Source organism: Hemitrygon akajei, chromosome 18 (assembly GCF_048418815.1).
Source record: "Hemitrygon akajei chromosome 18, sHemAka1.3, whole genome shotgun sequence".
Lineage (NCBI taxonomy): Eukaryota > Metazoa > Chordata > Chondrichthyes > Myliobatiformes > Dasyatidae > Hemitrygon > Hemitrygon akajei.
The window spans coordinates 50,459,099-50,747,456 of NC_133141.1; the positions used below are offsets into that span (position 1 = coordinate 50,459,099).

The window sequence follows — 288,358 nt, forward strand, 5'->3', positions numbered from 1 at the left end:
ATATACCTATCTGGACACGCCCCTCTGCTGACTGCTGCTGTGGCTTCTTCCACAGACCCCTGTATAAAGGCAGTTGGAGGCGCTGCTCCCCCCTCAGTCTCCAGGATGTTGTGTGGTCGCTTCTTGCAGCTAATAAAAGTCTGTCATTTGCCTCTCGTCTCCGAGAGTTATTCATGGTGCATCATCAGTACAGCTAGATAAGGTACACAACACTTCAGAACCCTTGAGCTTCTAATTACTTTTGTTTAATCGAGGTAACTCTCCTTTTGCACACTCTCACTCAATGTCACCAAGACCAAGGAGCTGATTGACTTCAGGAGGAGGAAATCAGAGGTCCATGAGCCAGTCCTCATCGGGGGATCAGAGGTGGAATGAGTCAGCAACTTTAAAGTCCTTAGTGTTATCATTTCAGAGGATCTGCCCTGGGTCCAGCACATAAGTGCCATTACAAAGAAAGCACACCAGGACCTCTACATTCTTCGGAGTTTGTGAAGATTTGGCATTTCATCTAAAACTTTGATAAACTTCTATAGATACAGTATGTGGTGTTGAGTATATTGACTGGTTGCATCATGGCCTGGTATAGAAACACCAATACCATTGAATGGAAAAGCCTAGAAAAAGTAATGAATACAGCCTAGATCATCATGGGTAAACTACTCCCGACGACTGAGCAAGTCTACAGGGAGTGCTAGATAGCAGTGATAGGATTGGGCCGAGCCAGCATGGATTTACCAAGGGTAAATCATGCTTGACTAATCTGTTGGAGTTTTTCGAGGATGTAACCAGGAAGTTAGACGGGGGGAGATCCAGTGGATGTAGCGTACCTTGATTTTCAGAAGGCATTTGATAAGGTCCCACATAGAAGATTGGTGGGTAAAATCAAAGCTCAGGGCATCGGGGGGAAGGCATTAACATGGATAGAAAACTGGTTGGCAGATAGAAAGCAAAGGGTAGCGGTGAATGGGTGTTTCTCGGAATGGCAGGTGGTGACTAGTGGGGTGCCACAGGGCTCGGTATTGGGACCACAGCTGTTTACCATTTACGTTAACGATTTGGATGAAGGCATAGAAAATAACAGCAGCAAATTTGCTGATGATACTAAGCTGGGTGGCAGTGTGACATGTGATGAGGATGTTAGGAGAATTCAGGGTGACTTGGATAGGCTGGGTGAGTGGGCAGATACTTGGCAGATGGCGTTTAATGTGAATAAGTGTGAGGTTATCCACTTTGGGAGTAAGAACAGGAAGGCAGATTATTATCTGAACGGTATAGAGTTGGGTAAGGGAGTAATACAAAGAGATCTCGGAGTCCTTGTTCATCAGTCACTGAAGGTGAATGAGCAAGTGCAGCAGGCAGTGAAGAAGGCTAATGGAATGTTGGCCTTTATTACAAAGGGAATTGAGTACAAGAGCAAGGAAACCCTCTTGCATTTGTACAGAGCTCTGGTGAGACCACACCTGGAGTATTGTATACAGTTTTGGTCTCCAGGATTAAGGAAGGACATCCTGGCTGTAGAGGAAGTGCAGCGTAGATTCACGAGGTTAATTCCTGGGATGTCTGGACTGTCTTATGCAGAGAGGTTAGACAGACTGGGCTTGTACACGCTGGAATTAAGGAGATTGAGAGGGGATCTGATTGAAACATATAAGATTATTAAGGGATTGGACAAGATAGAGGCAGGAAATATGTTCCAGATGCTGGGAGAGTCCAGTACCAGAGGGCATGGTTTGAGAATAAGGGGTAGGTCATTTAGGACAGAGTTAAGGAAAAACTTCTTCTCCCAGAGAGTTGTGGGGGTCTGGAATGCACTGCCTCGGAAGGTAGTGGAGGCCAGTTCTCTGGATGCTTTCAAGAAGGAGCTAGATAGGTACCTTATGGATAGGGGAATCAAGGGATATGGGGACAAGGCAGGAACCAGGTATTGATAGGAATTGATCAGCCATGATCTCAAAATGGCAGTGCAGGCTCGAAGGGCCGAATGGTCTACTTCTGCACCTATTGTCTATTGTCTATTGTCTGTTGCAGGAAAGTAGCATCCAACATCAAGAACCCCTATGACCCAGGCATACTCTCTTCTCGTAGCTGCCATCAGAAAGGAGATACAGGAGCCTCAGGGCCCACACCACCAGGGTCCAGGTTAGCCCTCAACCATCAGGCTCTTGAACCAGAGGAGATAACTTCAATCACTCCATCACTAATCTGTTCCCACAACTTATAGACATGAATCATATAATGTTCTTATGATGGTGCAGAACAACTTATAGGCCAGTTTCTTTTAAACATTTGCACTGGAAATAATAATGTGAATGAATCTCTTATCCAAACATTGCTGTTCTTGGCAGATCCCCCACATAGTATGCTGTGCAACACTTGGACAAAGATACATTGGTGTTTGAATTGCTATTAAGTTTTCATTTACTATTCAAATCCACACAGATATGTGCAAGGAATTAATACCTTGCAAACTTGGCAGCAATACACAGATTTCTCAGTGTACAAGGAGCCAACAGCCCAGATAACAGAGAACCTACTTCAACATTATCTCAGAATGATGTACTTCATTGGTAATTGATTAGTTTCAGCTTTATTGTCATTGTGCCAAGTACAGATACAAAGCCAATGAAATGCAGTTAGCATCTAACCAGAAATGCAAAGAATAGTGTTATTTACAAAATAACTGCAAATATAAAGTAAGTGCCACAGCACACAAATATAAAAGTACTGAGCCAGTACAATATGGGTGCAATACTGCTTAGCGCTGTGATGTGAGGTTCAGCAGGGTCACAGCCTCAGGGAAGAAGCTCTTCCTGTGCCTGCTGGTGCGGGAGCGGAGGCTCCTGTAGCGCCTACTGAATGGAAGAACGGTGAAAATCCATGGTTAGGGTGAGATGCATCTTTGATGATGCTTTTCAACCTGCCCAGGCAGCGTTTATGGTAGATGTTCTCAATGGTGGGCAATTGGGTACTGATAATCCGCTGGGCAGTTTTCACCACACGTTGGGAGTGCTTTGTGGTCCGATACGGGACGATTGCCATACCACTCTGAGATGCAGTTGGTGAGTATGCTCTCAATGGTACAGTGGTAAAAGTCCGTCAGTATCCTGGAACAGAGGTGAGCTTTCTTGATGCTCCGCAGGAAATAAAGGTGCTGTTGCACCTTTTTGATCAGGATGGAAGAGTTCAGGGACCAGTTGAGATTCTTAGGAAATGTGGACACCAAGGAATTTGAAGCTTGATACACGCTCCACTACAGCTCCATTGATGTAGATGGGGATTGTTGTAGATTGATGTAGATTGTTCCTCTATACTCACTATTCAGACTTAATACATTATCAAACATTGGGGCAAGGTACTTGAGGCTTCATCTGTAGAAATTTGGCCTGTATAAGTAAATAACTGAAGAGGAAGAACACCTAAAAATGAAAGGTGATAAAATTAAAAATAAGTAAATGAAATACACACCAGGGTGTGCAATCCATTGAGTCAGAATTGTATAATTTGGTTCCTTTACTGCTTAGTCATTACTCCTGATAACTAATTTCTTTCTACCTATGTTTTTTAAAGTAGAAAATTCAAATCATAAAATAATACATTTTGGTATATTATTTGCTTTTCCTATTCTGCTTTATCATGGAATGATCTTCAATTCTGTCTTCCTAGTTAGCATTAGGTCTTTTTTTCAATCCTTTACTCCATCAGCCTCAAAAAGAAAAAGCAAAACTGGCTTCATATCATTGCAATTCTACCACTGTAGTGGCACTGAAAGATTCAGCTACCAAACTGCAGCATGCATGTTTTACATTTTGAAAGAAAAACTTACTTTTTAAATCAAGATAATAAAATTAGCATATTAATTTTAATTAATTAATTAATTAATTTCACCTACCACCCCACCAGCCTCTGGATTCAGTATATTATCCTCCGCAACTTCCGCCACCTTCAACAGGACCCTACCACCAAGCACATCTTTCCCTCCCTACCCCTTTCAGCTTTTTGCAGGGATCGTTCCCTCCGCGACTACCTGGTCCACACGTCCCTCCCCACAGAACTCCCACCTGGCACTTATCCCTGCAGTCGCAAATGCTACACTTGTCCCCACACCTCCCCCCTTACCACCATTCTGGGCCCCAGACAGTCCTTCCAGGTGAGGCAACACTTCACCTGCGAGTCTGCTGGAGTCGTCTATTGCATCTGGTGCTGCAGGTGCGGCCTCCTCTACATCGGCGAGACCCTACACAGATTGGGGGACTACTTCATCTAGCACCTACCTATGGACACCTACTATTGTCCGTCACAATAGACAGGACCTCCCGGTTGCCACCCACTTCAACTCTGCCTCTCATTCCCATCTAGATATGTCCATACATGGCCTCCTCTACTGCCATGATGAGGCCAAACTCAGGTTGGAGGAGCAACACCTCATCTACTGTCTGGGTAGCCTCCAGCCTGGTGGTATGAACATTGAATTCTCCAATTTCTGGTAATTCCCTCCCCCTCCCCCTTCCCCTATCCCAGGTCCCTCTCTGCCTCTCTCCCCTTTCAACTTTCTGCTCCTTTATCTCTACAGTTCTTTCAGGCTTATCCCCTCCCCCTCCCCCCTTTATCTTTCCTCTGATTGGTTTTCCACCTGGCGCCTCTAGGCCCTACCCCCTCCCCTATCTCTATTACTGGGCTTTGGTCCTCTCTTCCCCCCCCCCCCCCCATTCCTGATGAAGGGTCTCGGCCCAAAACGTTGGCTACTCTTTTCTCACGGATGCTGCCTGACCTGCTGAGTTCTTCCAGCGTTCTGTACATATTCAATAAAATTAGCTTGAATTTTCAATGCATCTATTACTTTTGCAAGTCAAGGTAAAGCATCCCTGAAAGACTTACTTTGGTTTCTCTCTCCATATGCTGCCTTTTCCAGATACTTTCAGAATTGTATTTCTATTCTGGCATCCACAGTTCTTTGTTTTCAGGCTGTTTGAAACATCGTATCATTTGATTGTTATGCTTTGTATTTGGTATTCATTGCTGCACCAGTGTGACTGGTTCATTTGAGAAGTTTGTATGAACTTGGAGTGTATTGTCTGGAGTTCAGAATGTCAAACAGTGATCAACATGAGGAAACTCATTGGGGTAGATAGAGAAATTATTTTTGAGCATATACTATAAACTAGTTCTAGGCTAAGTATTAAATTACTTTTTTTTAAAAAAATCCAATGTGTAGTGAACTTCTGCACCTTCTTGTAAGATTGTGTAAGGTTAGTAAGCATTTGATCAAAATCCATAAGCCATAGGTAAACAAAAAGGCTTGAAGGGCTACCTTTACCCTTTTCACTTGTTAAGTTTACAGTATATTCTTTGATCATACTTTCTGATAAACTCTGGGTTTACCTTTATAACATTTTATCTTCTGATCCCTTTTAACCAATAGTTGGCACAGCAAGTGTTCTAGCCAATCTCTTCTCTGGACTTGCATTTATGTTAGTCATAGAAACTACAGGTTCTGTTCGTTCTTGCTCATTTATTTTGTGGTACGGTTTCAAAAACTGAATAAAGTACTCCAAAAACCATACTGAACAAGACTTTGCAATAATCCATTACAAGCACTAGAAGTGTTTATTCTATTGCTATTACCAATGTTTTTCAATTTAATTTCTATATTTCTGAGCAGATGTTTATAGTCATGAGTTTAACACCATTCCCCATCTGTTACAGTCAACTCACCCCACTTCTTTATACAATTATGCAATTTGTTTTAAATTACAAATTAAGTTTTAACCATGATAAATGTATTAACAAATTAAACCCTACTACAGTCCTCATCTTATTGCATCCCAATTGTAGTTCCTATTTTATTATCAATGGCAAATTTTATGACTTTGAGAGGTCATGCATGTGGATTAAAGATGTGGATTGCAGTTGAAATAGACAAGAAATCATTCCACAATTAATTACTTCTGAAACAGAACTTCTATTTTAAATAAAGGCAAATGCAACAGCCAACTTAACACACCAAGACTTTGTGTATGATAAATGACTGTATAACCTGTTTTGTTAATACTGGTTGAAAGATAAACAATTGCTAGAAAACAGCTCATTCATTAATTCTAATGGTGTCAAATTCTTGCAGGAACCTTGATCTAATGACTCATCAAGAAAAATTTAGATCTGAATATCTTAATGTATTCATTTTGAGTTACAAGCATCACCAGCAAGGCTAGATTTTATTGGCTGTATCAAATTTCCCTTTGAGGAGATGGCAGCCACCTACATTTAGAGTGGCTTATTAGGCCTTAACAGTGTTGAGCATTTGGGATAGGTTCAGTCATGTACAAGCTTGAACAAGGATGGATGGAGATTTTTACCCTTGATGGCATTGGTAAACTGAATGTCTTTTTTTATGACAATCTGGTGTTTTCGATGTCACTATCAGCAAAATTAGTTGTCCTTGTAAAATCAAGGTATGGATTACATCCTAAAATAAAAACTTAAGATCTTGTCTCAGAGGTTGACAGCAGAAAACAACATATTATAAAGCATTAGACCAAAACCACACCCAATACAACTACTTTACCATGAGAGGAAATTTTCATTTTTGGGTGGTGATTTTGAATTCTCGAAGGGCAGATTCCAGTTACCCAAAAAAGCCATAACAGGTGGAGTATCTTATGCAATTCCACACAGGAAATATGATTCAATGTTAGCTTGTTTGCTATTTTGAACTTGCATTGCATTTCTTATTGCCCGACACTAAGCAGTAAGGATTGCCAATTGTGATAGATAATACAATGAAAAGAATGGATTGGTGAGCAAAATACCTGATTCTATTTCATACACTTAGCATTTTATGATTTGCTGCAATTCATGCCTGTTTTGTAGAGTAACTGCATACAAGTGATGGCCGTCATCTGCTGAAGTGTTCTGCGGCACTTGCTGTGCATTGTCAATTTCTGGTGAGAGCTTCTCAACACTGGATCAGTTTTTGATACTTTGTTTGGTTCCCAATTTGCTTAGTTATAAATCAAATACATAAAAGGACTAATCTAAGAGGTGTGATGGGAGATTCAGGAAAAGAGGATGGGAAGGAATGAAATTGAAGTGCCTTTAGCAAAAGATATTTAGTATTTGATAGTAACTGGAAATCTGTGTCTTTTTGTTGAATACCTCAGGATTATGTGAACTACTGCTGCTCATTTACCTTGTGAAAAGTAGCTTGAACCATAGAACATTACAGCACAGAAAAAGGCCTTGTGGCCCTTCTTGGCTGTGCCAAACCATTTTTCTGCCCAGTCCCACTGACCTGCACCTGGCCCATATCCCTCCATACACCTCTCATCCATGTACCCTATCTACTTGTGACGCCACTTTTAGGGAATTTTGTATCTGTGTTCCCAGATCCCTCTGTTCTACTGCACTCCTCAGTGCCCTACCATTTACCTTTTATGTCCTACCTTGGTTTTTCCTTCCAAAGTGCAACACCTCACACTTGTCTGTATTAAACTCCATCTGAATATTCAACATCCGTCCCATTCAGATGGTAAGTGGAAATCCAATTTGAGTTATTTGACATTTGAATTATTTCCATCATAATCACTCTAAGGCATATACAAACTAAATTCAAACTTCACAAACAATTTTGCTGCATGCAACCTAGAGTGAATGAAAGGGTAAATGCAAAATGAAATACAATTAAAATTATCCATTTTATTTAAAAATGATTTTAATAGTGCATTTTGAACCACATTTCAACAACTTTTAAGATTTAACAGAAATTAAAACAATGCTCTTTTCACTTTTTTTGTCATGTTGAACATGTTTCTACTTTCAAGTCTATATGCAATGGTCAATGTACACAGATACACAAAAGTACTGTGAATACAGAACCAAAACTAATCACATTAGTGTTCACATATTACAAAACTGAAGAAAGAAACAAGCAAACCAAATTAACAGATAGATTAACAAAACCCTATTAGTAAATGCTTCAGAATTTGAAAAACCAATTTTACTTTTCATACCAATGCAATCTTTGGCACATTCTATATAAAGCACATGCACAGATGCATTCAGAATTAATATACAAATAAAAATAAACGTGGAACATTTTACTAATATATTAAAATAAATCTGAATATTGAATAGGGAAGTTTGGAACATATACCATGTTGAGAAAGAGAGCTATTTCCAGGCAGCAGGTAATAGACAAATATAACATTGCCATGTTTAATACAGTTGTGTTAAGTGATCTTTCTAGCAGATGAATAACGCTAATCATAAATCCCTGCCCAGCATGTGGAAATAGGGAGTGATCGGAGCAGTGAGGTAGGGAAGAGGAAGCTTCTTCATAAAAAGACTGAGAATATAAAAGCAGACAGTCACTAATTATATAGTATTGCTCTGAATGTTCTTTTTGGCCTTCCCATGTTAAGGTTAACAGATATTGAGAAAAACCATTATATTTAGCATATTGATGGGGAGAAGTGGAAGCAGAATTTAAGCAGAATAAATACGGGTAGTACTTCCAGAAAAGGCAGCTGAGACCATTCAGCTGCTGTCACTAAAAATTACAAAGGAAATTGATAAGGAAGATGGTTTTCTTGCTAGAGAATGCACAGCATGGAAATACAATATTGTAAATGTAATAATGTAATGTAAAGCAAAGTCGATCCAGTCCCCCCCCCCCACAAATGAAATTGGAAGTCAGGAAATAATGTGCCAAAGTGCCATTGCTTCATAATGAGTATATGCAGAGTAAAAAACATGAAATAAAGAAATTAGAATGAATATATTAGTATGGTTAACAGAAACAATAGTGTGATGGTCTGAATGTTATATACATGTTCCTATACTTCAAAATATATTTCTAACTCATCCCAATGTCGACCAAGAGCCTTTGAAGATCATATGACTTCAGACTCAACGAACTGTACAACACAAAACATCTAACAAAAATGTTGACTTTAATAATACAATCATACATACCTCAATATTTTAATGTATCTTTACTGGATTGTGAAATGTCATTTAGACTAATAGCACACAGAACATTTGTAACATAAAACATGACAAGTGAAATACGATCTTTCTTCATAGGAAAACAATCTGAAATTCACCTGTGGTGTTTATAGGTAGGAAAAAAGTCTAGTCTCCTGCAATCTGGCTAACCTGGCCACATTCCTTATTTATCAATCTACTTTTAGTGACACCCGAAGTGCTTGCAATTGGGCTTGATAATCTTGGAATGCATTCATATTTATAATGCCACCTTTTCCCCTTCTTCCTACATATGTGATGTGTCTCAACACTGGATAGTGATATTCTATCAAAAAAGGTACAGGATCAACTCAAGGTTGATCACTTAGGAGACAGCATACTTCTATAATCCCCTCTATTCTACTAAAAGAACCATGCTGCATCTAAGAATCATATTCTGCGGCTTCCTGTTATTTCAAATGGTCATAGAGCTACATTTATTATTTTCCCTATCACTGAAGTGGCGGCTTTGCGCATCAGTGGTGGATCTTGTGTACAGCCAAGTTCTTTGGATCACTACTAGGTATACACCAATCGTCAGCCTCATGATTATGTTGATAATGACGCCAGGCAGACTTGTTATAAACTGGTAGCCTTTCTACAGAATCTTTTGTTAGAGCCTGAAAAACAAATACTGAGAGTGAGCATGCAAATATAATAAACATTTTAATAACAAGTCTGAAATGAAAAAAGAAATTAAGCATTTTCCTTGTTAACAAATGTCCAATAACCCCTATTTTGATAACAAAACAGAAATCATAATGTCTTACCTTGGTGATTTCCCTTTGGTTAGAATCATGATTTTAATAAGCATTGTCTGTTTTTCTTGAGCTTTAAAGTAGTAAATGCTGGATGATACCGACGAGTTAAGTCTCTTCCTCATCAGTATCAGGAATGGAATGCATTCATTCCATTCTAGGAATGGAAGGCACAAATGGACATTGTGGAGTGATTAATCATAAACACAAGAAATTCTGCAGATGCTGGAAATCCAAAGCAGGTCAGGCAGCATCCATTGAAATGAACAAACAGTCAAACGCTTTGGGCCAAGAACCCTTCTTCAAGACTACAAAGGAAAGGGAAGATGCCAGAACAAAAAGGTGGGGAAGGAGGCTAGCAAGGTGATAGGTGAAGTCAGTCTGGTGGGAAAGGTAAAGTGCTGAAGGGGAAAGAATATGATAAGCAAGGAGAGTCGACCATAGGAGAAAGGGGGAGGAGACAGGCAGCTGAGAAGAAGCAAGAAGCTAGTGTGGGGAATAGAAGAAGGGGAGAGGGAGGAAATTTTTTTTAAAACTGTAAAGGGAAATCTATATTCATGCCATCAGGTTGGAGGTTACCCAGACAGAATACAAAATGTTTCTCCTCCACCCTGATGGTGGCCTTATTGTGGCCATGATCTGCAATTTTGGAATGGGAGTGAGAATTGGAATTACAGGCAGTCCCCCAGTTACGAATGTCCGACTTACGGACAACTTGTACTTATGAACGGAGGGAGGAGAACGCTGTCCACCATTTAAAGTTGGATCACAACGCCGTCCGCCATTTTAAGTCGTTGCCGTTAACACTGTGTTGAGTATGTAACTTTGTATTTGGCTTAAATATTTCTTAGCAAGATTCACCCTGATTCCCCCTTTTCCAGTCAGCACCACCCCCACTTGTCCCATTTAACCTGTCTCAGTGCAGGTGGACTTTAGCACCAGGAGCGACCCGCCGCCCACGGCTGCTGCTGTATTTTTTTTAAGTGCGATCGTGAACAACAGCCAGATCAGAAATGCTGATCAAGTCAACTAGTTCCTAAAGAGAACTCTGATAAGCCAGTCAGACGGTTCACTGTTGCTCAGCGATAGAAGATAAAATCTGCAGTTTTCTGTTCCATTGCCAGAAAACGATCACGACTGAAAATTAAGTGCAAATAATAAAGCGATTGGAAAGAGGTGAAATGCCATCGGTCATTGGAAATGCTTTAGGCTACAGTCGGTCAACGATCAGAACAACTTTAAAGGATACAGGTAAAGGATAAAGATAAAGATAATGGAGCATGTGAAAGGCCCTGCCCCGATGAAAGCTACAATTATTACATTTTTTAAGTGTTTTATATGCATAGAAAGGTAAAATATATACTATATACTAAGACGTTTGACTAACTGACGCTAAATAATACCAGATGTACCTGTTCCAACTTACGTACAAATCCGACTTAAAGATGGACTCAGGAACGGAACTTGTTCGTAACCCGGGGACTGCCTGTAAATTATTCGGCCTCCAGGAAGTTCCATTTTTGGCAGGTGGAGTGGAGGTGCTTGACAAGTGGTCCCTCAATTTACGATGGGTCTCACCAATGTAGGAGGCCACATCGGGAGCACCAGATACAATAGATAACCCAACAGGTTTGCAGGTGAAATGTTGCCTCACCTGGAAGGACTGTTTAGGGCCCTGAACAGAGGTGAGAGAAGTTGCAAAATCTACTCCACCCGAGGGACTATAATCCCCATGGGAACCGGCACAAGAAATGGCATGACACAAGGCCAAGAATGAACAAAAGGAGGTTTCCATGAAAATGAACCTTAAGATTGAAGCCCTAAGGACCTAAATTTGGTGCAGAAGTTTAAAGACTATAAGGTGTGTGAAGGATCTTCATTCCTCTTCTCTGCAAATAATTACCGACCTTAAATGTGCCAATGCAAAACTATCACAAAATTACTAACAATCTTTATCTAACAGAATGCGACCTTAACTTTCATCTTTCCTCTATCAATCCCTTCTGCCACTCCAAACAAGCTTCCACTAACAACCTCTTTTAACATAGCAAGAACATCAGCCTAACACGGCCTGAGACCATCAATCTGCCACAGCGCCTATTACAGTAACCTCCTGCTGGGATCGAAATTGCCATGAATAAATTTAACTGACGATTAATTGAAATAACAAGCCACTCAGTTCAAAGGCAATTTAATGAAGGCAATAAAAACTGACCTTACTGACTCTGCAGAACCAGTAAAGGAAAACAAAAACATAAGGACACAATAGCCACAAATAAGTCTGGCCATGACCCAAAATACCTATTGTTCATCTGGCACAACCAACTGCTTCAGGATGCAAAGTCATGACTGACCCACAAATAAATTTATCAACAAGATATTCATTTTATCATTGCAGATGAGTTGAATGTCTGATGCAACTTCAGGTTAATGCAGATTGTGCTGCACCAAATGGAAGTCTACAATTCTTCCAAGTTTCCTTGATACTCTGACTTGAGAAAAACTCAAATATACTGTAACTTATGGAGTGGAGTAAAGAGGTCACTGACCTCTCGTGCAACAGCATGAACAGATGCTGTTTAAATTTCACCTCCAAGGGGCAAGGCAAAGAAATTAATGATAGACAATAACTCAATTTCTACCTGTAAAGTGGTTCTAGTTTCAAGTCTGTGTCAGCAACATACAGACGATCTGTCACCAACTCGTAGGCAAATCAATTTTTATTTGAAAAGACTTTGTGTCTCCTTTTACTAGAGATAGAACTACTCTCTAAACCTAGGCCTCCTGTCAACAGCCAACCTTTCTGCAAATTGGCAGACTTTGCAGGGCTCTTCTCATTTTCTTATACTTATTTCCAGCTAGTTTAAACAAATCATCTTTATTGCCCACAGAATCTCATGTTAGACTTTGGTCAATTCTATCAAATACTGACCAGCTACAACATATCCAAGCTAAATATCACTCTAATTAATAATCTAAAGGAATGATACTCAGAAGTTGGAGGTCTGAAATGAAGAGCAGAAAATGCTAAAAACAATCAGGTTAGGCAGCGTCGATAGAGAGAAATGAGAATTAACAGTTCAGGTCAATTACCTTTGAACAAAATATCTTATTTCAATGGCCATGGAACCCATACAGAAAATCTGTTTTCTCCAAGGATGCACCCAGTCTGCTGAGTATAGATGTTTTAAAATGAAACTAGTCTTTTAATTTATTGCTCAAAGATCAGTGTGCAGATGTTGGCCACCTATTAATCTGAAAATTATATGCCCCCTGTTATGTCATTAATGAGACTAACTGGAATGACAATTACTTCCCTTCAATATATAGTATGAGTAGAATTAACAGAAATAATATGCAGTTTTAATCAGAAAGGTTTAAATTTTCAATATTCTTCTGAAATGGGTTCTCAATGTATAACAGACAATTTCCTCCATAGAATACATACAGTATCTTAACTACACTAGATTGCTACAGTTTTTGTAAAGAGTATTAGTTCTCTATTATGGTTGAATATGATCCAACCAAAAACATTTTATTGGAAAAGAAACATTTTTTAGTCTGCTTGGGGAATGAGTTGGAATCATCTGACCTGGCAAGATTAGCTCCTTATAGAGAACATACCAGAGTAAAAAACATTACAAAAGCAAATCCCCATAACATTTTGGATCTTGTTTATTGGACTGCAAGGAGACAATGCTAATCATTTCGAAAAGAAGACCCAGCAAGCAACAAGAATGTATTACAGATTAGTCAAAATGCTTCAAACAATACCATGCCAATTCAGTACTCAGCCTAACTGCCACGGAAATACAGTAATCAGTGCAGACTTTTCATAGTTTGGTGACCATACTTTTGTTATAAGTATAACAAATGGACCACAAGGAATTCAATACAATTCCCTTGGTCTGTAGAAAGGATGCAGAGGAGCTTTGAAGAATACTGACAGTTAAGTAAATGGGTAAGGGCACACAGATGAATAAAATGTGAAGAGATACGTCATCCACTTTGCTGGGAAAATGGAAAAGCAGAGCATTATTAAATGGTGATGGGAATGAAAGGCATTGCTGTGCAGAGGGACATGGACGTTCTTGGACAAGAATCATTAAATATACAGGTTCAGCAAAAATTGGACTTTATTACACATAAATTTTATAATAATTAAAACATTTTTCACCATACCCTGTTAAGACAACATATACAGCATTATTCCCTTATGGAGCCCATCTACCAAAGAGTTTTCCTGAAAGTGTGCAGGTAGTGCAGGTGTTTGTAATATACATAAATGATCTGGATGATGGGGTGGTAAATTGGATTAGTAAGTATGCTGATGATACTAAGGTAGGAGGTGTTGTGGATAATGAGGTGGGTTTTCAAAGCTTGCAGGGAGATTTATGCCGGTTAGAAGAATGGGCTGAACGTTGGCAGATGGAGTTTAATGCTGAGAAGTGTGAGGTTCTACATTTTGGCAGGAATAATCCAAATAGAACATACAGGGTAAATGGTAGGGCATTGAGGAATGCAGTGGAACAGAGAGATCTAGGAATAACAGTGCATAGCTCCCTGAAGGTGGAGTCTCATGTAGATAGGGTGGTGAAGAAGGCTTTTGGAACGCTGGCCTTTATAAATCAGAGCATTGAGTACAGAAGTTGGGATGTAATGTTAAAATTGTACAAGGCATTGGTAAGGCCAAATTTGGAATATTGTGTACAGTTCTGGTCACCGAATTATAGGAAAGATATCAATAAATTAGAGAGAGTGCAGAGACGATTTACTAGGATGTTACCTGGGTTTCAGCACTTAAGTTACAGAGAAAGGTTGAACAAATTAGGTCTCTATTCATTGGAGCGTAGGAGGTTGAGGGGGGATTTGATCGAGGTATTTAAAATTTTGAGAGGGATAGATAGAGTTGACGTGAATAGGCTGTTTCCATTGAGAGTAGGGGAGATTCAAACGAGAGGACATGATTTGAGCGTTAGGGGGCAAAAGTTTAAGGGAAACACGAGGGGATATTTCTTTACTCAGAGAGTGATAGCTGTGTGGAATGAGCTTCCTGTAGAAGTAGTAGAGGCCAGTTCAGTTGTGTCATTTAAGGTAAAATTGGATAGGTATATGGACAGGAAAGGAGTGGAGGGTTATGGGCTGAGTGCGGGTAGGTGGGACTAGGTGAGATTAAGAGTTCGGCACAGACTAGGAGGGCTGGAATGGCCTGTTTCCGTGCTGTGATTGTTATATGGTAGTGTTCACCTAATTGATTCATGGGATGTAGGTCTTTTGAATGGAGAGAGACTGACCAAGCAGGGCTCATATTCTGAGTTTAAAAGAATGAGAGATTATCTCATTAAAAAGTACAAATTCTTACAGGGCATTTCTGATCCACAGAGTTCATGCATTTCTTAACTGTGATCTATACTATCAAGGATCATTGTCTTTAGTTAATTGGTCAAACATTCAAAGACATTGAAATTTCTTCACCCAGAGGATTATAAATCTTTGGAATTCACAATCAAAGAGGTCAATGGAAGCTCAGTTGCCAAGCATATTCAAGACAGAGAGGGACAGATTTCTGCTGACAGCATGAACCTTCATTGATAAAAGTCAGGTAAGGAAATGCAGGCATTATCAAATGAATTGGAAGAAATTCACTGTGAGGAGGAAAATACATTTAAAAAAACTATCTGATTTTAATTATATTTTAAGTGAACCTGTTTCTATTAACTTTTAAATTTTAATATTGTGGTGTCACACATTTATCAGATATACTCATAAACATTCACTTTCAATTCAAAGGTTCACAGCTATTGCACAGGGGCCTCACTCCTGCTCTTCATTTTGAGCCAGCCACTGTGACAGAAGGAATCTTATACTTGCCAGTATCATGAGAGCTCTCCTTCTTGAAGGCCCTACAACAATGGAAGAAAATCGGGGCCCAGGGCATACACAACAGAATGAGATCTGCCCCAAGAAATACTCTCATACAAACTTCTAATTAAATTAAGAAAGTGTACAAATTACTTTCTAGGCAATAATTGCATAGAATTATAAATATATAATCATTAATTAATGAAAACCAAACTGGGTAACTCTCTGTTGAGATCTAGACAATGAGTTTAGTAATGAAAACTAATTAAGTAAACTTTTTCTTGATGGGCACCCTCAAGAATGCTACATAGGGTAAAAGACAGAAGCGAGATTCATGGGTGTTCAAGTTACTTTAGTAAAATTAAACTCTGTACAGAAAGTTGTCAATTACGAATGAAACATATCCCATAGAACTGCTCAGATTAAGGGCATATTAACATTTCCATGGACTCCAGTAGCCCATATCTAAATCATATTAACTTGCAGAGAGCAACACCATCTTGGCTTGGTCAATATCCAGACAGCAACAAATGGGAAAGACTCATTTACAAACATCATGTCTGTTAAGAGACATTTTCATTTTCCAGAGAACTATAGGATAGCCTGCATGTTGAACACAAAAGCCTTATGAAGAGTCACAAACACAGCACATTCTTAAATTGAATACCATCCTTAACTACTGCACAAAGATTTCTCAATTTCTGTAATTAACTTGATTATCTTTGCATACTATTTTCCTGTTCAGCTCTCTAGGTGATGTTCATTTGAACTCTGACTTGAATCAGTATTACATCCCAGTTTACATGTGACCACCCCCCCCCCCCCCCCACTCTTGATTTGATGATTGCTTCTTCCTTTCACCTTCTTAACATTCTTTAAATGCATGGCAACTGCTGTCTATCATCTGAAATTTCTTGTTTGGCCTGCTACTTCTCTCCAACACTTTAAAATAGTTGCCCTCCATTTTTCTGATTTTATATTTCTGCCATCCTTTTTAGTTTCAAAAAGCTGGTTTTGGTCCCACCCCCCAAAAAAAGTTTGTTCTTTCATCACTACAGAAGGTGTTACTACAGTTCTGGAAGTGACCCATGTCCCCTGAAAATACTTCTCATTTTTCCTCCTGTCAAAAATATGCAATTAACAAATTAGCATTTTGCAGGTTTATCATCATGATCACAGCCCTATTGATAAAAAATTTAGTTTTACATATTTAAGATATAATTATATGGTATTTCTATGAAGTATTTGAATGCTTAATACATAGCAGTTTATTATACATCCTTCAAGTCAGTCCCATTTTAATTTAGATATAGCACTTGCATCAAAAGCCAGAAGCTGCAGTTTGAAACCCCACTTCAGAGGGGCAAAAAACATAACCCAGCCTAACAGCTCAGTATAATATTTATGAACTACTGGACTCTCTTACCTAGATGCAAAACATCCCATAGAACCACATGTAAAGGAAAAAAAGATAGCTGCTAGATAGTAATCAATGGTAGTAATTACCAGCATTATGAAAATAGATAATAGATAATTTGAGCATTCTATTACTTTTTGTGGAATAATGTGATATACATCTAATAAATTACTTTGGAGAACCCAGAGCCTTACAAATATGTTATATTAATCAAAGTCTTTTCTGACCCTATCTGGTTTTAACCACAATAATTGACTGTCAACCCCAATTTTACAATGTCTTGCTATGCTTTGTTCAGAAGTAGTGGATGAAATGCTAATATGTTATTCAATTACTCAGTGAAAAGCAGAAGCTTACCTTTAGGTAAATGACCGCATCTGTCCCAAAACCCTCCATTGAACAGAGCTGAAGGTCCCCTTGAAAGTACTTGGCATAAAGTCTTGAAATAGGCAGCCCATACCCAAAACCAGCCTAAATACATTAAAAAAATATTGCTTAAGGAGACCATACTTCTAAGTGAGAGGATTCAGTCAGTGGTGAAATAATTCTGTACGTACAGTAGTTTACCTCCTTATCTAAGTAAGGCAATGTATAAATAGATGCATACCAGTGGTGCACCTCCAGAACTTCCCAAGTGTGGTTTTGGAGCTGTGCTATACATGTAACTGAACAACCGGTCTATCTTGCTTAAGGGGACGCCTCCACCTTTATCACTCATCTATATACAAAAAGAATGATAAAAAGAACATTAATTATTCTGTTTAATATTGCAGAACCCTAATATATGATCAAAATTCCTTAACCATGAAAACAATAAAGTTTCAGAAGTGGAAGAGTGCAGCTTTGATTTTTTTTAAAGAAACATGTAGCATGTGGTTTAGAAGTAGAAGGTTAAATAACAAATTTGAATACTTTGTCTCATAAAACAAATCAAGTTTAAAAAAAAACACTAAATACTTTCACCTTAATTGTAACATCTTCTCCACCCAATGCAATTCTTACGTTAATGGGTGGAAGATGAGGACTGGATTCATGATTTTCCACAGTAGCTCTCATGGCGTTCTTGAATAGAAACAAAAACATTACTGAATTTATTTGCTAAATAGGTGTAGCAGTCACCAAGGCAATGCCAATCAATTAATATTAAAAACCTATTGACCAATACAAGATGAACCATAGGTGAACTAAGAATAACTTTTAAAATCCATTTCATAAATTTACTAAATGTAAAATACAATTTATATTAACAATATTGCACAGGTAGAAAATTGTTTCTTAAAGAGAACTAATGGATTATTTACTATCGTACATGAAGGATTAATATTAGTATAAAATATTTGATGAGCAATTCAACTCCACTGCAGAAATAATGATGTAATTGTAACTCAAATCCAGTTATGTTGACTTGCAAGTAAAAGTTGCATCATAATAGAGTGCAGTATTTAATTGCCACTTATTAATCATTTGATTCAAAATCAATGAAAGTTTGTTAGCAATCTAGTACTTGGCTTCTGCTGCTGCTTAGTCAGTTTCACATTACTGAGCTGTTGCTTACCTATTGCTGTTCAAATTTCACTGAAAGGGACTTAATTAAGTTTCTAAGCTTCCAAGCTATTATACCACAAACTGCTTTGCACACTCTAGAATGGAGTATTTTGCAATAGGAATGAAGACTAGGGAGAGCAAACCACTTTGCGAGGTGCCATGTGTTATCACAGAGTTTCAGCAATGAAAGTTAGTTATTTAATGTCAAATTATCATTGTTCCTTATGAGTGAACCAGAGTGGATGAGACAAGTTGGATGAAATTGGCAACAAAGTTGCAATCTCAACTTAAGATACCTGATAAAGAAAACAAATATATTTTGCACTCAGTGAATAATGTTCACTATCTGAGGCCTCCGAAAGTCAGAGTTGACCATGGATATTGCATCCTAGCTGTCTAGATACGCAAGCCTGGGCAGTATGATATGGAGAGCAAACTCCCCCTCTACACACAACTGATGAACCCAAAGGAATGGCAGAAACCAAATAGTTTGGTACCAGCAGCATTGCAGGAGTTGCCAGTCAGCGTTGAACTCATTGTAGGACTACCTTAGTGACTCCGGCTCCAGATTTTTCCCCTCGGGGTTTACTCCCAAAGCCTTCCCCATGAGGAGGTTTGGAGGGAGGCAAGGCAGCGGAGGTTTGAGGTCAAAGTTTTCCTTTTCCTAGATGAGCTGCCAACCACAGCTGACGAGTTCCATTGGCCCGAAGCGACTGGTTAAGTCACCCGCCTTTGCCCCTTCTCCTGTCAGTAGAAACTGTTCCGCCAGGCTTAGAGGCTAAGCCACAAGTGAAGGCCTGGAGTTGGACTTGGTTGTCGGAGGCCATCTGAGGTGCACCCCATCTGTTCACTACTTCCACTGAAATTTAGTGCTCAGCTTTTTTCCGCACAAAAAAAACTAAAACTACACAGAGATTATCAGACATAAAATCTTGGTAATAATAACAACAACTGCAATTATTTATGCAATAGCTTGTTTCTTACCTTGAAAAGTTCAAACAGCATATGGTAGAGATGTGATGGCACATAAACAATGTGGACTGGTCCTGAACTACTCACAGCTGGAATAATACATACCATTTATAAATTTTCTTTCTAAGAAAGTTAATCATGCATCACAAACATAAACAATTGCTTTGCATCAACTAGACAGGGATGACAAAAAATGGTTAAGTATAAATTGGATAACTCTGTATCTATACAAAGTTGAGATATGGCATCAGATTTCAAAGTTTTAAGCAAATATTTTCTTTTAAACAAACAGCTATGTTAAAAAAAATGCCACAACATCAATAAATGGTGTCAAATAACTCAAGGTGCCTTACCATTGTATTGGTCCACTTCCAGGGTTGGGGAGTCCATATAATATTGGTCACAAAGCAGTTTGGCAGTTTCATAGGCATCTATGAATAGACAAGCCAACATGAACCAGCTTCAATGTCATGACAATTATTTTACACAAACATTCACTGGATGCAGAGTTTCTACAGTTCAGTTATATGGACATGGATTATATTTGGTGGCAAATCACAAAATGGAACTTCATCACAGATTAATAACATTAGAATGCTCTTTTGACTCCATGCCTAGAGACAAGAGAACAAGCAGCATCAAGAAGAAATGCATACTAGCTGAAAGCACGCCGATTGAATCAATAAAATCCATATCTATGTGGCTTTTACTGACTGATAATATTAGCACAGGTGAAGGATCAGATATTAATAAATGTACAATGGAACAGAAAGAAAATAATTTTTAAATATTTAAATCATTGCTGTGATCACTTTTGTTATACTAAATGAAGAATTTGTTTTAGAAAGACTTGGTACTAACTGCAATACAAATTTCTGAAAAATATTAATTACACTAGCCTGGATTTTGCATGGTAACTGTAAAATTATTTTTGTCCAAATCTGGATGTTGCTATTATATACCTAATTTATTTGATAACAACATCCACACAGTGTTTAAACACAAATCTGAAAGCTGTTGTTAGTGATTTGCTGCTAGGCTGTGTGCAATGAAAGTCTCTTGCCATTGTTTAGCTTAAATTTAGAAACTTGTGGTAATTACTAAGATGCAAAAAACACCATGACAGATTTGAAATACAAAGGATATTCTCCTTTAGATTTAAATATAAAAGAACATCTACAAAAGCTTCACGGGAAAAAATAAGGAAAAGCCTAAAATGTCATCAAAGTTTATTAAATCATTTTGAATTTTTAAGAAGCCACACCTCAGAAACATCCAAAAGGCTTCAAACTATGAAACACTTCCACCACTCCAAGTCCAGAAGCATGAATTAGCTGATTGGCAAACACGAGGAAATCTGCAGATGCTGGAAATTCAGGCAACACACACAAAATGCTGGTGGAACACAGCAGGCCAGGCAGCATCTATAGGGAGAAGCGTCGACGTTTCGGGCCAAGATCCTTCATCAGGACTAACCGAAAGATAGTAAGATATTTGAGAGTAGGAAGGGGAAGGGAAAATGCGAAATGCTAGGAGAAGACCGGAGGGGGTGGGGTGAAGCTGAAAGCCAAACAGGTGATTGGCAAAAGGGATACAAAGCTAGAGAAGGGAAAGGATCATGGGACAGGAGGCCTAGGGAGAAAGAAAGGGGGAGGGGAGCACCAGAGGGAGATGGAGAACAGGCAGAGTGATGGGCAGAGAGAGAGAAAAAAAACTAAATATATCAGGGATAGGGTAAGAAGGGGAGGGCATTAACTGAAGTTAGAGAAGTCAATGTTCATGCCATCAGGTTGGAGGCTACCCAGCCAGTATATAAGGTGTTGTTCCTCCAACCAGAGTGTGGCTTCATCTTGACAGTAGAGGAGGCCATGGATAGATGTATCAGAATGGGAATGGGATGTGGAATTAAAATGTGTGGCCACTGGGAGATCCTGCTTTCTCTAGCGGACAGAGCGTAGGTGTTCAGCGAAACGGTCTCCCAGTCTACGTCAGGTCTCACCAATATATAAAAGGCCACACCAGGAGCACCGGAAGCAGTATACCACACCAGCTGACTCACAGGTGAAGTGTTGCCTCACCTGGAAGGACTGAATGGTGGTGAGGGAGGAAGTGTAAGGGCAGGTGTAGCACTTGTTCCGTTTACAAGGATAAGTGCCAGGAGGGAGATCGGTGGGAAGGGATTGGGGGAACGAGTGGACAAGGGAGTCGCGTAGGGAGCGATCCCTGCGAAAAGCAGAACGGGGGGGGGGGGGGGGAGGGAAAGATGTGCTTGGTAGTGGGATCCCGTTGGGAGGTGGCGGAAGTTACGGAGAATTATACATTGGATCCGGAGGCTGGTGGGGTGGTAGGTGAGGACAAGGGGAACCCTATCCCGAGTGGGGTGGTGGGTAGATGTGCGGGAAATGGGAGAGATGCGTTTGAGAGCAGAGTTGATGGTGGAAGAAGGGAAGCCCCTTTGTTTAAAAAAGGAAGACATCTCCTTCGTCCTGGAATGAAAAGCCTCATCCTGAGAACAGATTTGGCGGAGACAGAGGAATTGTGAGAAGGGGATAGCATTTTTGCAAGAGACAGGGTGGGAAGAGGAATAGTCCAGGTAGCTGTGAGAGTCTGTAGGCTTATAGTAGATATCAGTAGATAGGCCGTCTCCAGAGATGGAGACAGAAAGATTAAGAAAGGGGAGGGAGGTGTCAGAAATAGACCAGATAAATTTGAGGGCAGGGTGAAAGTTGGAAGCAAAGTTAATGAAGTCAACAAGCTCAGCATGCGTGCAGGAGGCAGTGCCAATGCAGGCGTCGATGTAGCGAAGGAAAAGAGGGGGACGGATACCCGTATAGGCTTGGAACATGGACTGTTCCAAGCATGAAAGCTTCACGGGAAAAAATAAACAAAAAGGCAGGCGTAACTGGGACCCATGCGGGTGCCCATGGCAACACCTTTGGTTTGGAGGAAGTGGGAGGAGCCAAAGGAGAAATTATTGAGAGTAAGAACTAATTCGGCTAGACGGAGGAGAGTGGTGGTAGAGGGGAATTGGTTAGGTCTGGAATCCAAAAAGAAGCGGAGAGCTTTGAGATCCATTACTATCTTTCCTTTCAGTTAGTCCTGACGAAGGGTCTCGGCCCGAAACATTGACAGCACTTTTCCCTGCAGATGCTGCTTGGCCTGCTGCGTTCCACCAGCATTTGTGTGTGTTGCTTAGCTGATTGCCAAAGTTTCTTCACAGTTTATGAGAGGGGTTGCCGGTGGCCAAAATGATGAAGAATCCTTTGACATTGTCCAGAGAATCAGCTCAAAGAATCCCTCCAGTTGTTTTTAAAAAGTTTCCACTAGAAGGATTGCCATTTTAGGTACTGACCAATTTAGCGCGCAATAAAAAAAGACACTTCTGATTAATTAAATCATATCTGTTAGTCAAGTTGGGGAAAGGTTGGAGATTTAACTCAATGTTAACCAAGTTATTATTATTACTAAGTTATTATTTGACTTCGTAACAATTATTTACAAATTATATGCTTTGTACTCTAAACACATAACATGGTGATGTATCTAGCATAAAAAACATGTTTATACACTAAATACAGTATGACTGTATTTTGAATGTTTGCACATTTACAAACATACTTTGTTTATTTTAAAGGATAGTTTAGTATGGACAGCCAAATTTATGCTAAGAACATAAAAATTGTAAGAGCAAGTTCTGTGGCTTCACAAGCCACAGAATCATGGCAGATCTGATCTTCGCCCCAGGTCCACTTTCCTACTTGTTTCTCATAACTCCTAACTTACCCACAGACTCAAAGTTGATCTATCCTCAATGAGCTAGCCCTTCATGGACTCTAGGAATTCAAGGATTTGTAACAGATGGAGAGAAGTTCCTCCTTAACTTAAATAAGCAACCTCTTACTCTGAAGCTATGCCTACAAGATCAAGCTTCTGCATGATTACAAACATCCTCTTCACACTTAGTCTGTCAAGGTCCCTCAGAATTGTTTCAATTAGATCATCTTTCAGTTTTCTGAATTATAATGCCTACAGATTTAGCTTGCTGAAGGACAAATATTAACAGAAGTACTATTATCTAAAATTCTAATGCTGAGTTGCAGATTCCAAAATAATGAATTTAGTTACATATCAATGTAAGAGAAGACTTCATTGACCACATTACTAATCACCATCATAGCTGATCCACCGCAATTGGAAAGGAAGAAAATTACCAAGGGTGGGATTCCAACATATTCTTTAAAAGTGAGGTGCAATGAAAGTTGCACCACAGCAACAATCTTATCACCAATACTACAGAATCTGTATCTGGGCTAGATAGACCTTCTGTATAATACTGTCAGCCTTGAAGTAGATACAAACCAGATAGTAAATGCGTTAGCACCTTTAACCAATGGAAGCCCAAGTCAAACTCTAGTATGCAAATACAGCCACAAATATCAATAACTAGGATACATAATCAAGGATTGCAACCACTGACCTACTGAAAGATACATGGCCTACATTCACTTTTCCTTATCAGCTGCCATAACCTGACACCAAAGTCTGGTCATCAAGATACTAGTTGATATCATCAACATATAATACGAAACCATTTTGATGTTGACTAGGAAAATAATCACTGATTTTTTTTAATGTTTCTCTTCATTGGCTATTTTGAAAAGAGATAATCCCTAAGTTAATGTCACTGTCTGTCCATGGAAGCTTACGTGAGCAAGTTACCACATTTCCGATATTACACTCTAAAAAAGATTTCATTACCTGCAAAGAGCTTAGTAATATTATGAAAGGGACATAAAAGAATCCATTGAAATCTACAGAAATTTAAATATACAGAAAAATAGGAATTCCTTTTGTGGACTTTCATTCAACTTTAAAAAACTTTAACTTTAAAAAAAGTGAAATTCCCTAATTAAGGAAAAACAAAATCACTTACCTCTAACAACACCACCAACTTCACAGTCAGGATCAATACTACCTATATGCTTTGGGTGTGCTGGATTTGTTGTGCCACCAAAAATTAATGCTGAAGGAAAGGAAGTACATATTTATCTGACACAAATAGGTTCAGTTAAAACACATGAATATGTCAAAACAAGATAAATTTACATGTCCAACACAGTTCACTGTTCAGTACTATTACAAATCTATGAAGTAGCTCTATAAAGCATGGGCCTCTTGAAATTGATAACACTTACTATGTTGATTGATGAGCATTCGAATAGAAATCCGGCTCATGTAAAATCGATCTAGAAAGTACTGTATATTCTGACTGGTGACACTGTCTTCATAAAATGATTCTTTGTATTCAATCACACCTTGGGCCATAGTTGGAACAACTTCATTGTGCCTATTCCTGATTGTAATTAGTGTATCTGTGAAACTAAGAATACACATATAATGTAAAAACCACACCCTCAAACACTGTTCTTTTACATCAAATCAGACCTTATTACAGTATATGCAGGAATTCTTTGGAAGCCACCTTAGTTACTATAATGTACCTAGATACTTGCCCAAAATTTTGGCAGTATTTTATTTCCAAATCACATATGCAATAATTTGATGCTGAAATTCAGAAAGAATGAATAGGTGGCAATATACTGCAGTAGATTATCCTAGTAATGAAGATGGTCAAAATTGGATTCCTACAATTAACAACTCACATCCATGTTGGGGAATTTTGAATTTTAATACATTATGTTTCAATACGATTCAATAAAATTAGTACAAACTTAACCTGTTATTCACATTTTTACATACAATATTTAAGAATGTTATCTCCAGCCAAAGAGCAAAATTAACAATTACAGCTTTTAATTTCACAATCCAAGTCCACACATATCCAAAAGCTTTAAAAAAAAAACAAAGCCCCAATAAACCTCATACCTAGTAAAGGGTGAATAGCTGAATATTTTGATGAAAAACAATAAGCAATGACTATAAACACAACTTAAAGTATTATTTAAATAAAAACCCACCTTGATAAAACACTATGATCATCAGGGTTCTGATTATAAAACTCAAGAATATCCGAGAGACTTTGAACATACCTATATGAAAAAAAGGCATGATTAGAATAATTTGCAACATAAAATAGACTTTTCTATTGGATTCCAACACAAAACATGTTGACCAGGTGAATATACATACACAAAAGTTCAAATTGATATGTGATCTTCTGGTTGTTAAATTCTGGGGAGATGGTGTAAGGGAGAAATTACACATGACTGGAGGTTGACTTTTAATGGAGTAGCAAAATTAAATCTATCCATACTATTTCTGTAGCACAAATACATAGTTGATGTTAAAATTAAACAGCTCCAAATTATTGGAGGTTGGCCAAGCATCGACAACAGTGAGTTTTTACTTCAAACATTCACAGGTAATTTGTTGAAAATATTACAAACTCTTTAAATGTCAATGGAAGCAACTTCAGCAATAGTGCTAGATTGTAATTGAATGATGGGTTAAATCCAGTCTTTTTCCAAATTTGACAATTGCTTCATAAACTCTCATCATATGTGCTTTGATAGAAAAAGACAAAGGTCTTCTAAATTCTAAAGTTTATAATCACATTTTTTTTTTAAATAGGACAGCACGCCAGCCATACTTAAATAAATGCTTTTAAGGTGCCTGGCAATAAATCACCATTATTGCCAACTTCACAGGGCCCAAAGGGCTCAAAATGAAGAGGTTCAATGTCAAATGGAAACTTGCAGTGCCTGGCAGAATTAATTTTCTCCAATACAAACAAATCAGTGTTGAAAAATTCAGGTGGAGTAACTGCAAGAGCACAAGAATAGGATAGACTGTACTGATAGGCGAGGTACTACTTTTCTTTTTATCTTTACCTCAGTGAATAAAATCCCCATTTAATCACTTCTGCAGTAACGATAATGATCTCCAATTCCAACATTTGACTATTGGAACATGAATATAGTTACTTTGAAAAAAAAAACAATCTTGGTTGAATTCAGATTCTGTTTCCACAATAAAGATGCTCAGCTCCTGAACCAAAACAACTCTCATTGAATGGTTAAAATCACCCATAACAAATATGCACCAGTTATTCCCCATAAATAATAATCCTCAGTGTTGTCTGAAGGTATATAGAAACTGACTGGCTTTGGAAACTAAGACTAATTGCTAGGCTATAAAGGGAGTAGAGTGTTATTACTTGATTGCCTGGACACTAACCCCAAACAGGATCAATGCCTACAACAAGTGTACAATGCACAGTACAAACAGCATGCACTTTTGGTTCACCTAATTAAGACAACTTTTCAGCAAATAATCTGCCAGGTCAGCATGCATGAGACACTGAAACTGGAAACAATTGCATAGCAAAAGGACATGCTAATCAATGCCTTTGCAAGTACCATGTACCACATTTCCCAAGTGGAAAAATGTCAAATTTAATGGAGAACATTTTTGAGATTATATTTCCATGCAAGGACTGAGATCTTTTGGTCTTTAGTAAAAAGTGCCTTTTTTGCGCAAGCAATTCTGTAACACAGTGGCTGCAAACAATCCAAAAGAAATCCTTATCAATAATTTTAAAGATCACAAATGATAGTTTTAGGTACCCTTAACACTGCAAATGAGTAAATTTTTATATTATGTTTGACAAGATCTAGAATGACTCAACATCCCACCCAAGATATGGAAATAATATACACATGCAGATATAACATACAAAGACAGATATAATAATGGATGCTCAAAGATACACATCTCATTAAAAAGACAGGTAGGTGAACAGTGTGTTAGGTGGTAAATAATCAAATCAAACCCCTAGCAAGAAGTGATGTAAGATCAGCAGACTACAAGGGTAAAAAGTCTCTGATGGGAGCTATACAGACCTCTAAATGTGGGGTACAAATCACACCAGAAGACAGAAAAAGCATGCAAGAAAGGCAATCCAATGGAAATCATTGGGACTTCATTATGCAGGTAGACTGGGAAAAAATCAGGTTCGCATTTGATGCCGAAAGAATTTGTAGAAGGCTTTTCAGAGGAGTTTGTGGAACAAGGGAAAAGGGATTTTGGATTTGGTGTTGCACAATGAACTGGATTTGATTAGGGAGCTTAAGGATAAGGAATCCTTAAGAGATAGTGAATATAACATGATAGGATTCACCTTGCAGTTTGCGAGGAAGAGGCTGAAATTACAAGGATCGATCTTACAGTTGAGTAATGGTAACAATAGAGGCTTGAGAGAAGAGCTGGCCAAGCAGGGAGCAGCAAAGGCAGGTGTGTCTGGGAATAATTTAAAAGATGCATGATAATTTGTAAAGGGGGTTCTTCTTTTTCTTTGTTACTGCGTATGTTAATCAAAATGGCTTCTTTGTTTTGTTAAAAGTAGGACTGCTTCTTCGATGCAAGAGAGTGCTGGAAGCTTGTTTGAGTTAAAATTTACTGATAACGAGAATTGTATTCCTTTGTTAACCAATTGGGATTAACGTTGTTCTTTCTTCTGAGTCTGTAAGCTATTGTTGGAGGGCTTTTGGGGAGATCGGCGCGAGGGGGTGAGAGAGAGAGGAAGCGATGCTGTAAACTGGGTGAGGAACGAACCCCAAGCGGGCGTCCAAGGTCAGGAGGTACCCCGAAGAGAGGAGACGAAGATAGATGTGCTTGGTTGACCACTTTGGGTGGTCCTGAGCTGCGAGTCGAGGAGTTCAGAGGGGATCGACTGGTGGCCAGAAGACTTCAGTAATTGAGCTCCAACGGTTGTGCACGAAGTGGTTTGGACTTCGATAAGTTTGGGACCTTTTCTTTATTTTCTTTTCCTTCATATATACTGTATGATTATTAATCATTTAGTTATAGTAATCTTTATAAATTGTCATCATTTAATCGCATATGGTGTAACTGTCTCTCTCCCCTACCAAATAAAAGTCATGTCCTCATGACTATTAAATAACTCGCCACCCTTCCTGCCAACACACCCTAACCCAAGCACAAACAGTGACATTTGCTCCCCACACAGTAAACCTCACACCCTGTTCCTCAGGCGCTACATAGGCCGATTTATCTGGGAGTTCCCTAACCCGCTGAGCCCTCCGTACCCCCTCACCTAACCCCTTCAGGCTCGGACACAACTGGGGATACCTCGGGCCCGCTACCAACTCCTCTCTCAACCTCTCACTCATGCCCCCGACTGCACACAGCTAACCCTCCCCACTACACCTGACTCAGTGGGAGAAGGGCCAAAGGTCTCTTCCTCAATCGAGGGAAAGTCTGCAAAAGGCAGCATGTACCACACATCCAGCACATCATCCTTCGAATCCGTATTCTTCCTCATTTCTGCGATCGGTAGCTGCTGTTTGATCTTCTCCAAACGGAAACACGTGGCCTGCACTGCTCTTGCAGTCTCTTCAGCCTCCTGCAATTGAGATATCAGCTTCTTCTCTGGCCCCTGTAACTCTCGCCACAGGCTCAGCAGTTCTGACTCATGCGTCCCGGCCATCTCAATCTGGGACGCAGTTACTCCAACAGCTTCTTCCACCCTGACCTGAAAAGCAGCAGTTAAAGATTGGTCAGCCTCCAGTTCAGTATTCACTGCAGTTATCTCCAGATTTTTCTTCCTCATGACTTCTTCCAGATCAACTTTCAGGCTTTGCACTTCATTTGAACTGTCGATGGTCATTTTCAGGTTCCCTTCAAGCTTCCGCTTCCCTCTTCCGAGATTTGTCCGCAATTTCTTCACCTCCGCAAACTCCCCTCTCCAGGCTCTCAGTTTGCTGTTGCCCTCAGTCAGACAACTTCCTTCGTTTTCTCCAACTTGTAAGTTTTCCCACTGGTTCCAGATCACTCTCTCCAGTCTCTCCATCTTCATTTCAAACTTGATTCCGTAGAAACAGTCACTCACGAGCTGCGACCTTCGTCAGCCCTGGCACGTGTCCAGAAAACACTTTAACCCTGTAGTTCTCAGCCGCTCCTGCAACAACCTCACTTCATATTCTCCCAAGGCAAAGCCAAATACCAGGAGATCATCCACATACACCAAAACTCCAAACACCTCCACATCCCCCATGGTCTTCCACATGCCCCACGGGAAGTCTGCAAGGGCTCCGGATATGCCCTGTGGCATCTTTTCGGACCAATAGAATCCTAGGGAACTTATAACGGCCATCTTCTCCTTGTCAGCCCCACTCATTGGGATCTGGCAACATCCACTCCTCAGATCCAGCACCTTAAACCACTTCGCACCACTCAGACAGGCCATTGCCTCTTCGGCCCTCAGGGCCATATTCTGGTCACTGATGGTGCGCCTCTTCAGCGCAATATAATCTACACACACGCTGCCTATGTCTCCCACGGCTGTAGGGGCCAGTCGACGCAATCTCTCTCTCACTGAGGTGTCTTTATCATAAAGAAGGATGAGGCAACAGTGGTTGATAAGGGAAGCCAAAAACAGCATAGAAGCAAAAGGAAGGGCATACAATATTGCAAAAATTAGCATGAAGCTAGAGGATTGGGAAGCTTTTATAAAGCAAGAGAATGCAACTATAAATGCAATTGGGGAAAAAAGATAAAATATGGAGGTAAGCTAACTAATAATGTAAAAGAGGGTACCATTTTTTCCCAAAATATATTGTAAATGAGAGGCAAGGGTTGACATTAAACCACTGGAAAAGAACACGAGAGAAGTAGTGATAGGGAACAAAGAAACAGCAGATAAACTGAATTAAGTATTTTGCATCAGTCTTCACTGTGGAAAACACCATCAACATGCCAGAAATTGAGGGTAGGGGGCAAAGATGAGTGTAGTCTTTATTAATGAGGTGGTGGTGCTTGAGAAGCTGAAAGGTCTGAAGTCACCTGACCAGATGGACTATAACCTCGGGTATTGGAAGAAGTAGCTGAAGAGATTGTCAGGACGTTTGTAGTGATCGCCCAAGAATCACTAGAGTCAGGAATGTTTCCAGAGGACTGGAAAAATTGCAAAATGTCACTCTTTTTTATTTAAAGAAAAGAGTGAAGCAAAAATTAGAAAATTATAGACTGGTTAGCTTGACTTCAGTGGCTGGTAAGATTTTAAGAGTTCATTATTAAGGATGAGGTCTTAGGTACTTGGAAACACATGATAAAATAGTCCAAAGTCACCATGATTTCCTAAAGGACATCTTGTCTGACAAATCTTTTGGAATTATCTGGAAGAAGGCAGATGGAATATAGTGTAAGGAAGTGTATGGCCATGCACTTTGGTAGAAGGAATAAAGGTGTAGACTACTTTCTAAATGGGGAGCTAAATCAGAAACTGGAAGTGCAAAATGACTAAGAAGTCCTGGTGCAGGGTTCCCTGAAGGTCAACTTGCAGGTTGTCAGTAGTAAAGACGGTAAATGCAATTTTAGCATTCATTTTGAGGACTAGAATATAAAAGCAAGGATGTAATGTGAGGTTTTATAAGGCATTAGTGAGACTACGTTTGGGGTATTGTGAGCAGTTTTTGAAGGCAGGAGAATGGAGTTGAGCAGGATAATAAATCAGCCATGACAGAATAGTGAAACAGACTCAATAGGCTAAATGGCCAAATTCTACTCCTATGGCTTATAGTTTTCTGGAAAAGAAAGGACAAAAGGGCGCTTTTTCTGGTTGGCTGCTGGTGCTCAGGGGTTCAGTGTTAAATCTGCTACTTTTCACATTATATATTAATGATCTGGAGGATAGAACTGATAGCACTGTGGCCAAACTTGCTGATAATACAAATGAGTAGATGGGCAGGTCGTGCTGAGGAAGCAGGGAGTCTGCATAAAGACTTGGATAGAATGGAAGAATGGACAAAGAAACAGCAGATGCGAGTACAGCATAGGGAAGTGTATAGTCATGCACTTCGGTAAACAAAATAAAGGCATAGACTGTTTTGTAAATAGGGAGATAATTCAGAAATTGGAGGTGCACAGGAACTTGGGAGTCCTATTACAGGACTTCTAAAGGTTAACTTACAGGTCGAGTCAGTAGTAAGGAAGACAATGTTGGCATTCATTTCAAGACTAGATTATAATGGGGAGGCTTTTTAAAGCATTGGTCAGACCATATTTTCAGTATTATGAGTGGTTTTGAGCTCCTCATCTACAAAAGGATGTGGTGATATTGGACAGTATCTAGAGATGTTTTATGAGGATGATCCCAGAGATAATGGAGTTAATATATGAACAGCATTTGATGGCTCTGAGCAATACTCATTGGAGTTTCAAAAGACTGGGGGGGCAGGTGGGGAGATCTCATCGAAACCTACCAAATATTGAAAGGCCTGGATAGAGAGGAAGTGGAGAGGATATTTCCAGTAGTGGGAGTGTCCAGGACCAGAGAGCGCAACCTTAGAATAAAAAGATGTTCCTTCACAACAGAGATGAAGAAGAATTTCTTTAGCCGCATGGTGGTGAATCTGTGGAATTCATTGCAATAGACAGCTGTGGAGAACAAACCATTGAACATACTTCAAGTGAAAGGTTCTTGATTAGCAAGGGCATCAAAAGTAATGGGGAAGAGGCAGGAGAGTGGTGTTGAGAAGGAAAATAAATCAACCACGATTGAATGACCTAGTTCTGCTCCTATGCTTTATTGTGTTATGATCCAAGTAGAATTTAAAATTCTTCCTTGTGCAGTGCATGCCATTAGAATACTTGATGCAAATATTGAACATCCAAGAGAAAAAAAGCACAAAAAGAGAAATATATAGATGTTCAGACAGAACAGCTCCATTTATTCAAAGCACTTTAATGTAGTTTCAAGCTACATAACCTAGCCTCCTATAAAGAACAAATGCCAAAAACATTCTAAAGAGTCTCATGGTTCTACACAAGTATTTTCAAACTACCACCACAAGGTAATTTCAGAAAATAAAGATCAGAGACGAGAAATAACTTTCACTGCTGTAGTGAGTTCCCTATGAACACACTTCTTGCTTGGTCTTGCTTTATTTAAAATGGAAGTAGCACTTCCTAGTGCTACTTCGATACTAAAACAAAATTTTATCATTCACAATGGGTGCCACGGTAGCGTAGCAGTTAGTGTGACGCTATTACAGCTTGAGGTATTGGAGTTCAATCCTGGTGCTGTTCCGTAAGAAGTCTGTACGTCCTCCCGGTGGAATGCATGGGTTTTCCCCGGGTGCACTACTTTCCTCCCACAGTCCAAAGACGTACCGATTGGTAGGTTAATTACCCATTGCAAAATTGTCCCATGATTAGGCCAGGGTTAAACCAGGGGATGCTGGGCAGCACGGCTTGAAGGGCCAGAAGGGCCTACTCCGTGCTGTATCACTAAATAAATAAATCAACTAAGATATATACTGGTGGGAAGATGTTAAACATAATCTATTGAAATTTGGTAATAAAAGATGTTTGTTTTATGCACTGTATTAGAAAATAAAAGTTGTTTTAAACTGGATTTTACAATCAAAGGAATACGATATACGCAAAAAAGACGTGCACACTGACTTGTGTGGGGGGGGGGGGGAGGGGCGGAGCACCAAAGTAGGATAAAGTTCACGCAAGAACTTACACAACTCCAGCTGTGTAATTTAAGCATTAGCAACAAATAACCAGATGGCTAGTATAACCAGTCATATTCTCATGCACAGAAAGTAAGCATTTTTTAAAAATTTGGATAGAAAACACAGCAGTAACATACAGTAATTTTATCATACCCCATTCAAATTGTGCTACTTTTAAGAAGCCACACACGAGACGCATTCTTGTTCAGAAGTGGGCCATTCCTTGTTGTGCATGAACTCCTGTGTGGCTACTCACCAGCTTTGAACTAACTGAACGGAAGGTGTGCCAAGTAGCCGATCTGGGAGAAGGTTGATTTCCTTCATAATATTAGACAGTCTCACAGGCAGCTCTTGCCTCAGAAACATAAAGGATGTCTTCTCACAGGCATTTGTTGAGCCTAAATAAATAAGAATGCAACACTGAACTTAAATGCTAGGTATCAATATCTTCTACTCAATTGCCTCTCCTTAAAGTATGAGAATTAAACTGCATAATTCCATGTTGCTGGAAGACTTTTAGTGACATTTTACGCATGTGAATCTAAGCAGGACAAAAAAATTACCACTATCCTCAAAATATGTTCAATCACAGACTTGAGACAGTGTTATATAATACCATGGAATTGCATAGCATTTGCTGTTTTTACTTCATGAAGATAATTTTGATTCCAGCATTAGTTCTTTAATAGAACCCATTTTGTGTCATCACACGCAGAAATACCAGTAAGTGGTTTGAATTTTGTAATTATGCACATTAAATTCTAGCCATGATTTCTAAAAGTAAGGCATGTGCCCCATATGGGTATTTCTTTATCTTTATTCAGTCTGTTCTGAGTTTACCTTGTTGAAAACTATCAACATAGAGTATTGGAAATCAGAACTACACGGGATTTTGCCAAGATGTTCTCAATTCCCAGGATGGAATCTGAAAAGGTCACTGGTGGATAGAACTGAAAAAGACTTCAAGTAATGCATAAGCATGCATACTTCATTTTATATACAACCATATTTTGCTTCCTGGCAAAAGATATACAACGAGATAAAATTAGAAACATTCACAAGATCATACGTCTTTAGTGACTGTGGCTACTGTAACAACATGAAAAGTTACATTGATTCTTGGCTAATCTGATAAACTAAGGGTCACTTAACTTGACAACTGAACTTTCAATCTGAACAAATACGATCACATGGAATAGTTTCTGCAGGCGAGTGACAAATACTGTGAACTGATAACACTGGGTTTAATTCCAGACATTTTGCATAGACAGATAAATCAAGTATAGCTTGAGCAATTCAACTAGAGGTCCAGAAGCTCCAAACCACAAGGGTGAATTGATTAATATTAAAAGGCCCACCTAATGCTCCTAGTTTTCATGACAATCAATGGCATGGGTTTACATATATTTTACACACAAAAAAAACAGTAAGTATTTTGTAGTGTCCTAGAGAAAAAGATAATGTCCACTAGAACAAAAGGAAAGTAAATTGAGGCAAATAATTCCAATTAAACCTAGATCTAATTTGGTGATAAAATAGGCTCCTGTTTCATGCATTGTATTACATACATTATATACAAAGTGTTTGAACAGGATTTTACAGGCAAGTCAAGATTTAGTAACTTATTATTACTGATTAAGTCATATTCTGAGGAAATAACAATCATTTCATCACTAGAGGATTACCCAGACTAAGTGATGTATATTCATATCATAATTTATTATGAAAATTTTGTCTACTAAACTATTTCTGTCTACATCTTAATCCCCTTTCTATCAGCCACATTTTCAAGCTATATATAGAGAGCACCCTATCATTTGGAAACCACTGATTTTTAAAAGGTGATTTATTTGCAGCTCCATGGCTAGAACATATATTGTCCATCTTAAAATGTCTTCAAATGCAATTTGGTGACCCACAATGATGGCCTGGAGTCACATACAAGTCAAAACAGGTAAAGGTAAGCAGATTTTCTTCCCTAAAGGCCATAATTGAATTAGATGTATGTTTATAACAATCCAATGGTTTATTAAATATCATACTAATACTGGCCTTTCACTTCTAGATTTATTTAGCAACCAAATTTAAACTCCTCAATTACTATAGTGTGATTCAAATTTGTATCAAAAGGCAAATCTCCAGATACAACTCCAGTTATTTGCTAGCTAGACCAGAATTACACCAATGTCACAGCTGCAGTTTCTACTTTGCCTAACAAGAGGGTCCATATATTTATTTATTTTTTTTTACCTTTGAGTCAAATTAACTACTCCCATCACTATAAGCAATACTATAGGATGAAGATAGTGTCAATGCACAGAAAATCAAGAACACCTCATGTAACATGACAATCTACACAATCAGATCTTTTCATCATATAAATGAAGCCTAACTGAATGGTTAAATTGCAAACTGGAGAAATAACTATTTAACATTTCAAAAGGAAAATGGATAAATGATCAAAGAGGAAAAACATTAAGAATTATGTTGAGATGAGGGCAGGGTGAATTGGATAGCCTCTTCAAGGAGCCAACACAGGCACGATAGGCTGAATAGACTCCTTTCCCAACTGAATCATTCATTGTAAGCTTACCACACCAATTCAGAAATGTGATCAAATTTCTCCAGTTTTGCATCAAATGGTTTCCTCTCATTACTATTTGCCTTGTTCATGTTAAGTGTGATTGTTGTCCCAACAAGAATACATAGCGCCTTGAAAGTAGTAAAACCTCTTCAAGCATTCGAGAGAAGTGTGGCCAAACAAAAATTAAAGCTGAACCACAAAGGAAAGAGATTCTTAAGAAAGGCAAAAGAAGGGCAGCAGCAGAGAGATGAATAGACAGATGGGACAACCCAAGGCCCCGGAAGCAACACTGACAATGCTGAGATAATCACATTTGAAGATCCTCATATAGCTGGAGAAACTCAATTTCAAAAGGAAATTACAAAATTGGAGCCACAGAGGATTTAGAAAAGCTGGTGAACATTAAAACTGAACTGTGGCTTTACCAGGTGACAATGAGCCCAAGTATGATTGCAGAATAAGATTTGTTGCAAGTTAGGGCAGGAGACAGAGTTTTGGACACCCAAGTTTATATAGAAAAGGAATTCAACCAATACTGTGTTGCAGTGATCAAGAGTAAAGATAACAAAGACATGGTTGAAGACTTTAATAGATCCAAACTGATTATTCCTAGAAGGCGTGAGCAGGCAAAATGATTAACGGTGAAAGGGAAATGAGTTCTATAAGTATTGCAATGAAAGATCTGGTAGATTTTATGCAGACAAGTCTGAAGTGTTGCGCTATAGGAGGACAAACCAGGGTAAGACTTACATAGTGAATGTTAGGGCACAAGGGAGTGTGGTAGAAGAAAGGGATCTGGGAATACAGATCCAAAATTCCCTGAAAGTGACATCACAGGTAGATAGGATCATAAAGAAACCTTTTAGCACGTTAGCCTTCATAAATCAGGGCACTGAGTACAAGAGTTGGAATGTTATATTGGTACAACACATTGATGATGAGAAATCTGGAGGATAGCATGTAGTTCTGGTCACCTACCTACAGGAAAGATGTCAATAAGCTTGAAAGAGTACAGACAAAATTTACAAGGACATTGCTGGGACTTTAGGACTTGAGCTTATAGGGAAAGGTTTAATAGACTTGATTCCCTACAATGCAGGAGAATGAGGGAAGATCTTGTCGAAGTATACAAAATTATGAGGGGGTATAAAGAGGGTAAATGCAAACAGGCTTTTTCCACTAAGGTTGGTGAGACTAGATCTAGAGCTCATGAGCTCAGATCTAGTATCTGAGGGGAAACTTTGTCACTCATATGGTGGTGCGAGTCTGGATTGAGCTGCCAGCAGAGGTAGTAGATGCAGGTTCAATTATATTGGTTAAGTTTGGATAACTACGTGGGTTTGGAGGTATGTGGTCTAGGTGCAGGTTGATGGGACTAGGCAGAAGATCAGGTCAGCATGGACTAGATGGGCTAAAGGGTCTGTTTCTATGCTGTAGTACTCAATATAGGTTAGTGTATTGTCTCTTAGTTCCAGAGAATCAGATTTGATAGTAATCTTTGATACTATTGTGTGAAGTTTGCATGCTCTCCCTGTGACAGTGCAAGATTTCTCCAGAGTACTCTGGAGAAATTCCTCCTACACCTCAAACATCAATAGGTCACTGTAAACTGCCCTCAGTATAAATGAGCAGTAGGCGAATCCTCGATTGTATGAAAGAATAGGTTATAGAAAGTGAGGGGTTGCTCCAACAGCAAGCCTGGACTCAATGGAATAAATGCTCTCCATGTATGCAATAAGAAAATGTAGAAATATTCTGAAAATGTTACTTACGTACATTGCCTATTGACAAACACTAGCATAAAATAAGCAAAATTCGTGAGCTTTTTGCGCCAAAGTGCGCTACTTTTCAGCAAATTCCAGGCTAAGCGAGACTGTTAAGGAACTCTTACTGCAGCTCAATTCCTACAGTCTAATGTAGTGACGGCATTTCTTACAAGATACCTGTTGTTAAAAAACTGACAGCTGTGCATTGCTAGCACACAACCGATACAAAACGAATCGAATGTTGTTTGCAAGGCCTCAGATCACGAATATCACTGTTTCAGTAGGCACGGTGCGAAGAGCCGAAATATCCCTTTCTTGACTAAGGTTCTAAAATTCTACAAAAATCATTCGAAATAAAGACCATTCTTACATGTCAGGCTATCAACCGACGAGTTAATAAAGAGACGGTCCGAAGTGAAGAACAATAAGTGAATATACCAAAACTTACAGATTTTGGAAATATGAAATAAAAATAAAATGCTCGAAATATTCAACAGATTTGGCAGCAGGTGTGTAAGAGAGAAACTAAGCTAACGTCGAAGTGCCATCGGCATTTTGAACTACTGAGCGTTTGTAGCATTTTCTGTTTCTATCATTGGGATCAAATTTGGAAAGAAACGCAAAAACAAACTCGACAAGAAACTGAGTACTGAGAGAGAGAGAGTAAGCACACTTCCTTAATTATACACTGTCTACCACTTGATCAAATAAACAAGTTCATTACAATAACACAGGATGTGGTTTTAATAAAGGGACAAGGACATCGCTTCACTGTGGCCCTGACAAAGGTCACATTGCCTGCAAACTTCCCACTCCTCTCTACAGGTCGAGTTGATTTTACCTGCACTTCAATGCGACGGTGCAAACCATGGTGCATGGACATAATTCCACTTACCCTCACCACCCAGTAGGGCCTCCCTTGCAGCGCCCAAAGAACGGAAGGGGTGCTGTCACCCCCACCCCGCCCCCCGAGCCGCCTGGGGGCCCCGACTGCAAGCACCAACACTTCACTCGCTCGCTCACTCACCGAAATCCAAGAACTGTTTAATGGACAGCGGTGAGGGAGAAAACTTAGAGAAATGGTCGATCTGCTTAGGCACGTTTGACAAGGCCGCGTTCTTCATGAGGAACCGAACGAACTTCATCCCGCTACCAGCTGCACCGAACGCCGCCTATTTGAAATGAAAACACTACAACCGCTGCCGCCCGAACCCGCAGTCTGCACAGCAACCTGGCCGCATGTCAGCCAATCGCCAATCTCCCTGCACCGCGAGTCTGCAGCGTCACGGCGCCGAGCCGTCAATGTCTCACGAATTGTTCTAGTGCTGTTGTTGACATTGTGGGCCATTGAAAAATACCCACCAGCTGAACTCTGAGAACTTGGCAGCAAAGGCTGTTTGTGCACACGGAACATAAGCTAGTTATTTTTTTAAGGAGTCCTTGTAAAATAGGAGTTTGCATTAATGGAATGTGGAAATCGGAAACAGAGGTGCAGCAAATTTAACCGACGTCTTAAATAATATAATTATTCCCATGTGTAAATATTAGAACAAAGCTGAGCTAAAATGATTGAAATGAATTGTCTATTGGCAACATATTATCAGCAGAGCTCTCCATGGTTATTGACACCTGAGCCTTCCCTGTTTATGTCATGTAGTTTGAGGCTACTGGTTAAATTTCGACTATTTTTAGGATGATATGGGTCCTCATGGTTGGATGTTAGGGCAACGATTGGAGGCATCATTGATGAGGGTGATCTGAGGGCACACAAAATGTAAATTGATGTCTGCCATCTTGGCCATTCCTTTTCCTCTGTTTTACCTTCTGGGAGAAGATGCAGGAACTTGAAATCCCAGACCTCCAGACTAGAACAACGAATTTCACAACATATGTCAATGAGATTAAACCTGATTCTGTTTCTAACGAGGAGCTTCTTTCACGTCCCACCATACTACCTTGTTTTTGTACTCTTCCAGTTGTCTCAATGATTCTGCTACTTCACTTTAGCATTTTTAGAATCTTTGCATCATTCTGCTGTGCTGTGCTTGTCGCTAGACTTATATTTATATTTATTATTACTCTGTATAGTGTTAACTCTGAACTTCGTGTACAAGATGGCACCGCGCTAGTGGTAGCTTGTTGCAGTAGTTTCTGTGTTTATACCATTTTCATATTATTTTATGCTATTTTTATGTTTTCTTGTGTGCCATTCTGGATTATTGTGTGCCTGGACTGTTAGTGTTGGCGACCTTGCGTTTGGAGCAAAGGTTGTGTTTGTTCCAGAGACCAATTCATTGAGCTATGCAAACCAACACTACTGCCCGGAGTGTGGGCCAAGATCCCGCAGGAGGCGATGCCGAGGCTGCAGGGCGGGAGCAAAGGAAAGGTTAAGAGGAAAAACTATAAACGTTATATCCCCGCAATCATAATGGGAGATCTGAGGTCCTTGGGAATTAAGATGGATGAGCCTGGTACTCTCATTAAGGCCCAGAGGAAATACCAGGAGTGCAGTGTTTTGTGCTTAACTGGCTACACGGGCATTTTCTGGACCATTATGCTTCCATACCTGGCTTCAAGACTTCCTGAGCGGAAAGGGAGGAGGGATTGCAGTGTTTGTGAATGAAAGGTGGTGTAATCACAGACATGTCACTGTAAAGGAATGTTTATGTAGCCTGGACATCGAGTTCTTAGCCATTGGGACACAACCATATTATTTGGCTTGGAAATTCTCTTCTGCCGTTTTAGTTGTTGCATACATTCAACTATCGGCTGATGTGAATGTAGTGTGTGATGCTATTCATTCGACCATCACTAGAATACAAACTCAATATCCCGATGCTTTTGTGGCTATTACTGGGGATTTTAAACATGTTTCTCTCGAGGTAACAATACCAACTTTTTATCAATATGTCAGCTGCCCTATGTTAGAACACTGGGCCTTCTGTATGCAAATGTAAAGGAAGCAAACTGTGTCGCTGCTCTTCCCCACTTGGCAGGATCTGATCACAGCCCGTCCTGCTAACACCCAGGTACAGTATGTGCCTCTTGTCCAGCGGCAGCCTGTGTTAACGTGGACTGTGAGGAGGTGGACTCAGAGATTAATGAGGCTCTGCAGGATCTGATCACAGCCCGTCCTGCTAACACACAGGTACAGTACATGCCTCTTGTCCAGCGGCAGCCTGTGTTAACATGGACTGTGAGGAGGTGGACTCAGAGATTAATGAGGCTCTGCAGGATCTGATCACAGCCCGTCCTGCTAACACACAGGTACAGTACATGCCTCTTGTCCAGCGGCAGCCTGTGTTAACATGGACTGTGAGGAGGTGGACTCAGAGATTAATGAGGCTCTGCAGGATCTGATCACAGCCCGTCCTGCTAACACCCAGGTACAGTACATGCCTCTTGTCCAGCGGCAGCCTGTGTTAACATGGACTGTGAGGAGGTGGACTCAGAGATTAATGAGGCTCTGCAGGATCTGATCACAGCCCGTCCTGCTAACACCCAGGTACAGTACATGCCTCTTGTCCAGCGGCAGCCTGTGTTAACATGGACTGTGAGGAGGTGGACTCAGAGATTAATGAGGCTCTGCAGGAATGCTTTGAGAGGTTGGACTGGGATGTGTTAGGTGAACCACACAGGGAGGACATTAACAAACTGACTGATTGTATCACCAACTATATCATATTCTGTGAGAACATCATCTTGCCAGCCAGGACTGTATGCTGTTTCCCCAACAACAAGCCCTGGATCACCAGTGACATGGAAGAACTTCTGAATATGGAGAAGAAAGCCTTCAGGTCTGGAGTAAGGCAAGTACTGAGGTGAGTACAGAGTGAACTGAGGGTAAGGCTGAGGGAGTGCAAAGAACCCTACAAGACGAAACTCCAGCAGAATAGCATAAGGGATGTGTGTTTGGGCATGAAGCAGATCACTGGCTTCAAGGTTAGGAAAGGAAAATCGAGGGCTGCCTGGATAGGGCCAATGAATTGAACTTGTTTTAAACAAGCAACACACACAAAATGCTGGTGGAACGCAGCAGGCCAGGCAGCATCTATAGGAAGAAGTACTGTCGGCATTTCGGGTCGAGACCCTTCGTCAGGATAGATGCTGCCTGGCCTGCTGTGTTCCACCAGCATTTTGTGTGTGTTGTTTGAGTTTCCAGCATCTGCAGATTTCCTTGCGTTTTTGTTTTTAGCAAGTCTTGCTGAAGGGTCTCAGCCCAAAACGTTGACTGTACTTTTTCTCCCATAGGTGCTGCCTGGCCTGCTGAGTTCCTCCAGCATTTTGTGTGTGTTGTTTGGATTTCCAGCATCTGCAGATTTCCTCGTGTTTGTTTTTCAACGGGTTCAGCACTAGACCTCCTGCTGTTCCCTCCCCCACTTGCCAAAACCACACACCCTCCTTGCCCTGAAGCCCTCTCCCTCCACCCCTCCCTCCCCTCTGGTTAGTGTTTGTGTTCCAACCCCCCCCCCCCCCCCGACTTTGGAGTATCCGGCCTCCATGGGGATGACCACCCTCCCCCACCTGACTGTGACTGAAGATCAGGTTAGGAGACAGCTGGAGAGACTACATCAAGGCAAGGCTGCTGGACCGGGTGGTATCAGCCCCAGGGTACTGAAGGCCTGTGCGAGCCAGCTGTCTGGTATTTTGCAGCACCTTTACAATCTGAGTCTGAGTCAGGAAAAGATTCCGGTGCTGGGGAAGACTTCCTGCTTGGTTCCTGTACCCAAGAAGGCGACTCCATCTGAACTTAATGACTACAGACCAATTGCCCTCACATCTCATGTGATGAAGGTGTGGGAGAGGCTGGTCCTGACTTAACTTGGACCACAGGTGAGATCTTCATTGGACCCTCTACAGTTTGCTACTGACCTCATGCGGGAGTGGATGATGCCATCGTCTACCCGTTGCAGAGAGCCATTGTGAGAATCACATTTTTTGATTTCTATAGTGTCTTCAATACAATCCAGCCACTTCTGAGTGAGAAGCTGCAAAGGATGGGTGTAGACAAATCCACTATCTCCTGGATCACTGACTACCTGACAGACAGACCCCAGTTTGTACAGCTGGGTAGTTCTCCGTCTGAGATGGTGGAGAGTGTCACTGGAGTGCCACGAGGGACTGTCCTGTCTCCGTTTCTGTTCACACTGTACACCTCAGCCTTTCAGTACAAATCTGAGTCTGGTGGACAAGTTTGTGAAGTGGTGCAGGAGACATCACCTGCTCCTGAGTGTGGCCAAAACCAGGGAGGTGGTGATTGATTTTAGGAGGAAGAGGACTGTGACGAGTCCCGTATACATTCCGGGAGAAGAAGTTGTGGCGGAGGAGGAGTACAAATACTTGGGTGTTCACCTCGACAACAGACTTGACTGGAAAACCCACACCAAGGCTGTTTACAAGAAGGGGATGAGCAGACTCTGTTTTCCAAAGAAGCTGAGATCCTTCAATGTGTGCAACAGGATGTTGGAGATCTTTTACCGGTCTGTCGTAGCGAGTGCAGTCTTCTTTGCTGCTCTATGTTGGGGGAGCAGCACCGGTGCTGGTGATGCAAAAAGTCTAAATAAACTCATCAAAAAGGCTGGACCTGTCCTTGGCTACAACCTGGACTCATTTGATTTAGTGGTGGAGAGGAGGTCACTAAACAAACTGTTATCCATTATGGACAATCTGGCATATCCTCTCCATGACTGACTGAATAAGCAGCAGAGCCCCCACCCCCCACCCCTTTCAAACAGACTCATTCAGCTCCGCTGTCACAAGGACTGTTACAGAAAATCTTTCCTACCAAATGCAATAAGCGTATACAACAGTTCATCTCTATGTGACACCTTGTCGTAAATGGGAGCCAATCTTTAGTTCTTAATGTAAAAGACAAGCAATTTCATCTGAAGTTAAAACAATAGCTTTGAAAACAAACAGCACTGTCTATAAGCAAGAGGTTAAAGATTTTGGTGAACACATCAGCCAGTTGATCAGCACAGGTGCACGCCAAGGCTGTGTGCTTGCCCCTTGCTTTACTCGCTTTATACTTATGACTGTGTGGCTAAGCACAGCTCCAATGCCATTTTCAAATTTGCTGATGACACCACTGTCATAGGTCAAATCAGTGATGAACCAGCATACTGGAGGGAGATTGGAAGTTTGACTGAGTGATGTCATAACAACAATGTCTGCAAGACCAAGGAGATGATTATTGACTTAAGGAGAAGGAAACTAGAGGTCCATGAGCCAGTTCTCATCGGAAGATTGGAGTTGGACAGGGCTAGCAACTTTAAATTTCTATGTGTTATTATTTCAGAGGATCTGTTGTGAACACAGCGTGTAAGTGCAATTACGAAGAAAGCCCAACAGTACCTCTACTTCCTTAGGAGTTTGCAGAGATTCGTCATGACATCTAAAACGTTGACAAACTTCTATAGAGAGTATATTGACTGGCTGCTCCACAGCCTAGTATGGAAACACCAACACCCTTGAATGGAAAATCCTACAAAAAGTAGTGGAAATGGTCCAGTCCATCACAGGTAAATCCCTCCCCACCATTGAGCACATCTACATGGAGAACTGTCACAGGAAAGCACCATCCATCATCAGGGACCCCCACCACCCACGACATGTTCTCTTCTGACTGCTGCCATCAGGAAGAAGGGAAAGGAGCCTCAGGATTTGCACCACTCAGTTCAGGAACAGTTCCTACCCCTCAGTCATCAGGCTCTTGGACCAAATGGGTTAACTTCACTCGCCCCATCATTGAAATGTTCCCACAACAAATGGACTCACTATCAAGGACTCTTCATCTCATGTTCTTGATATTTATTGCTTAGATTTTTTTATTATAGTTGTTTTTTTCTTTTGGCATTTGCACAGTTTGTTGTCTTCTGTACTTTGGTTCAACTCCCTAGATGGGTGGTCTTTCATTTATTCTGTTATATTTATTATTCTATAGATTTGTTTAGTAAGCCCACAAGAAAATGAATCGCAGGGTCTCAGGGTAGTATATGATGTCATACACATATATACTTGGATCTTTGAACTTCTGAACTTGTTAGGAATGGTCAAGCTACATCAAGAAGAATGACAGAGTGAATTAGAATCCATTCCCATGCCTTCAATTTCTGTGGCGGATGATTTGTTCATCTGCAACTTGTTGGTATGTCTTTTTAGCTTATAGGAATGTTGCACGGAGCGACTGAGGAGAACCCAAGTGCAGGACAAAGGCACAGAGGTAGAGTTGGGGATGCTTGCGCAGACGTGAACGTTGAACAGTAAACAGGAGGAATCTTGACATGGAGCTCTGATATGGAGTCTTGACATGGAGACGGGGTTTTCATGGAATATCTTGAAAGTGGAGCTGAACTTAGAACCAACGGTTCTAAGCTGTTGGGAAACAAAGTTATCACACGGGAATAGACCAACAAACTGATGACCAGTGGTTGTGATGTAGGGGTTCTTATACAGAGTCTTTGATGGAAGCCAGGTGTGCCATCATCAAAGAGAATTAGAAGCAATTTGAGAAATTAAACATCGGGACCATTGCAAAATCAAAGAAAATTAGGAGCAAGATTAGGAATTAATGATTGGGACCATGACAATACTCCAGGCAATCCACCAGTCTTGTCTGGATGGTCCCGATGGAAATCACAGATGAGGGAAGGGTCCAAGATGAAGGAGCAGGGAATCCAGGAACATTCCTCTGGGCCATATCCCTCCAAATCAACCAGGTATTGGAGACCCCTGCCTCGGCGCCGCACATCTAGTAATCGCTGGCCGGCATTTGCTGGGTGGTCGTCAATGATCTGGGCTGGTGGAGGGGGGTTCGGCAGGAGGGCACAAAGGACTGACAGATACCAGGAGACGTGGAATGTAGGATGCATGTGCATAGATTTGAGTAGTTTGAGTCGGACCACCGAGGGGTTGATAATACTCTCAATCTTGAATGGTCCCAGGAAGCGAGGGGCGAGTTTCTTGGGTTCGTTCTTAAGGGGGATGTCTTTAGCAGAGAACCAAACCTTCTGCCCAGGCCGATAATCAGGTGTAGGAATCCGATGGCGATCGGCAATCCTCCGGTTGTGGTCAGCTGAACGGAGCAGGGCCGTGCGGGTCTTTCCAGATCTTGCGGCATTGGTGGAGATGGGCCTGAACAGAAGGCACAGCAATATAACCTTCTAGAGCGGATAACGGGGTCGGGAGGTTGGGAAGGGCTATGAAGTGCACAGCTTTGGAGAAGCGGTCAACCATGGTGAGTACGGCCATGTTTCCATGTGAAAGGGGGTAGTTCAGTGACAAGATCCAGTGCAATGTGAAACCAAGGGCAGCTAGGAACAGGTAGGGGATGAAGCAATCCAGCAGGTGGTTGGTGGGAGGCTTTTCCATGGGCCCAAACAGAACAGGCAGAGACAAAGGAATGGGTGTCAGCGTCCATGGAGGGCCACCAGAAATGTCTCTTCAGGAGGGACAGAGTCCGATGGATTCTGGGATGGCAGGCGAAACGAGACGTGTGCCCCCACTGGAGAACCTGAGATCGAACGAAATTGAGCACAAAGAGGCGATTGGAGAGTCCGCTGCCTGGGTCAGGTTGAGTCCATTGGGCCTCTTTGACTATGGCCTTGATCTCCCAGGTGAGAGCAACTGTGACAAGTTAAAGGATAAGACACTAAAGATCTGTTAAGTTCAAAAATTGGTTAAAAACAGTGAAAACACATGTTAAAAAGGGCTAAAATACTAACAGGTATTTAATTCATTTCATTGTTTCTTTCATTCTTTATTGTATAAAGTTAAGCTCTGATAGTATTATCAGTGATTTTCAGAGTAGCCTTGATCTGCTAGCCAGAGGTCGAGTACTTCTGTCTCCACCCACATACCCAGGGGACATTGCAGTACTTTCTTCACTTGAGTAAATTCTCAATGAGGAAACCACATCACGTCTTTGCCGTGATTATTTCTCCCCGTTTTTCAGGTATGTTGTCGGTAATTTACGCTGTTGAAGGGGTCATGATAACTTCCTAATATGTGTAAAGTGCCAAGAGAGTGTTTATGTAACGTTCGACTAAGTAAGAGTGATGTTTGCCGAGTGTATTAAAGCGCGTGTGTGAGCGGAGCCGCCGCCATTCTGTGTACCGATACCGCGTGTTTTGCTGCTTTGTGAGTTTACATGTGCACCTATGTAAATGCATTTTGCACAGTTGTTTGTGTATTATTTATTAAGTAACTTTAAGTTGTGAGAGTTTAGTGAGCTAATGCTACATATTATGCACCAGTAACAGTAGAGAAAATGTGAATGATGTCTCAGGGAAATACTATGTATTGCTGTAATTTACAGAGGGTATGTATTCTGTTGTGACCAATTTGTTGTGAAGATATGTTTTTTTGTAATTTGTGTATATTTTGTTGACTTGAGTAAATTCTCAATGAGGAAACCACATCATGTCTTTGTCGTGATTATTTCTCCCTGTTTTTCAGGGGCGTAACACAACCACGACACAGGATGGTGGAAGGATGGCAACGGGGTTGGGAAGGCCCTCCTCGGAAATGTATTGACAGGAGAGAGCACCGGGCTTCCCGTTCTTGGACCCCGGACGATAGGTGAGTATAAATCTGAACTAGCCAAAAAATAATGCCCAATGGGCTTGGCGGGAATTCAGGTGTTTAGCGGTTTGGATGTATGTGAGGTTCTTCTGATCGGTCCAGACGATAAACTGATGTTCTGCTCCCTCCAGCCAGTGCCTCCACTCCTCCAAACCAAGCTTGACCGCCAATAGCTCCCGGTTCCCTACGTTGTAATTTCATTCAGCGGGGGACAGCCGGCGAGAAAAGAAGGCACAGGGATGAAGTTTTTGGTCAGGGCCTGAGCATTGGGAGAGGACCGCTCCCACCCCAGAGTCAGAGGCGTTGACCTCCACAATGAATTGACAAGAGGGGTCTGATTGGACCAGGATCGGAGTGGAGGTGAAACGCCTCTTCAGCTCCGAGAAGGCAGCGTCCGCTTCCAGCGTCCCAGTGAAAAGGGGTCTTAGGAGAGGTGAGACGAGTGAGGGATGCTGCCACCCAGCTGTAATCCTTGATGAAATGGTGATAAAAGTTTGCGAACCCCAGAAACCGTTGGAGTTGCTTGAGTGCTATGGGTGTTGGCCATAACAGAGACAAATATCACAGATTGGGGTCCTTAAACACCAAATATTTAAAAAACTCATTTAATCTAGTTTTTCTTTTTACAATATTTTTATTCAGAAGAAAAAAACAAGATTTACAGAGTGCAACACATAGATACATCTCAACATAACTTGTGTACATTCATATATTGTAATAAAATTGATCAAAATGATATAGCATAATACATAAAGGTATACCACTCTGTAATCAAAAATTTGAAGGTAAGTCATACATCATAAAATAAATTTTTTATATGAAAAAAAGTCAACCCCCTACCAACTACCAAAGAAAAAAGCTGATGGATGACAATGGATAATTAGGGGGGAAAAAAAGAGATATTCACTTAAGAAGAGAAGATAAAAATAGACATAAAAGTCTGTGCACTGTTAAACTTTGTAAATTGGAAAAGTAATTTAGGAAAGGTCCCCAAATATCATAAAAAGATTGTTTCGAATTTAAGACTGAGCAGCGGATCTTTTCTAAATTTAAATAAGACATAATATCACGTAGCCATTGAAGATGTGTAGGAGGGGTAGACTCCTTCCATTTAAGCAAGATTGCTCTTCTTGCTAAAAGAGAGGTTAAAAACTAAAACCTGTAGGTTAGGAGTATTTAAAGTTATATCTTCATTTGCAATAATACCAAACAAGGCAGTAAAGGGATTTGGGTCAAATTGGACCCTAAAAAGTTGAGAGAAGGTATGAAATACTTCCTGCCAAAACTTTTCAATTGTAGGGCAAAACCAAAACATATGAATTAAAGAGGCATCAGCAGAGCTGCATTTATTACAAAGTGGAGAAACATTTGGGTAAAAACTGGACAGCTTCTGTTTAGAAATGTAAGCTCTATGAACCACTTTAAATTGTAGAAGAGAATGACGAGCACAGAAAGATGATTTATTAACCCATTTAAGAATTTTATTCCATCTATCATCAGAAATCTGACAATTTAGGTCATCCTCCCAAGCTTTTTTTATTTTATCTAAAAAGTCTTGTCCAGAATCAATCAACAAGTTATAGATACCAGTAGTAGAACCATTAACAAAAGGTTTTAAATTTAAAAGATCATCCAGTAAATTTTTATCAGGACCTATAGGAAAAGTAGCTAATTGGAAACGTAGAAAATCTCTAATTTGAAGGTATCTGTAAAAATGTGTTTTTGGGAGTGCAAATTTATTTGACAATTGGTCAAATGAAGCAAGAGATCCTGAGATAAACAGGTCCCAAAAACACTTAATACCTAGTTTATCCCAATCCTTAAAGACTTTATTAGTCATGGAAGGGATAAAAAAATAATTAAGGAGAATGGGAGATGATAATGAAAAATTCACTAAACCAAAAAATTTTCTAAATTGAGACCAGATCCTTAAAGTTTGCTTAACAATTATGTTATCTGTTGTTTTATTTGCTGAAAAAGAAGAGTATGATCCAAGAAGAGAGACAATAGAGGAATTTTTTACAGAATTAACTTCTAAGGAGACCCATGATGGGCAATCTTTATGATAAATATAATAGGACCAGAAAGTAATATTCCTTATATTGGCAGCCCAATAGTAAAACCTAAAATTGGGTAGGGCTAGTCCACCCATCTCTTTATTTCTTTGTAAGTAAACTTTACTTAAACAAGCTTGTTTATTATTCCAAATATAAGAGGTTAAAACTGAATCTAAAGAATCAAAGTAGGTTTTAGGAATAAAAATAGGTAAGGCCTGAAAAAGATATAAAAATTTAGGAAGAATCTTCATTTTAATTGAATTAATTCGGCCAATTAGGGATAAAGAAAGAGGGGACCATTTAGAAAGTGTCTTTTTCACATAATTCAATACGGGGTTTAAGTTTTCTTTAGATAAATTCTTGAAATTTTTAGTAATTGTTACACCTAGATATGTAAATTGACTTGTAACAACTTTGAATGGAAATTTGGCATTTGATGACATTAGGTCATTTAAAGGAAATAGCTCACTTTTATGTAGGTTCAGCTTATATCCTGAAAAAGAACGAAACTGGGAAATTAAAGAAAGAACCAAAGGTAAAGAAGTTTCAGTGTTAGAGATAAAAAGTAAAATATCATCAACGTATAATGAAATTTTATGAGACATACCTTCCCTTAGTATACCAGAAATGTCCTTAGATTCTCGAAGTGCTATTGCTAAGGGTTCTATAGCTAAAGCAAAAAGTAAAGGACTAAGAGGACAACCTTGTCTAGTTCCCCGTTGTAATTTAAAGGGCTTAGAAATTTGGGAGTTAGTAATAACCTGAGCGGTAGGAGACAAGTAGATTAATTTAACCCAACAAATAAAATTAGGCCCAAAATTAAACTTTTCTAAGGTCTTAAAAAGATAATTCCACTCAATCCTATCAAAGGCTTTTTCTGCATCTAAGGATAATATACACTCTGATATTTTTTTGGATGGTGAATATATCACATTCAATAACCAATGTATATTAAAATGTGAGTAACGATTTTAAATAATCCTGTCTGGTCATGTGATATAATAGATGGTAGAATATTTTCAAGTCTTCGAGCTAAGATTTTGGATAAAATTTTTGCATCAACATTTAATAAAGAAATCGGTCTGTATGTAGAACATTCAGCTGGATTTTTATTTTTTGTAAGAATAAGAGAAATAAAAGCTTCATAAAAAGATTGAGGGAGTTTACCTGATTTAAAGGACTCTGATAAAACAGAGGATAAATAAGGTGTAAGTAACGTATTGAAAGTTTTATAAAACTCCCCAGGAAAGCCATCAGGTCCTGGGGTCTTACCAGAATGTAAAGCACGTATAGCCTCATCCACTTCTTCATTGGAAATGGGCTGATCTAACTGTGTTAGACTATCAGCAGACAATGTAGGAATGTTGATATTACTGAAAAAAGCATTCATATAGGTATCATCTGAAGAAGAGTCAGACTGATACAACTTAAGGTAAAAGTCTTTAAATACGTTGTTAATTTCAGAATGGTCGGATGTCTTAGTTCCATTATCTTTAAAAATTTCTCTGATTTGACGATTAACCATAAAAGATTTTAAGCGATTGGCTAATAAACTACCAGTTCTATCCCCGTGAATGTAAAATTGAGTTTTATCTCTCAACAGCTGTCGTTCAATTGGGTAAGTCAGCAGAAGATTATACTTGGATTGGATTTTAATACGCTTATTATATATACTTGGATCTGGACATAGAGCATACTTTCAATCAAGATCTATTAATATCGCTGCTAGGTCAGACCTTTCTTTGTCAGCTTTTTTCATTATGTAGGTAGAATAAGAGATCATTTCTCCATGAATATATGCTTTAAAAGTATCCCAGACTATATTACCAGCAGTATCTCCTTTAAAATTTTCTTTAAAGAAAAAAGTAATATGGTTTTCCAAAAACTTTAGAAAATTTTTATCAGATAACAATGATAAGTTAAAACACCAACTTCTATTTGGTACAGAGTAAACAGGTAGTCTTAAAGCCAGAAGCACAGGTGCATGATCACACAAAGCAATCTCCTTATAATCACAGGATCGTACCAGTGGAAGCAAGTTTCTATCTATAAAAAAATAATCAATCCGAGAGTACATATGATGAACCTGAAAGAAATATGAATATTCCTTTTCTTGGGGGTGTAAAAAACACCACACGTCAAGAATACCACATTGAGATAAAGAAGATTTAAAAAGTAAGAGTGATTTATTAGTGACAGGGCTTTTACTTGAAGAGCAGTCTAATATAGGGTCAAGCCAAAAATTAAAATCTCCACCCATCACTAAGGAATACCGATTCAAATCAGGCAGAAAAGGGAAAAGACGTTCAAAGAACAAGGAGTCATCTGTATTTGGAGCATATACATTCGCAAATATGATTAGTTTATTCTCAAGACTACCTGAAACAATAACAAAGCACCCATTTGTGTCAGAAATTACATTATGTTGAATAAAGGATACATTCTGATCAAATAGGATAGAGACGCCTCTTGATCTAGATTGAGAGGGTGAATGAAAATGTATATCCTTCCATCCTTTGAAAGAACGTGAAATATCATCTTTACGAATATAGGTTTCTTGGAGAAAGATTATATGAGTTTTAAGTTTCTTTCGTTTAACAGGGTTATTTAGACCTTTCATATTAAAACTGAGTATATTAATAAAAGAATCCATCAAGTATCCTTTAGTAATGTATAAAAGGTAATCACAGACATGTAGATTGTGAATAAATAAAACAGTAAAAACATCCAATCAGCTTTATGGAAGAACCCATTTCCCCCCTCCCTCCCCCCCAAAGAGAGAAATCAGCCAAGGGAGGCTGAAGACTAATTCTAACGTTCCCAACCCAAAACTCCGGTGGCTCCAGAAAATATATATGTATAGTTGTGCTGAATAAACGATTGTAAATATATACACAAAAACAAAATATCAAAGTAAATAAGTTTGCTAATTACGAAAAAAAAACATGGGAAAATATAAGTATTAGTCTCGGTAAAAAAGGAAAGACAGATAAGGAAAATCAAATAAGGAAAATCAATAAGTAAAACAATATATACTCGCGGGTGCAAAAAAAGAGTAAAGAAACAAATAGTAGATAATTAAAAAGGGAAGCAGTTTAGATAGCTTCCTACATGACTACCGGTAATTTAAGGCTTTCAAGGGAGAGAAAAAAAAGGATAAAATGGCAAAATAATGAAAAAACCAAAAAACCAGCAATAAGAAATATAGAATATTGTATACTATTGAAAAACAGTAAAAGACCGAAAGGTATATAAATAATCAAAAGATAGGAAAAATCTGAGTGAATTTAAGGTAAAGCAAAACACCCTATAGTTTCATTCCTCAGTAATTACTACATGTACACCCTGCATAATTACTTTCAGTCAAATTACTAAAAGGAAGGTAAAAATCAACATAACACTGAGAGAATATAACGTATTGTTTAAAAAGAGCTTCGAGAAAGTAACATTAGAGGACCCATATAAAGGCAGAAAACAGCAAAAGAGAAAATGGATGCAGTCTGCCTGCATGTTTTGCATAGTTTGAAAGATAACAAGGCGCCAGTTACTTAAACAAATGACTAAGACTTCGTATAACCAAGAAACCTTGTTATCAACAAAGCGCCAATTACTTGATTGTCCCTCCCTTATCCTGACCATATGATAGGCACTTCGTAGGTCCAACTTGGAGAAGATGGTGGCTCCGTGAAGTGGTTCAAAAGCAGAGTTGAGAAGGGGCAGTGGATATTTGTTCTTTATGGTTATTCTACTTAGGCCTCGGTAGTCAATGCAGGGGTGCAGTGAGCCGTCCTTCTTCCCCACAAAGATGAACCCTGCACCAACAGGGGAGGATGAGGATCGGATAATGACCGCTGCGAGAGATTCATTTAAGTACGCCTCCGTTTCTGGCCGGGACAAGTTATCAGCTGACTGGTGGGTAGAGGAGCCCCGGGGAGAAGGTCGATTGCACAATCATAAGGGCAGTGTGGAGGAAAGAAAAGGACCCGTTGTTCGCTGAACACCTCCCCAGATCATGGTACTCTGCTGAAACGTTGGATAGGTTGGGGTCCCAGAAGCAGACGAGGTCGTGGTGAATTTCACAGCAGAAAGGGCCAATTGAAGACAAGTGGAGTGATAGAACGGGCTCCAGCTGGCTATCTTCCCAATGGAAGAGTCGATGTGAGGGATACCCAAGAACTATAGGAGCTTGAGGGGAGGAAATTGAGTTAAATTGTACCTGCTCCTGATGGTTCCCAGAGAGAATTAGAGACAGAAGTGGTGTGCAGTATGTGAACTGGGCCAGAAGTATGCCGGCTAGTGCCTGGGCTTCCAGAGGGGTACTCAATGGCTCCTGAGGAGGCTATGTCTTCATCCAGAAGATTGCCCTCGGCACCGGAGTCCAGTAGAGCTGTATGAGACGGGGATCGTTTGCTGTAACATAAAGTTGCTGGGATCTGCATTCGGGTCCTGGGAATGGAAGGGAATGTTGTCGGGCTCACCAGGGTCCCCCTTTCTACTGTTGAGCCTTCCTTCTTTGGCCGAAGGGGACAGGTAGCTCAGAAGTGGGCGGACGGGCTGCAAAATAGACACTCACCCTCTCTCAATCTCCAGAGTCGCTCAGTGGGAGAGAGGCGGTTCCATCCCAGCTGCATAAGTTCCTCTCCCGGGCGGTGGAAATGGCCGGGCCGGGAGCTACTCTAGGAGGGGGAGGAGGAGAGAGGCTAGGGCTGGGAGAAGATGGTAAGGCATGCCATGGGGTGATCAAAGGTGTAGGACGACCGGTCCTCTCTCTCTGACGTTCTCGGAATTGGTTGTCCAGCCTGGTGGCTAGGGATATCAATGAATCCAGGCCGTTAGTGTCATCCCTTGCCACCATGTCACAGAGGCCTTGTCGAAACAACTCCTCATCATTCCAGCCCAAGTCGGCCGCAAGCGTACGGAACTCCACGGAGTATTCGGCAACACTGCGTGAGCCTTGACAGAGGGTGAGTAGATGCTTAGCGGCATCTGTACCGGGGAGGAGATGGTCAAATATCTTCCTCATTTCTGAGATGAAGGTGGGGAATGAAGAGGTCGTCTCTGGCTGATTATCCCAAATCGCAGTGGCCCATGCTGAGGCATTTCCTCGCTACAACCCCATAATGTAAGCTATCTTTGATCTGTCCGTGGAGTACATGGATGACTGGTGCTCGAACACCAAGGAGCATTGCAGCAGAAACCCCGGCACTTCCCCAGATCCCCAGCATAGGGTTCTGATTCAAGTACGTGCAGCTCTCTTAGCAGTCATGTTGTCGACACATAGGGTGTTGCCACTACAGGCCGTCCGAGCTGGTCGGACAGAGTTCCCAGAGTGGATGGGGTAAGATGAGCGGATACTCGGTCAACCTGTTCACTGACCTTTCTTACGTTCACTGACAGGGAACGGAGGTTCTCCATGACATCCTGGAGCAGCTGATCGTGCAGGCCCAGTAGGGAGCCCTGGCGGGCAAGGGCTTGTCGCAGGGGGCTCATGTCCACTGGGTTCATTATGGCCAGTTTGTTCTGTTGCACGGAGCGACTGAGGAGAACCCAAGTGCAGGACACAGGCAAGAAGATTGAGTTGGGGATGCTGGCGCAGATGTGAACGTTGAACAGAAAACAGGAGGAATCTTGACACAGAGCTCTGATATGGAGTCTTGACACAGAGATGGGGCTTTCATGGAATGTCTTGAAACTGGAGCTGAACTTAGAACTAACAGTTCTAAGTGGTCAGGAAACAAAGTTATCACACAGGAATAGACCAACGAGCTGGCAATTAGTGCTTGTGACATAACGGTTCTTATGCAGAGTCTTTGGTGGAAACCAGGTGTGACATCATCAAAGGGAATTGGAAGCAATTTGGGAAATTAACAATCGGGACCATTGCAAAATCAAAGAAAATTAGGAGCAAGATAGGGAAATAATGATCAGGACCATGACAAGGTACCTGTGTTTTGGAAATCCTTTGTGTTTTAGAATCATTTGTAATTTGGAAATCTTTTATAAGATAGAAATCCTCTGTTTGTTTTAAAAATATTATCTAAATTTAAATGTATATCACTAAAATTAACTGAACTATGTTTAAACTACTGCATTAGCTGGAAGTATCTCCTCCTTGGTAGGGAGGGGGGAACCCACTGCTCAAATTGTGGGTATTGGCAGCTAAACTCTCTGTGGAAGATAAACAGACAAGTGAACTCACCTTTGAAGAGTAGGTAGCTACAATATAGCCTCCCTTGTAGTGAGGGTACCTGTAGCTATCTAGGTCGGATAGCTATATATATCTTCATTTGAGTTTAGAACTTTGCTATCCACAAGCCCAATATCACCGCAAGAGATGATGATGTATCATGTCCCTTTGAACAAACATCATTTCCCAGCCATTCAATTTTTTAAAACTCTTCTGTTTTATACACTTTAAAAATTTCCACATTAATTCTATCTGCCATGTTTCCTTCACTTACTCATTTAAGTCATCTGTCTCTCCTCAAAGACTGTATCTACCTTTCCATTTAATTCCAATACATTTTGTAATCTTCACCCAAGAGATTTGAGTGACTGGAGATTAAGTACCAATCCCTTGTATACTCTGAAGAACCACAGTCTGACAGCCTGAGAAAGATCCAACTCCGTGCTTTCTATCTGTCAACCAATTCTTAATTCATGTATTATGTTGTTCACAATTCTATGTTATCTAATCTTTTGTTGGAGCATATTAAAAGACTCTAGTATCTAGATACACTGCACTGGCCTTCTCCTTTCCATTCTACTAATCACAATTTGTTGACAATGGCACTGTTGTTTACTGAATCAAAGGTGGTGATAGTTTGGCATATAGGAAGGAGATTGAAAATCTGGTTGAGTCATGCCATGATAACAACCTCTCACTCAACGTCAGCAAAACTAAAAAGCTAATTATCGATTACAGGAGAAAGAAGCCAGAGGTCCATGAGCTGGTCCTCATTAGGTGGATGTGGAGAGGGTCAGTAAGTTTAAATTCTTTGGTGTCAACATATAAGAGGATCTCTCCTGGACCCAGTAAACAAGTGTCATCACAATGAAGGCATGATAGCGCCTCCCCTTTTTTAGTTTGTGTAGATTCCACATGTCACCAAAATCTTTGACAAACTCCAATAGATGTACACTGGAGAGTATCCTAACTGGTTGTATCACAGCCTGATATGCCCACACTAATGCCCAGGAACAGAAAAGGCTGTAGAAAATGGTGAATACAGACTAGTCCATCATAGGCAAAGGCCTCGCCACCATTGAGTAAATTTACATGGTGCACTGCCATAAAAAAGCAGCGTCCATCTTGAAAGACCCCCACCATGGGCCATATGCTCTTCTCACCACTACCATCGGGCAGGAGAAACAGAAACCTTAATTCCCACACCAGGTTCAGGAAGAGCCAATCCCAACCATCAGGCTCATGAACCAGCATTGAAAACTTCAATCTCCACTACTCTGAACTGATTCTATGACCTACAGACTCATTTTAAAGGACTCTTTACAACTCATGTTCTCAGTATTATTTTTATTTGCACAGTTTGTCTTCTTTTGCACATTGGTCATTTGTCAGTCTTTGTTTACCCCAGAGTAATCACATTCTCAAGTTCACCACAACAGTTGTGCGACTCATCACCAACAATGATGAGATCTACAGAGAGGAGGTGGAAGAGCTCAAAGCTTGGTGCCAGGAAAAAACCTCTTCCTCAATGTCAACAAGACAAAGGAGATGGCTATCAACTTCAGGAGAACTCGTACCACTCACTCCACCCTTTACAATTACATCGACAGCATAACAGTGGAAACTATGAACAGCTTCAGACTCCCGGGAGAGCACATCTCACACAATCTCTCACATCCTACACAATCAGAAAAACTCAGCAACACTTCTTGATGCACCATCAATAACTCTCTGAGACGTGAGGCGAGATATCGGCTTTTATTGACTGGAAGAAAGAACAAGCAGTAGTTGACCACCATACTACATCCTGGAGACTGAGGGCCGGGCTCAGGCCTCAATCGCCTTTATACCGGGGTCTGTGGGAGGAGCCACGGTCAGTGGGAGGGGCCACAGGAGCAGTCAGCGGGGGGGCATGTCCAGACAGGTATATGTAGTTCACCACACTTCTACTTTCTGAGGAAGCTGAGGAGAGCTATGTATATCCATACTCTCATCCTTCTACAGATGCCCAGTAGAGAGCATCCTAACAAGCTGTATCACTGCATGGCAAAGAAGCTACACTGCGGCAGACAAGATAACTCCATGAAGGGTAGTCAAAACTGCCCAACGCATCACTGGAAACAGCTTACCTGCTATCAAGGACATATATACAGAAAGGTTCCAGAAAAGGGTCAGTAACCCATCCATCCTGCTCATGTACTGTTTGCCCACTCCCATCAGGTAGGAAGCTTATCCATACTATTAGAGTGATTTTTGGGTTTAGCACATGTAACAATTAACTGACTTTGGTTACTAGATTTCAAATTCAAATATGCATTGAAGATTACATTTAAAATGTAGACCAGACAGACCAGGAAAAAGGCATGTAAGTGACTGTCTACAAATGCATGAATCAAATCAACATCTCACTGCATGGATACAACAGAAATTAACACTTAATTTGGGAGTGATGGTCAAGACATTTAGATAGATGGATAGATAGATAGATAGATAGATACTTTATTCATCCCCATGGGGAAATTCAACTTTTTTTTCCAATGACCCATACACTTGTTGTAGCAAACTAACTACATACAATACTTAACTCAGTAAAAAATATGATATGCATCTAAATCACTATCTCAAAAAGCATTAATAATAGCTTTTAAAAAGTTCTTAAGTCCTGGCGGTTGAATTGTAAAGCCTAATGGCATTGGGGAGTATTGACCTCTTCATCCTGTCTGAGGAGCATTGCATCGATAGTAACCTGTCGCTGAAACTGCTTCTCTGTCTCTGTATTTAAACTGTTACATGTGTAGTTCAAGAGGGCATTATAAATATGGATTTGTTTGAATTATTCTGAATTTTCTTTGATCTTTTAGCACATAAAATGTTGGTTAGCATTGTGCCAGGCAGACCTCCCCACCCCCCGCCGAAAGGGTCTCCATATGATGCCTGCTATATCTTGTTTTGTCGATTAAAGAGGCTGCTTCATAAAAAGGCTTCTACCAATACTTCACGCAACAATATTTGGTGTCAGAAGTGGGATGCCTTCTTGTGACCCATCGTGTGGCCAGTGATCTTAGCAGTCTAAGTGGGAGAGTATGTGTATGTAGTATATGAGTATATGTATAGTGTATGTGCGTGTGCATGTGTACTAGATGAAAATTTGTGTGTTAGTTTGGTGAGACGGAGTCACCAGTTGTGAAGGAAATTATTCAAGGTTTGGGACGCCAGTGGGGGTGTGTATACTCGTTGCAGGAGGGGGGGGAGGAGGAGGGAGGGAGGGAGAGGGGGAGGGGAGGGGGAGGGGGAGGGAGCGGGAGAGAGAAAAGACCGCAACAACTGTGATTGGTCCACTTGGTAGCATCGCATTTCCTCCTATGCATTTCGGGTTGCTCCTTCTCCGTGATGACTGTACACCGATGCAAAACAGATGAACCAAATCGTCAAATCTACCTGCCGACATGTGAAAATGTTTGAAATGCATTTCCTTGTCCATGTCTCTCATGAAGAAACTCAACACAGTGGCATAGAAACCCCACCGCCAACTAGCGTTTTGGCACACACCAACGCATGCTTGCTACAGCGTAGAGCCTACGCATAAGTAAAAATCAGGGCTACGACGTAGCCCGTACACACAAGTATAAATCAGCCTTAACAGTTAGATGCAAGGGAATATCATTAGTTTAGACTCACCTAAGTGGCAGATGCCGAGTACATACTCTGTGGTTTTAGGTGCGTACTGTTTAACTGGTACCCATCATTTATATTTTGCGTAGTGTGGGAATTGGCGTGGAGATATTTCAGGGGAAGGTTTTACCCAGATGTGTCTATCAGGCTGGCACCTATTGTGGTCAGGCAAGGTCAGGTTAAGAACTCTGATGTCAGAGTCAGCCCTTGACCCTAATTACTACCATTCATAAGCCCTTCACCTCCAGGGAGAAACAGAGCATTTTGTCAGAGTTGTCCTCACTTAATGTCGCATGTGGGAATTTGGAATTTTGGCGCAAGCTTGACGAAATGTTTGAAATTCACCAGATGCACCCTAAAGATACACATGTGTTGGTAAAAGTGAAGTGCCTGAGGAAAATATGGGACAGTATGGCCCAGGGGGTGTGGGATGGTACCTGGGCAACTATCGGGAATGCCAGCAATGAAGAAAGATATCGCGCTTTTAAAGGGGAACTGAGGCAGTGACAGGGGGTGGGGTGGTGGTGGGGAGTTGAGAGTAATTGGAACAATAATGTCAGTGGTTCAGAGAACTGATGAGCCAGCCATGGGTTATGCTGAACATAAATATCGAGTGTATGAGGAGTATTCCAGGTTGGATAATCTGGAGTCTTCCTGAAAATGATGAAGGATAGCCTGAGTTCAGTCCACCAGGAAGTTTTAGATTTAGGAATGTTAGTGGGGTCAACCTACTCTGCGATAGTTTCCTGGGCCAGTGAGATAGACTAAAGAAAGTGCAAGAGAAATCGTGAAGTGGCTGTAGCATATGCAGCTGCTGTGACGTCACTGAAGGTTTGCTTTGTGTGCCGGCAATCAGGGTACCGAGCAAAGGACAGCTGGACCCAGCATAAAACAGTGAAGGAGTTGATACGCTACAGCTGTGGCCTATCAAGACATGGTTGGAGGCAGTGTCCAAAAAAGAAGGAAAGAAAAATAGGTAAAAGTCACGGCAGACACACAATCTCTTACACCATCAGCACCCTTGTCTGAACACACTGACTGCCAATCAGATCATAGAGATGGTGAAGACGGCTTCTCGGTCAGAAAAAGATGTGGCCACCCCCATCCACTGCCAGTGCTGGTGACCCGCAGATGTACACAACAGCATTGTCGGGGGGCTGGCAATGCAATGGACACAGGGGTATCGGTATCGGTAACTGACCTCCCCTTGCCAACAACCAGACAGGCTCTTTATATTACAGGTAGGTGTAGGAGGAAAAACAGTGAAAACAGAAAGAAGCGAGCCACAAATATTCAAAATCGGCGGGGTACAGCTTCCAGTGTATTTCTGGGTCTGTCTAAGTAGTGAGGGTACTATCCTTGGACTAGACATCCTAAGGAAAGTAGGGGCCATTATAGATTCAGGTAAGGGAGAAACAACATGAGCAACCCAGAGGCAGCGAACACATACAACAAACAGCTACGCAAAGTAGCTGCAGCTGCTCCAATAATCAGAGACTGGAGTCCATGGGTCACTTCGTCAGTAGTTCCCAGCAGTGTGGGCTAGACACAAGCAAGATTATGGTCAAGGAAAGATAAACCCAGTTACAATAGAGGGAGGCCTGCATAAAACCCCAAAAGCATTATCCTATAAAAACTGATGCACTGACAGCTGTTCACAAGACAGTTTACAAATGCAGGAATCAAATCAACAGCCCATTGAATGGACACAACAGTAATTGACACTTATGTTGGGTGTGAGGTGGGAAGATCCAGACATTTTAAACTGTTACATGTGTAGTTCAAGAAGGTCTTGTAAATATGGATTTGCTTGAATTGTTCTGAATTTTATTTCATCTTTAGCACATAAAATGTTGGGTAGCATTGGGACAGGCAGACCTTTCCCCACACCCCAAAAATGTCTCTGCATGAGGCCTGCAGCATCTTGTTTTGAATAAAGAGGCTGCTTCGTGACTACCAGTACTCTTCTCCAGTGACTTCATTCTTGCAAGAACACACGCCAGGACCACTCGCCTCAAAAAGTTACTTTCCACAAATAGTAAGGCTGATCACCACCTCCACCCAATAATAAAACCACCACTACTTTATCATTTCCTGTCAGTCACCTTCGTACAGACACTTCTATGCCTGGCATCACGTTATAGACATATGATCTATATATATATATATATAAGCTAACATATGCATTTATATTTATTGTGTTTATTATTATTATTATTGTTGTGATCTTTATCTTATAGTATTTTTTGTGTTTCACTGGATCCTGAGTAATAATTATTTCATTCTCCTTTACACTTGTGTACTGGAAATGAAGTTAAACAATCCTGAATCTTATGTACAGTTTTTTGTAAAATTCTTTTCTATTTCTTGTTTTGCAAGAAAATGAATCTCAAGGTAGTATATGGTAACTTTGATAATAAACTTCCTCTGAACTTTGAATCTTCAAAGAACTCCAAAATATGTCAATCATAATTTTCCTTTCATAATAGCAATTGGAACTAATTCCAAGGAGTAACTATGCAGGAATTTACAATGCAATGCCATGCTTGTATTTGGGAGGACATTGATCAAATCTTTCTATCTGCAACAACATGCCACATCCAAGATCTAAATTGGAATCTATGATGTTGGCAGAAATTGATTGATTGTTCAGCACCAATTTTTCAGAATTTAAGTAGCTTCCTCACTCACCACGTAATGTGGCTGTGAGGAAGTTCATGCTGATTGTAAGTGTGCGACCTAACAAGAAAAATTAGCATACAGTGCTAAAGTCTTAAATTTTTGCATGTGTAAGCATGTCTTCCTGCAGTTGGCAGCTGTCTGATGCTCTGTCGGCGGCTTTGATTGTCCCAATAAAATTATGTGCAATAAACTAGACTTACAGTCAACAAGATAAATTTAAAGAATAAACATAACTGAAGTGGAACTAGGGGATGCAGTGATATGGTTATCATTATCTTTAAATTAAATATTGCACAAATGGTAAATTAAGTCTGGAAAACTTTGTATAAAATCTAAAGTACAAATTCAACAATAACTGAACTGAAACATCACAATTCAAAGTTCAAGATTGTAATATGGTGAGTTTAAGAGCAAAGTCTGTATTTAATATCTCGCTGGATTCAGAATATTTTTTGCTGATGCAAAAGTCAAAGTTAAGTTTATTGTCATTTGCACAAGTGTATGTATGCACAGGTGCAATTAAAAACTTACTTCCAGCAGCGTCACAGGCATATAGTATCCCTAAGTAGCATTCACAAAAAAATCAAAATAGGTGATCAAGCAGGAGGCAAAAGGGCGCATCTGTTAGCGAGCCTGGAGTCTGGGATTCCATCATCAGCATGTTCGGGGCTTGAGACTGCCATATCCTTGGTTGTTAACACAAATGATACATTTCACTGTATGTCTCCATGTACATGTGATAAACATCTGAATCTGAAGAATTATGGAATTGTGTAAATATAGCAGACATTAATTCACACAAGAACTTGGAACCATAGAACATTACAGCACAGAAACAGGCCTTTTGGCCCTTCTTGGCCGCGCCAAACCATTTTTCTGCCTAGTCCCACTGACCTGTACCTGGACCATATCCCCCCATACACCTCTCATCCATGTACCTGTCCATGTTTTTCTTAAATGTTAAAAGTGAGCCCGTATTTATCACTTCAACTGGCAGTTCATTCCACACTCCCACCACTCTCTGTGTGAAGAAGCCCCCCCCCCAATGTTCCCTTTAAACTTTTCCCCCTTCACCCTTAACCCATGTCCTCTGGCTTTTTTCTCCCCTGGCCTCAGTGGAAAAAGCCTGCTTGCATTCACTCTATCTATACCCATCATAATTTTATATACCTCTATCAAATCTCCCCTCATTCTCCTACGCTCCAGGGAATAAAGTCCTATCCTATTCAACTTTTCTCTGTAACTCAGTTACTCAAGTCCCAGCAACATCCTTGTAAACCTTCTCTGCACTCTTTCAACCTTATTAATATCCTTTCTGTAATTTGGTGACCAAAACTGCACACAATACCCTTAATGATTTTGTGTGTTGCTGCGTGGCCAAGTGGTTAAGGTGTTGGTCTAGTGATCTGAAGGTCGCTAGTTCACACCTCAGCTAACTTAACCTAAGCTAACCCTAACCCTAAATGTTTGACATAAGCATTTCAGACTGTCATAATGATTTCAAAAGTTGTTATTGTTAGCCCATAAAATCACACCAAATTAATAGTCACAGTAAAATAATTACTTTTTGCACATTATCTTTAATGTTTTGGGGATGTTCCAAAATCAACATTTAATGAACTTCAGAATTTTTGATTATCTGGTAAATACAAGTGTTGTGCACAGGTTCAGATGAGTCAATTTTACCATTGCAAAGTCAGCGGCTTTATCAGTGACGATTTTATTTATGACTAAAGGTCATTTCTAAAGATCTAACTTGAAGAGAAATGACAAAATGGACTTTTGCGTGTATTATTAATCCTGTTTCTTTTTCCATAAATGCTGCCTGACCTGAGTATTTTTGGCATTTTCTGTTTTTGTTTCCAGTTTCCATTATCTGCATTTTTTAAATCATACTTCTTTGTTTTGTTGATCTCACTTGTAATGAACAAGTGATGAATTCCCATTTTTGACTCCTTGACAAAATAGTTATATAGTTCAATCTTTTGTCAGTATAAGATGAAACTCATTGGAATTCAGGAGAATGGGAAGTTGCCTTCCTTTCCTTGCAAGGGGAATCGAAAACTGGGAGCATAGTTTCAGAATAAGGAATGGAGTGAGAAGGGATTCCTTCTTTGTGAGGACTGTGAATCTTTGAAATACTATATTCTTGAAAGCTAGATAATTGAATAGATGTATTTTTGAACTATTGAGGAGTCACAGATTGTGGTAATTGACCTTTCAGGTTGTTTCAAAATCGATTTCTCATCCTGTATGGATCAATTCTAATGACCACAATCTGCAACTCTCAATTCTTCGAGTCAAATTCCAATTACTCTTTAACAGTAGAATCCTGATCTGTGAGAAAGGGGGCTCCTTTCCACACTAGTGCATCTCTCTTTCCAATGCTTCAAGATGTTTTACCTACTGTTACTCTGATTCCTTAAGGCTGTTACAGCCAGGGGTGGTAATGGGGACAAGTTCCCACTACCTATTAGATGCTCCCAATGGTGTGCACCTCAAATAGCCTCTGACAACCACCTCCAGCTCCTGGCCTTCACGTGTGGGTTAGTTACTAAGCCCAACAGAACCACTTCCACTGACAGGAGAAGAGGCAAAGGCAGGTTACTGGTGCCTTAAAACCAGTTGCTTCGGGCAGATGGGGCTCATCAGCTGTGGTTGGCAGCTCAACAAGGAGAAGGAAAACTCTGATCTCAAACCTCCACTGCCTTGTGGCTATACCCACTCATGGGGAAGGCTTCAAGAGTAAACCCTGAGGGAAAAATCCAGAGCTGGAGTCCTTAAGGCAGTCCTACATTGAGTTTAATGCTGACTGGCAACTCCTGCAACGCTGCTGGTACCGATCTGTATTGGTCTCTGCTGTTTCTTTGGATTCAGCAGAGGTGTGGAGAAGGGAAGCTTGCTACGTGGGCAAAAGCTTGCACTCCATATCGCACTGCCCAGTCTTGGGTATCTAGACAACTAGGACACAATATCCATGGTCATCTCTGACTGACAGAGGCCTCAGACTCAGACTCTGTTACTGATCCTCACAAATATGAAGACCCAAGGCTCAGTTGGTTTCTGACATAATAACAACAAAAAGCTACTTGAGTCTTGATAACTGGATCAAATCCATGTTGAGAAACTATATTGTTAAAGTCTTTCACTATGTCAGTTTACCGAATGCAGAAGCTTGAGTTATTTATGAGTAAGTCTCATAGTTTCAAAAAAAATAGCATCAGTTTCATGCTTCAAGTATTCAGTAATGGCCATCTGCACTTCATTGCTTAATGTTAAAGGTATCTCATAGACTAATTTTATTCAATTGATGACTTTAGTAGACAACCTATTTTTAGGATTACTAATTGTCTTCGTATTATTTTCATTCAAACTGAAAATTGATAGGGTGAAGCTAATTAGGGCAAAGTATAAATTGATTGTTTTAATATTTTACCAGCTTTGTTTGGTATTTATTAAATGAATTACCACATCGTATCAATAATTCATGCTAGGCTGCTGATATATGATCAAAGGTTATTATCAAATTTTACAAGTGTCCCATAGAGCACATTAGATAATATAAAGCTTAGGCTTGCAACCATATTTCTGCAAATGATTAATGAATTAATGATCATCCCATCAACAAGAGTGCTGAGTAGATGCATTTTCCTATAAAGTGGGATAGTTTAATGTGTTCTATCAAATTGGATTATTTTTGCTCTAACCTGTGAGATCACTGGAATAATTCCACCAATGGATGGAGTCAAACAGACAATAAAATCCTTCCATTTTCACTGTCAGAAACACTCAAAATTACATGTCCTGTAAGATGAATTGGCAAATTGGCAAAGTATCCTGCAATGTGTGATCACATACATGAGCGTAAATATTAATTTTGTTCCAGGATCAGAAGCAGTTAATAACGACATTTTTCAGTAAAGAAAACCTGGCAGATGCTTTCAATTCAAAATATATTCACAAATCACTTTGTGGACTTGTTACATTTGCCGTATTGTTAATTCATCCTGATAGTTCATCCATTGAATGCGGTAGCCTTTCATAAGTTTTTTATCAAAACTTTTATTCAGATATTCCAGTAGCACAAACTATTAAAAAGACATTACCCAGTTCAGTAACTTCAGAAACAGTAATTACTATTTTATACAGTATTAATACAATTGATACAACAAAGACTACAGTAGCAAAACAGAATCCCTACATCCATATAATAGAATGCCATATATTTACAAATCTTAGTAAAAGAATTTCTTAGTTCTGTGACATATTTATATATTTGTTAAATGTTCAGCAGTTAAGAATATAAAACACAGCAGTAACCAACCAAATCTGCTTCCACCACCCAATAGAATTCAGAGTATGCATTCTTGATCACACCAACTTGCTGCATAAACTTGTTCTCACCACTACTTCTTTCACTAATTACCTTAAATCTGTGTTTCCTGATTTTGCCTGCCAATGGAAGTATCTTTTCTCATTAGTCTATAATCTTCCTCCTTGGTGTTGAACACCTCTATTAAATCCCTTTAACCTTCTCTGGTTAGTGGAGAATAACACCATTTCCCTCACTTTCTCCACTAAGCTGACTTTTTTTTCAGACTTGGTACCACTCTGGTAAAACTTTATTTTACATCCCTGTCAAAGTTTTGGCATTCTTTTTTAAGTATGCTGTCAAGAATTGAACACAGTAGTAAGCAGTAATTTATATTTTAATCTTAAATAACTTTTATTCTGATTGAACCAAGCTGCAGCTATTAACCAAGCCAGATATTAGAAAGGTTGCAAGTTGTCAAATAATTTAAATGGATAAACTAAGATAAAGAAAAAAAACAATCTTCGTCTTAGAGTCAACTTATTTGCATTTACTGGAGATTTTAGCTACTCCAGGAACCAAATCATGAACTATCTTCTATACACAGACATACGCATAATTACTACAATAGTAGCTATATGTCCTGTATTTTAAAAGAGATGCTATCCTCTATTTATATTTTAAAATATAATATGGAGGACTTACATTAACAGCTAAATGATTAACATAAATGTCAGGAACAGGGCATATCAACTCAAATTTAAATTTAAATCTAAAGTTCTCAAGGTATATATTATTTTAAAAAAATAATGGTATCACTTTACTTTCTTACAAATTTTTGCAATGTTCTATGGATGTGTAAATACAAATACACATTCTGATTGTTTAAGTAAGTAAGTAAAGAAAGGTTTCAGTTTGATGTCTGTGCATCAACTTCCATCCTGTCCGAATAGCTTTTCCATTAAAACTAAAGATCTTCTATAAGCAATAATATGTAAATTTATATGGTAAGCTGCAGAGAGTGAATACCTGGCTGAAATTTCTTTTCTCACATTAAATCGCATTTCAAAGCAGCAAACTGATTGGCAAATAATGGATCCACAGTTCCAATTAGTACCCCAATCTGAAGTGATAAAAGAATATCACGTTTCCCACCAATGCCCTGTCGACATGAAAACACATTGGTGTAAGTACTCTTAATACTACTGTATGGATTAGAACTTTTAAAAAAGTACCATATTTCAAAGATAATAGAGAAATCAAAAGATTAACATTGCAAGTACAGAAAAATATTGGTTAACAATCTTTACCTTTCACTTTTTCTAATAGCTGTGTATCAATGTCATAGAATGATACACTTTCTGTAAATGTTATTCAGTAGACACTGCACAAATGGAAAGGTCACATCAACTCCGAACATCTATAACATTATCTTGGAAGTAGTTCTAAAATAGGGTTCAGCGTAGGACAAAGGAAATAATATGCAACACCAATAGCACATGCATAGGCTGACCAGAATGCAATTTGTGTTGCTCCCATTAGCCTCTAAACTGAATTCATGCTCTTGGGGATTGGGGTGAGGAATGTCTGACCATTCCAAGAATTCTTCAGCTGGTTTTCAATCAAAATACCCCTACTACAAACTAGATTTTAAGTGGATCTATTTTCCCTCTTAACACAAAAAAATTGAACATTAACCCAATTTGTTCTAGAGTTGATATTATCAAAGAACAACATATTCAGCACAATGAAATTTTCTCATAAAGTGGAAGCAACTGTCCTCTTCCTTGTGTAAATTAATACATTTACTCCAACCCACCTCCCTCCCATCAGCTCCTTCCCTGTCTATTTCAGTGCATTGAAGTCTTAATCTAATCTACTAGGGAAACTATGCTCCTGCACCGTTCAGTAGCTTATGAGCTACGAAAAGCATTGAGGATTCCAAGTTGTTCCCACTGTGCTTTACAAACTTTATCCCATTTTTTCTTGAATTTGGCTGAAACATAAGTTATCATAAATAGAACTCAAATGTTTGTACACAGTTTGAGTTTCCTGTAATATTTGCTAAAAAAGTATTTGGACACAGCATGGTGGCCTTTTATAAACTCAGAAAGAAGCAATCATTAGTGCTTGTCCTTTTCTTTCCAGTTTGTTACCCATTGCTTCTTCTGGGTCTTCTTTGTAAAGCCTTCTGTGATAAAGTAACGTTCTTCCTTGCGGATCTTCACAGCATGATACTTAGGCATACTCCTGTAGTATCTTGTTCTCTTGAAGAAGCCACACTGCTCAAGAAAGAACGGTTACAAAAGAAAGTTATTATGCACATCTTAAGAGTAATTTTTTCTTTTGATGAAGTACTGACTAATACTCCTATCATTTTTGGTTATGTATAGCCCACATCATTTTTAGATTAAAAAGTAATGAACCCAGGCTCCTTGACCTTCATTCAGTAGAAATAGTGTAACAGAAATATCTAGTCCAGATTTGATTCTCAGACTTTATGTAGCGACTTAGCTGATCTCAACTGGGGCACATCAGGAATAATTTATCTTTTATCTTCAGTGTTGATTTGGGAGGAGGTGCCAACCTGTCACTGGATGAGAGTGGGTGGGGCACAAAGGAGGGTAGATGATATGGATATGAAATAAGGTTTTGAGGAGGGATGGCTGCAGAGGGAGATTTACGGGAGGGTTTTAAAGATGGAAATAGTTATAGTTGGTTTGAAGGTATTAGAAAGGGAATTCCACTGTGAAAAGACCTAATCATTGAAGATTTAGCTAGGAGCATTGAATGAAAGTTGAATATTGATTCAGAGAAAAATAGGGCAATGAGCTGCGACATAAGGATAGGGAAGATTCCAGAGAAATAATGGAAAAAATTACACATACAATAAAGAAGATCATTTTAAAACCATTGTGGTGAAAAACAGAGATGCAAAGAAGCATTTGTGAATCCTGGTTTAATTGGTAACCAGGCTTAATAATATAGAACAGAACTGTTGATTCCTGGTTGTTCTTTCATCCAGCAACATTTGTGGGAAAGTATAAAAGAAAATGAGAGATTAGTAAACTAACATACAGTACAATGATTAAAAAAAAGTCTTTCCAAGGAAGGTCACTGTAATCAAAACAGGAAATTAAGCAATATGTAGACAACGAAGAGATTATCTGTCAGCAAGAGTAAAAAATGCAATTAGTAAAATAGGGAGGAAAATCAGAAAAACCAGGCATCTGTTAAAGAAAGGAACTTAGAGAATTAGTCTGTTCCAGGTGGAGGAAATGGCAAGAAGAACAAGAGTTGGACATGAAACAGGATAAAGTAGTCCTTTTTCCTGCAGTTTCTTTGGGCATAGGAAAAATTCAGTACATAGAATTGGTTAGAATTTTGATACCTATCAAAACATAATGCAAATATAGCTGAGAAAGGAAATAATCTGAGCAATTCCAGTTTTAAAAGTGAGCATCAACATCACAATTTATTTTTTCTAAGTCAATTTTATGGAATTCCCAAGACCAATAATGACATTTTCTTCATTAAACTGTCTAAGCATTAAAAGGTTTTAAAAAAACCACCCTAATCATTTCTGAAACTGAAAATTTCAAACTCAGCAAAATTGACAGAACATTAACCAGAAGATTCTCTCTCAGCTACTAATGACCATATTATAAATAAGGAAATGTATAGATAATGGCAAGGTCAAGATTGGGCACAATGAATCCCTTCACTGTCAAAACAGACATGATATTTAGCATTGAATTTTTTCCAAACTCATCACTAAACTTTGAAGGAAAACAACAGGAAAAGTGATAAAATTTGATGGCATTGTCTTCTGTGATGTGTTTGGTTCTGGTGACATAGCTGTTTGTAGGGCAGGGTTGAATGACTAGCTGTTGTCCTCCCCACCAAAGTCATATGTTTTGACTCAGCCAGACATCATAATATATAAAGCACATTTAATTTGGCAACATGTTTGATTATCTGTAAAGAATCCTCACAGATAAACAAAATTTGACAGTGACCCCCATAAAGTTGCGAAATGGGATGAACGTCAAATGCTTCTTTAGCCAGTTTGGACATGCTGGGTGAATGTACCATAGGTCTTTATGTTTCCAAGGAATTATAAGAGCAGATGACCAAATACATGGCCAGTAAGGTAGGTTTTAAGGTTACTTCAACAGAGTGAGGCACAGAGGCTTAGGAAGGAAACTCCAGAATGTGGGTCTTGGCAGCTGAAAATGTGGCAATTAAACCCTGAAATGAACTTTGGGGAATTATGCAAGGATGGTTCATTCCTCAAAATCACTTTATTTTCAGAGTGTGAAGATGAGGAATATATATAGGAAAAGTTGTACTGTGATTTGTTTTGCAAAATAAAAGAAGATGTGAAGAAATATAGAAAGTAAAAATTACCTTATTTTTGCAACAACTTGAGATTTAGAAAGAAAACATAGCAACAGTCATTCCTGGAGTAAATGAAATTGTTATAAAGAATAACAGGCAGCTACACAATATTGGATTACAATATAATAAATCCCAAGCACTTCCCTACCCAACCTTATTCTGCCACTGCATGCTCTATTACCAAAAACAGCAGGAGGTGAGGTTGACCAGCACTAGTCATTATCAGTAAGACGCTTAGTTTCTGAGGGCTGCGTCTTGATTTCAGCCTTTTGCTCTTTGGCTTCATACATAGCTCGTGTGTTCGCTCTCTTGAAGAAACCACACTATAAAGAAGCAAGTTATTCAATTAAAATTATCAACAAAACATGTATTTTACAAAAACACACATACTCAGTACTTTCTGTTCTCAAACTAATTATGGATGAGGATATCCTGCAAATTTATCATGAAGCAAGGTCTATAAGCTGGTTACTGCATGTGACATCAGCTGTCAAATTAGCTTTTACTTTTTAAAATGTGATGAGGCTTTCTGCCTCCAACATCAAATCATCAGGAAGTTCCAAATCTTCCAGGTGAAAATATTTTTCCTTTTCACCCTTTTAATCCTTCTAGCAATGATTTTAAATGTATGCCTTTTGGATTTTGACATCCTGCTAAAGGAAATACAGTACACTGTTTACTCTATTTTTATACACCTCACCTCCCCTCACTTTCCTCCTTTCCAATCGAAACAATAGACAATAGGTGCAGAAGTAGACCATTCGGCCCTTCAAGCCTGCACCGCCATTTTGAGATCATGGCTGATCAACTACTATCAATACCCGGTTCCTGCCTTGTCCCCATATCCCTTGATTCCCCTATCCATAAGATACCTATCTAGCTCCTTCTTGAAAGCATCCAGAGAATTGGCCTCCACTACCTTCTGAGGCAGTGCATTCCAGACCCCCACAGCTCTCTGGGAGAAGAAGTTTTTCCTTAACTCTGTCCTAAATGACCTACCCCTTATTCTCAAACCATGCCCTCTGGTACTGGACTCTCCCAGCATCTGGAACATATTTCCTGCCTCTATCTTGTCCAATCCCTTAATAATTTTATATGTTTCAATCAGATCCCCTCTCAATCTCCTTAATTCCAGCGTGTACAAGCCCAGTCTGTCTAACCTCTCTGCGTAAGACAGTCCAGACATCCCAGGAATTAACCTCGTGAATCTACGCTGCACTTCCTCTACAGCCAGGATGTCCTTCCTTAACCCTGGAGACCAAAACTGTACACAATACTCCAGGTGTGGTCTCACCAGGGCTCTGTACAAATGCAAGAGGATTTCCTTGCTCTTGTACTCAATTCCCTTTGTAATAAAGGCCAACATTCCATTAGCCTTCTTCACTGCCTGCTGCACTTGCTCATTCACCTTCAGCGACTGATGAACAAGGACTCCGAGATCTCTTTGTATTTCTCCCTTACCTAACTCTACACCGTTCAGATAATAATCTGCCTTCCTGTTCTTACTCCCAAAATGGATAACCTCACACTTAATCACATTAAACGTCATCTGCCAAGTATCTGCCCACTCACCCAGCCTATCCAAGTCACCCTGAATTCTCCTAACCTCCTCATCACATGTCACACTGCCACCCAGCTTAGTATCATCAGCAAACTTGCTGATGTTATTTTCTATGCCTTCATCCAAATCGTTAACGTAAATGGGAAACAGCTGTGGTCCCAATACCGAGCCCTGTGGCATCCCACTAGTCACCACCTGCCATTCCGAGATACACCCATTCACCGCTACCCTTTGCTTTCTATCTGCCAACCAGTTTTCTATCCATGTCAATGTCTTCCCCCCGATGCCCTGAGCTTTGATTTTACCCACCAATCTCCTATGTGGGACCTTATCAAATGCTTTCTGAAAATCGAGGTACACTACATCCACTGGATCTCCCCCGTCTAACTTCCTGGTTACAACCCCAGCCTATCCAGTATTTATTAATATCTAAAAGTTTCCATTCCTTTGTAGCATCCTTGTAAACCTTCTCTGCACCCTTTCACATTTACCATGTCATGTGGTGACCAGAACCGAAATTATGAACAACTGTGGTCTTCTAGCAAAACAATCTTAAGTTTTATGCCTTGGCAAAATAGAGCATCCCATATGCCTTTTTGACCATCTTTTTGACTTGTCGATTCCCTTTAAGGATATATGAACTTACAGTCCAAGGATATTCTGCTCCTCTAAAGCCTTCTATCCTTCTATTTATTGTGTATTGCTGGTCTTGTTACACTTCTCCCAATGCATTGTGTCATATTTCACAAGATTAAGTCCCTTTACCACTCAACTGACCAGACCAACTTTATCTTCCTGCAGCTGAACATTTCTCCCTTGCTGTCAACCACACAATCAAATTTAAAAAAATAAATATTTGGTCATTGTATGCAGAACAATACCGCCATATTAATTATGGATTGGAAAATCCGGAAACCTAGTGTTCAAAACTCATTTTACTCTTTGTTACATGAATGTAAACTGTAGCTTTAGTAATTCCTTTAATTGCAAAGTTGATCACTAAATCCAAATCACTTCTTCTTTATCAAAATGAAACTAATGAAACAGTTTTAACTACTCAAATAGAAACATAGGCAATGTTAAGCAATGGGTTTTCAGTTCTTTACATTCTAATGTAAAATGAATCAAACATCACTTTGCATTTTCACTGTATGGGTTGAAACTAACACAAGGTAAAGCAGAAGCTACATTAGACTCTTCATCCAGAAATGTTAGAACATATAAACAAGTATTGGTCACCATGTTACCTTAGGCAATATAGCAACACTTCAGGTAAACCAGCTGAAATAAATGGGGGACTATATATAGTACATATTTGTGCTTGTTCATACTATTATTCAATTATGTCAATAAAATCCCTCTTGCATTTATGAGTTACCACACAAGTTTGTGCAATACTTTGCTCTCATTTCTATATTATAAACTTTATACAGAATTCAGCTCATAGCAATCACAACAAACATGTAATATTCAAATTCGATCAGTAATTAGTTATAAATAATTTCATTAAACTAAATAATAGTCACACAGTGATTTGCATTTATGTTTCACTCTACACATCTCGCTTGAGCAGAAAGTCCAGTCTTTCTGAGTAACAGAAAGCACAAATGCACTGTGGTTAGCATTGGAGCAGGTGAGCATTGCGTTTGAATGATAAAATTCTATAGTTAATTGATAAATAATTAAGTGCTGTGAGGTTTGTAAAGCAATGGTATGATCACTTTTTCAAACAATATATCTGTTTGTCTGATATGGGACCATGGTCTAAATACCTAATTCTTTCTCACCCTCCAGATTTTTTCTAAATATTACCCTTGAGGGAACATTCCGCAAATAGACCAAACATCATTATACTGTATACAGTACATTATCAATACCATCAATTCTTGTGCTTGTAGATTAAGTTGATTAATTTGATTGTTTATGTAGCACAGTTATCACAAAGTTAGGATAATAAATGATTCATCAATCAGATATTCTACGTAATTTTCTATGCACAGAGGTAATATGAACAAAATATTTTTCTTGCTCTTTGCCTGCAAGACACCCATAATGATATTGTCACTTATTTCCTCCAGTCTAGTGCTGAAGCGATTGGAAATAATTACCAGAGCTCAATCCTAAAAATGACCACATCTTCAAGAGGATGATTAATAAGGCAAAAATAACCTTTCTTTCTTTTTAAATTTTGGCAATAGTAGAAACCAGGGAGAATTTCACAGCCATTTTTTCTAATAGGTTTCCCTTGATATAGCTTCCATCAATTTGCTTATATTACATCATGAAGATGATCAATATTTTACAGTGTTTAAAGAAGCAATGCAGATCTGTAGTAACGGGGGAGTGTACATTAATATAGGGTAACTACAGAAATTGTTTACCAGATTAATATTGTGTACGTATTTCTTTCCAAGAATCATCTATTTGTAAAAAGAAGCTGATAAATATCTAGATTGTATCAATGTCAAGTTATCTTTCCTTTATTTGGTAAGTTTTTTTTCAGCTCCAGATACTCATGGCTTTTCAAGCTAATTTAAATTCCACATTTACAGGCTCATGGAAATAAAGTACGACATACCTTCCATAGTAAGAGTATTATAATACTCAGCAGTGCAATTCCTGCCAGCACAGCCACTGCAATGACCCATTCAGAGATCACGTAAGGTGGTTCTTCATCAACTTGGGATTCAATATTGATAATCACCTGCATTAAAGAAAGCAGCAGACAAAATTGATTCATGAGAACTTTTAAATAGAGAGGTGACAGCCATCCTTCCAGTTTTGTACGGTGAAATTTTCTGTCTTCTCTTTTGTGAAGCGGCAAATCACATTTTAACAACATTTATAAGAAATCATATTATGAAACTCAAGTTCTGCTTCATTCATCAGAAATGGGCAGTAGATCTGCTGATTTATTTCTTCATGATTATGCATAGCTGCCATTGATTTGTTTTGCAGGCTTCTTTTTTGCGAATGGATGTATTGGTTCAGAGTTAAACATACCGTGTTTTAATAACTAAACTTGGGTACCAATTACTCTGCATCCACTTTGATATGCTTCTGGATATTCGTCCTGTCAATCCAACGTGAGAATGGACTTACTTTGGAACTGGCTTAAAATATAGACAGTGCATACAATCATAGATTATGGTACAAACATAAAAAAAGGCTCTAAAAGTACCGTAATCCAGGAAATTATAGGCCGGTAAGTTTGATGTCAGTAGTAGGTAAATTATTGGAAGAAGTACTAAGAGATAGGATCTACAAGTATTTGGATAGACAGGGACTTATTAGGGAGAGTCAACACGACTTTGTGCGTGGTAGGTCATGTTTAACACATCTATTAGAGTTTTTCAAGGAGGTTACAAGGAAAGTGGATGAAGGGAAGGCAGTGGATGTTGTCTACATGGACTTCAGTAAGGCCTTTGACAAGGTCCCGCATGGGAGGTTAGTTAGGAAGATTCAGTCACTAGGTATACATGAAAAGGTAGTAAACTGGATTAGACATTGGCTCAATGGGAGAAGTCAGAGAGTGGTAGTGGAGGATTGCTTCTCTGAGTGGAGGCCTGTGACTAGTGGTGTGTACTGGGTCCATTGTTATTTGTCATCTGTATCAATGATCTGGATAATAATGTGGCAAATTGGATCAGCAAATTTGCTGATGATACACAGATTGGAGATGTAGTGTTTTCAAAGCTTGCAGAGGGATTTGGACCAGCTGGAAAAATGGGCTGAAAAATGTCAGATGGAGTTTAATACAGACAAGTGTGAGGTATTGCACTTTGGAAGGAAAAAACAAGGTAGAACATACAAGGTAAATGGTAGAGCACTCAGGAGTGCAGTAGAACAGAGGGATCTGGGATTAAAGATACAAAATTCCCTAAAGGTGGCATCACAGGTAGATAGGTAGTAAAGAGAGCTTTTGGTACATTGACCTTTATCAAAGTATTGTGTACGAGATGGTGAGGTTATATAAGGCATTGGTGAGGCCGAATTTGGAGTATTGTGTGCAGTTTTGGTCACCAAATTACAGGAAGGATATTAATAAGGTCGAAAGAGTGCAGAGAAGGTTTACAAGGATGTTGCCAGGACTTGAGAAACTGAGTTACAGAGAAAGGTTGAATAGGTTAGGACTTTATTCCCTGGAGAGTAGAAGAATGAGGGGAGATTTGATAGAGGTATATAAAATTATGATGGGTATAGATAGAGTGAATGCAAGCAGGCTTTTTCCACTGAGGCCAAGGGAGAAAAAAACCAGAGGACATGGGTTAAGGGTGAAGGGGGAAAAGTTTAAAGGGAACATTGGGGGGGGGGCTTCTTCACACAGAGAGTGGTGAGAGTGTGGAATGAGCTGCCAGATGAAGTGGTAAATGCGGGCTCACTCTTAACATTTACGAAAAGCTTGGACAGGTACATGGATGAGAGGTGTTTGGAGGGATATGGTCCAGGTTCAGGTCAGTGGGACTATGCAGAAAAATGGTTCGGCACAACCAAGGAGGGCCAATAGGCCTGATTCTGTGCTGCAATGTTCTATGGTTCTATGTTAGCAATAAATGTTTGAAGTTTTGATTGCAGGGGCTTATAATGTAATTTTTTTTGTGATATATTTTCAAAACTTAAATGCATTACATTCAGTTTGGATATTTCAGCATTCAGCCAGAACTCGCTCAAGTAACCAGGAAAGAAGTGTCATTTCCTCAGAATCAGGAGACAGGTTGCACCAACCCATAATTCAGTAGAGCACAGAGTCTTGTAATGCAGCTGCTACAAGTAAACTTAAACAAGAAGCTATTACAACTCTTCTGGAGCTTTTTGTCCTCAAAGAGGTGGATGATCAGCTCATCCAAGCTGCGGTTATCTCAAGTGCAGCACATGGCAGCTATGCAAACTTCACCTGTGCTTGGTACTTGTTTGTGAGTTCTGGTGATGAGGTATTTTGCCAATTTACTGACAGTCTGCTGGGAAAACCATCCAACATAATCTACCATGTCCTTCTTCTACAGGATATTCCATACGGAGCACTGCCCAATGGACTTGTGATAAATTACATTTTCTCCATAAAAAAACTTTTCTATGAAGGACAGGTAGGCAGCAGGGCCCAATGAAATAAAGCATTGTTCAGTAGTGAGTCTTGCTTTCAACCTCATTATCATTTCTACTACCAAAACATTAACATGAAAGAATATTGTCATGTCACCCGACACTAAAATGTTCATCCACCCTTTTTTACCTCATCATGACTCTTTTAATGACCTCACTGCCAGCCTTCTACCTTGTACACTCTATGAATTTAAAATTCAGGAGTCTCATTCATCCATCACCTATGCTTACTGAAGTAGATTGGATACCAGCATAAAGTACATATCTTGTGAAAGAATTTATCTGTCACCACGTGCATTGAACTTGCAATGTGGTTCAATGCATGTGGCCACAGATAAATTCATTTTCTTTTTAACTCCTCTTCCCAAAATCCATTCAATAAGAAGAAATAAAAAGCAAATTTCAAGAGGCTGAGTACCACTTTTTAGAAAAAAAACTCAATGCTAGAGCTAGCTGTAAACTTTTTACCTTGGCATGTTTAAGTTTTGTTTATTAAGCCCCTCATTACCTGCCCCTCTCTCCAATGCTAACTTCTGCAGCCAATGACCCTCTAAAATTCTGGCATTCTTCCAGTTCTGGCCACTTGCACATCACTGATTTTCTTTCATGCACTGAAGGTTTAGGGGTTCAAATTATTATATTGTCCACCTGATTGTCTCTTATTTCCATCCTTTAAAAATACCTGCTTTAAAATCTGCTCTTTGACCAAACTTCCGATCACCTATCTCCGTGGCTCTTTATGTGACTCATGTTATTTGATGCTGCTCCTGTGAAGCATCATGGGAAATTTTATTCCCTTAAACATGCTATGTAAAAGTAAACTGTTGTACTTGATTCGGTCAGATGGCTATAATTAATCAGTTGCTTTGATGTTTAATGGGCTCAGTAAAACACACATTGTGATTCATAACCATTTTAAATTTTGTTGATGAAGGAAGATCTAAAAGGACTTACTTTTGCATTTGATTTTTTCATTTTGATTGTGGTTAGATGTGTTCTTAGGTGCAAGGAAGCGTCCAGGTACACAGAAATCCGGCTGTAGTCCCTGAATTCCTAGAATAAGAAAATACATTTTAAAATACTATTACTGAGAATTTTGTCAGCACCTGCAGAAGCCTGATACACAGTGTCAGTAAAATTGGGCCCAAATATATTTTGTTTCAGTGGTCAGTGCTAGGTAATTTAGTAAAACTCAGAGGTCAATACCTCTTGCATCACTTTGTAGGCCTTAATATGGCATAAAGATATGATCTGAATGTCAGATAAGCTTGGGGTCAGACAAGTGTAGAGATTGATTTGGAAGAATAGAAGAGTACAATCAGTAGTAGGGTCGTGGGATTTACTCAGGTCAATTTCTACTTAGGAGTTGCTCAGGAAAGACCCATTCAAATCATGAAAACATAAAAAAATTCTGAATGTTTTCATTAAACCTATATACTTCTATCTAGAGTTTACCATATATCAGATGCCAGATGTACAGAGAACCCTGGAACAATACTTTGTAACCCACATAGCAAGTTTTATTTAAGTATGTGAGTAAGTAAGTACTTAAAGGTTATTTACAGTTGAAGTCAGAAGTTTACATACACCTTAGCCAAATACATTTAAACACAGTTTTTCACAATTTCTGACATTTAATCCTAGAAAACATTCCCTGTCTTAGGTCAGTTAGGATCACTACTTTATTTTAAGAATGTGAAATGTTAGAATAATATTAGAGAGAATGATTTATTTCAGCTTTTATTTCTTTCATCACTTACTCAGTGAGTCAGAAGTTCACATACACTTTGTTAGTATTTGGTAGTATTGCCTTTAAATTGTTTAACTTGGGTCAAACATTTTGGGTAGCCTTCCACAAGCTTCTCACAATAAGTTGCTGGAATTTTGTCCCATTCCTCCAGACAGAACTGGTGTAACTGAGTCAGGTTTGTAGGCCTCCTTGCTCGCACACGCTTTTGCAGTTCCGCCCACAAATTTTCTATCGGATTGAGATCAGGGCTTTGTGATGGCCACTCCAATACCTTGACTTTGTTGTCCTTAAGCAATTTTGCCACAACTTTGGAGGTATGCTTGGGGTCATTGTCTATTTGGAAGACCCATTTGCGACCGAGCTTTAACTTTCTGTCTGATGTCTTGAGATGTTGCTTCAATATATCCACATAATTTTCCTTCCTCATGATGCCATCTATTTTGTGAAGTGCACCAGTCCCTCCTGCAGCAAAGCCCCATAACATGATGCTGCCACCCCCATGCTTCACAGTTGGGATGGTGTTCTTCGGCTTGCAAGCCTCACCCTTTATCCTCCAAACATAACGATGGTCATTATGGTCAAACAGGTCAATTTTTATTTCATCAGACCAGAGGATATTTCTCCAAAAAGTAAGATCGTTGTCCCCATGTGCACTTGCAAACTGTAGTCTGGCTTTTTTATGGTGGTTTTGGAGCAGTGGCTTCTTCCTTGCTGAGCGGCCTTTTAGGTTATGTCGACATAGGACTCGTTTTACTGTGGATATAGATACTTGTCTACCTTATTTCCTCCAGCATCTTCACAAGGGCCTTTGCTGTTGTTCTGGGATTGATTTACACTTTTTGCACCAAAGTACGTTAATCTCTAGGAGACAGAACGCATCTCCTTCCTGAGCGGTATGACAGCTGCATGGTCCCATGGTGTTTATACTTGTGTACTATTGTTTCTACAGATGAATGTGGTACCTTCAGGCATTTGGAAATTGCTCCCAAGGATGAACCAGACTTGTGGAGGTCAACAACATTTTTTTCTGAGGTTTTGGCTGATTTCTTTTGATTTTGTTTGTAAACCTCTGACCCACTGGAATTGTGATATAGTCAATTAAAAGTGAAATAATCTGTCTGTAAACAATTGTTGGAAAAATTACTTGTGTCATGTACAAAATAGATGTCCTCAACATCTTGCCAAAACTATAGTTTGCTAATATGAAATCTGTGGATTGGTTAAACAATGAGTTTTAATGACTTCAACCTAAATGTGTGTAAACTTCTGACTTCATCTGTAAGTATTGAGGCAACCAAGCAAGCTTGGCCACTGGGTGTGGCAGGATAAAAAACAAACAGATGCTTTGCTGTCAGAGGGCAGAAGGTGGGATTACTGAAATATTCAGTCAAAGCTTTTACGCATTGTATGATTACAGATCAACGTTAGAAACAGCTCTGAATTGGGCATGGTCAACCTAGGAAGGGAAGACAAAAATAATTGCAAAAGAATCCCCATTCATTTTGCAGGATTCAATCTGTACCTCAAGAAACGTGCTATTCCATAGTCGTGCTCGGAACGTAACTGTAGCCAGTTTAGTCATATTGCGTAGCAGACAACTGAATTGCTTGCATCGGGCTGTGCGTTTGTCTTTGCATTCCTGTCAAAAGCAGAATGTGAAATCGCATATTACAGAGATGTATACCTGTGTTTGGAATTTAAACTGTAGCAGAGCTGTGGTCATAAAAATGCAACCAGTTAATAAATACTGTTTCATATACCTCACAATAGTTTTTTTGTGATTTAATTGTTACTTGGATGAGGGCAGCTCAATAACCCTCAAGAAGCTAGGTGCTATGTGGATAATTACTTGCTAACCACCACAGTAAGCAATCATTCCCTCCTTCAACAGAGCACACTGGCTGCAATATGTACCAATTACAAAATGCACAGTGTTCCTCACCCACTCAACACTAAAATAGCACCTCCCAAAGCTATGATCTCTACCACTAAGAAATGTAAGGATAGCAATCCCATGGGAACACTGCTACTTTTAAGTTCCCCTCTAGGTCACATAACATTCTTACTAGAAGAGAGATCAAGTCAACCAGCAGGGCTGTAGCTGAGGCAGCAGAGACAGGATCATCACGGGTGTGGACTAAGTACGTCCAGAGGAGCAGATAGTCAGACAGTGTAGCCATCTTTTGTAAACCCTTCAGTAGCTGCATAGACACCTGAAGAGTAGACTATCTGTTGGATGTAAGCGACCAACAACTCTGATAGAGGCAGATGCCAAGTTGTTAAGCTCATCAGTGGGAGGTGGTGCTTAAGCACTGCTGGCCCACCACCTCGAGGGAGTCTTGATCATAGGCGGGCCGAATCTCCTGAAGACAGGTGGCAGATCAACTGATGATCCCATTGGTGATAGCACATCTCAGTCCACGTGTATTTTCAATTCTTTTGTTCTGGACACCAGTGACTACCAGGAATAGTCTGGTTGGCAACCGGGAATAGCCCGGTGGCAGCGCGGAGAGACAGCGGACAGCCAGGAAAGACTGGCACCAGGGGTGTCGGGATTGGCAGTCCAGGCACCAGCTCAGAAGAGCACCCATTTCTTGAAGCTTCTAGTTTACATGGAGAAACATACCCTCGGGGTCCTCGGAGAGAGAGGGAGAATGATGGACCCAACTGGACGGATACAGTTAATTACAGGGAACGACTACGACCAAGAGCTAGGATAAGAGGCTCTGAGTGTCCAATGTGTTGGTGTGGGAGAGCGTTTTCCAGCATTAAAGGTTTACGAGTCCACCAAGCAAAGTTGAAGTGCTATTCCTTCCCAGTGGATGAAGATGAAATTACTTCACCAAGCACAGAAGATGTGGTCTTTTCAACCACTGATACACAAGCCATAGCGATTCGCTCTGGAGAGAATCATTATACTCCAGGTCAGACGAGAGATAACCCAGGTCAGGTTGCAGACCACAGTACCCAGGTAGATCTTTCACATGATGGCGGTGGTGAGGTGGTAGAGAAGAAGAGGAAGGTCAAGTGGCCAGCAATGGCAGATGAGAAGGCTTGGCGTGTGTTTGATGAGGAAATCAGTGTGATGTTGGAGAACACTCTCAGGGGAACATCAAAGAGAAAGTTGGAAGTGATGGGCGATATGATTTATAATGTTGTAAAGTACAGGTTTGGTTTGGTTTAGTTGAGTTGAAGAAAGCAAAGCCTACACAGCAACCAAGCAGGCCCCAGAAGGAGATTAGTAGGTTGAGGAGAGAGCTTCGATCATTGAGACAGAGGTGGAAGGTAGCAAGTGAGGGTGACAAGCCAGGGCTTGCTGATCTCCAAAAGCAGCTTCGAATAAAGTTAGCATCACTCCGTCATGCATAGTCATAGCGTAAAAAGAGAAAGAAGAGAGAGAAGGCAAGAAAGGCATTCTTTGAGAACCCTCATCAGTTCACAAAGAGATTGTTTGAACAAAATAAGAGTGGGCAGCTTAACATCTCTCAACAAGAACTTGAGGATCACCTGACAAGCACTTACTCTAACGAACAGCGGGAGGCTCCTTTGCTTGACATTTCTGGGCTTGTGAAGCCTACCGAGCCAGGAGTGAAGTTCGATCTGTCAGAACCCAAACTGGCAGAAGTCGAGCAGTTCATCAAAAAGGCAAGGTCAGGTTCAGTGCCAGGACCTAATGGAGTGCCGTATAAGGTGTTCAAGAAGTGTGAAGAGCTGAGGAAATACTTGTGGAGATTGTTAAAGGTGGTGTGGAGACAAGGTGTTGTTCCTTTGTCATGGACTGACAAAAGCAGTTTACAACTAGGTGGCAGAGCTTGGACATTAGTATCCCGATGGGATGTGCGATTTCACCCATCCTTTTTGTGTTAGCCATGGAGGTCATTGTGGGGGCTGCAGAATCAGTGGGACCAGGTGTCGTACTTGATGGCGGAGGGGAGTTGTCACCAATATGAGCATTCATGGGCGATCTCACCCTTTTGGGTCCTAGCATTGAGGCAGTGGAAAGTGTACTATCTAGACTTGAGGAGCTAATGGATTGGGGAAGAATGAAGTTCAAGACCACAAAGTTAAGGAGCCTTGTTCTTAGGAGAGGAAAGCTGGTTGACTTTCATTTCACCCTTTGTGGAGAGGAGATTCCATCCATTCAGGACCAACCAGTTAAGAGCCTTGGGCGATCGTACACAGAGGAGCTGAGAGACAACAAGAGGGTTCAAGAGACAGGAGAACAGATCAGCAGAGGTCTGATGTCTGTCGACAAGTGTGGCTTGCCTGGCAAGTTGAAGTTGTGGTGCTTGCAGTACGGACTGATGCCATGGATAATGTGGCCACTAACTGTCTATGAAGTGGCAATGTCCCATGTTGAGGCAATGGAATGGAAGATCAACAAGTATGTGAAGAAGTGGCTTGGAGTACCGAGCAGCCTCACCAATGTTGCGATCCACAGTAGCCAAACAAAGCTTACCATCCCAGTGCAATCCCTGGTTGAAGAGGTCAAGGTAGCCAAGGTAGGATTATTCTTGATGCTTCGAGACTCAAAAGACCCTGTCATCAAGAACATCCAGCCGGATGTGAGATCAGGCAGGAAGTGGTCAGCCCAGGCAGCAGTTGATGAGGCAGAGTCTAGATTGAAGCACAAGGAGACTGTTGGGGCTACCCAGCTAGGCCGCCAGGGACTTGGATGGACAACCCACAAGTGGTGGTCATCTTCTACAGGTAAGGAGCGTCATGAGCTTGTAACGCATGAAATATGAGAGGTAGAAGAGGAGAAGAGGTTAGCTAAAGCAGCTGGCCTGACCAAACAAGGGGCTTGGACCTGGTGGGAAAGTGTTGAACAAAGACATCTATCTTGGAATGTCCTGTGGCAGATGGAACCACACCACATTTCTTTTCTATACAGAGCAGTGTATGACCTGCTCCCAACACCTGCCAACCTCAGCACCTGGTATGAAGATAAGACAGACAGGTGTGCTGCTTGTGGCGAGAAGGGAACACTTCAGCATATTTTGGGTGCATGCAGAGTCAACCTTCCCAGCGGCATGTACACTTGGAGACATAACAATGTTCGCAAAGTTGTAACAGAAGCGGTTGAGTAGAGAGTACTGCAGCACAACTTATCTCATGCCCCATGCTACAAAGAACATCACATATCATTTGTGAAAGAAGGCGCCAAGTCAAGGGTGTACAGCACAGGCCCACGATCAAGCATACTTTCTTCAGCCAATGATTGGCGTGTCAAGGCCGACCTGGATGGGATAGGCAGTTTCCCGGAGCAAATAGTTTTCACCACATTGCGTCCAGATATAATTGTCTGGTCTGACACCAGTAGAGAAGTGCTTATTGGTGAACTCACAGTCCCCTGGGAAGACAACATCGATGAAGCTCATGAGCGCAAGTTAACCAACTATGCAGAATTAAGATCAGAGTGCAGAGACAGAGGGTGGAAGGTCTCATTCTATCCATTTGAAGTAGGATGCCGTGGCTTTATTGCGTTCACTTTCCAGAAATGGCTGCGTGACCTTGGGTTTACTAGAAGAGAGATCAAGTCAACCAGCAGGGCTGTAGCTGAGGCAGCAGAGACAGGATCATCATGGGTGTGGACCAAGTACGTCCAAAGGGGCAGATAGTCGGACAGAGTATCCATCTTTTGTAAACCCTTCAGTAGCTGCATAGACACCTGAAGAATAGACTATCTGTTGGATGGAAGTGACCAACAACTCTGATAGAGGCAGATGCCAAGTTGTTAAGCTCATCAGTGGGAGGTGGTGCTTTAGCACTGCTGGTCCACCACCTTGAGGGAGTCTTGACCATAAGCGGGCTGAAACTCTTGAAGGCAGGTGGCAGATCAACTGGATAGCACATCTTAGTCCACGTGTATTTTCAATTCTTTATTCTTGGAAATATATCTCTTACCCTTCATGGATGCTTATTTTAAATCCTGGAGCTCCCTGACCACGAGCATTGTAGGATTATCTTCACTAGAGGGACTGTAGCAGTGCATCATCAGTTCCCAAGGACAATCAGAAATGGGGAATAAATACTGCCTTGCCAGAAATGACCAGATTCCAAACATAAATACTTTTAGTAGAACATAGAGCAATACAGCAAAGTACAGGCCCTTTAGTCCAATATGTTGAGGTGACCTTTTAATCCACTCTAAGATCAATCTCACCCTTCACTCCCACATGGCCCTCCATTTTCCTTTCATCCATGTGCCTATCTGAGAGTCTCTTAAATGTCCCTAGTGTATCTGGCTCTAGCACCACCCTTGACTGTATGCTCTATGTGCTACCACTCCAAATAAAAAAAGAGCTATCTTGATTGGATATCCATATTCCATTACCAGAAATTATGCTATAATTATGTGAATAACCAGATATATTTTTCCAGAAAATCAGAAGAAAATGCAAATACATTGCTTTCACATTCATAGTCTGGAGGATTCCTTCAGTTCCCTCGTTATATACTTACTAGCTGTAAGTCGCCTTTTCCTTTAGTCAGTGTGGTCAGTTTTCTGAGCTCATTGGCAGCTGGAAGTGCTACATCCCGTTTTGTTCTTACTGGCTGCGCCGTTTGATTGTTCTTCTGAAGAAAAGAAAAAGTCAAAGTTAATACAAATCTAACAGCATAAAGGTCATTTTGTGCATGCATATCTTGCTCTCCAGCAACTAGTGAATCTGTCAGGTTTATTATTGCTCGACCGATCTCATCTATCCCCTCCCAGCTGTTATCTCATCTCTCGTCTAACAGACCTCTTGCCGACTCAGCTTGCCATTTTCTGCATGCAATGTTTATGGAATTTTAATAGTGAAAAAGTTTGGCAAGTTGTTGACAAACATTACTTCCTTTGTGGCTATGCACATTAATGACTTACAATTTTAAGCTTATCAGTGATAATCATTACAGCTAAATCATTGGAAAATGACAATAAATGGATCAATAAATGTAGCATAATCTGAACAGTACTTCTTTTCTCTTTCATGTAGTATGATAGACTGAGAATGGCACTAGCTGCCTGACCACCACTGCTGCATTTGCTATCTGTTTCTAGTCTTCTCCTCTGTTCCTCTCCTCGATTCCCCTCTCAGCATCTAATTTTGCATCCTATCATTCCATTTCCCAAATCTACAACATCACCTGCTCTCCTCTCCATGGCAGTTTGAGGCTACTCTGGAGAGACCTTTAAAAGTACTGAGATATTTCCAATGAGCAATTATATGAATGTCATTGCTGCTATTAGCCCCGTACGCAGCTGTGAAAACCTTAAGTTATGTTTTACAACCCCTTAAAGAAATAAATGGTGATATGATTTCTTATCACCATAACCTCAAGAATTTGCTTATGACTTTGATTTGCTATGAACTCTATACTCAGTAAACAGAGAACCAAAAATGCCCAAAGTCCACTTTCTAGGCACTGAGCTCACTCCAACTTACGAAGATTATGGTTGTAAATTAATTTCCTCCAACTGACCCAACAGACAGCTGTAGCTCTTTATAATTATAGTCCATATCAAAGGTGTGCATTTGCTTGTGCTTAAGGCATTTTTGTCTTTTTGTGGAATATGTGAAACAGAACTTTATTTCAGTCCTGCTCAGGCCCACTCACTCAACTTTTTCGAGAGCATATCAACAACTGCATTGAAGCTACTTTCTGCTCTCATACAGAAAATGAAAATGTCATCACTTTTGTTGCCAATTTCCCTCTGTTTCCATCTTCACGTGGCACACCTCTGACTTTTTCCTTTCCTTTCCGGATCTTCCCATCTTTATTTGAAGGAATAGACTGATTCCCACAGCTTTTGTGACCACATGTCCTCTTATGCTCATGTTACCCTCTCACCCCAGAAGCCTCAACATTCAACCAATTATCCTTTGCAATTTCCATTCCGTTCCCCTCGGTATTTCAAAGAGATCACTCTCTTTATGACTTCCTGGTTTGATTTTTCATCCCCAGTACTATATCCCAACTTATTGCACTTCTGCATGCAGGCACAGGAGATGAAATACTTTCCACTTCATCTCTTCATTTCCCACCATCCAGACACCAAATATCTTTCCAGGTGAAGTAATGATTCACTTGCAAATCTTCCTATCTAGAGTATTGCATTCGTGTGCTTTCCTCTACAATGGAAAATCTACGGTAAATGCATATTGAGTGATTGTTTTATGGAAAACCTTGTTCAATCTGCAGGAGTAACTCTGAGTTTTCAGTCACCTGCACTTTAATTTGCCATCCTACTCTGACCTTATTGTCCGTAGCTTCTAGATTTGTTGTGAAGCCCAAAGCAAGCTTGAAGAACAACTTAACTTCTTATGGACATGTTGCAACTATCAGTCTCAGTATCAAATTCTCCAGTTGTAGGTAACTCTCTTTCTTTCTGTCTGTATCAGAAACTGGCCATACCTGTGTGTCATCATTTTGAAAATGCCCAGTAAACATGACTATGCAGACAGAAAAAGACTTCTATGGAAACAATGACTCATTTGGGCTCATCCTCCCAGCGATATTCCTTTCATGCAAACCATCCCTCTCCCATTTTTTAGTAGTGAACTAATTGTTTCTAGTCTTTCCTAATTCTGATGGAATGCTCTGGACTGGAAATGCTAACTGCGTCTCTTTTCACAGTTCCTGTCTGACTAAGTGTTTCCAGCTTTTTTTTGTGTTTATATTTCATATTTCAGCTATGTACATTTTTTGAGTTTCATTATAGTGCTTCTCTCCACTTTGGAATCACATTGTTCAAACCTGAGACTCACCAGAGCAGCACCCTCTACTTGAAACAGGCTCTGTGGCCTACTGATTCTGTTTGTACTAATTTACACGAATCCTGTATTAAACCATTTTTAAATTCACCGCATATTCCAATCAACTCCCACAAAATTTTACTATTCAGACACTAGGGGCAATTTAACCTACCAAGCCACACCTCTGGGATGTGAGAGGAAATCAGGGCACCTGCCGGAAATCCACAGTCATAGGAAGAATGTGCAAACTCCACTTAGGCAGCAACTAGTTCCAGTAGCTGTCCCACTGTGCTGCCCAACTCTTAATGTTTTCTATTCAAGGTGTGGGTGCCTGGAATTTTTGTTTGTTAAGTAGTGTTAGAGAAAACCTGCATCTTTCTAGTGTAGCAAATATATAGAGCCAATTTCCAGTGGAGGGTATCTAAATTTTGCGAATACATAGAAAAGCTTGGTTGAAGGTAGTTTTGTGAACACCATGGTGAATTGACAGTGATGGTTGAGCCTAGATGGATCACAATGGTTCCTATGTTGTGAGAGATCTACCTTTTGTGGAAAAGGTAGTTGTCCATGTTTCAATCTCTGGATTTTTGTGGAAGGACACACTTGCTAGTGTTTTACTTGATTCCATTTTTCAGTAGTCTAGGGAAAATTATACAGAGCTTTCCTAAATGTGATTTATTAAGAAGGGTGGAGTTTACACTAGACAATGGTTACAGCTTGGCTTGAGAACGAAACCATCTTGAGTGGTGGATGTCAATCCATAAATGCTTCCTTTGACCTTTTCTGACTTGTCATAAATGGTATCTGGATCACTGTGCCCTTGTCACACATTCTACTTTCCAGGAATATTCCAAGCAAAATAATTTGCAGTATCCATACTTAAATGGTGCTTGAAAATGATGTAGATACCTTTTATAAGAGTCAAGCTTGGTTTAAATAAAGAAATCCTCTTTTAGAGGAAGATGGTCATAATAGCAAAGCTAGTGGAGTAACTGCCTCTCAACACTGAGCACTTAGGTTTGATTGTAACCTTGGGTGACATCCATGTGGAGATTGCACATTCTTCCCATGACAACATGGTTTTTCCCCAGGTGCTCAGGTTTCCTTCCACATTCCAAAGATGCCCAAATTGGTAAGTGAACTGGTCATTGTAAATTGCTGATAGTGTGGCAATGGGTGATATAATCTGGGGGGTGGGGGAGGCTGAGAAGAATGACCAAAAAAGGAATCGAAGGAGGATTAATGCAAATGGGTGGTTGGTGTTTGGCACAGACTCATTGTTTCTGTGTTGTATCTTTGCCTAGATTAAACTAGGGCTTCATTTTGCAAGGAAATAAACTTCAATCTCTCAGCAAGTTATTATACACTAGTTACAGTAGTTATTTGCCAACTTTGAATATTTATACTGAAACCTAAATCAAATTTCTATTGTGTTTGGAGTTTCAAATAGCCAGGTTGCTCTGGAAATATCAATAGAGTCAGTAAGATATATAATTACAATAATAAATATGGAGAAAATATGCAAATACCTTTAAATTCAGTTCATTCACGATATACTCATCTGGTGTACAGTATCGGTCTTCTGTTCCATTCATTTCAATTTCAGTGAGGTACAGCAACCACTTTCCATTACTGATTTCATATGGCCAATTAATAGTGAGGTAAAGCACTCCTAGGTCACCCAAAGGCTCTCCTTGATTGTCCACCTATAGGAGTTTAGAACAGGATTAATAGCATGGCACACTTTACTACATCTAAGCTGTGACCTACTGACTGCATTTGCCATTAGAAAAGCATATTAGCTCTTACTTCTCAAACAGTTAAAGCCCAATGGCTGGAGCCTGAATCTGCAAATCTTTGTGAGCCCGCTGGGGAAGTGTCTGTAAATCCATGAGTGTGCAAACCGCTAGAGGCTGGAGGCGGCCCATCCTGAGGTTAGAGGACTGTATGTGACTGCATGTATGTGGGTGGGAGGATGGGAGGGAGGGAGGAATGAGGCTTGTTTTTCAGTTTTTGTCATGGTCCTAACTGAACAGTAGCAGGTATCCAAGTTTTGGCACTCCAATTCCCTGGAGTATGGTTAGGTGCCACTGTCCCTTTAAGACTCAGGCTGCCAATTATTGCCTGCCACTTTTCTTCATGGAAAGTCTGTACTTAAAGCTCTCGTGCTGAGCACTCAGTGCTCAACTGTAGGAGTTTAATTTCTGTACTGCTGTGATTCTGAGCCTGAACCTGGGTCCACTGCCATCCATAGCTCTCTTGTCACAGTTGTTTGTTGTGTTCTGTCTTCTGCTGAGCATTGTGGGCATACTGCCAATTATGGTGGCACTTGTGGGGAGTCCCAGTACATCCTTGGGGTGCGTTGATTGCTAACACAAATGACACATTTAACTAACACACACAAAATGCTGGTGGAACGCAGCAGGCCAGGCAGCATCTATAAGGAGAAGTGCTGTCGACGTTTCGGGCCGAGACCCTTCGTCAGGTCTAGGTCTCGGCCCGAAACGTCAACAGTGCTTCTCCTTATAGATGCTGCCTGGCCTGCTGCGTTCCACCAGCATTTTGTGTGTGTTGTTTGAATTTCCAGCATCTGCAGATTTCCTCGTGTTGACACATTTAACTATATGTTACAATGTAGTTGTGATAAATACATCTGAATCTGGACATTATTTTTTGCACTACCTTGATGTACTTCTGTATGTACTTCTACCTAGATGGCATTCAAACAAAAGCTTTTCACTGTGCCTCAGTACATGTGACACTAATAAACCAATCAATAGGGTAGAAGGCAAGTGATTTGACAAAGAGGATGATGTAATGTGAAAGAGGGTGCACTGAGTATAAATGTCAGGACAGTATGATGCGGTTGTACAAGATGCTTGTGAGGCTGCACTTGAAGTGTTATTTTCAGTTTTGGTCATTCTGCTACATGAAGGATACCATTAAGCTAGAAAGAGAGTGGGGAGAAAATTACATGCCAGGACTCTAGGAGTTAAGATTATTCACATGGAATTTAGGCGACTGAGGTGGTCTTGTAGAAATGTATAAAATCAATGTTGTACAACTCGATGAGACTGCTCTGAGTAACCTCATCTCTATAACAATGCATGTTTGTGAAAACACTTTCCAACAAAGGTGATGTTTTCTAAAGGATTGAATTTGTGGATAAGTAATTTCCAGATTCTAAAACTCACCAACATGGTGAAATATTTTTTTACCTATAAACAATAGCAATGTTCATATTATTACCATATTTCAATGATTTTACTATGAACAGGAAGGAGTATAATCTTCCCCACAGGTGTCTTACAAGGTGGTTCATATTTCATTTTTGCACTAATTTATAAACATCACAATATCAACTCTGCTCTTACCTGAAAAGTGAAGTTCACAGGACTTCCCACATCATCAAATGTTTTCATTCCACTCTCACCCATCACTGTGCCACTGAAATACGTCTTTGGGTTGTTACTTAACCTGATGAAAGAACAGAAAGAAAAAAAATAAAAGACTGTTACTGCACTGGAATTCAAATGACTGCTTGGGTTCATCCAGTGAGAGTGATTTGTCAATTGAAGGACAAATAACTAATGATAACTAGCAAAAAACTGTCTTGGATAATAGAGGAAATATAAAGTAGCCAACCATGAAGGGGTTACTGTGATAGTTAAAATATGAAATCTGAATTGTATGGAAATCTGCTCCTCACCCAACAAACAGATCTCTACATTTAATTTTGCCTCCAAATAGGAAGGATTACAAACATGCCAAGAGTTGCAGAAATTGTTGCATTCCTTTATTAAATGGCTGATGGAAGGTGTTGAAATGCAGAAATGCAAACTTGGAAGCACCTTCCTGACTAACAAGATATTTTTCTGTGTTCAAGCTTTCTGTGGGTTTAAAGCAGAGTTCCCAAGCTTTTTCATGCCAAGTAACAATACCATTAAGCAAAGGGTCTGTGGACCCCAGGTTGGGAACTCTGGTAGTTACAGAAGTACCCCAGGCTTCTCAGCTCCAGCAATCTGGGTTCAATCCTGATCTCCAGTGCTGTGTTTGTGACCACGTGGTTTTCTGCTAAATGCTCCAGTCTCCTCCCACATCCAAAATATGTGGATTGGTGGGTAAGTTAGTCATTGAAAGTTGTTGCAAGTGCAAGATGTATGGTAGAACCTAGGGCTGAGTTGGTGGTAATGTGGAGAAAACAAAAAGGACTGGGATTTGTGTAAAAATGGTGTTTGATGGTTGCGACTGACTTGGTGGGTTGACGGGCTGTGTCTGCACTCTATCTCTCTATGAAGACTTATCATAAACAGCAATGGCATTATTGGATACTGTGGATTTACATGCAGACTACTTCCTATTTGATGTGTATATAACCCAAGCATAAATATATAATGTAAATGAACAAAATATACTAGCTTTAAAATCTAAAACTTAGTTCAGAAGATTGTTTTGCAATATGCAGCTGAACAAGCTGCAAACAATTCATAATCTTGCAATTTATTCCTGGAATTGTGCCATTGGGTAACTCCACCCTCACTTTAATATATTAAACAATGTTCTGCCTGCCAGAAGAGGGCATCTCTGCCACCTGGTTAAAATGGTGGTAAAGGAGCATGTACCTGGAATACAGCAATAAATGTTCTCCCATTACTTGACACAATTCACACCTTATTTGTGGCTTTCATGTCATTATTTGTTGAAATGCACGAAATGAGCAATCAGAGCTTGTTCTGATTCATGATCATTTCTTTATAAGAACTTAAAAAGTAGGAGTAAAATATACAAATCTTAGCTGTAATTATCAGAACTGTGGTAGGAATAGAAATAATGAAGTATGGATATAATTCTGCTTAGATTGGCTCAGCTATATAATAAACATTATTATAACAATTTCAGTCAATTGATCCTAAATTCATCATAATAAATTTAGATTTACCTCTGCTTTTATATGTAAAAATCAAAAGTTTAGAAATAGAACAATTAATCTATCTCGCGCACCTACAGTCTAACAGAACAGCAATTAGTTTGTTGAATAATATAAAAACTTTCAGGGAGTGATACAAATGATACTTCACTCAAAAAATCCATATAGTATCTCATCAGATCTGTAGCATCTAATCAGCGAAACATACATTTAACAGATTGATTAGTTTCTTACCGAACTAGGTTAACTGGTAGTTGAATTTCTATGGGTATCGATGCCTCAACTAAATGTAAATCATTCTGCACACTTTCCCTGTTGGTAAAATAATAAATTAATGTTTGAATAAAATTCCACAAAAAAGTTACATTCTTGATTTGATGGTCACACAAGGTAACAGTGATGTACAAACATCTTGCTTGGGACATAAACTTTATGCTGGCGATTTTCCTTCTTAGCTCCTTCCTAAGAGATGTGGTGTGACCTGATGGGCACTTCCATCATTTTAAGTTTTTATCTCAGATTTCCAATATCTGCAGTGTCTTTTCACTTTCAAGATAATCAGTTATTAAGATGAGAAAAGCTGTGGCAGAAATATTGAGGATGGCAGTTTTGCACCCAACTTGTCAGTCAATGTACTGGCTCCTTACAGACTATTGGGAAGTTCAAAAAATACACCTATCTTTACTTTTCGAGGGCATTGGAAATGGGCATTAAGTGCAGGCCTTGCTAATAATGCCCACATCCCATGAGAATAAAAAGTATTCTTGTATAAGATTTCCTAATTTCTTCCTTTACAGTTTTGTTGACCTTTGTCTCTTAATTACCAGATTTATTCTTTTTACATAAGACTAAAACAACACTGCTGCTCCAAAGAGCGCTATATGAGGTCATTCTTACCCTCGGCCATTAGGCTCTATAATGAGTCCACCTATAGCCGGGGAAGTGATGACCCCCTCCTGTTAGACTGTTTGAGGTAACTTATTTTTTATGCTTTTTTACTTCTCTTCTAATATTTGTATATCTGTGCACTTGTAATGTGACTGTGACACTGTAATTTCCTTTGAGATCAATAAAGTATCTATCTAATCAAACCTGTTCAAACAAGTAATTGTAAAAGTTCCCTCAGAAACCCTCCTCTTTATTCGAGGAAAGAGACACAATTTTTGTTCCTCTCTTTCATTGAATCTTTTAATTCCTGTTGCTACCCCTGTCATATTTCTTCTGATAAGTGATTTGATGTGCTCTATAGTTGATGAAGGATATGCAGACAGGTAACAGGAAAGCTGACACTGAGATCCAGAGTTATTTCAAAACGACAACATTAGAAGAACCCTCTAGTGTTAGTGCCACAGGTTTCCATAAGGTTATTTTAACTTTACTAAAGAAGTTAGGTTATAATTATGAAAGTAACAATGACGAAGAGATATGTTTTGGTTTAGTTTAAATGAAACTGCAAATAAACAAAACATATGCTTACGTTGCAAGTTTGAGTCCCACAGTGATTTCACTCATATGAAGGGTTATTCCTGTTGTTTCGAAGATTAAAAGGATTTCAACCTACAAAAGAAAAATGTCACATCCCTGATATATCTCATTTTGTTACCTTTAGAATATTTCTGACCTTACTGTCCCTTACACAATTCTAAGGTAAATAAAGTTTAAATTTGATGTGAATTTCCAAAGTAACTCTCCATTTCTGATTTAGCAATCAACTGCAGATGTTCATATATGAAACAGAAATAAGCCTGGAATTTCCACATTTGTACTGTCCACATTGAAACCCTAAATTTACAAACAGACTTAGGATACTGAGATTCCATTAAATGGGTTATAGACTTATGGATTGAAAGACAGGTTCATTAAAAATGTTTTAGTTTTGTGACATAATGATTTAATTATTTACTTCAACTAATTTTCTTAATTTCTGAATATCAGAGACATTTAAGCAACATTGACAGGTTTTACAGCTGACCAAGCAGTGAGGCCTTTTTAACTCTATAATCTATTCATGGCAGTTTTGGGGGAGGGGGAGTTTGGAACTACAGTACCAGATGATTAATTGCCAATGTTTCTGTTTACTACAGGATTTTCTACATCTCAAAGAAAACTTCTCTCCCATATGGTATTAATATGACACTCCAACTTTTCCATTAAATCAGTGGGGATCGGGTCAGGATTCCTCCTTGATGAGCACGTCTTACAATGTGCTAATGGTGACATTGTCACCTACATTTACTTTGGAAAAATATTGAGAATCCTGCCACTGAAAACTCAAGGCATCAGCCTCCACCACCTCACCAATCATCTGCTTGAGATCATCCATGACAATTCTCAGTCTTTGAGGCCCAACTGATTCAGGCTTGTGTTTGTGGGTTCTACATTATGCATAGAATAGGCCTGGGCACAATAGACCAACCTTGGTAGCAGCATCCAGCTAGGGGTAGGGAACAGAGACCAACTTAGGTCTAAGTAGGAGGGACAGCAGAGATCTGCCTTGCCACAAAGGGCTAACCTGAACATGGTCACCAGTGACCAGCCTAGGATTGGCTAAATCTTTCATTGGCAGCAAATGTAATTTTAAAGTGTTCTTTTAAAGAGCTGTTGCAAGCACAATATGCTGTAATAATCTTCAATCTACCATCCCTGAAATTGCTTCCTTCTCATAATTTACTGTTGTTAGATACAGGCACTTAAATGGAACTTAAAGGATTCCCAGATAAAGATAATGTTTTGAAGGACAGTAATTTAGGAAATGTGTCCAGTTTCACAACAAAAGGAGTGGGATATAGTTCCCTTAGAGATTACAGCTAGAACTAAACAGTCAGCTCTTATGCATTCTTGCTGAATGGAAAGCAGTGGTTCTTTTTTGAAATTAATGGCAGGTTTCATACCAAGTTATCAGAGGCAATTTGACTTATAGAGCCTATATTCATCCAGGGAACTTCTATTATATAAAGGGCTTGGTGTGGCCCTACCCAAAACAAGCCCCTCCTGCATCTGTCTTTGATTTTTGGAGATAAAAAGTTGGCAACAGTTTGTTCTTTCAGGAAGATGAATCCTGCACATCTAATGGGCAAATATACTCATGGGATGGAATTCTAGGTTGCAGACCTGGGTTTGCTGTATCTAGCCCTTTATTTAGAATACCTGTAATATATAGGCATGAATTAATGTCTTAATTAGTTTAGCATAAATGCCAGCAGTTAGTTTGATAGTGGAGCATCGGAGATTAAAACATCTGGTTAACTACTGCAAAAACCAACAGAAAGGAGCTGAAAAAAACATAAAGAGAGAAATGATGAAATATGAAGGTAAGCTAGCCAATCGTATCAACGAGGATACCAAAGTTTTTTCAGATATATAAAGGATAACAGAGCAAAGTGGATATTGGACCACTGGAAAATGACGCTGGAGGGGCGGTAATGGGGACAACAAAATGGTGGACGAACTGAATAAGTATTTTGTGCCAGTCTTCACTGTGGAAGACACAAACAGTATGCCAAAAATTCGAAAGTGTCAGGGGTCAGAAGTGAGTTTTACTGATGAGAAAATGTTTGGGAAGCTGAAAAGTCTGAAGGTAGCTAAGTCACCTGGACCAGATGGACTACACCCTAAGGTTCTGAAAGAGGTATCTGAAGAGACTGTAGGCATTAATAATGATCTGTCAAGAGTCACTAGATTCTGGAATGGTTCCAAAGGACTGGAAATAGCAAATATCACTCCACTCGTCAAAAAGGGGGGAAAGCAAAAGACAGCAAATCATAGGCCAGTTAGATCTCATTGAAATCTATTCTATATTGAAAGGCTAGATAGTGAATGTGGAGAGGATGTTTCCTATCGTGGGGGAGTCTAGGACCAGAGGGCACAGATAGAGTGGATGTGGAGAGGATGTTTCCTATAGTGGGGGAGTCTAGGACAAGAGGACACAGATAGAGTGGGTGTGGAGAGGATGTTCCCTATAGTGGGGGAGTCTAGGACCAGAGGACACAGATAGAGTGAATGTGGAGAGGATGTTTCCTATAGTAGGGGAGTCTAGGACCAGAGGACACAGATAGAGTGGATGTGGAGAGGATGTTTCCTTTAGTGGGGGAGTCTGGGACCAGAGGACACAGATAGAATGAATGTGGAGAGGATGTTTCCTATAGTGGGGGAGTCTAGGACCAGAGGACACAGATAGAGTGAATGTGGAGAGGATGTTTCCTATAGTGGGTGAGTCTAGGACCAGAGGGTGCAGATGGTTGTAAAGGCCAGGTTGTTGTGTACTTAATATTTTAGTGATATTGTAAACGTATTGTTTGATTAAGCATTCTTTGTTGGTTACATAATTCATTATGGGTTATATGTAAAAGCATGTGAATGGCATACATCATCACGCCATCATGTCATGAGCACACTTTGCTTAAAGTAAAAATGAAACTAAGACATGCATCTCCTGGCTCGATGTTTTCCTTTCAATTAGTTTTATGTTTTGGAATTACAAAATATAACACAAGTCATTGGGAATATTTAAAGTGGAGGTTGATAGATTTTTGGTTAGTCAGGGCATCAAAGGTTACAGGGAGAAGACAGGAGAACGGGGTTAAGAGGGATAATAAATCAACCATGTTGGAATGGTGGAGCAGACTCGAAGGGCCTGTTACAAGTGATGAATAGACCTGATGGACAATGGGGTACAGAGTTAACCATTCCCCTCCTAAGAAACACAAACTATTACTGTTGCTATGCTGACCATGAGAAAGAGAGACGGAAAAACAAGCAAGAACATCGGCGACAGATCAGAGAGAGGGGGAAATTGCTGATTAACCGTATTGTGACTCCTTTTTAAATTATTTACTGTTTCGCTGCAAGGACAATAGTTTGCTCATAAACATTCCTCAGTGGACTGAAGGAGTGGCCTTATTTGATGGACACAGTCATTCAGGAGTGATGGATAGCTGAGTCCCCGTGAGTAGGGATAAAAGACAGGTCTGGAGAGACACCCTCCAGACACGCCAGTGGACACTGATTGAGTGTTGGAACCCACAAGAAAGGTGGGGGCTTTGAAGACCGAACCAGGAGGTTGGACATTAAGGCAATCAGTGTTAACGCAGGGCTGGTGGGGACTTGTGTGTGTGGGTCCACTCATGCCAGAGTGATGAATCCACAACAGAAGAACGGTCTAGCAGAAGGACGGAGAGGTCATAACTGAACGACCACACCGATATAACGGATTAAGAAAGCAAAGGAAGGTTTGCCTGACTGTAGCTGTTACATCTCGCTCGCTCTCTCTCTCTCTCTCTCTCCAATGATTAGAATACAACAACTATATCTACAGCAACACTCATGAACTGAACTGAACTTTATACTTTTCTATGACAATTTATTTACCCCTAGACATCGATAGAGCTTGTTTATTATTGATTATTATTATTCCTACACTTTTAGGTTTATTACTGCTAACTGGTTTTATATGTATATTTGCATTATTGATATGGTTTTGCTTATTTTTTATTAATAAACACCTTTAGTATAGTACCACCAGACTCCAATGAATTCTTCTTCCTCTGCTGGTTAGACACCCAGTTACGGGGTACGTAACAGGCCAAATGGCCTAATTTTTCTCCTATGTCTTATGGTCCGAAGCAGTAACTATAAGATCATAAGACATAGTCTACACCTTTATTCTTTCTAGCAAAGTGCATGACCATACACCTCCCTAAACTGTATTACATCTGTGACATCTTTGTCCCTTCTCCCAATCTGTCTTAAGTCCTTCTGCAGACTCCCTTCTTACTTACCACTACCTGTCCTTACATCAATCTTTGTATCATCCACAAACCTGGCCACAAATCCATCAATTCTGTCATCCAAATCACTGACATATAATGTTGAAAAGAAGTGATCCCAACACCGACCCATGCGGAACCAGAAAAGGCCTCTTTTATTCCCACTCTCTGCCTCCTGTCAGTCAGCCAATTTTCTATCTAAGCTAGTATATTTCCTATAATATCATGAGCTCATATCTTGTTAAGCAGAACCTTGTCAAATGTTTCCTGAATATCCAAGCAATCAACATCCTCTGACTCTCCTTTGTCTATTCTGCAAAGTATTCCAACAGATTTGTCAGGCAAGATTTCCCCTTAAGGAACCTTGCTGACTTTGGCCTATTTTATCATGTGCCTCTGAATGGCCTGGAACTTCATCAATAATGGATTCTAACATCTTGCCAACTACTGATGTCAGGGTAACTGGCCTATAATTTCCTATCTTTTGCATTCCTCAATTCTTAAATAGTGGAGTGACATTTGCAATGTTCTAGTCCTTCAAAACCATTCCAGAATCTAGTGATTCTTGAAAGATGATTGATTACTAATGCCTCCACAACCTCTTCAGCTATCTTTTTCAAAACTCAGGAGTATAGTCCATTTGGCACAGGTGACTTATGGTTCTTATAACTCTTTTGATTCTCAAAAAATGTTATTATATAATCCACTGGTGTTATGATAGATATTCATTCCTTGTGTCTTTGCTAACTTTGCTTTCTAAACACAGCTACCAGGTGTGAGCCCAAAAACAGATGTAATTAAGCATCCAACTAACAGTTTGTTTAGTTTCTGGTTGTAAAAGGAAGTCAGTCTTCAGTTGTTAAATGTAAATGGAAAGCAATCATCAGCTTGAAGTTAAAAAGCACTGTTTTTGCAAACAAGCTCTGTAGATAGAAGATGCCCTGACTGTGTAGAAGCAGCTGCTAGTCACTGCACTTGCTTTATTATTGCTCAAGGTAGAGCAGAATACAATGAGTTGTTTAATTTCTGTTGTTTCAAGCAGATTGGCTGACTCTGCAGTTGCTTAGTTGAAGGAAGCTTGCAAAACAGATGGATAATATCATTTAAGTCCATAAGACCATAAGATATAGGAGCAGAATTAGGGCATTTAGCCCATTGACTCTGCTCCGCCATTTCATCATGGCTGAATCCATTTTTCCCCTCAGCCCCAATCTCCTGCCCTTTCCCCATATCCCTTCTTGCCCTGACCAATCAAGAATTGATTAAACTCTGCTTGAAATATACATAAAGAATTGGACTCCACAGCTGCCTGTGGCAACGAATTCCACAGATTCACCACTCACTGGTTAAAGAAATTGCTCCTCATCTCAGTTCTAAAAGGACCGCCTCACCGATGCTTTATAAAGTCTCAACATTACATCCTTGCTTTTATATTCTAGTTTCTAGAAAATGCTAACATTGCATTTACCTTCCTTACGACAGACTCAACCTCCAAGTTAACCTTTAGGGAATCCTGCACAAGGACTCCCAAGTTGCTTTGCACCTCAGCTTTTTTTTTGTATTTTCTCTTCATTTAGAATTATTGATATTTAACATATCAATAACAAATGTGTTTGTAGTTGGGAGTTTTATGTGAGCTTCATAGCATTAATGGTGAACTGTGAACATTAAGCTGAAATCTGTGTTTCCAAAAAATACTTTTAGACCGTTCGTGTTAAAAGGATCTCTGAGGAAATATCACATGCTGTGAAGTCACCCAAGTGTGAGAAAAGGGGTATAAACGTAGAGAGCAGTTCAGGCTGATTAGAAATGGGGTAATGAACATCAAGAAGGCATTGAAGAAACAAGGGGTGAACTAGAATCATTCCTCCAGTTTCAGCTTCTGCAACTAATGATTTATTTCTCTGCAAATTGTGGGTATGTCTTTTTAGTTTATAGGAATTGTATTTTTGTGTTTTGGAAATCCTCTGGCAATTTGGAAATGCTTAAGATAGAAATCCTCTGTGAGTTTTAAATGTGCTTTAAAAGTGTTGTTTGGATTTAAATGTATATCACTGAAAATAAATGAGATGTGTTTAAACTACTTTGTTAGCTGGATGTATCTTCTCTGCAGGGGTGCTCGAATAGTGAATATTGGCAGCTAAGCTCATCATAGAGAACAAACAGGGAAAAAAAACTAGTTTTCATATTTGAGTAGTTACAGTACAATCTCCCTTCAGTGAGAATACTCATGGCTATTCACATCTGATAGAGCTTAAGGTCTTTGTTTGAGTTTAGAACTTTGCGGTCAGCAAACCCAATACCGTCACAGCATTGCAAATCATGCTGCTACATATGCTAGGGTAACTTGTTTACCAGCTGTTATAATAAAGTGTACTGTATCTTCACTAACTAGTGGTTAAGAATGGTCAATGCTTGCTAAAGTGAAACAAGATGTCCAAATTATACTATTAGAAATCTAGGCTGGGGAGATGGCCTGCATCCTTAATGCTACTCTGTTTTTTCCCGATTCATCTGCGTCTTTTTGCCACGACCTGAATCTCCTTGGGCCAAATGGCCAAATTCAGCTCCTATATATCTTATGGTCTTATGGTCCTTCTTGAATTCCACCAGTAGATTGTTTGTTTACTTTAACCGAATCCGAAGATCAAAGTCCGAAGGCCAATTGGAAGTCGAGGCCTGACGGCTGGAGCGATGAGTCAACGATTTTGTGAGTTCACAGGAGGCTGGAGGTCGGAGATGGCCTGTTCTAGGGCTGGAGGAGTGAGTGTGTGTGTGTGTGTGTGTGTGTGTGTGTGTGTGTGTGTGTGTGTGTGTGTGTGTGTGTGTGTGTGTGTGTGTGTGTGTGTGTGTGTGTGTGTGTGTGTGTGTGTGTGTGTGTGTGTGTGTGTGTGTGTTTTCTCCACAAACCTTCTTTAAGTTAAATGGATATTTCAATAGAGATTTTTAGAAAGATTTACAAACCTTGAAGAAGTTGCAAAGGGAATGTGACTGGTTAGTCCCTTTCATATAATCTATATCTTCCTGATTTAGAGATGACAATCTAACCAACTGAGCTACAGGTTAGTCCATAAAGTGCATGAGATATTATCATCTTGTACACCTCTATCGAGTTACCTTTCATCCTCCTTCACTCGAAAGAGAAAAGCAATAGCTTGCTCAAAAAAAAACAAACAAAAAAAACCTATCCTCATAAGACATGCTCTCCAATTCAGGCAGTATCTTGGTAAATCTCCTCTGCAGTTGTGTCTCAGTGATAACACAACTGTTATCAGAAGAATCTCAGATGTGACAAGGAGGCATACAGGAGTGTGATAGATTGGCGGGTTGCACTCAACGTCAGCAAGACCAAGGAATTGACTGTAGACTTCAGGAAGGAGAAGTCGAGGGAACACACACCAGTCCTCATTGAGGGATCAGCACTGGAAAGGGTGAGCAGTTTCAAGTTCCTGGGTGTCATCATCTCTGAAGGTCTATCCAGGGCTCAACATATTGATGGAAGTACAAAGAAGGCATTCCGGCAGCTATATTTAATTAGGAGATTGAGGAGATTTTGTATGTCACCAAGGACTTGTAAATTTATACAGATATATTGTGGAAAGCATTCTGTTTGCATCACCATCTGGTATGGAACTGTCTACGCACAGGATTGAAAAATGCTGCATAGAGTTTAAACTCAGCCAGCTTTGTCATGGGCATTAGCTTCCCCATCATCGAGGACATCTTCAAAAATCTGATGCCTCAAAAAGGCACTATCCATCATTAAAGACTACCACCACCCAGGATATGCCCTCTTCTCATTGCAACCATCAGAGAGAAGGTACAGGACCCTGAAGACACACACTCAATATTTTAGGAACTGCTTCTTCCCTTCCACCATCAGATTTCTGAACAGAGAATGAACCCATGGACACTACCTCACTATTTTTGCTTTCTTTCTATTTGACTTATTTAATTTAATTTTAAAAAATACATATCTATTTCTTATGGTAATTTAGTTTTTAAAAAAAATATATTGAACTGTAGTACTGCAGCAAAACAACAAATTTCACGACATATGTCAGTGATAATAAACCTGATTTTGATTCTGATTCACCCTCTCAATAGCTTCTGCGTCCTTCCTATAATGAGACAACCAGAACTGAACAGAACATTCCAAGGTGGTCAAACCAGAGTTTTATAGAGCTGGATGGATCAAATGGTCCCTTGAGCCTGATTTTCTGTTCAGTAAGATTGTGACTGATTTTTACAACCTGTGGTTTCCTACTGACATGAAAAAAACTCAGCCTTGAATGTGTCCAATAACTCTGCCTTCATTATTCTTTGGGGTTAAGCAATCCAAAGGTTCACAAACTTTTGTTAAAAAGAAAGAGACTACAGAGGATATAGACTCAGCTAGCTCCATCATGGGTATACCTCCCATATTCAAGGATATATTCAATAGATAGTGCCTCAAGAAGGCAGCAACATCCATAACTAAGGGCCCTTACCATCTGATATATTCCCTCTTCTCATTATTACCATCAGCAAAGAGGTACAGGAGCAAGAAGACCCACACTCAATGATTAAGGAACAGCTTCTTTCCCTCCACGATCAGATTTCTGAATGGTCCATGAACCTCATTATTCCATTTTTTGCATTATATATTTATTCTTATAATTTATAGATTTTATGCTTTGCACTGTACTGCTGCCACAAAACAACAAATTCCATATTACTCTATGTCAGTGATAATAAATCTGGTCTTGATTCTGATAGATTCTCTGTGAGCTTCATGCAAGCAAGGAATTTCATTGCTCCCTGGTGTATGTAATAATTAATTAATTTGAATCTGAACCTCTGAAGGAGACCTTCCTTCTCATTTCAGTTTTAAATGGGCCCTCCCTTTTTCCTGAAAAAGTTCCATAGACCCACACTATCTACAAAATCTCCACTGTCAAGCCTATGTTTCAATCAGATCACCTCTCCTGTTTTAAATTCTGTTGACTATTAGGTTCAACCTATTCTTTGGTTCGTCAAAAGGCAAATCCTTTATTCCACGAATCAACTGGGTCAAACCATCCTTCAATCTACAGACTAAAATTTACAAAGTATTCCAATGTGCCTTCATCCAAGTACTGTATAAATGTAGGAAGACATCCCCAATTTGCATTAATTATTGCAAAATAGGCCATCATAATTATTCATTAATCTGCATGTAATTTTCTTGTGTTTCAGGTATGTGGACATCCAGACCTCTCTCTACTATAGATTCCTGTAGTTTCTCTTAACTTGAAACGTTAGTTCCATGTTGATCACCATAGATACTATCTGATCTGCTGAGTATTTCCTGCACTTTGCTTTATTTTTCCTATCAAAATGATTACTTTAGATTTCTCCACACTATATTTCATTTGTCATATTTCTCCTCACTTATTTATCCTATCCACATCCCTTTGCAGTATCCTTGTGTCCTCCTCTTGATTTGTTTGTCAATTTACATATGGTAGGTATTCAGACAATGAACACAAATTTGCACTTTTGAAAATGAATGTAGATGTTGGAACTGAAACAAAAACAAAAATGCTGCAAAAACTCAGTCAGTCAGGCAGCACCTGTGGAATGAGAAACCAGTCAATGTTATGGGTCAGTAACTGTCCCTCAGAACCTTCTCTTTCCTCAGATGTTTCATGACCAGCTGAGTTCCTTCAGCATTTACAGAGTCATACAGTATGGAAACAGGTCCTTCAGCCCAATTGCTCCATGATTACCAAGATGCCCATCTGAGGTAGTCCCATTTGCCTATGTTTGCCCCACATCCCTCTAAACCTTTCCTATCCACGTAACTGTCCAAATATATCTTTTAAATTTTGCTAAATTTAAAACTCAGCCATTTCCTTTGGTGACTCATATGGGCCATCCTCCAGGTGAAAATTTGCCCCTCAGGTTCTTCCCTCTAGCTCTTTATTCCCCACCCTTGGAACACTTTTTGTTTTTGTTTCTTCTTTTGGAACAGCTAGAATATTATGCATGTTTATGAACCATATGTCTTACTCATTAAATGACAACCATCTATTGTTTACATGAAGATTATCTTCTAAGATGCCTTGCAGCACCACAATGGACTTCATAAAATTTATCATTACTAAATGGGAGCATGGTGGCACAATGGTTAGCTCTGCTACCCAGTGGTTTGTGACCAGGTCATTCCTGATTTTGGATGTTGTCAGGCTGGACATACTCCATGTGATTTATGTGATTTCACACCAAAGACATGCTAGTTGGTAGGCTAATTGGCGAGTGTATGTTATCCCTGGTGTAGGTGGTAGCCAGAATATTGGGGATTGTTGATAGGGCTGAAAGGAGAAGAATGGGATTAATGCAGTTGGGTGCTTGATGGTCAATGTGAACACAATAGGGCAACAGTCTGGTTTCTGTGCTGTATGACTCTAACACAAAAAAGCAATAGCCTTTGCAGAATACCAGGAGCAAACCCTATAAATGTGTAGGACTGGAGGCATAAAGATGAAGAACATACACGCTGATCTTTTTTGAAAGGGTTTCCAAGATCACAGATCAAAGTGTAACTCTCCTTTTGTTCACAGGTCATTTTATCCTAAAAGAAAGACACAACAGAAAAGTTATACTTTCATGCAGCTCTTCAAAACAAATCCAGCTAATCCTGGAGTATACATTGAACTGTATTGATTCAATTGCGAGAAAGTGCCAAATGCGCATGCGGCTGGTTGATTGCGCGGTGAAATGATCGGGCCTCCTGTGTGTGGTAGGCCCTCTTTTTCTGCGCGGGTTTGGGAGCGCGCATGGTTTTTGCCTCGGCAGGCCCGGTTTGTAGCGCCCTCACTGTAAGTTGCGCAGCATGAAGTGTGGCTAACACGACTCAGTAAACACGTTTCATATTATTACTCTGCTTTCGTTCTTGTTCTGTGCATACATGACAGTTGGTGACTGGGATCAAAACAAGAATGGCTTCTCTATTCCATCCACTCAATCCATTTTGGGCTGCAGCTAAGGCAAAACCAAACCCTGAAAGCTGGTTGCAATGGAAAACCTTCCTGGACTACTTCAAACTCCTACCAATTTTAACACCAGCAACAAAGCTGGAGGAAGCAGTGAAACTCAAGCTGTTCTACATGCACTTGGGAGAACTTGGGCAGAAAACCTTCAATGCTCTATATGTACTGAACAAATCTGAACTAACAGACAACCTTGAGGATTTGGACAACATTTGGAGAAAGCAGGACAATGTCTTCATGGTACATTTCAGTTTCTTACAGCTACGGCAAGCACTGGACAAGAACATAGATGATTTCATCATAAGACTGACCCTGAAGGCACAGGAATCCAAGTAGTACAAAGAGCAAGTTCAAAGAAGCGATGCTATCCAAGATTTGATTGGTGAAGTCCATGATGGGAGGACACAGGAGAGCCTCCTGTCCAAAGAGCGCAATTTGTGCTGGGGCAAAGCATGTTCCACAGCTCATCACTGGCAGGCAGTCAAGAGAGGTCTTACACAGTTTCAGCCACCCCATCACCACAGATTCAGGCAGTACCAGAGCAACAGCCCCTTCCTGAAAACATCACTGTTTGCTAGCAGATTCAAATCAGCAGCCCACAGTCAATATCATGTAAGCCTCCACAGAGATGCCATCACTGTGGGGAAAGTCATGCCTAATGGTCTCATTTCAAGCATCAAAAAACAGTCTGCTGGTTCTGTCAGAAGGTAGGGTAACTTGAGAGGACGCCACAGGAAAATGGAACAACTTGACCAGCAACTCCATGCCAGGAGTCGGCTGGAGTGAAGAAATGGATTTGAGCTGGATATCGGGTCGATCATCATCTTGGTAAGGGAATTATCCTTACAAAAGATTCCAAAATTACAACTGCTGAACTCGGTGTTCCGCAGCTACACTGGAGAACGAATGGGTGTGCATGATGCCTTCATCGGGGGACATGCTTTACATGCTGGTGCATATGGTCAGACAGGCCAACAGCCTAATTTTCTGGGCAGAAATTGGGTTAAAAAGATGCCATCAGCACAGTCTTGCAACAACCATACTGGGGGGAGCCCTGCATTGAGTTTTGTATTACAAAAGCATCAGCGGGTTTTCCAAGCCAAATACTTTGGTCTGGCAGCTATGTTCAAATTTAAGGAGAACTGCCAGCCAACGTTTTACGACACCCGCCCAGTGCTGTATGTGGTGGGCCCAAAGTTGGAAGAAGAACTTGACTGACGACAGATGGCGGATGGGATGGAGCCAGCACAGTACTCAGAGTGGACGTACCCACCCTCAAGCCTGATTGGTCAGTTTTCATCTGTGCTGACTACAGGTTGACTGCAAACCCTGTGACAAAACTGAATAAATATCTAATTCCATGGATCATATATCCAATACCACAGGTCATACCACCTGTATGCAACTCCGGCTGGAAGACAACAGTTCTTAACACTAGACCTGAAGTATGCCTACAATCAGGTCACTTTGGATGAAGACTCCCAGTTGGTTATGATAATCAACATGCACAGAGGCCTGGTTTGATACAAATGGCTAACATTCAGGGTGAGTTCGGCCCCAGGTACATTCCAATACCTTATTGATAACTTGGTTAAAGATATCCTCATGTCTGTGTCTACCTTCATGAGTGAGGTCCTGAATGAGTATTTTACTTCAGTACTTCCCAAGGAAAAGGATATGAAGGACCAGGAGAACAGTGCTGAGTGTATAAATATGTTAGGGCGTTTAGAGATCAAGGAGAAGTGTTGGGTCTCCTGATGAGTTTAAGGTGGACAAGACCCCAGGGCCTGATGAGATTTACCCCAGATTATTGAGAGAGGCAAGCGATGAGATTGCTGGGGCCTCGACTAATATCTTTGTGATTTCTCTAGGCACAGGCATGGTCATGAAGGACAGGCGAGTGGCTAAAGTAAATCTATTTAAGAAGGGAACAAGGACAAATCCTGGGAACTATAGTATAGACCGGCGAGTCTCTTGTCAGTTGTAGGAAAATTGCTGGAGAAAATCCTTTAGGATAGGATATATCCCGTATGAGCATTTGGAAACCCATGGCCTAATTAGGAAGAGCCAGCATGGCTTTGTGCAAGGCAAGTCATGGCTTACCAACTTGATTGAGATTTTTGAAAAGATGATGGAAGAAATTGATGAAGGTCGCACAGTCAATGGTTACATGGATTTTAGTAAGGCATTTGACGAAGTCCCTCTTGGGAGGGTAACCAAGAAGATTAAGATGCATGGGATCCGCAACAAATTGGCTGTTTGGATTCAGAACTGGCTTGCACATGGAAAACAGAGGGTAGTGGCCAAAAGGACTTATTTGAGCTGGAGGACTGTAATTACTGGAGTTCCGCAGGGATCTGTGGTGGGACCTCTGCTGTTTGTGATGTATATAAATGACCTGGATGAAAATATAGATGGGCAAGTTAGTAAATTCGTGTATAATACCAAGGTTGGCAGAGTTGTGGAAACTGTAGCAGACTGGCAAAGAATACAGCACGATATAGATCAGTTGCAGATATGGGCAGAGAAATGGCAGATGGAGTTTAACCCAGATACCCAGATAAATGTGAGGCGTTCCAACTTGGTAAGGCAAATGCACGGAGACAGTACACTGTTCAGGGCAAGACCATTAACAGTGTCGCTGAGCAGAGAGATTTTGGGGTCCAAGTTCATAGCCCCATGAAACTGGCTACACAGATCAATAACATGGTTAAGAAGGCTTATGGAATACTTGCTTTTATTAGTTGAGACGTTGAGTTCGAAAGTCAAGAGGTTATGTTGTAACTTTATAGAACTCTGGTTAGGCCACACCTGGGGTATTGCATACAGTTCTGGTCACCCCATTATAGGAAGGATGTTGAGGCTTTGGAGAGGATGCAGAAGAGGTTTACCAGAATATTGCCTGGTTTATAGGGCATGTGCTATCATGAGAGGCTGGACGCACTTGGGTTGTTTTTTCTGGAGCAGCAGAATCTGAGGGGGGATCTGATAGAAGTTTATAAGATTACGAGGGGCATAGGTAGAGTGGACAGAGAGTATCTGTTTCCCAGGGTTGAAATGTTTCTGCCTTCTGATTCCTAAATGGACATTGAACCCATGAACATTACCTCACTTTTATTATTTTTGTATTTGCACTGCTTTTAATTTAACTATTTAATATACATATATATATTTACTGTAATTGATTTACTTATTTTTTTCTATATTATCATGTATTGCATTGTACTGCTGTTGCTAAGTTAACAAATTTCATGACATATGCCGGTGATATTAAATCTGATCCTGATTCTGAAATGTCTAATACCAGAGGGCATGCATTGAATGTGAGAAAGGGTAGGTTCAAAGGGGATGTAAGGGGTTAGTTTTTTACTCAGAGTTGTGGATGTATGGAATACGCTGTCTGGTGTGGTGGTAGAGGTAAATATATTAGAGGCTTTTAAAGAGACATTTAGATAGGTACATGAATATGAGGAAGATGGAGGGATATGGACATTATGTAGGTAGGAGGGATTTGGGTGCTTTTTGATTTACTTTTTATCTGGTTTGGCACAATGTTTTTGGCTGAAGGGTCTGTTCCTGAGCTGTACTATTCTATGTTCTATGTTTAGTGACTGGGACATCAGAAGCCCATCGCATTTCAGCAGGTAAAAACTGATCTCAGTTCTTCATCTGTATTCATGCATTATGGTTTGGGAAAACCTATGATGATGAAATGTGATGCCTCACCATATGGAGTCGAGCCTATACTATTACACTGAATGTCTTGTGGAACAGAAATGCCTATTACTTTTGCTTCATGGACAATGTCTCTGGCTGAGATGAATCTGTTTGGCATCAAGAACTTCTATTAGTTACTATATGGGCGCTTCTTTGATCATCAGTCGCTGCTAGGCTGAATGGGCGAAGACACAAGTTATCCAACAGATACCATCACCTAGAATGCAACAATAGGTATTGACCTTATCAGCCTGGTCTTATACAATGACGTATAGCCCTGGGAAAGGAAATGTAGTAGCAGGCTCCTTAAGTAGATTACCAATAGTCGAGGACATCACATTCGACACACCACCATTTGAAGTTGGTTACTTGTTACAAAATGTAGAGAAAGCATCCATCAAAAGTCACCTCATTAGGCAGTGAAAAGAGCACTACAGGTCTGCTGGCCCACCAGCCCTCCACACGAATTTCAACCAATCACAAATTGCCAACATGAACTGAGCCTACAGGATGGCTACATATCATGCGGCGATCACATAGTGGCTCCCATCCACCTCCCCCACCCAAGGCCACAAGTGCGTACTCAGTGATCTACATGATACCCAGCCAAGTGTGGAAAGAAGGAAGTTACTAGCAAGAAGCTTTGTGTGGTGCCCTAACATGGACACTGATATTGAAAACATGGTGTGCATCTGCAATATTTATCAGCAGGTGCAAAAAAGATTGCCAAAGGCCTCCCCTTAAACAATGGGGCTGGCCTAATTCCTGTGGAAATGGATCCACATCGATTAGTTTGGACTTTGCTGGGGACACATGTTCCTGGTGATCATGGATGCCCATTCGATGTGGATAGAGGCACTATCCACTAATTTGTCATGTTCCTCCAGAACTACTATCATTAAGCCACAGTCGGTCTTCAACACTTTTAGTATTTTGAAAATGATTCAACAATGGCCTTGTGATCTTCTCAAGTGCAGAATTTAAAGAGTTTGTTGAGATTAGTGTCATTAGGCACTTGACAACAGCTCCGTATCACACAGCATCATTGGCCTGGTGGAGTGAGCACTGCAAACTGTGAAACAAGGCCTTTCCAAACAAGTACAGGGTGACTTTATGATGAAATTAAGCTGTTTCCCTCTCATTACTGTGTTACACCCAAATGAATTTGCAGGCTCATCGCCCACTACATTAATGTTTAAGAACATTTTACACACCAGATTAGATCCCCCACTGCTGGCCATACAGTAGCAAATTTGCAAGAGGCCACGAAATAAAAATATGATAGGACACCAGGCCATGAATGGTTGGTACCTGAGACAAAGTCTACACACACATCTTGCAAGTAAACTGACTACCAGCTCTCATCTGGCATTGTCATGGCCAAGTAGTAGAACTTGAGAGAAAACATTTGGATCATGTATGCCTGCGAACTGATGAGGGACCCAGAGAAGCTGCAAAAGCACATCTTGCTGCTGGAGCTAGCATCCAAGCAGGTGAACCATTGGTTGTTTCATCAAGAGAAGAGGAGATTCACAGTCCACTGCCCTCGACATTAGCTAACCAAGAAGGCACAGAGAGAGAAGCTGCTCTCCTGCGGCGGTCCATGGGGATGTGCTGGTCAGTTGACCGTTATCAAGCAGAATAGATATTTCATCACTTTTCTCAGTTTACCTCACTTATTCCTTTCCTCCATGGTTCCCATCTACAAAGGTGGGGGGGGGGGGGGGGGAATGAACCATGTTGGACTCATTGCGAGCATGTGGCAAGTGCGCGTGCAGCTGATTGAAAGGCCCTCTCTTTTTGCACAGATTTTTGAGTGCGTACATTTTTCATCATACACTTTTATATTTTATCCTCTAAGCATAAATCACTCATACTGTTCTTCTGAGGAAGTGTAGCTTTGGAACAGATAATAATGTACTACAGCCTATATCATTAACATTAAACTTTGCTTATTTCTGATAACATAGAAGGAGGCCATTTGGCCTATCAACTCTATGCTGGCTCTCAGAGCATGCCCATTCTTCCATTTAACCTGTTCTCTCTCACATGCCCAAAAACTCCACCCCAATTCTCCTCCGGCTCACCTATCTACAGCAGTGCAATTTACAGTAGCCTCCTTACCATGCGAAAACCAGCGAATGACAATGTGTCTGGCAGTGTAACATTCAGCCTGGCCTGATGTGCGTCCTCACCAATGAGATCTGTTGATTCATTTGTTACATTTACTTGCAACACAAGCTTAACTCGCGGGCTGCTTTGTGGATTGTACTTCAAGATTTGCTTGCCTTTCACTCTGGTATTGAAACATCAACAGAAAGAATCATTTCCAACTTTGACTGCAATAAAGTTTGAATATACAGGTATCAGTATTACATGACTAAGATGTGGTGGGAATTGGATAATTCTCATTCTCCCTATAGCATCAACATTTTATTATTATAATAATTTTCTTATCTCATTTTCAAGTGTACATTATTCATGTGAAATTGTGAAGAAGATTGATTTGAAGGTATTACCAAACAGTATTATGGCCTTGTACCAAGATGGCACTTGTCACCTTGGCAACCCTGCTCTTCATCCCAAGGAATGATAATTTCAAACCTGGGAAAAACAATTTATTGGGAGAAAAATAACATTTGAATACAATGACAAGAAAAGAGCTTCAGTTTTTCCACTGTAGCCTTGTTTAGTTTAACTTTTTCTCTTTTTTCTCAACAGATTTTCAGCATTTGCAGTAACTTACTCTAAGCTGCAAATGATGTTTTACCCTTTCCATATAAAACAAGGAGTTGTGTTTGGTAGTCTCTTCCATCATCTCACTTGCATTAAGGATTGTTCTCTTAGCTGTCAGAGTCATAAGAGTAAGACTTTATCATCAGACTAGAGTCTTGGCAATGCCCCATTCAGAATTCATGAATAAAGAGATTTTTCCCACTACCTTTCAAATGGAGAAAAACTTCTGTCCTTCATTTGAGTGCCGTACTGGTACTTCATTTGGAGATTGCTTTTGCAGATCCGATCCTCCCCACATTCTTTCTGAATATGTATCTGTAGAACAATATTTTTGTTTATACAAAAATGAATATAAAGCCAAAAAATGGAGCACTAAAAATTCAAAAATTTTTCAACAAAAATCATCTTATAGGTATTTCATCCAATGTAGAGGTAGAATTATGGATTTTCCTGTTGAGCCAGATCACACTCAATCCAACCTAGACCATGTTCTTCACCCCTCACGTTAATCCTGCAGCTGCACAAAGCTCTTTTGGCTACAAAGCTGCCAATATCCTTAAGGCCTCTGCTCTGTAGTTTTCCTGCAAACCATATCAGACCTGTGGACATCAAATCTTAAAGCCCCCATATCCCAACCCCCTTACACAATAGAGCACCATGGTATTGCTTTTGACAGTTTGAGCTATCAAATAATTGATTTTTTTGTTGTTGAACCTGATACTCTGGAAGATTTTGAAATACTGTATATTTAATTATTTTAACAAATTAGTACCATTAACCAGAAAGGCACTTGGAAACTAATTATAATACTGATGATTAAGAAAACACAGAGCAAGAAAAATAACCATAAACATGAAGCAAACTGGTCACTGAACAGTCAGTTACAGAATGTAAGTACAAGACTGCAAATGCTAGAATCTGGAGCAACACACAAAATCTAATCCAAATCATTTGTTAACTGGTTCTTGTCTCATTTCCAGATTCTCTTAATCCCCAGCACACTCTCCTGCATGATTTTTTTGCTTTCTGTTTACAACTCTTTTAGAATGATTAGGTGGAATAACTGTCCAAGTTACCTCTTCTGTGTGAATGTACTGACGCAGTACATTCAAAATGGGATAATCATTCATATCGACCATTCTACTGGTTGGTTCGGTTTTATTGGCAATGTTGTAACTCAAAGTGATATAGATGGGTTGAAGTTTATCTTGGACATTGTCCTGGAAAACACAGAAATTATCAGTTTAGTATAAACATACACTGTACAGCATATCAGAAATTCGTAATTACCACACACAGAAACAGATACCGCTAAACTACTGATACTCAGAATTCAAACTGCATTGGTATCTAGGCTCAGATGAGCTGAATCTAATACCAACGGAACTGACCTTACCAAAGAATGGAAAAAAACAGCTTGTATTTTGTTGGGCCAAAATGTGTTACGATTTAAAAATAATTAGTATTACTTTTGAAAATAAATAATGTCTAAAAATGTAGGAATGGCTGCAAGATAAAAAAAACATTAATAATCAAAATGTCTATGCTGATTAAAAGCAAAACACTATAGGTGACACAAGCAGTGGTAGTAAAAAGAACCTGAAGACAAGTGCAGAGCAACAGGAATAAAAAAATACTAACAATGAGACTTTGGTATAGTCTGGAGGAAAAGGGAAATATTAAGAAATATGCTGTAGATGAATTGAACAATTAAATACAATGAACTATAGAAGACAAGGAATTTAAATGATTGCTTGATGCTCCAGGTTATAATTAACAATGATTTCTTTCTATTATTGTTATCTCATCAAGGATCAGGGAGAATTCAAAGTAACAATCTGGGAAGGGGAAGCAATGGCATGGAGAGTCATTAAAACAAAGCAGGATTTTAGGGCAATCTTGAGCTTTCAGAGCAATGAGGGATGGATGAATGATTTGCAAATTCCAGTGCACAGGAATGCAAAATGCAACAGAAAGTGGTGGACTCAGCGAATTCCATCAGTGGTACAGCTCTCCCCACCATCTACAGCCTCTATAAGAGGTGATGTCTCAGGAAGAAGGATCCATTACCAGGGACTCCAGCATCTGGGCCATGCCTTTTTCTCATTGCTGCCGTTAGGCAAGAAGTACAGGACACTGAAGACACACAACTTAAGGTTCAACAACAGCTTTTTCCACACTGTTTCCCATCATGAACTGACCTAGTAAACCTTAATACTACCTTGGATTCTATTTTTTTATTTCTCTCTCAAACTTGCACGAGTATCGCTTATTTTGCACCTGTGAGTTATGTATTATTTATGCTAATTTAAGCTTACGTTAACTATTTTTTCCTTGTCTTATGACGTACTGTGCTGCTGCTGCTAAAAGTTAACTTTCTTGGCATTTATACCCTGTGTATGCATGCCTATGACAACAATAAACTTGAACTGGATAGGATATGGAATAATTGACAGAACACAGGGTCCTAGAAGTGAGTGAATGAGTAAGTGAATGACCATCTGCATGCAAGTGTGTTTGGAACGTACTGCACTCGGCAGTATTTTAAAAAATAGCCTACCTTCCATTATTCCACATGCTGATCACAGAGTTGGGCGGCCAATAATATGTAGTGAGTGGGCAATGGTGTGTGTGTGTGTGTGTGTGTGTGTGTGTGTGTGTGTGTGTGTGTGTGTGTGTGTGTGTGTGTGTGTGTGTGTGTGTGTGTGTGTGTGTGTGTGTGTGTGTGTGTGTCTCTCTCTCTACCCTTTTCATTTTCTCCCAAAAACCCTGCTTAAAACTCATCCTTAATATTTTATGTACGTTTCCTTCCTTGACTCAGTGCCAATTTCTAACCGATTCCTTCGGGCAAATTATTTATAACTTTTCACTATATTAAGTTCTCTACGTTATTACCATGATCACATTTCAAAAGAATTCATTTGGCTGTGAAGTCCTTCAGTAGATTCTGAATTATAACAGAAGGAATGCAAGAAATGGAGGATGGTTAAACCTGATCGTTTAGCATAGACTTACTGAAAATTCCAATATTGAGCACAGAACCTGGAATTATGCTTATATAGTTAACCCATTTATGCGGTGTCTGCCATGACGCGTATTTTATTGACAAAGCAGCAATATTAGAGAAAGGGGAGAACAGTATTTAAGGACTAGAGCTGGAATTCAAACGTTATCTTAATAGAGAAATACAAATCAGAAGCAAATCAATATCCCTCTCTGCAATTCATTTGATATGAACTTGCATTAGGGTCTAGTTTTCTTTATTTGATAACTTGTAGTCTGCACCATAACAAATGTCACTCTTGAGGATTTCAGATCAAGACATAAAAGACAACTCAGAGATCATTGAGCAGAAAATGTCTTCAAGGCAGATTTACTTTACCATTAATCGCAGCGGGATAGAATGGCACTTTTTATCTGGCATTGAGAAAATCCGGACATAAGTGATACTACTGCTTGTGTTCACAAAGCTAACCCGTGGATGAGAGCGTCTTTCTTTTTCAACCTCCAGTCTGTACATAAGATCTGTGTAGAAAGGAAACATCAGCCAATGACTTGCAGCAACTATTCTGAGCTGTTCAAATGCAGAAATGCATCTTAAAGAACTTAATCTTGCAGCAAAACAATGGAAAAGACAAGACAGGAGAACAATTAGGCAAGGACACAAGCCAACAGAAAAGCAGTGAATAAGCACCTCAACAAAGCACTAAAAGCCCAACCTGTCTGTATGTTTATAGTAAACAGAAATCTTGACAATGGATGTATTTATGCCGACATTCATGTCATGGGAACAGGTCCACTGAGATCGCAATGATCATCAAACAACCACTTTGACACATTTTATTCTCCCCACATTCCCTTCATCTTCCTCTATCCTGATTCTGTGTACTCATCTACATGCTAGGAGCAATTTACAGTTACCAATTAACCAAGCAACCTGCACATTTTCGGGATGTGAGAGGAAACTGGAGCACCTAAAGGAAACCGAGTCCAGTTATATTTTGCTCATTTGCTCATCAGGAATTTATCTAGCCCTCATTAAATATATTCAAAAATCCTGGTTTCACCACACTTTGAATAATAGAGTTTCAAAGACCACCTGAAGAGAAAATAAGTTATCTCATCTCTTCTTAAATGAATGACCTCTCATTTTTAAGTAGCAATTCCTAGTTCTAGATTATCTAACAGTAAGAAGCACTATCTTCATATCGAGGGCTAATCAGGATACTCAGAAAGATAATGAATGAAAATATTGTAAAATATCACACAGTCTCTTGTAAAGGTTGCTACTGAAAGCAGATGACTGCTTGCTCATATTCTTCATATTAGACTATATAGCTTGGTGTATAAACAAATCGTATGCATATTATATATGCACAATGTCTAAACAGCCAAGATTTCTTCCTTCAAAGACTTTTATTCATTCTTTTAAAAAAATTGTCATTGGGATCTACATTGACCTTCCAAAACTGGCATTTATTAATTGACCGTTTCAGGTTAACCCAATTCTGCAAGGGAACCCATCATCCTACAAGCTTATATTAACTTCATTATGAAAAGGAAACAGGGCATACTTACCAATCTTACGATTGTAGTTTTTATCTCCGGTACTCACAGTGTATGAGAAACAAACTTTCACCTTGATGCTAAATGAAAAAGAGAACAACAAAATATTTCACTCACACTATGTAATAGAAAATAAACTTTTCCAAAATACTAATTTCTCACTTTTTCATGTTCCTTGTAGTATAGAAGGGTACCAATCAATCTAAGTCGGAAATCAGAATCAGGTTTAACATCACTGACATATTTTGTGTAAGTTGTTTTGTGGCAGCATTATAGTGCAATACATAAAAATACTTTAAATTACCATAAGAAATATACTTGTATATAAAGAAAAATATTAAATTAAATAAGTAGTGCAAAAGAGAGTAAAGGATCTGCTGAACAGATCCTGACCTGGATCTGGGCCGTACCTTCCAAATATCTAGACCTGGCTTGCACTACCTTACTTTCCCTTTTCTATTTTCTAATTATGATTTATAATTTAAATTTTTATTATATTTACTTCAATTTGTACTTCAGGGAGCGCGAAGCACAGAAACAAATATCACTGTGATGATTGTACGCTCTAGTATCAATTGTTTCGTGACAATAAAGTAAAGTAGTGAGGTAGTGTTCATGACTTGGTTCATTGTCCTTTCAGAGATCTAATGGTGGAAGGATAGAAGTTGTTCCTAAAATGTTTAGTGTGTGTCTTCAGGCTCTTGTATCTCCTCCCTGATGGTAGTAATAAGAAGAGAGCATGTCCTGGGTGATGGGGGACATTAATGATGGATGTCGCCTTTTTGAAGATGCCAGTCTATGCCAGCTCTCCCACAAATCCCATTCCTTGCAACATAGTCTCACCCACATCCCCCTTAACACCAGCTTGATTTGCCTACCACCCAATTACATCAGAATCAGAATCAGCTTTAATATCACTGGCGTATGTCCATGATGGGGCTGACTAATTCTGCAACTCTCTGCAGCTGATTTCTATCCTGTGCAGTAGTGCCCCCCCCCCCCATACCAGACAGTGATGCAGCCAGTTAGAATGCTCTCCACAGTACATCTGTACAAATTTGCAAGTGTTTTTGCTGACAAACCATATCTCCTCAAACTCCTAATGAAATATAACCACTTTCTTCCCTTCTTTATAACTGCATCGATACACTGGGTCCCGGTTAGGTCCTTAGAGAGAGATATTGACGCCCAGCAATTTGAAATTGCTCACTCTTTCCACTTCTGATCCCTTTCTCAGGACTAGTGTATTTTCCCTCATCTTACCCTTTCTGAGAAGTCCACAGTCAGTTCTTTGGTCTTACTGATGTTGAGTGCAAGGTTGTTGCTGCGACACCACTCAACCAGCTGATCTATCTCACTCCTGTATGCCCTCTCATTACCATCTACCAACTTTGGTTGTATCATCAGCAAATTTATAGATGGCATTTGAGCTACACCTAGACATGATGCCATGGATGTAGAGAGAGTAGAACAGTGGGCTAAGCACACATCCCTGAAGTGCACCAATGTTGATTGCCAGGGAGGTGGAGATGTTATTCCCAATCCGCATAGATTGTGGTCTTCCAGTCAGGATGTCGAGGATCCAGTTGCAGAGAGAGGTACCGAGGCCCAGGTTCTGGAGTTTTTCAATCAGAGCTGTAGGAACGATTGTGTTAAATGCTGAGCTGTAGTCAATAAATAGCATGCTAGCATGCTGACATAGGTATTTGTATTGTCCAGGTTATCCAAAGCCGTGTGGAGAGCCAGTGAGATTGTGTCTGCCATAGATCTATTGCGGTGATAGGCAAATTGCAGTGGGTCCAGGTCCTTGCTGAGGCAGGATTTGATTCTAGCCATAATCAACCTCTCAAAGCATTTCACCATCGTAGATGTGAGTACTACTGGACGATAGTCATAAGGCAGCTCATGCTGCTCTTCTTGGGCACTGGTATAATTGTTGCCCTTTTGAAGCAGGTGGGAACTTCTGAGTGTAGCAATGAGGGATTGAAAAAGCCTTTGACACCCACACCAGCTGGTTGGCACAGGTTTTCAGAGCCTTACCAGGTACTCCATTGAAGCCTATTGCCTTACAAGGGTTCACTCTCTTGACGTTGACCTTCATGACAGAGATCACAGGTCACCAGGTCCTCCAGTAGTTTTATTCTCCCTTTCAAAGTGAGCATACAAGGCACTGAGCTCATCTGGGAGTGAAGCATCACAGCCATTCATGATGTTGGGTTTTTCTCTGTAGGAAGTAATGGCCTGTAAACCCTGCCAGAGTTGACTTGCATCTGATGTTGCCTCTAACCTTGCTCGGAATTGTTCCTTAGCTCTTGAAATAGCCCTCCGCAAGCCATACCAGGTTTTCTTGTACAGACCTGGGTCACCAGACTTGAATGCCACAGCTCTAGCCCTCATCAGACTATGAACCTTTTGATTTGGGTATGTACAGCAAGTTCTCGTAGGCACGCTCTCCTTCACACAGGTTTTAATGAAGTCAGCGACTACTGTGGTATATTCATTCAGACTCAAAGATGAATCCCTGAATACAGTCCAGTCCTCTAAGCACTACTGCACCTCCCTTGTCTGGACCTTCTTGGTCCTCACCACTGGAGCTGCAGTCTTCAGCCAGGTGATCAGACTTCCTGAAGTGAGGGTGTGGAACAGCACGGTAGGCATTCTTGATGGTAGTGTAACAGTGGTCCAGTGTGTTGTTTCCTCTGGTACTACAAGTGATTTGTTGGTAATAGTTATTTAAAGATTTTTTTCAAGTGGACCTGGTTAAAATCTCCCAAAGTGATGGGGAAGGCATAAGGATGTGCTGTTTCATGACTGTTGATGCCTGTTGTTCAATGGAAAACTTCTCCAGCAAGTCTTTGGGATGTGGAAGGAAACTGGAGTGCTTGCAGAACCTCATTGATCACAGGAAGAATGTGTAAACTCCACATAGAGACACCAGAAGACAGAATCAAAACCAAGCTGTTGGACTTTGAGGCATTTAATGATGCACTACTCAGAATGCACACACTCCATTGCTGCAGGTTACTATAACAGCGGACTCTTTGCATTCTTCGAATTACATAAATCTTAAGCCCTTGGTTTAAAAATATTGTCCAGCTTCTCTTCTGCTCCTCCCACAACATTAAATAGATTTTATTCTGAAACAAAGATGCAGCAATCCTTCCTCTATTGTTGCTCTAGTGTGATGCTTTATCATGTGTTGGAAATACCTCAGAATTTTAGAAAAAAGAATCAAAAAAGTTAAATACTTACCAGGGATTGTTTTTACAATTGTTAGGATCAATGATTTTTGGCCGCACGCTGAAAGTTTCATTTATATTAATAACTGGCCGAGATCTGGAAAGAAGATATATGTCATTAACTTTGGCAATTACACCACTGTTGCTCAAATAATATTTTATCCTCTTTTTGAGGACTGATGATTTGTGAGATGTTGGCTAATTTCCAATATCTTGAAGCCACAATAAAAATGTAACGTCAAAAAGGAACAGGCTTAATTGTGTTGCAAATGTCTTAGATCCACCAGGATTTCTTTCAAAAATTGCTTTGCTCTTTATCATATTTAATAGTATTTTTCTTGATGAATTCTCCTCTCCCCATATAGAATGGAAATTTCCTATGTAAACTGGCACATTGTAACAACAGAGTTTAGCTGTCAGTGCCACTATAGAGCCACAACTCTTTGTACCATTGATCTTTTATGTTTTGATCAAATCTTTTGATTCTGCTCAAACATCTCCAAGTTTTGTAACCTGATCATGAGTAAAACTACTCAAAGTCAAAGTACTTTGGAAAATAACTTGCATGAGTTAAAATAGGGACTCAACAATGTATGCCTGTGCTGGTTCAATGTTCCCTCACTCTCTAACTCACTCATTTATTTCATGTACCATTTTCATTGTCACATCTTGATAATATACCTCAGTAAAACAGCCCTGTCAGATAACGTTCCAATTAGAAGGTCAGGATATCCATTGCTATCGACATCAAGCCCTCCACTGATTGAGTATCCAAATGTCTCGACACTCTTAGTACCACTCAGGTTTTCTCCACTAATGATCTGGAAAATTAAACATAAACACAGAATTTACTGTTACAATGCATCAGTGTTTATTTTAAGGGTTGGATATGCTACAGATCTACCTCACAATCAAAAACTGTTTTGGCAAATCAAATAGCCTTTAACTTATAGAAAGTCATGGCACATTGGGAGACATAGCACATAAACAAGTCCTTTGTCTCATTGAGTCTGTACCAACCACCAATCATCCTTTTACACTAATCCTACATTAACACTGTTTCCCAGAATTCTCCCACTCACTTAATTGGTAGTAATAATTTACAGGAGCCAAGCAAGCTACTGAACAGGAACAATTTGAAAATGTGAGGAAAAGTGGGAAGAAAATGGAAACCCACTCAGTAATAGGGAGAATGAGCAGAGAGCAGGCACTCTGAGGTAACAACTCCACTAGCTCTATCCACTGCCGTGCCACCCATCCATTTTAGTGTTTGCATTGGACTTCAACAATCAATAGGACAAAAGAACAGGCAGAAATGCAAATTTAAATTGCCCTGCGTGTGTAGATGGATAGCAGAATCTGGACAAAGTTCAGCAAATATTAATTTTCTAGCAAAACCACCCACTTTCTAATTTTTTTTCTTGTAAAATTGTTCTTCTTAATTTAGCTTTAGGGATCAGGTCATCACTCTAATAAATTTATGCTACATTTTCTATGACCAGTGAGTCTTAGAAACATAGAAAACCTACAGCACAATACAGACCCTTTGGCCCACAAAGCTGTGCCGAACATGTCCTTACCTTGGAAATTACCTAGTGTTACCCATAGCCTTCTATTTTTCTAAGCTCCATGTACCTATCCAGGAGTCTCTTAAAAGACCCTATCGTATCCACCTCCACTACTGTCACTGGCAGACCATTCCACACACTCACCACTCTCTGCATAAAAAAACTTACCCCGACATCTCCTCTGTACCTGCTTCCAAGCACCTTAAAACTGTGCCCTTTCATGTTAGCCATTTCAGCCCTGGGAAAAAGCCTCTGACTATCCACACGATCAATGCCTCTCATTATCTTGTACACCTCTATCAGGTCACCTCTCATCCTCCGTCGCTCCAAGGAGAAAAGGCCGAGTTCACTCAACCTGTTCTCATAAGGCATGTTCCCCAGTCAAGGCAATTCCCTAAGGTATGATGCCAAGAAGTACTCACGGTACTCCAAATGAGATCTAATTAGGGCTTTACTCTTGTTCTATCCTCCTGCATTCAAGTATTTTAGATAAAAAGACTAATGTTCCATTGGTCTTCCTGCTTATTTTCTGAACTCATCCATGACATTTAAGTGACATTAACATGGTTCTGAATCTCTTTGGACAACCACTGTTCTGTTGCCTATTTGACCTCACATTTGTTTATATTGGAATGTATCTAGCAGTTTTGCCTGTTGGCTTACTCTACTAATATGTCTTTGAAATTTAGTGCCTCTTTCTGCACAGCTTACGACACTAGGTGTCTTTGTGATACTGTCAAAACTTAAATAATTGGTATCGCATTGCATCACCTATGCTGCTTCCTTCCAAGACACCTCTGTGGCTTGTTTCAGAACCAGCCCATTATCTTCAATCTTCAATCCCATTATCTTGACTCTTACCACTCAGCCAATTTCCTGACCAAGGCATTATTTTTTTATTCCGTTCCAGGAGGCCAGAGATGCAAAGAGATGGAAAGAAATGCAGAGTAAATGTTTCAGGTGAAACACCTGTCGAATGAAGGGGGTTGAACCTGAAACATTGGCTTAGTCTATTAACATGACTTTGTAATTTAATGATACTGCCTGTCTTGTTTAGCTTTCTCCAGCATTTTCTGTTTTTATTTCAGATTTCTCAAATCCTTGGGTTTTAGCATTTACTTTAACTAACTGACTTGTAGCAGGAATTTTATCTAATTACTTCTCAAAGTCTATATAAACAACATCTGTAGACAATTCCCTTCCTGGTGATTTAGCCAACACTTCAAAATATATTATCATAAGGCATGGCTTTCCCAGATGCAAGCATCTACATTTAGGATTTTTTTCCTGCAGCCAGCAGATGGTGGTATTGTCCTGTACATATTCCTCAGGAGCTACAATTTAATTACAGTGGATTCTGGTTAATTCAGTCCTTGATTAATCAGGACATGTGGGTGGCAAAGGTCAAGGGGTGGAGAAGAAGGAATCTGAAAGGAGAGGAGAATGGCCCATAGGAGAAAGGGATGGAGGAGGGGACCCAGGGGGAAATAATAGGCAGATGAGAAGAGGTAAAAGGTCAGAGTGGGGGACAGAGTAAGGGGAGGGGAATTTTTTTTACAGGAAGGAGAAATCAATATTCATGCCATCAGGTTGGAGTCTACCCGGATGGAATATAAAGTGTTGCTCCTTCACCCTGAAAGCCGCCTCATCTTGGTACAAGAGGAGGTCATGTACAGACACGTCGGAACGGGAATGGAAGTCAAATCAGAATTAAAATGTTTGCCATCGGGAAGTCCCACTTGTGGCAGATGGAATTGAGGTACTCAGCGAAGTAGTCTGCCAACTTACAACTGGTCTCACCAATATAGAGGAGGTTACATCAGGAGCACCGACAACCCCAGCAGATTCACAGGTGGAAGGACTGTTTGGGGCTCTGAATGGAGGTGTATGGGCAGGTGTAGCACTTAGGTCTCTTGTGCCAGGAGGGAGATTAGTAGGGAGAGACGAATGGATCAGGGAATTGTGAGGGAGCAATCCCATCAGAAAGCGGGGAGGGTTGAAGGTAAGGATAGGTTTAGTGGTAGAGTACATAATTTGATGCGAGCTGCAGGACAATTTGTACATAAGGTGACTCTGACAGAAAATTATAAAGTGACAAAGTGACTCTTGGCAAGAGGAACTCTTCTAAGTAGTAGGAGGGCTTATGAAAATCCAGTAGGACAGTGACAGTGTAGAGTGTAAGTGCACGGGGGAATGAAGTGTGCTGTGAGCTGTGGAGGAGTGGCTGATGTCGATGTAGTGGTGGTGGGGTGGGTTAATGCATGACAGGGGTAGGGCTAACTGAATGGATTAAGTAGCTAGTAGGCATCTCAAATATTATGCACTCCTTAAATTACATTGCACTGCAAACCAACCAGAAAGATACTGAAAATAGACAGTACCAGTTTCCTGAGCATTGACAATGATCTAAACCTTCTTTTCCAACCTCCCATCCTTCCAAAACAATTTGTCGTGAACTCCTGAAGCTAGGGCAACAACAATAGCCTACTCATCTATTAATGAGCTGCAGAAATAGTAAAAGTGGTTGATGTCATCACAAGTTGTTTAAGTTAAGGAGAGAGTTGATACCAACATTTCTATACCTGTATGAAAATTGACTGTCACACTTTCTGGATTACCTCATCTTGCTCTCAATTTTTAGCCTTTGAAAATTTGCTCACTGTGAGAAGAATGATTCACATTTATATTCTATTTTCCTACATTTCAAACATCCTGAAGTGTTTCGCTTAAAATGTTTTGCTTCTGTTGAGGACACCACTATCAATGTAATAATTCCGGGCAGAAACTATTTTATAAGCAGTAATATTTGACAAGCAATGATGAAAATTATTAAACCAGGTAATCAATGAATTAGGTAATCTGTTCACATGGAAAGATATTACTTAAGGCACCAAGATTGTATTCAAGTTCCAAGTTCAGGTTTATTTATCATTCAACCATACATGAATACATCCAAACAAAGCAGCAGCCAAGATGCAAACAGCACAAAGCACATACAGTATTATCTAGCAAGTACATATGATAGCAGTCACACAAAAAAATATAGTCCAAGTCCCTAACTCCATGAATGTTGCAGCAGTCTACAGTTGAACTCAATATAATTTGTGTTCTGCCGAGTGAACACTGAGGAACAGCTTGGACACCTCGGGCACCTAGCCACACCGCCTCCAGCACTCTGATGGAACACTCAACTCCAACGTCTCCCCCTGGATGGGGCAGCCAGGTGACACCTCAGCTTGAGGCCTGGTCCTCGCTATGACTGAGGCCACACAGCTCCCCCGCTGTCCGCTCCCCCATTCACCAATAAACCAATGAATCGGACTTGTAGCATTCCACACCACTAATGTCCAACAGGGTCTTGTGATCACAAAAAGGCGACAAAGGCAATCACTTGCTGTTAGATTGCACACCTTCTTCACGCACCGACACATCTCTGAGGTAGGCCGCATCATGATCCACACCAAGTCCTTCAGTTTCTCTGCCAATGAGCAACCCGCTGATGGGGTAGACCTGCAGTACTTTAAGTTCTTAATGTCTAGCAGGATCTTACAATTAAAACACAAGTTTAAAATAAGACAATAACACCTTTGGTTGACCCCGTAGAAATCACTGCATCCAAGCACATTGCCATTTTACTGGAAGATGGTAAGATTCTTCATATTCTTCTTAGGAGCTTCCTGAGGTCTTTAACGCTCATCAGAAAAGTCAGATCAGGTCACCAAGGCTCTGATGTAACGTCGCAAAGAAAACTTGGAGAATGCTGTATGTCTTGTAAATGCCAGCCTAGATCATGCTCTGAAGCCATCATAGACTGCTTGAACCCAAAGTCTGACAAGGAAGGTCTTCACTTATCAGGTAAGTTGCTCTAACAAGTTAATCAACAAAAGAACTGGAGTTTGGAAATCATAAAATTCTTTTCAGCATTTCAAACAGTACCTCTACTTCACAAACTAAGTTTCAGGTTATTTACGTATGACAGTGGCACTCACTAGAAGGACACAGAAATCAAGGGCAGAATCCCAGTCAATCCCCCCTCTCTCTGCCCAGGATAGACTTAGCTGACTTAGCTGCCCAGCTGACTGAGCTACATCACTGATTTAGGATTAAATCTGAAAAATATCTCAAAGCTAAACCACATGGAATTCCTCATTAAGAAATAAAGAAATTTTATTTTGCTGTTTTTGTAACTTTGTCTGCCCCCACTTTCTTGCAACTCAGATATTCTAAGCTTAAACACAGTTGCATTATCAAAAGGAAATTCTCCACTCAAAGATTGTGGAATTTACCACCAGAGAGATGAATAGCACAGATCCATTTAAGGGAGATCTGGATATCTATGAGGCAGAAGGGCATAGATAATCTGTAGAGAGAAATAGATGAGCAAAAATGGAGGAGTGTCAAATGGAGCATAAACATTGGCAAAATGCTAGTTTGACAAATAGCTCTCTTCATTGCTGTGTGCAGTAAACTTCAGAGCATACCTGACTAGGTTCAGGAGCCAGTCCGTTTTTCCCGCCATTGTAGATAAAAAGTTTACCATAATCATCATAAGGAGCTCCAATGCCAATATCTGTGGAAAGGAAACAAGCATTTTTGACTAATCCTTTACCATGATGCATGCAGAGAATCACGCTGTGAAGTGGGAAAATCCACACAAATGTGTGACCAATAAAGACTGCAGGAATTTGCAGATGTTCCTTCTCTGCCATTAACCTAGATATTATCAGGCAATTACATTTTTCAAACATCTCTCTGAGAAGGACGAATCAGACCAAATAGTTAACCGTGACTGATCAAGTCAAATTAAATTTTTATTACATTGGATTGCAAAATTTTATTATTATATTAGGGATTATATTCAATACTTCCATGATCTTTGTTAAATTATCACACATTTTCAGCAACGGTGATTAAAATATTTTGAAAAGAGAATGAGAGCTCTCAATGTGAATTATTTCCTGATATAAACAAACAATGGTGCAGCTATAAATGACCCTGAAGGGTCTCGGCCCAAAACGTCAACTGTACTTTTTCCCATAGATGCTACTTGGCCTGCTGAATTCCTCCAGCGTTTTGGGCGTGTTGCTTTTGATTTCCAGCATCTGCAGGTTTTCTCTTATTTGAGAGGTTATTTATTTATTTATTTATTGATTGATTGATTCGGATACAGCACAGAACAGGCCCTTCCGGCCCTTCGAACCACGCTACCCAGCAACCCACCGATTTAATCTGAGCCTAATCATAGGACAGTTTACAATCACCAATTAATCTACCAACCAGTATGTCTTTGGGCTACAGGAGGAAACCGGAGCACCCAGAGGAAACCCACATGGTTCACGGAGAGAGCGTACACATTTCTGACAGACAGCGGTGCAAAGTACACGATAGCAGAACACATAAACCATATGCTTTGAGTTGAGTCCCTGTCCTGTATTGAGTGAATTGATAACAGCAAGAGCAACACTACACCATAATTGCTTTTGATGGTCTGGAATGGTGTCCTGGAATCCCATTGCCCATCATTATCCCAAACCTCTGATAGAACTGAAAATGTATAGAAATTCAGTGAAGGATGAGAACAGAATTGGGCTTCGCTGTGACACTGTCACAGATATATATATAGAAATAAAAGAGTAGTGAGGTAATGTTCATGGGTTCAATGTTAATTCATAAGTTGGATGGCAGAGGGGAAGAAGCTGTTCCTGAATCATTGAGGTGTGCCTTCAGGATTCTGTACTTCCTTCCTGATAGAAGCAATGAGAAGAGAGCATGTCCTGGGTGATGGGGGTCCCTAATGATGGATGCCACCTTTTTGAAGATGTTCTGGATACTATGGAGGCTAGTGCCCACGATGGAGCTAACTATTTTACAACTCTCTGCAGCTGATTTCGATCCTGTGCAGTAGCCCCTCCCCCCACCCCCATAGCAGACAGTAATGCAGCCAGTTAGAATGCTCTCCATGGTACATCTGTACAAATTTGCAAGTGCTTTTGGTGATATACCAAATCTCCTCAAACTTGTAATGAAATACAGCTGCTGTCTGACCTTCTTTATAGCTTCATCAATATGTTAGGTCCAGGTAAGGTCCTCAGAGATGTTGACAACCAGAAATTTGAAATTGCTCACTCTTTCTACTTCTGATCCCTCTCTGAGGACTGGTTCAAGTTCCCTCATTTTACTTTTTCTGAAGTCCACAATCAGTTCTTTGGTCTTACTGACGTTGAGTGCAAGGTTGGTGTTGTGACACCACTCACCTGGCTGTTATATCTCGCTCCTGTATGCCCGCTCGTCACCATCTGAGATTCTGCCAACAATGGCAGACCCACCAAACTGGTCCTAGCTGGTCTTCAGAGCTTTTGCCTTATGAGGAGTGACTCATTAATTTAAAGTATTTCTTAATGATTCAGAATATGATTTGAAGTAATCAGGAATTAAAATACAAATGTAAACCACAATTAGCATAATTAATTTACCTAGAGGTCAGCATCATGGTGTAGCAGTTGGTATTGCTTTACAGCCCCAGCGATCAGCAATTGGGGTTCAATTCCTGTGCTGTCTGCAAGAAGATTGTACATTCTCCCCATGACTGTGTAGGTTTCCTCCAGGTGCTCCAATTTCCACCCACATTCCAAAGACATATAGGTTAGAGTTAGTACGTTTTGGGCATACTATATTGGTGCTGGAAGTGCAGTGACACTTGTAGTCTGCCGCCAACAGAATCCTTGGACTGTGTTGACCGTGATTCAAATGATGTAATTTGCTGTATGTCTTGACGTTTTGATGTACATGTGACAAATAAAGTGAATATAATCTTGATTCAGAACATGATTTGAAGCAAATAGGAATTAAAATATGATTGCAAAATACAATAACACATGCCAACAACCTCGAGAAATATCTTCAGGTTTCAAAAGAGAAGGCATGTATAATCAGCCAAGTGACCCTGATGGAAATCTCTGGCATATTTCAATTGCTGTGAGAATTAATTTATCAGATTCAGATTTATTTATCATATGTACATGTTTGCAGACAATGAAATGTGCTATTTTTGGCTTTGAAACAAATCCCAAGTTCACCAATGCTTTGCTGCAGCAAAACTCTCCCAGAGAGGAATTGCTTTGACCTCCAGCATTCCAGTCAAGGACTTCCTTCCTACTGCTGTTCCATGGAAATTTGACATGAAACATGAGCTGAACAGAGCTGAAGGGGAAACACATATTCAGGCTACCTGCAGATATCTACCAAGTGCAACGGGGGGGGGGGGGGGGGGGTAAATGATGCAGATTCTGGCCTGAGAACAGGATTCATGAGTCCTCAACCATCATAAGGGCAACCAGGAGGAATATTGCATCACTGCAGGAAGCAATGAAGTGAGGACCTGTGAAAGAATGTTTTGAGCTGAGCTCCTAAACTGAGCAGTGTCCATTTTTGGGAATAATTGGTTACAAGTGCTTCTGGAGTGGGGGAGTGGGATGTGAGGCTCTGGTGGTACAACCAATCACAGGAAAAATTACACCATCTCACCAGCTTGATATTATAGACAGCTCTTTCCAAAAAGACTGGGTTTGCCTGTCAATTTGATCCCAAAGCTGCTGGAATACCTGGTTCTGAAAATTGGATTGTTAATTGTGGAAAACCTCAGATTTCTTCTTGTTTTTTAATACAGTAAAAGAGGAAAGTAATTTCATGGGATGTGAAGACAAACAGAAACCCCGCAAAGTATTGAAAGACATCATTTGAGAACTTGTCACTTCAGAGAAGCTGCAGGAGAAGCCACAGCAAACAATATAGCACCTGAATGCTTTGAAACTGGTTGAAAAATTAAATGCATGTTGGCACCTTGGAACGTTTAAAGTTGCAACGTTTTGAACAGCCCCTTTAATCCTTCAATGGACAATGGGTGTATTCAGCTATGTGTTCTCTAGTTGAAAGATCAGCAGTTCCTGCAGCACTGCAATCAACATTCAAAGGAACATTCAGACATCAAAATTGTTGTAACAGAGTGAGAGATTATAGCTGTGGCTTTCAGGCTTTTTCGCTGCAGTAACAGAGTCTGTGTATAGAGCACACAAGAGAAGGTTCTGAATGCACTGTCTTTTTTTGATCATTACCAAACATTAACATTAGGATGTTATGGTACCGTAGTGGTTAGCACAATTACTGCTTGGGACATAGGAGTTCAGAGTTCAATTCCAATGCCATCTGTAAAGAGCTTGTACATCCTCCCTGTGAACGCATGGGTTTCTTCCAGATGTTCCAATTTCCTCCCAAAGACGTATCGGTTAGAAGGTTAACTAGTCATTGTAAAGTGTCCTGTGATTAGGCTAGGGTTATATAGGTGGGCAGTGCGGCTCATTGAGTTGGAAGGGCCTGTTCCGCAATGTATCTCTAAAAAAATCAATCTAACTGGACTTTGGGTTCGTGGGTTCTGATCTTTCCCCACAGAACCCTGACAGTGGGCAAACTAAGCTTCAATGCACCCCTTACCCCATACGCCTGTATCTTGGAGTGTGCCAGTTGGCAGCATTCAGTTGCAGGCATCTCCTTATGCTGAAAGAGCAATGTTTCAAGCAGAGAAGAGCAAGCCTTTCACCAGCTGGATGAGCACCCAGCAACAGTCGATGTTTGTCTCAGTATACATCCTTTGAAACAGCACAGGGAGCAGAGAGTTCTGCGCTATGGTTTTGATTGGGATGAGCCTTGGCACTTGGCGATAAGCAGTGTGCACGCTAAGCCATTTCAGAAAGCAGTTCAACTCAACCCATTGCTGTTGGACTGAAGCCACATCTAGCCCACACTGAATAAATTTGGCAATTGCCTTACATGACAGACAATCATAAACCAAATAGGATTTAATGACAACACAGCAGTTTCATGGAAGCCAATTTTAATGCTAGCTCTTCAATGATCCAATGATGCTGGCATTGGATATACTCTGCAAAGCCTGATGATGTGATATCTTCGTGCAAGAATTCCAAACAAATGGCACCTACAGTTTATAGATGTGGTTGCACTTAATAGTTTATTCGCTTCAAGTTACTTGTGATCTTGGGACATCATTTGTGGGAGGATAAGTTCTGAGAATTGCAAGGTCTGCCACGGAGAGGCTGGGAAAGTGCATGGGTTCAAGCCACACATATGAAGCTCTGCGTTCCTGGTACTAGCTTGTTTATGTATGTTTGGCTCAAACTCCAGCATTTGGAGAAATCAATTCAATAGAAATTAAACGAACCATAGAAAGTTAATTAAACTCATCAGGAACAGCACAGTTCCACACATTTTCCCAACACCTCCACATCTTATTGCTTTTAAGGCTCATGTGCAATTCCTGATGTTGGGGAAGCAAAGGAAACCCTTGCTGTCCTTTTGTTCACTAAGGCATTAGTGAATGCAGATGAGAAAATAACAAAGAGGATCCTCTTTAACCAGGGTTGAAGAGCACACACACATGCACTCAAGTAAGATGTTGAAAGTTAATGTCATGAAATAATACAGAGGCAGTCCAAGAATGGGCAAGGCAACTCTGTTGAACTGAGAGAAAACTCCACATCATTAGAAGTTGAAAGGGGAGTTTCTTGATTGCCATCTTGCTCAAAGAAATGTTATGGGAGTGTGCCTCATTTCTAAGAGACTCCAAGTCAATCCAAGAGGAATAAAACACCTTACATTTAGAAGTATCTTATGCATAGAGAATGTCTGCAGCCATTATTATTGGATACAAGTGACTCTACCTAAGTACAAAGTACTTTTATTGCTTCATGGTAAGAGGTTTAATGACTTAATAATGACATTGTTGTCATTAGCAACCCTACAAAGTGCTCCAAAGATCTGTAATGTTTTGTATTGTATCCACCTGAAACATGAAGTTACTCCTAATGATATACAAATATGGGAGTCGTTTAAAAATAACGCTAGAGTGATGTTTTACTGGAAAAAGTCATGATGAATTACATGTATGACACATGGTAGATTATTCTTCTCTATTGTCTATTGTCCCTCACGTTGTTTCTTCAGTCCACTAACCCTCTGCAACCCCAGTGTCTTGCATTGTTGCACTCCCACTCATTCCCCAAGGTGGACAAATCAGCCACAGGTCACAGGAACTAAAGCCCCATCCACAGACTTCCTGCGGCTTCCTGAAGTGCATGATGTCGGGGGTCTTTTCACTGTTTCTTACTATAGCAGGGTTTGAGGTAGGAACAGGGGTAAAGTTGGAGGATGGTGCCTCAGGAAAGGGGCTTTGATGCCATCACAGAAATCTCTGAGCACACCAATGTACAATAATCGATACAATAAGGAATCATAAGAAAATGGGTAAAGTTGGTAATATTGTCAACTTAAGTGCCATATGTTCTGTGAGAGGATTATGGAAAATTAAGCCAGTCTAGTGTGTGTAGGTTGAAGGCCACGTTAGAAGAGCCAATTGCAGAAGAGTGGAGAAGCAAACTACAAGGCATTAATAATTAGAAAAAAGGTAGTCATGCAGTGGAGTTAGAATGTAGTTGGATAAGTGGAGACCAGAAAAACTGGTCCTTCTTTACATACAGATGCTGTGGGTATCCAGAATGAGGATTGGAAACAGCAAGGCCAACAGAAATCTATAACCATGATCACAATCCACGGAGAAAACAGGTTTAGATGAATTATTGTGGATCTGTAAAACCTGCAACTATTGTGATGCAAGTATTATAAAATACTGGAAGTTTTGATTGAGTGAAGCACTTGAGCTCTCATTTGAAGTGTTTCCTGGTGTATGATGGAATTTAGAATAGACTAAACTGACTTGTCTGAGAGACTCACTGCAGCTACACAAATTTATTTGTGTGCTGTCTCAGTCTGAGCTGTAACTAAGTGGGTGACTGGTTCCCAGGTTAAAGCCAGGCCTTGAGTGTGGGTAAACACACAAAATCCTGCCAACAATAACAAATGGGAAAACTTCCATGTTAAGGGTCTAGGGACAAACGGTGATATTAATTCAGACTTTTTCTATTCACAATGGTTTTCTTTAGAGTGTTTATAATTTTGACAAGTACCTGCGCGATGGGCAATGGGCAGAGGTTCTCATGCTCCCTTTACTTATCCAAAAGAAACAAGTATTCATTCATTGCTAGCTAAGTGTGAAATGTCTGAATGAAATGTGTCAAAGGTTCTGACAGACAAGGTTGAAAACAGGTGTGTTTAGTGCATTATCCGCTTTGATTAGGATGGGAAATTTCAGTCAGAACTCATCCCTGTAAATAATATCCATTCCAGGACAAATTCTCTGAAAAGGCTCTATCAACACAGTTGAACGGCATGTAATGGAGGTTTGAGTTCTGACAGAGTAGTGTTTATCATGATTTTCCATAATGCAAAGTTGCATTATCAGTGCGTGCATCAAGAAACATGAATTTTGTGTTTATTACTCTTTTCCCACATAAATTCTATAAGAGTGAAATCTATTCTGTATCCTAATTTTTTGTGCAGTGAATTGTCAACTCTATAAGGGCAAATTTCTCTTACCTGAAAGGCATAACACAGCAGACAACTGCATTGCAAAATTAAGAGAGCAGTCTTCTCATGACACAGAGCAGAATGAAAGCTAAAGGATAATTGCAAGCTCATCATTTATAAATAGCTTTCCAGTTTCAATGGATAACTGTTGCAAAAGAGATTAGAGATTGCAACATTTTCTTGGAACACTTTTGTTTCCTGGCCTAATTTTGGTACTGAATGTACTTCAACTTGCTTTACTGAAATAGCATCACCTGACCAGTAGATGGCAATAACCCCACTTTGCCAGGCAACCACACAGCCAGGACAGAAAGACAGAGTTCTGCTCAAATCAACTTGACAGCCTTCATCAACTGTGAAGTCATTACCACCAACGGCAATAAATGTTGGCTTTGTGTTCCAAGCCTACACTGTACAAATGAATGACTAAAAATAATTAAGTTTTAGGAGTTGGTACATTAGGCTCTGCTGCAGAAATAATATCTGGGGATCAATGGTCAAATTTACAAGCAGGCAATTCCCTCCCGAACTAACTTTAAAAGAATATATGATGAGTAAGCAGTTCAAAGGCCCTTGGTTATATAGGGCTGTTGTGAGCACAATACAGTTCTCAAAAAGAACTTCCTCTTCAATTGCAGCAAGCTCAGAGAAATTTCACAACCAAGATGTGAAGGGGTTGTCCTATGAGGGAAGGAAGATCAGACAGATCGAGTAATGTAGTAATGATATACCTATTCACCCTCCTCCACTGATTGTGAAGTGTCACAGCAATGAAATGACATTTTGATTTAATTAGTTCTGCTCATACAAGCATTGCCCCTAAAGAAAATAAAAGTGGGGCTTCCTGGCCACTTGAATTCTGATCATTTTGGCATGGGGGCGGGGGGGGGCTACACACACTCACCTACTGTGTACAGTTTTGGTTGCTGTAAATTTCTGATTGATCTTCAGTGAAGTTCAAAGGACAGTAATTACATTGATAACATAAATACGGTTTACAGATTGCAATTGCAAGAATTCCATTTTTAAAACAGTGAAAAAAATCTAACCTTGAAATCCATCTTGGTTAATGTCTCCAATGCTGCTGACTGTGTGACCAAACATGGAGCCCAATGAACCATTCAACACCAGGGTTGGTTTATCAGAGAACTTCCCCGCCTCATTCATATAAATATACACAGCACCACTGATCTCCTTTCTGTGGTCAAAGTAGTGTGGAGCTCCAACAATAAGGTCCTGCCAACTGTATTGAAAAGCAAAATAATTCACTTTAATTTCTACAAAGTAACAGGATTCGAGATCATCATTGACATAATTTACTTATCGTCTAGCCCAGTATGAACAGAGTGTATGTAGCTTGCTCTTTATCTGCTCGGAAATGAGCAATAAATTAAGTACTCTGGCATTAGAATCCACTAGATTTCATTAAAAGGGAATGTTAAATGTTCATTTTCACGAAGCAAGCAACATCGTAATTGATAGTTCAATATCTATTGTGGACTACACTGATCAGAAATGGCCTTTTCTCTGCCGTTAGCCTATTGACATTGTCTAAATCTCTTTCCCTTTTTCCTATTTCAGATTAATGGTCTTTGTTCTGCTTTTTTTAAAGAAAGCAACCTAACTTGCTGAGTGTTTCCAGGGCTTTTTTTGATAAAGGATGAATGTGCATAGTGCTTAGTGCAAATCTTTACAGCGTCAGCTGTAAAATCGATCAGGGTTCAACTCCTGCCACTGTCTGTGAGGAGTTTGCATGCTCTCCCCATGCCCATGTGGGTTTCCACTGGATGCTCTGGTTTCCTCCCACATTCCACATACTGGTTGAGGTAAGTGTGTTGTGGACATGGTATGTTGGCGCTGGAAGTAAAGCAACCCTTGTGGGCTGCCCCTAGCACATCCTCAGACTCTGCTGGCTGTTGATGCAAACGATGCATTTCACTGTATTGACGTTTTGATGTACACATGACAAGTAAGGCTAATACTTACCTTTAGTGGTTAATCTCAAATCTACAGGCTAAGGAAGAAATATTAATTAACTAGAGCTCTCATTGCTAATCACTGTGTTGCAGCCTCTACTTGTGTTTATTTGTGCATGGACATCGATGAGGATAGTGTAGTGGCTAGGTGTAGGCTACTGCCACTGTAGAGTAGCTGAAGAACAAATCATTAGGTTCAAATGTTGGCTTTCATTGCTAGAGGGATTGATTTTAAGACCAGGAAGGTTATGTTGCTACTATACAGGGTACTGGTGAGGTCATAGTTCTGGTCTCCTTACTTGAGGAAAGATATATGGCTTTGGAGGTGGTGCAGAGGGGGTTCACAAGGTTGATTCTGGAGATGACGGGGCTAGCCTATGAGGAGAGATTGAGTCGCCTCGGACTGTACTCGCTGGAATTCAGAAGGATGAAAGGGAATCTTATAGACACATATAGAATTATAGAACAGATAGATAAAATAGAGACAGGAAGTTGGTTTCCACTGCTAAGTGAGACTAAAACTAGGGACATAGCCTCAAGATTTGGGGAAAATAGACTTAGAATGGAAATGAGGAGAAACTGCTTTTCCCAATGAGTAGTGAATCTGTGGAATTCTCTGCCTCAGGAAGCAGCAGAAGATACCTCATTAAATATATTTAAGACAACAATTAGATATATATTTTGGATAGCAGGGACTTGGAGGTGCAGCGAAGTCAAGATGGCATTAAATGGCAACTCCTTTGCTTGCACCTTCGGAAACAGCTCTATTTCTACCTCTGATATCTCTATATATTTTCATTTTCAAGGTTCTTTTGAAGACCCTGACCTGGAGTTGCAGAAATGGGACTCATTCTCAGGGCCTCACGACCAGCCACTTTTCAATATCCCAAGGATGTGGGCTGGAAGGCAAGTGCACCTTCAGGGTGCCGGATTTTCATGGCTTTGGCAACATGCTGATTCTAGGCCGGTGCCCCTGACTGAAGCGTTGCAGGAGAACACGGAACATCGGAGCAGCGGATTAACTGCCTGAGGCCGTGTGTCTGGAGAGCTGTGCCTCTCTGGGGCTGACTATCTGGGCGCAGAGCTCAGAAAAAGTGGCGCAACAGACTTTTAACACTGTAAATCAGTAAGATGTTTGTTATGTCTCCCCTCTCGCTGTGAAACAGGGACACCTCTTTTTCCCTTATTAGGGAGAGAGAGTCTGTGGTATGTCGAATTACCGGGTGAACGAGTAGTCTTTGGGGCACTGCGAGTCTGTGTCTTTATTGATGCTTTGCTGCACACGAGTGCTCGGTGGAGGGCGCTGATGCTTTTTTGCTAGTGGGGGGTGGGGGGGTCATTGCCTTGCTGATGCTTGTGTGTGGGAGGGGGGAGCTGGGGGACTTTGGGATTCTAATGCTTAACTGTCATTCATTCTTTGGGGCACTTCTCTGTTTTCGTGGATGTTTGCGAAGAAAAGGAAATTCAGGATGTATATTGTATACGTTTCTCTGACACTAAATATACCTATTGAAACTTATTGAATTAAGAGCTATGTTAAAACAGCAGCTGAATCCACGGCCAAATCAGCCATAATCTTGGTGAGTGACGGAATAGGCTCGACAGGCCAGATAACCGACTCCTGCTTAAATATAAAACATGGCCAAACAGTAAAGCACTAGAAAACAACCAACAATAAGTAAGCATCATCAGCCTTTGGAAAGAAGAAGGAAGTTTGCATTAAAACAATAGCTTTTGTGGCCTCAGAATAAATTGAAGAGTTTAATGGTTAGTTCATCATTCCTGAAGTATAGCTATTGTTGTAATACAGGGAAACAGTGCAGCCAAGCATCAACAGAGAGACCAAGCATCTAGCAAAGAGATAAATAACTGTACAATCTAACCTTGTAAATGAATGTCAGCAAGGACACTGAAAGAACACTTGGGCTCCTCAAGAAATGCAATAGTGTCTTTAGATTCACTTGAAGGCAAACAATCAGACTCAATTTATTCTCTCAGTCTTAAAAATGCTGAGCTCTTGCTACCACACCAAAGAGCCACCTGGATCACTACTGGAGTTCTAAACTGTTTGACAAAGGACTGGCACTGAGTGAAGTCAGTTCAACCCCTTTTATGCTCACTTTGTAAGGGAGAATATAACTACAGCTGTGAAGATCCCTACTGCACCCAGTGACCCTGTGATCTCTGTCTCAGAAGCTGATGTCAGGCTGTCTTTCAAGAGGGTGAACCCTTGCAAGGCAGCAGACCCTGATGGAGTACCTCGTAAGGCTCTGAAAACTTGTGCCAACCAACTGGCAAGAGTACTCAAGGACATTTTTAACCTCACATTGCAACAGTTGGTAGTCCCCACCTACTTCAAAAGGGCAACAGTTATAATATTGCCCAAGAAGAATAGGGTGAGCTGCCTTAACGACTATCGTCTAGTGGCACTCACATCAATGGTGATGAAATGCTTTGAGAGGTTGGTCCTGGCTAGAATCAACTCCTACCTCAGCAAGGACCTGGACCGACTGCAATTTGCCTATTGCCAAATTAGGTCTATGGCAGACACAATCTCAATGGCTCTTCACATGGCCTTAGATCACCTGGACAATAGAAACACCTAAATCAGAGTGCTGTTTATTGAGTACAGCTCAGTGTTTAACACCATCATTCCTGATTGATAATCTACAAAACCTGGGCCTCTGTATTTTCCTCTGCAATTGGATCCTCCACTTCCTAACTGGAAGACCACATTTGGCGTGGATTGGTAATAATATTTTCTTCTCGATGTTGATCAACACTGACACACCTCACTGATGTGTGCTTAGCCCACTGGTCTACTCCCTCTACATCCATGACTGCGTGGCTAGGTATAGCTCAAATTCCATCTATAAATTTGCCGATGATACAACCATTGTTAACAGAATCTCAGATGGAGAAGAAAGGGCGTTCAGGAGGAAGATATGCCAACTAGTGGAGTGGTGTTGCAGCAACAGCCTTGCACTCAATGTCAGTAAGACCAAAGAGCTGATTGTGGACTTCAGAAATGGTGGGACGAGGGAACACAAACCAATCCTCATAGACAGAGAGTGAGCAATTTCAAGTTCCTGAGTGTCAAGATCTCTGATTATCTAACCAGGTTCCAATATATTGATAGCTATAAAGAAGGCAAGACAGTGGCTACATTTAATTCAGAGTTTGAGGAGATTTGGTTTGTCATCTAAGACACTCAAAAACTTCTACAGATGTATCGTGGAGAGCATTCTGACAGGCTGCATTGCTGTCTGGTATGGGGGGGGGGGGCTACTGCACAGGATCGAAAGAAGCTACAGAAAGCTATAAAATTAGTCAGCTCCATCTTGCATACTAGGCTCTTTAGTATCCTAGACATCTTCAAGGAGTGGTGCCTCAGAAAGGTGACGTCCATTATTAAGGACTCCCATCACCCAGGACATGCCCTCTCCTCACTGTTACCATCAGGAAAGAGGTACAGAATCCTGAAGGCACACACTCAATGATTCAGGGACACCTTCTTCCCCCCTGCCATCTGATTTCTAAATGGACATTGAACCCATGAACACTACTGTACCTCACTTTTATTATTTGTTTTTGCACTATTTTTAATTTAACTATTTGATATACATATATATGGTTACTGTAATTGTTTTACTTATTTAATTGTTTTTCTTTCTGTATTATCATGTGTGATATTAAACCTGATTCTGATTCTGAAGTCAGACTCCTCAGAATTACAATCAGGTTTATTATCACTTACATGTGTCATGAAATTTGTTGTTTTGCATCAGTATTAGCACAATACATAAAAATACTATGAATTATAAACGACAATAAGATATATATTGTCCAGAGATGCCCAGTCATCAAGATTCCCCACTTGGTCTTACCGGCGTAGTCCAAGGGAAAGCTTATGAAACAATACATTTGGTACCAGCTTAGCTGTAGGAACTACTGGAAGGACTCCACTCTGGATTTGCTGTCTGGGTTTACTTCCATAGCCTTCATCTCTCCCGAGGCTGCCCACAAGGCAGTGGGGCTATTTACCCGTAGCTGGGGATCTGGTTTACAAGCACCCGGGCCTGCATGCTATGTGGCCAGACCCCCTCCCCATCCTCTGCAGTTCAGCTTCCATGTGCCACCACATACACATATATACAGTATATATATCTATAGATAGATACACACACATACGTATATATATGCAGTGCAAGAAGAGGGCACTCTTTGCTCTCTTTTGGGTTAGTTCATTTTTCATTCAGAAATCTGATAGTGGAGGGGAAGAAGCTGTTCCTAAAACATTGAATGTGTGCCTTCAGTCTCCTGTACCTCCGGAGAACGAGAGAATGTGCTGGATGATGGAGATCCTAAATAATGGATACCGCCTCTCTGAAGTGTCGCCTCTTGAAAAAGGGAAAGGAGAGAACTGGAAAGGGGAAAGTACTAGAGTCCACTAAAGGATCGTGAAGGGGTAGAACATCATCCTCTATCAATCCAACAAAAAGAGTTATACAATTTGGTTACTCTCTGCTTCTGAAATTCAATTCAGTTAAAGAAATGAAATTGAATTTCAGATACAGTGTACAATGTACAACTATTATTATATGTTTACCCCAGAATTATCTGACTGATAGAACCATAAGATGTCCTGTACCATCTGTTACTGGGTGAGGAAAGATTCCAGTGTAATGCAACAACATTGCATTATACTCTCATTAAATACAAGCTTCTCCTGTTCTGTAACTGTACTGTTGGATTTATACACAATTCAAACAATTTTTTTAAAAAAATCTGGTTGTGACAATAAATTATGGACAAATTGTTAGGAGAATCTGGATGTCATAGAGAAGAGTATTGTGGAACTCATTTGCAGGGAAATTGCAGAATTGTATAAAAGACAGAGCAGTGTTATTGAGGAATATCAACTATCTAATCTTAGACGGGGATAGCAACAGAATTAAGGGACAGGAAGAAGCATTTAGAGCCAGAGTAATACAGCCCAACTCACCCATGCTGACCAAAGTGCCCATCCAAGCTAGTCCCATTTGCCTGTGTTTGGCCCATGTCTCTCTAAACCTTCCCTACTCATGTAATTGAACAATCAGAGGTCTTTAAAGTAAAATTGTTTTAACCACAGTACAGGTACAATCCTTTGAGGGAGGAGGCAGGAGAAAGTGAGAGCTCACTGAATGGCCACAAATAAAGTAAAACAGAAGAGCAGATGACAAATGGCAAGTTATCAACACAAGTGAGAATGAAGCTGCTCAGGGAGCACAGAGGGGAAGTAAAAAGAAGATGAGAGACTATGGCAGAGTACGATGAGTCAACGCTGCATCCTCAATCTCATTGACTCATAAAAGTGAAACTTACCCATAAAAAAAATTAGAGGACCTTTGAGGAAACAGTTCAGAAAAAGCTTATATTTGTAGTTATAACATCTGTTTTAACTGATATTGACTATCTGGTCTGTGCTTTGTTTTGTCTACCTCATAAACATAGAAATTCTTGAATTTTCTTCAACAAAGAAAAACATTTTTGCTTTAAAAACTGAATGGTAAAAATCTTTCACTGTGACAGTGCTTTGAACGATCCAGATTGCATACCTGTTATTGTCAAGATCAGCAACAGCTACAGAACTCCCAAAGTATGACCCTGTTTGATGTCCTGTTATAATGTGTTTTATATACAGATCATCTGTTTTCCCTTGTTCCAGCACAAATACCGCCCCTGTGTGATTATAACGGGGGCCTCCTGCAACGTAGCTGAAGTTATCTGTATGTGTGATCTGCTTTCCAGAGGTGACAGAGTAGCCTGTGCAAGAAAAAACAAGTGCAAGCTTAGTCTTGAGGGCATTGAATACATTCACCTCTTTAAATGCTTCAAGACCAAAAGACTGCAACTTCAAGGACCAAGTTGCAGAGACTGGTCTCAGCTGACTGCTTAGGCACTATAATCAATGGCCCAATCTCCATTGAATCTTGCTGGTAGGAACATGTTAGTGTTTGCTAGATGATAGCCTCTAGATGATAGATGATAGACTTTGCCTCAACCTGAATGTGAATGCTGCTTACCCCAAAACAAAAGGGTTGGCTAGCATATTTAATGGAGAGAGCCTCTGCTGCCTAATGTGTGGCTCCCACATTAAGACAGTGCCCCCAGCAGAGGGACAACATGGAGAAAACATTGTGGGAAGTATACAATACCAATGTAGCTGTGACTCAGTGATACATCCGGGAGCAGATAAGGACCATCTTCCAGTATATTGAGCTCCAAAAACGTGATGTTCTTTTGTGAAACTTGGACGGTTCCTATTTTTAAAAAAACAAATTAAACATTAATCAACATGTGATGCCTCATTCATATAACATTTTATCATGGCAAGACAATACAAAGAAAAAAATCAATGTAAACTCATCATTATGACTTTCTCACTTTAGATATGATTAACATTGTAAATTTAGATAGATACTTTATTGATCCCAAAGGAAATTACAGTGTCACAATAGCATTAGAAGTGCACAGATACAGTATATAAATATTAGAAGAGAAGTAAGAAAGAATAAAAAATAAATTACCTCAAACAGTCTAACAGGAGGGGGGTCATCACTTCCCTGGCTATGGATTGACTCATTATAGAGCCAAATGGCCAATGGTAAGGATGACTCAAACTAGCGCTCTTTGGAGTAGCACGGTTTTCTTAGTCTATAACTAAAAGTGCTCCTCTGTTTAGGCAAGGTGGCGTGCAGAGGGTGAGAAACATTGTCCAGAATTTTCCATAGGGTCCTTTGTTCTGCCACAGCTTCCAGTGTGTCCAGTTTGACTCCTCTAACTTTCTAATCAGTTTACTGAGCCTGTTAGCATCACCCGTGTTGATGCCATTGTCGTAGCACACCACCGCATAGAAGGTTGCCCTGGCGACAAGAGACTGGTAAAACATGTGAAGGAGAGGCCTGCATACTCCAAAGAACCTCAGTCTCCTCAGGAGGTAGAGGCGACTCTGGCCCTTCTTGTACACAACTTCTGTGAGATAACAAGTTTTGATCTCAAATATAGTAGCTCAGGGCTGTAATCGCCTTGAACTGTTTCTGGCTTGGATAACAATGAAACCCTTTTTCATATCTGTGCACCGAAAAAGGTACAATTGAATGCTTTCAAACTTAAACTGGTAAATCTTAAGTCAGTCTGGCTGAGCGTAAAATGGTTTAAAAAATGATCTAGTGCTTTCCCAGCGTATATGATTAATAAACTCTTCTTGGGGTTCCAGCCAGGTACAGGTATTGATTTTAACTGACGTTTTGATGACAAACTCAGCCACCTTCATCAGGGACGATGCCTGGGCATGTCTAGTCTGGTGGTGTTCATACCCCTGTAGTCCATCCCTCCTGATCTTAGATTCAGAGCTTTATGGGTTAGAACACGTGACAAGCCCTTCGGCCCACAATGTTGTGCCGACCATGTAACCTACTCTAGAAACTGCCTAGAATTACCCTACTGTGTGGCCCTCTATTCTTCTTAAGTTCCATGTACCCTTCCAGGAGTCTCTTAAAAGACCCTGTTGTATCCGCTTCCACAACCGTCGCCGGCAGCCCATTCCAGGCACCCACCACTCTCTGTGTGAAAAACTTACCCCTGACATCCCTGTAGTCTGTAGGAGCTGCCATGCTTCTGGTGCCAACATAGTATGCCCACAGCTTACTAACCCTAACCCTATATGTCTTTGGAATGTGGACGGAAACCAGAACACCCAAGGAAAAACCACATGGCCACGGAGAGAAAATCCAAACTCCTTACAGACAAAAGCAGGAATTGATCCCCAATCGTGACCGCTGGGGCTGTAATAGTGTTACACTAACCGCTACCCTACCATGCCACCCTTGTAGTTGGGTGACAAATTTTGCCTGATAGTGCTTCCCTGAAGTGCTGTGGGGTAAATTACTGTAATAAAGGTGCAAAATAAATAGATATAAACATCCATCATGTTACTTAAAACTCTGCGAACCCCACACAGCTATCAAGTGCAACATACAAAAAATGCTAGAGGAACTTAAATTAAACAGCTATCAAATGGCACTGATTTTAGATTTCATCCACTGGGCTGTATACTGATAGAGACCAAATTGCTCAAGAGTGAAGTAGCTATTAACAAGACTGAAACAGTAAGTGAAAGGGAGAGTAAAAGTACAATAATTCCATTACATTCCTCTTTTAAAATAGATGGTAAGAATATACCTGTCTTTCCATGATCTAATTTGAAAACCATGACAAAAAGGACAATCTTACTCCTACCTCCTGTGCAAAAATCAGAGCAGTCACTATAAAGAATTGATCAGACCACCCACATACCAAAAACTCACTATCTTTCTGCTTTTGTTGTCTTTTCTGTGTAGGAGATATATGCAAATTTCATAATCTGGGGTGTCTTTACATATTGAAACCACATCTCAATTCTAACCGAATGGCTGCACAAGAATGCCAATGTAAATCCCCCCAAACCTGCACAGTTGGGAGAGACATACAGACCAAGAGGAAAAAAGAAATTTTCCAATATTCTTTTACTGGATAGGAAACTTCTTTAGGGATTGAGCAGCTGTGCTCCAGAAAGCCCTCAGAAATCTTTATGTTTTCTCTCTCCTTGCTCTTCCTTTCCCTCAACTGCATGCCCTCTAAACTGCTTGATGTTAAGCTGTTCCCTTTGTCTCCTCTACAACAGCATCCCATCATCCAGGATTGAATCCTTTCTGGACTTCCTGCTGTACAGTTTGAAATGGTTCATTGTCCACCTCACTATATGAAATGGAACAAGCTCTGAGGATAAAGTGAGAACCCAGCTGCCCTAGTACAACAAGAATGAAAATTGTGGAGAAAAAAATAAAGTTTGCTAAAACACACCTTGCCAGTTCCAGCCACCTGGTGCCCCATAAAATGCATAGTGATTGGGCCGTGTAAATCCTGCAGACATGCCCTGCTGACACATTAGCAGTTGATGGTGGTCATTCCCTACATTTTCACAGAACTGCACTGGTGATGTATCCCAGTCATCATCTGGATTGATGGCAATGTCGTCACTGATGACAAAGCAGCGACCCACCAAAATTCTCTTCTCGTCTTGTGGGCTCAGTTGTCTCTTCTCATACCGATGTGCACATACCTGTCAGGAATTAAATAGTAGTCTGGATTTAAACAAATATTTCAATGTGCTTGAATGTGTTTAAAACCAGCTCTAAAGAAGGTGGAGGTCTTAGGAAACCACCTTGGTCGGTATGAGTTGGACTGAATGCCTGTTTCAATTATGTATAACTCTCTGACCATCTAAGTCCATTCTTCTAAGGCTCCTAATTTATGCAAGTATACTTTCCTTATTGTTCATGCAGAGGAGATTCACTAGGGTATTGCCTGGAATGGAGGGCCTTAGTTATAAGGAAAGATTGAATAGGAAAGGCTTGTTTGTCCTGGATGAAAGGAGGATGGGGAGGGGGCGTAATCTGATAGAACTATATAAAATTATGAGGGGAATAGATACAGTGAATAGTTAGAACTCTTTGCCATGGTGTGGTGTCTAAAACAAGAGGGCATGATTTTAAGGTGAGATGGAGGAGACTGAGGGATCAAAGGGAAAGACTTTCAGAGAATGGTTGATATGTGGCTTCTACCACTTTCCATTCCAATCCTGATGAAGAGTCTCAGCTTGAAACGTTGACAGATTATTTCCCTCTATAGGTGCTGCCCACCCACCAAATTCTTCCAGTACTTTATGTATGGTTGATATCTGGAATTTGATACTAAAGAAGATGGTGGAAGATACATTCAGGACATTTTGCATTTAGACAGGCAAGGCATAATAGGCTAAAGAGCTAATATGGGAAAATAGAATTAATCTAGACAAGTTACAATGGACAGCATGGATACGGTGGGCCAAAGGGCCTACTTCAGTTCTCTAAGCCTACGTCACAGAATTGTCTTAAGAATTTGCTGCAAAATAGTCAATTGCTTCTGTCTCGCAGCATATAGAACCTGGATTTAAATCAGAGTCACAGGCAGCTCTTCACTCAGCAGGAAGTGCACTAGTCTTCTCCTCAGACTCATTTGTACAACATTCAGACTAGCCTTACCAACACTTTCCCACCAGGTCCTTGACTTTCCACTGTGACCCCAAGCCATTGATCTTCCTTACTTTCTTTGTCTGGATTGGCTGTGAAAAGAAATAACACATTGGAAATGTAGCATTAGTTCATCTGATCAAACAGAGAAAAAAAATCCAGATACCACAGCAAGGTATCCTCTGAGGCCCAGTTACAAGCATCTTCAAATAATCAACCTTCAAATATTCTGCTTAGTGACAGTAAGTTGAATTTCAAATAGACTAGTGTAAATCTTATTTTATTGAGACAAAAGTGAGGGTCAGAATCAAAAACGCAACCCAAAATTGGAAATCATGTCACACAGATGATCCTATCAGATCAGCCCCTCCACCTATTTTCGCCATTCTTTACATTGAAAATAGCCTTTGCTCCAATACTACTTTTATTCTTAATTGTTGCTCCATTACTCCTGTTAAACAATTTTCTTCTGATTTCTTTGTAGTAAAGCATGACAAACAAGCAACTGGTCAGTGCTTACTTCACTTTCTGGGAAGGGCTTATGCTCTTCCACAGAAATCTCTGAATTCATCTCTGTGGCCGCATCGTTCCCCAAAAATGGTTAATAACTTTAATTGGCTTGATTCCTTACAGACATACAACAATCTTAACATGTATGGAGTCTTACTTGGTTTTTCAAACTCAGCTCGTTCACAGTCATTCTGCGATGTCGTAACTGGGCAGTAGAATAAAGCTCCTGTGCGGTTTGCCAATTGATCAGCGAGACCTGCTGCCTGGGGTGCACCAACCAGCAACCTGACCAAAGGAAAAGGTCACAAAAACAGACTGAGATGAGCATGGGACCAAGAGGGTGGCACAAAAAGTTATTGCTACTTGTGCAATTTTAGGGAGGCAAGAGACATTCAGAGCTATTTGTCAGCAATGTTCTTGTAACTGCAGCTGGATCACAAATGTGGGGAAGAGAGAATAGTGAGAAGGAAAGGTGATGGCAAGAGAAAGAGTGATGGAGAGAGAGAGAGGCAAGAGGGAGGGAGAAAAGCAAGAGAGAGAGACAGAGAGGAACAGGCAGAGAGAATAAGAGACAGAGGGAGAAACGGACAGACAGAAAGACAGAGAGCAACAGAGAAACAGAATGAGTGAGAGAGAAACAGAGAGAGAGAGAAAGAGAAGGGCAAGAGGGAGAGGGAGAAAAAGAGGAAAGAGAAAGGAAGGGAGAGGGATAGGCCACTTCTCTGAAATGATAAAACCAGGCATATTCAACTTAAAATAAAGAGACCCAGCAAGACACGTCCTTGTTACGAGGGATCAACCCCCCTCCATACTGCTAGTTCTGGTTCTAGTAAGTAAAACTCAATTCTGACAAATGTTCTATTTTTACAAACACCAATGTCACTGTTATTTGAAGCTGTTAGCTTTGGGGTGCAATTTTCTCTTACATTTTCCTCAGATTCAAAATTCAGTTAGTGCTATACAGAAGCCAAGGCTAATAATCTCTCTTCAGCAAAAAGTACTTTGCTACACAGATTGAAACATATAACATTTTTTAGCTGTTGGGTTAGTAGATGCACAATCTCCAACTTCAGCCATGATTAGAGTCCTCAACCTGTAGCGTAAGATCATTTATGAATGATATTATCATGCTATTAATTCCTGTCCAATACTCCAAGGGACACCACCTCTTGCAAAAGGAGGCAGACTTACTAGGTAGCCCTGGCAATATTAACTTGCTTCAAAAGCAATGGGTGGTCAAAGGCGGTTGGGAGCCAAATATTGTGCATAGTTCCCTATGTGAGTAAATCCCCATTCAACAATGGCACAAGAGTACCAATTGCCCACAACTGCTATTTGCATTTAACTGTATACGTCAAGATACCAATCTTTGTAATCAGATTTCACACAAAACCTAAGAATATGAACTACAGAACAATGTTTGACCTGATAGTAAATTCCCCTGTAATATTTAAAACTGATTGGTCAGATTTTACCTAGCCTTTTAAAGAGTCTATTCCATACTGCAAAAATGATGCATGGATTCCAAAGGCTACACTAATTAACTCTGAGATGTTATTACAATTTTGAGGTTTCTAGGTCATTGGTTGGAATTTATTATCCAGAAGTTTCAATAATAATACCCCTTAAATTAATTAAAACATAATGTGTTTCTTTGAACAAACATGTTTGGGAAGCCATGCCCAACAAATACTAATTCAGCATAAACACACGTTCTGACATCTGACTTTGAATGAATGTAATCCCACTGTAACTACATTTGGTTAACATTAACACTGGAAATTATGAGGAATTGTCACAGTTAACCATTAACAGAAAGTGCAGTGCTCATAGTTAATGAAAATCCAAATATGGACAGTTTGTTGAGGTACAAATCTTGGTGTATTAATTTATGCCACAAGGTATTTAGGAGGTGGGTATAAGTGCCTCAGGTCTCGCACCACCAGGTTCAAGAACAGTTACTACCCCTCAGCCATCAGGCTCTTGAACAAAGGAAGATAACTACACTTATTCTACTTCTGGTGTTCCCATAGCCGATGTCTTACTTTAAGGGCTCTTCATCTTATTATTTCATGCTCTCGTTATTTATTGCTATTTATTTATATTTGCATTTGCAGTTTGTTGTCCATTGGTCCTGTTTACAGTGACTGTTCTCTAGGTTTGCTAAGTACGCCTGCAGAAAAAGAATCTCAGGGTTGTATGTGGTGACATGTATGTCCTCTGATAATAAATTTAACTTTGAACTTTGTGAATATGGGCAGCATTGGTGAGGGAGGTAATTTTGAATACACCAGTGGAAATGACCTCTTATAAAGTTGCATGGAGCAATTACAAAACTATATCCATCCATTTGAAAATAAAATATAAAATGAAAAAAATGTTGATCATATTTATAAATGCACCAGTGATTTTCCAATGAAAAGCTTCAAATTTCTTTAGCCTGATGGGTTGAACCATTTTATTCTGTGCTGTAAATTTTATGGCTCCATTTAATTTGTGTACACACCTGGGGTTTGACGTCAGGACAGTGCAATGGAGATGCGATGGGTAGGAGGTAGAGGAAAATGGACATGGGATAGAAAATGTGTGCCTCTCAAACATTATGAATTGCACCAATGATGTCTTAGCAACTGCTTCAAGCAGTTGTGAGAAACAGTGTGTACAATACAATAAACAAGACATTAAAGTATTTCTTCAGGTTAAAAATGGAAGTAAGGTACAAAACTGACATATAGAACTTATGTTGTGACCTTTCACTGCATTCACTTTTGCCTCTTTTTTTAAATTACTTATAATGCAGACAAATCTAAACTAGATTGTTGTTGTGTTATACATTCTATTTTTCTGTATATTGTCTTTAAAGAGATTTTAAAAAAAATAAAAGTAATTTTGGAAATTTGCATTGAGTGAATTAACAAATAAGCTCCAACGAACAAGAACAACAACCCTATCCAATTCAGCTTTGACACCATTGTGATAAGTATCAAAACATAAAAATGTTGGCTTTTTTATTACAATGGAGCTATCACCTTAGCTAAAAAGGAACATTGCTTTTACATCTGTAGCATATTTGCGAAGCAAGAAATAAAAAGCAATTTCTTACATTTGATCTTTAGGTTGAAAATTGCAATTAGATTTACTCATTTCAATTACCAATCAGTATATTAGATTCTTAAAGAGAAAACAACATTTCAAAAGTAATGATAGTTGTGAAGAGAACAGCTGAACAACCTCAAAGTCCCAACAATAGACACAAGGATTCAGTCTTAACATTTTCACCAAACTTGTGATGGTTTTTAAACACTTCAGACATCCCCAACTCTTCCTCAACATCTGTATTAAAATAATAGTATTAAAATATACAATTTTCCAACATTATTCTTATTATTTGTGTTCTATTGTTGCTTTCTCACTAGTGCAGAAACCACTCCTGTGCTTTTCCGTCCTCCCTGACATTTTTGATTAATTTCTTACTGAAAACTCATTTATTCCAAAGTCATGCATGGATTTTGAAACATGTTGGGATGCTCCTCAGTGAATTTCTTAAGCTATTACACAAATATAAATCCCAGGTAAGACTGGCAGAGGCCAGACTAAAGAATATTAAAGAAGGACCTGCCATGTACTATGACTGCACTTCCTGTCAATGTGTTCAGAATCGTGCACTTGTATACAAATATTTCCATTAAGTGGCTTTGTCAGGTCCCTACAATACTTGCTCTTGAATCTATAAGATTCAAGCACTGCATTATTTTAGAACATTTAGAGCATTCCAGAAAACAAATTTTAAAAAATCTTATGGTATGAAACTCTTCATTGGTGTTTTAAATTAAATTTAATTGAAATCATGGGTGGAGCAGTGACAAACTCAGATGGTGTAACTGCCTCACAGTTGCAGGGGTCCAAGATTAATTTGGATCTTGGGTGCTGCCTGTGTGTGTTTACATGTTCTCCCTGCAGTCACACAAGCTTTTGTTAGGTTCATTCCTATACCCATTAGAAATGCTGGTGTGTTACCTGGCTACTACAAATTACTGCTTGATGAGGGTGAGTGGCAAAAGAGTCAAAGGGGAGTAGATGGGCATGTGGGAGAGCGAAGTAGCAGTGTTGCATGAATATAACCAGGGGGCAATGGAACTGATAGGATTGCTCTCTTGGGAGCCAGCATTCACCTGATGGCCTCTATCTGTATCATTTAAGATAAATACTCACACACATGCAAGTGATTTTGTAACCAGTACACCACTTATTAACTCACTTCGTACACATCACGATTTACAAGAATCTTAGACTACAGAGTAGTTGTATGTTTATGATACCCGAATGGTCTCTGAACCGTGGTCTGATGTTACATAGGGGAGATTAACAGCTGGTTTACCCTTTATTAAACACATACCATAAAATATTCATTATGCTTAAATACAAGCATACTCCCTTTAGAGACATGACTGGGTTTTGAATTGAAGATTACTTTTGCAGCCATAAACTTAGAGTCAAGGGTTGTACTTCAGCATTTATTTTTCATTGTTTAATTGATATGCCAGGGCAAGTATTATAAACCTTTTATATTTATAAAAGTGGAGATAAAGAATGGAATAAGTGACTTCCTCCAGTTAATCAAACGGGGTTCAGCCTCACAACAGCTGGTATCATCACTATAGTAGCATGGAAACTTACTGTATGTGTAACCTATCCAGCATTGTGCTGAATCTTGCTAGGGTGTAGTTCCATAGGAATAATTGCTGTGTTAACTGGAACCTTTAACAGGCAATTCAGTTATAGAAGGTAGCATAGCAAGATCTGGCTTATTTCCACTAAGCTAAACAACTTGAAATATTTCAATAAGTTGCTGATTCCCGACACTTGAGCCTCTGGCACAGTAATGGCAACTACAGGTCCTTCATTGCCACTGCTGTTGAGGTCGGCCAACTCAGCGTTGGCCGAAGAGTGACTAACCCTTATATCTTCCCGATATGTTTGGCTCCATCCCATCCTGGCTGATCCACAATCGTTCCTTAGAAGGAAATTATTTTTATTCTTTGCATCAATTCATTTCAAAATACTTCCTGTCATTAGAATTAATAGCTTGAGATATATACAGTATATTTGTAATTTCTAATTCAACCTTGCCAGACCTGCTTCATTCCAGGGAACAATGCCACTAGAATATAGGGAAAGCTTCCATACACTGTTCTCTTTCAAACAACCTCAGCTTCAATTTAAAATAATGCCCCTAAAGCGTCCAATTGATTCTCTGTCAGTAACATAGCTTGCTAAGATATTGCAATCAGGTTCAGAGGTCAGAGCTGGGAGTAAGATTAAATTTGCAGCATCCCTAAAGTAGTTTGCTTTTAATACAATTAATCAGCATTCTCCTATTTTCTCCAAAAAGCTCGTTTCTTGATGAGAAACCAACAAAAGGGAGTAGTGCAGGCAAGATATACAGTACTGCAGTTATTAAATGTTGCTAGTAATACTTAAACACTATTATTCTGATCTGTTATCTTTTATCAAAAGTAGACAGCTAAAAAAATACACATTAACAGATTTTTGTAGGGTGAATTTAAGCTGGTGATCAAATATATAATAAGGTGCCAAGGGTTTTAGTCATGCTGAATTGGTAGGTTTTTTGGACAATTAGTCATAGAGTCAGAGAACACCACATCACAGAAACAGGCCCTTCAGCCCATCTAGTCTGTGCTGAACTATTATCCTGCCTAGTCCCATTAATCTGCACCTATACATCCAAATTTCTCGTAAATGTTGAAATCGAAGCCGGATCCACCGCTGCCACTGGCAACGCGTTCCACACTCTCTGAAGAAGCTCCGCTTAGACATTTCACCCTTTCACCTGTTATAGATTAATACCTAATACTTTAAATTTCCTTTGCTAAGATGTTACAGGGTGTCACACATTTTCCAGTGAACCCACTAAATTTAAATGGAGCACAGGAAATTGGGTGGTGGTCGTTTCAAAGAGAGCATGGGAACTGGGGTCCTGGTGAGCTGAAAGGTGGCTTGGGATCTAGACCCCAGTGGATGAAAAACAAGTACAAAACCACAGTCATCGTGGATGATAAGGAAAGCAGGAACTTGGGTGTCACTGGGATCAGCGTTTTACTGTGTTGAGCATTTTCCACATTGGATTCTTTCCATAGACGTGGCTGTAGATGTTAATTCTCAGCCAAAACAAAACTATCCTTTGTTTGCTTCTTGTAGAATTGTTCAATAGTGTTCTGGGATGCTGGTGAACGATACTGCATTGATTGTATAACACAGCTAAAATGGGAAGGCATGACCCAATCATTGTGTTTTAAGCATATTAAGCCACAGAACCATAAATTCCAACTTTTAGCCTAAAACTCAGATGTAGTGCTAAATATGTTATATGGTAGCATGAGTCTGTTGTGTTCTATCTCTGAAATGCATGCATATGAATTTAATCAATTGAACTCCAGAGCAGAGTGCAAAGTGTTGTTACTATGATGAGGCTTACTTAGCACTAATGCCCAGACATAAAGATCTAAGCCTTCATCTTTTCCAATAGTGATTGCATGAACGACTGATACGATGATCTGAAGAGCCCAGGTCCTCACTGGAAACCTACTGAAGGGCTCGTGCAACAATCAAAATGTTCAGCTTTTTCAGCATTTATTTTTATTCTCAATAAAAAAAAGTGATATCATTTCAACAGCACATCACGTGTCTCTCCCAACCGGAAGCCGTAACTTCCAAAAGGATAGAACATTATTCAATACATGGAAAAAAATTGAAGTTTGCTCTCTAGAAAATCAAAAGGCAGGTAAGGAGTGAGCAAGCTCTCAGACACCAACTAGATTCCAGCCAGGAAGTGTTAAAATTGCCCTCTTAATTTGTGACCACATGACCAATGCATAGCATCTGTTCCATCTGAAAAATACATTGGATAGCCCAGTAGAAAACTGAAGACAACCTCTGCTGAAATAGCCAAAGCACCAAAATGAGATAAAGCCCAGGACAGTAATTTTGTCTGTGGAGCAGACTTTTGGAAACCCTTTTATTCACATCCAGCAGACAACATTGAAAGATTAAGAGGCAAAGAATTTCTGCTAGCACTATGGTCAGAATTAAAATGTTCATCTTCCCAAAGCTTCCATGTAAAGTACTAAAATGTATTAGAAATTGACGTAAAACCATCACAACCTTATTAAATATTAAGTTCTGGAGTACAGACATTTCATTTTCTGAAGCCACACGCAAGGGATGTCCACAATAAATCTTAATTCAATACCTGCAAGGCTCTCTAAAAAACATGATTTATGAAATTATTGCTGCAAGTTTAACATTCATACTTCATGCATAATACATTGACTGTTTGGTGGAATAGTAATAAACATAGATCTAGATCACGAGTGTTCTAACAAAGATAATTCATGCCTAATTTCTGGTCAAGGATGCAAAACATTTTAGTTACAAGACTATAACATAGCCATTTTAGCCAATAAGTGTATGTGTCAAAGTCACTTTCCAATGTAGCTGGGCATCAGTCAGAAGCACTTAGATGATTTCAATGTTTTAACACCTATGTGAGTTTTAATGATAAACTCTAATACAGTGCAAGCAATACCCTCCAATAAGACATATTAATCACAAATCAGAAACTGCAGGAATCACCACTGCTATAGCTTAGAAAGCACATCTTCAGTGAAGGTTAATCGTGGGCTTCCCTCTGCAATTTCAGAGGCACTCAAGGCTTGGGAGCTATTGCAAAATGTTGCACATGTTAATTTTCAAAAAAATGTGAAACACAGGATTGAAGTCAACAAGAGTGAAATTGAACTAGGTCAGCAGATATGGGAAGATCCTTCGCAGGGAGATGGGAGTAATTGATGATAACTAACTCGCAGGAGATGGGTTTTGGGAGAGTGGTGGTATGGGGACAGGCATGGTTGAAAGATAACTGCCAGAAGGGACAACTGACATAGACTGAGTCCAGGAAGAGTAACCAGTAAGTATCTCAAATTGGTATATCAGAGTGGTCGACAGACTGGAAATTTAGGACATGGACCTTTGGGTAGGGTGGGAAAGGCTGGGAGTTGGGTTTAGGGCAAGTGCTCTGTGGGGCATCAAAGAATCAATAAGAGGACATCTTGGTGGGATCCAAGTGCATTACCCAATGATTTCCATGTGGGAAGTTGCCAGCCAAACATCTGGAGTAATGTAAAACAACTCAAAACAGTAGTTGTCACATTTCCATCTGGGTAATGTTAACTTTCAATTGCCTAATAATAAAATATAACAGAGCAATATGATTGAATTTCTAGGACATTGTATCTTAATGGACAAATATGACTCAGTGAGAAATCTTGGGCGATAAAATGTATGACTAAAGAACATTCAAATCTAGAATCACTTTAAAGCCACTGTGGTGTAGGAGGCAGATACAATGGTCTCACTGTTGACTTATAATCCATCACTAACCTACTTGTGATGCATGATGCAAGATGGATTTAGGTTCTCCATTCAATATAATCCTTCAAATTCAGGCACCCTATTCAATTTAATTTGTCCAGAGTATGAAATTTATATTGCCAAGCCAGTACACATGGATTTAGATCGATTCACTTAGTGACTGCTGAATAAAACCAACATCACCGGGGACACATCGCCAGCTGATATATATTCAGCCAGTACTCACTGAGGCTCTGCTCAAAATGCTGTTAATGTGTCTATTCCAAAATCTTCCGATTTTCCACAGTATCTTTGAAGTACACCATAATTCTATATAGTATGGGGAACCATCCATTCCAGTTTTACGCTGTTCGGCCATTCTATTATTTCTATTTAGTTTCATCCATTGTTAAGTCTTCATAGAACCACATATCATGGAAAAGTTTAAGTAAAGATAGAACAGAAATGCATTAATCAAATTCCCTTCTTCTGATGTTCTACCCTCTTGACAAAGAAGGTTGGAGTGAAAGAGGCTCTTTGAGGTTTTATAGCCCTGGGATGCAGGAAGCAGTTTGCTTGGGCAAGGAATTCAATTAAAACAGAACTCAGAACTATACAGCACAAGAACAAACCCTTTGTCCCATCATGTCTGCACTTATCATGATACCAATTAAATTAATCCTATTTGCTTTCTCTATTCAGTCGGCCCTCCTTATCCGCAAGTTCCGCATGCGCAAATTCAACCAACCGCAAATCGAGAAAACCCGGAAGTGCTCTTCTAGCACTTGTTGTTCGAGCATGTACAGACTTTTCTCGTCATTATTCCCTAAACAATGCAGTATAACAACTATTTTACACAGCATTTACATTGTATTAGGTATTATAAGTAATCTAGAGATGATTTAAAGTATACAGGAGGATGTGCGTAGGTTACCGTGGATCGGGATCGAAAAAAAATCGGAAGTTCTCTTACTATGTAAGTCGGAGCAGGTACATCCGGTATTATTTAGCGTCAGTTAGTCAAACGTTTGTCTTGGTATATAGTATATATTTTACCTTTCTATGCATATAAAACACTTAAAAACGTACGTTTCAGTGCTGGGCTCAGGAAGTTCCCGAGTTTGATCCAGTGACAGACCACTTCCGAGCGTGCTGTCCAACCGTGCCAGGTTGATGTGGAGGATCAAAAACCCCAAACCCCAAAAGCCAATACTGTAATTAAACCACTGCGTTGCTTAGTAATAATTGTAGCTTTCATCGGGGCAGGGCCTTTCTCACATTATCCTTTAAAATTGTTCCGATCGTTGACCGACTCTAGCCTAACGCTTTTACAATGACTGATGGTGTTTCACCTCTTGCTGATCACTTTATTATTTCTACTTTATTTTAATCATGATCGTGATTACTTTCGTGAACAGAAACACTGCGGATTCAGAGCTCCAACGCCAGGTCCTAATGTCCACCGCACTGCGACAGGTTAAATACGGTCCGGGGTTCCGCTGAGTCCTAAGGTCCACCGCATCAAGACAGGTTGAATAAGGGACTTGAGCATCCGCGAATTTTGGTATCCGCGAGGGGTCCCGGAACCAATCCCTCGCAGATAAGGAGGGCCGACTGTATTTGATACCTATCTCTATTTGCTGCCTGTTCATGTGTCTCTCCAAATGCCTCTTGAATGTTGCTATCATATCTGCTTCTGCGACCTCCCTTAGCAAAATTCTTGCCTTACACATCCCTTTTAGACTTTAACCCCCTTACCTTACATCTATAACCTTGAGAAGTTGATATTTCCACCTTGGAAAATAACTCTGTCTATTCTTTTTATGCCTCTCAGAAATTTATATACATCTATCAGGTTGGCCTACAGAGAGAGAATACATTGTAGAAAATAGTGGAGAAGTAGGTAGGAGATGTGGATCTGAAGGGCTGCCTGTGTTGTGGCAAGTAACCATGCTAGGATAAAAAAGTTATTAGATAAACTGGCGCAGATTATAGCACTTTACGTTTTAGAATCAGATAAGGCACTTTAAAGAAAAATTAATTAATTCTTGAGCATTGTTGGTGCCATGGACATTTCCTCTTTAACCCAATGTTTAATATAACCACAAGTTACATCTGTTGTCTCTGCTCTCCCTGCAAGATCTGCTTTGAAAGCTCTCTCTATCATAATTAAAGTAATGCATGATCCCCAGCTTTCATTTTCAGGGAAGACCAAGCACTTCATTCCCTTTTCCCAAGGCTGGATAAGAATGTGGTCAACTTTAACAGAAGTAATTACAAAAGCAATTGATTTTTTGTTAAAGCAAGAACTTCAGCTTGTTGTACAAGATAAACTGTCTAAATGTCAGGCTTGGATGTTTCAATGTAAGTTTGTTTGCCAAAGTTATCAGTTATTGTTGAAAGATGGCCACTAATAAATCTATTTCTGATTCGGGGTGAGGATTGGGGTATGAAAGGAATTGAAGGAGATGGTGATAGGCTGAGATGTAATGAAGTTAAAAGGCCCTGCACAAATCTAAACAGCTGAATGACCTGTTTCAACAATGTAGTTGTTCACAAGGAATCCCATTAATATTCTCTGCTTCAATGAAGTGATTAGAAACCAACAGTATGAAAGAAACCTGGGGAAAAATCTGCTGCATGGGAGGATTGAAGAGACAATTGGGAGACAGCTCTGAATGCGTTGAAATGTGTAACCAGTTATAAAGTTACTTAAAATATAATTTAGCACCAAATTATGGGACCAGACTTCCCTCTCAGCAGCCAAAAACTAAATTATATTTTCAGGTCACTTTGCAATTGGTTACATGTTTCAACGGCATCCAAAGCTGCTTCCCGATTGTCTCTCCAATCTCCCATGTGACAGGTTTCTTTCATACTGTTTCAGTCCATCAAGTCCTCCACTGGGAATTTCTCTCCTTGTTGACAACGTACCCTCAAAAAAACCACCAAGCTCACTTCCCTCCATTCTCCCATTGGTTGCAAGACCACACCTCCAGCTCAATCCAGATTCATCCATGACCTGAGACGACCCCCAACACCCATTCATGACTCCAGTGCCCAACCCAGCCCGATACCTAACCTGCCCTTCTAAATCCTGATTTTCCTTTGTTCCCCCGGCAATTTTCTCAATTCAAACAGACATTCTTACAATCCCTCCTCCCCAACTACCCATTTTCCTTCATGCATCTGCAGGAGTGAAAGACCCCTTAACAATGCTGTATATTTCCAAGACTTTGACATAAAATGTAAATGTGACATGCCGTATTGGCACCTTTCTCTCTTGCAGACTAATTGTGGACAATGAGAGTTGCAGGATAGGCATAAAACCTCAATTACTTAATTTATATTGATGTGTTAGTCTCCAAATCATTTGAATTCAGTATATAGTGATAAGCAATACTGTTTTTTCAGTTGATCACATAATAATGTCTAAATGAAATGAAATATTTACATTTTGATATTAAACCAACATTTAAATTTTAACATCATGTTCAACATGATCATTTTCTACCATTTGCTTGTACAAGGAACAAAGGGGTGAAATTTAATTAAGGGAAGTGTACTTAATCTCAAAATATTTCATGAAACAAATTTCAAAAATTGCAGAGTTTTGAAAAGCCGGAAGTGAGTAAAATCCATGGTTCAAAAATAATGTGAAAGTTGTCACAATTCAGAACAGAGTGCACTCCAAGATGCTCCAATTAACTTTTGGGCCAATGATACAAATGGTTATGGTTAAAAACTGAAGGTTGTTGATGTTTCAGTACTTCACAGAGACGTCAATTAATTATACTGTCTCCTCTACATGTAAACAAATTAAAAGTGTTTCTTGTTGACTAGTGTCAAATTAATATACATCCTAAATCTTTTTTTGGATATATCCCAAAAGATACATGGGCACAATCCCCGGAATTGGGATAAGTCAGTGGCAACTCTAAAGGAAATTATGCTGGAATTCATCCAACACAATTAGTTTTCCCACAATTTAAATAAAATTCATTCTGAGAGACTGTTAACATATTCATACTAAAACCACGTGTTGGATTCTTTCCTTTGGCCTGCATTCTACTCTGCTATGTAAATACAATTTAGAGAGAGAACTTTACCTTAGGTCCTTGTGCTAAACATACAATGTAGTAGAGGTTTGATACTGAACTCTGCTTTCAAAATTGAGATCCATTGGGACTAAGTTTCCAGGACATGTCTCAGCCACAGTACAATTAATAAAGGACAATTTTAATTGACCTGATGTATTGCTTCACCCAGAGACCAAGTGCAGAGTAGGCTTCCACTTTGCCGAGCACCTGCACTCTGTCTGCCAGTCACCATTTGGAGCTCCTGGTTGCCAGCCATTTTAATTACCCTCTGCAATCCAACATTGACTTGTGTGTCCTCAACCACCTGCACTGCCAGAGAGGGGTTAAATGAAAATTAAAAAGGGACAGCTTCCCATATTTCACCTAGCTAGTTCACAATCCAACAGCACAAACGCTGAATTTTCCAATTTCAGGTAACCTGCTCCTCCTCTGTTGCTTTTCTCTCTCTCCCTGATCTACCCAATTCCTCAAACATCCATCCCACCCAGCCTCTTTTCACCTAGTTTCTTTACCCCTCTCCACCTACTCCACTTTACTATCACCCATACACTTCTCCTAATGAATTTGTTCCCCCTACAGTTCCCATCTGCCCTCTCCACCTCTCTTATTTGGATCCATGCTTCATCTTCCTTTCCTATCTGATTCTATCATCTGCAGACATTTGATACCTCCCAGTCTCTGTGAATACTTCCACTCTTCCTCCCTATCTGCCTATCGCACCTCCTAACTTAGATCCATCTATCACTTGCCAGCTCTTCCCTTTGCCTCTTTGTACTGGTTATCTCCCCTCTAACTTTCAGTCCAGATGAAGGGTCTTCATTGACTGTCCATTTCCCACTACCGATCCTGCCTGACCTTTTGAGTTCCTCCAACTTTGTTCTTTGCTCCAGGGTAAGATGAAGGAGGTTAACCGAAGGAAGCGCTCAACAATCAAGTTGGGTGTAGGAATATTGGCCATCGGTCAGCATAGCCACAAACGTCCTCAGATAAAAAGGAAAAACTGCACCCTGGTGGGGTCTAACAAAATGCCAAAGAACAAGATAAAGAAAGGAAAGGGAGTGAAAAACAATAAGGCAGAGATGGCGAGAAGAAAAGATGCTAAAAAATGTGTTTAGCGTAGGTCAGAAGACACATTGCTTTATTGTAAAAGGAACATTATTGTTACAAGAAATCATTATTTTGATGTGACTGTAATACAACCTGTTCCTTTAAGACCATAAAAATGCAATAGCTGTGAAAAGGCACATCCTAAGCTCATTTACAAGCTTGGCACATCCTGAGGTCACTTAGAGGGTAATTGCGTTTCAGAAGATGGGCTGCTTGTTGTAAATCCCAGATTTCTCCCAAGGTCAGAGAAATCAAAAGGAACAACATGGTTCTCTTTCTGTCATCCTCACAGAACTACAAATCTGGGGAACATCAAAATACACAAAGGGTAAATTTTACCCTCAGGTGACAATCTGGCTGTGTTGCCAGACTCCTCCTACTGTCAAATAGATGACCTGCTACATGTTATTGACCCTGGGCCTGATACAATATTGAGTATCCTAAACACCAACAATAAAGCAGGCGATGCAGTACTGACCCCTGATATGAATGATAAAAAGAGCAAAATTACTGGATAGTTCAATTGCCCTTCATGATAATGTAAAGGGTTCTTAAGCTTAGAGTAGCTACCTCCCCCTTTAACTGACTCATTCATGGATTTTAAGCCTGCCTTATACATTTCACATATTATATGTCATAAACATTATGTCAATATCCATCCTGTGTCAAAAAAACATTTCCGTATGTTCACAGGAGGACATTTTAGCCCATCAATTCAGTGCTAGTTCAGTGAACAATCCCACTCCCCATTAATTTTCCCTACAACTTACATTCCTTGTGTTTTCATCAATTACCCCACCAGATTCTACCATTTAACTACATATTAGGGCCAACTTACGAAATCACACATCTGTGTGGAAACTAGAGAATGCAGGGAAACCCATTTAATCAGAGAAAATGTGCAAACTCCACACAGCACCAAGGTTGGGATTGAACATGTGAAGCAGCAGCACTATTAGCTGTGCCACTGTGCTGTCCAAATAAGAACATGCATAGTAACGTAAGCGGGAGCAAGAGTGGGCCATTCAGGCTCTCATGCCTGCTCCACCATTCAGTAAGATTATGGCTGACATTTTACCTCAGCTCCACTTTTCTGAAGTAATCTGAGTTATCCTGATTCATTTCATATTTCCTTCATAAGCAACACAAAGGATTGCTGAAATATTATAACTGTCTATACAGAAGTTCATTGGCTACCCTTTTTCCTGCATTACCACAGTGATTACATTTCAAAGTACGGTACATCTTTTGCTTTGGAACACTGAGGAGTTGTCAACATAACAGTATGAAAACAAGGTCTTTTATCCCTCTTTCACACAGAAATCACAATTCCTACAGAAAAAGTGTGATTAAGATGTGGATTTACATTTTCGAACACTGGCCAAGGTCATTGGCACTGCAGGTGCTAAACCACGAGATTATAGTAGTCAGTGCACTCAATTTGAAACTGCCTTAAATGATCAAAGTGTACTTCTATCATTTTCCAAATGGAATTCACCAATGCATGAGGTAATCCATCAGTCACAGATTTAATCCATACAAATGGATCATGCCTGCTCTTCTATCTGCGAGCATAATGAACTGTGGCTGCAACAGTGCTCTCCGCCAAACTTTAATTTGTTCACCGATACATGCTCGAAGTAATAAAAACAGGATGCTGGAGATTTCCTTTACACAGTGTTTGTAAAACAGAGCGGAACTGACTTTATCTGCAAAATTCAGATTTATGAAGGATCTTCTATCTCTTGCATTGGATTCAATAGTGGAATTAACTAGAGTTAAATTCTGGCAAAAGTCTGAGCATTCATATAAATTAATTCAAAAATTGGCTGGAAATGTGGAAGGTTAAAGCATGTAAGAGGGAAAAGATTTATTCAACACTCACTCTTCCTATAATCTGAAACCTATGTTGCAGGAACCAAGTGATAGATGATACATTAATGTGATCATGGATTCTCAGATTTTAAGCCTCCACACAGACCTAGGATATACCTGGTGTTTTTCAAGAAGGATTAATTATTTTTTTTCCATTTTCATTCAGTGAGAGATTCACCAGTTTCACTGGGAGAGAACTGTGGGAACAATGTGCCTAATCCCAAACAGATATTCTGTTAATAGTTTGTCCAAAACCAGAGATAGACTATAATGTGATTATGAAAATAATACAGGCTGAATATTAAAATGTACTGCAACTGAAGAGGTTATATTATAACAGTGGATAGTTAAAGGCAGCTTTATCAAGAAGAAGGTGTGATAAGGGTGGGTGGGGAGGAAGCTGGTCTCAAGTATGCTTAGCACTTCCTTTAATTTCTGGAGAAGAAATTACATTAACGGATTCCAGAACCTTCCTGTATTTAAACATTAGTAGTGCTATGCTTCATATTCTAAATACTCCAAAGACTTCAATATAGAGTATAATTTCCTATTTCATAACATAATTGCCTGAGCCCTGAAGTTAATTTTCCTAATTTACAGATGCACCAAGGTCTTTGACTTGAACCATTACCTCCGCTTTGTTCGACACAGATGCAGTATGACATGCTGAGTATTCCCAGCCATATGTTGGCTTACTTTTTATAAAGAACTAAAATAGTTTTGTCTAGGTGTATTTTTTCAACTGTTAGCTGCACTCCCAGAAATCTAACTACAAAATTGTTTTAAATTCCGTGAACATATCAGCTATGTCTCAGCACTAGTACATTCACTCACAAGGTTACAGTTCTAGTTTCTAGACACATTAAAAGATTTAAGCAGTCAGTGTTGTCTGATGAGACTGAGGCCCAGTTTGTCCCCACAGAGGGACAATGAAAGTCCCTGGGTATATTCAGTCATTATTTATCTCTCAGCTAGCTCACTAAAAATACATTGTTTTGCCATTTAACTCATTGGTATTTATTGGATGTTGTGCAGTAATGAGGGACAGCATACTTCCCTCACTGGCTTTAAAGAGTTAATTTGATAATGTGAAAGACATCACATAAAAGGCAAATCATTCTTGCTTTGTGCATCAGGAATCTTGCAAGTAAATAATCCGTGAGGTGCAAATTAACAATATTCTTCACCGTGAATCAAAGACCGTGCAGCACCTCGGTTACTTGACCAGTAGCGATTTGAAAATATTACCAATGCTGCCTCTGCAAAGTCTCCCTAGATTCCTTGAAAGGATAAGTGAACTAACATCAGCCTCCTTTCTCTGTGATGTGCCTGTGTCTCTGGCAACTCTAATCACTCTCAACCAACACAAACAAAACGTTGGAGGAACTCAGCAGGACAAGCAGCATCTATAGAAAAGAATAAACAGTCGATGTTTCAGGCCGAGACCCTTCTTCAAGACTGTGAAGGAAGGGGGAAGACGCCAGCTAGCCTCTTTCCCCTCCATCCACATTTTTATTCTGTCATCTTCCCCCTTCCTTTCCAGTCCTGATAAAGGGTCTCGGCCCGAAACATTGACGGTTTATTCCTTTCCATAGATGCTGCCTGACCTGCTGAATTCTTCCAGCGTTTTGTGTGCATTGCTCTGGATTTCCAGCATCTGCAGACTTTGTCATGATTCTAATCACTGCCAGTTGGCTATGTCAGGAGAATCCCACATCATTTGCATGCATGACACTCCAAAACACTCTATTCCAAGCTCTATCTTGGGAAGAGATTAACAAGTTAGATACAGGAAAGGACTCAAAAATGTTGTCAAAGTCTTCTTAAGAAATTACCACATCCCCCAACTCCAAGCAATTTTCAGCCCATGACTGCTCAGAGTAGAGAGGCAACATTCATGATATTATTGAGAATGAAATACACCATTTTATAAACTACCCAGCTGCCCACCACATACGATAAGATTTTTCTGTGCTTTACTATCTTCTCCACATTGCAGAAGTACCAAATGATCTGCATACATTTCAAAAATGAAAATCAGTGTTGGAAGAAGATTGTTGAATTTCTGTTTTTTAGTCACAGGATTTGGATATCACTGACATTTATTACCTACCCCTGCCTGACCCAGAACTGAGAAAACTGGGCCACACATGGGCCAAACTATTTAAGAAAGATAATTTTTCCCCGAAGCATTTCAGTGAATCACATCCATTTTCATAGCAATCCAATATTTTCAATATTTTCTATCTTTCCTATTTGATTAAGGTTTTCGATCCAAATTAACTTTGTTTCTTGTTCTGCAGAATGCTTCCAGGACTTTCTGTTCCTGTTTCAGACTTCTAGCATCTTCAGATTTTTAACTGTCAGTATTTTCAAGGTTAATTAGTTTCTTGCATTTAGATTTCATATCCACCATATTGGACTCAAAATCCTATTTCTCTGTCTATAGATCAGAGCTCCAGCCGTTAACCCAGTAATGTAACCACCAGGCTATTGGACCCCAGATTTGCCCTACCCTTGGAAGAGAAAATAGTTAAAGTATCATTCAATACTAAGTAATACCTAATTTTGTTTGGAAGTTAGAAACTGCAGCTAAGAACATCTCTAGCTGCTGACATCCTTGCAATGCATACAATCATATAGTCATACTGATGGGGAACATCCCACAGAGAGAGAAAAGTGGCACATGCCATAGTGAGAGAAGAGGTATTGTCAAGATAATACTACAGCATGCAGGAGATATGGGTAGCATAGAGGTAGCATGTACTTAAAGCTTAGAAATCAATCAGATAGTTTGTACCTAATCAAGTAGTTGATTCTATGATCACCAATGCTGAATCTGACTTACTGATGGAGACACAATTCAGAATTAGTTATCAATGGATAGTAGATGTGGATTAAGCAACAACTGCTCAGGGTTGTCTACTGTGGAGTAGCTCAACACATCCAGTTCTATGTGCCTCCACCAACCTACTGCTCTCGTTGGCTGTGACCTGGCCCATGGGACGTCATAGTTACTGTGATATAGTTCTGCAGATGTTTGAACGCCATTCTAGCTGCTCTGGAAAGCAGACCTCATAATGAATGAACCAGTTTCTACAGCAACAGCTGCTACAGATTGTAGGTCTGCTTTGGAAAATGATTTGGCAAGATAAATGAAGCATAAATCTTCCTGTTGGTCAAGGAAACACTAAACCACCTCTTGCAATGAAACAGTGATGCTGTTTAAAGACAAGGCTATATTATAAAGATTACTAACTGCAGAGATGTGCTGGAGATCCAGTTACCAGGTAATATATTGAGAAGTCATTAAAAATTATGACTAGGAGATGTACACACAAGAAATTGCTCTGGCCTCTGAACATCTTGCAGTTTGCAAACCTACAGGCTGGACAATTGAATGTGTCTGTGCTTATTTTCAATACTTAAGATACACTATCTTCTCTTTCTGAGATCATATCCAATTTAATTTTGTTAAGAATTTCATTTTCCAGCTTGTTTCATTCATGAATAACATCCAATTATAAATAATTCAGGAGAGGAGAGGACACTTCCCTCATTCTAATACGGATTTACTGCCACAAATTTGTAGAAGTCTCGGTAAAACAGAATCAAAATACTCCTGTAGCATCTTTAATGCTCCTTATTGCGCTACTAAGAACTCAATAGTTGACAGTGGAGGTGAATTAAAGATGAATACAGTTGCATATTTATGGATATGCTCAACTTGTGTAGCATACAGAAAAGGACTCGAGAACCTTCAATGACTGCACCAATGGGAAGAGGAGTCACTCATTTACTATGAAGGAGGCCATACAGCCCATCAAGTCCATGCTGGCTCTTGGAGTAAACCCGTCAGTTCCATTCTACTTCTCCTTATTTCTCTGTAGCCTGCGATTTACTTCCTCACTTGCTCACCAATGCCTCTTTAATTCCCTTGCTACTTATTTACACTAAGGGTAATTCACAGTCACTAATTAACCAACCAGCATAAGTTTCTGGAGGTCAAGGAAACAGAGGTACCTCAGCAGAAGCTCAGGTTTCACAAGGGGAATGTGCAATCTCCACACATACAGCATTGGATGTCAGGGTCAATTCTAGACCCCAGAGGTACAAGGTAGCCACACTAATAATTGAGCCTTATGGGGCTAAATTATCTTTTGTACCCAGAAAGGTATTTGAACCAGGAAGTGCTTAGTCCACCTATGGATTTGCAGTATAAAATTCAATTGAATGCAAAGCTCAAGATATTGTGCACAATAGAAACAGGCCTACATTTCTTATCTTAATGTGGGCCTACTTGAAACGGATGCTCTGCACCAGACTCTTTGTGCATTGGAAGCCACTGTACATGCATGAGTGTCTCTGTCCATTAATTTATCAGACACATAAAGAACCTTAAAAGAAAATTGAATCCTTTGTGGTGCAAATGATAAGCCATGATTCACATTTCAGAAACAATCTTTTGTTTTTGTTCTTTATAGAGCTCACTAACATTGTGCTATTTGGTCTTAATGTGACAACCAGTAGGAGAACATTGGCCAATCAAGGCCCTGGTGGTCCTTTGAATGAATCATTCATTGGGAAAAACTCTCTTCTCATTTGTCACTTCCTTCCTTTTTCTTTTGTCTTTCAAATGCACATCCATGACATTTCTGAAATTAGTTATTTGATGTGCCAGAGGGTGTACTCAGGCATAAAAACACTTATTATATTTGTGCTATGGCTAATAATTAAATCTGTATCCACTGATCATTAACCCTTCTACCAATGTGGAGATTCCTACTCAATAGAAAATAAACATGATTTTAAGCACCTTGGGCTGGAGATACATATACCCGGAAGAGATAGTTTTTCTCTGTTATTTCTGATGTATAATCCCCAGGTCAAATTACAGAGTCTGGATTTAGAGTGGCATTTCTGATTTTGATTCATACTTGCAATGACAATGCAATTACCATACCATTACAAAGTTACCTGGTCAAATCTGCAAATTTCTAACTGCGTTACAAGATCATTCAACTTACTTTGTATACTGCGCATATTCAAAAATAGCACCTTCACTCCTGTACTCACCACCTTTCTTTTCAATGCATTAATACAATAAGCCCATTATCTCAACTGTACACTGGCTACACCCCAGACTGAACCTGACCTTCACCAACATTTAAAAGAGTGGAAATCAGCAGACTCCACAATCCAGATACCAGTGGTAACTACTGACAATCTTCCATCTTCAGCGTAGCAAGATTTTGATTGGAGTTAAGAAACAAAATTTTAGCCCCCCCACCCCCCCCCCCCCCCCACCACAAAGCAACAACTCATGACCTTGGTTAGAGAAGTGGTTTTGAAAGACGGAAAGATGTCAGTTGGAGATAAAAAGGTGAAGCGAATTCCAAAGGTAAATTGCAGAACTTATGGCCTGTGGTGGTGTGATGACAGTATGTGGTTATGGTATCTCAGAAGGCAAGAGGAAATCCACTCAGGGAAAATTCTTGGGTTTGAAGAACTGCCGGTCAATGTTTACAAAGCCTTCAAGTCACTGCTGAAAATTTTCCAGTACGTATGGCTGTACATTTACTGTTGTTGATTTCTACAATGGCCAGACAGGAACAGATATCCAACGCATATTCGAGGATTGCATTACCAAGGTCATCACAAGCAAATTTATATTTCAGTGAAGCTCCACCAGAAACATCTAGAATTAGCCCCTTGAATGTTTTTCACAGATACCCCTGATGACAGCAGCAAGGAGTAAGAACTGTCCTTGGTGGAACGCAAGACTCAAAGTATCCAAAGTTGCAGAGTTTGGAGAAACTTCAAACTTCCTCTTGTTGGGATCTACAAAGAAATTATACACTGGGTGGGTGAGGGAGAAGGAATCACTAGATTAGAAACTAAAAGAACCACTCACCACTGCAAGTCTCAAACTTTATCTTTCTCATAAGCCTTTCATTATATGTCCCATAGAAATTATATTTTCACATGGGAATCTTTATTCCTGTACATTTTCTGGAATTTGGGCAGCTCTCCTTGTATGGAGAGGCAGATTTTTTTTGTATGTTGTCTCAGTTGCAGGATTCCACTGTGGTAGGGAACCAGCAATTTGTTACCTTGCCAATTCAATTTCCCACACATATGGTAGAAATCACATACAAACATGATGAGCCATGTAGTATGCAAACACGACTTGCTTTAAATTAGCTTCTCCAGACATCAGAAATAACACTAACTTGTAAAGATTGTAGCAAGTTAACGGTGAAGAAAACGACTGATACATGGATTAACCTTTCAGTTAAGCTTGTATTGTTGAACTACTACAAATAGAAAAGAGCTCTAAAGATTTTTCTTATGTATTATAATATAATCTTCAAATGAACAGGGCAACACTGAACCAACAGAAATATTGTGCTGCAGCTCACTTATTTGTATAGTCACTGCTGTCCATGGGAAAGAGGAAATGGGAAATAAAAAATGTCAATAAAACTGAAAGATGTTAATCCACTTAGCTTTTCCTCTTTAAACCTTTCCGATAATTCATGTAAGTTAACAGAAAGAACTCCACCATTAACATGGGAATGATTATTATTGCAGTGGGAGGCAACTGGATCTCTACTCATTAGCGTCACCTTTTGAAAGTAGCCTGCAATAGTTAATGCAAAGTAAAGGAAGAGATTTGCTTTTGCAGTTACACATGAAAGTGAGAGAATTCACAGCCCTATCTCTTGAGAAAACAATCATATTCATCACTAGTTTCTATTGGTTCTTTAATAGAAGATGAAACATTCATTTCACAGCACATTTGTTAGCAATCCATTTTTGAAAGTTAGACCCACATCTATTCTTCGATGTTTGTCAAGTGTGTTAATGCAGATTGCTTTAGGTGAGGGATGTCGACTTTAATTATTTCACCGACCTTATCAGATCAAGATTGCATCTATCACAAATTCTTTCCAGGTCTAACATTCCTAAACTTCAGCTGTGCAGAAGAGATAGCTTGTTAAAATAACAAAACTGCCTGAAATGAGAAGCCACTATTGATAATTGTCTTAAATTCTGACCTTACTGTGCTAAAGCTTAACCATTCAGTGATTAAACTGAAGGACTCAGACCCCAGCTTGAGTCAATAAATGTGTAAATCAAGAATGCCTGCCTCCCTGGCCATTCCCTTTTCTCACTTCCACCTTCTAGAAGATGACACAGGAGCTTAAAAGCCTAGATGACCAGACTCAAGAACAGCTTCTTCTCCACTGCTGTCTAGACTTTTGAACCTCTCCCATCCCCTTGCTGCCATGTTCTTGCATCTTTGCGCATCCATACACACGTGTCATTCTACAGATGCACAGTAAAGAGCAGCCTAACAGGCTGCTTCACTGCTTCGTATGGAAACTGCATTGCAGTGGACAGAAAGGCTCTACAACAAACGGGTAGTCAAAATTGCTCAACGCATCACTGGCATCAGCCTACCTGCCATCAAGGACATATAACCATATAACAATTACAGCACGGAAACAGGCCATCTCGGCCCTTCTAGTCCGTGCCGACGCTTACACTCACCTAGTCCCACTGACCCGCACTCAGCCCATAACCCTCCATTCCTTTCCTGCACATATACCTATCCAATTTTACTTTAAATGACAATACCGAACCTGCCTCTACCACTTCTACTGGAAGCTCATTCCACACAGCTACCACTCTCTGAGTAAAGAAATTCCCCCTCATGTTACCCTTAAACTTTTGCCCCCTAACTTTCAATTCATGTCCATGTCCACTTGTTTGAATATATACATAAAGTTTCTGGAAAAGGGCCAGTAACTCCATGAAGAATCCCTCATGGGCTGTTTGTCCCACCTCCATCAGGGAGGAGGCTACACAGCATCCATGCCAGAACCACCAGACTCAAAAGCAGTTACTTTCCCCAGGCAGTAAGACTGATCAACATCCCCGCCCACTAACTCCACCACTTCTTTATATTTCCCATCAGTCACATTATGAGCAGCCCAGTGTCACATTTTAGGGCATACAATCAATCTACAGTATGTATATAAACTAACTTGTGTATTTATATTTATTGTGCTTTATTATTATTATTATTATTTATTCTTCATCTTTTCTGATCATCAGGTCTGGAGTAACAATTATTTTGTTCTTACACTTGTATACAGGAAATTACATTAAACAATCTTGAATCTGGAATCCTAATTCTACCTCTTCTGTTACTTATCCTTTAACATTTTGTTTTGCACCATCCCACTGTTTTGCTCTCATTGTTGTATTTATCATCACCATATATACTGCAATTTTTATGTGAGTAAGAATGGATTGCACTAGAAAAATGGGTTTCCACTCTCCTTCTAGAAGGAGGTTCTGATCCCTTGGAGCAAGAAGACTTTTGTGCCCAAGTTGCCTTTCAAACTTGAATACATCCTTCAAAGAAAATCATTTGCTATAGTGCCTTAGCATTCATGTGCTGAATACAATGTTCCGGAACATGACTCAATGCCTTTGGTTGTGAAACATAATTTTGTTTCAATAGAGCCACACTATTAGGATCTCACTCTTATGACTTTTCTTTTCGAATTTTGCAGCCACAAGCTTAAGAGAATTGAAAGCAGTTTATTATCTCTTCGCTCACTGCCCAAAACCATGACCGACTCAGGGATTAAGAAATAGATGGAGTCAGAGAACAAAAGTAAAACAAACCAGGATCAGGCTGGATTGTCCTGGGCCTGGCCTACTGCACAAACTCACCAGCTGCAGTCCTTACCTGCCCAACCTACTTCCTCCAAGCACGGAGGGCCAAATAGGCACCCAGGAAGGTAGAGTAGGCTTCGGTCAGCAAGTAGCACCAGGTAGTGTAGTGAGAGGCCCTGCCCCTGGTGACTCATTGATGGTCAATGGCTATAACTTGCTTCTTAACAGCTTTTAAATGTACCCAACAATCAGACATTTAAGACAGATTTAAATGATTTTAAATCACAGGAACAATAACTTCATCTAAAAACTCATGAAAATGCCAATAAATAATTAAAATATCAAAATGAAGTAATTTTAGCACTGATCTGCATTCGCGGGGTTGATGATAAATACATGTAAATGCAGTGGCCACCTGTTCAACGGTACTCCCTGATAAAATGTCGAGGGCTAGGTGCAAAGTGCATCTGGACTCTCTTTTCAGAAAGTCACGGCTACGCTGCAGGGTTCAGTGGAAGAATGGCCAATCAGACCTTCAGGGCGTCACAGATTTCCATGTTTTCCTGTGCACATCGGAAGTTACAGGATTTCCAGATGTGAATGTCGGATTGTTGATGTTTCCTTTCAGAAAAGTCAGTAAATCTCAACTCAATTGCTCACTGTCATATTCAGTCAATAAATGTTCATATTTTACTTTTAACACAAAATATCAGTGCTAACCCTGAAAGAGCAGGGCTGCACATTATTTTTTCTCTGTTAAAAGACAACAGAATTCAATCTAAAAGTAATTAACTTAGAAGAAAGTTTTAAATCCATTGTATGGTAGTTAATTTTTCCAAATTTTTTTGGCAGCTCATAAGTTTGACTAACAGGCTAAGATTTTACAGTTCGCGAAAAAAAAAGTAACTCATTTCTAACATCAAAGAAACTTTAACACAATGAATCTTCTGTCTCAAAGGTGGGGACTTCCTCTTTTTCTGCAAGATCTCCAGCATCTAATATTTGTGATATCATCATGCTGACTAAATATCCACTCACCTTCAGGAATTCTCTGAAATCTCGTAACAGGAAGTAACAAACACAATGGTTAAAAGACTAATTAATAATTAAACAGAGTTCTAGTTAAATATTAGATATACATCGAATTATGGAAGAAGCTCATTTCAGTAGTATGATGTAAATTTCCCACAATCCTTTGCACAGTCAATGTCGTGAAGCATCAAAACATGAATAAATAGGAACAGGAATAGGCTGCCAGACCTTTCAAACCTGCCTTTCCATTCAATATATAATGGCTGATCTACTCTGGCCTCAACTTTTCGTCTGTCCCAGTGCTTGTTTGTGAAAATATCTCTGAGTATCTGTCCTGTGAAGCCCTTAGGATCTTATAATGCTTGAATAAGATTACCCCTAATTATTCTTAGGTCCAAGGAATACACACCCAACCTTTCTTGATAGGACAGCCCTCGCATCCCAAAAATTGGCCTGGTGAATCTCCTTTGGATCCAGCTATTGTGACTACATTAAAGTCATTACTTTGAATGGCACTTCTCCTGGGAGGAAAGCCAAATGGAGCTGGAAGGCCCAGGATATAGCACAGTAATCAGTTTGAAGCCTACTGTTTATAAATCTCAGCATTGTTCCTGCTCAGTCAGACATAACAGTAGCTGGCGCAAACAACAGATGTCAAATCACACACCCAGATTGACTGTGTCAATGTAGAAGCACAGATCAACACTATTGTCTGCACCCTCTATTACTCTGCAACCTACAAACCCTGTTTCTCATCAAACAGACAGCTTTCTTCAAGAGACACAGAGCAAAAGTTTTAACAAATCCCCTGAACCTAGTCAAGCAAGATGACTGCAGATTTGGCTAAGAGTTCCCACCTCCAGAACAAAGGACAGTACCTTTCTAATATGGCACCCCGCTTATAAAATGGTGAAGAGAATTCTTTAAACACAAGAGATTCGGCAATGATGACAATCCAGAATAACACACAAAATGTTGGAAGAACTCAGCAGGTCAGATAGCATCTAGGGAGAGGAATAAATGTTTGATGTTTCAGGCCGAGACCTGATGAAAGGTCTCAGCCTGAAATATCAACCATTTATTCACCTCCATAGATGCTGCTTGACCTGCTGAGTTCCTCCAGCATTTTGTGTGAAGAGTATTATTTTACCAGTAAGTGCTTCTTTATCAAAATGCTCTCAATATACAATAAATCACCTCTGAAATCTTGGAGCCATTTGTTTAATTGAAGAAAGAACCTTCTCAATGTTGATATTTTCCTTGTTTCCACTGCTATAAGGACATTGTTAACAGAAGCAGCTGGCTACTGTTGTGTTGTGGTTTAAAGAGAAATTGTAGTTACACAGTACGAGTATGCAATGATGATGTGTGGGCTGCAGATGTGCTATATGTGTATGTGTGAATGTCTGAAAAGACTTTATAAAAGCTTTACAGATACTCAAAGCTCAGCGTTTCCATTGAAGCACTGAGATGTTAACAAAAATCAATTAGTATATAGGGAGGAATCTGAAGGAAGATTTTTATGAATGCAGTGAGTGTTTATGATGTATGGACAGAGGTCTCTATAGTCGAGTGATTGCACTCTGTCTGTCTTTCTCTTGATGGTGAGAGAGTTTGTTGCTGATTCTCGAGTCGAAGAATCTTGGAATAAAGAGCGACATGGCAGACTATATCAACTGTCAGTCTCATCTCTCTGTCTCATCAGTTCATGGTCTCTCTTTGGGTGCTGTCCTGTTGCTTGGTGGGTGGTGGGCACTGATGCTTTTTGCTGAAATGGGCTGGGGTTTGATGCTTTGCTGTTGCTTGTATGGGGGGTGGGCGCTTGGGGTTCTACCATTTTTCTATCGTTCATTCTTTTGGGGTTCTTCTGTTTTTCATGGATGTCTGTGAGAAAAGTGTTTCAGGTTGCATATTGTATATATTCTCTGATAATAATCAGAACTATTTGAAACCATTTGATCTGGAACTCTGTCTGTTGGGATGGTGGAAGACCTTTTGAAAGAGAATTAGATAGACGCTTGATGAAAAGTAATTTAGTCATAGAAAAGTGCATGGAAATGGAACTAAATGGTTGGCCCTTCAAAGAGCTGGTAAGGACTCAATGAGTGCAAGGCCTTCTTCTGTCATAGCAATTATATTATTACAAATTACAGCTAGATATTTCACGTCTAGGGTGGCCACAAACAACCAAGGCATTTTCCTCATTACATTTTGTTAATCACTAATCAACAACAGAATGAAGAATTTAAACTGTTGACTTCACCACATATCTTGTACTGGAAGTGTTCCCTCACTGGAAAAAGCAGCAAGAATGTGCAATCATAAGCTCCTCCTTGGAGTAATGTTGATGCCAAAATCACTTGCTCTACGCAATCGGCAACCACCTCTGATCTGAGCCGACATTTACGTGCCGGGTGGCAGCTAATTAATTAGCTTGTTTATTTCGGCTTTTTTCTCAAAGATGTGCTGGGTGCGTGCCAGCTACCACTGAACCCCTGCATGCTTTGCGGCCCGGAAGTTGGGGACACAAGATATAAAGCTAAAGGATTCTTACTGACCTCTGGCATAGTACTTTACTGTCCAAAGCCAGCTCTTGGCAGAAGTGAATCTTGCAGAGTTTTGACTTAAAATGCTCAGATATCCAGCAAACTAAATAAGAAATTGTTCAGTATTTGCTTAAGCAAATGAAAAGCATAATGGCTACAACTTATCAGTGCATTCAGCTCTAAAACTATCACTTAGTGCTAGTTAACTTGACGCTAACAATATTAGAAATACAAATTCCTCCAATGCAATAGTGAAGGTTGCCTTCCCAAAAGTGTCACTTTTTTGGATTATGTTATATTAAGGCCCATTTGGCTTTCTCATTTGAATGTAAGTTAGAAATTCCTAACACAACAAAGTCAATTTACTTTGGGCCCTCACCAATATCTTTCCTGTAAATCAAAAATGAATTAAAGTGGCCATTCATCTTCTTCTTCCTTGAGGAATATAAATTACTATAACATTTAACAATTAAGCCTTACAAATATTCATGGTAGCCGAACCACAAAGAGATGCTTCTGACACATGTTGCATAATTTTAAAAAAACATATGAACAAAACCTATTATCACCCTTGGTTACAGATGTTGCCCAGCATTGTACCAATGCCAGAATGTTTGTTTCCTTTAAATCCAAAAGTAACTTTTAAAAGTTATTTGCCAAGAAATTGTGCATGCCTGTTACTTTTAGAGTCCCTTATCCTGGGAAAATGGCTGTGACTATCTACCCTATCTCTGCCCCTTAATAAGATTACCCCTTCAGCCTCCTGGGCTCCAGGGAAATCAGTTCCAGCATTTTGAATTTGGTTAGAGCCAAAAGCAGTACAGGGTTTCAAGAAAGGAGTTTCCGTTCACAATGTAATTTCATCTTGTTTTACTTATTGTACAAGATCAAGTACATAGAATGTGTGGCATTACCCAAGGAAGTTTATTTTAAACAGTTGATGCTTAAGATGACAGTTTATTCTAAAGTACACCATTACAAATGGTGATATTGAGCTTATTTTAGGAATTGGATTCTGAGAGGGAATTTGTTTCAGGACTATCCACTTTCTGCACATTTCATGTCTAAAGTTCATACTGATAATTTACAAGTCACATGGATGCACATTCAAACTTTAAAAATCAAAGGACGAATGATAAATATTAATCAACAATAAGCAGTGAAAGGAGGAAACAAACTGGCTTTATAAATAGGTTTTGTGGTGATCTCATCTAGCTTTGATAATTGCTGATCCTTGTCTTGTGACTTCTGTTATCACTTGAGTCAAATTGACATCTATTATTCATTCAATTCACACAGGAAATTGAATTTATGCTGATTCATTTCTTGCTTTAACAAGTCAAACAAAAAAACTTGAACTTGAGACAAAATAGTCTACAAAATGAAAAAAAAACACCTGATATATTATTGAACATCACACTTGAGGCTAGCCTCAACCATCACAGTCTTGGGCCTGCAGTCACTTTATTGTTGCTGCAGGATAGGGTTGCCTAGGAGCATGCAGGGACAAAGCTATACTCTGGCTGGAAGTAACAATGAAAGATGATCATAATCCATCAGTGCATAAACACTACAAACTATAACAAAATAATATAATACCTGTATACTTGGCTTTGATTAATGAAATTCATGTGTAACTGGATCTAGCAATAATTTCTATACATTGCCCCAAGTCAGAAGTCATTGCATGAATATACAGAGAATCCCTTCAGGACCCCTGTGTAAAATGGGAATCCACCAAAGGATAATGAGAACAGTTCCAGAGAAACTCTGGTGGGAAGGGATGCTTCCACTTAATCCAATGCTTCCAATCTCCAAATTTGGAGCTAATCATAGTAAGAACTCCACGTACAGCTCTAGAGAAACACACTGATATGTAGCTTCACACCACTGAGGAAATGTAAGTATTGTCAACATTTGCTCTGAAGTTGCCACTACCCTACTAAAGGCTGCAGGGATAAGCCTCATGTCTGAAAATCATCTTTCTGAGAACCATCAGGCACAGCACAGGGTGAAGAAAAGGTAAAATCTATTTCAAACCACCGCAGAATACTTGGTGGAAATATTTTAGTTCAGCATTAGGTTACATGACCAAAAATTAATCCAATAAAATTTGTGTTCTATGTCAGTTCATTGTGCAGAGAAAGGATAAAGCAGCCATAGTTGATAATACGCAGTCAATCAATCTACCTCTTGGCTCACTTGAGAAATGGACTGCAAACTCTTCTACTCCATTATCTAAACAATGTCAATCTCAAATTCACACCCTTGTTGAATGCCTTATTAGTTGATCATGGTGCCATGTTTGGCCTAAAGGAGAATGCCAATTTATCCAGTCACCATCTCTGATCTCCACAGAAGGAATAAACTCGGATGCACCGTATATATAGGGTTCAATTGCCTTTTCATTTTTCAATATACATTTTCTGAGCAGGCTTAGAATTATTTTTGAATTATTTTTGAAAAGGAGACCATTTAATTCTTAATCGAAGTTTCAAATGGTTTTAAATTAGGTTGCCACTGCAAATTCCTCAGAATTCACTTTTTCTGCCGGTAAATATAAATGAGGGATTGAGGGATTTTCACTGACAATTGTTGCTACGTGGCTTGATGGTGATGAAACAAAGGAAATGTTAATTAATGGCCATGTAAATCAGCAGATATGGGCTGATGCAGACTGAATTGATCATGTTGAGCATGTGACTTGTCCCAACAGGTCATGGTTCAGCATTAGTAGATCTATACTCTCTTGTTATGCATTGCCATGATATAGTTGCTCACTCAATACTTTTTTTTAAATGGCTGAGAACAGTCTAAACCAATACTCAACTCCCTGAATTGACAATATTCTTTAACCTACGCCGATTCGCAAGAGGGAGAACTGAAAATAAAGATTAGTCGATTTTAAAGTATAGGTTTATGATCAGCAAGTTGCCCCAAGAGACAGCTGCCTAAAACAGGGTTTCAGCCTCTTGCATGTGCAAATGATGAACTTACTGTCCCTCCCTGGACCTCCATTCCTAATTTTAGTCCCTCATAAGAATGCCTTTGGGACGTGAGACAGGCAGTGGGAAATTATTGGGTGCTGAGAGGATGAAGACAGTGTTCTTTACTTATTTCCATAGATATTACTAAAGGTGAGGGTGGGATCTGCCTCATCCATGTTGGTTGTATATAAAGCAAGGCAACAGTAAATAACAACGTTCTGCTAAGATTTACCTCGGATTTTAAATTGGTAAATAATAAAGAAAAAAATCAAGAATTAGTTAGCTTTGCACTTGGCTTAAAATTTTAAATCAATCATTATCAATAATTTTGTAATTCTACTTTCTGACCAGGAGTATCCCATAACACACAACTGCTCTGAAGGCACTGTTTCGCTGGGTTTTCAAAAAAAAAACAGGAAGAAGATATTTGAACAGACCTATTTATGGTTGTGGATTCTTCACTTTATAGCTGCCACAAAGACATTAAAAGAGTAATTCGCTCAGGAATTCCAAGAAGAAATTCCAAAGATCAACACTCCTTAATTGCGGGCAACACTTCAAAGCTCAAATATGTACCCTGAGAAGAAATAAATTAGGATTCCTGTATATGGCTGGAAAGACATTCTGGCCACTTCACTAATGTAGAAGAATTAATGGCCAGAATTGAACCTGTGGCACATTAGTGCTTAGTACAACTGAAGTTTAATAGGAACTATACACATCTGCAATAGCAACAAACTTAAGGTAATATTAAGCAACTTTTAAGTAAGAACACTGACCACCCTCTGAGTGAATTTTCTTCACTCAGACGATGGTGAGTGTATGAAATGAGCTGCCAGCAGAAATGGTGGCTGCAGGTTTGATTTCAGCATTAAAACGAAGTTAGGATAAGACCGGGCATGGGAAGCGTATGAAGGGTTATCTATCAGGTACAGGTTGGTGGGACTAGGCAAAATAATAGTTTAGCACAGACTAGATGGGCCAAAGGGCTTACTTCTGTGCTGTAGTGTTCTATGTCTTTAAATGTTATAAGGCAATAAATGCATTACAGTGGTACCTAACCTTGGGACAGTTAATAACAGTCTCAGGCAGGAACTTAGAATGGTGTTTCATTGCATTATATGGAGTTGACATTTTTAAGTGGAGCATGGGGAAATAAAGTAGTGGGAAATTTAGGTGTCAGGGTGAAATGGTTAAGATAAAAAGAATGTTTTTTTATTATTCAATATTTACCATTAGAAAGGATAAAGAAGGTTCTGGAAGCAAAAAATAATCCCTTACCTCCAGGTGTTGGGTTCTTTGTTGTTTGTCGTCTATATCAATGATCTGGATGATAATGTGGTTACCTGGATCAGCAAATTTGTGGACAACACCAAGACTGGGGGTGTAGTGGAGAGTGAGGAAGGCTATCAAGGCTTGCAGAGGGATCTGCATCAGCTGGAAAATAGGCTGAAAAATGACAAATGAAATTTAATGCAGACAAGTGCAGGGTGTTGCATTTTGGTAGGACCAGCCAGGGTAGGCCTTACACAGTGAATGGTAGGGCACTGAGGAGTGTGGTAGAACAAAGGGATCCGGGAATACAAGTACATAATTCATTGAAAGTGGTGTCACAGGTAGATAGAGTCATAAGGAAAGCTTTTGGCACATTGGCCTTCATAAATCGATGTACTGATTACAGAAGATGGGATATTACATTGAAGTTGTATAAGTTGCTGGTGAGGCCTAATTTGGAGTACTGTGTGCAATTTTGGTCACCTACCTATAGAAAAGATATAAATAAGGTTGAAAGAGTTGCTGGGTCTGGAGGACCTGAGTTATAAGTAAAGACTGAATAGGTTAGGACTTATTCTTTAGAATGTAGATGATTGTGAGGAGCTTGGACAGAGGTATACAAAATGATGAGGGGTATAAATAGGGTAAATGTAAGCAGGCTTCTTCCACTGAGGTTGGCTGGGAGTACAACCAGAGGTCATTGCTTCAGGGGAATATGAGGGGAATCTTCATCACACAGAGCGAAGGAGCTCGACAACAAAACAAAATCCACAGACAGGTTGGGTTATAAAAACATTGTTGTTGAGAAAAAGGTTCTAGTGCTTTCCCAGTGTATATGATGCATAAACACTTCTTGGGCTTCCAGTCGGATCCAGGTGTCAATTTTAACCTACATAATGATTCGAAGAGAGGAATATTGCAGTGGACTTCCTTGCCATAGTTCACTGCTATATTCGTCACTTAAATCATAGCTTAAGTTAAAGTCAACACCTGGACCCAGCTGGAAGCCTGAGAAGAGTTTATTATTGTTGGAATTTGTAGCTCTTAATTAGTTCGTGCTTCTATTTGTCCTCGAGTCGTCAGTGATGACTGCATTTACTGTCCTCACTGTTTGGCCCAAGATAATACCTGAAATTCCAGAACTGATGCCACTTACAATATTTTAGTGAGTCAACTCAATCTCAAGAGAAAGGCAATAGATTTCCATGTTGATGTAGTGGTACAATTCTATTCTGCTTTTGCACTGTTCAAGATCCAAGAGGTAAGCGTGATAAATTTTGGCCATGTACTTCACAAATATTGCAGTGGAAATGCAACATTAATGCTAGATATTAAGCCAATTACAGCTCCAATTGCTGCTACAACATACAGGCTGCTCAGAGGGACACAAGGGAGAGTGATAGTTGGATACAAAATTAGCTCAGTGGGGAAAAGCAAAGGGGAACGGTTAATGGATGGGTTTGTGAAGCCATTACTGAGCAGGAGATACAGGGCACAGTTCTTTGCAGATCATGCAAAAAATGTTGTGCGGCTGACAGTGAGGACAAAAGCTTTAGACTGCACGAATCTTAATTGGTCTAGTCAGTTGGTCAGAAACAACAAATTCAGTCCAGAAAAGTGGGAGTTTGCAGTATGATAAAGGAATCAGGGAGAGTAATGAGAGGAGTGGGGGAATAGTGCAGAGATCCATATCTCAAGCATGGCAGAAAGTAGTTCTCTCTGGCCTCCCACTGACCTTACAGACATGAATTATCTGCAACAGACACCTCAAACACAGGAGAAGTATTACTCCAAGATGCCTCAGCAAAACCCTCTGAATCCACTGGTGGAGCAAGCAAACTGATATCATTGTCTACTTCCAGCACCGAGACCTTAATTATGATCAGCTGGGTCTGATGGGTGGGCCACATCTTTTGCATATCGGATATCAGACACACAAGACAGATATTCCACTCAGAACTTCATCACAGCAAGGGATTAACAAGAGGAATTGTTTTGAGGATGTTCTCAAAGTTTATCCATCATCTCACACTAATCCCTTACCCTTGACCACTCAAAACAGAGTCGTTCAAGATGGCATTGAGAACCTCAAGATCATTTGTCTGGATCACAAAAAAATCCAATATAAATGGCTGAATGAGAGCAGCAGCTCCAAGCAACCTAATTGCCTGTCCCATTGGGCATTTTCTGCCCCAGCTGTGTTGGAGTCTATGGGTTCTACAATGGCCTCATCAACCACCCCAGAATCCACAGAAATAGAGTGGAATCAAGTCATTTTCAATTCTGAGGAACCAGTTAAGATTAAAAGATTGCTAAGAGTTCCCTTTATACTTCTGACCTGTATTTTATAAATGACACAGATATACAGAGAAGTAAATGATAACTCAACATGTAGTATCTGACTTTACAGGCCTTGATGTAGTTTATGTAGTTTAGATTCTGGTTGGAATAATTTTCAAAGCATTTTGTCAGCACTAGCTTCCAATATATTGATAGTGGTGCCCCTGACAGAACTGATTCCATTAAAATTCAGAGACTGGTGGCTGTATTTTGCTTTGCCTATGCAATTCTTACCTGGTTTTAATAAGTTTAAATTTCACAATTTATTGTCTTGTGTTTACTCATTTAATTATGATTAAAAAATAAATGGAATGGAATTCAATGGAGTCATTAATAATTTTTTGATTTTGGAAGGAAATTGATTGCCAAAGGTACAACAGATGGTAGGTGCTGTTGAAGGCACTATCGATGCCTTCCTCTATTATTTTATTGATTGAAACAGACTTGTAAATTAATAATTGATTTGGTGATATCTGTCTTCAATTATACTCAATACAGACCTGTTGAACCTTCCATATTGTTGGATAAATTAGAATTTACTAAAAGGTCATGTCCATAAGGAAAGTGAAGAATAGTTTTAATAAATAGGGTTTAATGTTACTCTATACTGATTAGCTATTATTTATTTACAGCATTAAGGACATCATAAGATATTAATTGTGTATGCTGTAAATTGTATTGGAACACTGTGAAAGGTACATATTGTCTAGAGCTTACTGCTGTACAGCACACAGGACTAAATGCTGAGGAGATAGAGATGAAGATAATAGAGAATTTCTATTAAAACCTGCAGTGATATGCACAACCCAGGCTTTCAGTCAGTTGTGATCCACATGGTTTCCATTAGTAGTTTGAGAGTTGTAGGTCAGCTGCTTCAGTTATCGTAATCACGATATCAAGAAATTAGATTATAAGACAAGACAAAACTGTGCCTGAAGTAGTGCTTAAAATGTGATGAAACTGAAAAATGCAAATATTTCACCCAATCATTGTATGGGTCAGGCATAAAAATACAGACAGTGACCTTTATTTAAAATTCACTCAATATGAAGCTCAAGGGATCTAATGCACTGATAGATTTCTGGTGCCATTTCTCAATGAAATTCTTCATATTTATTGGAACCTATATTGGTCGTTTGATAAATGACACAACCTCATTCAATGACATTTTACAAAAGTCGATGCCATCATCTTAATTATAAATGAAAAAATCCTTCTGCAACAGGACTATTGGCAAAGCTGTTTTGATAGATGATTAGTAGATAAATATTAAAATAACATTATAAACTAAAATTGCAAAGTATGTATTAATCAGGAAAGCAAGGCATTTGAATACATATGAAATGTCAATAGAATATCTAAGCATGACAGTCTAATTCAGTAGTGGTGCAACTGTGTTATTTTCTCGGCATTTGAAGTACTGGTAACCTTTTGTAAATATTCATACCAGTTCCTATTAGAAGTCACTGATAAACCCAAATGAGTACATTGACTCCTCTTCCTATCAGGCCAGAATAAATCTAGAATCTGCTGAAGTTATCATATACCATTTTCAGCAGAGCCAGTGCTACTTAAGATGGACACTTGATCTCACGATAAACTTTGTGATGGCTTTGTATCTTACTGTCTGTCTGAACTACTCTTCCTCTGTAACTGTAACACAATTCTGCACTCTGTTATTGAGTTCCCTTGTACTGCCTCAAAATACTGCTGCATTGAAGTGATCTGTATGAATACAGTGAATGTAATAATAAAGCAATTTACCAATTTGCAGTGGTCTTGTTTCAGGTCAGTACTGTATGCTCTTTTCATGATGCAACAGTAATCAACAGACCTCACTTCCGATGCAACCCCCAAGTTATATTTCCAGCAGAAATACACAGATGTATAGCCTACAGCTATGTTTTATCATTTCAGAGAAGTGAATGAATTAAAACTTTCCAAACTGCAGTCCTGACGAAGGGTCTTGGCCCGAAACGTCGACAGTGCTTCTCCCTATAGATGCTGCCTGGCCTGCTGCGTTCCACCAGCATTTTGTGTGTGTTGTTGTTTGTTGTAACTCTAAATGATTGCCTCTTTAATCTATTGACATCACCATGGCTACCACATCTTTCCCACACAGGTCCTACTCAGTCCTGTGTGTTTTAAAAAGCAATGGTTTTCTGGAGGTAGAATAAAATATTGCAAATAACAACAACTGAAATGGAAATAACAACGACAACTGGCGGTGGGTCACAATCTACGATGGAAGGATTCTGGTGAAAGTACTGTCATGATGCTGTTATCAGGCAGCTCCAGTATTAGACCTAGCAACAATGAAACACCAGTGATACATCTCCAAGGCAGGATGGTGCACAGCTTGGAGGAAAACCAGATTCTATGTATCTGATGCCCTTGTCCTTCTGGATGGTTGAAGTTGCAGATTCAAGTTTGCTGTCAGAGCAGTCTGCACCAGTAATTGCAGTGTATTTTGTAAATCGTATACATTGCAGCAACTGCAGCTATGATAAAGGAAATAAATGCTGAGGGCAATGGTTGCTGTGCCAATCAACTGGAAATCAAAATTTTATAACTTCACTGGCTGGATATTTGAAATTTAAACAGGAAATACTGGAGATACTAAGCAACTGTAGAAAGAAAAATGGTCAAAACCATCAAGTTTATACTGTGCATTGTAACAGTGCTGGAGGCCATAGGCAGATGGGTCAGAGTAGGAGTGGGATGGAGAATTAATGTGGTGCGTAAAAGGACCACTCTGATTGCAAGTGCTCTGCATGTTAGTTTTTTTTTACATTGTAGGGAACACCACACTTAACACTGAATATATTGCTTAAATCAAGTGGGCTGCTTTTTATGGTTAGTGATTAGAACACAGTTGGATTCTTGCATTCAGACCACCTCAATATAGGAAGGATGTGATAACTTTAGAGAAGGTGCAGAGGGGATTTACCGGGATGCTGCTTGGATTAGAGAACATATTTTATGAGGATAGATTGAGCTAGTTAGGGCTTTCCTCTTTGGAGCGAAGGAGGATGAGAGGTGATTTGATAGCGGTGTATAAGATGATAAAAGACACAGACAGAGTGGACAGCCAGAGGCTTTTTTCCCAAGACAGAAATGGGGGATATGAGGGGGCATAATTTTAAGGCAATTGTAGGGAAGTAGAGGGAGGGGCTGGGATGTCAGAGGTGGGATTTTGTTTACACAGATGGTGAGTGTGTGCAATGTGTTGCTGGTAGGGGCAGATACATCAGGGACATTTAAGAGACTCTTAGGTAAGCACATGGATGAAAGTAAAATGGAAGCTTATGTGGGCGGGAAATATTAGATTGATCTTGGAGAAGGTTAAAATGTCGGCACAACATTGTGTGTTGATGGGCTGGTACTAATGCTCTGTGTTTGATGTTCTATATCTGGGCAGTTAGGTTAATGTTTGGCAGCAAACACTTTTTGAAACATCTCTGGTTTAAACAACAAAATTTGACACTTCCACTTCCACAGTGTAAAACAATCGGATCACGTACTCTAACTTTAAATTTGCAAACATTAAATCATTTTGGGTCCATGAATGTATAAACTTCACTTATAACCTTGTTGAATGATTCTTCAAAAGCATCTCTGAAGCAGCAGAAGGTCTGCTGAGTTGTCTCCTCAGTGCTAACTCAATGACTCACCATTAGTTGTGCAAGCCTTTCAAAGTAAACTGTTCTCACCTCTGTTAATCTATCAGTGCCAGTTACTGGTACTTTAGTCACAGGAAATGAATCAGAAAGAGGAATTGCAAATGTTCAAAGGTTCATTTCATTATCAAAGTATGTATGCAGAATACAACTCAGAGATTTGTCTTCTCCAGATAGCCATAAAATACAGACAACCGTAGTAGTTGAAAGAAAGCCATCAATCCTCCCCCCACACAAAAAGAAAATAAACAAAAACTTGCAAACCCCAACCTCTCCCTCACACAAAAACTAACAGATCACCCACGAGGAAACAACAGCAGGAACATCAAACCACAAAGCCCTGCCCACCAATCGGCAACTGGAGAGAATGAGCGAGAACCCAAAAAAACAGAAACTGATAGAGGCCAATATGAACTCCAGTTAGTGTCAACTACAGTCCAATCCAGAAATCTCAAGAATTTTGACAACATATTTGAAAGCATCAGGGCCCATCGGACCCTCCGAAGGCTGTTACTCGAACAAGCAGCTTCTCTGAGAACCACTTGCTCTCCTTCGCATTTGCTTTGATGTTTCAATCGTCCTCGACACCGTAATCGGCGAGAGATGCAGTCGATCATGGCCCCTCGTCTTGTCTCTGAGGTTCTCCTCGTGGTAGCTGATGCTCACATTTCTCTCCTGGAGTTTTCTCAGGGACAGCGGAGTGCTAGCTCACTGGATCAAACTACCGGCTGTAAGTCCCAGGCTCCAGCAGTTTCAAAAACAAAATTAAGATAAAAAGAATAAGTAGAACACATAGACAAACTGAAACAATTGACTATCTGGAAGATATTGCCCGAAAAATCGTTGTTCACTGGCACCATCTATTATTTGCATGTTTTTATTTTAGATGAGTCGGTCAGGAGAGATGAGTTGCCACTGTCTATATCTCATCAGGATACACTATCAGAGCAGGAGAAACAAGATACATACAGGGCTGGTTTCATTATTAACTCATTTAATTTGAAAAAGTCACTTTGATCTGGCTAATAGGATTTTTCAGTCCTGTCAGTGTTCCAAAGCTCTGTTCCGGATACAATGGCCCTCTAATAATCAACTGAGCTTCAAAAATATCAGTGTGCAAACTCCCAAGGGCATGAAAAACACTATGTAAATGTAAATCACTTTTTTTTTACAGATGTTGTCTAACTGAGCATTACCAGATTTTTTTCCCTCCTAGTTTCAAATTGTCAGCACCTGTAGTGATTTGCTTTTAATCTGAAAATTATGATGCCAGATGGAATTTAATGCAGACAAGTGTGAGGTGTTGCATTTTGGAAGGACAGATCAAGGCAGGACATACACAGTAAATGGTAGGGCACTGGGGAGTGCGGAGGAACAAAGGGATCTGGGAGTTCAGATACATAATTCCCCGAAAGTGGCGTCACAGGTAGACAGGGTTGTAAAGAAGGCTTTTGGCATCCTGACATTCATAAATCAAAGTATTGAGTATAGGAGTTGGGATGTTATGGTGAGGTTGTATAAGACATTGGTGAGGTCAAATTTGGAGTATTGTGTACAATTCTGGTCACCTAACTATAGGAAGGATATCAGTAAGATTGAAAGAGTGCAGAGAAGATTTACTAGCATGTTGCTAGGTCTTCAGGAGTTGAGTTACAGGGAAAGATTGAACAGGTTAGGACATTATTCCTTGGAGCGTAGAAGAATGAGGAGGGATTTGATGGAGTTTACAAAATTATGAGGGGTATACACAGAGTAAATACGAGTAGCTCTTTCCACTTAGATTAGGAGAGATAAATACGAGAGGACATGGCTTTAGGGTGAAAGGGAAAACATTTAGGAGGAACATTGGGGGGGACTCCTTCATTCAGAGAGTGGTGGGAATGTGGAACAAGCTGTTATTTGACGTGGTAAATGCGGGCTCACTCTTAAGTTTTAAGAATAAATTGGATAGATACATGGATGGGAGAGGTCTGGAGGGTTATGGACTGGATGCAGGTCAATGGGATTAGCGGAATAAAGTTTCGGCACAGACTAGAGGGGCCGAATGGCCTGTTTTCCGTGCTGTAGTGTTCTATGGTTCTATGGTTGTAAGCTAAGCCATGAGGAACACAAAAGATTCTGCAGCTCTGAAAACCTTGAGCAACACATACAGAATGCTGGAGAAACTCAGCAGGTCATCCAGCATCTATGGAGAGAGATAAACAGTTGATGTTTCAAGCCAAGATGAAGAGTCTTGGCCTGAAATGTCAATTGTCTATTCTCCTCCATAAATGCTGTCTGATCTGTTGTATTGCTCCAGCATTTTGTGTGTGTTGCTTAAGCCATGAAGTAGCAGTTTGTGCCCATATAATGTGTGCATCACTGTCACAACCGCAGTGCAGATTCATCTTGCAGTGCCCAGGGCATTACTCCAGTTAATAAGCTAATTAGTGGTCAAGTGCTGGATTGCTCAGTATAGCAGAAGTAGATATAAATAATACCCTTAAAATGCTAGCTGCGTAAGTATCTATCTCTATGGTTTTGAAAGAGTTATCAATAATTCTAACTGAATGAAATAAAATAAAATAATCAGTGCCAGACTTCAGAGCGAAGGCTCCTGAGTTTGAATCCAGCCGACTCCCTTGCATGCTTTCCATCTGTGCTGGGTTCAGCGTCGAGCTTGCAACTCAGCCTCGTAAAAGTAAGAAAGCCTGCTAAAGAAACGGCGTCCCGATGACTCCACTCTGTGTTAAGGGCTTTCTTCTTCTTCTCTTAAAACAAGAAGACTTTCTTACAACTTCCTTTCACAAAGCAAGACACCTTCTATAACCATATAACAATTACAGCACGGAAACAGGCCATCTCGGCCCTTCCAGTCCGTGCCGAACGCTTATTCTCACCTAGTCCCACCGACCTGCACTCAGCCCATAACCCTCCATTCCTTTCCTATCCATATACCTATCCAATTTTGCTTTAAATGACAATACCAAACCTGCCTCTACCACTTCTACTGGAAGCTCATTCAACACAGCTACCACTCTCTGAGTAAAGAAATTCCCCCTCATGTTACCCTTAAACTTTTTCCCCCTAACTCTCAACTCATGTCCTCTTGTTTGAATCTCCCCTACTCTGAATGGAAAAAGCCTATCCACGTCAACTCTATCTATCCCCCTCATAATTTCAAATATCTCTATCAAGTCCCCCCTCAACCTTCTATACTCCAAAGAATAAAGACCTAACTTGTTCAATTTTTCCCTGTAACTTAGGTGCTGAAACCCAGGTAACATTCTAGTAAACCTTCTCTGTACTCTCTCTATTTTGTTGACATCTTTCCTATAATTCGGTGACCAGAACTGTACACAATACTCCAAATTCGGCCTTACCAATGCCTTGTACAATTTTAACATTACATCCCAACTCCTATACTCAATGCTCTGATTTATAAATGCCAACATACCAAAAGCTTTCTTCACCACCCTGTCCACATGAGATTCCACCTTGAGGGAACTATGCACCATTATTCCTTGATCACTCTGTTCTACTACATTCTTCAATGCCCTACCATTTACCATGTATGTCCTATTTGGATTATTCCTACCAAAATGTGGCACCTCACACTTATCAGCATTGAACTCCATCTGCCATCGCTCAGCCCACTCTTCTAACTGGCCTAAATCTCTCTGCAAGCTTTGAAAACCTACTTCATTATCCACAACACCACCTACCTCAGTATCATCTGCATACTTACTAATCCAATTTACCACCCCATCATCCAGATCATTAATGTATATGACAAACAACATTGGACCCAGTACAGATCCCTGAGGCACACCACTAGTCACAGGCCTCCAACCTGACAAACAGTTATCCACCACTATTCTCTGGCATCTCCCATCCAACCACTGTTGAATCCATTTTACTACTTCAATATTAATACCTAGCGATTGAACCTTCCTAACTAACCTTCCGTGCGGAACCTTGTCAAAGGCCTTACTGAAGTTCATATAGACAACATCCACTGCTTTACCCTCATCAGCTTTCCTCACATTCTTTTCTAAGGAAAGCATGTGGCTACACACACAGCAGACATGTGGTGAATCAACTGATACAGCAGCCCGAACCTGTGGTTGATATTAGTGTTATGTTTGTCCAGGTAGATAGTCCACTATCCATCTGACCAACTAACAAAACTTGATTATCACTGAGCTGCAAGTACTAAAAATACTTGTATTCAGCCACTGCAGTTATCACCCTCATGCTGTCTGTAGAGTTCTTACTTGCAACCAAGTAGAAGAATTTTGACTTTAAAAATGAATACATTTCAGATGGCCATACTGATTTATTTTTCCCTCTCAACTTTTTCTCCTGCCTTCTTCCCATGACCTTTAATGTCCTTATTAATCAAGAACCATTTAACCTTCACTTTAAAACTATCTGTTGGATGGAAGTGACCAACAACTCTGATAGAGGCAGATGCCAAGTTGTTAAGCTCATCAGTGGGAGGTGGTGCTTTAGCACTGCTGGCCCACCACCTCGAGGGCGTCTTGATCATAAGCGGGCCGAATCTCCTGAAGACAGGTGGCAGATCAACTGATGATCCCACTGGTGATAGCACATCTTAGTTCACGTGTATTTTCAATTCAATTCCTAATAACCTAGCCTCCATAGCTGTCTGCAGCAATGAATTCCACAGATTCACTGCACTCTGGCTAAAGAATTTCCACTTCACTTACGTTATAAAGAGACATTCTTTTATTCTGAGGCTGTGCCCTCTGGTCCAAGATTCTACCACAACTGGAAACATCCTCTCCATGTCCACTCTATCCAGGCCTTTTAACATTAACTAGGTTTCAGTGAGATCCCCTTCACCCTTCTAAACTCCAGCGAGTAGTTAAGTCCGGTGCTATCAAACACTCCCAATGTGTTAAACCCTTTCATCCCTGGGAATTTCTGGTAAATATCCCCTGGACTCTCTCTAATGCTAGAACGTACTTTCTTATATATGGGGTCAAAAATACTCCAAATATTGTCCAGTTTTTTGCTTTTATGTTTTATTCCTCTCAAACAATCTTTTCTGGTTGACAACAAAAATTAAAAGGGCAGTGAGAGTTTATTTTTGCACATAGCAAAAGGACAAGGCAAATAGTGCAACACTTTCTGACCACATTCAAATTAGTGGTGTTTACTAATTAATGATCAGGTTTTAATATCACCAGCAAATACTGTAAAATTTGTTGTTTTACAACAGCAGTACAGTGCAGTACATCGTAAAAAGCAATAAGTTACAGTAAGAAATATATGTATAAAAATTGAGTTAAATAAGTAGTGCCAAAAGAGACCAAAAAGAAACCATGAGGTAGTGTACTATATATGGGTTTAGTGTCCATTCAGAAAGCCAATGGTGGAGGGGAAGAAGCTGTTCCTAAAATATTGAGTGTGTGTCTTCAAACTTCTGTAACTCCTCCTTAATGGTAGCATTGTGAAGAGGGCATGTCCTGGGTGATGGGGTCCTTAATGATGGATGCCTCCATTTTGAGGCACTGCCTTTTGAGGCATTCCCCAGTCCTTGATGCTGGGGAGGCCAGTGTCCATGATGGAGCTGGCTCAGTTTACAACTTACTGCAGCTTTTTCTGATCTTGTGCAGTGCACCACCTCCCCCACCACCCCCATACGAGACTGTGATGCAACCAGTTAGAATGCTCTCCACAGTAAATCTGTGAAAATTTGTCTTTGGTGACATACCAAATCTCCTCAAACACCTAATGAAATATAGCCACTGTTGTGCCGTCTTTGTAATTGCATCAATATGTTCCAATTTCAATGTGATTGATTTGTTCATTATACCTAAAATTTGCTATAACTCATTGAGATGCAGGATTAAATCAAGTATTTGGTTTGTTATATTAGAATGATAATGCTAAATATGGTATAGACAGTTAATTGCAGATGGAAATCCTAATGAATCCCAGTAGATTTTAAATATTGAAAGAGGAAAGTTGGCAAATCTGCAGGTCCTGTTTCTCGAACAGTACATAATGCAAAAATGGTATGAAGTCCTTGTAAAAACAGAGTTAGCACCAAAACAAATGATTATATATTGCCTTGAAGATGCAGACAACACAGCTGTTTGACAAATCAAGAGAATCATGTTGTCTGAAGTCAGTTGGTAATATCACAGACTGGAGGATTAGGGTCAATTGTAAGTTTTAAATATTGAAAGAGGAAAGCTGGCAAATCTGCAAGTCCAATGTCGAGAAGGCCACACCAGGAGCACTGGATACAGTAGGTGACCCCAACAGATTCATATGTGAAGTGTTGCATCATCTGGAAGGGCTGTTTGGGACCCTAAATGGAGGTGAAGGAGGAGATGAATGGGCAGGTGTAGCACTTCTGTCACTTGCAGAGATCAGTGCCAGGAGGGAGATTAATAGAGGTGGGGGGAATGAATCATGGAGAGAGCGATCCCTGTGGGGTTGGGAGGGAGGTAAAGATGTGTTTAGTGGTAGGATTCTGTTAAAGATGGTGGAAGTTGTGGAGAATGATGTGTTGGATGTGGAGGCTCATGGAGTGGTATGTGAGGACAAAAGGAACTCTATCCCTGTTATGGCGGTGAGAAGATGGTGTGTGTGTGTGTGTGTGTGTGTGTGTGTGTGTGTGTGTGTGTGTGTGTGTGTGTGTGTGTGTGTGTGTGTGTGTGTGTGTGTGTGTGTGTGTGTGTGTGTGTGTGTGTGTGTGTGTGTGTGTGTGTGTGTGTGTGTGTGTTTGCTACTAGCACACAAAGGAATTTGTGGAATTTAAACTGCGTACAAAAGTTTGTCACCCTCTACCTTGTTGGCATGTTAAGTATTCTTCACGATTATACACGATCACATTTCCTTTTTCCAGTTTCTGATGCGGACGATGTTGACAATGTGGCGTTTGCGATGACTTGTCTGCAGGTTTTAGAACTGGCTTATATATACTGTTTTTATTGAAGAAATTATTGATTCACGATTTCAAATTCCAAAGAAGAAAAGGGCGTGAAGCGCAAAAGAACTGCTAGTTCATTTAAAGTGGAATGGCTAAATGAATAGTAGAAACTTAACTTCTTAAAGCATCATTTAGCAAGCAAATCACATAAGGACAATGTGTAAAAGCTCTGGCGAGAAAATCCTTCACTGCCCGCTACAGGCCTGCTATGTATGTTTTGTGAGAGTGCAGATGAACGAGATCAAAAATGATTAAACCCAGAGGAGATCAAAGTTCTTATTGATGGTTATTTTATTTCTTGTACACAATGAACAACAAACTGGACGTGGGAGTTTATTATCCTTAGAATAGCTTCAGGTTTACTTCCACATAAAAATTCAGTGTTCATGTGTTGTTGTCACTGGGCAAAACATTGCATAGTGCAAGATTTTTGCACACACTGGTCATTACAAATTAGAGGGAACATCAGCCATGGGAATCAGTGGGTTTATAAAAGATATCGGCAGACAGTTTGTCTCCAGTGATGGAGACAGAATTATTGAGAAAGGGGTGAAGTGTCAGATATGGACCAAGTGAATTTATGGACAGGGTGGAAGTTGGAAGCAATGTTGATGGGGGATATATATCGGGACTGATCATCAATGGTGAAAATGAGGGGATGAGAGCCAGGGAATTGTAAGTTGTTGAGGAGATCAAGAGCACCCTCTCCTATCCACTTGGCTTTATCTATGACTTTTTAGCTTGTTCTCCTCCCCTCCTGCCCACCTTTTTATTCCGGCTTCCTCTTCCTTCCTTTCCAGTCCTAATGAAAGGGTCTCAGCTCGAGACATTGACTGCTTATTCAGTTCCATAGAATCTGCCTGATCTATTGAGATCCGACAGCATTTTGTGTGTGTTGCTCTGGATTTTCAACATCTGCAGGATCCTTTATGTTTATCATACGGTCCCCTGTAAGTATTGTATTTACTTGGCTTTTCATTATCATTCTCCCACAGCACTCAGATATCAATTGACCTGAAAGAGATCTTTAAAAAATTATAAAAACTTCTGTCATCTTAGCAAGTGCCAGGTTTTAGGATTTACAGGAATGACTGGACATCTTTTGAGGGAAGGATCCATTGTATGATTAGGAAGGGACTTTATAGGAGCATACAAGTTCCTTTCATGGGAGAATCTAGAATTAGGATCTCTGTTTAAAAACTAGAGGTCATCCATTTAGACAAGATTTAGAAAGAATTCTTCTTTCAGGTGATTATGGGTCTTTTAAATTCTCTTCCTTAAAGGACAGAATTCTTTAAATGTTTTAGAGGCAAAGGTAGATAGACTCTTGATTTTAAAAGGAATAAAATGTTACTGCAGGTAACAGGACTGAGGAAGTAAGAGATTACAATCAAAAGAGCATGCTCTTATTAAATGGTGGAGCAGGCTTGAAAGGCCAATAACCACTTTTTGTTCTTAAATGCTGGGATATTGACCTGGGAGTGAATGCTTATCTAGGGTTCCCTTCTTTTGCCAGTGGAATTTGAAGGATTTTATAGACCACATTGGTGGTGCCTCCTTTCAGGTGCAAGCCATTTCTCAGAGGCATATAGGAGGGCTGGGTGAAATTCACCATGTTAGACCATGAGTATTGTTCTGGGTTTGAAATCTCTATCTTCAAACATTCCTTTTCTTATAGGGCCTCGGGCTGTGCTGGTAAAAGAAAATCAATAGTGAATTCAATTGCTAATGTCTGCCTTTGCTGAAGGGTGACTCCCAATATATCTTTTGTTCTTTTGATGTTCATTGAAGGTTCAGCACACACACAAGATTCATTTGGATAAGGCTCTGAGAAGGAATGATCTTAGTTCTAGAATGGAGGAAACATCGGTTAAACAGTTTTCCATTTGTTATGTAAAATTAGCTTCATTCCAAAAAGAACTTTGGTCAGGACTACATTGAGATATTGAAAAGGTGTTGTGCCTCAAGATAAACTTTTGGTGCAGACAACAAAAATCCACCCTGGAGTCAAATCATTCATACCTATGCCTCTGATATCTGTCTTCTGGCAGTAACTATCAAACACAATTTTATCTGCTTGCATGCACATACCTGCAATAAAGAAAGTTCATGTGGGATTCAAAGCCGCAAACACTGCCACACTGGCTCACTGCCTGCTCTAAGGTCTTCAAAACATTTAAGGCTTTCAGAAATGTAAATGCCACATAGTAGTAACCAGAACATACCTATGCAGTCACTCCTGATGTCAGCATCTAAACCTGTGTTTGCACCTTTTTAACTTGTACGTTCCACCTAAATATTTTGAATATTTGCACTATCAAGAAAAAGGCAATAAAAATCTTAGGGATATACAAAATATAATAAAATGTCACAACAAAATATTTGAGAAATACAAAATAATATCAGCTATTATTTTCAGCCGTTAGTCTATCAGTTTGAAGACAAACCATTATTTCACTTCCCTCCTATTTTTTGGCAGATCTTCACAGTTATTAAGGACAATTGCAGTGTTGGAGCAAAAAAAGGCTAAGAGGTCTGGAACCAGCATCTGCTTCCTAACAAATAATTAACATTTTATTCTTGAAATTTATCAAGAATATCCCTCCAGAATCCTTGGAATATCCAGCCACTCATTGATGGACATGTCTTCACTTCGCCACAGATTGGAATTCTTCTCCTCATCTTTTTGCTTCTCCACCTCTCTTCTTTGCCTTTCCTTGAAATATTTAAGCCAATGTCTGGCCACTCTCTGCTTATAGCCACTTATCTGGATCAAAAGTTATTGTGTTTCATTATAATGTATGACTGAAGTATAAAGGAGCATGTTTTCCTTTTTAAAGAACACAACAACTTTCTAAAATGTTTTTGCTGTACATGGGAGCTATCAGTTTTGATGGTATTTGTTGAGAGAATATTTATCCTTGTGGGGGTCCCAAAGCTTTGGGCACAGTTTCAGAATAACGGGTATTCAATTTAAAACAAAGATGAGGAGGAATTTGTTCTCACAGGATCATGATGTTTTTTATTGGCGCTCTCTTCCGCAACTGAATCATTGAGAAAGATCTTTGAACTTGAGCAAAGTCAAGCCTAATGGGAATCTGGCAAGAAAGTGGAATTAATTCCAAGGTCAGATCAGTTTATTCATTCCATTTCTTATGTTTTAATCCTACACCCTTAAGAATCCCAGTAGTTTGTACTTGGCCAAAAAAAATTTAAAATATGTTGGAATATGAAAATAGAACTGCAGAAAAAAACTCTCTCTCCAATGCACAAATAACTTGTTCTTAACATGCATTCTTTTCCAATCTCCAGCTGAGATCAGGCTAATTTTTAAGTTTCAAAGCAAGGGAAGAGAAGCCAGGGATCAAGTTTTACACGAAAACCATTGATCTGAATGCTGCCTCCTACCTACTATTTAAACTGCACCTTAGCTACAATGCAGAATATCAAATGGCATCTTGACACATGTGCTGACAAGTACAGTGAGACAGGAGCCAAGTGGGGAATTGAATCAGACAGCTTACACTAGAAACATACACTCTTAAAAGTCTAGCTGCAGACACAGGAGATTTTTAACTCCGTAAAGCTTAAGTAATCACATCTAGGTGTGTTTTGTCCAAGACAACAATGCCAGAAACAAAATGGGATTGAGTAAAGTATACAAACGATGAAACAAAATGGAAAAGAAACATAATGGATAATTATGTTGGAAAATAGTTACTGAACCTTTATGCAAATGATCGACAAACAAAATAATTCTGAAGTATAATTTTTCATGCAAACTAATATTTCCAAAAGGTGCAGAATTTGTAATAACTGTGGTCTGAAAGGATTACCGTAGATTCCGGATTATAAGCCGCGACTTTTTTCCCACATTTTGAACAGCTTTGAACTCTGCGGCCTTTAATCCAGAGCGGCTAATACATGGTTTTTTTTCATGCCGCCTCGTAAACATTTTGCCTCGTAACAGTAGACCAATAAAATTGATGAGTAGTTCACAGAGGTCCAATGAAATTGTACGATAAATCAAGCGCACTTTCACAATTAAATTATTGTAAATCAGTCATTTGTACTCACCCTCATCAACATGGAAAACACTCGAAGAAAAGCATTGTGCTGCCTTTATGGCAGTTACTTAGTTTATAATATTTTCGCTTAGTAATTCATTTGTTAGTTAAAGTTAGAAGTGTTTTAACTATATTTGTTTTCTGTACTACATCCCGGGATGCTATGACGTCACACCCGGTTTCGCCGCGTCTTGTGGGATACCGGTTTGCGATAAACGGGAAGGTGGGGGCATTACGCGAGCTCATCAGACCCGAGCACATTAGACCCGATCGCGTTACGCGAGCTCATCAGACCCGAGCACATTAGACCCGATTAGACCCGATCGCGTTACGCGAGCTCATCAGACCCGAGCACATCAGACCCGAGCACATTAGACCCGATTAGACCCGATCGCGTTACGCGAGCTCATCAGACCCGAGCACATCAGACCCGAGCACATCAGACCCGAGCGAAAACGCTGCTTTTAAGTTAAAGGCGATCAATAACTTTTCCTGGTAGGCTGCAGTATATATATTTTTACCAGATGCTAGGAGATATTGGAATGTTGTTCGTGCTGTTCAGTAAAAAAGTATATGCAACGTAATTTGTGTTACCGATACGTATGTATATTTAAAAGTAGCCGTATTACAGGCACGGTTCGAAAAAAAGCATTTGCAATATATATTTGTTTGTTACCATATGGATTTAATTAAAAATTAAAAAATCCTCACGTGTAATATCTTTCTGTGTAAATATCTCATATTACAACGTGGGACACCTGCGGCCGAAAATCCGGTGCGGCCTGTATAAGTAAAAAATTGATTTTATTTCTAAAATTAGAGCCAGCGGCTTTTAATCAGGTGCGCTCTGTAGTCCGGAATCTACGGTATATCACTTGAAAAAAAAATCAACAGGTAATATAATAAAATACAAACATGATTTATGGCTTCATCAAAAAAAAGGAAGATACTTATTGTAACACAGCTGCTACTTTGCAAGTTTATAGCCTTGTTTGCAATACAAACATCATATTTTCTCTTTATTTCATTCCCTTTACGGAGGTCTATCACTGTTTTTATGGCCTTCAATTTATCATCTTTTTGAAACAACAAACTTTTAATGCAGCCCAAGCACAGCAATTGAAACACGCAAAAGTCAAAAGCAAGACATGTATTTACATAACACCTTTTACATCCTTTCAGAATGATGTAAAGTCTTGAACAGCCAATGAAATAATGTTGAAGTACAATTCCTTTGTAATGTAATAGGAACAAAATTGTTATTTTCAATACAGCCTTCGATTTGTTGCTCAGAGTAAGCCTCCATCAGACTAAATATTCACTTATGTGATGAAAAATAAGTTGTTTCATTCTTTTTACTGTCTCTCCTTCTAAAAACTGTTTCTTAGCTTGCCATGAAAACAACTTAATGCCACAATAAATACATTGTGATATCAAGAGGCACATGATATAATTATAGAGCCAAATGCACACCACAAACAGCTGACCCCAGCTAACAGACCCTAAAACAAACCTTTGCCAAACCTTTTCCTGTTTAACTATACAATGCAATTACACAAATTGCATGTAAAAATATCAGCACAACATGGAGCAATCAGATTATAATGTGAATTTCATGCAGCTAATTTGGTTCATCTGGATCCTTGACATGTGTATCTGTTTTAAGGCATTGTTTTAGGGGAGGATATATAAGTGTTACTTTGCTTCTTTTAACATGTGGTCGCTGACAACTCCAAATTGCTGGAAGGTTTATTTTCTTTACAATTTTCTTCCTTTGTCCCCGAGTGTAGCTCCTTTGATTCTGCTGTGTACCGGGGATGTCTATTCTTCATGGATGAGTTCAGTGAATGATGTTATTCATTGCAAGAATAACACTGGAGTTTGCATGCACAGCAGTGATACCAATAAGCAGGGCTGGAAACCTTAGATTTGTTTTTGCCTTTCACATAAGCGAGATGACTAGATTGTTGGGACTGCCATTATTCCATTGTTGGAAATTGACCAACTCAGCCTAAACAAGACCTACAACTTGATTGAACTGAATTTAACTAACTCCTTTAAGATTCCAGTTATTACCTTCAAGGTGCTTTGAGATGGAGGTAGCTCCTACTTTCAAGGAAAAGGCAAATACCGTAGATTTCGCACTACAGAGCGCACCTGATTAAAAGCCGCTGGCTCTAATTTTAGAAAGAAAATCAATTTTGTACTTGTACAAGCCGCACCGGATTTTCGGCCGCAGGTGTCCCACGTTGTAATATGAGATATTTACACAGAAAGATATTACACGTGAGGATTTTTTAACTTTTAATTAAATCCATATGGTAACATAAACAAATACATATTGCAAATGCTTTTTTTTCGAACCGTGCCTGTAACGCGGCTACTTTTAAATAAACATACGTATCGGTAACACACAAATTACGTTGCGTATACTTTTTTACTGAACAACATTCCAATATCTCCTAACGACTGGTAAAAAATATATATACTGCAGCCTACCAGGAAAAGTTATTGATCGCCTTTAACTTAAAAGCAGCGTTCGCTCAGATCTAATGCCGCTCGCCCCCACCTTCCCGTTTATCGCAAACCGGTATTTCCCACAAGACGCGGCGAAACCGGGTGTGACGTCATAGCATCCCGGGATGTAGTACAGAAAACAAATATAGTTAAAACACTTCTAACTTTAACTAGAAATTACTAACAAATGAATTACTAAGCGAAAATATTATAAACTAAATAACTGCCATAAAGGCAGCACAATGCTTTTCTTCGAGTGTTTTCCATGTTGATGAGGGTGAGTACAAATGACTGATTTACAATAATTTAATTGTGAAAGTGCGCTTGATTTATCGTACAATTTCATTGGACCTCTGTGAACTACTCATCAATTTTATTGGTCTACTGTTACGAGGCAAAATGTTTTTGGCGGCATGAAAAAAAATCATGCATTAGCCGCACCGTAGTAAAGGCCGCAGTGTTCAAAGCTGTTCAAAATGTGGGAAAAAAGTAGCGGCTTATAATCCGACATCTACGGTAGATTTAAAAAAAGGCAAAAGGATTGTATGTGATAGAATTCTTAAAACTGGAAAATATGAAGTAAGTTTTGACTGAGGTTTAATAAAACACATTTTTCCACTTTGTCTCTCATCTACTTACCTTTTCCTTTCCTGTTTTCTTTTGTACTGAGTCATGCTGCATGGAAAATTAGCCAATTGGCACACCACTGTTAAGTGGGTACCCATCTGTATGAATCGTATCCTCCTGCACTTGATCCATTGTCCTCTATATCCAGGTGAGTCAGGTGCTCATCTGGGCCCTTAAATGCTGTCAGTGACCTGCTTCCAGCACACTTTCGGCCAGTATATCCCAGCTGCTCATCATAGGCCAAAGGGCCTGTATTGTGCTGCACTGTTCAATGTTCTTTGTTCAGATTTATCAGGATTAAATGCCATTTGTCATTTTCAGCCATTTAACAAACACATTGATATCACCCTGCCTGAAGACTATTTGCCTCAAATAGACATTAACTTCTGGTTAAAGAAGTTCCTCTTGGATTCACTCTGTTTCTGTTTGTCTTTGCTGCCTTTAAAAGGTGGCAAAGTTGCTAAATATGCATTGGCTAGTCAGATCTGATCAATTTTAACTGCTGTTGGTTACCATCCGAGTAAAGGAGTAGGAATGAAACAAGCAGCAATAACTTTTCTGAACTATCTGTGATTTGCTGGTGTTAAGGGGTTCCAAAATGATTCGACAAAGGACAACTATAATTATCAATTCATTCCATGTGTATGCATCCTCATACATCTCAGCTACATTATGGGAGGGGGTGCATTTAACTTGAAATTGCCCTAAGGGCAGAAATACCTCAAATAGTTTCACGACAAAAGATCCTAAAGTCTGAAATAGGATGTGAATACTATTATACACATGCTGCTGGAAGTATTATTTACATTGTAATATGCAATTAGTTTAATGTTGAAGAAATATATTGTATTGATGGAAAATCCCTGCAGTTTGAAAAGGCAGAAGATTACTTCAAGACCAAAATATGGCAGAAGGCAAGAGCTTGCTGCAAGTTTTGGTTGTATTGGCCTGGACTTTGTGGTGGTAATAATGGAGTTACCATTAGTATTCACCCATTTGCCCATAGAACCAATACCATCTTCAGTATTTTTGCATGTGCACAGTTTAATACATAAAAATTGCCATTGATAATTCAGTGCCTGTAGTGTTTAAAATGTTCTCCACTGCTATTAACGTCATGGAATTGGATACTTAAGGTATCTACTGTATAAGCTAGGCCTCTGTGATTACCTTGCGATCAGAGACATAGAGAGATACAGTATGAAAACAGACTATTTAGCTACCAAGTCTGCACCAAGCATTAACAACCCATCTTCATCAAGCTTAATCCCACTTTTTTTTAAAACTCTTCCCACATTTCCATTAAGTCCCTCAGATTTTATTTCTCACTGACAGCAGTTTATAGCATCCAATTAACTTCCTAACTAGCATATCTTTGGGATGTGGGCAGAAACCAGAGTACACAAATGAGATTCATATAACTACAGGGAGAACATGCAAACTCCATACAGATAGCAACAAAATTGAATCAGGGTTTCTGCTGCTGTGAGGCAATATCTGCACTATCACCTGCAGTTCTCACACCAGGTCTAAGATAGCTTTGAATAATGTAAAAAAAAACTACTTAGCAAACTATTTGACCTTAAAATGATGAGTGCATGACCATATCCTCACATGAAAGTTAAAAAGAGCATTATAGTATGTTCAGAAGTTCATGATATATTAATACTTATCTTTGTTAAGAATTCAACATAATAAATTAAGTACAAATTGCTTCTTGGTCTACTGCCACTGAGAATGCTTTAATATGCTTGAAAGTATATAATCATAAATGCCTCCAACTGGTGCCTCACTCAACAGGCATTAAGAAATGGGAAGTTCTCCCCACAGGCATCACTAGATATTTGTGGGAAGCACCCCCCCCCAACAACACACCCTCCCAAGTTCAATGGTGAGCAATATTACATGACCACATGATCACTGAAAGAACACTCAGAGCCACTGAGAACAAATCTTAAAACAAAAATAATACATTCAAAAGTTATCTCAACACTATTTTGGAACTTTCATATGACAACTCTGTCATTTTGATATAAGCTAATTTTTTCAAGGTGGCGCCACCTCTATAAGATTAACATAAATTAACATCTTGAATTTGAGTTTCTTTTCCAATGTCACAAATGTTGATTTATAAAAGTAGAGCTGATTGCACAATCTGACTCAGAAAAATTAGTAATATAATGATAAAACAATATGCAGGTTTATAAATGGTTGGAACTGTAACATGCAAGTTCAAGCTTATAACACTAATTGAGCATGCTTTAAGTAGAATTTAATATTGTGTTGCAAATCACCGCATTGCAATCTCCTTAATAAAAGAAAAGACAATACGTGTTACATTATATGAACTGTTTATTTGCCTAGGTGTTCAAAGGGTTTATTTTTCTAAAAACAACATCAACATCCACAATTCAGGTTAGCTCACAGGGGGAGCTAGCAAGGCAGATTCAGAATTGACTTGATGATAGGAAACAGAGGGTGATGCTTGAAGGTTGGTTCTGTGACTGGAGGCCTGTGATTAAATAGGTGCCCCAGGGGTCAGTGTCAGAACCTCTGTCATTCATCATTTATGCACCTAATTTGGATATGAATGTACATGGCATGATTAGCAAATTTGCTGATGATACACAATTAGGGGGTGAAGCAGGTTACAATGAATTACTAAGAGATCCTGCTCAGTTAGGGAGATGAGTTGAGGAATGGTAAGTAGTTTTCAAATTAGATAAGTGTAAGGTGAGACATTTTGGACATTCAGATCAGAGTAGGAGTTATAGAGTGAATGGCAGGACTGGTTTTGGAATGGGGGAGCTGTGAGTACAAGTGTACAATTTGTTGAAAGTAGACAGGGTAGTGAAGAAGGCATTTAACGTGTTGGCTGTCATCAGTCGGAGGACTGGGTTTAGGGGTAGTGATATTATGTTGTAATTATACAAGTTGTCCGTGAAACCACTGTTGGAAAATTATGTACAGTTTTGGTCACACTTTTATAGGAAAGACTGAAGCCAGAGAGGATGCAGAAGAGATCTGGACTAGAGTGCCCAAGTTATAAGGAAAGTTTGGCCATGTTGGATCTTTATTCCCCAGAGCACAGGAGAATGAAGGGTGGCCTCACAGAAATTTGTAAACTTAAGAGGGTTAAGGATAAGGTTAATTGTCATTGTCATTTCCCAAGGGTTGGGAAGCCCAAAACTGGAAGACAGACATACAAGATAAAGAGGAAGATTTAAAATAAACCTGAGAAGTAACTTCTTTACATTGAGGGTAGCGAGTACCCAGAATGAGTTACGGGAGGAAGTAGTGAAGACGGGAACAATTGCAACATTTAAAAGGCAGATGGACAGATACCTGGAGTGGAGGAGCTTGGAGGGTTATGGGCCAAATGCAGGTAAGTGGGACTAGCAGGGAAGGTGCTGTGATTGGCATAAACCAGCTGGGCTAAAAGACCTGTTTCTACGCTGTGTTGTTCTGACTTTATACTCCATAAAAGACAGTTTTGCAGTTATATAGCATCTTCCATGACCCTGGGCAACCTCAAAGTGACCCGTATAGCTAATGGAAGAAACATCTACAAATTGGCCAAATTTAGTTTACATTTCTTAAAATCTTACAGTGTTCAGCTTTCCACTAACCATGAAGGCTACTTCCACACTTTCTTCAAGCTAACTGATTTCCTTAACAATTGTTCAAGACACTTTAAGTAGTCATTTTTGATGGTACAAAAGTAACAGTCCACTTATTATTTCAATTATTAGAAATCATTAGATTCAAACTGACATAGGGTGACCAAAAGGAAACGTGAGAGCCTCTCCCCACTTTCAGGTTGATAAAGAGCCTTTCCAGCTAGTTACTAGAGGCTGCTCACTGAACTGCATGAATGCCCCAGCTGAAAGCTGAAGGATTATGGGTCAGCTTGTGCAGTGACTGGCTCAGAATCATCAGCTTCAAATCACAGTGAAAAAAGTGCAGATTTTTAAAATTCAGCAGCAACTAAGATTAATCTTCAAACTGCTGTGTTGTGAATTAATGCTTTGAACACGTATTTATTTCACTTTATTGAGCACCTTTAATGCAGTACATCCTCCCAACCTGTATTCTGCAACTTGCTCTATTTTTATAAATGAATGTTTGTGACTTTGGAAATGAAACCAAAATTCAAGATGATAAGTGATGGTTTGTCACCTTTAAAAAGATTAGTGTATATCAAAATGGCAGGTGATAGGAATGCATACCACATTACCAGACAAAATGTAACACCAAGTTGCATAAAAATGAATTCAGATTGATCTAAGAATTCTACTACAATGTAGATTTGTAGGAAGAGAAGAAACAGAGGAATGAAGTTGTGTTGGGAGAAATCCCAAAAGCATGGTGGTGTTACACGAGCGTGGCGGTAAATGAACCCAAGTGCAGAATACGGGTGCAGAGGCAGGGTCGGGAGGCATTATTGACGTAGCGAGCATGGAATCGGTATCCAGGAGCGATGCTAGACTTAGAACTGTCAGTCCTAAGAACCATGAAACAAGGTTACTCACACCTGAGTCAACCAACGAACTGGCAGCTCCTTGTTGTGATCACAGGGTCTTTATCCTGCATTTTCTGATGGAAAGCAGATGTGTGTAGTTAGTGGAACCTGGGAATGATTGGAAACTAAATGAGGAGATTGAGGCCCAATTCCTGAGGTAAATAGCAAGGTGGGAGGATTGTCAGGAGGGACCATGACAGGTGGAGGGAGAAACCATCACTTTTATTATGTAATTGTGTATGTTCTCGATAAACTGCATTCTCAAATGCTATGTACGAAGGGCTGGTTTTTAAATAAGAATAAATGGCACTTCCTCAGCCACTACCGCCAAGATGGGCTGAATGACCTCCTTCTGTACCATAAATATATAGAGTTCTAAGAGGCTGTCAGTGAAGGAAAGAGTCAAGAGACAACATATGGTAAGGACAAAGCTTTGGAAGGATTTGCAAATAAAGGGAAGTGCTAAAGCTGAGGAATTGTAAAACTGGGAGCCACATCCTATTTTCCATCATTGTGTAGAAATGATGGCAAACTAGGATGTGGTACAAACCAGTATGTGAAAGTTGAGGGTACAAATTGAAGGGCTAGCTAGGAAATCAGTAGTCAAGTTTGAAGGCAACAGAGACATGGATGAATGTTTCAGCAATAGCTCAGCTTAAGCAGTGATGCCAACACACAGCTTTAAGAAAGAGCAAATAGCAGAAAACATTGGTGGGTATTATTTATTAGCCACCAAATAGTAATTTATAATACTGGGCAAAGCATAAATCAGGATATTAAATGTGCATGTAACAGAAGTAATAATCATAGATGGCTTTAACCTGGACAAAACAAATGACCGCTGAAAAACTGGATGGATCACAGAAGGTGTATGATATGGTTTTCTAGATGCTGGAGAACCAACTAGAGTGAAGAATATTTTCAATCTCATATGGTGCAATGAGAGGGTGAGGGAATAATGACCATAATCGGATAGAATCTTGCACTGTGTTTGAAACTGAAACAGTTCAACGTGAAACTAGAATTTAATCTTAACAAAAAGTAACAATGAAGATATGAGGGGAAAGTTGGTTGCAATACTATATTGAAAGGTTTTGCTGTGTGCAGGCAATAATGAGCACTTAAAATGCATAGATTTCTTTAAGGCAAAAAAAAAAGTGATTCATCTGTGGCTGACAAGGAAAAAATAAAGATAGCAGTAAATCAAAGGAGAAGGCCAATAAAATTGCCAGAAGTAACAAGAAGACAGAGAATGGGACATTTTAGAACTCAGTTAAGGAGGACTAGGAAGCTGATTTAAAAAAAGAGCCAAGATTTTAAAAAAAAGTGGACTGGAGAGAAACATAAAAATGGACTAATAAAGCTCTCCAAGTATCCAGAAAAAAAAGATCAAGCGCAAATGAGTCATTTACAACAGAAGTCAGGGAATTTATAATAGGGAACAAAGGAATCGTGGAAGAATTTGACTACTTTGTGCCTGCCTTAACTGAAGACCCAAGTAACATACCAGAGATATTAGGGAACCATAAACCTAGTAAGGATGAGAAACTGAAGGAAATAGTATCCATCAAAAATACTTTTGTGAGCTTGAAAGATGAATAATCCCAAGGATCTGATGTGCTACATCCTAACATTCTGAAAAAGGTGGTCATAAAGGAAGTGAATGTTTTGGTTATTATCTTCCAAAATGCTGTAGATTAGAGGACAACAAATGTGACCATACAATCTGAGAAAGAGAAAGAAAACAGGGATGACTGACTTGTTAATCTAATATCAGGGAAAATAGTGGAATCCTAAAGAAAGATGTAATAATCGAAAACCTAGAAAAGAATAAGTAGCAGAGTCAGCATGCAGTTGTGAAAGAAAAATAATGTCTAACATCTGCAGTTCTTTAAGGATGCGACTGGTAGAATAGATAATTGGAACCAGTGGATGTGGTACATTTGGATTTTCAGAAGACTTTTTATAAGGGGCCAAAAGAAGATTGGTCAACCAATACACACAGAATTGGGAGGCAAAAATACTAACATGGATTATTGGACAGAAAGCAAAGAATGAGAGTTAATGGGTCTTCGGGTTGGCAAGTTGTGACTAGTGGGTTAGCACAGAATTGGTGCTTGGGCTTTCGCCATTCTGAAATCTATGCAAAAGAATGTCCACACATACTATATCTCCTAAGAAATTAAATATAAATGATGTTGAAAAAGCTGTAAGTTATTTAAAACACTATTCAGATCCTATTATTGGTAAGAATGCATACAAATATATCAGATCATGATGCCTTTGACATTCAAATGATTTGCTGCTATTCTATTTTTCAATTCACTCAGAAAGAATGGTCAGTTCCTTGAAGTGGCAGGTTGCCAGCAATGAATAATGAATCACTACCTGCAGCAGAGAAGCAAATAAGGGTTGGACATTACTTTCATATATCACATAATATTTCTCCACTACTCATGTTGATGATGAATACATAACTAAATAGCTGATGTAAGACAGGTGGTTGCATCAAGTAACATGGTGAAATCATAGCAGTGTGAAAAGCCACAGGTCAACTAAATTATCTTATATGGTACATTTTCACTTTGCATGTTGTGGAGCTTTCAAAACAAAAATAAATTTACTTTAGCTTTCTCTTTTGCTCAGCAAAACCTTATCTGAGCTGGGCAGGCAAGATCAGGGGTGAATTTCTGGTGAGTGATGGGTCATTCAGGGAGGTATGGGAAGAGTGTAGAAACTCGGTTGTGTGGGCACCTTCTATCAATGCCTTAAGCACTGGGGTATACATGTGGGCTAGAGTTAGACTGCTTTTGGAAGAATGGATTAACTGGTCCTAAACACAATGGAGGTATTGTATGTAAACCAACTATACAGGTGATTTCCAACATACATCCAGAGGTGTTCACATCCTTGAGGTCCTTCATCTTTTATTCACTGATGTCCATTTGTGAAGATTGGCTGAGAGGAGGGTCAGGATTGCTTTGATGATCACAAAGTTGAATATCTCAACCACCACAGAATCCCAATGTTTCCTGACACTGGTAGTACTCTTGTGTTCAAATAGCCCGCCATCCCTTTTTTTTGTCCAAATTCAATAATCTACTACAGCCTCTAAAGTGGAGATACTGGTTACGCTCTATCAGCAGCTGCTCAGCAAACCACTCCACAAAGGGAAAAAGTAGAAAGAAAGGAAGTGTGTCCCAACAAAGAAGGATGCAACCTTTTAACCATGTATATCTGTCTGGACACGCCCCTCTGCTGACTGCTCCTGTGGTTCCTCCCGTGGATAAAGGTGATTGTGTCACTGCTCCTCCCACAGTCCAGAGCAGTCATCCAGCATGGACGTGGTCCATTTCACTGCTAATAAAAGCCTTTCAGTATTTACTCTACTTACAGTCTTTTGGAGTTATTGATAGTGCATCAACAGTACAGCATCTTGGGATGCTTTTCTTACATTCGTGGCACGTTAAGAATGAAAATTGTTATCTGGCGTCAGTTGAGTGAATAGTTCATCGAGCAAATTAGATCGAATATTTCTTCAGATCTTTAAATTGATGCCAGGAAAAGAAGCAAGGGGTAATATTCTGATGTGCCACTTGCATTGCAGAAGAAATCGTTGTCTGTTACAACGCTAATCGCATCAAACAATGCAGATTCAGATTAATAAAATTCAGAAATAATGGGAACTACCCCTCCAAGTCTCCCCATCTGAATATTAAGTAAATCCGCGCAACTCGAGTTAAACACGGCCAATCCAGAGTATGACATGTAGCGTCTAAATCAAATATGCAACACTACCCATCCCCCTCAGCAAAAAAATCTACAAAGGAATTCCATGCTGATAAGGTCTTTATCTTACGGCAGGACGCAGCTTAGCAAAATGGAGCTGTCGCGTGAAGTTCAATCACAATGGGCTCAGCGCTTGAGTGCGCACAACCACGGAGGAAATTTGACCTTGAGTTACAGGTGTCCAATGGATCTCCGTGACCAGCGCTCACCTGCAACCCCCCAACTACTCCGGGCGAATGTTAAATTGACCTCCGCAGGGCGGGAGACAAAATTCCTTCTACTTTCTCTGAGAGTTTGGCGCAGTCTCGTTAACCGTTTCGGGGCTGCGCCAGCATGCAACACATTTCACCCTCTTTTACAAAAGAAACTGGAATCAGCCGTAGAGTGGTTGTGAGCTCTGCGGTAAAATGATGTGCATTATTCGGAAACCACACAGCCAAGAGAAGCAATCCCATGCCTTAAATGTTCTTTCGCTCCTATTACGTCTCTGTAAACTGCTATTCAAGTGAAAGCAACAATCATAAGATGTGTTTTCCCACGAAACAACAACTGCTATGAAATGTTTCTGTGTGATTCGGGACGTCCTGGGAGGACTCCGTACGATGTGTAATAATTGAAAGGAACTCCGGGGGGTGGGGGAGGATAAATAAAAGTTTTACTAAGAACTGTCGATGTATAATTCAAATTTAACCATTCTGTCAAAACTAAAACTAAAACTGGCGGCGCCTGTGTGGGGCTGAAGGGTTTTGTTCTAAACACGTAGAAGCAACCTTGAAGGAATTCGCAATAGACCCACCACCCATCTGCTGCAGCCGCTGAAATCAACTTTACATCTCGAGCTCCGATCACGAGCAACAAATGGTTTATTTGAGTAAAACAATGCATGCACATTTCATTGCATAAAACTCATCCCCACTCTAATTTATAAAGCGAGCCGGGACTGCTCTGCTCCAGCGGATTTGGACATGTAACCCGCCTTTATGTTATAATGAAAGTTAATAAAAGCCGAGGTGATTCGGCCCGCAGGCAATAAAACTCTTCTTTTAAACCTGAACGACCAGTTCACTAGTTCCGCAGGTCGTTCTCGCTTTCACATTTCACCTGTTGTATTAAAACAAAACTACCCTGTCCCGTAAAAGACAGGAGCAAACCTTAGCTCCACTCTCACTTATGATCTCCACAATACACTTACAGGTAGCGATCCAGATTTTTCAGCTGTCGGTGCAAAGCAACCGAATATCCGAAGTAGCTGCCGTCTGGACCCTTCTTAATGATCGGGTTCGTCACATCGACGTTAAAAGCAGAGGAGATCGACACAGCAGCTGACACGAGAAAGTACACGCTAGGCTGAAACGGACGGGCAGAACAAGGCGCCATGTCTATTTCAAAGGTAGTGTTAGTTGCAGTTGCTCAGTGATTCTGAGTTCCCCGTCTCTCCCTCCAGCTCCTCCACACCCTGTACACGCCTGTCCTTCAAACCTGCGCACGGAGCACTCTGCTCTTCCGGACACAATTACATATCCGCTGCACTTTGCAGGTCTCAAGCCGCCCAGACGGATCACCGCTGTTCACATTTAACTCATTACCTCACAAAATCAAGAAAATTGTCAAAGATCGCGCCGGCTGTCAGGGTGCTCGGGAAGCCATGATTTACAGTAATGTTTGTACTTGTGCAGCCTATTCGATCGTGGACAGAACGATAATTTGATGCGATTGTTAAAACGTCTGAAAATCTACCCTCAGTTAAAAATTGGTCTTCTACAAAAATGGTTTCAATGACATGATTATGGACCCATTGATATCTGCAAACTGGAACTATAGAAACTGAAGAATACAGTTCAATTTAGAAGTGAACGTAACCTACAATATCAACATTTAAAAAAATGTTTTTGGGCTATTTAATTATAACACAGCAGAGTAAAAGGCAGATGCAATGTTTTCGCGATGCATCGCAGAAGATGAGCGAAGAATGTTTTTCAGCTTCTTCGAGGTATTAGTAAAGATAATACCAGAGCAAGGCAACAGTGAAAGGGGAGGGTGAGGTGGCGGTGAACACGATCTCTTTCTCCCGTGTTCCCAATAAACCCAATGAGTCAGAGTCACATAGCACGGAAATGAGCCCATCGACTCAACCAATCCATGCCAGCCAAGATGCCTGTTTAATCTAGTCTCTTACGCCTGCGTTTAACCCACATCCCTCTAAACTTTTACCTGGCCATAGTTCTTTTAAATGTCGTTAAGGTATCTGTCTCGACCATTGGCAACTCATTCCATATATGGACCATCTTCTATGTAAAAATGGTACTCTTCAAGTTCGTATTAAATACCTCCATTGTAGCCTAACTTATGTTCTCTAGTTCTTGATTCCTGAATAGAAATATAGAAGACCTACAGCACAATACCGGCCCTTCGGCCCACAAAGTTGTGCTGAACATGTCCCTACCTTAGAAATTACTAGGCTTACCTATAGCCCTCTATTTTACTAAGCTCCATGTACCTATCTAAAAGTCTCTTAAAAGACCCTATCGTATCCGCCTCCACCACCGTTGCCGGCAGCCCATTCCATGCACTCACCACTCTCTGAGTAACAAACTTACCCCTGACATTTCCTCTGTACCTACCCGAGTTCATTCAACCTGTTCTTATAAGGCATGCTCCCCAATCCAGGCAAATCTCCTCTGCACCCTTTCTATGGCTTCCACATCCTTCCTGTAGTGAGGCGACCAGAATTGAGCACAGTACTCCATGGGGTCTGACCGGGGTCCTATATAGCTGCAATATTACCTCTCGGCTCCTAAATTCAATTCCACGATTGATGAAGGCCAGTACACCGTACACCTTCTTAACCACAGAGTCAACCTGCACAGCTACTTTGAGCATCCTATGGACTCGGACCCCAAGATCCCTCTGATCCTCCACACTGCCAAGAGTCTTACCATTAATGCTATATTCTGCCATCATATTTGACCTACCAAAATGAACCACATTCATTACATTTATCTGAGTTGAACCCCATCTGCCACTTCTCAGCCCAGTTTTGCATCCTATCAATGTCCCGCTGTAACCTCTCACAGCCCTCCACACTATCCACAACACACCCAACCTTTGTGTCACCAGCAAATTTACTAACCTATCCCTCCACTTCCTCATCCTGGTCATTTATAAAAATCACGAAGAGTAAGGGTCCCAGAACAGATCCCTGAGGCACTCCACTGGTGACCGACCTCCATGCAGAATATGACCCATCTACAACCACTCTTTGCCTTCTGTGGGCAAGCCAGTTCTAGAGCCACAAAGCAATGTCCCCTTGGATCCCATGCCTCCTTACTTTCTCAATAAGCCTTGCATGGCAAAAAATTCATTCAGGTTCGTAAGGCATGACCTGCCCTTGACAAAGCCATGCTGACTACTCCTAATCATTTTATACCTCTCCAAATATTCATAAATCCTGCCTCTCAGGATCTTCTCCATCAACTTCCCAACTACTGAGGTAAGACTCACTGGTCTATAATTTCCTGGGCTATCTCTTCTCCCTTTCTTGAATAAAGGAATAATATTCGCAACCCTCCAATCCTCCGGAACCTCTCTCGTCCCCATTGGTGATGCAAAGATCATCGCCAGAGGCTCAGCAATCTCCTCCCTTGCCTCCCACAGTAGCCTGGGGTACATCTCATCTGGTGCCGGCAACTTATCCAACTTGATGCTTTCCAAAAGCTCCAGCACATCCTCTTTCTTAATATCTATATGCTCAAGCTTTTCAGTCTGCTGCAAGTCATCACTACAATCAGTAAGACCCTATTCCATAGTGAAATACTGAAGTAAAGTATTCATTAAGTACCTCTGCTATTTCCTCCGGTTCCATACACACTTTCCCACTGTCACACTTGATAGGTCCAATTCTTTCACATCTTATCCTCTTGCTCTTCACACACTTGTAGAATGCCTTGGGGTTTTCCTTAATTCTGCCCGCCAAGGCCTTCTCATGGCCCCTTCTGGCTCTCCTAATTTCCATCTTAAGCTCCTTCCCAGTAGTCTTATAATCTTCTAGATCTCTAACATTACCTAGCTCTCTGAACCTTTTGTAAGCTTTTCTTTTCTTCTTGACTAGATTTATTACAGCCTTTGTACACCACGGTTCCTGTACCCTACCATAACTTCCCTGTCTCATTGGAACGTACCTATACAGAACTCTACACAAATATCCGCTGGATATTTGCCACATTTCTTCTATGCTTTTCCCTGAGAACATCTGTTTCCAATTTAAGCCTCCAATTTCCTGCCTGATTGCCTCATATTTCCCCTTACTCCAATTAAACGCTTTTCTAACTTGTCTGTTCCTATCTCTCTCCAACACTATGGTAAAGGAGATAGAATTATGATCACTATCTCCAAAATGCTCTCCCACTGAGAGATCTGACACCTGACCAGGTTCATTTCCCAATACCAAATCAAGTACAGCCTCTTCTCTTGTAGGCTTATCTACATACTGTGTCAAGAATCCTTCCTGAACACACCTAACAAACTCCACCCCATCTAAAGCCCTTGCTCTAGGGAGATGCCAATCAATATCTGGGAACTTAAAATCTCCCATCACGAGTACTCTGTTATTATTACACCTTTCCAGGATCTGTTTCCCTATCTGCTCCTCGATATCCCTGTTACTATTGGGCAGCCTAATAAGAACACCCAGTGAAGTTATTGACCCCTTCCTGTTCCTAAACTCCACTCACAGAGACTCTGTAGACAATCTCTCCATGGCGTCCACCTTTTCTGCAGCCGTGACACAATCTCTGATCAACAGTGCCACACCCCCACCTCTTTTGCCTCCCTCCCTGTCCTTTCTGAAACATCTAAAACCCAGCAACCATTCCTATCCCTGAGCCATCCAAGTTTCTGTAATGGCCACCACACCATATCTCCAAGTATTGATCCACACTCTAAGCTCATCTGCTTTGTTCACAACACTCCTGGAGGAAAAGGCTTGTGCATCACCCCTATCTAGGTCCCCTCATGGTTTTTATACACCCCTGTAAGTTCACCCATCGTTCTCCTATGCTCCAAGAATAAAGTCCTAGCGGCTCAACCTCTCTCAGTAACTCTATCACTTGAGTCTTGGCAATATCCTCATAAAGGTTTTCTGCATTCTTTCTATCTTAATGGCATCATTCCTATAATGAGGGGTAATCAAAACTGATATTCCAATTGTGGCCATATGAATGTCTTGTCAATACTACATCCCAACTTAAATACTCAGTGTCCTGACTGATGAAGGCCAGGTCATATTTTAATCATGTCATTTAGAAATGTTGTTAATTAATATCACTGATGACAGTTAATGTGACAGCGACAAAGATGACCTAATACTCCCGTTGTTTCTGGACTTTCTGTAATCTTTCTCTTATTAATCTTGCCATACATCTCCTCCATTTCTCCATCTTCACTCAGATTAATGGAATATCACTTACCCATCTGGCCTTGGTCAAATACTCACCAACAATGACTTCTCTTCCCCACAGTACAACAATCCAGGCTCAAAACTGACCTCCGGAACTGACTGGATGGAAGTCACACATAGCCCCCCCACCAGGTGCAGACTTTTGAAAACTGGGAAGACGCACCTCAACTCAATTCCCACCTCCAGCTGATCTTCATATCTTCATTAAATGAAATTGTTGAAAATGAAATTTATGAGGAAAGGTTAAGGGAGCTAACGTTTTTCTCTTTGAAGTGAAGGAAGATGAGAGGTGGCTTGATAGAGGTGTGCAACATGATAAGAGGCATAGATCGAATGGACAGCTAGAGACTTTTCTCAGGACAAAAACAGCTGTTACAAGAGGTCATAAATCTAAGGTGTTTGGAGGAAAGTCAGACCTATTTTTTTTACAGACAGAGAGTGATAGGCATGTAGAATGTGCTGTCAGGGATGGTGGTAGAGATAGATACATTAGACATATTTAAGAAACTCTTAGATAGGCACATGCATGAGAGAAAAATGAAGGTCCATGTGGGAGTGAAGGGTTAGATAGATCTTGGAGTAGGTTAAAGGGTGAGCACAACATTGCAGGCCAAATGGCTTGGACTCTTCTGTACTGTTCTATGCTCTAAGTATGAAGGAAAACAGAAATAAAGTTGAAACATCTCAGCTGTCATCAAAACATCAAAAATTCAACTCATAATGATATTAATAATATGAAAAAAAAACAAGGAAATACTTCCAATGAAGTATGTGTAGCACTTTCGAGTAGACTGCCCTCCTGCTCCAGTGGATTGTGTTTTCCTTCAGAATCCAACCTGTAAGGCCCACCTGTCTTTTAACAGTTTATCATGGAAGGTTGCACAGTCAAGGTCAAAATTTACCTGTGCAAACAAAATAATCTTCAATATCAAAATACTGAGTTGTGTATTTAAGGACTTGTTCAACAGGGACTGAGTTGCCAGCTGAATACAATATACACTCCACTGTCCTTGCCAGATCTGAGTATTCCATTGTGCCTCTGTTCATCTCCAAAAAATATTGTGGCACTCTTTCGAAAACAGCATATTCGGTATGACCGTATCAGACTTCAGTCATTGCTTTTCCATCTGTTCATTCTTCAAAAAGAAAACTTCATCCTTCCGTCATTAATTTTCATTTCTTGTTGGCAAGTGATAAGGCTACTTTATATATTTTTCCATACGATTGTCTTCCTCAAAAAGACCCATTCAAGCTGTTCTGTACATGATCCAGGTAACTCACCTGTTGAGAAAAAATATCTGAAATCTCCTTACACAATTTCCTTTCACTAATTTTCTATTCTCAGTATAACACTGCAAGACTACCTGATCATCACACAAAATGCTGGAGCAATAGCATGTTGTGTGTGTTGCTTGGATTTCCAGCATCTGCAGATTTTCTCTTGTTTGCGATTGGAAGACTACGTGATGGTATACTATAGATCAATGTCTGATGTGATAATTCATTTAAGTTTCCTTAATAGCAATGGACTTGCATTGCAACTTCACCAAATAATGACTCACCTCACTCAATTGTCCTTGCCAGATCTGAGCTGTGCCACTCTTTTGAATAGGCAAAGGGGTATGATTTAGTGACTATTACAGAGATGTGGTTGTGGGTGGAGAGGATTGGGAATTAAATATCCAAGGATATCAGGTAATACAGGATGATAGGCAGGAAGGTAAAGGATGTGGGGTAGCGCTCTTAATTAAAGATGAGATCAGGGTGACTGTGAGAGATGATATAAGATCTAAGGAGCAGAATATTGAATCCATCTGGGTAAAGATTGGGAATAGTAAAGGGAAAAAAATAGTCACTAGTGGGAGTTGTCTATCGACTGCCAAATAATAACATTACAGTGGCACAGGCAATAAGCAGAGAAATATCTGAGGCATGGAAGAATGGAACAGCAATTATCATTGGGGACTTCATCTTGCACAGAGATTGGGTGAATCAAGTTGGTCGAGGCAGTCTTGAGGAGGACTTCATAGTCTGCATCTGTGATGGCTTTCCTGAATGGCATGTTACTGAACCTACAAGGAAACGTGTTATCTTAGATCTGGTCCTGTGCAATGAGACAGGTAAAATTAGTGATCTTGTAGTCAGGGATTCACTTGGAAAGAGTGATCACAGTATGATTGAGTTTCTCATACAAATGGAGTGTGCAAACCATTGTATTATGCCTAAACAATGGAGACTACAATGGGATGAGGGAGGATTTGGCTAGTGTAGACTGGGAACACAGGCTAAATGGTGGGACGCTTGAGGAACAGTGGAAGACTTTCAAAGAGATTTTTCACATCGCTCAACAAAAGTATATTCCAGATAAAAGCAAGGACAGTAGAGTTGGGGAGAGCCAACCATGGATAACTAAGGAAATAAAAGAAGGCATCAAGCTAAAAGCTCGTGCTTTCAAAGTCGCCAGGAGAAGTGGGAAACTAGATGAATGGTAAAACTTTAAAAAGCAACAAAGAACCACTAAGTGAGCAATAAAGAAAGGGAAGATAGATTATGAAAATAAACGACCTGGAAGAGGCAACCAGGTGTAGTGTATCTAAATTTGCTGATGATACTAAATTGAGTGGAAAAGCAAATTGTGCAGAAGATATGGAGAGTCTGCAGAGAGATATAGATAGGTTAAGTGAGTGGGCAAGGGTCTGGCAGATGGAATACAATGTTGGTAAATGCAAGGTCATCCACTTTGGAAGGAAAAATAGAAGAGCTGATTAGTGTTTAAATGGTAAAAAATTGTAGCGTGCTGCTGTGCAGAAGGACTTGGGAGTGCTTGTGCATGAAGCACAAAAGGTTGATTTGTAGTTGCAGCAGGCTATCAAGAAGGGAAGTAGAATGTTGGCCTTCATTGCTAGAGGGATTGAGTTTAAGAGCAGGGATGTTATGCTGTAACTGTACAGGGTACTGGTGAAGCCGCACCTGCAGTACTGTGTGCAGTTCTGGTCTTCTTACTTAAGGAAGGATATACTGGCTTTGGAGGCAGTGAAGAGGAGGTTCAGCAAGTTGATTCTAGAGCTGAGAGGGTTAGACTATGAGGAGAGATTGAGTCGCCTGCGACGGTACTCACTGGAATTCAGAAGAATAAGAGGAGATCTTATAGAAACATACAAAAATTATGAAAGGGATAGATAAGACAAAAGTAGGAAGGTTTTTTCCACTGGTAGACGAGACTATAACTAGGGGACATAGCCTCAAGACTTGGGGGAGTAGATTTAGGATGGAGGTGAGGAGGAACTGCTTTTCCCAAAGAGTGGTGAATCTGTGGAATTCTTTGCCCAATGAGGCAGTGGAGGCTACCTCAGTAAATATATTTAAGACAAGATTGGATAGATTTTTGCATAGTAGGGAAATTAAGGGTTATGGGGAAAAGGCAGGTAAGTGGAGATGAGTCCGTGGCCAGATCAGCCATGAACTTATTGAATGGCGGAGCAGGCTCGACAGGCCAGATGGCCTACTCCTGCTTCTATTTCTTATGTTCTTATGTAATTGCCTCTATAGTCTTCTGAAAGGTAGCTTTTTTGCTTACCAGGATAATCAAGCTACAGTTTAGAGCAAGGATATTTTATCATCTTCTATAACCATCTCTGAGCTTGCAGTGGAAACTGTGTTTTCAGTCCCTCAAAAGTCAATAAAAATCAGTTTAGAAATCAGAAAGTGGATCTGAGGTAGGCTATGTCTGATTTCTGTTATGGTAGGATGGCCATTGCATAGAGGCCATCGCATGAACTTGAGAGAGTGAGGTCCTAATCAGTGGTAACGATTGGAAACCAGGCTTTGTTTTATGGGTATATCTATTCATGCATCTCTTTTCCTATCATTTGCATTAACATATTCCCACAAACACTCAGGTACTGGTGCCCTTGCCCATTGCCTCCCTCCTCACATCCCCTCGCCTTTCCCTTGATGACTTACAGCCTCATGCCTCCCTGTCCTTTAACCCCTTACTTTGAGATTGCCCCCCAATAGAATTCCTACAAACCGCTTCCTTCAATGTTACAATCCTCCCTCTCTGCAAGGATTATAACGAAGATAGGTGGAGGTAGGTAGGTAGTGTTGAGGTAGCAGGGAGTCTGCAGAAGGACTTGGACAGATTAGGCGAATGGGCAAAGTAGCAGATGGAATACAGTGTCAGGAAGTGTATGGTCATGCACTTTAGTAGAAGGAATAAAGGCATCAACTATTTTCTAAATGGAGAGTGAATTCAGAAATCAGAGATGTGAAGGGACATAGGCATCCGAGTGCAGGATTCCCTAAATGTTAACTTGTAGGTTGAGTTGGTAGGAAGGAAAGTAAATTCAATGTTAGCATTCATTTTGAGAGGACTGGAATATTTAAAAAAAATGAGGACGTAATGCAGAGGCTTTATAAGGCACTGATCAGACCACATTAATTGTGTTGTGAGCAGCTTTGGGCCCCTGATCTAAGAAAGGATGTGCTGGCATTGGAGAGGGTCCAGAGGCAGTTTGTGAGAATAGTCTCAGGAATGAAAGAGTTAACATATGAGGAGTGCTTGATGGCTCTTTGGAATTTAGAATAATGAAGAGGGATCTCATTGAAACATACCATATATTGAAATGCCAAAGTAGAGTGGACATGGAGAGGATGCTTTCAATAGTGGGAGAGTCCAGGACCAAAGGACACAGCCTCAGAATAGAAGGAAGTCCTTTAGAGCAGAGATGAGGAGGAATTTCTTAAGTCATAGTGTGGAGAACCTGTGGAATTCATTGCCACAGATAGCTGTGGAGGCCAAGTCATTGGTATACAGTATTTAAAATGGAGATTGATTAGTAAGGGCATCAAAGGTTATGGGAAGAAGGCAGGAGAAGGGGGTTGAGAGGGGTAATAAATCGACCATGATTGAATGGCAGAGCAGACTGAATAGGCTGAATGGCCTAATTCTGTTCCTATGCCTTATGCCTTAAGGCATATCAGTCCATGTTCATAACAATGTTGCAGCCCCCAGCGCCATTCATGACCATGTTTCAGTTCTGACTCCTGGCCACCCACTTGCCCTGCTCCTAGCTACATTCCACCCTTCAGCTCCCATTCCTGGCCCTGCTGCTTCAGCATACCTGATCCTACTCCCGGATCCCATCTTCATTCAGTCTGTAGCTTTGGCCCCATTCCCAGCATTGCATTGTTGGCACATGGTTTTATTTTACAACTCATACTTGCTAATTTACAGCATAAGTTTTATTTTAAGTACATTGTCATTTGGGAAAATTGAATAAACTTTTATTGTGAAAAGCCACAGGGATTGTGAGTGTGAAAATAGACTTTTTCTGCTTCTTAAGGTCAGATGGCCATATTCTGACTTATACACAGCCCTGTCCTCCCTACCAAAAGCCTCAACTACACTTGCTCCAATACATAAAGAAGATTGCTCACCATTATTTTCTTAAGGGCAATTACTGATAGAAAATAAATTTTGGTCTGATCAGTGCCAATTATATAAATAAGTTTAAAAGACTTCAAAAGTATTTAATTGGCTTCATTTGGAACTCCTGTCATGAAAAGTACTATCAAAGTGCAAACCTTTTTCTCTCTTCAAGCTAGAGTTTAAATGCTGCTGTCTTCCAATGGCATAGTCTTCTCAATGTGACAGAGACCAGAAAAGTTATGGTCCCATCTCCATACCAATCCAATATCCATAATTGCTATTACTGCAGCTCTGCAATGCTGTGAAGCAATCAGAAATGCAGTTTTCTTGACATTTCTTTTATTATGTGCTGTTCTCAGAGCTTAGAAATGTTGGAAATGACACCAGTCTGATGTGCTACAGTAACACAAACATCATGAGGAAATAAATGGGGGTTTAAGCAAGTTTTATAAATCACCACATGAAAATAATTTGGCAAAATTAACGAGGAATGTTATTGACATACTAACCACCACCACCCCCCTCACATTGGCTTTCCTGCTAAATTTTCTGTGCCAGAAAAATTGAAAATGGAAGACTCCTTGGATGTTGCTGGCTTATGACCTACAATCCCACCGTGCAATCCTCTCCAAGGAAGTGTGAATATTTATTTTTTATTTTATTTAGTGATACAGTGTGGAACAGGCCCTTCTGACCCACTGAGCTGTGTTGCACAGCAACCCACTGATTTAACCATAGCTTAATCACAGGACAATTTATAAGGACTTTGCTTTAAACATAAGCGCAATAGTGAGACATAGCTCATGAAGCTTGCGCAATCTTATGTTTTCTTTCCTATTATTGCATATATAAAGTAAGTTCTATTGAAACATCTAATGCATTGCTCATAACTTGTTTCTGTTGGTACAATATTCCTGTGCAATATCTTTACCAATAGCATGGTTCCATCATGATGAAGTTTTCCAGATTGATTTACAGCAGTATTCAGGTCTAACCCTTATGTTTTACACTAATATTCTCATGTTGCAATGCTTTCTTATGACAAGGAAAGAGGCTAGTTTGCATATAGTCTATATTGGTTTACAGAGCAAGCCACTTCCACCATTAATTTTCTTTGTAATCTAGTCTCACTAAATTCCCATCAATTTTCCCAACATTTCATCATTTAGCTATAGATAAGGGGCAGTTTAAAGTGACTAGTCCTTTAGATAAGAGAGAAAAGCAGAAGACGAAATAGAAAGCCCAAATGGCCACTGGAAGAATGTGAACTGCCACATAGACAGCGCTGGAGCTCAGGATTAAATCCCGAGCACTGCGCTGTGAGGCTTTACTAGTTGCACCCTATGCCATCCATTCTGCCCAATCAAAAATCTTCCTTTGACTTTACAAAAAGCTGTGTGACATGGGTTTTTAAAAAATGAGTTGCTCATTGATGTTTTTGAGCCATTTTTATATTAACCAGATGGTCATTGACTTCAGGAAGGGAGGCTGTGCACATGTTCCTGTTTACATCAACTGTGCTGAGGACAAGAGGTTTGAGAGCTTCAAGTTCCTAGGAGTGAACATCAACAATATTCTGGCTTGGTCCATGACCAAGAAAGATCACCAGCACCTCTGCATCCTCAGAAGCTAAAGAAATTTGGCATGTCTCCTTTGACCCTCAGCAATTTTTATCAATGCACCATAGAATGCAACCTATCCAGATGCATCACTGCTTCATATGGCATCTGCTCTGCCCAAGATCACAAGGAACTGAAGAGAGTTGTGGACACAGCTCAGCACATCACAAAAACCAGCTTTCCCCTCCGTAGCCTCTGTCTACACTTCTCACTGCCTTGGTAATGCAACCAGCCCACTCACCCCCTTTTTCTCTCTTCTTCAATTAGGCAGAAGATACAAAAACCCAATAGCATTTACCACCAGGATTAAGTACAGCTTCTATCCCATTATTTGGAGAGTATTGAATGATCTGCTAGTATAATAATTTGGACTCTTGACTTCACTATCATGTAATGGCCTTGCACTTTATTGTCTACCTATGCATTTTCTCTGTAAACTATAAGATTTTATTCTGCACCCGATATTATTTTGCCTTGATCTATCCCACTGTTGTAATGAAATTATCTATATAAACGGTATGCAAGACACATTTTTGACTGTACCTTGATATGGGATAATAATAAACCAATTTACCAAATAAAGTTAAATCTTAACATTGTAGTGTTTTGATTACCATATATTTTATACACAAGATGGATAGTTTCCAATATGTCGAATCCCCAGTATCTTCAATATTATTAATTCTTACAAAAATATATTTTCACTGTCACTAACAATGTCAATTGCCAAAATGACTACAATGATATAATGTTTACATTTTTGCATTCTAATTAATATATACATATCAAGTTCATGTGATCACTTCTGGAATACTATTGTATTAATGCAAAGTTAAAATAATATGTCTCACCACAGTCTCATCTCCACCTCACATGCTTCCGAATGGTAGACTAGAGGATGCCAATGGATTAACGTTATTGTTGCTTTTATTTGCAACAATAAATAAATAAACTGTTTGTCAGGTTGGAGGCCAGTGACTAGTGGTATGCCTCAGGGATCTGTATTGGGTCCAATGTTGTTTGTCATATACATTAATGATCTGGATGATGGGGTGGTAAATTGGATTAGTAAATATGCAGATGATACTAAGATAGGTGGTGTTGTGGATAATGAAGTAGGTTTTCAAAGCTTGCAGAGAGATTTAGGCCAGTTAGAAGAGTGGGCTGAAAGATGGCAGATGGAGTTTAATGCTGATAAGTGTGAGGTGCTACATTTTGGTAGGAATAGTCAAAATAGGACATACATGGTATGGTAGGGCATTGAAGAATGCAGTAGAACAGAGTGATTTAGGAATAATGGTGCATAGTTCCCTCAAGGTGGAATCTCATGTGGATAGGGTGGTGAAGAAAGCTTTTGGTATGCTGGCCTTTATAAATCAGAGCATTGAGTATAGGAGCTGGGATGTAATGTTAAAATTGTACAAGGCATTGGTAAGGCTGAATTTGGAGTATTGTGTACAGTTCTGGTCTTTGAATTATAGGAAAGATGTCAACAAAATAGAGAGAGTACAGAAGAGATTTACTAGAATGTTACTTGGGTTTCAGCACCTAAGTTACAGGGAAAGATTGAACAAGTTAGGTCTTTATTCTTTGGAGTATAGAAGGTTGAGGGGGGACTTGATAGGGGTATTTAAAATTATGAGGGGGATAGATAGAGTTGACATTGATAGGCTTTTTCCATTGAGAGTAGGGGAGATTCAAACAAGAGGACATGAGTTGAGAGTTAGGGGGCAAAAGTTTAGGGGTAACATGAGGGGCAATTTCTTTACTCAGAGAGTGGTAGCTGTGTGGAACAAGCTTCCAGTAGAAGTGGTAGAGGCAGGTTCGATATTGTCATTTAAAGCAAAATTGGATAGGTATATGGACAGGAAAGGAATGGAGGGTTATGGGCTGAGAGCAGGTCAGTGGGACTGGGTGAGAGGAAGCGTTCGGCATGGACTAGAAGGGCCGAGCTGGCCTGTTTCCGTGCTGTAATTGTTATATGGTTATATGGTTTATGCTGTAATTGTTTAACTTCTGACAATAGTTTTAAAAGACAAAAGGCTCATACTGATATCAGAGTTGGTTTATGGCGGATTAACTGTCAAGACAATATTAATCCCCAAAAATGATTTAGGCAACCAATGTCTCTTTGATTTTTGCCAGAACTTCAGTACAGTTCAGTATGTAATATCATTCAAACAAATCAATTCTTGTGGTTAAGAGGTGACCTGATAGATGTGTATAAAATTATGAGAGGCATAGATAGAATAGATAGAATAGCAACATCAAATGCCAGGCGGCATAGCTTTAAGGTGAGAGGGTGATTTTAAAGATTAGTCTTATTTGTCACGTAGACATTGAAACATTAAAACTTATGTGAAAGTGTATCGTTTGTGTCCACGGGCAATACGTTCCGAGGATGTTCTTGGGGCAGCCACCAGCTGTCACCATGCTTCTGGCGCCAACATAGTGCGCTCGCATTTTATTCATCCTTACTAACCTGGATGTCTTTGGAATGTGGGAGGAAGCACCCGGAGGAAACTCATGTGGTCATGAGGAGAAAGTACAAACAGCAGAACTGAACCCAGATCACTGGTGCTGTAAAGTGTTACATCAACTGCTATGCTACTGTGGCACTTTTACAAAACTTAAAAAACAAGTGTTTTTTGTTAACACAGGAAGTAGTACCGGTAAGTGCCTGGACTGTGCTGCCAAATATAATAGCAGTGTGTAGGCAGGCACGTAAACAAGCAGGGAATGGGGGGATGTGGACTATGTGCTGGCAGATAAGCAGCTTAAATTGTCATCATGGTCATCACAGATATCATAGGCCAAAGGCTTGTATTGCACTATTCTAAGAAAAAAATACAAGTTCATTGATGGTATGCACTGTTATAGCAACATTCATATAACTAAGCTAATTTTTAAAACGTTCATTTCGAAGAGCCCCTTCACCTACCGAAATATGACTGTAAGTGCTAATCAGGCTGCTCAAAGTGTTTTAGAAGAAGTGGTATTACTTGGTTATAGATAGCTGTCAAAATTAAAAAATGGGAAGTTTACAGAAAAATTGCATTGTTGCTACCTGTTTGTAAAGTCCTGGCTACATCTCCTAATGGCTTAATCAGATGACTGTGCTCAGTCTCCAGCAGGACCACATTTTAAATGCTACATTAATCACTTCACAAACAGCGCTTCATTGTGAAGTTGCATGGTAAAACTAATTCTTTGTTTACTGCTCCTGATTATTACAATTCCTAACTGATTATAAATGCAATCAATTTTATATCATGAGTCTGTCTAAATTTTGGTTAGCTTATTCACCAATGGCCCAAATGAATGCAAAAATATATTGTTATGATTGGATAGCAGACGGCTTGTAACTTGTATGATGAACGTATAATTGCATGTTATAGGTGGGTCGGCTGACAATTAGTCTTAACTTTATTACATCAGTTAAAATCTCACCAAGGTAAGTTATCACAGTAGAATATTACAAGTGAAAAACAACAAGTGAAAAATGCAATTTTAAAGCAAGAACTATATAGCACTGAACAAATGAATGTTATTAAATTTATATGATTCAAATTTAAATACTATTTCAGAACTGAGCCCGCTATTATTTCCCTAATGGCTAAGACTAAATAAATAATTGATATATCTCAAATCATGAATCCTTCAGTCTAGATGTCTTTATAGCTTTTTTTGATTGCACATATTAAATTTTGAGGTCCTTGTGCTGACAAAAACACAAAAATCTTCCCCGTAAACCCAAGTTCAGTGTGGTGAACTACATATACCTGTCTGGACTGCTCCTATGGCTCCTCCCACAGACCCCTGCTGACTGCTTCTGTGGCTCCTCCCACAGACCCCTGTATAAAGGCGATTGAGGCCTGATGCCCGGCCTCATTCTCCAGGATGTAGTGTTGTTCATTCTTCCAGTCAATAAAAGCCGATACCTCGCTTCTTACATCTCAGAGTGAGTTATTGATGGTGCATCATTCAGTCAGATTATAGATCACCCACCAGGGACTAGAATAAGCGACATAGCCCAGTTTGATTGCAGTAGTCCAACGTTTGTTAATAGCAGCCATTTTCCATCGGAGGACCTGTGGGCAGATTTACCTGTCCTTCCAACAACAGCAAAGATGCATGCTAGGAAAGTTCCTGTTCTCCCTAGAAATTTTACTATTAATGCATTCAATAGTTTCTAGCATAACTGATTTCACCTAAAAACAAGGATGAGGATGTTTGAGCCCTTTGAAAGATTTATAACTTAACCTAGCATGAAGCATTTCATTACAGATAGAAATCAATTGTTCAGTATCTTCAGGTAAAATGGATCTTTTTAGTCAAAAGTTGATTTGTACTTAAATATACCTGAAAGTCCCTCAGGCTAATTGGCTGTGGTTATTTTGCCTTAGAAGGTGGGATTATCATAGTACAAGAAACATGGGTCTGGTGAATTTATAGAGGCCATTTAATCTACCAATGAGCACATCTTTAGGATTTTGAGAAAACCGGTGCACTCAGAGGGAACCTAGCTGGGTATTTCTGAGAATAAGCGAACTTCACATAGATGGTTGAAAAGATTAGGACTGAACCTAGGTCGGTAGAGCTTTGAAGCACTAGATCTAGTAGACGCACCACTGTGCCAATTTCCATGATATGTTCTTGCATTTCAAACTATACAGGATGAATTTTAATGCCACAAGTATAAGCAGTAGAAACAAGGGTGGGTGGAAATGCTTATCTGACAGCTATGAAATTTCAGTCCAGACAAGTATTTATTTCAACATAGTGGTAGAAATGTGGCAGTGATTTCAGGGCATCTTATCTCAAGGTTAAGATGACACTGTAGTTCCAGGTTCATAATTGAGGACATTGTCTGAACCTTTTAACGTGATAACTGTTTTTTTTTTGATCACTTAAAGCATTTATTTTTCTGTCAGAAATCACAGCAAAATTTTTATGGTTCTGCATGTAATAACCAGCTGTTGCACTCCTGATCAGACTCTAAGTTCACATATTAACACAATGCTAAAAAAGTGAACTTGCACTGAAAAAATCCTGATGCCAAAATAAGGGAGTTAAAGGGCAAATGGATGGTGAATACGGATTCAAAGTGGGAAAAACTGAGTGAAGGAGATGCCAGACCATAGGAAAAATTGTGCCTCTGGTTGCTAATGTTAAGCATGTCAAAGAACAGGCTACAAATTGCATGATGGATTATTTTATTTCTGCATGACTTGCAGAAACCATGCAGTCTGCACTGAAACATGCAATTCAAAGTTCCTTTGTGCTTTATGCTCATATTGATCATAATCAATAATTAATTTTAAACTTTAAGTCAATCAAATAATACACGTGCTAGGTGATTAAATTCTGAATCAGTGAGTTGAGAGCTACCAGACCGCAGGTTGAAAATGACCCAGTACTGTTTGTCTGAGGAATGTGCTTCTTCTGTGTGAAGTAGAGCACTTTGTTCATATCATGCAGCAAATACATGTTGCATAAGTGCTGAATACATAAGTTAGCATATTGCTAACATGATGGTAGAACTTATATTTAACCTATCAGCAATTTTCCTGTATCATCAATGTCACAGATGGTGACTCTTACAAATTATTTTGTCAAAATAGCATTAGAAGTCCATTTATAATATTGAAAAGTCCAAATATTTGAAGGCTTTGTCACATTTTCATTACTTATGCTTTCATTTCTACACCAACATCCTTATTTTTACCAACGAGTCAAATTTCATGATATGCGTGTGTATAGCTGATAATTTTGTTGCAAGTTAAATAAATGAAAGCATATGATAATTTTCAGTCCTCAGTCAGTCAGCTATTTCCCATGTAAATTTTTGTCTTCATGCTCAAGAAACACTCCATTGAGTTGGAAGATCTACATGTAGTGTGGAATAATCATTTTAGAAATATCATAATATGTAACCAATGATGTAAGATAAATATGTCTTGATCACTGAGATCTATAAGTAATGTTATAATATCTCATATCATATGGCTCTCATCAATTCATTTTAGAAAGGAAATAGTTTCTCATGGGTCATTGAGATTTTCTTGCAACTGATATTGCTTAGGCAAGAGTAAACAGCAGTCTGGGCAGATCCTTTGTCTACTCTTTGGAGAAGAATTATATGGTTAATTCCACCGCAGGATCTACGGAGGCCGGGAAGAATGTGAATAGATTGTGGACCATGGTTGAATCCAAAAGGAATGACAGTTATGGCTATGAGTAGACAGAGAAAATGTTGGAAATGTTCAGCAGGTCTGTCAGTATCTGTGGAAAGAGCAATCTCTAATATTTCAGGTCCAATATATTTTGTTGGTTCTGATTAAAGGTCTTAGATTTGAAATGTGAACTATTTTCCCTCTACAGACTGCACTTCTCAGTAACTGTAGCACTCTATTCTGAACTCTGTCCTTGCTTTTCCTTTTGTATTACCTCAAAGTACTTGTGTATCTGTCTAGATAGCTTGAAAAATAAACTTTTCACTTGGTACATGTGACAATAATGAACAAATTACCAATCATCAATTAAACCAGCTGTGTGACATTTACTTTAAAATCTCTCACTCCTCCCCCTTCGAACTTAAGTAAATGAAGGTTGGAGTCATGCCAGGGCAAACATTTGAGATATCAGACCACAGTAATTTTACTAATTTATTCTATTGTACATAGTGTAAATCATCAATCTTGAAAAAAATAGGAAGGTGGAGGATAGTCTCCCAGTAAACAAGTGTTAGGAAATAACCCAGGGCTCGGCCTTTCATTGGCTCCATTGGCCATTTTTGCATTGGCCCCCAGTCTCATTCACTTCTCAACCCTAAGCATAATACAGCATTGCTAACTTCTAATAAATTCTGGGCAAATGGGGCTTGTCAGCCATGGTTGGCAGCTCACTTCAGAGATGAAAACTTCGATCTCAAACCTCCGCTGCCTTCCGGCTATACACACTCATAGGAAGGTTTCAGGAGTAAACCCCAAGGAAAAAATCCAGAGCTAGAGTCCCAAAGGCAGTCCAATGTTGAGTTAAACGCTGACTGGCAACTCCTGCAACTCTGCTGGTATCAATTGTTTTAGTCTCTGCTCTTCCTTTGGGCTCATCAGTTGCGTGGAGAGGGGGAGCTTGCAGCTTGGGCAGCAGCTTGCTCTCCATATCGTACTGCCCTGGCTTGTGTATCGACTTAGACAGCTAGGATGCAACATCCATGTCAACACAACCAACTGTTACGAATGAGGAGCAACTCTGATGGGCAGAAGGGTACAGAATCGCCAATGCCCCCCCCCCCCTTTGGAGAATCGCAAATCGCTACTATTCCGATGCTGTTATCAAAGGAAATGAGAGAGATAAACAGCTCATACAAATTTATGAGAGAGGGGCACAGCACAGGTTGGAATGTCTCCTATTGACAAAGAGAGAGATTACTGCTATTGTCTCTTGGAGAAGGAATCGTGTATTGAGTACTGTTCTATTCATTGAAACCCCTCAGGGGGCAACCAGAGTGGTCTGGTTGAGGGATTGCATCATCCCAACCTGATTGACATCTGAGACCCCGTGAGTGGGGATAAAAGTAGGGTCTGGGGAACACCCCCTCAGACACACCAGGAGAGACGCTACGAGACTGGTGGGGGCTTGTGTGTGTGTCCACCCTTGCCTGGGTGACGAGTCCAACACGGAACGGTCTAGCTCAAGGACGGAGGGGTCATACGTAAATGGCCACAACAGTAACGCATCGAAGGATCAAGATCGTAAAAGGAAAGTCGGCAAGTTAATAGCTGTTACTGCTTTTTTTCTCTCTCTCTCTCTCTCTCTCTCTCCAACAATTGCAACACAGTGATCAACAACTACCGCAGCCTGCATGAACTGAACTGAACTTTATATTTCCATCGGACAATTCATTATCCCCTAGACAACGATAGAGCTTATTTCTTATTGATTATTATTCTACCCGCACTTTTAGGTTTAGTATTGATGTCGTATATTATCTGTATATTTGCATTGATATTATTTTTGTGTATTTTTACTAATAAATACTGTTAAAAATAGTATCATCAGACTTCAACGGATACTCCTATCTTTGCTGGTAAGATACCCAGTTACGGGGTTCGTAACACAACAAAGGCCAAAAAAGAATACATTCACAGCCATTTTTTGTTTTGAATAACCTTTCTTTACATAGTCATATAATATTGTACTAATATATTACAGCATGTAACCTGTAGCACCAGAGGTTACAACATACCAGACCACTGCTGTACTAAGATAAAGAATGCCTACCATTCCTTGCCCAGACCGTATTCTGGTAAATCGGATAATTTGGCTGTCCTCCTGATGCACCATCAATAACTCTCTGAGACATGAGGCGGGATATCGGCTTTTATTGACTGGAAGAAAGAACAAGCAGCAATTGACCACCATGCTACATCCTGGAGACTGAGGGCTGGGCTCAGGCCCCAATCGCCTTTATACCGGAGTCAGTGGGAGGAGTCACAGTCAGTGGGAGGAGCCACAGGAGCAGTCAGCGGGAGGGCGTGTCCAGACAGGTAAATGTAGTTCACCACACCTCCTCCTACCCGAACACAGGCAGAGCCTTAAAAGCAAGGCTCCAGAGATTAGGACAACTACAAGATGGCCGTGGGAGGCAGGGGAACAATTACAGGGTTGCTCAGAGACAGTGGACTGGGCCATGTTAAAGCACTCATCTAGAGATCTGAATGAATACACCATGGTTGTAATGGACTTTATTAAAACAGCTGTAGATTTAGTGTGTCCCCACTGAATCATTCAGAGTCTTCCCCATCAGAATCCTTGGATGAACCATGAAATCTGAAATTTGCCGAGGGCCAGATCAGAGGCATCCAAGTCTGGAGATCAAGAAAGCTCCAAGAGGCGTGATCAGGTATGATTTTGGGAAAGCCATCTCCCAGGCAAAGTGGAATTTCTGGACCAAACTGGAATCTATGAGGGATGCTTGACAGCTGTGGCAGGGCTTATCTGCTATCGCCTCCTCCAAAGTTAAATCAAACAACATGGGAGACAGCAGGAATTCGCTTCCAGATGAGCTCAATACCTTCTCTGCTCGCTTTGTCTGTCAGAACATGGAGGAACCATCAGGAACTTCCACATCCCCTGATGATCCTCTGATCTCAGTTTCTGAAGCTGACGTGCAGGCTGCCTTCAGGAAGGTAAATCCATGGAAAGCATCTGGATCAGATGGGGTACCTGGTCACATACTAAAGACCTGTGCTGACCAACTCTCTGGTGTGTTCACTGAGATCTTTAAACTCTCACTGCAGCAGAGTGTAGTATCCACCTGTTTCAAATAGGCTTCAATTATACCGCTGCCCAAGAAGAGTGTGGTGACCTCTCTCAGTGACTATTATCCGGTAGCTCTTACCTCCACAGCGATAAAGTGTTTTGAAAGATTGGTGATAAATCATATCAATTCCTGCCTGAAAGGTGACTTGGATCTGTTTCTATTTGCTATTCTACTGGCTCTTCACTCAATCCTGAAACATCTGGACAGCAAAGATGCATACGTCAGGATGCTCTTTATTGACTACAGCTCAGCATTCATTGCCATTATCCACTCAAAACTAATCCATGATCTCCAAGACCTTGGCCTCAATACCTTCTTATGTAATTGGATCCTGGATTTCCTCACTTGTAGACCCCAGTCAGTTCAGATTGGCAACAACATCTGCTCCACGGTCTCCATCAGCACAGGTGCACCACAGGGCTGTGTGTTTAGCCCCCTGCTCTACACAGAGCTTGCACAGCTCTAATGTCATATTCAAGTTTGCTGATGACACTTCTGTTGTGGGCCGAATCAAAAGTGGTGATGAACCAGCCTACATGAGGTAGATTGAAAATCTGGCTGAATGGTGTCATAACAACCACCCCTCACTCAATGCCAGCAAGACCAAGGAGATGATTATAGACTTCAGGAGAGGGAAACCAGAGGTCCATGAGCCAGTCCTCATCAGAGGATCAGAGGTGGAGAGGGTCAGCAACTTTAAATTCCTGGGTGTTACTATTTTTGAGGACCTGTCCTGGACCCAGCACATAAGTGGAATTACAAAGTAAGCATGGCAGCACCTCTACTTCCTTTGAAATCTGCAGAGACTTGGCATGAAATCTGAAACTTTGACAAACTTCTATAGATGTGAGGTGGAGAGTGCATTGACTGGCTGCATCACAGCCTGGTATGGAAATGTCAATGCTTTTGAATGGAAAATCCTACAAAAAGCAGTGGATTCAGCCCACTACATCATGGTAAAGGCCTCCCAACTATTGGGAGCATGTCTATATGAAACATTGTTATAGGAAAGCAGTATCCATGATCAGCGATCTCCACCGCCCATGTCATGCTCTCTTCTTGCTGTTGCCGTTAAGTAGAAGGTACAAGAGCCTCAGGACCTATGTTTCCTCTAAGCTGTGCGCGTGTGTGTGCACACACGTTTTCAAACAGCGCACAAAGGAAATTAATGTGCGCACAAAAGATTAGTTACCTAAATAATGTAGTAATTAATAATTATACTTATTGAAAGTAATCTTTTAGCTAAATGTTTCAGTTAACTAGTTAGTCGGTTTTTCAAACACCATAATGGACGTCACTAATTTGCGTCACCTCACCTTGCCTGTTCTGGTTTGTACAGCTGCATCATGGCGGCAGCCATCTCAGTGTTCATATCGTAAAGTTTACAAAGATCTGTTTCAAACCCTGTAGAGAGCTTACTAAGTTTTTATTGAAAAACATATTGATTCACTATGTCGAATTCAAAAGAAGCGAAAGGTGTGAAGCGCAAAAGAACTGCAAATATGTTTAAAGTTGAATGGCTTAACAAAGTAGTAGAAACACCTACACCAAAAGCTCATGAGGTCATGAACGTTCAGCTACAAGAGATATTTAAGTATGATTTGGAAACTGAAGTTATCTGCTTGTATTGTCATGATGAGAAAGTTGCTGGAGAATTTGCTAGTGGAAAGAAGTGGGATGATATTTGGAAACTTGACCTTTTGAAGCGTCATTTGGCAAATAAGTCACATTTGGATGGTGTACAAAAGCTCAGGCAACAGAACCCGTCATTATCTGTTACAGGAGTGCTACGCATGTTACGGTTGAGTACAGATGAGCGAGAGCGAAAATGATCAAACCCAGAGGAGATCAAAGTTCTTATTGTCAGTGTGTTGTTAGCTGTTAAAATGAATAATTCTTTACATTCAGTTCAACACATTAAGATAAGAAAGCAGTATCTGGGATACAATGTTTTGTGGAGTGACAAAGTTAAAGTTTTGCTAAGCCAACAACGTGAAGAAAACCTCACAGTAGTTACAAGTTTGCTGTTGACTTTTATAAATAGCCTTTGCGTTCATTTAGAAGAAAGGTTTCCTGAAGATGAGGTACAAGAATGGTCAGCTTCTGATTTCTCTGCAATTGCAGATTGTAACTTCACATTTGGCGATGAACAAGTTAATGCCTAATGTCTAAAACATCATGATCTTCTAGCTGAAAATACTGTAATAGCTAGACAGTTTAATGATCTCAAATCTTCCATGCAAGAAAAAATTAAGTCCAAACTGATTTCAAACTTTGCTCAAATGGTGGCATTTGTACTTCAAAATGAACAGTTTTGCTACCTTGCACAGTTCATGGATATTGGGGGAAACTTTCGTGCATCTAGTGCAGACTGTGAGCGAGGTTTTAGCCTAATGAATCAACTCAAAAACAAGCTGATAAACCGTTTAGATGAATGTCATTTGGATATGTTAATGAGAATCAAAAGCTATCAATTGGATGGAAGTTCTATTAGTCTGGATAGAATTTACAAAGAATGGGTAAATGCCAAAGACAGGAGAGGGAAAAAAATAACTGAGTGACATAAATATGTATGTTATTTTGTTGTTATTCTGTGCAGTTTTATGTCAAATATTTTGTAAACCTACATAAACTGTGCCATGTGTGCATTCACTGCGCACATACTTTCGTCACAGGAAAAAAATTTGCACAACATAAGATTTTTGCGCACACTGACTACTAAACATTAGAGGGGGCATTGCTCAGGACTCACACCACCAGGTTCAGGAACAGTTACTACCCTACAACCATCAGGCACTTGAATAAAAGGGGATAGCTACACTCATTTGCCTATAACCAATGATCTCACTTTAAGGACTGTTTATCTCATGTTCTCATTATTTTTTGCTATTGATTTATATTTGCATTTGCACAGTTCCTTGTGTTACATACATCGTGGGTATCTTGTGACTGTCTCATGACCATGATGTAATTGCGTATCTGGTGAGCATGTGATGGTGGGGTGATGTATTTTCCTGCCAGTGTGAGGTCACATGTTGTAATTTTTCCCGCCAGTGTGAGGTCATGTGATGGCCTGTTCCAACAGGTATAAAACAGGGAAAGCCTGCTGTGACACAGGAGTTTTTGTTGGGACGTCGTCCATTACTCCGTTATGCTGCGTATTTGGTTTCATGATGCAGTTTTGTTTTAAAGTGGAGTTTTAATTCTTACTGTAAGGTACATTGTCATTGTGCCAGTAGTTTTGAAAATCACTGCCAGTTATGTTTGATGTATCTTCGATTTAATTTTAAAGTCTAAGTGTTGGAGAGTGAAGATTTACCGAAGTATGGAAACCCGAAGGATCGAGTAAAGTTGGTGTCGTCGGCAGTAATACAGGATTGACCTTATTGGATCTTCATTCAGGAAATAGTAACCTGCATCTGAGATAACCCCTGTCTTGTAAGGGCGGAAAGGGTTGAGGCAGCATTATTCGTCAAGGAAAAGGTCAGTTCCTTCAAGCCATTTTTATTGCCTTCATTGTGACTCCTTCAGGCAAGGCATATTTCGGCTGGGATCAGCAGTAACGACGTGTCATCGAGGAATTCATTACTTCAGGAAAGTCTCTCCTAATTGACTGTATAAATCATTTGGACTTTTGCATTTATCACTTTAAGAACTGTGTTCGCATTTATCGCTTTAAGAACTGTTTGAGTTGTCGTATAGCAGTTAACTTCCGGTTAAGTTAGTCATTTGTTTACTTTTCATTTTTATTGAGCAGAGTTTAAATATTTGTTTATGTGTTTGTAAAAAACATGTCTCAATTCTGTATTCATTATTGCTGTATTGTAACACTTGTCTTCTGCACGCTGGTTGATTTTTTCATTGATCCTGTTATCATTACTATTCTATAGATTTGCTGTGTATGTGTGCAGAGAAATGAATCTCAGGGATGTATATGGTGACATATGTGCACTTTTATAATAAATTTATTTGAAATTTGAACTCAATCGGTCTCACTGTTTTTCTTTGGAGGTGTGTCTGTAAATCATATTGAAAATATTGTACTCTGTAACCTTCCAACACTATAATCAAATAACAGCTTTAAAAATAATCAGTATATTCTCAGCAGTGATGACAGAGTGTGAGCAACCACTGAACAATAAGGAGTTTTGCTACTTTACAGTATTTCTGCCAACACATTGAGGAGTGTCACCCAAAGTAACTTCCTGGAACAGATTGTACTTATAACCACGGCCATGTTTACCAATATAAGGACATCCTTCTGAAGCAAACATGATGTTTTTCATTCAGTCAGAAATGTGCATTAAGAATCTTTCATTTCTTTAGAAGTACGCATAATTTTTAAGATAATATTCCATTATAAGGTCAGAAATCATTAGTCACTGATTTGTTATGAAAATCAACATAATATAAACTACTTAAGAATCATTTTATTCATGGCAATTTTTTTCTTTTTTTTGAATGATGAATTTTATTCCAGAACATTTACTGTATATCTACTGTACCTTACTGCAACAGAAATGGGTATAAATGTGGGTGTAAGCATAAACTAGGATGCAGAAAAACATCACAAGAATATTGCCGGGACGGGTGGCCTTGAGTTATAAGAAGAGACTGAATGGGCTGTGATTGTTTTTCCTGGAGCGAAGGAGACTTACAAAGGTTTATAAGATAATGGGGGACAGAGATAATGTTCATGATCACATTCTTTTTCCAAGGGTAATGGAGTCTTAAATGAGAAGAGCTAGACTTAAGGTGAGAGGAGAAAGATTCAAAAGGGACATGAGCAGCAAGCTTTCCACACAAAGAGTGATGGGTATATGGAATGAGTTGTCAGAGGAAGTATGAAGACAAGGACAATTACAGTGTTCAATTACAGTGACAATTACAGTGTACAGTGTCATTGAAGGTGGGCATGCAGGTACAGCAGGCGGTGAAAAAGGCAAATGGTATGTTGGCATTCATAGCAAAAGGATTTGAGTACAGGAGCAGGGAGGTTCTACTGCAGTTGTACAAGGCCTTGGTGAGACCGCACCTAGAATATTGTGTGCAGTTTTGGTCCCCTAATCTGAAGAAAGACATTCTTGCCATCGAGGGAGTGCAGAGAAGGTTCACCAGATTGATTCCTGGGATGGCAGGGCTTTCATATGAAGCAAGACTGGATCGACTAGGCTTATACTCACTGGAATTTAGAAGATTGAGGGGGGATCTTATTGAAACGTATAAAATTCTAAAGGGATTGGACAGGCTAGATGCAGGAAGGTTGTTTCTGATGTTGGGAAAGTCCAGAACGAGGGGTCACAGTTTAAGGATAAAGGGGAAGCCTTTTAGGACCGAGATGCGGGAAAACTTCTTCACACAGAGAGTGGTGAATCTGTGGAATTTCCTGCCACAGGAAACAGTTGAGGCTGGTTCATTGGCTATATTTAAGAGGAAGTTAGATATGGCCCTTGTGGCTAAAGGGATCAGGGGGTATGGACAGAAAGCAGGTACAGGGTTCTGAGTTGGATGATCAGCCATGATCATACTGAATGGTGGTGCAGGTTCGAAGGGCCGAATGGCCTACTCCTGCACCTATTTTCTATGTTTCTATGTTTCAAAAGACATTGAAATAGGCACATGGATAGGAAAAGTTTAGAGGTATGTGGGCCAACTGTAGACAAATGGAACTAGCTCAGAAGGACAGCATGATCACCATGGCAGAGTTGGGCCAAAGGGTCTGTTTCATTAATGTATAGCTATGAACCTACAGTATGACTCTGTTTAGCACCCTGTTCATGCAGGTCTGGAAGACTAAGTACTTGAGGTGGAATGCCGGTCAAAATTCATAGAATAGTTTGCCATGGCCAATTGCAAATGAGTGGTTCAAACTGGTGTGTAGGTTGACCGTCTTCCTTTGTTTACATGCAAGCAATTAGATTTTGGCACCAAATATGTCATAATTCAATATTCCACTCTGAGATAATCAAGTTCTTTTTCCAAGGTCAAACCCACCCATTCCCTGAAGCAAATTTTCTCCAAATAATGAAAATAAATGTGAAATGAGTTGTTGTGGTATTATATGTTGAGCTTACTAAGCAAACAAGTTCAACCTATCACTAGGAAGTAAACTTATCAAATACCACAAAATCTGTTATATGAGTGGCTCTTAGATATAAGCCTCAACTTTTATTGTCACGCTTATTTCCCCGTTCCCACCTCCTCCAGTGAAGGCAGGGATTCGTTATGAAGGTAATGTCCACAGGAATTCCCTGAAGTGCCTCTTCCAAACTGTGAGTCTTACTCAATGCTGGTTTGCAATATGGCTGATTGCCATATCCTTCTTGACTGGAACAGATGTGATTGCCAACAAGAATTTTGAGTTTTCTCCTTCTTTATCCTGGTCAGGCTGCTTGCCATTCCCAGTTTGATCTTGATTGTGACTGATCAACTGATACAGGCTGCTGATAGAAACTATACTTCTTCCTCAGATTTTTATTTATTCCTTTTACTTATGATATAGAAGGAGGTCATTGATAAAATTGGTAAGTTGATAATTGGTCTATTATGGTTACATGTATTGAGGCACAGTGAAAATCTTAGCTTGCCATGCCATCTACACAGATCATTTTATTACAACTGTGCATTGAGACAGTACAAGAGAAATGAATAACAATGCAAAATAGGGTTACAGTTACAGGTTGACAATAAAGTGCAAGGCCATAATGAGGTACACTGTGAGGTCAAGAGTCTATCTTATCACTCTTGGGGATCGTTCAGTAGTCTTATGGATGTCTTTGAGCCTGCTGCATATAGCCATGCATTCGGTTTGTTGTATCATCTGCCTGATGGGGAAGTGGATCCGTGTGGGAAGGTGGGTGAGAAGAGAGGATGTCCAGGGTGAGAAATGTCTTTAATTATGTTGGCTCTTTTACCAAATCAGCAAAATAAGTAGACAGAGTCCATGGAGGAGAGGCTGGTTAGGGATATGCTGAGCTCTATCCACAATTCTTTGCGGTGTCTTGGGGCCTTGGACAGAATATTTGATATACCAAGCCATGGTGCTTTCTATGGCGCATCTACAAAATTGATGAAGGTCAAAAGAGACATGTCAAATTTCATTAGCCTCTTGGATCTGAGCCCAAAGGATCTCAGAGCAATCCTACAATCCTATTTTTCCACTTATTTCCCCAGAATCTTTTCTCTCTCACCTTGATTCTCTTATCACCCATCCATAAGAATTAGCAATTAACCATCATAACTGAGTGATATGAGAGGAAGTGAAAGTACCTTACTCAAGGTAAGAATTGAACTTCAATTGTTGGCACCATTGAGGAAACTACTTGCAATGTGGGTAAGTGGGATTAGTCTAAGTAGGTACAGTGGTTGCCATGGATGTGATGGGCCGAAGGGCTGTGCTGTGCATCTCAATTACTCCATCTGCTGCACCTTTGTGACACCTGCTGTAATTATACTACTATTCAGTATTACAACATACTTACCCACTGGAGAACCTCTCAGAGTTCAACCTTGTTGGTTTGCATTGAATTAAAAAATACTTTGGCAATTATCTGTAAATTCCTAATAATGTAGAATGGTTTATTTTAAAACATACTTGTTGAAATAAATTCATGTAGCAACTGGCAATATTTTTTTTGCTATAGGATATCAGTAATCTTTCAAGCTTGGGAGGAAACCATAAGATTGCATGGTACGCATCTAGAAATGTCATGTGTGATTATACCCTAATTAGCCACTTTCTGTGCATTTCTGTATGTTTATGGCCTTCTGCTACTGTAGCACATTCACTTCAAGATTTGATGTGTTGTACATTCAGAGATGCTCTTCTGCACACCACTGTTGTAATGCATGGTTGTTTGATCTTCCTGTCAGTTTGAAACACTCTGTCCATTCTCCTCTGACCTCTCTCATTAACAGGGCATTTTCGCCCACAGAACTCTCATTCACTTTTGCACCATTCTCTGCAAACTCTTGAGACTGTTGAAAACCGAGGAGATAAGCAATTTTTGATATACTCAAACTATCCCATGTGGCATCAACTATCGTTCCACGGTCAAAGTCACTTACATCACTTTCTTCCTCATTCTGATATTTGGTCTGAACACCAACTGAACCTGTCTGCATGCTTTTACGCATTGAGTTGCTGCTACATGATTGGCTCATTAGATATTTGTATTAACAAGCAGGTGTACAGGTGTACCTAATAAAGTGGCCATTCAGTGTAGTTTGTAGATAGATAGATAGATACTTTATTCATCCCCATGGGGAAATTCAACATTTTTTCCAATGTCCCATACACTTATTGTAGCAAAACTAATGGATAATATTTTTGCACTAGTCAGAGTATCAATAATAAATAATAAATGAAAAACTGGCTGCACCATTCTTTTTCTAACAGTCGGGGCAACTTTGTCACTGTTAGGATACTGTAAAAGTGACTAATCTTTAATAATTTCTTCTCAGCAATAGTCAACTAGTCAATATAAATTAGAGTACCACTTCAATTTCCTGTGATCACATTTGACAACACAAAATTGCACTAGTGGGAATGTAATCATATCATACCCTGAAACCACTTCAAACTCACAGGAGACAATGAAAAGTAGAGAATGGAGTAGAAATGTTTTAAGATATTTACCAAAGATTTTTAAATATTGTCAACAGTCATCATGTCAACACATCCTTTGATCCAATTAAATCTCTGTTTAATTCATTCGAACACCTTAGTACGTGTGCATTGCTAAATCTGTAATGAACATTGGGAACATTGTCCAGTTGGCCCATCAAGTGTACACTTGTACCTAGTTGAGCAATCTCAACAGCTTCCTTTACCCATTCTTTCCCCCACAGCTTACAAACTATTTCATTTCAAACTCCTGTCTAAATCCCTTATGAAGACGTTAGTTGATATTGTTTCTTCCACCTTTACAAGCAATGAGTTGCAGATCAGAATGATTCTGAGCTCAATCATGTATCCTTGGCCTAAGATGTTAAGACTGTGATCCCTGTTCTTTGGATTATCTACCAATGGGAACAGTTTACTTCTATCCCACCAACTGTCATGATATTGTACACTTCCTTGAAATATCTACACTTTATTTCAAGAATTATGATATGTAAAATCATTTGACTGGTTTGTTGCTTTTGCCAGGGACTTAATGTACTTAGTTGCAAAACGCCTGAGAGATTAGTTAATAATTGGGTTAACAAACTACGATATACATGGGCTGGGAAAAGATAACAGATCAGCCAGAGATCTTGCTCTTAATTCCTTTCTTGTGACTTGCCAAAAATACATACGTAAATCATACACAAAATTCACATGATTGAATAGCTTATCAAAATTCACATTACACATTGAAATAATATTAGAACATACTTGGTAGAAAAGACAGAAGCAAGAATAATCAGTTTTCAGAGGAGTTTATATGATTCCTTCTAAATGTTCAATGTGAATATAACATGAGGTAATGTTTGTTGGACATATTCTTCCTGATGGGGTCAGTGGTGCTGTGAGGATTACATTCCTGGACTTCTCTAGTGCCTTTAACACCATCCAGCCCAGGATCTTAAGGCACAAACTAACGGAGATGGGAGTAGACTCTCACATGGTGGCTTGGATAGTGGACTACTTGACAGATAGACCTCAGTATGTGCGATTGGGAGACTGTAGGTCTGAAACGGTGGTCAGTAGCACAGGAGCGCCGCAGGGGACCGTGCTCTCTCCGGTCCTGTTCACCCTGTACACATCAGACTTCCAATATAACTCGGAGTCCTGCCATGTGCAGAAGTTCACTGATGACACAGCCATAGTGGGGTGTGTCAGGAATGGACAGGAGGAGGAGTATAGGAAACTGATACAGGACTTTGTGATATGGTGCAACTCAAACTACCTGCGTCTCAATATCACCAAGACCAAGGAGATGGTGGTGGACTTTAGGAGATCTAGGCCTCATATGGAGCCAGTGATCATTAATGGAGAATGTGTGGAGCAGGTTAAGACCTACAAGTATCTGGGAGTGCAGTTAGACGAGAAGCTAGACTGGACTGCCAACACAGATGCCTTGTGCAGGAAGGCACAGAGTCGACTGTACTTCCTTAGAAGGTTGGTGTCATTCAATGTTTGTAGTGAGATGCTGAAGATGTTCTATAGGTCAGTTTTGGAGAGCGCCCTCTTCTTTGTGGTGGCATGTTGGGGAGGCAGCATTAAGAAGAGGGACGCCTCACGTCTTAATAAGCTGGTAAGGAAGGCGGGCTCTGTCGTGAGCACAGAACTGGAGAGTATGACATCGGTAGCAGAGCGAAGGGCGCTGAGTAGGCTGCGGTCAATCATGGAAAACCCTGAACATCCTCTGCATAGCACCATCCAGAGACAGAGAAGCAGCTTCAGCGGCAGGTTGCTATCGATGCAATGCTCCTCAGACAGGATGAAGAGATCATTACTCCCCAATGCCATTAGGCTTTACAATTCAACCGCCAGGGGAAAGATATGTTAAAGTGCCGGGGTTATGACTGAGCTTAAGTTACCATTCAATGTATTTTAGTAAACTATTTAAGAACTTTTTAAAAGCTATTTATTATTGCTTTTTTTGAGAGGGTGATTTTAGATGCATATCATATTTATACTGAGTTAAGTATTGTATGTAATTAGTTTTTGATGCAATAAGTGTATGGGACATTGGAAAAATGTTGAATTTCCCCATGGGGATGAATAAAGTATCTATCTATCTATCTATCTGAAGCAAGATAAAAGGTATGACTTTATTCATTGATGCATTGCAGTAAATGCCAGCAGCAATGTGCACCTTTTCTCCATTATTGGTCAGATTTCTTATAACCCTGTCAAACTGAAAGCATAATTATTTGTCTTTCGGTTTTGCACTTTCAGATGATGTCATTTAAGAACATTCTGAATTCTATGTATGCTGGGGCAAAAACAACTTATATTTCTACCTTCTTTAACCTAGTAATACATCCCAATATTCCTTGTGGCATGTGATCAAACAAAGAATTGAAATAATTTGGAAATAATTCCTAATTTCATTTTTGTGTCTTGGAGAGGTACAGTTTATCTTTCTGGTTTACACTCTGACAACTGCCTAAACATTTCCACGCCATATTATAATGTAATACCTGAATATTTTATACTAACTCTTGGACAAAGCTAACTGTTTTGGCTGAGAGATATAATTCTCATAATTGAAGCCCTACTGAATTAGTGATATGCTGTTGCAGGTTTTCACAAATAAAATGGTGGAAACATTTTATGTTTCAGAAAAATGTAGCAATTCATTTATTGAACACCAAGCATGGTAAAAGCCCTTTATGTAATTATGTCATCACGTCAGATCAGCCTTTTAAAGTGAAACCCCAACTTGGTGATTGTGAATTATGTACATTTCCACCAATTACGTTACCCTACACCCCCTCACCCCCCCACCCAGAATTCACTAAAACTGGCATTGTGAGCCTGTCTGGAGCTTGGATGAACTGCCTGGTTGGGGTCCTATGTTCCATGGGTGGAGGAACAGCAGAGGCCTCTGGCTCGTCCAGAGGTGTGTTGACACGCTCATGGTCATGTCATGACACCAGGGGCATGGTAGTACAATCCTCCATATCTTGGTGGGCTGGTTTAAGGCGATCTACTGAAATGTGTTCAGATTTACCCCTCTTATCTATGATAAAAACATCTTTACTCCCCATCGCAAGGGGGCCTAATGGGATGTTAGTGTGCATCATGGTGAATGAAAACAAACAAAACAGAATGTAGGCCATGATGGGAGGTGGGAATAGGTGAAAAGGATTTGAATTTACTGAGGAGGGTGGAACGCTGTTGAGAGGCTGACCAGGCAGTTGTGGCGTCAGAAATGAAATCACCAGGCACTCGTAATGGCTGCTCGTATACTAACTCAGCCACAGACGACTGCAGATCCTCTTTTGGAACTGTTCTGATTGCCAGCAGGACCCATGGGAGACAATCATGCCAACGCTCATCGGTCAGGGAGGCTCTCAGAGCTGCCTTTAGGGAGCAGTGAAACTGCTCGTATAGACCATTGGACAGCAGATGATAGATAGATGATAGATAGATAGATAGATACTTTATTCATCCCCATAGGGAAATTCAACTTTTTTCCAATGTCCCATACACTTGTTGTAGCAAAACTAATTACATACAATACTTAACTCAGTAAAAAATATGATATGCATCTAAATCACTATCTCAAAAAGCATTAATAATAGCTTTTAAAAAGTTCTTAAGTCCTGGCGGTTGAATTGTAAAGCCTAATGGCATTGGGGAGTATTGACCTCTTCATCCTGTCTGAGGAGCATTGCATCGATAGTAACCTGTCGCTGAAACTGCTTCTCTGTCTCTGGATGGTGCTATGTAGAGGATGTTCAGAGTTTTCCATAATTGACCGTAGCCTACTCAGCGCCCTTCGCTCAGCTACCGATGTTAAACTCTCCAGTACTTTGCCCACGACAGAGCCCGCCTTCCTTACCAGCTTATTAAGACGTGAGGCGTCCCTCTTCTTAATGCTTCCTCCCCAACACGCCACCACAAAGAAGAGGGCGCTCTCCACAACTGACCTATAGATCATCTTCAGCATCTCACTACAGACATTGAATGACGCCAACCTTCTAAGGAAGTACAGTCGACTCTGTGCCTTCCTGCACAAGGCATCTGTGTTGGCAGTCCAGTCTAGCTTCTCGTCTAACTGTACTCCCAGATACTTGTAGGTCTTAACCTGCTCCACACATTCTCCATTAATGATCACTGGCTCCATATGAAGCCTAGATCTCCTAAAGTCCACCACCATCTCCTTGGTCTTGGTGATATTGAGACGCAGGTAGTTTGAGTTGCACCATATCACAAAGTTCTGTATCAGTTTCCTATACTCCTCCTCCTGTCCATTCCTGACACACCCCACTATGGCCGTGTCATTAGCGAACTTCTGCCATTGTGTGATGTAGCCTAACACTGAGGTTCTGGGCCATCGCAGTCCAGAGGTCTAAAATGAATTGGGGACTGTGATCAGAGGAAATATCAGATGGGGTGCCAATCAGAACAACCCAGGTGCTGATAAACACCCAAGCCATGTCTGCAGTTGTTGTCAATACTAGAGGGACAACCTCTGGCCACCTGCTGCTACAGTCCATGGTGGTAAGGAGGTGCATGAAACCGCAGGAGGGAGAAGAGGACCAACAAGATCCACATAGACATGGTCAAACCGTCACTCAGGGAGCTCAAAAAGTACCAATGGCACCTGGACATGACAGTTATTTTTTGCCCGCTGCCACTCCACACAGCCTGCAGTCCAATCACCCACGTCCTTTCTAAGGCCATGCCACACAATCTTTAGTGCAACCAGTTTCTGTGTGGCTTTCTGGCCTGGATGCAAGAGGCCATGAATGGAGACAAAAACAATCTGCCTTCAGTTTGGAAGGGCAACCGGTTGAGACATTACACAGGAGAGATACCCACGTTTCTCCAAACTTAATGTCAGCCAACCGCAAGCTCGTGACTGCTGTTCAGTAAGCCTGGACCTCTGGGTAAGTAGTTTGATTGGCTGCCATGCTGGCATAGTCAACCCCTATGTGTACGGCCTCAATGGCTGACTGTGAGAGGCAATCAGCCACAGTATTATTTTCCCCGTGATATGTTGTATCTCAGTTGTGAACTCTGATATGTAGGCCATGTGGTGCTGTTGCTGTGCAGACCAAGGCTCTGATATTGGCCATTGCGTGCACGAGGGATTTGTGGTCAATGAACGCTGTGAAATGGGGACACTCCAGAAGAAAACGAAAAAGGTGAACAGCCAGATAGAGACCGAGAAGCTCACGGTCCAACATGCTGTACTGCCTTTCGAGGAGTGGGGGGAATGGAGCTGCCAGCTGAAGAAGGCGAGCAGCTGCCACACGCCTCCAACTAACTGTTCACGCACAGCACCCACAGCATAGTCTGAAGCGTCAGGAGTAATGGCAATGGGTACTATGGGGAGCGGGTGTGCCAGTAGGGTCACGTTGGAAAGAGCTTGTTTAGTATCATCAAATGCCCTGGTCATGTCTGCTGACCAGTCAAGCATGTAATTAGGGGTATTGCCTTTAAGTGCAGAACATGGAAAGCATAAGTTCAGCCCTCGTGGAATGAAGCAGTGATAGAAATTTACAATGTCTAAAAACTACTGTAGTTTTCTAGTAGTGCAGGGCATTGGGAAATCCATAATTGCGGTTATTTTAGATGGGGTTGGGGTTCTCACTTTTTGCGGAGATAGGATGGCTGGGAACATCAATGGTTGACAACCCACACTGGCATTTAGCAGGGTTAATAATCAACCCGTGTTGGCTTAAACGCTTGAAAAGTTTGTGGATATGAGATACATGATTGGATTTGAATGCACTGGTGACAAGTATGTCATTCAGGTAAATAAAAGAAAATCTAAGTCTTTTAATACAATATCTGTCAACAGATGGAAAGTCTGTGCTGCATTTTTCAGCCCAAACATCATACGCAGAAACTTGAAAACAGGGTTATCACAGCTGTTTTGTGAATGTCCTCCGAATGCACAGACACCTGATGGTAGCCCCTAACTTGTTCAACTTTGGAAAAAAATAACTTTCCGGCTAAACATGCTGAGAAGACTTGGATGTGTGGGTTCGGGTAAGATTGGGGGTGGTGGCCTTGTTAGGGTGTTGGTAATCACCACATGGGCGGCAACCACAATTGGACTTCGGGACCATATCGAGGGGTGAAGCCCAGGGGCTATTCGACCAGCATACAATGCCAAGTCTTTCAATGTTGGCAAACACAGCCTTCACAGTTGCCAGCTTTTCTGGGTCCAGTGTACACACATGGGCATGGACTGTTGGGCCAGTTGTAGAACGGTGGTGCTTGACCCCATGTTTTGTGACTGTAGTGGAGAATGTGGGCTTGGTGAGGTTTGGCAATTTGCCCAGCAGTCGAGTAAACTTACCTGTGATGGTGAATGTGCTTGATGGAGTCATTGTAGGGAACTTACTGGGGGAGCAGGGTAACGACCACACAGGAAGCGTCACCCTGAAAGGGTGTCCATGATGAACAACAGAGAACCCTGGCAGCTGGAACCCATGGTGTTCACAGACCTCTGAGATCCTGATGTGCTGGCACTGTTGAAGCTGCAAGGTGGTTGGGATTTGTACTGAAGCAAACATGGTAAAAACACAGGCCTAGCATTGTCTGTTTCACAGCTGCAGGGGTCCTTATGTTGGGGGCCTTGCTGACCGGGCTTACTGAGGTAGAGAAAGGAGGAGGAATGATGCACCACTGCCTAGCTGAGTGTAGACTGTCATCCATTTAGCAAGCTCCCTTTAGTCCTTCACAGTTACATTAGCAAGGGCTATGCAAACTTGATCAGCCATTTGCTGCATGAAGAGTTCTTTGAAAAATAAACAAGAATGGTGATTTCCCAGGAAAGACAGCATGTGGTCCTTTAGCTCTGAAGGCCTAACATCGCCAAGTCCGAGCAAGGACAGCAACTGTTTGGCACGCTCAGATTCCGATAGTCCAGAAGTCTGTAAAAGGTGAGTTTTCATCTATTGGTATTTATCATGTTCAGATGTGTGTTCCAGTAGACTCACCACTCTCGCAGCCGAGGAGCTGGTGAGTGACGCTGCCAAAGTGAAATATTTCTTGTAAATTTCTCACAGAGCAAACTGGGCCTCAGCTTGTACAAGCCAAGCAATGGCATTTTGTGCCTAAAACTCCAACTGTTTCAAAGTGACTGCACTGGCCAAATGTTCAATAACTCTGGAATTGTCCTAGAGCATTGGGGTCACCAATGTAGGTTTTCACAAATAAAACAGCAGAAGAGCTTTATGTTCCTTTCAGGAAAAATGTAGTAGCTCATTTATTGAACACTAAGTGCAGTAAAACCCCTTTATGTAATTACTTCATCAAGTCAGACCAGCCTCTTAAAGTGAAACCCCAACTCAATGTCGATGGTTGTGAATAATGTACATTTCTGCCAATGACATTACCCTACAGAGATTATGGATAGCAAGATCTTAGTCTTCATCACATTATCCCACTTGCTCCTGCTCTCAGGTCTTGCAAAAGCTCTGACCTTTACTTCCAGAGATTGTCACCTGCCCTCCATTCCCAGATCCCCAGGAAAGCAAACCCTACATATCAAACTAATAATCCTTTTTTTTTCAGATAATGAACTGTAGTGCATAAATGGACGTTCATTGAGTAAATCTATAGTTACCAAGACAAAACTTTGCACAGTAATGATTTAAATACATGTTTTATATACTTTAAAAAGTGCTGGAAGAGGTTCAGCTGCTTCCCCTCCACTTACTGAAATAAATATGATTACTGACTGATGTAAATTACCATAATTATTAAAAGTTAATTTCACTTTTATGCAATTTTGATCATCATACTCTTATTTAGCAGCAATTATCTGAAGATCATCTTGAAAATTAGGTAGCACCTTATTGAAAATTGGCATCTGTGTATTTCCTGCACCCTTAACATCAGATATGGGATCTGGTATCTCCTATTTTCATGGTATACAATCACAAGAGGGATAAAATTGAGGAAACGACTCAGCCCAGAGTCAAAGGAAGTGAATGCAACTCAGTTGGATATTCAGGAAATGTTTGTTGAATGACCATATACAAAGAGAGTTGAAGAATATTAAGGTCCATAGACTTAAAGGTGGGATGATAATCATAAAACAAGAATAAGTTATCGTGCTGAGTGTGTGCCTTCAGGCTTCTGTATCTCCTACCTGATGGTAACAGTGAGAAAAGGGTATGCCCTGGGTGCTGGAGGTCCTTAATAAAGGACACTGCCTTTCTGAGACATTGCTCCCTAAAGATGTCCTGGGTACTTTGTAGGCTAGTACCCAGATAGAGCTGACTAGATTTACAACCTTCTGCAGCTTCTTTCGGTCCTGTGCAGTACTCCCTCCATACCAGACAGTGATGCAGCCTGTCAGAATGCTCTCCACAGTTCAACTATAGAAGTTTTTGAATATATTTGTTGACTTGCCAAATCTCTTCAAACTCCGAATGAAGTATTGCCGCTGTCTTGCCTTCTTTATAACTACATCGATATATTGGGACCAGGTTAGATCCTCAGAGATCTTGACACTGAGGAACTTGAAGCTGCTCACTCTCTCCACTTCTGATCCCTCTATGAGGATTGGTATGTGCTCCTTCGCCTTACCCTTCCTGAAGTCCACAATCAGCTCTTTCATCTTACTGACGTTGAGTGCCAGGTTGTTGCTGTGGCACCATTCTACTAGTTGGCATATCTCACTCCTGTACTCCCTCTCGTCACCACCTGAGATCCTACCAACAATGGTTGTATTGTCAGCAAATTTGTAGATGGCTTTTGAGCTATGCCTAGCCACACAGTCATGGGTATAGAGATAGTAGAGCAGTGGGTTAAGCACACACCCCACTGGTGCACCAGTGTTGATCATCAACAAGGAGGATATGTTATCACCAATCCACATAGACTGTGGTCTTCTGGTTAGGAAGTCGAGGATCCAATTGCAGAGGGAGGTACAGAGGCTGAGGTTCTGCAACTTCTCGATCAGGATTGTGGGAATGTTGGGAATGTTAATGGACTACAGTAAATGACCTTCAGCGTCTAGGTGCATTCTAAAATCTGGATGGAGTTGATAGGAATGTGGGGAAAGCAAAAGGGGCCCAGATGAAGGGTCTTGCTCTGAAACATTGGAATGTTCATTTTCCTCCATAGAAGCTATTCGACCAGCTGAGTTCCTCCAAACGATAGTTGCCAAGATATTTCCTGTGTTGTTCTAGTTCTTCTAAAAATGAAGGAAGTTTGTTCTCCTCCATGGTTATACAGAATGAACTGGGGATCAAATATTGGTACATCAGATCTCTTGCAATACTAATGGATTAAAAATTACTGAGCCAAGCTGGGCTCTGGAACATACCTAGCTGAGAGGCCATTTGCAACTCGCGTCTCAATCCTCTGTCTTATACAAGCTCTGACTAATTAGCATAGCCCCATTCATTTGAATAGCACTGTTGGCATATATTAAGTACATTAGTTTTGCTAAATTATTTATTTCTCATCATTGCACTGTATGTTTATACTTCTAATATTTTTATTAACATTGCATAATTGGCCTTTATTTTGTTTAGCACTTTTAAATATTTTCATTATTTTAATCTATTTCTGCTGCTTTTAAATGTCTCTGATCATCTCTGAAGGCTGATCACTAATTGTGACCCACTTCGCTTTGTGCAAGAGCCCACATTAATCTCACTGCCATGTTTACCTGCACCAGTACAGCCTATTCCACAACTGATGCAACTGGCAAGCTGTGTCGGGCTTAAGATTAGTGTCGGGCTGAAGTCTGCTAGAAGATTAGATCAATTACAAAACCCTCTCCCTCTCCAATATAAAAAAATTGAACCCAAGTACAATCTACACATGACATTAGATTGCTTGTTTAGCACAGGTGGCTCTGGATAAATTTCTAGTCTGAATTATCTGTCACACATCATGTCTGATGTGCATCAGTCAGTCCCTACATTGCAGAGTTACAAGAGGTGTGATTCTGGGTAATATCCTTACATTGGCTGGTAAATATTTTCCAGTCCAGCTGGAGGGACTTGGCCTGAAACATCAACTGTGCATTTCCCTCCATAAATGCTGCCTGACTTGTTGTGTACTACACTGTGTTTGTTTTACACTCAAGATTCCAGCACCTGCAATCTTCCATGTCCCTGGTGAATATTTTTCATGTTTTTTGTATCGTTTTGTAAGATAAGCCAGATAGTTTGCCATTTTATAAGAAGAGCATTGTACTTTTAACAAAGATGATTACTTTTCAAGCTGGCTAGCTGCTTATAGCTTTTCCTGTCAATTTAAGACCACCAGTTGAATAATGTCAAAGTCCTGCTGTTAATAACAGCGGCGAAAGGAATAGAACGCTAAGATAGAAAGAAATTTCCAAGATTTATTCTTGAATTGGTGTTGTGTTTTGTTTTTATTGATGATGATAGTGCAATGTTAAGATTGTTGTGTTGCTAGATGGATCAAGTGAACATTTTGCTGGTGGACTTTTGAGTTTGAACCATGTTGTGAAATGCATGTGACTTACCTCAGCATTCTGTGAATCTATAAAGAGGAGAAACAATGTTCTGCTGGAATTGACAGTGAACAGAAGTCTGCTGTGCCTTGTGACTATGACAATTTTGTAGAGAAAATAACATAAAGAGAAAAAATATTTCTATATTGCTGATCGGAATATGTGACATGCAGTAGATGATTGATATCTGCAGAAGGGTTCCTTGAAACAATTTGAAAGAAATAAGTTGATCTTTAGGCCTTTAAATGCAGGTTGATTCCTACCTGCAGAATTTTGGTGGAACATTCTTATGCTACAGCATTACTGCTGCAGAGATTGGTTTGCTATGCAGCACATAGTAATTTTGAGTGGTGACATTTATTAACAAAAAGAAAAACATGTATTTATGTGGTGCCTGCCATGATATCATATCCATGATGGACTGGTTAAGAAAGGAAAAAGGTCGTCAAACCTGCCTCATTTATCAATAAGGGAAATCCATCAGGTTCCATATCCCTGCCAGTTTCTCATTATCTCCACAACCTACCAAATGTTACAATGAACCTGTCTCCATTACTGTCCCTGGCAGTGCATTCCAGATCATAACCACTGTGTAAGAACTGTTTCTTCACATCACTCAATCTTCTTTTGTTAACCACCCTTCGTCTTTGTCTCCTGTTTCTTACCAGTCTGTCAAAAGGGAACATTCTTCTGGGATGGCCCAAAGTGCAACTGGACCAATAAAACATTGTTCAAATTATGGCCATTACTGGAATCCCTGGATGTCATAGTCAGACCTTAAACATTTAAAACTAAGACTGTTATACCAGCAACAGAAATTCTCAAATAAGAAAGATGAACAAAATAGCAGAATTCAAGAATAACACCATAGTAAGAATAATGGGCTTTTCCCACACCTTCTCAATTAGGTAACATGTTCAGTTGGTTTGAAGATGTATAATATAAGTAATCCTCCCAATAATACCTTTAGCATCAGCATCTTTGTTACCAGAGTGTGCATGGAAAATTGTACTGGAATGTAATAACACAATAGGAGCTATTCCTCAGCTCTCCTCCTAGACTAAATGCAAAGAAATTACTCTGTACAACTTGACATAGAGTTTTAATGTTCAGATGATTAAATGTTCTAAAATAAAATCATTGTTTTTATTGCATCTCATAGTCAAAGATTATAGATAAAATTACTCAAGGAGAAAAGGAATAAGACTGCTACAGAAACAGACTGAAAAATAAGATTATTTATCCTGGTAGCAAAAAAAATCAATAAAATGTCTTGTCAAAATACATGTTGTCTTGTTATGGTTATGTACTTTTCACACTCTTTGGTATTCTTCGGAAGTAATATATCAACTTTCTCAAACTCTACTGTCACCCTTTGTAATCTTGAAATTCCACCCATCTCATCTAATTATAAAACCACTCAAATGAGAAATAAGATGGCTTTATTTCTGATAAAAGTCAGCATTGTTTCTACTTGAAATAATTTGAACCTTCTTTTAGTAAACCTATTTCTGGGTTTCCTTTACTTTTTCTCAGAAGCAATTCTAATACTTGGAAATACATGAAATGCTACTTCCTAGTGTTACTTGTTTCTGTATTTTTGCTACTGGAGAGTTTTGCTGGTAAACAGCAGTAATAAAGGTGAGAAGACAAAAAAAGAACACATATACTGCAAGTTTCTTCTCCTCACTAAGAAAATGTCAAAATGGTTCCCAATAGCTATGAAAACATCCAATCCTCTATTCTAAAGTTCAAATTCAAATTTCAAAGTAAATTTGTTATCAAAGTACATACAGTATATGTCACCACATACCACCCTGAGATTCATTTTCTTGTAGGCATTTGCAGTACGTACAAAGAAACACAATAGAATTGATGTGCAAAAGACAACAAATTGTGCAAATACAAAAAGAAGAGGAACAATAATAAATAACTAAGAATTACTGTAAATATTGAGAACATCAGTTGCAGAGTCCTTGAAAGTGAGTCCATAGGTTGTGGAGTCAGTTCTGTGTTGGGGTGATTCTGTATTATTGGTGCTATTCTGCATGTAGAGCATGTATAAAATATAAAGAGGCAAGGTATCTTCTAGTAATGACAAGGATGGTGGTTATAGATTAGCCTACATTATTCTGGCACTTGCAGAGAAAAAACAAATAAGTTAATTTCCTACATTACTGATTTCTTGAGAAATATTGCAGGTTCATAGGATGGTCTCTCTGCTCCTCCATCCTTTTAGTAATTGTATTTTTTTACTTTATGTCATCTTTCTTCATTGTTCCTACCAAAATGCATCACCTCACAATCCTCCTGTTGAATTTCATCTGCCAATGTGTCTGCCCATTTGGCCAACCTACCTATACCCTGCTGCAGTCTATCATTTCCTTCTCACAGTTCGCAATATGTTTGTATCATCAGCAAACCTAAGATTTGTACCTTGATGTTCTCATTAGTAGTACCAACAACAACCATTATGAATTAAAAGGAACTGGAGTAATTTGTGAAAAAATGAAATCTCTTCTTAAATTATATTTATGAGCTTGCAACATTTTAAGATCATGTCAAGTCAAGTCAAGTCACTTTTTATTGTCATTTCGACCATAACTGCTGGTACAGTACACAGTAAAAATGAGACAACGTTTTTCAGGACCATAGTGCCACATGCAACAGTGCAAAAACTACACTGAACTACGTAAAACAACACAAAAAAAAACTACAAGAGACTACAGACCTACCCAGGACTGCATAAAGTGCACAAAACAGTGCAGGCATTACAATAAATAATAAACAAGAAAATAGGCACAGTAGAGGGCAGTAAGTTGGCGTTAGTCCAGATTCTGGGTATTGAGGAGTCTGATGGCTTGGGGGAAGAAACTGTTACATAGTCTGGTCGTGACAGCCTGAATGCTTCGGTGCCTTTTCCCAGATGGCAGGAGGAAGAAGAGTTTGTATGAGGGGTGTGTGGTGTCCTTCATAATGCTGTTCGCTTTGCGGATGCAGCGTGTGATCTGTAATGGCATGAAGAAAGACCTCGATGATTTTCTCGGCTGACCTCACTATCCACTGCAGGGTCTTGCGATCCGAGATGGTGCAGTTTCTGAACCAGGCAATGATGCAGCTGCTCAGGATGCTCTCAATACACCCTTGATTTATCTGGTGACCTGCTTTTGCTAACTCATTAACCAAGTATGCAGAATTCAACACTGATTTATAATGAGTTACCTTTTCTGCTCCCCACCTATATTAATCAGGGTAGTATTCCTATCTGTTATCCTCTTGAAGTCTATCTGACATTGAGATTTATGATCTGTTTATGTAGTTTGAACTAGTATCTGATTTCATGAAAAAGAATTAACTTATGGTCTCTTCAGGTTTCACTGGGTAGCCTGAGTGAGAATATGTTGGAATAATCATACTGACACACTAGACTTCTCACATTATTGGTGAAGTCTTGAACGTGCAGGCTGAGACTAGTATAATGAGTATATTTACACCATTTTCTCTATGCCATTTTTTTCACTGGAAGAAGAATAAGGCTTATGCATTATTAAAAATAAAATCCCGAGGGTGTCGGTAACTTTAAAAACAAACAGATACTGCCTGATTAACAATTTAGGTCAACAGTCTCACAGTTGTGATGATAGACAATTGACCTTGGATGTTAACTGTCTTTCTTTCTCCATGCATTCCATTGATCCTGCTAAGTACTTCCAGCATTTTACTGTTTCTGTATGTTCATCATTTTGTCTTTCTTTTCATTCACTTAACAAGTATTCAAAAATCATTTAGGGAAGATAATTATGAAGCACCTGAACCTTTGCAGGTTACTTTTGGAAGTGAACAAAGTACTATGGTCCCTTGCAAACAGTTTTTTTCCCCAAAAAAACTGCAGGTGTTGGAAACCTAAAATAAAAACTGAAAATGCTGGACAGACCACACTTCTGAAACATGGTTTCATTTCAGATACCTTTTGTCAGAACTAAGAAAGAAACAAAATAAAACACAAAAGATTCTTAGTGCTGGAAATCTTGAAGGAACTTAGCAGGTCAGCCAGCTTCTATGCAGGGATCTTGACCCAGGGCCTTTGCCCAAAATGTCAACTGTAATTTCCCTCCATAAATGCTGCCCAAACTGCTGAGTCAGTCCAGCAGTTTGTGCTCGATGCAAGAGACAAAAGAAGCTACTGGATGGTGGGAAGGGTGATCCCTCCAATAGGGTAAAACCATGGTGGCTTTGGTGATAAGCTGCAAACCAGATTATCTGGTTATTGAGTGAATAAGAGCAATTAATGAGTGGGCAACAATCAATCTATCTTTTTAGAAGGGAACTGGAAATTTAAATGTGGGAGAATTCTCAGGGCTATTGAGGAAATGGGGAAGTGGGATTGATGGAATTTTGTACTTGGAACTGGTATAAGCATCCTGGGCTGTTTAGCCCGACTCTATACCATGTGGAAAAAAATAATGCCCTAGTGCTCAAGTTGAAAGAATTTTGGTGATTTTACAGAGGTGAATCAGCAGATCCAGCTCACTGAGATTCTATTGTCACTGCTAACTTCTTATCTGTTCACATCATCCAAGTAGACAAGAACCTTTTGTTCAAGGATGATGCATTTTGCCCATTGCCTTGTATGTATGTGGTATGGAAATGATCACAGAATGAAGATATTCTGATGTCTCAATATGGCTTCTAATATGGTGCTCTTTTATTTAATTGACTAAAATAACAAAATTATAGTGATTTGATTTCTAAAACAAGAACAAAAAGTGCTGTAAAATGCATACTGTTCCATTGACTCTGGAGACATTATAGATTAATGTTTCTGAAAAGGATTCAACCTTAGTGTTTAAACAATTAACAACATTTAAATTGTTTCTGTAAAATAATTCATAAAAGATTGTTGGGTACCTTAAAACCAAACAAAGCTGAATTGTTGGATAAGTACTGCCTTATTATGCGATGTCAACGGTTACAGCCACCAGGAGAAGAGACGCCGGAAGCAGTATGGTAGAGAACAGAAAGCACAGTGAATGCAGCGGGCACACTGGAATCTGTGCTGGGTTGTGGGCTGGTCTCCAGTGTTCATTCCATGGAAGATAAGCTGGATTGCTTTTGTCCTAGTGCAAAATGAGGAACAGCTGCTTGTTTGTTCTTGCAGAAATGTAGCTCAGAACAACATCTCATACACCATCAATCTTCAGGCCATGCTACTCTGAGACTTTTACTAATATTATTTTTTGTGACTGCATGTCTTATCGTAACTATATGTGCTGTGCGTTATGAGTGACTATATGCACTGCGTTTTGCATCTTGGCCCCGGAGGAACGAGGATTCGTTTAGCTGAATGACAATGAAACTTGAACTTGAGCTTGAGCTTGGGCTATTTTAAATCAGGAAATAATGAGGTATTGTCAGAATTACAAAGAATTATATAATATATCACATCGTGAATTCTCATAGTTATTATGGGCTATACTGTTGAAGGTTCATTTGATATTAAAGTTGTGGATTGAGTTTTTAATCTTTGTTCATGTATAACATATGCAAGGCTGAGTATTCTTTCAGGTGGTTAAACTTGTGTGCTTCTAGTTTTATCTAATCACTAACATCACTTGTGTGCATAAGTCAAACTTCCTAGTGAGAAAGGGGAGCCTTATGAGGAAAGATTAAATATGTTAGATTAAATAGTACGTTCGGTCTATCTTCCTGGAATTTAGAAGAATGAGTGGTGACCACACTGAAGCATATAACATTCTGACAAGGCTTCAAAGGGTAGATGTCATGAGGATATTTCCCCCAGTGGGAAAATCTAGGAGTTATGGCGACTGTCTCATAGGACATGAGGTTGAACATTTGAGAAGAAGATGAAGAATAAAATCTTCTCCCAGGAAGTTGTAAACCTTTTGAAGAGATCATTAAATTGAATTGAGATCATTGAATTGACTTTATTTCTTACACCCTTCATATACATGAGGCGTTAAAATCTTCATGTTACATCTCCGTCCAAATGTGCAATGTGCAATTTATAATAATTTATAATAAATAGTATGTACAACAGGACAGTCAATATAACATAGGAATACAGTTGCGTCAGCATGAATTAATCAGTCTGATGGCCTGGTGGAAGAAGCTGTCCAGGAGCCTGTTGGTCCTGGCTCTTACGTTGCAGTACCATTTTCCCAGATGGTAGCAGCTGGAACAGTTTGTGGTTGGGGTGACTCGAGACCCCAATGATCCTCCGGGCCCTTTTTATACACCTGTCTTTGTAAATGTCCCGAATAGTGAGAAGTTCACAACTACAGATGCGCTGGGCTGTCTGCACCACTCTCTGCAGAGTCCTGCAATTGAGGGAAGTACAGTTCCCATACCAGGCAGTGATGCAGCCAGTCAGGATGCTCTCAATCGTGCCTCTGTAGAAAGTTCTTAGGATTTGGGGGGCCATAACAAACTTCTTCAACCGTCTGAGGTGAAAGAGGCGCTGTTGTGCCTTTTTCACCACACAGCTGGTACGAGATCCTTGGTTCTTGGTGATGTGGATGCCAGAGAACTTGAAGCTGTTCACCCTCTCAGCCCCAGGTCGATTGATGTCAATAGGGGTTAGCCCGTCTCCATTCCTCCTGTAATCCACAACCAGCTCCTTTGTTTTTGTGACATTGAGGGAGAGGTTGTTTTCTTGACACCACAGTATCAGGGTGATGACTTCTTCTCTGTAGGCTGCCTCATTATTATTTGAGATTAAGCTAATCAGTGTAGTGTCATCAGCAAATTTAATTAGCAGATTAGACCTGTGAGTGGTGACACAGTCATGGGTGTACAGAGAGTAAAGGAGGGGGCTTAGAATACAGCCTTGAGGGGCACCTGTGTTGAGGGTCAGGGGGCAGAGGTGAGGGAGCCCACTCTTACCACCTGCCAGCGATCTGACAGGAAGTTCAGGATCCAGCTACACAAGGCAGAGTGAAGGCCGAGGTGTCTGAGCTTCTTGTTGAGCCTGGAGAGAATTATGGTGTTGGATGCTGAACTGTAGTCCAAGAACAATATTCTCACATAAGCATCCTTATCCAGGTGTGTAAGGACAGTGTGAAGAGCTGTGGCTATTGCATCAATCGGTTGTGTCCTCTACTCTACCCTGGATAGTGAAGAGTTCTCTACTCTAGAGAGTGGATGAGAATCTCATTGAGCATACCCAATGTTGAAATAGAATTTTGGGCTGTAGGGGTTTTAATGAACTATGGCATCTATGATATGCTTAAATGATGAAGTCAGTATGGTACTCTTCTGCTTTCTCTAATATTCTTACACAAATTCAACCCAGGGTATATAATAATGGACGGCACAGGCTCATTGGGTCAGAAGGGCCTGTTCCTGTGCTATATCTCTAAATTTAAAAAAATAAATATCCATGTTTGCAGAGAGTCTGCTGAGAGTGTAGAATGATATAACATGCACAAAATTCACTTCCTACTATTGGAATGGGCTTCTCATGGTAAAAATGGTTTAAAAAGGATTAGAATAGAGGAGTACTTGATAGTTGACATGGGTATGATGAGCTGAAAGTCTTGCTTCTATGTTTATGTTCTTAGCCAGAAATTTCAGAACTCCTTTAACATTAGTTAAAGGGTATCATAGCTAAGTGGTTAAAATACTGGGTTAATGGATAGATTCTAGACCACTGAGCTGGAGATATGTTCAGATCCCATCATGGAAGACAGGAAATTTTGAATTCAAGTAATGAAGAAAATCTAGAAGTTTTCACAACTAGAGAATTGTGTATAATTTTGGTTTATTTCACAATTTCAGAATTACAGCCAGGCTATTTATGCTTGAAATATGAAGAACTTTCCACACGCAGAAGGTAGTGAAACTTTGTAATTCACTGAGGAGTATGGAATCTCAGCACTGTTTTCATTCAAAAGAGAGATCAATAGGTTCCGAAGTATTAAAGTAATCAAAGTTAATAGGGATAGAATATGAAAATGTTCTCTGCCCCTTTGTGAGGTAGAAGATCAGCCATAAACCTGTTGAACATGGAGTAGGCCTGAAAGGACGAATGGCTCACCCCTGCTCCTATTTCAGTAATGAATGTGGGAGTGGTGAGAGAGTGCTAGGGCTGAACTAACCTGGTCCCCATCATAGAATCTGAGATGCCTGTCATCATGCAGGTGGATCGTCTTTTAAATAGCTTTTTTGCTGTTCTCACCCTTCCCCCTCAATGCCTGCGGCCACTGCCTTCCCTGCTTGTTGCTAATGTCTGTACGACCTTTCACTTGCTTGTCTGTCTACCTTATCCTATTCTCCTGCTTATACACTGGCTTGATTGTACATTTGAATTCCTGGCATCCGCACCCAAATGTGCAATCACCTGACTGAACACCATGTCATTCACCTCCCACCCTCCACAGACACAAGCACACTCACACAATGTATTAAACAAAGTCCCTGAAACAGTAGCATTAGCAAAATCCAGGCCTTTATTCAATATAAAGTACGTTCAGCCAACTCTGCTGTACATAACTTCTTGGGTCTCTTGCAGGGTGAAATTTTACTGTCAGGAGCTTTGAACAAAATAATTGGCTAACTTCCCTAGTGTTGAAGAATTTCTGGACTGCTATCTGTTTTGCAGAGATCGAAGCTTAACAAACACAATAAATTCTCACCAAAATCAATGAGTTTTGACCCACAACACAGATAACCTTGTTTACCAAGAACTGTCAGTTTGCCTCTTTGTAAATTACACCAAAGCAATATAACAAATAGCATAGCCAGAGGCAGAGTTAAACATCGTAACCCTATATTGTGGTTTAGGTGACGCTGATAGAATACCTGAGGGATTGAAGTTCCTTTAGCAATGTTCAGTATTAATACGTTAAGAACAGCCAAAAACTGTTACTGAATTGTGGAGAGTGTAGAAGAATATTTTGGGATTCTAGTTAGGGAATCTTGGTGTTTATGTTACCAAGATACTTGGCCAGTGACCATTTTAAGGAAGAATTTAAAATGATGATAACAAATTGAAGGGATGAGTTTTAACATGGACAATAGCATACCACATAATGAAAACACGAACCTTACAAAATGAGTTTATTCATACGCAAATATTGAGAGCTAAGAGAAAATAGATGTGACCAGTCCACAACTATTGTGAAGTCAAAGAAGCAACAAGTCACATTTAGGAGTAAAATTGATCCCAAGGTTCACAAAGCTCCAAATAAAATAAATTATTTATCAATAGACTCCTCTGTAAATAAGGCTTTGCTTTTACGCAGCCTGTCTTGCAGTGACCCAGACAACGGCTGAGTAACCAGCTTAATCTAAGTATTTTGAGTATTGGTTAATAAGGGAGAGCCAGAAAATTAAACTTGATTGTGTTGGAGAAGAAAAATATTTTAGCAGAGACATTCTCCCTATTATTGCAATGCTGAAGAGGGTGTTTAGAAGTAACTATGAAATTAAATAATTCAACAGAATCAGGAACATGACTACAAAATTAACCAAGTTGAAGCAAGAGGAATATTTTCCACAGTGTAGAAAATAGATGGAATGGACAATCAGTGGAAGTATTTAAAGTAATGAATGGCATCATGTACACAAGTACGTGTCTGCACAGGTAAAATGGAAAAAGTGCTCACAGCAGCATCACAAGCATATAATGTCATATAAGCAGCATTCACAAAAAAGACAGACAGACATACTTTATTGATTCCGAGGGAAATTGGGTTTTGTTACAGTCGCACCAGCCAAGAATAGTGTAGAAATATAGCAATATTAAAAAACCATAAATAATTAAATAATAATAAGCAAATTATGCCAAGTGGAAATAAGTCCAGGACCAGCCTATTGGCTCAGGGTGTCTGACACTCCAAGGGAGGAGTTGTAAAGTTTGATGGCCACGGGCAGGAATGACTTCCTATGATGCTCAGTGTTGCATCTCGGTGGAATGAGTCTCTGGCTGAATGTACTCCTGTGCCTAACCAGTACATTATGGAGTGGATGGGAGACATTGTCCAAGATGGCATGCAACTTGGCAGCATCCTCTTTTCAGACACCACCGTCAGAGAGTCCAGTTCCACCCCCACAACATCACTGGCCTTACGAATGAGTTTGTTGATTCTGTTGGTGTCTGCTACCCTCAGCCTGCTGCCCCAGCACACAACAGCAAACATGATAGCACTGGCCACCACAGCCTCATAGAACATCCTCAGCATCGTCCGGCAGATGTTAAAGGACCTCAGTCTCCTCAGGAAGTAGAGATGGCTCTGACCCTTCTTGTAGACAGCCTCAGTGTTCTTTGACCAGTCCAGTTTATTGTCAATTCGTATCCCCAGGTACTAGTAATCCTCCACCATGTCCACACTGACCCCTTGGATGGAAACAGGGGTCACCAGTGCCTTAGCCCTCCTCAGGTCCACCACCAGCTCCTTAGACTTTTTCACATTAAGCTGCAGATGATTCTGCTCGCACCATGTGACAAAGTTTCCCACCGTAGCCCTGTACTCCACCTCATCTCCCTTGCTGATAGATCCAACTATGAATTATACTCAGTTTTTACGAGAAAGAACACAATTAGAAAAAAAAAGAAGTCCATTTTAGTGCAAAGTGATCATAGTGTTGCTAAATTGTAGTGTTTAGAGTTTTTGTAGTTGGTTCAGGAACCAAATTGTTGAAGGAAAGAAGCTGTTTTTGAACCAGATGTTGTGTGACTTCAGGCACCTCCTGTCCGGTTGTAGCTACAAAGAGTTGGCATAGCCCAGATAGTGGGGAGCTTTGATGATTGATGTTGCCTTCTTGAGTTTGCTATAGATACTACTGAAGGTGGGGAGGGATGTGGCATATGATGATTCATTTAAAAACTGGATAAGAATTGAATTGAAGATTAGAACAAAGCCTAACGGCAGATAATGAAATCACATTAGCAAAACAATGCTATGGAGACGAGAGAGATATCATCAGGAAAATGTACTTGTCCAGATTTGATTAATGTACGTTGCAGTACTTGGCTCATCTTCTGCTGAATCACTGCATGAGTGTAAGAAATTCATATTCTTTTATTTGCTCTCTATTCACTCAGCTCTGGGACAATTTAAAAACCTTAATCAATTTTTTGATCTGTATGAGTTACAGTCTCTGCTATTATTGCCTGTAATATAAACACTAGAGTGCTTGGCTCTCCTAATGCTTTCCCACCAGCACTGAAGTATGATACCTTTCACTTGTTTTCATCCAAACTAATAAATGATCCCTATGAAGCACATGACTTTATTTCATGTCCCATCGTTCATTCATAGTAATTACATTTCTTAGTAATTTATTTTTATTCAGATCACAATAGAATATCAACAGGCCTAGATATTTTTCTGTAACACTCAGCAATCTAATTTCCTATTTCTGCAGTAGATTCAATGGCAATTTTCAAAAGAAAATTGAATAATTACTTTTAAAGGGCAAACTTGCAGGAATATGAGCAGATGAGTGGGTATAATTGGGTGAAATTTTCAAAGAAATGCCATGTATCTTACTGTGCAATATCATGGGGGATGGGTGGAGGAAATCGCCCATCAGGGCTAGGTTTGGGCATGGAGGGGGTACAAACGAAGAGATCCGTGTTGTTGGCTCATATCATGGGCGATGTATCAGAAGCAACGAGGTGAGTAAGGGAACCTACTTGAGTGGAGCTTCCGAAGATAACATAGGACTCGCTGAGGGAATTGCATTACCACAGCATAATTGTTCTGTAAGTCCAGTCAGAAAAGCCCGAGTGAATTTTTGGAATGTAAAGTTTAAAAGAACATTGCATGGGAAATAATGTTATTCCATGAATTTCTGGTGTACCCATTTTGTCACTTGACATAAGCCCAAGTGATTGAAGGTTATCAGATCTTGGTTGCATTCAGGATGTAATCAATCTTCATACAAATAGTGCTGAGAAGAATGGCTACATAAGGCAAAATTGTGCCTTCATTATACTGATTAATTGTATACACCAAGTCAATAAACACTGGCTCATAGATCTCTGCTTCTTCCTTTCCTGCAGTTCCTATCTTTAACAGGAATAAATGGGTAGTTGGGCTGTGCTTATGGATAATTATAAATTCTGTATTCTGCTGCCTCACATGTAATATTCTGTACACTCTGTGCTCGTGGAATAATATGAAACTAGAAGGAAGCCTGCTGTGATTCTTGGAAATGTTGTGGGATGGAAAGTGTGAGATGTGGAAAAATAGTCCTGGCACTACAGGCCATGGTCTACTCAGGTGAGCAAATATAATGTAAAATGTGTAGAACACTATTGTTCCAAAGTAAAGTGGAAGGGCTTTGTGTGTATTTCCACAGAAAACAAGAGGAGCCTTCACCAGAGACACAGCAGAGACAGAATGGTTTCTGCTGTAGCCAGCTGTAATAATTCTGATCTGATACCTTTTTATGTACTGTAGCAAGTGAGCAAATGCTCTAGTTAGTTACTACAAATGTTAAATCTTCCAGAGGTTGACTTGCCTTGCATTATAAAAACACTGAAAAAAACACGCTAGTAAAATGTAAGTTATTTTGTAAGTACTTCTGTTCGTTAATTTATATTGCTAGTTATCCTACAACTGGTGGAAAGAGAATGACAAGATACGGAGAGAGAAAGCACAAGATGAAAATATCCCACGACGGCTCTGTGATGTTGTGTGATGGTGGGAAAAAAGTGAATCAAAAGTCAGTTGAAATAAAAATCAAGGGGAGATTGAATGGAGGCGGCTGATTAACTATGGCTCATTTCAGACTATGGCAAAAAGCCAAGATCTATCCCAGTGAGTTGAAAGTTTCCTATTCAATCTTTGGCCTCTGTTGGCTTTAATGAATAGTTTAAATACTTTCCAGGCTCTTTTCAGTGGGCTTACGAGTCAAATCCTAGCACTCTAAACTCATACTTAATAAAATGTTTGCCTACTTCTGTTCTTTAAAATTACAATTAGTGCGCTGGATTAAAGTAAAATCTAAGAAAAGGGAACTTGAATATTAAAGGGCTATGATTAAATGTATAAATCATAGAACATAGAACAGTATTGCACAAAAACAGACCTGTTGGCCCACAATGTCTGTGTCAGCCATGATGCCAAACAAAACTGAACCCACCTGCCTGCATACGATCCATATCTCTCCATATCTCCATTCCCTGCATGCTCATGTGACTCTTGAAATGCCTCTCAAACATCACTATTGTGTCTGCTTACACAGCCACTGCTGGCATCTCATTACAGGCACCTCCCACTCTCTAAGTAAAACATTCACATTTACATCTCCTTTAAACTTTCCCCTTCTCACCATGAAGTGATGTCCTCTAGTATTTGAAATTTCTGCCCTGGGGTAAAAAGACTATCTCCCTCTCATAATTTTCTGAACTTCTGTTAGGTCTTCCCTCAATTGCCAATGCTCCAAAGAAAACATCCAAGTTTGTCTAAAATTCTCTAATCCAGGAAGCATCCTGGTGAAATTTTTCTGTGCCCTTTCCAAAGCCTTCAAACCTCCCTGTTATGGTGCAACAAAAATGCACACAATACTCTATACATGGTCTAAACAGTATTTTAAAACCATTCTGATGAACATACAGTAAGCATGCCATATGTCTTCTTGTGTTAACACTTTCAGGGTGCTATGGACATAGACTCCAAGATCCCAGTGTAAATCAGTGCTCCTAAGGGTCCTGCCATTTACTGTCTACTTTCCCCACACATTTGACCTCCCAAGGTGTAATACATCACACTTGCCCTGATTAAGCTCCATCTGCCACTTTTCCACCCATATCTGCAACTGATCCATATTCTACTAAAATCTTCTTCACTATCCATAACACTGCCAATTTTTGTGTTGTCTGCAAGCTTACTACATTTGCAAGTCATTCATATGTTGCAAACAACAGAGGTCAAAGCACTGATCCCTACAGAACTCCACTAGTCACATAGAGTTCCAGTTAAATTAACACCCCTCTCCCACTACCCTCTGTCTTCTACGACAGTCAGTTTTGAATCCAATCCACCAAGTCATCGTGGATCTCGTCCATCTTAATATTCTGGATCAGCCTACCATATCAAATGCCTTATTAAAGTTCATGTTGACAACATCCACTCCACCACCTTTACCAATCAACTTCATCAGTTTTTTCTAACAGACTCCACAATCTCTCCAGACTCCACTGAAACATGTCCAAAGAGGCCATGCCTTTGGTGCATAACAACAGTTTGGTGTGCTTCTATAGGCTTCAAGGAAATTCTAGGCATAGCATGTGAACAACCTATGAATCCCTGTTAATAGAATAGATCTGTATTCCTCTGTTAAAGATGAAAAATTATTAGTCTTTCAATAACCAGATTTTCATAGTTCTGTTTAACTATACCCAGTAGTAAGAAACATTTCCAAGATAAATAAAAGGAGCTTATATTTTTTAATCATACTCAGGCTCAGGGGTTCGCCCGCAAGGCCAGCATTTATTGTCCATCCCTAATTACTCTTGAGAAGATAAATGTCTTACAATGTCTCTCGAGCTACCTAACGACAACACAACCCTCCCACTTAACATGCTCTGACAACACTGTTGAGCAGTGAGTTCCAGCATTTAGACCTAGTGGCGATGAAGGGCTGGCAGTATATTTGCGAGACATGATGGTATGTAATTTAGAGTGGGATCTACAGATCCCACTTTCTGCCCTTAGTCTTCTTGGCAGTAGACGTTGTGGATTGGGATATGTTGTATAAAACTAGGTGAGTAACAGCAGTACATTATATAGACGGTATGCACTGTGCACCAGAAATGGTGAAAGGAATAGATGTTTAGCATGATGGATGCATACATAAAGTAAGCTGATTTGTCCAGGAGGGTAACAGCTTCTTGCTGGTTTTTGGAGGTACACTCACTCAGGCAGTTAGAGAGTGTTTCATCTACAATCCTCGTAGATAGTGGAAAAGCTCTGGGCTATCAAGACATGAGTCTTCTATCACAGGATACTTAGACTCTAATCTGCTCTTGTAGCTGTAGTATTCATGAGGCTGGTCCAGATAAGTTTCTGAGGTATGTGCTTAGATTATCCCTTGTTGGACATGGTCATTGCATGGTACTTTTGGGACATGAATATTTACACTGATCAAATCATATCTGAATGTTGTGTTGGTAATTTTTACCATATGTAGGCATGATTGCTTCATTTTGCTGAGGATTTTAAAAGGAATCGTATATGAGCTATCATCAACAAACTATTTTTACGTCCGACCTTGATAGAAAGGGCATTAAAGCAATTAAAGTGGGTTGAGTATAGGACATTGTTTAAACAGCTTATAAGTGATGGCATGGGGCTGAGATGATTGACCTATGACCACAAATATTGTCCTTTATGTGAGGTACATCTTCAGTAAATGGAATGTTTTTCTTTTGTGGTTTGTTAACCAGATTAGTTTGAGGCCACACACAATAAAATCCTGCCTTGAAGTTGATATGATAACTTCTAACTAGTGGGTAGCTTTGGAGCTCATATCCATCACCTCTTCCTTTTTTAGTTATATCTTTATGGAACATTCTTTTTCATACACTAAATACAAAATACAAGGTCCATGGTAAGCTTCATTTTATTTTTCCCCTCACAATTCTGGAGGAACTCAACAGGTCAAGCATCACATATGGAAATGAATAAATAGTTGATGTTTTGAGCCAAGATCTTTCATCAGTTTGTGTGTGCTTCTCTGGATTTCCAGCACCTGCAGAATCTCTTGTGTTTATTTTGTTTCTCCTCCCTGTTTCTCATTTCATTTCCTGCTTCAGGCTTGTCATGACAAAGAAAAAAAAACTGCAGATGATGGAAATCAGAAATAAAAAAATAATACTGAGAACATGAGTCATAGTATCCTTGAAAGTGAGTCTGTAGGTTATGGAATCAGTTCAGATTTGAGCTGAGTGTTGTTATTCACATTGGTTCAGGAGCCTGAAGGTTACACAGCATCTGTGTAAAGCAAAACAGAGTTCCAGATCAAAGAGACAGGAAAACAAATTAGTTCAACATTGCTGAGAGGCTGGTGGAAGAATGGATGGAACAAAAGGAATATCTGCGGTACGAGGTCAGGATTGCCATGAGATAAGTTACTGATAGTCTTGGCTGATTGATAGATTAATGAAGATAAAATGAAAGCAAAATAAAACTGTTACTTAAAGCTGAGAAACAGCAAATTAGAGATGCAAGAAATGCCCAACAGATCAGGAGAAGGAAGACCAGTCAGAGAAGAAAAAAGAAACTGAGTTAATATTACATATAGCTAACCTACGGCAAAGCAGGCTATTTCTGATACAAACAGAGAACATGAGGTACCTGAAGTTGTTGCAAAACACTCTGGAGATGCTGAGCTGCACACACAAATTGCGGGAGGAACTCAATGGATCAGCGGACAGTATCTATGGAAAGAAATGAAAAGTGATGTTTTGGGCTGAGGAAGGTCTCAGCTTGAAATGTCAACTTTCATTTCCCTCCATAGCTGCTGCCTGACTTGTGTTCCACCAATATTTTGTGTGTGCTATCTGAAGTTGTTACTCAGTCATTGATGACAATGTGAGAATGTGATTTGAAAGGATATGACTTTCAGAGGAATCTGCTCAAGCGGCCACAGAAATCTACATTGTGAATCTCAGTAAGTTGTTTATTTGAATTGATGTGCATTCATCATCAATAAGTACTTCTAGATGGGGTGGGTTAGGATCAATTGATGGCAATTGAGATTGGCAAGCTCTGTTCATTTTGCTACTCAGATAACTCAAGGATTAATTATATTGCTACAATATTACCTCTGATGACATCAGCTATTTCACCATAATTGAGAACTTTCTTAGCTGTTAACTAGATAAGCTATCAAGGAAAATAATTTGAAACCAGCAGAAAAAAACAGCTCTTGCTTCCTTGGAAACAAGGATAGAGCTGTGACAATGAGAGAAATTTTAGCCTATCTTGCCTGAGGAGAAACAAATTAGTTTGGTGCAGTATGATTTGGATGCATTATTGAATTCATATCTCACTTGTGGGTCAATATTGGTCAGGGAGTAAATCATCCCAATGGTAACATGTTAAGTTCCTATCAATAAGTAGAAGTATTTTTGGATCTGAAAATATTAGTGACAAAGAACATGTCATAGAAAAGAACAGAATCTTTAGCTTCTATGCTCTACTACTAAGTTATTCCAGCTTTCTTTACCATGTTTCATTGAATCTGCACTTAGAGAGTATTCTCAATTCAGAAGAACAAAGTCAGATAAAGAAGAGGCATTTTTCAGACCCGGCCTCATCAGCTCACATCCTGTCTCTATGATAAATATTATGTAAAAAGAATTCCATAAATAACTGTATCATGAGCTGGGAGACGTGCTAAATCGTTGATTAAAATTGTAAGTCACTCCAAGCCACAACTTGTTATACAACAGAACGTGAACACTCCATTCATTATAGTTACAGTTGTTGGCAACATTAAGTTTTGCACACCATTTCAATTGCTCCTCAGGCTTCAAATGATTTTTCATCGCAAAACTATCGAAGTGCAATCATTAGCTGTCCAGGAGAATCAATAAGTAACAATTAACCATTCCTTTGAAATTACACATTAAGTAAATTTCTTCATGCTGGGGCAAACCTAGCACTACCTATGTGGCAGAGAACAAATTTGGAAGGTCAGCTTAAATAGAACAAGAAGCTGATTGCAGTTTGAATCTTATTTCACAAGCAGGTACAAAGGAAACTCAATAACCTAAACTGGTAGTGACAATCCACTCTGTACAAGTGGAGAAGTGCTTTCATTTGACTTCATAGAAAGCCATTAAAACATTTCTGTCTAGTGGCAATAACTGGTTTGTTAATTATATCAATTTAAAAACCACAACTGTTTTCTACTATTTGGTTACATAAGTCTCCCTTTTGGCAAAACTTAAAAGAGACAAAATAATTGATCAATAGTCAGTACCAATGTTTTTCTTTGTAGAACTTGATTAAAAAGTTCTGCCAGCACTTTGGCTCTCCTTATGCGGGATGATGACAGTATTTGTAATGACCATTATGTTTGCAATCTTTGATTTCCCCCAGGCGATGAGTTACGTATCCTTCATAAAGTATGAAGAAGGAACACCTTTGTAATTCATGTGTTTTGTTTTCTCAAGGTAGTTATTAGCTCAGAACCAAAATAAACATTGTAACTGGAGATGACCTTTCCCTGAGAAATTGTTGTCCATTAATTTTGAAAAGAAGCTCATGAAAAGTTGAATTCACAACAATGACAGTGGGAGAAAAATGTAATTCAATTAAATATGTCAGTGATCAGAGGTGTGGGTGAAGAGAAGGTATTGAGACTGTTACTAATTAATGGCATAGATAAACTGTATCACTGGATGCAAAAGGACCTTGTATTTATCAAGGACACTGAATTGAATCTGTAAGGTAGAGATCAATTTCTGCCTGTTAAGTAATGTCAGTAATTGCTTGTTTGTAAATAATGTTAGAATCCATGTCCCATGATCAAAGTGTTAATCTGGCAGCAGAGATGTAAAAATAACAATGCTATCAGATTCTTAAGGAAAGAGTGTCATTATCAAGATCCTAAAGAGATCTTAGTGAATGGTTTTCATTAGAAGCACAAGTTGACTTGTCTATTTGTAAGTATTCTAGCTCTTAGCTTAGTAACTTCTATGGCATGACCTGCTTTATCTGCAATTAAAGATGTGAAAATAATTTCATCCTCAATTGAATATGGTGCAATTCATGAAAGACAAATTTGGTGGCTGCCATCTTCAGATTCTACCATATTAGCAGCACATACACTCAGTGGCCCCTTTATTAGTTACCTCATGTGGTGACTGAGTGCATGTTTGTGGACTTCTGCTGCTGTAACCTATCCACTTCAAGACTCAATGTGTTGTGCATTCAGAGATGCTCTTGTGCACACCACTGTTGTAATGTGTGGTTATTTGTGTTATTGTTGTCTTCCTGTCAGCTTGAACCAGTCTAGCCATGCCCCTCTGACCTCCCTCATTAAGAAGGCATTTTCGCCCACAGGACTGCTGCTCACTGGATTTTTTTTTTTGTTTTTCACAGTTTTCTCTAAACTCTAAGGACTGTTCTGCATGAAAATCTCAGGAGATCAGCAGTTTCTGAGATACTCAAACCACCCCATCTGGCACCAATATTTCATGGTCAAAGTCATTTGAATCACATTTCTTCCCCATTCTGATGTTTGGTCTGAACAACAACTGAATTTTTTGAGCATGTCTACAAGTATTGAGTTGCTGCCACATGATTGGCTGATTAGATATTTGCATTAATGAGCAGGTGTACAGGCGCACCTAATAATCAGAATCAGGTTTAATACCACTGGCATGTGTCATAAGATTTGCTGTTCTGCACAGGTAGTCTTTTGCAATATTTATAATAAAATATCTGTAAATTACAATAAGACATATATATTAAAAAGTTAATTTCAATAAGTAGTGCAAAAAGAGAGCAAAAAAAACCCAGGAAAAATAGTGAGTTGGTGTACATGGGTTCATTATCCATTCAGAAATCTGATGATGGAGGGGAAGAACTTGTATCATCAGGCTTCTGTACCTTCTCCTTGATGGTAGCAATGAGGAAAGGGGATGTCCTGGGTGATAATGATGGATGCCACCTTTTTGGGGCATAGCCTTTTGAAGATGCCCTCGATGCTGGGGAGGCCAGTGCCCATGATGGAGCTGGCTGAGTTTACAACTTTCTGAAGCTTTTTCTGAACCTGTGCAGTGGCCCCTCCATATCTGACGGTGATGCAACCAGTTAGAATGCTCTCCACGGTACATCTGTTGAAATTTACAAGAGTCTTTGGTAACATATCAAGTCTCCTCAAACTCCTAATGAAATACAGCCACTGTCTTGTCTCCTTTGTAATTGCATCCATATGTTGGGCCCAGGATAGATCTTGAAAAATGTTAACACCCAGGAACTTAACTGCTCACACTTTGCACTGCTGATCTCTCGATGAGGACTGATGTGTGTTCCATTGACTTCTCCTTCCTGAAGTTCACAATCAATTCCTTGGTTTTACTTCTGTTGAGTGCAAGGTTGTTCTTGTGACACCACTCAATGAGCTGATCTATCTCACTCCTGTATGTCTCCTCATTACCATTTTAAAATTCTGCCAACAGTAGCTGTGTCATTGGCAAACTGGCAACTGTGTGTATGTTCCTGTCTGCATTGTCTTTCTTTGCTCTTAAAAACACATCTGAGCTGGGAAAAGTGGTCATGGATGGACATTATTTTGAAACTCAACCTGATTTTGTAAATTTAACTTTAATATCACAGGAAAATTCATTAATAAATACAGGTCTGTCATTAATTATCAATGTATTAAGTGTACCCCAGTGGCTCCACTATATTTTAAAAGAGTACTCAGCTAGTCCATTCCTCATTTCTGCTATTAAGTACAATCTGGCAGCTTTTAAATGGCATATTTTAGTACTACGTGAAGGACCATGAATTTCTAAGTTTCCCCAAATAATGAGTGTATTTTGTTATCCTTGAGCATCATCGGATTAAATATCTTTTTACGATTTACTGCTAAAACTTCCTATGTTTAAGATAAAGTTCTGACAGAGAAAGGTTAAAGGACCTCCAAATACTTGTAACTGAATTCCCTGCAGTAGTCCATCTTGCCCTCTTCCTTTGTTTAGTCAATTCCGTTCATCATATGTTATCAAGAAATGCCTGACTGATCTGGATGCACAATAAATGTTAAGGCTGTTATAAATTCCTCCCAATGGTGCTAGAAGATTGTGGACTGGTTAGTTGGGTCTCCAACCAAGATTTCCCAGTGCAGATAAATGGGATGAATCACACTTCATAGCCTTTTGGCTGGGATCAACTGCATCACTCATTGGCTCAACTGTGAAATGCTATTTTAAGTATTTGGGCTGAGGCTAAATGCTTTCTCTTCCTCCCCCAGGCTGTATATTGGGTTTATCCATTGGCAAAGAGTCACTGTATCATAAAGTCATGCAGCAAAAAAATAGACCATCCCCTTCCACTATTCAAGCAGCAATGTATACTGATCTCATTTCCCAGTACTCGGTTTGTGGACTTCCAAGCCATGGAGGTACATCTTGGAATCAGAATGAGAATCAAATTTATTATCACCTACACGTGAACTTTATTTAGTGGCAGCAATACAGTGTAAGTCAGAAAAATTACTATAACTTACAAGTATAAATAAGTAGTGCAAAAAGATGAATAATGAGTTGGTGTTCATAGGCTGTTCAGAAATCTAATAGTCGAAGGGAAGAAGCTGCTCCTAAAATATTGAGTGTGGATTTTCAAGCTCCTGTACCTCCTCCCCAATGATAGTAACAGGAAGAGGGCATATCCTGGATGGTGAGGGTCTTTAATCATGGAAGTTGTCTTCTAGAGCCACCACCCCCTGTCGGCTGGTGGTGCAGTGACATCAGTGCTGGACTCCGGAACGGAGGTTCCTGGGTTCGAATCCAGTCAGGCCGTTCCCGAGTACACTTTCCATGCGTGCTGGGTTGAGTGTTGAGCTCGCAACTTGACCTCGTAAAATAAAGAAAAATACTGCAAAATGTCTGTGTGAGGAGTGGCGCGCCACACAGTCTTCCATTCTGCGCCTTGTAAGGCATGAAAGAGCCCAACGCTGGCCTTTCAGGCCTGAGTCGATGTCATCATCATCATCATCATCACCCCCTGAAGATATCTTTGAGGGTTGTGGATGTGATGGAGCTGGCTGAGATTGTAATCCAGTCTATAATCCTTTTTCCAGCAGCAGTAGCTTGCACTCTGGCAATAGCTGAAAATTGAGTTTGCAGCTAAGGTTTTGATGTCAGTAAGTAGCGTGAAACAAGGCTACCCTTCGGACCATGTGATTCTCATCCAAAAATGTTCTTACTGTTGTGATTTTGAAGTCATAAGTATGTTCTGTCATCAGGACTTGGCAGGTAATAGGTATTTTGATAGAGGTAAGGTGAAGGAGGAATGCCAAGAGATAAAAAGCCTGCAAGCCTCTCTCTTTGTCTCAGCATACTCTAAAATCATCTACTGATCCAGACTCCACACCATGGAGGAGGATGAGACAATGGACAATAGGTGCAGGAGTAGGCCATTCAGCCCTTTGAGCCAGCACCACCATTCAGTATGATCATGGCTGATCATCCTCATTCAGTATCCCCTTCCTGCCTTCTCCCCATATCCCTTGACTCCACTATCTTTAAGAGCTCTATCTAACTCTCTCTTGAAAGCATCCAGAGAATTGGCCTCCACTGCCTTCTGAGGCAGAACATTCCACAGGTCCATAACTCTCTGGGTGAAAAGGTTTTTCCTCAACTCTGTTTTAAATGGCCTACCCCTTATTCTTAAACTGTGGCCTCTAGTTGTGGACTCCCCCAACACCGGGAACACGTTTCCTGCCTCTAGCATGCCCAGTCCCTTAATAATCTTATATGTTTCAATCAGATCCCCTCTCATCCTTCTAAATCCCAGTGTATACAAGCCCAGTCGCTCCAATCTTTCAACATATGACAGTCCCACCATCCTGGGAATTAACCTTGTGAACCTACGCTGCACTCCCTCATTAGCAAGAATGTCCTTCCTCAAATTTGGAGACCAAAACTGCACACAATACTCCAGGTGTGGTCTCACCAGGGGCCTGTACAACTGCAGAAGGACCTCTTTGCTCCCATACTCAACTCCCCTTGTTATGAAGGCCAACATGCCACTAGCTTTCTTCAGTGCCTGCGGTACCTGCATGCTTACTTTCAGTGACTGATGAACAAGGACACCAAGATGTCATTGTATTTCCCCTTTTCCTAACTTGACACCATTCAGAGAGTAATCTGCCTTCTTGTTCTTGCCACCAAAGTGGATAACCTCACATTTATCCACATTAAACTGCATCTGCCATGCATCTGCCCACTCAACCAACTTGTGTAAGTCACCCTGCATTCTCATAACATCCTCCTCGTATTTCACACTGCCACACAGCTTTGTGTCATCTGCAAATTTGCTAATGTTACTTTTAATGCCTTCATCTAAATCATTAATGTGTATTGTAAGTAGCTGCAGTCCCACCACCAAGCCTTGTGGTACCCCACTATTCACTGCCTGCCATTCTGAAAGGGACCCGTTAATCCCTACTCTTTGTTTCCTGTCTGCCAACCAATTTTCTATCCATGTTAGTACCCTACCCCCATACCTTTTTTTTGCCCACTATTTTTGCCCACAATTTTGCCCACTAATCTCCTATGTAGGACCTTATCAAAGGCTTTCTGAAAGTCCAGGTACACTGAGACATGCTTGTGCTTCTTATTTCTAAAGGTCTACACAGGGGATCAATGATCTGCAACTTTAAGGAAGAAGTCAGATTAGTAACATCCTCTGGACTGGACGGCTAGAGGATCTACAAATTCTTCACTGCACAATTGGGAAGTTGCAGTCTGCATAGTCTCCTGAAAGTTCCTGTCTTCAGAGATTTTAGATGAAAGTCAGGGGAAGAGTCTGGACTAGCCATAAAGCTTGGAATTACTGATGAGATTTATCTTTCTCTTGGAGATCAATAAAGCTGAATAAAACTCATAGAAGTGATGGCATATCAGCTGAGTTGTACTTGACAGTGTGGGACTGGATGGGCTCAGACCTGTGGGAGTGTACAGTGCTATGCTACAAGCTGGCAGCATATTCCCTAATGTAGGTAAGTAATACAGAGTTGGCAGCTGTAAATTCCTTCTAGCACTTTGTGCAATCAGACCATAAATCACAGGAGCAGAATTAAGCCACTCGGCCCATTGAGTTTTCTCCGCCATTCCACCATGGCTGATTTATTATCTGTGGTGAACTAGATATACCTGTCTGACTGCTCCTGTGGCTCCTCCCACAGACTCTGCTGACTGCTCCTGTGGCTCCTCCCACAGACCCCTGTATAAAGGCGACTGTGGGCTGCTGCTCTCCCTCATTTTCCCCAGGATGTAGTGTTGTTTATTCTTCCAGTCAATAAAAGCCGATATCTCGCTTCCTACGTCTCAGAGTGAGTTATTGATGGTGCATCAATTTTATTGACTGGAAGTTAAAACATGGAAACCTTTTTACGCCCAGAACATTTAGATTTGGACCCCCAGGACCCTGACGCAGCTCTTGCCTTTGAACACTGGCTTGTATGCTTCCACTCATACTTGGAGGAAGTTCGTGCAACCGACCCAGCTGTTAGGCACAGACTTCTCCTCTCGAGGGTCGCCCCAAAAGTTTATTCATTCATCAGGGACCTCTCGACCTACGAAGGGGCGCTTGACGCCCTCAAAAGACAGTACCTGCGACCGGTGAACGCAGTTTATGCCCGGCATCGCTTGGCTACCCGAAAACAGTGGCCTACGGAGTCGACTGCTGAATTTCTCCGAGCTCTACAGGCACTCGTGCGGACTTGTGACTGCAAAACGCTCACAGCGGAACAGCATGCGGAACTCTTGGTCCGAGACGCCTTTGTGACCGGAGTCAGGTCAGTGTATTTGCGCCAGTGGCTGCTGGAAAAAGCTGATGTGACCTTACGCTCAGCGATAGAGACGGCTGATACGTTGGAGGCTGCACAGCTGTACGCCGAGGCGGTCCAGCCGCGCGATTCCCCGCCGCCACCGGTTCCTGCGGGCGAATTCGCCAACGCCACTGCCAGTCGTGGTATCACGAACTCCCCGACCTCGCCAGGCATAAAACTTTGTTACTTTTGTGGGCTTCGGAAACATTCCAGAAACAGCTGCCCGGCTCGCGAAGCAACTCGTTCCAGCTGCGGGAAGAAGGGCCATTTCGCCAAGGTCTGTGAATCTAAACCGCGCCCGGGGTCGAGCAGCGCTGCGTCTGAGACCTGGGGGCCGCCATTTTGCATGCCCGGATGTGAACAACCATCTTTGCCGGCGTCACCATGCCCCGCCCCTACCTACCTGTGTGCGACCTGGGAGCCGCCATCTTGCATGCCCGGATGTGAGCGGCCATCTTTGCCGGTGTCACCATGCCCTGCCCCCGACTCGTCCCGTTCAACGCTGGCTACCGTGACCCTCGATCAAAGCGCTCCGCACCAGCTCGCATGGTCGATGATGGACATCCTGGTGCAGGGACACAGGACTAGCTGCCTGTTTGACACGGGCAGCACTGAGAGTTTTATTGACCCGGCCACAGTGCAACGCTGTGGACTCGTGACACGGCCGGCAAGTCAGAAGATCACCTTGGCTTCTGGGTCGCATTCCACAGACATCCGGGTGGGTTGTGTAGCGACATTCGTGGTGCAGGGCACAGAATATCGGAACTTTGCGTTCCTGGTCATGCCTCGACTGTGCGCCCCTGTGCTGTTGGGGCTCGACTTCCAGAGCCATCTCAAAAGTGTGACTATGGCATATGACGGGCCCCTCCCACCACTCACTGTCAGGAATCCTCAGTTTGGTGGGACTTCGCCATATACTCCGTTACCACACGCACGTACACACCGAACCACACATCCCGCCCAGCACCATGCCGATAGCTGTGCTACTGACACTACTTGCAGCCTCTCCACCCTCAAGATCCCTCCCCCATCGCTGTTCGCCAACCTGACCCCCGACTGTAAACCGGTGGCGACTAAAAGCAGGAGGTACAGCGCAGGGGACAGGGCCTTCATTCAGTCAGAGGTGCAGCGGCTGCTCAGGGAGGGGATCATTGAGCCAAGCACAAGCCCTTGGCGGTCCCAGGTGGTTGTTGTTCGGACTGGGCAGAAAAATAGGATGGTTGTGGACTATAGCCAGACCATCAATAGATTCACGCAGCTTGACGCGTACCCCCACCCCGCATCGCGGATATGGTCAACCAGATAGCTCAGTACAAGGTGTACTCGACAATAGATCTGAAATCCGCTTATCACCAGCTCCCCATCCGCCCAGAGGACCGCCCCTACACCGCCTTCGAGGCGGGTGGCAGGCTCTATCACTTACTGCGCGTCCCATTTGGTGTCACAAATGGGGTCTCAGTCTTCCAGAGGGTGATGGACCGGATGGTGGACCAGTACAAACTGAAGGCCACATTTCCCTATCTAGATAACATCACCATCTGTGGTCGCGACTGGTCGGATCACGACGCCAACCTCCAACGATTTTTCCAAGTGGCCGAAGCTTTGAACCTCACTTATAACAGGGACAAGTGTGTGTTCAGAACCACCCGACTCGCTATCCTTGGGTATGTCATGGAGAACGGGGTCATTGGCCCTGACCTCGACCGTATGCGCCCCCTGTTAGAACTCCCTCTTCCCACCACTCTCAAGGCCCTCCGGCGGTGCCTGGGTTTTTTTTCCTATTACGCCCAATGGGTCCCCCATTACGCAGACAAGGCCTGCCCCCTGGTCAAGTCTACCACATTTCCCCTCTCTGCCGAGGCCTGCGCGGCCTTCAGCTGCATTAAAGGGGACATTGCCAAAGCAACGATGCATGCGGTGGACGAGACCATTCCCTTCCAAGTAGAGAGTGACGCCTCTGACTTCGCGCTGGCTGCTACCCTCAATCAGGAAGGCAGACCAGTGGCGTTTTTTTCTCGTACCCTTCAAGGCTCTGAACTTCGGCACTCCGCGGTGGAGAAAGAAGCCCAGGCCATAGTGGAAGCTATTAGGCACTGGAGGCACTATCTCGCCGGCAAAAGGTTCACCTTGCTGACCGACCAGCGCTCGGTTGCGTTCATGTTCAGCAACCAACAGCGGGGCAAAATCAAAAATGATAAAATTTTGCGGTGGAGAATAGAACTCTCCACCTACAATTATGATATCCTGTACCGGCCTGGCAGACTCAATGAACCCTCTGATGCCCTATCCCGGGGAACGTGTGCTAGCGCACAGCTCGACCAGCTGTATGCCCTTCATGCCCATCTTTGCCATCCGGGGGTCACCCGATTTTACCATTTCATTAAAGCCCGGAACCTGCCGTACTCCCTGGAGGACATCAGGGCGATGACCAGGGACTGCCAAATCTGCGCTGAGTGCAAACCGCACTTCTACCGTCCTGACACTGCGCAGCTTGTCAAGGCCACCCGCCCTTTTGAGCGACTGAGTGTTGACTTTAAGGGCCCCCTTCCCTCCACCGACCGCAATGTCTATTTTCTCAGTATTATTGACAAGTACTCGCGATTCCCCTTTGCCATTCCCTGCCCCGACACTACTACCACGTCTGTCATAAAAGCCCTGTGCCAGCTCTTCACTCTGTTCAGATATCCCTGCTATATCCACAGTGATAGAGGGTCCTCCTTTATGAGTGACGAGTTGCGCCGGTTCCTGCTAGCTAGGGGCATTGCTACTAGTCGAACCACGAGTTATAATCCCCGGGGGAATGTCCAGGTGGAGAGGGAGAATGCCACAGTGTGGAAGGCCACACTTTTAGCCCTTAAGTCAAAAGGGTTGCCGGTCTCCCGATGGCAGGAGGTCCTCCCTGAGGCACTCCACTCTATCCGCTCCCTGTTGTGTACGTCCACTAATGCCACCCCTCACGAACGCCTATTCTCTTTTCCCAGGAAGTCTGTCACTGGGACCACCCTACCAGTTTGGCTGACATCCCCGGGGCCAGTGCTGCTACGTAAACATACGAGGAGTAATAAGTACTCCCCGCTGGTCGAGAGGGTTCACCTCCTGCATGCTAATCCCCAGTATGCCTACGTGGTCTTGCCTGATGGGCGGGAGGACACGGTCTCTGTCCGCGACCTGGCGCCCGCCGGAGCAGCAGACCACTACCCCGTACACTCCACGGTAACTATGAACCCTGTACCCGAGGTGACACCGCACACACCGTGCCACACCCAGACTCCTCACGACGCTTATGTACCGGGCATCTCGTACGCGTCTATTCCGGGGACCTCGCACACACGCGAGGGATCCCTGACACCTCCAGTTGGGACAGAACCAACCCACTCTCCGCCTCCGGTGCAAACACCACCTCCGGCTCCTGTGCAATTGCAGCCGGAGCTACGTAGATCGCAGCGAACGATTCGACCACCTGATAGACTTAACCTGTAAAAATACTTGGGGACTCTTTTAAAACAAAGGGGGGGTGAACGTGGTGAACTAGATATACCTGTCTGACTGCTCCTGTGGCTCCTCCCACAGACCCTGCTGACTGCTCCTGTGGCTCCTCCCACAGACCCCTGTATAAAGGCGACTGTGGGCTGCTGCTCTCCCTCATTTTCCCCAGGATGTAGTGTTGTTTATTCTTCCAGTCAATAAAAGCCGATATCTCGCTTCCTCCATCTCAGCGTGAGTTATTGATGGTGCATCATTATCCCTCTCAAACCCATTCTCCTTTCTTCTCCCCACAATCTTTGATGCCCTTACTAATCAAAAACATATCAATTTCCGCTTTAAATACACCCAGTGACTTGTCCTCCACAGCCATCTGTGGCAATGAATTACACAGATTCATCACTCACTGGCTATAAAAATTTCTCCTCATCTCTGTTCTAAAGTGATGTATTCTGAGCCTGTACCCTCTGATTCTAGACTCCCCCACTCTACAAATCATCCTCTCCAAATCCATCCTATCTAGGCCTTTCAATATTCGATAGGTTTCAGTAAGATGTCCCCTCATTCATCTAATCTCCAGCAAGTGCAAGCCCAGGGCAAGCAAATGCTCCCCATATGGTAACCCTTTCATTCCAAGAATAATTCTCATGAACCTCCTCTCCAATGCCAACACATCCTTTCATAGATAAGGGACCCAAAACTGCTCACAATAGTCCATGTATTGTCTGACCAATATCTTATAAAGCCTCAGCATTATATCCTTGCTATTATATTCGAGTCCTCTCAAAATGAATGCTAACATTGCATTTGACTTCCTTACCACTGACTCAACCTGCAAGTGAACCTTTAGGGAAGCCTACACGAGGACTTCCAAGGCTCTTTGCACCTCTGATTTCAGAATTTTCTCCTCTGATTTTAGAATTTTCTCCCTATTTAGAAAACAGTCTATGCCTTTATTCTTCCTGCCAAAGTGCATGAGCATACACTTCCCGACACTGTATTCCATCTGCCACTTCTTTGCCCATTGTCCTAATCAGTCTAAGTTGTTCTGCAGACTCCCTTCTTCCTCAACACCACCTGATCCTCCACTTATCTTTGTATCATCTGTAAATTTGGCCACAAAGCCATTGCAGCAGTCCCTCAGCACTGCACTTTAAAACCAATGCAGTTTACAAACACAAGAGTCTGAGACCATTTGCTAACCTCAGAGGATGCAAGCTATTTCTTCTCAACACTGTGTCACATGGACATGGTGCTCAGCTGCACTTGATAGGACCACAGATCACAAATAAGAGTTTCTTAACATTTAAATTTAATATTCTAAGACTCTACTGTATTCATTTTTACATGACTCTCAATATACTCTGAAATTGATCTAAATTTTGCTATAAAACTGATAAATGTTGCAAACTCTCAGCATGATCAGTTAGGCCAAGCTGAGTGATTCTGACTCTGATTCTGAGATTAAGCAACATCTGGGAATGGAAATCAATTTTTCTAGGTAGGGTCTTTGACATGAAACATCAGCACATTTTTTTCTTGTAAATGCTACCTAACCTGCTGTGTGCTTCCAGCCTTTTTGGTATTTTTTTCAGATTTTCAGCATCTGCAGCAGAATTGACTTTTTGCTGTCGATTTAATCAAACTGAATACACAGGAACACAAGGCCACCCCAATACTCATAGCTGTGCAAATCCAGGCAAGCATGTTTAGTGAATCATCATACTGAGATATTCAAGCAGTGCTGGGATGAATGAATCACTGAGCTAACTCAGTCAGCTTCTGGTGATTGTGTTGTACAAAAAGTTCGACATTGGTAACCTTAATTATAGCTATGAAGAAGAAAGCCCTTAGCTCCGAGTGGAGTAATTGGGACATCGTCATGATGGCGTTTTTTTTTTTAGCAGGCTTCCTTATTTTTACGAGGCCAAGTTGCAAGCTCGATGTTCAACCCAGCACGGATGGAAAGCGTGCAAGGGAGCCGGCTGGATTCGAACTCGGGAGCCTTCGCTGTGAAGTCTGGCACTGATGCCACTACGCCACCAGCCAGCAATAATGGCTACAGTGGCTTCTTAAACTTGTTGGAGATGAATTTCCTATTTATTTCCCATCCACATTATTTAAATGAAGTTTACTTTCCCTGCCAGAACACTACATGCATTCTATATGAATAATTTGAGGGGTAGGTGTCCCATGATATACAAGATTTCAGAACCATATAGGACAAGTTGGACAGATACCTTCATCCATTTGAATCCGTTTTATTTATATTTATATATTATGTGTACCCCCTAATGAGAGATAGCAATAAAGATTGGCTTGCACCTATTTTAGGGGAGCTGAATCATGGTTGTTCATAAGATATAGGAGCAGAATTAAGCCATTTTGCCCATCGAGTCTGTTCTGCCATTTCTTCATGGCTGATCTAACTTTCCTCTCAGCCTGAATCTCCTGCCTCCTCCCCTCCCTCATATCACTTCATGCCCTGACCAATCAAGAATTTATCAACCTCTGCCTTAAATATACTGCATGTAAAGGCTTGCCTGCAGAAATGTATCCACAGATTCACCACCCTCTGGCTAAAGAAATTCCTTCTCATCTCCATTCCAAAAGGACACCCCGCTATACTGAGGCTGTGTCCTCTGGTCCTAGACTTTCCCACCATAGAAAACATCCTCTGCACCTCTACTCTATCATGACCATTCACCATTCAATTGGATTCAACAAGGTCACCCCTCATTCTTCTGAACTCTAGTGAATACAGGCCCAGAGCCATCAAACACTCTTCATATGACAAGCCATTCAATCCTGGAATCCTTTTCATGAAATTCCTTGGAACGCTCTTCAGTTTCAGCACATCCCTTCTAAGATAAGGGGCTCAAAACTGCTCACAATAAGGCCTCACTGGTGTTTTATAAAGTTTCAACATTACATCCTTGCTTTTATATTCTAGTCCTCTTGAATTGAATGCTAACATTGTATTTGCCTTCCTCACTGTAGACTCAACCTGCAAATTAACCTTTAGGGAATTGTGCACAAGGACTCCCAAGTCCCTTTGCATCTAAAATTGTTGTATTTTCTCTCTATTAGGAAAATAGTAAACCCTTATTTTGTCAACCAAACTGCATGACCATACACTTCCTGTCACTGTATCCCATCTGCCATGTCTTTGCCCATTCTCCTAATCTGTCTAAGTCCTTCTGTAGCCTCTCAACTTCCTCAAAACTACCTGCCCCTCCACCTGTATTCATATCATCTGCAAACTTGTTTTTCTGTCTAATCCCATCTACCTGCACCCAGACCATAGCCCTCCATTACCGTCTCATCCATGAACTTGGCCAAGTTTCTCTTAATATTGCATTAGACTTTTTTAAATAGAATCCAAATTGGTCTTTATATAAAAAAACTCAAAATTGAACAAAGCCCTGTTTGAAATGGCATATTTAACCAGAAATAATCATTAAAATTGGACTTTCTAGATCCCAATAGGATTTCACCCACTGTTTTACATCCCCTGAAACTTTCTCCGTAGCATTGCGAGCCAGGCATCAGCCCTGCAAGGCACATACTCTGTGGCAGCCAAACAGCAGCACGCTTTGGCTGCATAGCAGAGATGGTGGAGGAAGACAGAGTTTGTTTGGTGTGATGTGACAGCTACACAAGCATAACAATTTAGTGTGGCCTCTCGGCTCGTGCAAGTGGCAACAATGAGGCCAGAGTAAGCACAGTCTTGCTCAATACCCTTGAAGAAAACTCTGCAATGCACTATTTCATATCAATGTTAATGTAAATACAGTGTTGCAAGTTAGCTAGTTAACTGAAAATGTCAGACTTGTGACTCCAATGTGCACACAGTGATTTTTGTGAGTTTTAATTGGGCTACCAATTTTATAGTATCAAACCATGAAGAATATATTGCAAAATCTACTGAATACAAATTCTGGAGAGGAATGGATAAATAAACTTAGTCTTGGATCTCATAATAACATCTGTTGTACAGAGACTTGAGCAACTTCATTCATGAAATTGGATGTATTTTTGTTAGCTGTCTTTTTGAATAAAGTTCCTGTAACTTTTTACAATGTACATATATATTCCATCATGGGCACTAGCCTCTCCAACATCAAGGATATGTTCAAACGACAGTGTCTCAAGAAAGCAAAATCTAACATTAAGGACCCTGAACATCAGGGACATACCCTCTTCTCATTACTACATTGGGGAGGAGGGACAGGAGCCTCAGGATGCACACTCAATATTTTAGAAACAGATTCTTCACCCCGCCATCAGATTTCTGAACAGTCCATGAACCCATGAACACTATCTCACTATTCTACTTCCTTTTAGCACTATTTATTTATTTATTTATTTATATAGTTTTTTTTTATAAATTATAGTAATTTTATGTATTGCACTGCTGGCGCAAAGCAACATATTTCACAACATATATCAGTGATAATAAACCTAATTTTGATATGTAACAGCATACTCTTGACTCCTCACGAAGATATTCTTGATGCCAAGTATTTTAAAATCAGCAGCTCAGCAATGTTAACCCTCAAGGTCTGCTGATCCTTAGATATCTTATCCATTGAGCTGCTTTAAATTGGATTAGTACCAACTGCCGACCAAATACTTTTTATGCATTTTTTCGAGATAGTCTAATTGATAATGGTAATCACTGTCAAATCATATTCATCAAAAATACTTGATTTGTGGAGTCATTAGATCAAAGTCTTGCATTTGATGTTTACTTTACAGACAAATAAAAGATTGCAAAGAAAGATGACATGTCAGCAGTGGAAGACTTAGGATAGCATGGTTATTTCTATTTTACTCAACAATGTGGATCCAGTGTTAGTGCCCGAGATTAGTAGAATAATTATTTAGTTTGATCTTTTTAGATTTAGCTTGGTGTGCCAAAAGCAGTTGTCAGCAAGAACTGCTGACAGTGTTGGCTTTGATAATCAGCTTGGACTCTGAAAACAGGATGCCTTAAACTCAATGACTCCATCCATAATTCGATTTTTGAAGAGTTTGTTGATGCAGATTATATGTAGAACCATCCTAGAAGAAAATTGTTTCGTTTGGAACATATATGAACTAATTTTACACAGTGAAATTCCAAAGTAACAAGGGCCCTGTATGTACTTGTTTCTAGTTGTTCAGCATCACAGCCTAGAAATTCTTTGGCTCCTGGAATGCCAGATCAAACTGGCGGTATGTTGGCAGTGAACTTTATTTCAGGCCTAACATTGCAAAAAATATGTACACATAATATCTAAAACTTTACATATTAAAGAATCAGTTTTAAATAATGAAGTAGCCCTAAGACCTTTCTTCTTCTCTCCACAAACTGTGGAGAGCATGGAGGAAGTCAAGTTTGAACCTGGGTTTCTGTGTGGTGAATGGTGTGCTACATCCAGATGTGGGTTTGGCGTCTGAATCCTTGGCTGAGAAATAGTCCATTTTAAGGTATGATGCAATAAGTCTTAAGTACAGTGAAAGCTAATGAGGGTGAGGTTCTGGTGCCACCATGCACACCTCCCACCCCCACCTCCAGTTCAGTGAATCATTGGCGGGTTCTGGGATTGGAATTTCTATTTATTTATTTATTGAGATACAGTGTGGAACAGGCCCTGCTGGCCCTTTGTGCCACGCCACACAGCAACCCCTGATTTAACGCTAGCCTACTCATGGGACAATCTACAATGATCAATAAACCTACTAACTGATACGTCTTTGGACTGTGGGAGGAAACTGAAGCACCCAGTGGAAACCCACGTGATCATGGGCAGAACGTACAAACTCCTTACAAACAACAGCAGCAGTTGAACCCCGGTCACATGTTGTGCTAACCATTACACTAACATGCTGCCATGAGTTCTGTGTGGACAGGAGGCATGAGAGTTGATGACCCTATAGGTACGTGAATCGGCCAGGTATGGGTGAGAGAAAGGAAAGGGGGCTTATTTTGCTGTTGTTGTTTTGCTGCTTGCTGTGTTTTGTTTTGTTGTGTCCTGGCTTGTTCTGCTGAGCATTGTGGGTATGCTATGCTGGCGACACTTGCAGACGGCCCCCAGCACATCCTTAGATTGTGTTGGTTGTTAACGTAAATGACACATTTTACTCTCTGTTTCGATGTACATGTGATAAATCTCAATCTGAATTTGAATCAAGTTCCTCAATCTACCTTTGTGCTGTGCTGTCCATGGACATGAGTGTATGAAAATCACAGAAGCCATGTCAAGTATTTGCTACATCTAGCTGGAGATAATCTGCATACCTGAACAGCTCAGTGTGTAAGAGCTGAAACCCCAGAGGAGAACTGTGGGGTAGGCACTTGTCTGGATCAAGCTTCCTATGCAATTTTTTGATTAAGTTTTATCTTGTAGTATACATAAAGTTGAATTGCATGATAAAACTTCACTGCTTTAATAGGCTGATATCAAGGGCGCTGACATACGATAAATCTTAATAACTTTAAGCCAGTATATTGACTAACTTCCATTTAGAATCTTTTGATCCTATTGAATTCAGTAATAACACATTCCAATCCTGCTGAGATTGCCATGTCTGGGCTCAGCAAGTACATGGCTTTCCAACAGTGCTAGTATAACATTCAACCATACCCACAAAGAAAGGTCAACTCATAATACGTTGTCTGCTAAACCTTAATATTCCTGCCCTGTCTTGTGCAGCTGAATTCTGTCAGGATGACTGTTCATTACGCAGGTTGGAAGCTTTCCGTTTATTCAATGCAGAAATACTATACCATGTGATCACAGTGTTCAGTTTCATTTCCAACTTTTTAAACAAAGGGCTAGCCCATTCTTACATGCACCAACCAAAGAACATTCAGCCACAGTTGATAAGTGACAGGTGGCATTCCACACCTATCCCACACCCAGGAACAGAGACTCTATTTCTTCTTAAAAATAGCATTACCATTGCCGTATTTCACCGTTATCAATATCACCAGTGAACAGTAATTTAATTGAACCCAATATGAAAGTGCAATACAAGTCCAGAGATAGGTACTCTGCTGCAAATATCTTACCCTTGGCCTACCACTCCTGAAGCCTCCCCCATGAGCAAGTATAGCCGCAAGGCAGCAGAGGTTTGAGGTCAGAGTTTTCCTTCTCCTCAATGAGCTGGCAACCATGGCTGATGAGCCCCATCTGCCTGAAGCGACTGGTTTTAAGGTGCAGTAACCTGGCTTTGCCCCTTCTCCTGTCGGTGGAAACAGTTCCTTCAGGCTTAGTAGCTAAACCACACCTGAAGGCCAGGAGCTGGACTTGGTTGTCAGAGGTTTTCAGGTGCATGTCATTGGGAGCATTTAATAAGTAGTGGGAGCTTGTCCCCATTACCAGCTCCGGCGATAACAACCTTAAGGAACTCTTACTCCTAGGTGGATGATAACAGCCTTTTCCACAGCGTAGAGAAGACATAACCTAGGGGATATAGATTTAGGGAGAAAGGAAAAGATCTAAAAAGGAACTGAGGAGCAACTTTTCCTGTAGAGTGTGGTGAGTACATGGAATGAGCTGCCAGAGGAAACGGTTGAGGCAGGTAAAATTCTATTATATAAGAAGCAATTGGATAGGTACATGGAGGGGCCTGAAAGGATGTGGGCTGGCTGCAGGAAATTGGGATTATCTAGGAGGACAATGTAGTTTGCATCGACTCATTAGGCTGAAGGCTCTGTATCCATGCTGTATTGCTCTATGACTCCTAAACTCTACTCACACATCATCCTATTTCAGAAAGATATTGCTATTTTTTCATTATTGCTGATTCAACATCCTGGAACCATTTCCTTACTATAATCTGGGAGTACAAGAACTATGGCAGTTTAAGAAGACAGCCAATTACCACCTTCTCCAGGAGAGTAAGGGATATGTATTGTTACGTACCCCGTAACTGGGTCACTTACCAGCAAAGATAGAGAGGTCCGTTGAAGTCTGATGGTACTATTTTTAACAGTATTTGTTGATAAAAATACACAAAAATAATATCAATGCAAACATACAGATAATATACGTCGTCAATACTAAATCTAAAAACGCGGGTATAATAATAATCAACAAGAAATAGCTCTATCGTTGTCTAGGGGATAATGTATTGTCCGATGGAAATATAAAAGTCACTCACGTTCATTCAGGCTGCAGCTTTTGGTTGGAGAGAGAGAGAGACGGATTTTTAGAACTTGCCAGTTTTTCCTTTTTATGATGTCGATCCTTCGAAATGTCGTTGGGGCTGGTTTCTCCTTTTAGCTAAAGCCGTTCTTCCGTGGTGAGGCCCACCAATTCCGAGGCAAATGGAAAAGGACGCACGTGGGCTCTCCACCGGCTGTTGCTATTAAACGCTATCACGGGATTTCTAGCGTTTCTCCTGGTGCGTCTAAAGGGGTTGTTCCCCAGACCCTCTTTTATCCTTACTCACGGGGTCTCAGATGTCAATCAGGTTGGGATGATGCAATCCCTCAACCAGCCCACTATTGGTCATTCCCTGAGGGCTTCGATGAATAGTACAGTACTCAATACACAATTCCGTCTCCAAGAGACAATGGCCGTTTCCTGTGGCTTTGTATCGCTGAGGGGCCAGGACATCCCAAATCCCTTGTGGATTCTGCGTGTCTCTCTCTCATTTCCTGGGTCTCCTGATCTGAATTAATAGCGATCTTGCGATTCTCAAAAAGGAGGGGGCTACTTTGTACCCTTCGGCCCCTCAGAGTTGGGGCACAGGCATAACAGTATTTAATATTGTCCATTGAAACCCCTATTCCATCATAATTTAAATAACATATGTCTCTTTGGGATTCTAGATTTCTCCAACTTTTTATCTGACATTATTAATATTTTTGCTGGAATTCATTCGTAACAAGGCAATTCTGATATCAAATTTTGTGTCAATTTCCCCCTAGGAAATAAATGGTTAAAATAAAATTGATAAATTATTGCCAAGTAAAGATTAACTGATTTTACCCAAGAGCACTTTCGTAGATCAGAGCTACAAAATTCTAAAATGTTTAAAACTCTTGAAGATGAGGGATATGCTTAGTGTATATTTCTGCAATTACCTGAGCTATGACAATAATCCTTTGAAACAGATCAAAGCTTGCCATTTGCTAGAGAAATGCATTAGAGAAGGCAGCAAGCACCCATGCCTGGTATGGAAACACCAATGCCCAAGAACAGAAAAGTCTACAAAAAGTGATGGCTACAGCCCAGTCCATCACAGGCAAAACCATCCCACCATTGAGCACATCTCCAAGGAGCGCTGCCACAAGAAAGCAGCATCCATCATCAAGCACCTCCACCATCCTGACCATGCTCTCTTTTCATTGCTGCCATCAGGATGGAGGTACGGGGGCCTTGGGTCCCATGCTACCAGGTTCAGGAACAGTTATTACCCTTCAATCATCAGGCTCCTAAACCAGCATGGATAACTTAGCTCACCTCAACAATGAACTGATTCCACAATCTGTGGACCCACTTTCAAGGTTTCTACAACTCGTGTTCTCAGTATTATTTATTTACTTATTTATTTTCTTTGTATTTGCACAATGGTTGCTTGTCAGTCTTTGTGTGTAGTTTTTCATTGATTTTATTGTATTTCTTTGTTCTACTGTGAATGCCTGCAAGGAAACAAATCTTAGGGCTGTATATGGTGATGTATATGTACTTTGATAATAAATTTACTTTGAACACCACCTTTGCACCTTGCCCCTCCCCTCCACACACACAAAGCAGCTGTATCATTCTTACAGATACACTGCAAGTCATTATTCCATACCCAGTTTTTATCATGCCATCTCAGGATCCAAGTCAAGTCTGCAGGGTGTGAACAGTCTTCCTGCAGTTAATAATTGATACATTTTCTGGCTTGTATGACTATTGCAAGTAAGTATCTCTTATAGTAAGTATAGTGATTCATGGAATGTGTTTAATTAGCTTTATTCCCGCTGGAAAAATAATGATGAAAGTGGAAAATGCGGGAAAGATTTAGCTAATCGGGAAGCACAGGCAGAGGGAGAAACATTTCAAACTGATGGCCTTTCGTTCAACTATTATTCCAGCAGCATTCCTGCATGGTAAACTGGAAACTATTCTTCAATGGAATGGACAAATGCACCTCTACTAATGTAGTCCTACCATTGTTACCTTCAGTTCCAATGTGAGTTCAGGAAGTCTGAATTTACCCCAACAGTTTCTTTTTGACCATGCAATTTCTTCTTCAGTCTTTCCTTGTAAATCATTTGGGGATAGGATTTTAAAAGCCTGTAGTTTTTGAAGGCGACAGTCAATGCTGACGAATTGTTGAGTGCAATGGTCACCACAGCTGATCCTTTCCCAACAACCTCAAGACTGCAACTTCAGAATTTCATTAAACAGTGGTCAGGAGTGTGAGCACTTAGGCCCCAAATGCTCAACACCCATCAGACTGCTCCAGAATGCTACTTTGAAACAGTGTAGTTTGAGATGAGTCAATATATGTGGGTAGCTTTAAGGAAATCCAAACTGCTCTGCACATCAAGCTAAATTAAATATGCTGTCATATAAAAAACTCCAATTCTGCACGTCACCAATCTTCCCCCACACACAGAGTAAGTGCTGCTCAGAATCTATTACCCATACTTCTCTGCTTGTTGTTTAAAGACATTGAAGTTCCTTTCCTGTTATTGCTGTAAAAACGCTGAAACTAGAAAGGACTTTAACTCCATCTGCTCGATGTGACTTTCTGTTGCATTATCGTCAAACATCTTGGTTTCTTCCTTAAATAATCTATCAATGTTTAATGATGTTATTGGGCCTCTCAAACAACTGGGGAAAGAATTGTTACTCTCTCTAGATACTGGCTAATAAGAAAGTAAGTGAAATCATTTCAGGATGGCTAAACCTGCCTTGTGTTTTAGAAGAAAATCCCCACCCCCGCTTCTTTCTTCCCTGTTGAAGTCTCACTTAGTTAAGTGCCAGCAGGGATTCAAGAGCTGCATGATTTTCTGTACATCAACAGCTGTTCCCATCGACTTTCTGTCAGAATGGAACAGGTGGGAAATCTACCAGCACCAGGTTAATGGGGCTAGGCAATTAATATTTGCTATGGCCTCATTTTGTTGTAAGAAAGCAGGAAATTAACTTACTCTAGTGGCTACCCACTGCAAGTTCAAATCGCCCCATACGATTGAGAATTTTGTGCTTAGGAACTGTAATATATGCTTCCACTGCCAAAGCACTGGGTTGCAGCTGTGAATCTGAAAGCAGGAAATAGAACAGAAAAGGTAAAGGACATGAGATTCTGCACATGCTGGAAATCTTGAGCAACGCACACAAAATGCTGGAGGAGCTCAGCAGGTCAGGCAGCATCCATGGAGGGAAATAACATTTTGGGCTGAGACCCTTCATGATAAAGCAGTATCAAAATGGGACACCTGAACCAGCGTGGATAACTTCACTCACCTCAACTCTGAACTGATCCCACTACATGCAGACTCACTTTCAAGGACTCTGCAACTCATGATCTCAGTATTATTTATTTATTTGCACAATTAGTCCTCTTTTGCACATTGGTTGTTTGTCAGTCTTTATGTACAGTTTTCATAAATTCTATTGTATCTCTTTATTTTCCTGTAAATGCCTGCAAGAAAATGAATTTTAGGGCCGTATATGGTGACATCTATTATGTACTTTGATAATAAATTTACCTTGACTTTGACTATTTTGAAGTAATTATCCCTCTATAGGCAAGAAAGTTTTACATATTCAAAATATACTTAAAATGGAATCCAGAGGAAGATACTGGAGCTAAAAACCCAGGAATAATTTTAAAGGATGTGCTAGAAAGACGTCATTGTTTTCCTGGATGCATGAACCAAGATGGACTTATGATAGTGGTTATAAATAATGCGATATGACTACTGAAGTGTAATTGTCAAGAAAATTACATTTTTTGTTCTTGTAATTTCCAAGCAATTTAGTTATTCATTTAGCATTTGAACAGTTTCTCTTTCAAACTCAGTTTGTCTAGAGAGAGGAAATAACAAGCTGTGTGTGATAACTGACAAATAACTCATAGATACCTACTCTGCCATAAGGACAATTCTTTGATCTGTATGTTAAAAGCACCTTTCATTAACATTGCTTTGAAAGTTTATTGTTTCCCCAAATATACACATTAAACCATCCCCAAATTTACAACTGGTTGCGTTACAGATTCTAGTCTGCTTTGAACATATGTTTTGTCAAAGGATGCAAACATTTCTACATCTGATTACTTGGAGGAAATTGTGGTAATAAAACCAGACTGGTTCAGAATAGCAGAATGTCTGGTGCATTCACTTCACTACATCTTCATTTTCTGGTTTCAGTGAAGCCTGAAACAATGGACTATTCAAGGTCTGTTGAGACTAATGTAGACAAAGAGTATTACAGTGACAGAATTATTTCCTTTTAGCTAATAAATTGCAAATTTAAAAATACACCTTTAACAAGAGGTGTCAGGTAGCACCTTGAAAAACAAATCCATATTATTCCAATTCATCAACAGTTATTCAGATATTTTGCAGTAGTATGAAACCATTACTCAGTTTAATTGATTTCAAAGAAAAATGCAAAGCTTGTTTGGTTGCTTTGAACAAAGCAAGAAAACAAATTTCATTTCTGTAACTATTTGTCAATAGCTTTACAAACAGAAGTACTGAAACAACTTTGCAGTTCAACTCAGAATATATAAGCTATCTACAATAGTTTAACAGAATGACATTTTTCCATGTCATTCACAGGATTTTGCAGAATTACGATGGGCATGAGAGGATGAAGCAGGGCCGAATATAGCATTGGAGCTGGGACTGTAGGTTTTCACAAATAAAATGGCGAAAGAGCTTTACGTTTATGAAAAACCGTAGCAACTCATTTATTGTAATCCAAACACTGAACACAAAGCACGGTAAAAGTACATAATTACGTCAGCACGTCAGACCTGCCGTTTAAAGTGAACCCCAACTCAATGTCAGTGGCTTTGATTATGTACATTTCCACCAAATTACATTACCCTACAGGAAGAGTTTGTCAGTATGCCAGGAGAGTTACTATATTCTGATCTCCTTATTACTCATCTGCTGTGGAACTGAATCCCAAGAAACACCAGTGGTAATATTCGCACTGAAACACCATGTTGTTGACACAATGCCACACAAGAACCAACGTGTCAAGGTTCTCTGAGTTAATTATAGGTCTTAATATCGCTTGATTTGCAATTGCTTTTCACCATGATAAGATTTACATATTAGATAATGATACAACCTTTATTTTGTAATCAGAATTGACAAGTTAAATATGAATATATTTAAACTGATATGTTGCACAGTTTTAAATATGATTTAGGGTACTTTTTGTGTGTGCAGATTGACAGTTTCAAAATAGAGACCTATTGTACTTCATCCATCTGCAGAGACCTCTGCATCTATCAAAGAAGGAAGAGACTCGTACCCTGGGAAATGATGAAGCAGATGCTGAATGAGCCACTGGTGAGGAAATAGGATAAGGCCTGTAAAGAGATGATTGATGACGTTTCATCTTTCCAGAGGTTTTCCAGGAAGGGGAAGGAAGCTTGTCATCTAACTAGGAAAAAAAAACTTCCTCCAGGACACTAATAGTATCTGGACAATTAGGGACATAGTCTCAGTAGGAAAATAGTTGTGGTTCCTGCTGTAGATGCCTCCCCAAAGTCCTGAAATTGCCACAACTGGAAATCAATCCACTTA

At 40.2% G+C, this 288,358-nt stretch overlaps 2 protein-coding genes and 1 long non-coding RNA gene across 6 annotated transcripts; all 3 read right to left on the reverse strand.

Moving 5' to 3' along the window:
- Positions 1–2,571: 2,571 nt before the first annotated feature.
- LOC140741601 (uncharacterized) lies at positions 2,572–5,453 on the reverse strand. Its single transcript, XR_012102090.1, has 2 exons — positions 4,876–5,453; positions 2,572–3,416 (listed from the first exon to the last, which is right to left on the reverse strand). It is a non-coding gene; the product is annotated as an uncharacterized lncRNA (long non-coding RNA).
- Positions 5,454–7,690: 2,237 nt separating this feature from the next.
- LOC140741451 (pyruvate dehydrogenase (acetyl-transferring) kinase isozyme 2, mitochondrial-like) lies at positions 7,691–38,758 on the reverse strand. 2 transcript variants are annotated; one of them, XM_073071661.1, is made up of 11 exons: positions 38,455–38,758; positions 33,334–33,475; positions 25,554–25,625; positions 24,771–24,955; positions 24,509–24,598; positions 19,929–20,006; positions 19,588–19,664; positions 18,022–18,120; positions 17,666–17,776; positions 17,416–17,529; positions 7,691–9,641 (listed from the first exon to the last, which is right to left on the reverse strand). In XM_073071661.1, exons 1-11 carry the CDS (start codon positions 38,570–38,572, stop codon positions 9,498–9,500), a joined length of 1,230 nt encoding a protein of 409 aa, XP_072927762.1. In that variant the 5' UTR covers positions 38,573–38,758; the 3' UTR covers positions 7,691–9,497. The 2 variants fall into 2 exon arrangements, with proteins under 2 accessions (XP_072927762.1, XP_072927763.1); XM_073071662.1 differs by lacking the exon at positions 38,455–38,758 and adding an exon at positions 38,323–38,414.
- A 26,886-nt stretch (positions 38,759–65,644) lies between these two features.
- Positions 65,645–207,128, reverse strand: itga3b (integrin, alpha 3b). 3 transcript variants are annotated; one of them, XM_073071664.1, is made up of 26 exons: positions 206,806–207,128; positions 145,234–145,361; positions 144,579–144,658; positions 143,359–143,617; positions 140,673–140,777; positions 140,073–140,280; positions 133,546–133,739; positions 125,485–125,573; positions 120,117–120,256; positions 119,449–119,532; positions 116,209–116,276; positions 115,013–115,155; positions 112,707–112,850; positions 111,836–111,945; positions 111,019–111,190; positions 104,682–104,759; positions 93,877–93,956; positions 92,634–92,711; positions 90,847–90,949; positions 89,002–89,178; positions 85,197–85,310; positions 80,254–80,370; positions 77,936–78,034; positions 74,460–74,585; positions 70,502–70,643; positions 68,064–68,201 (listed from the first exon to the last, which is right to left on the reverse strand). In XM_073071664.1, exons 1-25 carry the CDS (start codon positions 206,988–206,990, stop codon positions 70,533–70,535), a joined length of 3,192 nt encoding a protein of 1,063 aa, XP_072927765.1. In that variant the 5' UTR covers positions 206,991–207,128; the 3' UTR covers positions 68,064–68,201; positions 70,502–70,532. The 3 variants fall into 3 exon arrangements, with proteins under 3 accessions (XP_072927764.1, XP_072927766.1, XP_072927765.1); XM_073071663.1 differs by lacking the exon at positions 70,502–70,643 and having other exon boundaries at positions 65,645–68,201; XM_073071665.1 differs by lacking the exons at positions 70,502–70,643; positions 104,682–104,759 and having other exon boundaries at positions 65,645–68,201.
- Between the last annotated feature and the right edge of the window lie 81,230 nt (positions 207,129–288,358).

Coding starts and splice junctions, on each gene's coding strand:
- LOC140741451 (XM_073071661.1), bottom strand. CDS start 38,572: ATGAAGTTCGTTCGGTTCCTCATGAAGAACGCGGCCTTGTCAAACGTG. Junction 20,007..24,508: donor AGTTGGTGGTGTTGTTAGAG/GTAAGTGATTTT, acceptor GTCTATTCATAG/ATGCCTATGAAACTGCCAAA. Junction 9,642..17,415: donor ATGCGGTCATTTACCTAAAG/GTAAGCTTCTGC, acceptor TTTGTTTTTCAG/GCTCTAACAAAAGATTCTGT.
- itga3b (XM_073071663.1), bottom strand. CDS start 206,990: ATGGCGCCTTGTTCTGCCCGTCCGTTTCAGCCTAGCGTGTACTTTCTC. Junction 144,659..145,233: donor AGCTGAGTTTGAAAAACCAA/GTAAGACTCCAT, acceptor TTCTTTTCACAG/CCAATCCAGACAAAGAAAGT. Junction 115,156..116,208: donor AAACTACAATCGTAAGATTG/GTAAGTATGCCC, acceptor CTTTCTACACAG/ATCTTATGTACAGACTGGAG.